Source organism: Gigantopelta aegis, chromosome 8, assembly GCF_016097555.1.
Source record: "Gigantopelta aegis isolate Gae_Host chromosome 8, Gae_host_genome, whole genome shotgun sequence".
Taxonomy (NCBI): domain Eukaryota; kingdom Metazoa; phylum Mollusca; class Gastropoda; order Neomphalida; family Peltospiridae; genus Gigantopelta; species Gigantopelta aegis.
In genome coordinates, this window is record NC_054706.1 from 55022289 (window position 1) to 55310646 (window position 288358).

A 288358-nucleotide genomic window follows, 5' to 3' on the forward strand; every position below is an offset into this window, starting at 1 on the left:
TTAGGTGTGCTTGACATACACAAGTTGTTTGCAAGAGGTAGCATTCCCAGTCTGGAGCTCCACGCAGTAAGACGTGTTTGTTTCGCTTGTGCACACTGCACGTGCTTTCGTGTGCTCGACTTGGGGGTCCTTCATTTCGTTGTTTTTGTCAGCGAAATGAAGTTTTCTACTGGGATGTATGCGGCCATTGGAACTGATTGAACGCTGGAACGCTTCTCGTTTCGACAGTCTGCACCACCAGGTTGGATTCTTTTTCAGCGAGATTCCTCGCCTCCACGTCATTTCTCCGTCTGACTATGTTGACTTGTTTTTTCGTGACTCGTATGACGACCATTCTGCAGAACGCCACGGTTGTTCGCGTTTAGTCTCTACATGTCCGAGCCTGTCCTACCAGCACTGGAAGATTGACCGCCCCACTCTAAGAAGAAATAGGAAGCGGGGTCGGCCCCTACTACTCTTTTTCTAGACTTTACATTGCTTTATAATGATACCATCTCGTATCCTCCGGAGGCGGGCCCGTCCGCACCACTATACCAACCCATGACGACTGGACTATACCCTAGTCTGATACTCTACTCGTTCAGACGGATCCGGCTTCTCAAGATCTGTATTTCAGCACAGCACTACACCTTCAACGTCTATCGACTGTCAATCTAGGGGTTTTCTTGACGGGATGCAACCCATCTCGTCCCTTTAAGCTGTGCACCCAAACGGCCTTAACGAGGCCACTCGCGTGGACATATCGATCGGACTTTAAACGTTTAGATCTGCGTTCAAAATTTTATGTCGAAATTACTTCTTTTTTGTAATATTATTAAATAGTCCGATCCTCTCTTCTTTCTCTTATTTAATTTTGGACTGTCCTTCTAAAATGCTCCAAATTATATAAATATTCGGCCGAGCAGTCAATTCTTTTTTATTTTTGGCTTGTAACCTTTTTCTTTTTTTATTTATTCTATTAACGTTTTTACTAATTCCTATTTTAAAAATTCTGCCCATTTTCAAACCCCCCCCCCCCCCCCCCTCCATCCCGAGTCAGGCCACCGATCTTATCGGAGGTCGGACTCGGGATGGGCGTGTTCGAAACCCTAGTGGTATATGGGCACGTTAAACTAGTTATCATCATCATCAGCAAGAGGTAGTCGACTGCCACGCTCGTACATGTGAAAATTGTTTTTCTAAAGCACTTCAAATCAAGGCGTAGCGGCAATTGATTTAAGGCGCTTCCATGCCGTCAAAGCGCTTACTTTACGGACCAAGGCGTGTCGGGCCGCTACGCCTAACGGCCCTGGGGAAACCCCTAATATTGTTATACTAATATTTTATTACATTAAAAAATAAATACTTCTTTTATCTCACTTGACTTGTTTTATGTTAATATAACGCTTAGAAATATTGACTGTTAGAAACTCTCAGGGCACCATATGCCTGACAATTTTTTTTTTTTTTTTTGCCATTTTGAAATTGGCAGAAGCGAAACAATGTAAGGACAATGTAAGGACATCTCAATTTGCCATGTCTGAAATGTGTACCCTTCCTAATGACGTGTGATATCTTAGTAATTCGGCCAATTTTAGTTTTCTGGTCTCATTTGCAGAATGAATATTGTAACCCTGGCATTAAAAAAGTTAAAAGTTATTTTGTTGAACGACACCACTAGAGCAAATTGATTTATTAATTATCGGTTATATTTGGATGTCAAACATTTATATATCTGACATAACCAGCTACAGGTTTTCATTAGTGGCGATGTATATTTTATATGGACCATTCCACAGACAGGATAACACATACCACGGCCTTTCATATACAAATCGGGGTGCACTGACTGGAACGAGAAATAGCGAAATAGGCGTGAATAATGGCTTCTACACCAATTCTGCTACATAAGCGTCGAAAGATACTTGCAATTGGAGGGGTCAGTAATGTACAATATAGAGCACATTGATTAATTAATCATGGTCTGTTGGATGTCAAATGTTTGGTAATTCTGACACGTAATCATCAGAGGAAACCCGCTACGTTTGTCCTAATGCAGCAGGGGATATTTTATATGCACTTTCCTACATACATATACAACGGTCTTTGAACAGTTGTGGTGCACTGGTTGGAAGGGGAAAAAACAACGAGTTGAATGTATCCACCCAGATAGTTCGATCCTACGATGCAAGCGCCTCGGGAAAGCTCTCAACCGATTTAGCTAAATCCCACCCCGTGCTAATGCAAACAAATGCAAAGCTATATGTGTTATCTTTTTAGGTGGATTCACTACAACGTCAGTCTTAATCTGTCACAGCTGAAATCCAAATTTGAACACTGCTGAACAACTCTTTGTCATATGATAAACAATCTATGTTTAGTTTCAGAATTGTGGGTAGCTTGATTTTGCACTGTGTATCATATATATGGATGGGGCGTAAGTTGGGAAGTTGCCCCTGAGACGTAATTTGTGGGTTTGATGTCCACTACTGAACACTTGTTTATCATAATGTTTAGTTTCAGAATGGTGGGTCTAATCTGAATATTGAGCTGATCTCCGAATTTCGCCGTTTAATGGGGCGTCATGTTCGCACAGTCTTGAGCCACCCTAGACTTCATATTTCCACAGAACATGCCCTATAGAATATATCTGTAGAATTCTATAAAATGTCCAAGTTTAGTTTCAGAATTGATTGACTGTAATCGAGTGTTGTGTAGTTGTTCTGTGTGCCATATATAGGGATGGGGCGTTACCTATGGGTTGGATGTGCACTGCTGAACACCTGTTTATCATATAATAAATATTCTATGTTTAGTTTCAGAATTGTGGGTCTAATCTGAATATTGAGCTGATCTGCGAATTCAACATTTAACAGGGCATTACTTTCAAATAGGGTTTAAGCCACCCTAGACTCTTCATATTTCCATAGAACATGAATGTATGTGTAGAATTGCATACAATTTCCTTGTTTAGTTTCAAAATTATGTGACTGTAAACGTGAGTTGTGTAGTTATTCTGTGTACCATACATAGGGATGGGGCGTTACCTTGAAAGTTTTCCCTCGGCTACCCCGTGTTTGTGATATATAGGTTTAAGGTGCACTGATAAACATGTATTTATCATATGATAAACATACTATGTTTAGTTTCAGAATTGTGGGTCTAAACTGAATATTGAGCTGATCTGCGAATTTCGACCTTTAACGGGGCGTCATGTCCAGATAGAGTCTTGAGCCACCCTAGACTCTACACATTACCAAAGAGCATGCACTATAGGATGAATCTGTAGACTTTCGTAAACTTTCTATGTTCAGTTTCAGAGCTGCGTGACTGCAAACAAGTATGGTGTAGTTATACTGTGTACCATATATATGGATGTGGTGTTACCTCGAAAATTGCCCCTGAGCCAGCCACCCCGAGTTTGTTATATATGGGTTGAATGTGCACTGCTGAACACTTGTTTGTCATATGATGAACATTCTAACTTTAGTTTTAGAATTGCGGGTAGCTTGATTTTACACTGTGCACCATATATATGGGTGGGGTGTTACCTTGAAAGTTGCCCCTGAGCCACCCCATGTTTGTTATATATGGGTTGAATGTGCACTGCTGAACACTTGTTTATCATATGATAAACATTCTATGTTTATTTTCAGAATTGTGGTCTAATCTGAATATTGAGCTGATCTTCGAATTTCGACCTTAAACGGGGCGTCACGTCCAGATGGAGTCTTGAGTCACCCTAGAATCTACACATTACCAAAGAACGTGCACTATAGGATGGCTCTGAAGAATTTCATAAACTTTCTATGTTCAGTTTCAGAGCTGCGTGACTGCAAACGAGTATGGTGTAGTTATACTGTGTACCGTATATATGGGTGGGGCGTTACCTTGAAAGTTGCCCCTGAACCACCCCGTGTTTGTTATATATGGGTTGAATGTGCACTGCTGAACACTTGTTTGTCATATGATAAACATTCTATGTTTAGTTTCAGAATTGTGGGTCTAATCTGAATATTGAGCTCATCTTCGAATTGCGACCTTTAGTATATTTGTGCGTGGATTACCTCTTTGCTTTATTTCCGAGCCATCCCATATTATCGTTTATCCCTAAATCATCCTAAATTGGTTGGTTTTCATAGACAAACACTTGTATCTGAATTGAAGTTTTTAAAGATTGTTAATTGAATCTTTCAACAAAAATATACTGAATGTTGAATGTTGTTCTGTCAGAGCAATATTCAATATTCAATGGTGAACGTTGAATATCGAACCAACTTTCGCTTCCCGGACTCCCTCTACTGTTGCCATCTTCAGTCGCAAGTTGTGGTTGTCGATTCTCGCTTTATCATAGAGAATCTGGAGGTCTTCTAGCCTGTTGGTTGTTAAGGAAGATGATCTGCTCACAGGCTCGTCTGAAACGATTCTCAGTTTCGTAGAGTTCGGCGTATAGATTGAATTTCACCATTATATTGAACTGTAGTGTCGTAATTATAAAAATTAAATGTACAGAGAGAAGAGAAACATACACTTTATATTCCTTATGACACGCACTAATACTCAATGTCACGTTAGCAATATGCACATTGTACACAGATCCAGACCACTCAAGTGCCAGTCAATTAGTTGATCTAATTAACAAACTCAATGACGTAATCAAGGCATTTAGAATAACGGGTAGGCACCTTCGGCTAAAATGGGGGTCAAGCTTGTTTCAGAAATAACGGGTAGCGTCTATGACTACCCTAGTTCCGCAAAAAATTTGAGTAGGTTTTGTTTTTTACAAGTACCTGATACATGTTTCTTGCAGAAGGCTACTTGATAGTGGTGATATGAAATAAAATTGCATACATTATTTGCCCAGATGAAACTAAATTTTGTTTTACAACAAACGCATTCCGATTTATCACCAATCACAGGACTTGTGTTAACTGCGCTATGTGGTTTAGTATTACCTATAAGGTGCATGTAATCATGGCTCGTGTGAAACGATTCTCCGTTTCATAGAGTTCGGTTCCTGATCTGAATAAAATGTTTCATTTATGGAGGCGCCCCCCCCCCCCCCAAAAAAAAAAAAAAAAAAAAAAAAACAACCCCAAAACAATGCACAAACATTTATTACATTTATCTTACTGCTTCATATAAAAGTGGCATAAACTGACAACAGAGTCCGTAATTTGTTTGTGGAGGCCAGGGGAGACCACTGGTTGCCGGAAAAACATCCATGCTGGCTAACCAGCCGATCCATGGTGTACAACAGTGTCGAGATTCCAAGTAGTTTTAACATCTAATGTGGATAGGCAAATTGGAAGTGATGCGTTTGTGACCCTATATAGCTGTTCGGTAGCAATGCTTGTGTTGTTATCCAGATTCGGGCATTTTCGCTTAATTCAGGTAAAAACTAGCCTCCCCCTCCCTCTCCTTACACAAATTAGAGCCCGTACGCCTATGCTTATTTGGAAACATCTAGAATGTTTAAATTTTAATTTTAAATGGTGTGAATTTAAAATGCTCTATATATGTGGGCAACACGATGCTGATTGGCCTCTGTTTCAACACCGCAAAATCTTACAGTCAAATCAGTTCCGATTCCCTAAACATATTTTTTAAAAGAAAAGAAAAAGGAAAGCTATTTTCAATTCTGTGATCCCCCGTAACCCATTCCTATGTCATCGCGGTTTACACGGTATTACAAAATTTCAATCTAATTAAACTTGGCTCTACTGGTTTAGTGGAGCTAATTTTAATCAGATTGTGCGAAATGTATATACTTATGTTTAAGTCCAGTGGCGTAGAGATGGGGAGGCACGGGGGGCCATGCCTCTCCCCCCCCCCCCACCCCCACCCCAATGATTTTTTTAAACTATTAAATTTAATAAAATGATACATAGACAATGGAATTTCCCCAGATTTATTTTATTTTTCCGATGGCACTGATATTTATTTTACAGGTCTGGGTTTGCCTCGGCGTTTTTTCCTCTCTGGCTACGCTCCAGACAGATACATGTGGTCCCCCCCCCCCCCCCCCACACACACACACTCAATAGTGGGTTGCTTCGCCACCAATATAAAAATCCTGGTCACGCAAAGACCCTTCCTTGCATCTTTAATTTTGGAAAGCGAATAAGAGGTGGTATATTGTTAAAACAAATTGAAATCATGTCTAAATAATCATTTCTTTACTGTTTGCTCATATATTTAATGACCCGGGCCCTGTTCCACAAAGCGATCATAGGGCTAAGATGCTTCGTGGAACGGGGCCCAGTATTGTAATTTTTACCGATACCCGTGTTTACCAAAACATCTCCTTTGCTGGCAGTATGAATACATTTTCTTACACACCCGTTGGGGAGAACATCATTCGTTATTTTTTATTACAGATATAGTGTTAAGACACATAGGTACGATAACATTTTAAAGACATAGACTGGCTGCTCCTAGGTGATAACCAGGTAACCAATGCCATGCCATCCAATGAAAAAAAAACAGCACACACACACACACACACACACGCACGCACACACACACACACACACACACACACACACACACACAAAACTCACAAACACACACGGTCGAATCGATCACTCTGTGATGTACAAGTTAAGCTAAAATTGGCTTGTCGGTGAGGCACAAGTTAACTATAAGTGCTAGGGCCGGCTCTTGTGCCCACGACAGGCGTGCGCTACAACAGCTTGTTCTGAATGTGGTCGTAAAACCCTATGACATGAAATTTATTTAAAAAATATTTTCTGAAGATATGTAAGAAATAGAATACTACATTCGTGTCACATATGTAACATACCATATATCTTACAACTCGTTTAAAGACGCATTCCACTCGGTTTTGCTTGCTGGATAAGTTTTAAAACAAAATGGTGTCTAACGACCGCTCGTGTATTATTGTCTATTTAAGCCATGTGATTTCAGACTGCTAATAATAATTAGGCTACATATGGTCAAGTGACTACTATATTTAGAATACGACTCGAGTTATTATTGTTATTTTAATATTTTAATATTTTAATATTTAACGACGCGGTGACGGAAAAAATTAACCAGTTAGCAATAGAGTTGTAATTCCTTTATTAATTAAGTTCCCCTGGCAGCGTTTCTCAATTATCACACGTGTGTGTGTGTTGTATCACGGTGAAGTGATTAGAATATTGTGTAAACTAGACACCTAGTGATTAACTAATTAAGTGATTAGCTCTGGGTTGTTATTATATTGTTGTTGTTAATTAACTACTGCGGTAAGTACATTTGTCAGCGTTAGAGTTAATACAGATTCCAAAGTGTATTGTGTTTTGTTGTGTTTTCTAGTGAACTAAACGTGCTACATATATATAGTTACATCAGATCTTATCTCGGATTACTCCTAGAGCCGGGCCACTCGGGTAGTAGCCTGCCCAATACAGAGAGATCTATTAGATATACAGTTAGAAGAGATATTTGGATAATCGTGTTTTATTCAGTTACGGGTATTATCAGGATCCCCGTGACAGGATAAAATTGGAGTGCTCGTCCCGGATCTGAAACGGGACATGTATATTTGAAAAGTATGGTTTGTAAATGGGGGCTTTAATTATTTATTTTTTACAAATTCACTAGAAGTAGCAACGTTGTTCACTAGAAGAAAAAAAAATGCGTCATATCTAAACATGGATAAGAATTTGCTGGATACGCTCAGTGTAGTGGAGATAAAGCGGGCGCGTAAGGCCGAATTAGTTGAAATCGCGAGTCAGCGGGAAATTGATTTAACATCAGCTAAAACATTACGAGATTGTGACGGTACATGCTCTTATTTTTTTCGCCTGTGGCGATGTTAATTGTTTCAGAGGGCCGTGTGCGGCGTGGTTACGTAATACCCCCTTCCCAATATGCACTTAAGACCAGGTGGGCACTTTGTTACGTAATACCTCCGCGTGACCGTACCCCCCTAATACACACCCAGACCAGATGTGGAGGCCATGTGGCCAGTAGTTACGTAATACCTCCGCGAGTTCTGTTTTACGACCTTGTATTCCTAGCGGAATGGCGACAGCTAGTCTGACCATCTAAGGAAAAATGTCGTCTTGGTCTCTGTGGGGAAAATCACACGATAGGGGGAGTACCGCGATGCGCCCCCAGGCGATATTCGGTTTTATAATAAATAGCTAGGATTTTAGATATATCGGGGAGAAACACTGGAAGTATCCAGGGGAAACGGACGTCGTCCACTGAACGATCTATATACGTTCAGTCCGGACGTGGTAAATATATTTTTCTGCTCTTGTTGTATAACCTTGATGTGATTGATGTGACTTTAAATATTTTAATACTGTATTATACCAATATTATTTAGACCGTGTTTCCGGTAATCTGACGAAGTAAATTGTAGCCTTCACTGTTCTAAAATTATTAAAGCTTAGCCAGTCATCCTAGAGGACCTAGGTAAACTGTATGTTATTGTCTTTATTGGGATATGTACCAGTATTAATTCTGTATTACAAGGTTACTGAATGAGTAGTTAAGGGTTAATTAAAAATTAACCAGTTAGGAATAGAGTTGTAATTCCTTTATTAGTTAAGTTCCCCTGGAAGCGTTTCTCAATTATAACACGTGTGGGTGTTGTGTCACGGTGAAGTGATTAGAATATTGTGTAAACTAGACACCTAGTGATTAACTAATTAAGTGATTAGTTCCGGGTTGTTATTATTATTGTTGTTGTAGGTAATTCACTGTGGCAAATATATTTGTCAGCGTAAGGTTAATACAGATTCCAAAGTGTATTGTGTTTTGTTGTGTTTTCTAGTGAACTAAACGTGCTATATATATATATACTTTATATAAGATCTTTCTCTGGTATACCTAGAGCCGAGCCACTCGGGTATCGAACTGCTCGATACAGAGAGATCTAATAGATATACAGTTAGCAGAGATATTTGGATACTCGTGTTTTATTCAGTTACGGGTATTATAGGATCCCCGTGACAGAGATATAAAGACAATTATTATCCAGGAAGTTTTTGGTGATAGTCCTGTTATGGAAGAAAGTGAGATTGTTCCAGAGATAAAGATAAATGAGTTGAGTGTGGAACAACAGTTAGCTTTAAAAAGCTTGAGTACGAAAGAGAACAACGTGCATTAGAGAGAGAGAGAGAGAGAGAGAGAGAGAGAGAGAGAGAGAGAGAGAGAGAGAGAGAGAGAGAGAGAGAGAGAGAGAGAGAGAGAGAGAGAGAGAGAAGAGGGATAGAGAAAGAGAAGAGAGAGAGAGAGACAGAGATAGAGAGGAGAGAGAAAGAGAAGAGAGGGAGAGTAGAGAGGAAACAAAGAAGATAGAGATAGAGCAGAGAGAGAGAGAGATAGAGAGAGAGAGAGAGAGAGAGAGAGAGAGAGAGAGAGAGAGAGAGAGAGAAGAGAGAGAGAGAGAGAGAGATAGGGATAGAGAATTCCAGTTAGAAAAATTAAAAGTGGATAATGAGTTAAAGATGAATACTGAACGAGTTAGACGAGAGGCAGAAAATAGGTTTAACATGTCGAAGGCTTATAGATCAGTGCCTGTATTTGACGACCAGGAGGTAGATATGTTCTTCCAACTTTCTGAACGGGCCGCTAAGCAGCTAAATTGGCCGCAGTCTAAGTAGACATTGTTAGCCGTGTCTAAGTTTAAGGGGAAGGCTAGCGTACCTTAGAATTCAATGAGTGATGAGCGAGCAAGTCAGTACGACCTAGGTAAGTCTGCAGTGTTGAGGGCTTATGAGTTACGACCTGAGGATTATCGTTTACGGTATAGCGAGTTGAAAAAAACGCAGGGTCAGTCTTATAGTGAGTTCGTGGCTAAGAAAGTAGGGATGTTTGATAAATGGGTGGTTTCTCATCAGGTAGGGTCATATACCGAGTTACGGAAATTGTTGATCTTACAGGACATTAAAAATGGATTACCAGTATTACCAGATTACCAGATTACGTATTCATTTAGAGGATCGTGATATCAAACAAACAGAGGAGGCAGGCATAGCGACAGATGTTTACGTGTTAATACACAAAGCTCAAGCAGGACAGGGTAGATCTATACAACAGGGTGATAAGAAGAAATTTCAGCCAGGTTTTCCCCGGGAAAGTAACTATCGGTGAGAGTCATCTAGTTGGTCAGCTAGTCAGGCAAGGAATGCACCTGGTGGGCAAAGTAAGAATAAACCTGCATTATCAGCCAATGCACGAACTTTTCGTCCACATTGCAGTTACTGTAAAAAGGATAACCATCTTGTCGGGGACTGTTTTAAAAGGAAACGCGATAATGCGCAAGTGGTCGGTTTAGTGAGGTCAGCTCCGTTAGCGAGAGAGTTAATGGTTAGTCACATGGCAGAGAAAGTAGACACGTATGTGTCCACTGCTATGGTTTGTGACGTAAAACAAGAGTTGAGTCCTAAGGCAATATCAATCTATCGAGATACAGGGTGTAGCCAGACGCTTATAACGTCGGAGTGTTTAGCTGGTATTGAAAATTCAGATACAGGACGTAGTTTGGCCTTAACCTCAGTTACTGGGGAAAATATGGTTGTCCGGTTACATAACGTTTTCTTGTGTTCGAAGTTTGTGACGGGACCAGTCACTATGGGTGTTGTGAAGGACTTGCCTTTTGAAAACATAGGAGTTTTGTTGGGTAACGATTTGACTAGTCAGTGTTGCCAGCCGGAAGGTGACAAATTGTTAATATAAGACAGCCCTTTACCAATAGAAGAGGGTGAAGTTGATCAGATTAGATATCCTGTGTGTGTAATGACTAGGGCTATGGCCAGAAGGGTAGCACGAGACCCAGAGGAAAATTGTAATTTGTCTGATACGTATTGTATGTCATGTCATGTCATGTGTGTCAGGTTGTGGGGAAACCAAATCAGCTAATTCCTCCCTATCCCCTGCAGAAGGTTCCCATAGTTGGGGAAGCCTTTTCAAAAGTATTGATAGATGTCGTGGGGCCATTACCGAAAACGCGTTCAGGCAACCAATTCTTATTAACAATTATGTGCTTAACTACGCGTTTTCCAGAGGCGATTCCCTTAAGGAAGGTTACTGCATCTGTTGTAGCTAGTGTGCTTCTTAAATACTTCACGTATACTGGTTTACCAGGTGAAATTCAAAGCGACCGGGGTACAAACTTCATGAGCAAGTTGATCCAGCAAGTATTGTCTATGTTAGATATACAACAGATTCGTTCTGCTGCATTCCACCCCGAGAGTCAGGGCGCAATAAACGTTTCCACCAGATCATGAAAAGTATGCTCCGCTGCCATTGTTTCGACAATGGTACTGACTGGGACCAGTCAATCCCTTTCGTGTTGTTCGCAGGACGGGATGCGAAGCAAGAATCTTTAGGATTCACCGCATTTGAGTTGGTCTATGGGCATCAGCCCGAGGCCCTCTCAAATTGGTAAAAGATAGTTGGTTAGACAAGGATAATGCCGAAAACCTGCTGATTTATGTAGGGAGAGTTAAAGATAGTTTGTGGCAGGCGACCGAACTGGCTAGGAAGCATCTGAGCTATGCTCAGAGCAAAATAAAATCAGTGTTTGATAGGAAGGCTAGGTGTTGGGAATTTAAACCAGGGGATAAGGTGCAGCTGTACCTTCCCATTAAACGGGGTTCATTGCAGAACAGGTATTTCGGGCCATATGTTGTGCACAAACGGGTTAATGAGACAGGGTATGTGATAAACACTCCTGATAGGGTTAGGAAAAGTAGGTATTGTCACATCAATTTGCTAAAAGGTTATTTTGACAGACTGCCGATAGTTCCAGTGTTACCTGTCCAAATTGAGGTCCACTCAATTTCCTGTGATGACGTCAAGACTGCAGAGATCAAATTAACCAACAGCCAGATTCTAGCAGACTTGAGTTCTTATCTACAGCACCTTGACAGCCCCCAGCGAGCAAAGTTGACTACGTTGATACAAGACAATGTTTCCATTTGTCTGGACTTTCCAACGGTTACCAATACCTTAATCCAGGAGGTGCGCTTGGAACCGCATGCCTATCGAATAGACCCTGTAAAACGTGTGACACTGAAAAAGGAGATAGATTACATGTTGGAACACGACATTCTGGAACCATGAAACAGTCAGTGGGCATCACCTGTTATACTAATTCAAAAGGGGGATAACAGTTTTCGGGTGTGTGCTGACCTACGTCGTGTGAATCAACTCATCAAGGCAGATGCCTACCCTCTACCCCGCCTTGACGACTGCATCGACCGAGTTGGACATGCTCAATACATCACCAAATTGGACCTATTGAAGGGTTTTTATGCCTTTCCGTTAACGGAGAAAGCTAAGGACATTCTGGCGATCATCACACCTGACGGCCTCTTCCAATTTCGAGTGATGCCGTTTGGTTTGAAGACTGCCCCTGCTGCCTTTCAAAGGATGATGAACCATGTGTTATCAGACTTAGAAAACGTCAGTGTGTATCTGGACGATGTGGTATTAGCCATCGACACTTGGGATGAACATTTAACCAGTTTACAAGAAATATTCAGTCGCCTACAGAAAGCTAACTTGACTGTGAACCTGGGTAAATGTGAATTCATGAAGGCTTCAGTGACCTACTTAGGTCATACTGTTGGACATGGTTGCGTTGCCCCACTGCAGGCCAAGACACTAAGCATCAGCCAGTATCCTGCACCGACCAACCGTCGTGAAGTTCGCCGGTTTCTTGGTATGGCCGGTTATTATCGTCGTTTCTGTGCTAAATTTGCCACGGTAGCTGCATCCATCACATCGCTGCTAAAGAAGGAAACGAAGTTCCAGTGGTCAGATGAATGCGAGAAGTCATTCAACCGTCTTAAGCACATGCTCTCCTCGTCTCCCGTGATGGCAGCACCAGACTACCGAATGCCTTTCAAGCTGACTGTGGATGCCAGTGACGTGGGAGCTGGAGCTGTGCTGTTCCAAGAAGACGAAAATGGACTGGACCATCCTGTAAGTTTCTTCTCCAAAAGGTTTGACAAACACCAGGTGAACTATTCCACTATAGAGAAGGATGTTTTGGCCATGGTACAAGCTCTGAAGCATTTTCAGATCTACGTGAAATCGGCATTGCATCAAGTGGTTGTCTTTACTGACCATAATCCGCTTACTTTCATTCACGATGTGGTGTTAGCCATCGACACTTGGGATGAACATTTAACCGGTTACTTTCATTCACAGAATGAAAGCCACCAACCAGAGTTTTGAGATGGAGTCTTCTTCTGCAGGAATTCCGAATTACCATTGAACATATCAAGGGCACATCCAATGTAATCGCTGATGCCCTGTCCCGAAGTTGAACGTTGTGAAAATGTGTTGACGTTCTTGATTTCTGTTTTTGTTTTTATATATTTTATTGTATACCAGGGACTCTGAGACTCAGTGTGATTACTGGTAGTCACCTTATTACTATAAATGCCCGGATGCGTCGGTTAACGCACTCGTTTTGTTTAAATGTAGTATATTTCCCTATTCCTAGAGTAGAGGAAATATCCTTTTTGAGGTGGGGGTGTGTGACGGAACATGCTCTTATGTGTTCGCCTGTGGCTATGTCCATTGTGTTGGGGGCTAGTGCAGCTTGGTTACGTAATACCTCCGCGCAACCGTGCCTCCTAATACACACCCAGCCCAGGTGTGGAGGCCATGTGGAGAGTGGTTATGTAATACCTCCGCGCGACCATGGTATCTCTAGCGAACTGCGACGATCAGTCTAGGCTTGTAAGAAAATATATCGTCTTGGTCGCTGTGAAAATATACACATCATAAGATTCGGTCCCACGTACTGTCTCCGGACCAGCCTGGGTTTTTTATAATAAATAGCTAGGATTTTAGATATATCAGGGAGAAACATTGGAAGTATCCAGGGGAACGGACGGTGTCCAACTGAACGAACTATATTAGTTCAGACCGGACTTGGTAACTATATATTTCTGCTCTGTTGTATAACCTTAAATATTCTAATACTGTATTATACCAATATTCTTTAGACAGTGTCTCCGGTAATCTGACGAAGTAAATTGTAGGCTTCACTGTTCTAATATTTTTATACGAGTATTTGGTAAGATAAAGCTTAGCCGGTCATCCTAGAGGACCTAGGTAAACTGTAGGTTATTGTCTTTATTGTGATATGTACCAGTATTAATTCTGTATTACAAGGTTACTGAATGAGTATTTAAGGGTTAATTAAAAATTAACCAGTTAGGAATAGTTGTAATTCCTTTATTAATTCAGTTCCCCTGGCAGCGTTTCTCAATTATCACACGTGTGTGTGTTGTATCACGGTGAAGTGATTAGAATATTGTGTAAACTAGACACCTAGTGATTAACTAATTAAGTGATTAGCTCTGGGTTATTATATTGTTGTTGTTAATTAACTACTGCGGCAAGTACATTTGTTAACGTTAGAGTTAATACAGATTCCAAAGTGTATTGTGTTTTGTTGTGTTTTCTAGTGAACTAAACATGCTACATATATATATTTATATCAGATCTTATCTCTGATTACTCCTAGAGCCGGGCCACTCGGGTAGTAGCCTGCTCGATACAGAGAGATCTATTAGATATACAGTTACGAGAGATATTTGGATAATCGTGTTTTATTCAGTTACGGGATAGTACATACCACGGCCTCTGTTACACCAATTGTGGAGCACTGGCTGGGACGAGAAATAGCCCAGTCTTAAATTAAGCCTCAAAACTAGATTTCAGAATCTCAAACTATTATTACATTTTATCACGACAATCACGTTCGAAAGGCTGCTGTAGTTGTACGATTAACAAAATACAATGTTCTTCACTGGACACATATCGGTCGATATATATTTGTTCGAGTGTTGAGGACCAGTATTACGTATACTGCATTACGTATGTGTGACTTTATAAAATTTAGTAGTCAAAAAAAATGTTTGATGGAGGGGGGGGGGGGGGGGGGGGGGGGGGGGGGGGGGGGTGGCCGCCGTGCCGCCACCCCACTTATGCCACTGGCCGTGCGTGAAAATGGTATTTTATGCACTAAAACATGGTAAAAAAAATCCATGAAGACATTGGATTCTCGTGGATTCATGCTAACTAAACTTTTCTAAATCCAAAGTCTGGCCACAAGTCTCTAATAAGATGTCTTGAGAGTTTAACGACATAACAATGGATACAAATCGCTAATGTGTGACATCGTCAAAAAAAAACAGAAGAAAAAGAAAGACTCGTTTTTGTTTAACGACCCACTAGAGCACGTTGATTTATTAATCATCAGCTGCTGGCTGGCTAACATTGGATAATTCCGACACAGTTTTCGAGGAAATCCTCTACATTATTCCATTAGCAGCAAGGGATCCCAGACAGGACAGCACATAACATGGCCTTTGATATACCAGTCATGGGGCACTGGTTGAAATGAGTAAACACCTATGTCCTACCTAGATATTAAGTTTCAACCGATCTAGACAATATATGGTAGTCCTCGGGCCATCAAGCACCGTGTTAAAATTTGTTTGTTGTGTTTAACGACACCACTAGAGCACATTGATTTATTAATCATCGGCTATTAGATGTCAAACATTTGGTAATTTTGATGCATAGTCTTGAGAGGAAACCTGCTACATTTTTCCATTAGCAGCAAGGGATCTTTTATATGCACCATCCCATAGACAGAATAGCACATACCACAGCTTTTGATATATCAGTCGTGGTGCACTGGCTGGAACGAAAAATAACCACGATCGATCCTAAACTGACTGCGCATCAGGCGAGTGCTATACCAGTTTGGGCTACGTCCCGCCCCTTACTACTCGTGTAATGCTGTTAAAAACTGAAAACACAAATCAACCATGTATATTTCTTTGATAGTTTTATTTTGTAAACTCTACATAAAAAGAGATCATAATTGGCTTTTTAATAGGCCTATTGCCTATGACAAAGATCACAGAAACATTGCCTATACATTGTACGTATTATAATAACAATATGAACATAGTTTTATGATAGTCCATCATAAAACTGAATAAAGAACCATGGTGAAATAAAATCAAATACAATAACTTGAATTCTTCTGCTACATTATTATATTAACAGTCGGGAGAGATTTCAGGAAGAACACATGAGGTAAAACCAGGGCTGGATTTAGACCTTCGGGGGGGGGGGGGGGGGGGGGGGGGCTCGGGGCACTTCAGGTTCAGGGAACCCTCAACATAAAAATTAAATTAATTGACAAATAAAAAAAATGAACTAATGTTATAATTAGGGCAGGCCAATTGCCCCCTTATAAATCCGGCCCTGGGTAAAACTACAAGTTACTACAGTTAAACCCGTTGGCTAGAACCCCGTCTGGGTTCGAGACAGTGTTCGCCCCATCGGGTAGTTCGACCTTAACATTCGGTCAATAACGAATAAGTGTAACTCTGGACTTTGTTTTTGGTTCGAGCATTGCGTTGTATTCGACTCTTCCGAATTCGACTCAACGAGATTCTACTGTAGTAATGAGAAGGAATGAGAGACAGGAGAGGGGAAGGCCACGATCGCTTGCATGTTATGTATTGGAATGGTTGAACAATGATGTCTTTAAACATAAGGACTTGAATGCTGATCGAGGAAACGGGAGGCGTATGCGTGTGTGTGTGGGGGGGAGGGGGGGGGTGGTTGCGTGGTGGCAACAGACAACATGGTAAGAGGTGTTTGAACGGGGTTTTGTTGCTTAGTGAAAAAAAGGATGGGTGGGGACGCGCTTCTGTCTGGATCAAGACCAAGAAACAAGTGAAAATGCGACCACAAGTGAACGTAACCCGACTTTAACCAACTGATGAGGACAACACTCTCAGGATACAGGTTTCCTCTCTACTAACAAATAAACATTGAATACATCACCAGGGCAGCCTGCTTAAACCTTCTGTATAGACACATGTGGAATATTTTGTCATTCACCAAATGAAAACTTAAGCTTCAAAACTTAGCTAATATATTTTCATTATTCATTCACAAAAAAAGAAGCCAATTTGAAAATTGAAGAACTATATTTTTAAAATCCTTACTTTTTAAAAAGGCTTTTCCTCAAAATGTTTTTTTTATATATGACAAAAATACTGACAAACATTGCATTAATGTGGAACAGAGTAAATTAAAATGGAAAGCTCATTTTTCATTTGGCAGAATACATAGTATTATTACATGTCCTAAATAATCCATGAATGTGTAAAAACTAGTACAATAATAATACAAATATCCATATACATATGAACAGCATTATCAGTAAAAAAACAAAAACATTTTTATTATAATAATCACAGGTTAAGATTATGCATGACTGGAATACATGTATTTATGCATGGTGGGGGAAAAACTAACAATATAAACTTTTTAATGATCAAATTGTGGAATGAAGTAGCAATAAATAGTACAGTCGATAGAATGGAATGTTATGACAGATTAATACAAACAGATATACAAGATAGATAAACATAATTATATTAATTACATGGGGCAACACTGCAGCCCACTGATAGAGCACTTCAATGCATAATCTTGAGCAAGTAAAAGACGACACTGTGTAGCATCGAACCCATTACAGAGGGCACCTTGTGCATTATTTCAATTCCATCCTGAACTCAGTTTGAAATTTCTCAGAAATACCGAATTTTATTGTACCCAGGTCAGGTAATTTTTAAACATGCTCACATACCACTAAGGTTTCGAGCAGTTAATATTTCCCTTACTTTTCAAAGGACCAAATCTGGATGTGGCTATACTCACCACTAATATATTTCCACTTTACACTTTGACCTACTACTGTAAACCAGGTTAATACTGCAAACTGTTGTTTTTTCTAATTGTTTTTTTTTTATTGTTTGAGAATACACATCTCAGCGTATGATCATAATGTATCAGTGGTGTAGGAACGTACCAAAAAGTGGAATTTATATATATATATATATATAAACCATCGTTGTTACTACTGGATAAAGAAAAAAAAAAGGGGGCACATCCCCGATTCCTACGCCAGTGTGTATAAATTTCACAAACAACTGATGGGATCTGCAATGAATTTCACGGTTTCAGGTTTGTCATGAATGATGCTAAATTTATGTGTGTGCAGTGTGTGTGTCTGTGTGTGCAGGCCCATAGGAAATGGAGGGACAGCTGGGGACACAGTCCCCCCAATGAGGACTAAAATGTAAGGTTTTGTTTTTTACTATTTATAAAGATAAAAATCTGGCTTCATATTTCATTCCTACAGACGTCAATATTATGTGTGTGTGTGTGTGTGTGTGTGTATGTGTGTGTGTGTGTGTGCATGTGCACGTGTATGTGTGTGTGAGGGGCCTCTGTAGTCTTGTCCAGTCTATCGAGCTGTCCATATGTCCCTGATATTTTGGAGGGAACTGTCAAGCAGATTGTATATTCTTCATTAGTACAGGTTGGCCTAATCATATTTTCTAGGTTATGCTCATTTGTAGTTAACATATTATATTCTTGTTTAGTTAACCTAATGCCTGTAGACAAAATTATTATTCACTAAATGCATAAAATCATCTGTCCCACCACATCCTATAAAAAAAAAATTGTTTAACAATTTAAAAAAACAATGACCAATGGGAATCTAAAATTACAATTGACATAAATAATATCTAGCCTATAATATTATGGTATGTACATTGTAGAGTATAGTTCTATATTGTTCTTAGTCTGTGCTTGTAATTTATATAAATAATATGTAGTCTACGTAATATATTATACACTATAGTAACAGACTATAATACACCGCCCTGTCTGATATAAACAGACATACCGTACACAAATAGTAAATATCTGACACACAAACAGTAGTAATACATTACATACTTCAGGCTAGTGATTATAAAACGTTTGAGTTTGGGCTCAACTATCAAAGTCTTGTTTTCGAACTGCATGCAGTGTGGATCGAGTTCAAATCTGGTCCTAACTGTCAAAGTCTTGTTTTCAAACTGCATGCAGTGTGGATCGAGTTCAAATCTGGTCCTAACTGTCAAAGTCTTGTTTTCAAACTGCATGCAGTGTGGATCGAGTTCAAATCTGGTCCTAACTGTCAAAGTCTTGTTTTCAAACTGCATGCAGTGTGGATCGAGTTCAAATCTGGTCCTAACTGTCAAAATTTTGTTTTCAAACTGCATGCAGTGAGTGGGTCCTAAAACTGTCAAAGTTTTGTTTTCAAACCGCAGTGTGGATAGAGTTCAAATCTGGTCCTAACTCCAGCATGTCTTCAAACATCTTATAAGCAGGAAACCAAATCACGTATGTAAAAACATATCTAGGGTCAAATTTATGGAGCTTGTTTTAGTTTTTTTTAAACACGTGTTTAGGCACTGTAAAAGAATGTTGTTACACACGTCTAAGTCCAAAAACAGGCTTTGTAAATTTGGCCCATACTGTACACTGTACACTGTAGACTGTATACATGTATGTTTCCAACCAATACTAATAATTATCGTCAGTGGATCCAGATTTTTCCAGGGTGGGTTGGGAAAGGGGGTGGGGGTGTTTAGTAGGGTGAAACCAAAAACTTAAATTAAAGATTCATACCAGTATATTGTTTGAAAAAAAAAAATATATATATATATAAATTTGTGCTAACAATCTCACCCACCTCACCAAGAAAAAACAAACAAAATACTCCCAAACCCCCTTCCAAAAAAACCCCCAAAACCCCTTTCTGTCAGCCATGAATGGACACAGCTATTTGAGGGATTGAAAACAGGAGGCCCATCTGTTAGAGATCTTAATTTACTTCTGGGGCATAGACAGAAAGGAAAAAACGCCAAGGCAAACCCAGACCTGTAAACTAAATATCTGTGTCATGGGAATTTTTTTATAAATCTGGGGAAATTCCAGATGAGGCACGCGCCTCGTCTGCCTCATGTTGGCTACATCATTATACTTTAAATGTTTCATCATTTCCAAAAGATGTATCCTGACCTCTCGCCTATTTTGCATTGTACTCTACCACACTCAAAACGCCCATCCCATCTGACACTTCCAACAACCAAAGACGAAAATGTTCCACTGTGTCACAAAATTGGTAAGAAAACTATGCATATTTTTTGCATTACATTTTGTTAACCTTTAACTTCATTTCATCTACATTAAAAAAAAAAAATTGTGATCAACTGAAAACCAGTTTTTACACTGGTCTTAAGTCATATCATGTGTGAAAAATAAATACAAATAAATATGTATGTACATATATATGCACAACAGTAAAGGTTATACCATTTTCATGTTTCTGCCAAGTTTCCACAATAATATTTGGGTTTTTTTAACTATAACCTAGCTGTTTGAATAAAAAAAAAAAAAAAAAAATACTAGTATGTAACATACATGTATACTTGGATTCAAATGTGTGTAATACAAACTATTTTCAAGATGTTCATACCACATGTTCACCAACACTAAGAAAATATAATTTTAGGCTTAAATTTATGTCTTGTGAAATAAACATCACAACTGTGTTAATTGTCTCAAAACACCATCCAATACAGTATCTGTAATCATGTGGTAAAAGCCCTTATCAACAAAATGTACACCTGGTCCATTAATCTTAAGAAGGCACGTGTGACAAAATGTCAGCTGTTGGTCTATATACAAACATTTCAAAATTACATTCCTACACTAAACAAACTATAAAACTCTTTTAATGCATTTACATGACCGAGATAGTAACAATTCTAAAAATAACCCCAAAACATCAACAGATCAATAAAACTGAAACATCACAAAATGAAACAATGCTGTGATGATCTCGTTATGATATGCATTTAAATGATTCCATGATACAATTCTACCAACCGGATATATCGTGGCCCGGAGCTTATAAAACATTTTTTTTTTATAAAGAGTCTGGACTCCAGACTTTAATGTGTGCGACATCATTAGAGATCGGAGTCTTAGACTTTAAAATGTTCAGAGTTTCATCAGCTGTTTCTAGACTCCGATTATCAGCACCATTCCCTAAAGGCTATGTCATTTTTATTCCCAATTTTGGAGTAAAAAAAAACCCTCCCGATCTGAATGTACAGGTAAATAATTCCTATTTATTATTATCATACAGTGAAACTCCTCTAAACCGGACACCCTCGGAACCAAGTAAAATGTCTGGTTTTATAGAGGTATCTGCTTTAGAGAGGTTCTTTCCTGCATAGATATTTTAAAAGGGACCATGAAAAACTACCGGTTTTGAGGGAATTCCGGTTTACAAAGGGCCCAGTTTTGAGAGGTTTCACTGTATAAAGATGTATTTTGAAAATGATACATAACACTTGATAAACATACACCCTCCCCTATATCGTTTCATAATGCAAAATAGATATATTATTAATTTGAATAAATACAAATACATGACAAGGTATAGTAGTACTGTTTTAAATTCTAACTTAGCTTAATGAGATGTTTTTGAAATTAAACTGAGGAATCCCATTTTTTCGTAAAATGATGCTAAAATTCCCTAAGTCAAAGTCATGGGCGTCAGTTCAAATTTGAGAAATAATACCCTGATATAATAAGCATGGACTGTAAACAACCTTAGAAATTCTAACCTATCAGCAAAAGGCTTAATCGCCAATTTTCTCACATACTTATTTTACTTATTTAATACAACTTTATGCTCTTCAGTTATAAAAAAAAATCCTATTTTCAGATGGATGTGGAAGGATTCAGTCCTACATCATAATATCGTCATCACCATCGTCTTCGTCATATGTCGACCGATAATGTCGAGCGTGATCAGCATAATTCTGAAAAGAAACGCATCCAACTTAAACCTGCAGAACATATACACTACAGAACAATATTAAATAGTTTAGAGTTGGAGCAGTACAAATCAGTGTATAATATCAAAACACAAGGGTTAGTCCAGTTACTGGCACATCGAGGAACATTATATTATAAATATAATGATTTTTATTATAGTAGCAACTGCAAAACCAACAAAACAAAACAAAACACAAAAACCACATATACAAAAATAGAATACAAATCAAATACCAAAACAGAGGTAAAAAAATCCTACTAAATGGGTCACAACTAAAGTAAATTATAACAGAATGAATTAACTACTATATATATATATATATATACACAATGTACATGTATTTACATCAATTCCAGCATTTAAACTGAAGGAACGATTACAGCTAGTTAACGTTTTTCCACACAATCGATTATGGACTTTTATAATCGATCATCACAATAGTAGAGCCAAACCAATCAATTTTCAATTATAATCAATCACTGGAACATTACTACTGTATACTGCATAATGAAATAACCGAATGGACTGAGTCTAAAGCATAACGTTATTTAAAGAGTTTACTAGCATACCCTTAAGTGAGCACTTCCCACACTGCCTGACCGTGCTGAAAAATAAACAGAATCCATTTTCATAATCATTATTATAATAGTATACAAATCATATGGTGGAGAAAATGATAATTAGACCGTGTACTTTTCATATTAATCAGACCTTGAAATTTATGACAGCAATCAGTTAAAACCGTATCTAAAAAAGCATTTTTATGATTATCAGGTATTTACTTTGTTATTAATCTGTACTAAATTGTTGTCACAAGATGATCTGAATTTTGTGGGCTGTGATTAGCTTTATTTACATGATTGCAAGATGGTCAAGAATGACTTCATAGGAAGAATTGTCTAATTTGTCAAACAGTTGTAACCAGCCTCGGTGGTGTCGTGGTTAAGCCATTGGACATGAGGCAGGTAGGTACTGGGTTCACAGCCCGGTGTCGGCTCCCATCCAGAGTAAGTTTTAACGACTCAATGGGTAGGTGTAAGACCACTACACCCTCTTCTCTCTCTCACTAACCACTAACAACTAACTCACTGTCCTGGACAGATGGCCCAGATAGCTGATGTGTGTGTCCAGGACACCGTGCTTGAACCTTAATTGGATATAAGCATGAAAATAAGTTGAAATGAAATGACTAGTTGTTAGCGACTATTCAGTGGTCTAGTATCCAGTGGACTATTTTTCTTAACATTGTGAAGTTTACTGATTATGCCCCCAGCTGGTCTGATATACAGGTACCATATACATATACTGATACTGACCAGATGATGGTCTTGAATGGCGTTCTCCTGATGATCTTCTGTTATATAAACTCTCGTCATCAGTATCTGTCAAGTCCCTCCTGTTGACGACAAAACAACAAGAAACAATTCAAATATTGATAGTATAAGAACCTAGGTTACTGTAACCTGATTCATCAGTAGCTAGCCATATAGTAGAAATTAGATTTTTTTTTTTTTTTCTTAAACCATGCTTAAAATGCTTAACATTCTAGTATTTCTCAATGGGTTTTTCATATACAATAAAAAAAATTTTTTTTATATGAAAACCCCATTGAGAAATACTAGAGTGTTAAGAATGGTATTTTTTAAAATTATTATTATTCATTTGTTCAACAAATATATCTACATCTATTCCTTTTGCAGTTGAATAACAATGAACCAATTCCAGGCTTCTGAGAATTGAAAATTTGCATAACACATTTATAATGTATAACGTACAAACGAAAAATGAGTTATGCAAAACCAGACATGCATGAGTTTTGGAAGATGAACAAAACAATCGTTCTTGCAAATTTCAGAGGCTTGAATTTGGAATATTCAAAGAACAAGGACTGGAACACTTTCTAGGCAGTACTAAAATGCAAAAATAAAGAAAAACAAAATCCAACAATTTTCCAAAAACAAAATGTTCATGTTAACTAAAAAAAAAAAAAAAAAATTAATTATACACATGTATATATATATACATTATTTATTTGCATAGATTTGTATCCCCTCCCCCAAAAATGCATTTAAAAAAGTGAAATTGTCAAATGCTCTCATTTTAACATGGTGGACATGTTATTTGGAAATAATTATACCATAAGTGAGGGGTATGTAATAAGAAGCACACACACCTTATTCTTCTGAGGTTCTGTTTCCTGGCTTGATGTCCTCGCATGGACGACTTGATGAGATCGACTGCATCACTGTAGTCTTCGCTACCATCGGTGCTGTATCCGTCAAACTGACGGAGCCGCGACCTGCGTGTGTGGTGACCTCTCAACGCAGCCTGGATGTCCAGAGCAGCCTGGTAAAGAGGAGAAAACAATACTTATATAAACTCACCCATGAGGCTAGCATCGTTAAAACACTGGACATGGTAAAACTGAGAATAATGAAAGCATATGACATAGTATCACAAATCAGTTGACCTCTGTAACATTTTACCTTAATGCCAAGAGGTTAATGATCCACTCAGAACACACAACTATTGTTTTTCTTCTGGAAATATTATCACAAAACAAAAAGTACCATAAAAGGTTTTCAAAATTTAGCAAAGTTAAATGAATCTACATAATTGTCAAAGTAAATAATTTAAATATTAAATATTGGTATGAAAAGCACCTTTTCTGTGGGTTGTTAACGGTTAGTTTTTACATCTTTCATTTGGCATTTTTGACACTTGGCAAATTAATAAATATTTCATGATTTACAATATAAAGTTGGAGTGAAAAAAAACTCCAAACAAAAACGACTAAATATTATGGTTAATATGCTCTTCTTGTTTTACTGGAGGTTCATGTAAAATTTCAGTGCCAAATATTTTCATCAAAAGATAGAGTTGGTATTACAAACCAACCATCAAATAATTTATTACATTTCTCCTTGTCATATACATGTATACATGTACTTCTTTATTTACAAATGTAGAGGTTCAGAAACAACATCTGTTAAATCCACCTTGTTGAAACTGTTAATATTAACAGTCCACAAGCCTACATGTAACCTGTCTACCTGATAATTATGATTAAACATGATACATGTACTAAAATAAATTGTATGAAGCCCCCACCCACCCCATTCCCAATCGGTCTCTCAACACTAAAAAAAACCCCCAAGCTTTGAGAAGTGGAAAACAAACTTCCAAGTGCAGACATGCAGAAAATCACATCTACACAGTGTATTTCACATAATGATAAGACAAGCATATAATGTTTACACAAACGTTCTCAGAAAGAAACAGACATGCAAGAAAATTAAGACAACAAATAGGATTAAGAAAGATACATGCCCTGTATAATTTCATGTGGTTTTGTCAAATACACTAATTATTCTTAATATGCATGTATGGTAACGGATAATGTGTGAAAATGCTTTTATTGTATGTCACAAGCTGACACAAACAGTATGAAATGGTCTACTGATTATATATACATGTACCTACTTATTTAGGATGACACATATTTGGCAGATTTTAAGAATGTTGCAGTCTTTGAGACATTTTATACTGCATAAACATAATACTATCTCCTTCTCAATAATACTCTTATGAACTTAATTACTTAAAATACTAAACTCTGAATTGTGGCATATCTATATAGACTACATAATTATATGTTTTTGTAATTCAACTGAAACTTCCCAATTTTATATTAACACAATATTAAATTTCCAAAATTCAAAGGCGCAAGCATCTGCCATCAAGTTAAATTTTTAGAAATAAAAATCTATATCACACAAGTACCTGGACATGTACTAATCACACCTGTCACATGTCAGGATATATATTAACAAGAATTCTGGGAATTAAATACCTTGTCTACCATAAAGTTTTGCAGTGTACTGTGATGAACATCCATATAGGTGCAACTATACTACTCAAAAGAATTTAAGGGTCAGACGATATTTTCGACATTATTTTCTGAATGTCAATTATATTAGCTAGACCATAATGTCACGCATGGTATTGTTCCATTTTGATGAAAGTGGGTCTAAGCAACCCATAAATGAATTAAAATCCACTGTCATTGACACTGTTGACTAGTTCTAATGGCGAAAACATGCTTACATTTGCACGTAAATTAGGGCGAAAGGTCTGCTAAGTGCCCATAACTTGCTTTTTCACAAAGCGCTTCATTTGCACACTTTGCACGTGTATTCCATGTTCCCAATGCTGAATTTCCGTATAATTGGAGCTTGCGTTCGTGTACGGTGCACTCCAAATTTGACAATGGTACGACTTCAACTGACTATCGAAGATCGAGGAAGGGCTATTGCTTGGCTTCAGGATGGCAATACGCAAAGAAATGTTGCTCTGAGACTTGGTGTCAGTCAGAGTGTCGTTGGCCGACTGTGGCAACGGTACCAAGCAACGAATTCTGTTCGAAATCGTCCACGTTCGGGAAGACCCCGAAGCACTACAAATAGAGAGGACCGCTACATCACCAATATGGCTCTACGTCAACGCACAACCACTGCACGCCGATTACGTGACAATCTGCGGACTGCGACTGGAACTCGAGTGTCTGATCAAACCATACGCAATCGTCTGAGAGCCAATAATCTACGCGTCCGTCGCCAGGCTGTTCGACCACCACTCCTACCACGTCACAGAACGGCCAGACGTCACTGGTGTACGCTTCATCTGCGGTGGCAACGTGTTCAGTGGGGTCGAGTGATGTTCACTGACGAGTCCAGGTTTAGTCTCCAGTTCAACGACGATCGGGTTCGTGTCTGCAGACGTCCTGGGGAGCGCTTCGCTGACGTTAACGTTAGACAACGTTACCGGTTCGGTGGTGGCAGCGTCATGGTGTGGGGCGGCATCTCTATCCACCACAGGACCCCCCTCTATGTGGTGGATGGCAATCTGAATGGAATCCGCTATCTGAATGAGATTATCCGGCCATTGGTTCTCCCAGGCCTTCAGCAGATTGGCGGCGGGGCAGTTCTGCAGGATGACAATGCCAGACCCCACCGCGCCAGGGTGGTAACGGACTTTCTCAGACAACAAGGTATCACCAGGATGGATTGGCCAGCATATTCGCCTGACTTGGCCCCAATAGAGAACGCCTGGGACGAATTAGGCAGGAGAGTTCGGGATAACCATGCCCCTCCGGCCAACCGTCATGATCTGGGTCAACTTCTTATGGCAGAGTGGCAGGCCATTCCCCAAGAGTTCTTCAGATGTCTGATCAACAGCATGAGGCAACGATGTGTCAAGTGTATTCACACCAGGGGTGGATTCACACACTATTAAACGAATGTTCTAATGTGTAAAATCCATGTTTGACAACCTTCAACTTTGACAGCATGTCATGTGACTTTCTTGTATACAGTGACGTTTATTTGTGGGTTTTTGTAAATATGGAACAATAAATAAAAAAATTGGTGTAGTTTACATCATCAATCTAATACACTCTGAAACTTATTTGGTTATAAATTTTTTACCCTTAAATTCTTTCGAGTAGTATATAAACCAAATTTCATTGACCAAGGACTTATAGTTTATGAGAAACTGATCTAAATGTGAAACTTTAATGTTAAACTTTAAAACACAGCTGTTGAAATGGTAATACAGTGAAACCACTCTAAACTGGACACCTTCAGTACCAAGTAAAATGTCCTGTATTAAGAGGGATCCAGTTTAGATAGGTCAAGTTCGGTTACAGTACAGATTTTTAAAAAGGGACCCTGAAAACGTTTACGGGAATTTTGGTTTAGAGTGTCCTGTTTTGAGCGGTTTCACTGTACCTATCTCTTGACTTTTTACTTCATAAAGGCGAGATAATAATGACAAATTTATATTAATTAAGTGTTAGTATAAAAATGATATATTAACTGACTGTAAGTAAGTTATCCATCACCACGGTGTTAGTACATTATAGGCCTACAAATTGGCAATGTTTTTACATACTTCCTCTCTCTCCACCTCGGTCTTATACTGGCGGTGTTTATGCCACTGACCCTGGATTCTCCTGGCCGCATGGCTTTGTTTCAAGTGCTCCAGTTTCCTCGCCTACAGGTCCACAACACAACACAGTTTAGAGAAACGTGAACACAAAAAGAGTACAGACAAGTGCTCCAGATACAATCTATACACAGTGTTTCTGCTAGAAAGAGAAATTTTTGGGTATGGCGCTATGGAATTGATTGCAACCACAGTCAACAGGGAGTATGGGGAAGAGGAGCTCCCACAGAAAGAAAATGGGTTAAGTTTAGGGTTAGGGTTAAGAAAATCATACAATATGATAAGAGTAATTCATTTTGTCAAAAGGTTAACTTTAAAAAAAAAAAAATCTTAAAAATGTTTTGGGTATGACACCATACTAATTTTACCCTCTGGCAGAAACCCTGATACACATTTAATTTTATAACTATCACATTAGCATTCCATAAATACCAGTAAATACAATCTATAACAATTTAAAAGCTATGGCACATTCCATGTAGTGATCGATATCTGAATCTGAATTCTATTTTACGTGCCCCTTTACCCTTATTGTTTTGGACACGTCTCTCACAGGTCCCAGCTCTGTCATGGACAGTAATAGGGCCTGGGACAGCTATTTGATCTATAAAGGTTTGAAAAAAGACTAAGGCATTACATAACAAGGCTCAGAATAGGAAATAAAACATGGTCCGATTCAAATTTTTTTGTTAAAATAGCAGCCCAAAAGATATATAAAATGTAGCCAGCTAAGAACAAAAACTGGTCTGCTGGAACACATGGGGTGAACGGTTTTAGCAGGTGAATTTCTATGTCACCAGATTGGTCTAAAAAAAAATGGACTGCCTTTTGTAGGCCGCTATTTCAAGCCCTGCTTAATATATACAGATACAATTTAATTATGAAGATTTATTCTCTCATTCTCAGGTTTATAGGACAGAGCTACCCCATGAAAGAAAGCTATGTAAGAAATGTTTATCTTACATGGGATATCACATGCTTGCGTTTAACATATGACATCATATTAATGTGAGATGGTGACGTGAGGTCAAGCCTCGTCCCAGGTCGAAATTTTCACCACCTCGGGTGTACTTTTTCTACCCCACATGACCGCATATGATGGAGTCTTATAATATTTAATTAAACTATAATGAACATGCATATATGCATAAGACACAGGTACCCCCCAAACAATAAACATGGTGGTGTTATGGTTATACATGTAGTATATAGTAACGCATATAAAATATATACCTTGTATGACATTATATAACCATAGCATCCCCAGAGTTGTTGTTTGTGAGTACATGTGTGCATACATGTATGCATATAAATAGTCAAAAACTATCTTAAACTGTAAAGCTGACTAAAGAATTCAATATATTATTCACAGTGGTAAGATATGCTAAGATACCATCTGTACTAACATGCAGTTCTGAAATCTAACTGTAAACCTAACCCGGCCCTGTGCTTATAAAACTTTTAATGTATCAGATTCAATCTCCAATGACATCACATGCATACAATTTGTGTGGCATTGTCATGACATTACCATCTCAGACTCTATTACAGTCTCGAGTCTTGACTCTAAAAGTTTATAATTTTATAATTTTGTACCCTTTTAGACATAATATACATGTATGTTAACTTGTAGACAAATATCCATGTCAGTTATAAAAAGGTTTCCACAATATATCAGTAATTACCATGAATATCATTTCTAAATAATCCAGCAGCTCCATTATAACATTGTTCTTATGTCACATAAAAACAGCAAATAATAGTCACTATAAGGTATAACTATAATAATTTAGGTTGCTTTTTTGTTTTTGGAAGTTTTCAAGTTATGATTAGTTAATACTGAAGACACCAAAATCTCTGGAGCTCAAACACAATGAAAGCAATTTTAACTTGATTAATTTGTTAGTAATGTTTTAATGAACATTAATTAGTAGAAACTTTATCGATTATACACACCTACATGTACCTACCATACTCAAACCCCAAAATGGAGTAAAATCTTAAAATAAGATTTTAGATGATTTGTTTTCAATCCCAACTATGTCTATAATATAAATAAACTTAGTTATCTAAATACCATAATTATTTCATCATGCACGGACAACATCTGACAACAGTAAACAAAATACTTGCACCATGCACATTGGTAAGGAATAAAGCCATGCAACACACACGTTTAACTTGGCAGCCCGAAGAGTGGCGTTATACTGAAGTAGATAGAAACATTCAGGTAGCACTTGTATTACAGGGTAATCAAATTTATACACCTATTATAGGCTATATATGACGGACTTTCTCAAAGCCACACCATTTATTATGGTCCACAACAGAATATTTCTATCTCAATATTTGTATTCATATATCTATCATGGACCAAAACAGAATGCTCGGTGCTCGAGAAAGTGTTCGACACATCGTGTAGTTCAACCTAACTATTCGGTCAACATCATGTAAGTATAACTGTGGACTTCGTTTTTGGTTCGAGCGTTGTGATGTATTCGACCCTTCCGAGTTCGACCCAACAGGATTCTACTGTATGTATAAAAATGTATTCAGTAATGAAGACCGTACTACCATACAGTGGATAAATTTAACACTGGACAGCCAGCCCTTTTCTTGTGATTAGATGTGCACATGGCCAATTAAATATCCAGTTAAACAATTAATACATAAAAACAAAAAGAAACATAAAATAAATTAAAATAAAATAAGTAAGAAAGGCAATTTAATGCACTGCCATATCTACCATTAGCATACAACTTGTGAAGCAATACACTTAACACACGATTTTATTTTTATTTACATGTATGCTTACTATTGCATATGCAGACTCAGGCGTGCAACATAACTGCTTACTGGGGGAGGGTGGGGTGGTGTATTTGAAGATTTTCAAACATAGCAGCACACAAAAGGTTTAGTACAGTTACATGTATGTCAATGAACTACAGGTACTGTATAAAAACACTATTTTATAAAACAGAAGAAAAAGGGATAGAAAATAATTTGCATATTTTATTTAAAATTTCACTCAATGAATTTATACAAACATATATTATTTTTAATACATAAAATACTACACACAATTTTTTTTAGAAATTTAGAAATTATTTAAATGCTGCTTATTTACACAATTAAAATTAAAATTATTTTATTTTGTTTAAAATTAAAATGTTACTTGGTTTGAGCAGCTGACTAGTCTGGCTACTATAACATTCATTTTTACCAATAGAAAAAGATAACAAAAATGTAGAGAAAACCATGTTTTAAAACACAAAAATAACTGCAAGGATTCAACAATGTTTTTCATGCTTTAACCTTTAACAACTATAACACAGGAATAAAAATCAACAAATTCACCCTAAACACAATTTCATATCCAGGAAATGTCTATCAAAAGCATTGCTAAAAAATGCAAGCTGTCAAACGTTGATCTGAGGCATGTTCAGGAGGACAAATGATCACAGTTGTTCGCTAGACTGGTTTTTCTGCCTAACCTGAGATGAATGTGATGTGATAGAAAGACGATGGTACCAGTCAAATTATTCGCAAGCGCTTGCAATGGCCTCCTGAACACGCCACTTCTGTAAGCATCTCTTTATGTGAAACGAAATATAAGCATTCGCAAAATGGTCACACACAATGGTCTTGCAAGTCCCTTAACCACTACTTAGATAGAAAATTAGTTTTTATGGCGCTACATTAATTATGGGCACATTCTACACAACCTAGCAAAAATATCTATAGTATTTTAATTTATTATCTAATATTCGTATCAACCTGTGTCAAATATTTCCCATGGTCAAGCTGTTATTGCATCATATTTGCCATTCAAGCAATTTATCTTGAGTTATTCCCCTTAAGTTAATTAGAAGAAAACATTTCCATGGGTCGAATGCAACACGGAATATCTGGCCCCAAGTGTGGTTCAAATTGTGATGGGGAGGGGGGAGGCATTCTACCCTCTAAAAGGTTTAGCATGGCTTTAGATCTCATTAATTAGGGCACAACAAGGGCTCTTTTACACGGTCATCTTGTTAACAGCTGAGAGGTGGAAATATTAAGAAATGCATTTCAAGTTCTTATAATCTTAACTAAAGAATAACATTTCCCTGCTTTTATGGCAAAATGTTTTAAAGTCAACATGTTTGTACTTAAATATGGGCATGCTTATGTTCATAGCCTTAAAGACCAAACAAATTTAAAGACTTTCAAAGACCTTTACACAGCAGTCAAAGACAATAGCATGCAATACAAATACAAAATCAGTTCGTTTATGTTGCTGTCCATGACAAAAAATTGAGCTTTTTTTTACATGCATCATGACAATTAAACCTTTAATTTTAACTGGAAAATATCAAATGCATGCAGCTGTAAAAATATCATCATTGCTTTGGCTATGATTTGTGAGAATTTAAAGACTTTTAAAGACTTTTATTACAATTCAAAGACTTTCAAAGACCTAAAAATAATTTTTTTCAAATTCAAAGACTTTCAAGAAATTTAAAGACCGTTACGAACCGTCCTTATTTCTACGCAACTATCACAGTGTTAGAATGTGCAGATTTGGATGTAATGAAATATGTAACAATTTTAATCTCTGTTCCTGTTATCTAGCTGTTTGACATTTTGACTTGCAAGACCAAGCAAAACAGTGGATATTTGTTGTAGCCAGGTGAATAAACAAAACAATAAAGTTGTCAATAGTCATACACGTTCCATTTCTTCGCCGTGTTTCCGCCAACTCTTTTGTATAACTTTTGCAGCGTTCCGTTGTCGCAGCGCTTCAACACTTTCATTCAACTTTCTCTGTAAGTTTTTTTTTTAAATATAGAGTAAGAAAACTGAATGTCAGTAGACGGAGATAAAAGAAAATAGAAAGCAAAACAGACTAAGTAACACCAACATAACTGTACAAAAAGTTCAGTAAAGTATAATTATATATATTTTTTTAAACATGATTTATATCAGTTGTGCAACTATATATTTTTTTCTATTATTAAAAAGGATCTATGAAGGGTGTAGACAAAACTGGCATGTGTACTGAGGTGTAAAAATTGCAATGTCATGTCCAAGATCGGCATTGTAAAAAATAATTAATTTTACAGGGATCTTTTTAAACTTTACACTGGGATATAAAAACACCTAGTAAACATATTTTACTGAATATTCTTTTAAAGCTGGTTTAAAAGAATTGGTTACAAGCTCCATAACAATTTAAAAACTATGGTACGTTCCATAAAAAGTTCCATAAAGATTTGAAAAAAAGACTATGGCAATACATATAGATACCATGCTACAATTTATGAATATTTAAAACTTAATTAATTAAAATAAAAAGATCTGGTATCTTGAACATTAAAGCTGACAGAAGAAATCATGATAAAATACCAGTACTGTACTATATACTATTCTGAAATTTAACTGTAAACCTTGACATACTCAATACTGAAATTTATACTGTAAATTTTCAGACATTTAAATCCGACATTTTCAAAAAATGCAGCACACAAAAATTTAGGCCAAAAGTGTTTTTATTACAAGTACAGTTGTATCAATAAACTACAAGCAAATCATGGCATTGTATAAAAATTGACATATAGACCTAATTTGGTTAAAAAGCAAATACACTAAGCCAGGGCTGAAATTCTTGCTGGACATTTGGTCCGGCAAGCTACAAATTCTGCCAGCCCAAATAAAAACTATCCAGATCAAACATTATTATATATTTAATTATAATTATAAAACAAATTAAAGAAATAAACAAAAACACCCCCAACATATGATACTAATAATAAAGTATAATGTAACTTTAAAAAGAACAAGAGTACCGGTGAGGTACATGATACGCCTGTCTGGAGTTTGATGGAAAACACTTCCATCCCAAGTTGTTCCTACATGTGAGGTTTGATGGTCCTGTATGCATCTGTATGCAAGATATGGTTGGACAAGGATTTACTGTTATGTGCAGTAGACCGTGAAAAGTATGTCACAGTGACCTAGTAATAGTATGCGACATACCGCCATCCCAAGTTGTTCCTTCACGTGAGGTTTGATGGTCCTGTATGCATCTGTATGCAACATATGGTCCAGACAAGGATTTACTGTTATGTGCAGTAGACCGTGAAAAGTAGGTCACAGTGACCTAGCAATATTACGCAACAAACCACCATCCCAAGTTGTTCCTACATGTGAAGTTTGATAATCCTATATGCATCTGTATGCAAGATATGGTCCGGACAAGAAAACGTTAACAAGACAGATGTACGGATGGATGGACGGACAATGCCATACCATAATACGACCCATCATAGACGGGCGTATAAAAGGGACACATGAAGTGATAACAAAAGAAACATATTTATAATGTGGCAATACACCATAAATATGTGTTATACAATCATGTAGTTCACTTAATGTTAATCTTAGCTTACATCTGTGATACTTGTGTAAATAAATTGAAGTGGGGTTGTGTTTTTTTTACATCAGTCATATATGGTAAATCATGTTATTTACAGGTGTTGATTAATTTGTTACATGTAATTAAATTTTATTTTAAAACAATGAGTGGAATCAATTTTCAAAATATATTTGACTCAAATTGATGTGCAAGTATAAATGTAAAGTAAGTGCCTGCCCAACAGAGAAACAGGCAAATAAATCTCGCAGTCAGTGGTGATCTTGACTGGCAAAAACCAGTCGGTACAGTCATATTTTCACCCCTGCTTAGTCTTTTTTTTTTTTTTTTTTAAAGGCATAAAAGATAAGTTGCATGTCAGCTAAATTTTATGATAACTTAATTTAAACAAAAATATGTTAGTAAGTGATACATATTGGGCCTATACAATATAGAATTTTTTTGACATTTTGAATAATGTTTCTTTTAGAAATTTTACTATTTAATCAAATTTTATGATGCAAGTAATACAACACATAATTATCAGAAATTAAGTGTTATTAATTTTTTTTAAATATTGAAATGATGCTTGATTTAAATAAATTCATTCTAAGCACAACTTCCTTTCCACATAAAGGCCTATCAAAAGCATTGTTACAAATGCAAGCTGACAAAGGCTGATGTGCTGCAGGCATTTCTTTATAAGCTTAATAAATGCAAAATTTAACACACTGGTCTTGCAAGTCCCTTACAAGCCAAATAAATAAAATACTCAATACTGTGTCGATACATTATTTGTGGGCTTTATTCTCTTATAATTCGGGCTTTATTCTCTTATAATTACAAACTTTCTACTCTTACATAAGTTTCTAGATTCTGAAAGGACGAAGTGACTAAAACAATATGACTGTTAACCTTTGATAAAATGCAGAAAGTGATGTCACTACACTACTTAAAACAGATAATGAAAAGGAAGAAAGGAACTGATTTTATTAAGGGTATTATAAAACTATATATAACTATATATGCATGTGTATATATATATATATATATATATATATATATATATATATATATATATATAAAATCAAAAGAATAACCATCACAGATTTAGTTTAAAAAATCACATAGCTTAGTAATGTGCGAGTTATATGTCGATAAACTCAGACCCCCCAAAGTAATTCTTATATATGGATATGAAGGGGCATCAAGGCTGTCCCATAGTCACATTGCATGTTATTGTTATCATGTTTACCACTTAACTGACTAGTCGTGAGTTGTTCCGTATGACTTTATTAGATGGCAAAAACATATTTTAAGGGGTCAGATAGTCATGGAAAAGTCAGCTCGGAGAGAGAAACTATACATATACATTTTTCAAAAATAGCAATGTGGCCTCCACTCTCAACCACTAATTAAACTTGGTTTGTACAATATTTCCTGGATCTACTTCTAACACCCCCACCCCACAGTTATAACGGCTCCATGGGCCATTTAAAATGTGCTAAAATTACAACTAGGGATGAATACATATCCTAAATAATATGTAAAACAATGAACTAGTTAAACTATTAACAATTTAACATATTTCTGTTCCTGTCATAGGTCTGACATTTTGACTTGCAAGACCAAGCATAAAAAAAAGATAAATGTTGTAACCAGGCTCCGTATTCATAAACATACTTAAGTCAATGTATGGTACCTAAATACATACCTAAAGTACACAGATAAGTATCATACATTGACTAAAGTACGTTTATGAATATGGAGCCAGGTGAATAAACAAAACAATAAAGTTGTCAATAGTCATACACGTTCCATTTCTTCGCCGTGTTTCCGCCAACTCTTTTGTATAACTTTTGCAGCGTTCTGTTGTCGCAGCGCTTCAACACTTTCATTGAACTTTCTCTGCAAGTTTTTTTGTAGAGTAAGAAAACTAAATGTCAGAAGACAGATATACACAAAAAAGAGAGTGATAACGACTGACACAGTAAAAAGTAACATAACTGTAAATAAACAAAATAAAATCACAAAGATTCCCATGGATGCAAAAATCGTACTTGGTTTTTGCAGTTCATACTTGAATAAATTGAAAAATACTTGTGGGTCAATTCTTATAATTAAAGTTAGTCAATAATTAACAAAATACGATTTTGAATACTTTTGTTAAGCCATGGATATGTGTAAAGTTTTGTTTGTGTAAAAATCAAAGAAAAATGTTTGGTGTAGCAGAAATGCATAGTTTCATTGATAAATGCAGACTTTTTGCATGGAGATCTATGCAGAGTCATACAGAATGACATCGTCGATCAACTGATTAGGAGGTCATGACCTCTCTAAAGCTTTAACCCATATTGTGGTTTACCTACAATATCCTATGGATATATCACATACCACAGCCATTGATCTTCCAGTTGTGGGGCACCAGATGGGATGGCAGGGGTGGGGTGGGGTGGGGTGGGAATTAAAATCAGAGAATATGTCCACTTTGGGCATTCTACTGTTATATAGAATGGACCGAAATAGATTTATGTGTTTAAATTAGTGGTACGGCTCGAGGTTGCCAGACTATCCTTTCAAATTAACCTGTAATGGACATTTTCACAGATACAACAAATATAACCCACAAACACTCATAGAATGGTGGTACCCCCCCCCCCCCCCCCCCCCCCCCCCCAAACACACACACACAAAAAGGTGGCACAGCCATGCGTACCTCTCTAAAAACTGGTACAGCCATGGCTGTACCGGCCATATCGGCCATATTTTGTTCAGAGAAATATAAAACAGAAAACATAAACTCACCTCTTCCTCTCTTTTCCTGTTCTGTCGTTGCCGCCAAGTCTGCTGAATACTTTTAGCTGCATGTTTCTTTGAAAACTCTTCCACCTCTCTATCAAAGACTTTTTCAATTGACCCTGATCTGTAAGAAATGAAAGAGTTTGTGCTAGAATTAAAAAAAAAAAAAAAACCCAAAACAAACACCACAAACATTAAACACAGAGATAAAGAATTTATGTTTTTGTTTTTTGGATATTACAAACATGGATGATGATGAGATGAATGGTGAAGCCGCAGTATTTCCATTTCAGTATGGGACTACTTGACAGGTCCGTGCTCCACGCTAGCTGTCAGTTGAGCTATCTCGATATCACCCAAGCCCGGGGTACACGGAACCTGCAGTGCATGCCAAGTAATCATCCCCCATGTAGAGTTATACACTCGAGAGACACACCCATAATCGCACCCGTAAAGTGGGTAAAACTCTTTCTATGTGGCCTTACATCTCCTCATTGAGCCTAGCCGTGCACTCACTCTATGTTGGAGCCGGGATTGGCATGAAAAATCCCCCATTGCCTCAGGTGGGATATGAACCCAGTACCTACCAGTCAGAAGTCTGATGGTATAACCACTATACCACCGAGGCCGGTGTGCGAGAATATTTGAACAGCTTTAAAGTTGCAGACCCTAGTTTCGACAAGTGAAAATGGACACTAAGTTTAGTTAATTTACAACACCTGTAACACATTTGAATAAAGTTACAATAGAGTGAAACAAAAGTCTGTGACATTGAAATGGGGAAATACCTATAAACGAAAAATAGTTGGGGGGGGGGGGGGGGGGGGGGGAGAGTGCACTTGTTTTGAGGACAGGTAATGTGAAAAGAAAAGTTGTTTTTAATTCATGCTTGCATTAAGTGAAAAATACTTGAAGTTAATTCTTATTATTAAAGTTAGTCAATAACTTAACAAAATATGTTTTTAATATTTTTGCTAAGACTTGATTATATTATGTTCATGATTGGTGTACATGTAATTTTTAGTAACGCACTTTAACTAAATCTTATCAAAATGTTACGCTCAGGTGTACATGTCTTGTTGGTTTGTAAACAAATTCCCCATTGACAGCAATAGGCATATTAAACAATGTAAAACATGAAAATATCAAATGAGTTTATGGTATGGATATTATGGGTAAGTTATAGGATAATCCCAAGGATATTACGGGTAAGTTATAGGATAAACCCATGGATATTATGAGTAAGTTATAGGATAAACCCATGGATATTATGAGTAAGTTATAGGATAAACCCATGGATATTATGAGTAAGTTATAGGATAAACATATGGATATTACGGGTAAGTTATAGGGTAAACCCATGGATATTATGAGTAAGTTATAGGATAAACCCATGGATATTATGAGTAAGTTATAGGATAAACATATGGATATTACGGGTAAGTTATAGGGTAAACCCATGGATATTATGAGTAAGTTATAGGATAAACCCATGGATATTACGGGTAAGTTATAGGATAAACCCATGGATATTATGAGTAAGTTATAGGATAAACCCATGGATATTATGAGTAAGTTATAGGATAAACCCATGGATATTATGAGTAAGTTATAGGATAAACCCATGGATATTATGAGTAAGTTATAGGATAAACCCATGGATATTACGGGTAACTTATAGGATAAACCCATGGATATTATGAGTAAGTTATAGGATAAACCCATGGATATTACGGGTAAGTTATAGGATAAACCCATGGATATTATGAGTAAGTTATAGGATAAACATATGGATATTACGGGTAAGTTATAGGATAAACCCATGGATATTACGGGTAAGTTATAGGATAAACCCATGGATATTATGAGTAAGTTATAGGATAAACCCATGGATATTATGAGTAAGTTATAGGATAAACCCATGGATATTATGAGTAAGTTATAGGATAAACCCATGGATATTACGGGTAACTTATAGGATAAACCCATGGATATTATGAGTAAGTTATAGGATAAACCCATGGATATTACGGGTAAGTTATAGGATAAACCCATGGATATTATGAGTAAGTTATAGGATAAACATATGGATATTACGGGTAAGTTATAGGATAAACCCATGGATATTACGGGTAAGTTATAGGATAAACCCATGGATATTATGAGTAAGTTATAGGATAAACCCATGGATATTATGAGCAAGTTATAGGATAAACCCATGGATATTATGAGTAAGTTATAGGATAAACCCATGGATATTATGAGTAAGTTATAGGATAAACCCATGGATATTATGAGTAAGTTATAGGATAAACATATGGATATTACGGGTAAGTTATAGGGTAAACCCATGGATATTACGGGTAAGTTATAGGGTAAACCCATGGATATTACGGGTAAGTTATAGGATAAACCCATGGATATTACGGGTAAGTTATAGGATAAACCCATGGATATTACGAGTAAGTTATAGGATAAACCCATGGATATTACGAGTAAGTTATAGGATAAACCCATGGATATTACGAGTAAGTTATAGGATAAACCCATGGATATTATGAGTAAGTTATAGGATAAACATATGGATATTATGAGTAAGTTATAGGATAAACCCATGGATATTATGAGTAAGTTATAGGATAAACATATGGATATTATGAGTAAGTTATAGGATAAACCCATGGATATTATGAGTAAGTTATAGGATAAACATATGGATATTACGGGTAAGTTATAGGATAAACCCATGGATATTACGGGTAAGTTATAGGATAAACCCATGGATATTACGGGTAAGTTATAGGATAAACCCATGGATATTATGAGTAAGTTATAGGATAAACATATGAATATTATGGGTAAGTTATAGGGTAAACCCATGGATATTATGGGTAAATTATAGGATAAACCCATGGATATTATGAGTAAGTTATAGGATAAACATATGGATATTATGAGTAAGTTATAGGATAAACCCATGGATATTATGAGTAAGTTATAGGATAAACCCATGGATATTATGAGTAAGTTATAGGGTAAACCCATGGATATTATATGAGTAAGTTATAGGATAAACCCATGGATATTATGAGTAAGTTATAGGATAAACCCATGGATATTATGAGTAAGTTATAGGATAAACCCATGGATATTATGAGTAAGTTATAGGATAAACCCATGGATATTATGAGTAAGTTATAGGATAAACCCATGGATATTATGAGTAAGTTATAGGATAAACATATGAATATTATGGGTAAGTTATAGGGTAAACCCATGGATATTATGGGTAAATTATAGGATAAACCCATGGATATTATGAGTAAGTTATAGGATAAACATATGGATATTATGAGTAAGTTATAGGATAAACCCATGGATATTATGAGTAAGTTATAGGATAAACCCATGGATATTATGAGTAAGTTATAGGGTAAACCCATGGATATTATATGAGTAAGTTATAGGATAAACCCATGGATATTATGAGTAAGTTATAGGATAAACCCATGGATATTATGAGTAAGTTATAGGATAAACCCATGGATATTATGAGTAAGTTATAGGATAAACCCATGGATATTATGAGTAAGTTATAGGATAAACCCATGGATATTATGAGTAAGTTATAGGGTAAACCCATGGATATTATGGGTACATTATAGGATAAATATAAATTTGAATATCAAGTAAAAATGGCTGAATTACAAATGAACCAATAGAAAGCTGTACCGTGGAGCTTTCTGTGGTGCTGTTCTCGATGACCGAGGTGTTGGAGGCTTCGAACTTATACTGAAAACAAAAACAAAAATGTACACATCATTACCTTTGTTTTAAAGACACTAGCAAACTGGCCAAAAACAGGCTGATTAATATTAGCTAGAACACTGCATAGGTGCGACAATAAACCATGTTTCATTCACCTAGGACTTATAGTTTGTGAGAAACTGATCTAAATGTGAAACTTTAACCTAAAGGTTGACACCACTGTCGTCAGAAAAGTAATACTTATACCTCTTTTTACTTCTTAAAGACCACCCCTCCAAAAAAAAAAAAAAAAATCTTTAAAAGTTTTAATAAATTTTCATAAATGCAAGTATAAACAAAGTTTCATAGAGCTAGGACTTATAATTGGTGACAATGGAGCTAAATGTGAAAACGTAATGCCGAGCTAAAAGTAAAAGTTAACTCCATCTCCGACACTGTCAGAAAACTAACACCTATATCTCACCTCTTGACTTCGTCAAAGTGAGTGTAAAAGTCCAACGAGGGCAGGTAATATTTTGTTTTCAAAATTTTGATCAGCAATGGTTAAGTGATTAAAAACTTATTAATAACTACTTTTTAATGTTTTAGAATTGTGGTGCAATCTCTGAAATTTGTACAGTAAATCGCGACACAATACTGAACAAAAAACGTTCCATGGAGAGGCATCGATCGATCACACCTCAGATAGGCACACCATTACTGAACCACAACCAACCAATGGCTAAGATAGTTCTGTGATTTGTGCATTAACTTACTCTTTATGACCCCTGTATCGACTTAGTTCTTCCTTTAATCTCTTGATAAGACTTTTCTGTTTCTCTATTTCCTCCAACAGTTCCGTTTCTCGTTCGTCCAACTGGTGAAGTCGCTCTTCCATTGTACCCTGTAGAACTATTTTACCTGCAATGACAAACAAAAAATGCAGGCAGCTCACCTCGTTTCTATTCTGGTAGAATATGTACAAATCTAGCTGAAAAGACTAACCTTAACAAGAATTCCACAGAATTCCATTTACATAATGTTACCATAAATGAATGAAAATTGTGGAATCCAATTGCATGTACATTCCCATAATACCAATCATCAATATCATTTAAAAAAACCCACACAATTAAAACAAAGCATGAACAATGTTCAGGGTATACCTAAATAAGAATACAATTTTCATGTCCAAGTAATAATTAGATTATTTATTAACATCAAATTCTGAAATAATTGGTAATTAGCACTGTCAAAAAGATGATTCTTAAAACATTTTCATGACGTAAAGTTATGGGAATGAAAATGGAGTTCTGTGGAATTTGACGAAAAGTGAGGCTTGTCTTAGTCCTTTAATCTACACCTGAAAATTGGTGTAACCTAAAGGATTAAATAACAAATCACAATACGATCTGTGACACTACAAAATCCTATCTCACACTGTTTAAATGGACACACTAGAATCTAAACCATCAAATTTTTCTCATACTATATTCCGTTTAAATATAACTTTTTCTTTTTTTCTTATTAAAGTAGTGAAAAATATTAATTTCTCACCCGCCACTTCTCCTCTCCTACTGTCAAATGAGATCATTGAAAGACTATCTGTTTCAAAACGTCTCTCTGCTTTTTCCGCTCGCTACAACAAGAATCACAAACCATACATGAATATACATGTAGTCGTGCATAATGAGATAAAACATTACTTGCTAAAAACAATCACTAAACTTTAAAAAAAAATATTAGATTAATAATTATCCCACCACAATGAGGAAATTTTTATGAAAATTTTATAAGAAATATATGTTTTAATTAAGTCTCCATTCAAAAAGATATCCAGTCGCAACAGAGTTAAGAAAATGGGTTTGTGATACAATTGGCATTTTAAATTAATAACTGATAACCAATTATAGTGACATGCAAAACCTATCATGGTTCCTGTTCACAAATCCATTTGTAAAAAATTATATACTATAGTCTGTCCCATCATCGTAAGAGAATGTTTTTTTTGTAAATAATTTCAGTTTGGTTTGAGGCAAGAAGAAAAGTATGGTAAAAAACCCCACCCCAAAACAACTACCTACTTTTGTGTGCAATCTAGAAATTAATTGGCTCAGAAATAAATAACGTGTAGTAAATTCTATAGTATGAAAAAGGCATTCTCTGTTGGAAGGACTATAGGTACATACTACATTGCCATAATGTTATTTTGATACTAATGTCACTTAATGGTTATAATCTTTGATCTCTGACACAAAACAGTATTAGAAGGAAGGAAGGAAGGAAATGTTTTATTTAACGACGCACTCAAGACCTTTTTATTTACGGTTATATGGTGTCAGACATATGGTTAAGGACCACACAGATATTGAGAGAGGAAACACACTGTCACCACTTCATGGACTACTCTTTTCGATTAGCGGCAGGGGATCTTTTATATGCACCATCCTACAGACAGGACAGTACATACCATGGCCATTGTTAAAACCAGCTGTGGAGCACTGGTTGGAACAAGAAATAGCCCAATGGGTCCACCGAAGGGAATCAATCCTAGACCGACCGCGCATCAAACGAACACTTTACTACTGGGCTATATCCCACGCCAAACAGTATCAGAATACAATATCATATATATTTCAAAGTTTATCTTCATCCATCAATTCATTTTGTAAAATTAAGTAAACATAACAAAACTGCACAATACACTGTTCAGTAGCCATGAAAACAATGTTGAACTTTTCAAACAATGATATTTTTTCATATCGATCTTTGCATATCATTACATAATTTTTGCTAAAAATATTACTATATTAACACTTAAAAAAGACAACTTTTTTCAATTCAACCTCACCTTCTTCAACCTTGCAATTTCAGCCAGTAACTCTCGTCTGTTCATGTCCTGGTACTCTCCTGAAAAATAATACACAACACTATAACATACAGATAATAAAACGCTGTCACACCGAACATGCTTCAAGTTATATATAGAGAATAATACATGAGTGGCCGTTAGATACCATTTAACTTACAATGAGTTGTTTTTAAACGAGTGAAAGCAAGTTTGATATGTTTTAATACGTTTGATACGTTTTAAATAAAGAGTTGTAAGATAAATGGTATGTAAGGACACAAATGTATTATTCTATTTCTTACATATCCTCAAAAAAACAGTTTTTAAGCAAATTTTAACATCTTTTTCAACTTAAAAGTTATTTAGTCCTTGCACTTGTAGCTAACTTAAACATCACAGAGAAATGATTGTCAGGTTAACTATACATCACAATGTAATCAATTTCGATTGTGCTGGGGTTTTTTAATTGGATGTATGGCATTGGTGACCTGGTCATCACCAAGGAGTAGCCAGTCGTATGTCTTGAAATTGTTAACACATGTACATGTGTAAACAAGTATGTGTTATCAAAAATAACTAATGATGTTCTCACCAAAAGGGTGTGTAAGAAAACATAATAAAACACTTCTAGACTGTTACAACGAGACTGAGTATTTCTCTAGCCCTCTCAGCTGGCACTAGCATTCAGCCTTGTTGATATAAATGAGTTCTGCCTGTCTGCAATTATCTACCTCAGTGCCATATAATATCCACACAGAGGGTAAGAACTAAAAATAAGAGATATAAACTATTTTTAAACTGGCATCCTGAAATCCACTCCATTCTCCTGAAGTCTGATATATCTTACCTCTTCTTCCTACTGCTGAATCCACTCCACCCTCATGAAGTCTGATATATCTTACCTCTTCTTCCTACTGCTGAATCCACTCCACCATCCTGAAGTCTTATATATCTTACCTCTTCTTCCTACTGCTGGATCCACTCCACCCTCCTGAAGTCTGATATATCTTACCTCTTCTTCCTACTGCTGAATCCACTCCACCCTCCTGAAGTCTGATATATCTTACCTCTTCTTCCTACTGCTGGATCCACTCCACCCTCCTGAAGTCTGATATATCTTACCTCTTCTGCCTACTGTTGAATCCACTCCACCCTCCTGAAGTCTGATATATCTTACCTCTTCTTCCTACTGCTGAATCCACTCCACCCTCCTGAAGTCTTATATATCTTACCTCTTCTTCCTACTGCTGGATCCACTCCACCCTCCTGAAGTCTGATATATCTTACCTCTTCTTCCTACTGCTGGATCCACTCCACCCTCCTGAAGTCTGATATATCTTACCTCTTCCTCCTACTGCTGGATCCACTCCATTCTCCTGTACTCTCAACAGATCTGCCTTTAAGCCTTTGTTTTCTAGCTGTAGCTGCTCATTGGTCTTACTCAGCCTGATCACTGTCTCGTTCAGGGCAGCCACCTTCGTGCTGCTTTCTCGCCCAGACCGGCTACAAATAAGAGAAAACTTGTAAGCTTTTAAAAACTGGTAGGTCACCCTTACAGTTAAGAATCTGGAGCCAATTTCTAATGGTGTAAATTTACATTAGATGGTTAGCTTCATTTAAAGCTGTTGTAGCTACCTCTTAACTTTGAAAACTTGCTTCTAAACACTAATAAACATTAAAATGCTTTTAAAACACTAAAATAAAACATTCTAAGCTAGACCGACGAACATTAAATAAAATCTCCTTCCCCCACAAAAAACCACCACCCACAAAAAAACAATAACAAAAAGGAAAAACACACCCTAAAATCTCCTAACAGTATAATTATTATTATAATAATAAAATATTCTGAAATATCATGACACATTACCTCCCCTTATCTGTGCCGGTGTCTTTAGAGTGCTGAAGGCGATAAATCTCCTGGTAAAACACTTCCATCTGTGCCTTCATCTCGTCAATCTTTGTGGTCTTCAGCTCAGCAGCGAGTTTACTGTGACAAAAGAAAGCAGTCAAAAATTACTAAAAGCAATCAGTAACTGTCATTAAAAAGAGTTACAAGCTGTGAATTAAAGACAGTAACAAAAAATGGGAATCACTTTTGATTCCCTTTATTTTCCAGTCTTAATTTCTCTTTCCCAATAAAACATCTTAAAGTAAAATATTTACCAAATGATCGGCTACTAAAATGGTAGATTAACAGAGAGGAATATAATATTATGTTGTAACAACACATACCCCAAACCACACCACTTGATTCCAGTGTTTTATTGTATATTTTCAACTCATTTAGAAGTTTTATGTGCTCAATACTTGGCATTCAACTTAAACAGTAAACTGGAAGACATACTTTGCAGTTAAGAAAGCTTAATTAAAAGAGTTAACATACATGTATGGATAGAGTGAAATAAATTAGCTATAAATTAAATACTACTTTGTCCTAATAATATACTTGATTGCTCAAAGCATCAAGCAAAGGTTGCTTGTACAACTTGGATTATTGCATTATTTGTAAAAAAAAGAAGAAAAAAAAAGGAAATAATTATTTTAAACCATCCTTAAAAAGAAACAGTTTTATTATTTGGTTAAGTGGCTGCAAACTGTACTCAAGAAATCCTGTTATTGCTACACTTAAACGTTTTTTTAAAATTCTGTTTACATTCTTATCTCTCCTAACCACACAGACTACTACACATAAACATACACATGTGACTGTTCTTTTTCGCGGAGCTGTACTTCCAGTTTCAGTATTTTCTGTTTAAGACTATGTATAACAGCCCCAGAGTCTGGTTTTTTATCACCAAGTGTCCTCCGCAATTCATCGCTCTGGAAAATAAACAAAATAATTAATAAATAATCTGGCTTTATAATGTTTCAAAAACATCAACCATTTATTTTATATTTGATGCAATAAAAATGTGTGTGCACCAGTTTTACTATCTCTATGAAACGAGTTTATCATTGGCAAGGGTGTAGCTTCGTGATAGAGCACTTGCCTTACATGCAATCAATCATAGATCTATCAACTTTTGGTGGATACATCTGTTCTTTTCCTGTCACAACCAGTGTTCCACAACTGGTATATAAAACGCTGTGCTTTGTGCTGTGCATTTATATAGATTTCAGGTTACTATTTATTTGAGAAAACCAATGTAATGGCAAGACATTACCCCCCTCCCTCTCCTCCCCGTCTCGAAATAATAAGTTGTAGTTTAAAATGTGCTGATATGTTGTTAAAACAAAGGTTAATGTCTCTTTCCTTTCTTTATCATTCAAAAGCAAAACATTGACAAATCTTAAATATTAACTTTGTTTAGGAAGTGTTATGAATATACAACAAATAATACAATTATATGTATTAAATGATTAAAGAGAACAATTCCAACTTAGGTTTTACCTTTGAAGGGTTCAGCAGGTTCTCAATTTCTTTTTCCTAAAAATGTAAAATATAAACATTTTTTATTTTCTGTTAAGAATAGAAAATGTACAATTAGATAAGACTACAAATCCATCATTTATTAGCAAGCTAATCAAGTAACACGTCATAACCCCCCCCCCCCCCCCCCCCCCCCCCCCCCCCCCAGAAAATGAATCACTATCAAACAATGGTCACAACAAACCTTTTTAATGTTGTCCTCTTCCAACCTTCTGACCTTGGCCTTCATGGTAGCAAAGTCCTGGTTCAAACCACTGATTTTCTGAAACAAAAGAAACCAAATGACATCAGTCTCTTAACATCTGATGAAGCCTGATTCTAACATATTGTAGCATCTTACTTTATAGTACAAAATAAAATTAGATCAGAATATCAACACTGATATTAACACAGCAATCTAGCCTCTCCATCTTGTAACATTGTTTCCAAAAGCAAAATATCAACATACCTTGCTTGTTTTAATAAATGTGTGAGTTTTTGTTATCAATGTACATACTAGACTGCTTTGATACAACATACTAGATTGCAGCAATGTTTTGTAATCCTTTGTCACAGTAAATAGTGCAGAAGGTGTCCCACGTTTTGACCATTGATGCATTTTATTGGTACCTACATGTAGCTTAGTGACTGCAAACGATCTGAAAAATAGGCATCTCTAGAAAAAAAATTATGTGGTAGATCCATTCTTAATGATGAATTTTTGTTGTTGTAAATATACTTGAATTGGCAGCTTTAAGACACACATTTTAAAATGTCTTCCAAATAATATAACATGAATTATTATAATAACTGCAGTGTTGGTCAATATGTTTAAAAGTAATTTTTTCACTAAATGTCCTAAACATGGATGCTTTGGGAGCACAAACTGACAGAGAGAGAGAGAGAAAAAAAATCTTCTTGAAGTATGTCCACTTTGCTGGAACCATCCAAACCATTACCGGGTAAAACAAAACAAAAACCATGATAATGGTTAGCAGCTGTACGTAACTCATTATTACCTTTCTCAGACTCAGCACTTCATCGTAGTATTCTTCCTGGGTTTTGTAGGCAGGCGTCCCTGCTGAAGGTTTTGCTGCAAATTTAATAATTCAAAATAGGAATCTTAGAATCACTAATGTATGATCATAAAAACTGATTACACTAAAAAAACAAATACTAGTCAATTTATTTCCTGTAATAAACTGGTACTGTTTTGAGCATAAACACCATGGTAATTAAGATTAAATGTCATGGCAATACAAAGAACTTACATAAAACATGACCACGATCATAATAAAACTATTTTTATACACCTTTTCAGGGTTTCTGCCAGAGGGTATGAAGGGTAAAATTACATACCCTGAAATCTGTAAATTAATGGAAACATTTTTATAATTTTTAGAAAGATTAGAATGAAAGAGCTGCTGTTTAAAATTTGTCAAAGTCTATGAAATGCAGTGTCCAATTTTAAAAGATTTGAAGGAAGGAAATATTTTATTTAACGACGCACTCAACACATTTAATTTATGGTTATTTGATGTCAGACATATGGTTAAAAGAGCACACAGATATTGAGAGAGGAAACCCACTGTCACCACTTCATGAGCTACTCTTTTCGATTAACAGCAAGGGATCATTTCAAAGACAGGATAGCACATACCACAGCCTTTGATATACCAGTCGTGGTGCACTGGCTGGAACGAGAAATAGCCCAATGGGCCCACCAACTGGGATCGATACCAGTACCGACCGCGCATCAAGCGAGCACTAAATGATTTGAAACCCACAACCACTTATGATCTGTTTTGTTTTTATTACAAACCCTCAAATTATTTTCTGGCAGAAAGCCTGCTTTAGTTTCATTTACAGTCTCAGAACCGTTTCTTTATGGATCCAGCTATAATCTCTAGAAATTATGAGATAAAAACACAAACCTGTGACATTGTTGTTTTTTCCTGTCTTTTCTATACCGACCACCTGCCGTAAATAGTGTGGTGTACTCAAGTAGGCAAGATTCTTGTCACCCGTTTTCTTCAGACCACTGAAGGTATTCATTGTAGAACTATCTGCAGACAAACAAACACAAAAATAATAATAATTATTAAATGAACCTTATTATTAAACAGACATGATTGTGCATCCTACCGAAAAAAAGAGAAGATTTTACTCGAACATAGAGCGATGTTAATGCAGACTAAGAGATGGCCACTTGTTAAAAATTATAACAAGTGGAAAATAAAAATCGGTAATGGAATATTGTAAAAAGCGAAAATCCGTTTTTTAACAGAAAATAATCATGTCGGTATTAAAACAATAAGAGTATTAAAAAAGAAATTCCCTTCAGTACTGTTTTAAGATCTGAATGAAAAATTAAAATCTAAAAGCAATATAATAAGAAATGCGGAATTTTTTTGTAGTTCTGATGCCCGTGTTCTATACCAATTACTGTCAACATAAAAAGTTGTATCTCTACATGTATAGACAGAATCCATAAAATATTAATACACAATGATACAACTACAAAATCATTGAAAACATCCCTCCACATAAAGCACAGTATTATGACTCCAATGAGATTTATCAAGACAATTACTAACCCTGATTCTACTTTCAAACTCAAGGGCTGTCCGTAGGCAGGTATCATTATTTACAATATTACTATTATAGAATTGTACCACAAAAGTCTGTAATTATAAAATAATAATACCTCCACCGGTTTTTCTAAAAGTATCCAGCCAATATTCAATTGGTGTTTTGTGGCGAGGACTCTCGGAATGTTTTGCACTGCCGATACCAACTGAAATCATAGAAAAACATCAGGTTACATAATGTACTTTAACGATCACCTGTCTCAGGCATGTTTTGTCTACTAACAACAAAATTAAAGAATTACATTTTACTTAAAGGTCTGTAGTGAGTTTACATACACTATATTCAGTGTACAGTTTAAGCTAATTTCACTTTTTTAATCACTAAAATTACAGTATACTTATTAATATTATTATTATTATTTTAAGCTTTTAAAAGAATATTTGTGTATCTAATGCATTTTAACTAATTCTAATATAGATTTTTGCGTACAAAGAATATTGCGTACAATTTTTTTTTTCAAACTGCCAAATAGAATCATGCATGAATGTATTTATTGACATAATGATGCCTTGTATAACAAACTGTTTTTCACTGGTTCTTTTACCCTAATGTATTGCATGTGAGCAGAATAATCTAGTCTATTTCACAGAAAAATCTAGTCTATTTCGCAGAATAAACTAGTCTTTTTCATAGAATAATCTAGTCTATTTCAAAGTATAATTTACAGCATATTTCAAAGAATAATTTACAGTATATTTCAAAGAATAATTTAGTTATTTCACAGAATAATCTAGTCTATTTCACAGATTAAACTACAGTCTATTTCACAGAATAATCTACAGTCTATTTCTCAGAATAATCTACAGTCTATTTCTCAGAATAATTTAGTCTATTTCACAGAATAATATACAGACTGTTTCACAGAATAATATACAGTCTATTTCACAGAATAATCTACAGTCCATTTCATAGACTACAAATTCCGAATAGTCCCGTTAATAAAATTATAATTTCAAAGCTAGCTCACTATGAAGCTCAATATTTTTGACATAACCTCCTATTCCTATTTAAATACTAAAAAGAATTCCACAGTATAAAAGAATATTTAAAAGAATTTAACAGTATAAAAGAATATTTAAAAGAATTTAACAGTATAAAAGAATATTAAAATTAATTTAACAGTATAAAAGAATATTAAAATTAATTTAACAGTATAAAAGAATACAGTGGAACCTCGTTAGTCCGGACTCCAGTAGTCCGGAATCCTCACCATACGGACATTTTTTTCGCAAAACGAAACGACCACTCAGTAAAGTTATTCATTAATCCAGATATATTCAACTTCCGGAACCGGACGGTCATAATTCTGAACCAAATGTAAAAATTAAAGGCAAATTACTTCATTTGACCGGTCGCCGCTGATTGAACATAAAAGTAATCTGCCAATTAACGCTCAAAGAATCGACAGAGATAAAATGGATGCACGGGGTTTCACACTGCAGTTTATTTAACCATTCACCTGTGTCTATTTAGTGTTAGTCGGATAGAGTACAAGTGTTCACAAGTGTTTGTTGTTTTTCTAAAATATAATTTCTTTGATCTGTGACCAGACTGGCTATTTTATTTTATGAAGAAAAAAAAAAGAAGAGTATTTTATTTTTAAAAGTGGGTAACTTTTGATCATACCCTACGGTACCCCGTGACCTCGTTTTGTAACTACCCTCCTAACTTGCCTGTATGATTTATTACTGAATACTGTTCATAATTGTTTTGGTGTCCAGCTCAAGAGTATTGCCAGTCACCCAAAATAAAGACAAAGGAAACGTCTTTATATGTTATTGCTATCAAAACACTGGCTTGCGACTCTTTCACAAGTGCCCCTGCGCGTGCTGTAACCTCACCGTGGTGCAGGGGTGTAACATTCTCTTTGAGAATGGCCAATACAGCACAAAATTAAAATTTTGAGTAAACGTCCGTATCTATCTGTGATATTTGTATTTTTGCACAGTTCTTTACACTGTTTTTATTCAAATCTTGAATTCTTATATTGATGTTGATCATCACTTTATTTGTTTGCATTACCATAGTTTGACACCCAATAGCCGATGTATTTTTCGTGCTGGGGTGTCGTTAAACATTCATTCATTCATTCACAAGTGGAACAATGCTCATTCAGTTTCACACCGGTTTTGAGAGAGTTGTATTTCTGTGCTAGGGGCGGAGGGATGTATCACGTTGGAGTTTATATTATATCAGTAGATATAGCAGATATGAATTATAATTTCGCCATTTAATATGTGTGAAATATAATCTGTAAACATAGAAACTTTAAACTAATAATGATTGTATATAAGTGAGAAACAATATGCATTCCTCAACAACGTACCCACTTTGTGGAAATGAACTCAACCACGTGGCCTAGATTTACAACATTAACCGGTACGACAAAACACGACTAATACAATTTAAAACTTGTTGTCGCTAGTAATCAAACATTTAGTATCAACAATGCAACATGTCTTAAACAGTATTTCATTTTATTTAATCGCATTTTCTAACTTTAAGACAAGCAGTAGACTGGCCTCACGGACATGCAAATAGCACTTATTCACACCACGAGGCGGATCAACAAAACAAAACTGGTTGAAGAAATGTTTGGTTCTAAAAATCAAATGTGTCGTTTTTATTTTGTTTGTGAATCAAGGGAGGTTACTCATCATGTACATTTCAGTAATCCGGTAATTCGTTAATCCTGACGTTTTTTTTAATAACCATACTTTCCGGACTAACGAGGTTCCACTGTATTGAAAATAATTCAACAGTATAAAATAATTTTAAAAATAATTTAACAGTATAAAATAATTTTGAAAAGAATTCAACAGTATAAAAGCATATTGAAAATAATTAATTTAACAGTATAAAAGAATATTGAAAATAATTTAACTGTATAAAAGAATATTGAAAATAATTAATTTAACAGTATAAAAGAATACTAACGTGTCTGTCTCTTCTGAATGGCGTTTATCCACAGGTCTCGGCCACTTCTCGCTGCCGGGACACTGTGAGCTCGACTCTTCCCTGGAGAACCTAATCCAAACCAGAAATGTTTTCAATTATTAAAGAAGGAAATGTTTTATTTAACGATGCACTCGACACATTTTATTTACGGTTATATGGCGTCAGACATATGGTTAAGGACCACACAAATATTGAGAGAGGAAACCCGCTGTCGCCACTACATCAGCTACTCTTTTCGATTAGCAGCAAGGGATCTTTTATATGCACCATCCCACAGACAGGGTAGTACATACCATGGCCTTTGATATACCAGTTGTGGTGCACTGGCTGGAGCGAGGCAGAGGTAATGCGTAATAAGTAAACTTGGTCAAGTAAATAAAGGTTTATGCTACCACTGAATGAATGAATGAACAAACAAACAAATGAATGAATGTTGTTGTTGTTGGTAAGTATTAACGTGCATACATGCCACGAAGGCTTCACACACGCCTGTCATGGGCTTAGTCTCTGGCCTTTGTCAGTGACTGAGTCTAGGACAAGGGGGGGGGGAGAGAATGAGTTTGAAGTGGGCAGAATTTTGAATAAGTATTTAGTTACGTCCAGCGACTGTGCGGACCGACTAGTAGACACCGAAAATGGGCCGTGTTCTGACTGGCTGAATTTCGATTCGATGAATGAATGAATGTTTTACCAAAAAAAAACCCATTCATTTGGCAATTGGGTGTTAACATTGAGGTAATTATATGAATAAATGATTATCATTAAAAACATTTTTTTTTAAATTAAATTAGAACACAGAGTAAACAGGTGTGCAAAAACAAAAGATCATAGCTAAGTATATTTAAAATATATTCTTATGTTACCAAGTCAAATATTAATACACTAAATAATCAAAAACAAATTTCAAACTATTTCCCTTCATTTTTTTTTTTTTACTACTTGTACAATAAATTCATTAAAAGTGTTTGATTTTATTTACTACCAGTAATTACAAAATTAGGTGGACAATTTAAATGCTTTAGGTTATTTCATTATGAAAGATAAAAATGAAAGAATAGTTTTAAAATCAGATTTTTTAACATTAACTTACTTGGTCGCTTGGTATTCCTTGATGCCCTTTTTCCAGATACTAAAAAATAATTCAAAATAATGTTGAAAATAAATACCTTGGGCAACAAAAATTATATTACAAACTTTAATAAAGGTGTAAATGACTGATCATTAATGTTATTTAAAAATAAAGAAGAGTGATAATTAAAATAATAAGCATTAAATGTGGAGACAGCATGCTTATACAAATATCAACTACAAAACTGATAAATGTATATGACAATTTGAAGATGGTTATTTAATTCTATTCTGCACAGAATTATGAACTGTAATCATTAAAAACATGTAAAATATGCTATATCAATGTTATATAAAACCATATTTTCATATAAAAGTAAACAGCAGGTATAAATATATTTGGCTACAAAAGTGATAATAATAACAACCTACCATCTTCAAATAACAAGAAACATTTAAAATAATAATATTTCGTTGTTTGTTCTTTCATCAGTTTAAATTTACTTGTGCTCCTTGACCCTAATTAATGACTCACCTGGTCTCTGCTTTCTTGGTGCTCGATTACGGGATATCTGAACAGCAACACAAAAAAACGTTGATAATTAACAACAAATTAATTCAGTTAAATTCTAAGACACATGTACAGTCTTAACCATATATAAATATTGTTATGTTTATTTTGTTTCGATAATACCAGTTCAATCACACAAATTTGATGGTGGTGGTGATGGTGGTGGTGGTGTGGCCATACCCGTCTGGTTATCACTTTTCAAACCAAAAATCATTATTTTGGTCAAACCAAAGCCACTATATGATACATATTAGCTTGAATGTCCCCCCTCCCCCCCCCCCCCCCCCCCCCCCCCCCCCCCCCCCCCCCACCATCTCAAAATTAAAGAGCCTTTTAGTAAAACAACGCTAAAATTCCCAATTTCAAATCCATGGGTATCAAGTCAAATTTTAGAAATAAAACCCTGTTTAGTAATAAAATTAAAAGTGATTACATTCATATGTAAACACTCTAGTATTAACTCACCAAGGTTTCTGGTTCGTCATCTGAATTAAAATCATCATCATAATGGTTCTGCAAAAAACAATTGAGAAGAGCATTTGATAAATGTACATGTACTAGCTGGTGCATCATACATGTATATACATTTATTATTTATAAATACATCAGGTTGTAATTATGCATTTATGCATGCGAACAGATCTATACTTACAAGTATGTTATAATCACCAATAAGAAGCTGATGACAATTAGCATATAGCTTTAGCATGTTTAAAACCATTTAGTCTACTACAAAGTGTTAATTATATTTAAAAAGATATGGTCTGAGAAAAAAAAGATGCATGCCATATACTGGACATGGTTAAATGTGTATTTTTTTAGCATAAATAGGTGGTGATGGTGACAGCAATAACAGCCAACAATTTATGTCTGCTGCCTACTAATTAACATTCTATACTATATGAAAGACATTGTTATGTGCTGTCCTGTTTGCACTAAAAGATGGGTGTTCCATATCTCTGAAAGCAGGAGGCTCTTTGAAAAATGTAGATGATCTGGGAACATTTTGTTTTCAAAATAATGATTATAGCAATATTTCTAGTTAATAAAAATGTTCCCTGGTGGCCATATCTACTAAAAACAGTCAGGTGTGTAATTGTTCTAGTAAGCCGAGGTCGTAATGGCAGCGGTAGTGACCACTGAAAATGGTTAAAGTACATACGTGTACATACAAGATCCTTGATTATCTGGAACAGTAATTAAAAAGTGTTTATTGCCTTGTTTAAGTATTAATTCATTAATTAATTTATCTAAATTACCAGAATTTTGACACCTACTAGCCGTTAATAATAAATAATGTAAAAAAAAACATTCCTATTTTTTCTCATTTGCTGCTTGTTTATGTTCTTTTGTGAAGGAAGGAATGTTTTCTTTAATGATGCATTCAAAATATTTTAATTATGATTACATGGCATCGGTCATATGGTTAAAAACCACATTGATAATGAGAAGGGAATCAAATTGCCACCACATAATGGGCTACTCTTTCCAATTAGTAGCAAGGGATAGTTTTATATATGCAACATCCCACAAACAGGATAGTACATAGCAGGGCCATTTGTTCAACCAGTTGTGGAAGACCTGCTGAATTGAGAAATAACCCTAACCACTGATGGTGATTGATCCTAGGTAGTACTAAACCAAATAACTTCTGGTTGGGTCAAAGTCTGAGGTGTACCCAACATTTGATAAAGAAGTTAATGCCACAAGTCCTGTGATTGGTGATAAATGTGTGTGTGTGTTGGCTGTAAAAAAAAAATTAGTTTCATCTGGACAAACAATGTATGCAATTTTATTTCATCTAGTATGTACCACTGTGTCAAATAGTCTTGTGCCTGAAACATGTATGAGGTACTTGTAAAAAAAAAAAAAGGTACTCAAATATTTTGCAGAACTAGAGTAGTCATAGATGCTATCCGTCATCTCTAAAATGAGCAGCATGACCCCATATTTTTTCTGATTCACTTTAAGATTGAGGAGCGGTAGCATTTACATCTGTGGTGTTTATGTAGACTGATACGATGTAGGTAGGAGTTTTAGCCACATGTTACTATTGTCATCTATGGGATTTGATTTGGTAGTATACACTCAGCATTTCTGCCAGAAAGAAAATCTTGGGTATGGCATTATGGACTTGAATGCAAACAGTCAACAGAGGGTATGGGGTTAAGGTTAAGAAAATCATACAGTAATGATAAGGGTAATTAATTTTGTGAAAAAGTTAACTTAAAAATAAAAAAATGGGGGTATGTCGCCATACCCATTTTACTCTCTGGCAAAAACCCAGACACCCTACATTTAGATTGATTCCCCCATTTCATTCTAGTGTACCCAGACTACTCTGGTGTTTGACTGCTTGACAGACATTTGAACCACACAAAACATATAATATATAATTCAAACATATTTGGGTGCTGTAGGTATTCTGTCTGTAGTGTGTGTTAATAATTAATATGTGAAATATTTGTTACCAATGAATTTGAAAATGATCTGTGTAAAAGTATTTAACATCAAACATAGCATTATTGTTGTATTAGAGCAGAAATGTTTGCCTACTCATTGGTATACAAAAATCCTGCATTTTCATTGTATTATAATTGTCCAAATGTCCATTTAGCTCTCGAACGGCAGAATACTTATGATCAGTACTTGGACTAAGGTCACTTTTCAGACCCTTGTTTTGGCTTTGTACACAATAAATAAAACACATTCAACAGTAATTTTTTGATATGACATATTTGACAAATAGCACTTTTAATTTCTTTCATTTTTTAAAACTTAAAATTAATATTTTGTCCAAAAATGTTATGAAAAAAAAAAAATACTGACCTGTAAACAGCAGTAATATAGCTAATTTTGAATTTGAATGACATCAATATTCCAATGACATCACTTTGCATCTCCTTACAATAACCATAAACTGGGTATGTGCTATTAAAAATGTTTTGTTTGAACATTACTAATGCACCTGAAAATGTTTGAAGAAAATGTTGCGATTAAAAATTTGTATCTTTTACGAAATATGGATTTCAAGTGAAATTACGGAAAGATATGTTATATTTATAACATTGTGTACTAAGCCAAAACAATGGTGTGCAAAGTGACTGTCGTCAACATTAATCACATTCACAGTCCTGACAGTGCGAGTGTCACTGAGCCTTGAGACCTGTTGTCCACTAAATTTAAATAAATAAAAACATTAAATTTAATACTAATAATAAATTATCCGATACATTTGACTTTTCACATTTCTGATAATGACCTGATTTTTTCGAGGCATGGCTTAAATGCTCTACAAAATCATCACCACTTCTGGTTCAGCCTAGGGGGTCAGTTCTGGTTCGTTCACACCTTCCAAAATACCGGGTCCTGTTGAAACTGGTTTAGCCTATCAGTACGCTAGAATATTATTACTTTCAAAGCAGTCAGCTAATAAAATAACCATAAATATTATGATGCATATAACGAACAAATTCCAAAGACAATATAAACAACTGAATGACAATGTATGACAATCAAAATTCAATGAATAAATTTGCTTCGAAACCAAGCAAATGAAAGCCTGTCATCGCAACGACACACACTGGAAATGATAAATGTTGCGCTAAGAAATAACAGCGCCAGTATATAGACGTAAAACCAATCTACAAACTAAAAAACAAGTTCCCTCGAAACAAATACATTTAAAAAATAATAATTCAACAATAACTTTAATACACTAAGAATTGATTTATAATCCTTTACAACACAATTTCGTGCATTAACATTTATATATATATTCTAATTTTTATTTGTTTTATCGTTTTGAGCTTCAGTTTATAGATTAAAAATGTCTTTGATCACATGACAACCAAGTTTCAAGATGTCGACTGACCTAGTCTTCGGTAAGTTGGGAGTAAAGCGAAACTGGGGTATGGGTGCATGTGACAGTGGTTCATGATATTTGAAGATATAATAAGCGTTGTACTAAAGTATTAACACTTCTGTTGCAGGTTCGGTTCCAGCTCTTTATCGGGAGATTTACGACATCGTGTGTCCAAACCAAGAACATGTGGATCGTGAAATTTTCGTTCAGATGTTATTGAAAACGAGTCTTCCTAAACAAGTGATCATGCAGGTACGTTGATGTGATTGTTTATTTAGTGCAGATTAAACTTGATAAGATAAGATATCATGGTTAATCACTTGATAGCTACAGACCAATCACGAGCAGATATCATTCGTAAGATTGGAGACGGCAGAAGTGGCATACGGGTCTTAGTGGGCGTTTCCAAAATCTGGTCAGCTGCAAGTCAAGTGTGACAGTTGTGTGTGAAGATCTCTGGTAATCATTAATTGCAATTATGCAATATTTTAAAAGTGATTTTATTATTGTGATATTTATACAGTGATTAAGCAGACAGACATGTGTTCAAGTACATTGACATTATTACAGTTGCAGATTTTATTTGTGTTTTAAATCTTATTTATTGTCCGAACCAAATTGTTAACAACTACGAAAAATTACTCTCCTACCTTTAATTGCCATTAGATTTCCTCCAAAGTTTGTCCAGACACAAATCTTGAAAAACCCATTACAATGACACAGATTCCACATACCAGATGATAACCATGTCACCTATATCGACTTTGCTGAGAGCGCATAGGGAAAAAGGCATGTAATTTTGTATCAGCTGCCATTTTGACTTTTTATGGAATATTCTTCAAGAGGGGTGAAAGGATAGGACTTAATCTAACAACGTCATAACATGTTATGATATAAAAGCAAACGTGATGACGTCATATTAATTTTTTTCTTTTTTTTTAAAATTATTATTATTATTGTTTTAATGATTCCACTAGAGATCATCGATTTCATATTAATTGTGTTACATACTTTGGAGGCTTTCACCCCTCTTGAAGAGTATTCCATAAACAAGCAACATGGCAGACGGCAGAAAACTGCATGTATTTTTCCCTATGCAATCTCAGCAAAGACAATATCGGCGACATCGTTGCAGTCTCGTGTGTGGAATCTGTATATTTGTAGTGTTTTTTTTGCGATTTGTGTCTGGACAAACTTTGGAGGAAATCTAACGGCAATTAAAGGTAGGAGAGTAATTTTTTGTAGTTGTTAACAACTTGGTTCGGACAATAGAGATCGATCTGTAGATACCATCATAGGCTGCATACAAATTTGACATCATGAGTTTGCGTTCATTGTTAAAGTGTTTTCAAATAATATCTTTTTTAATGACTAAAATTATTAAATAAACTGTCTTATTTACTGAAATGTGTATTTTTCTGTTTAGAGTATTGGTATCTATATATGTGACTTTCTGATCAATCTAATTGTTTGTAGTAGCTCAAATTTAAACTTTATTTCATTTGCTAATGTATATTTTTTCATATGTACCAAATTATTTTAAGGTAATTTTTATCTTTACCTCTGTGTTAAAGGGAGAGTAAACTGCAGCAAGAGCCTTATGTGTTGGAAAGATGCATACTAGGACCACCAACACATGTAATAATAATAAAAATGTGATTGTTCCTGCTAACTGGGGGCAGTTATTTTCTTATGTTTTTCGGTGCGTCCGGAATTCTAGCTTGGGGCAAAGTGACGTCAGCTCCGACCAACTCCAGTATACACAGTGTAAACAAAGGCAGTCATTTACAACAAGGCGCTTTGCTTTTATCAACCTGACTTCTAAATATATTTCAATTTGCATTAATAGAATGAAATGGAGTTATAGTATTTTTCTCTCTTAAAAAACCAAAGAAAAATAGCATATTATTAGGCCTATTGGTAGGGTACATTGGAGCAAAAATAACCACTCATGATACGGCCAAGTGATAATGTTCTTTTCTTTGGGACTACGTAATTGGTAAGTTTTGTGATTTTTGATGGGAAAGTCTACTTAATCAAGGGTTTTACATAATTATTTACAGTAATAAAGCAGAAGGCTGATAATGACTATATATATTACCATTTTAGGGGTGGCCGCGTGGTTATTCCACAATATTACCCTGTGATCTTAATAAAACAGACATATTTTTTTGTGTGTCTAGACACCTTGACTGGTTACTGTCTAAAATATACACCTGCCAATCGGGAACCACAGGTACAGGCCACGGAAAGAACATACCAATTAACTAAGAAAACACTCCGATTATCATGTCCGTATGTGGGTTAATGTATGGACAAAAGATAATAGTTATTTCAACACTTTGACAGTTGTGGTTTATTTATTAAAAAATAGTATATACTTATTGCTGGCTGGTGGATATTATTACAGAACATTACGATGCATCCGCAAAAATCAGGTATGTTTTGTTTCTTCAGTTCTAAAACCCATTATATATAATAGCCATCACATTTAACCGTTTTATTAATTAACTATACAGTTATACTTGTTGATATTAAGCAATAATATGCATAATATATCGTTGAATATTAATTACCAGTCCAAAAGCCTTGCGCGAGCATTCCTTTAATGTTTGTATTACATGTAATAACATTGTCAAGTACACTGTATGTAATTATGAAGTAAAACAATGTTTGGCACAGTTGTTGCTGTTAAAAGGGGCGGGATTTAGCTCAGTCAGTTCAGTGCTGGCTTGAGGTGCTTGTGTCGCAGGATCAAACCAACTCGGTGGACCCATTCGATTGATTGGGTTTTTTCTCTTGTTCCAACCGTGGTATGTGCTTTCCTGTCTGTGGGAAAGTGCATATAAAAGATCCTTGCTGAAAAATGTAGTGTGTTTCCCCTGATGGCTATGAGTCAGAATAACCATATGTTTGACATCTAATAGCCGATGATTGCATGTACATATATGTAGTTATTAGCCATATTTCAACCAATCAGTGATCAGCTTTCCAGTGCATTCAATGCACAAATTATGTAAAAAAAATAAAAATATATATACATGTACCAACATTCGGTCGGGAAGCAAGTAAACATTTATTTGCAGAAACCTGTTAATGACATCCCTGCATCTTAAAACAAAATACACCAATAGTGTTTTTTCCCTAGCTTGTTTTAGCATGGTGCCTCAATAGTTTAACACCCATCTTGCCTTAATCAGCATCATGCTGCCCTGATATTAAACAAGCCTTTTTCAGTAATTAATTCTAAAATTGCCTTTATAAAACACCCCAAAAAGGTATTATTAATTAATAAAATATGCCTTTTATATCTTTTGCCATTCATTTATTAAAGGCTAAGCAAGCACATAAATTACATTAATGTTTATTTCAATTAATTTTTAATGAAAAACAATTGCCCCAAAAATGGTGAATTTGTTCCAAAAGTGTTTGGTCTACCTTGCCTTGCCTAATTTCTAGGGAAATCACTAATCCAGCTAATTATTGTCTATTTAAAAAATTTATTTCTAAATTAGTTTAAATGTAATACCTAGGTCCCACTGTACATGGAAAGAAGGAAGGAAATGGTTTATTTAACGACGCACTCAACACATTTTATTAATGGTTATATGGGGTCGGACATGTGGTTAAGGGCCACACAGATATAAAGAGAGGAAACCTGCTGTTGCCACTTCATGGGCTACTCTTTTTCGATTAGCAGTAAGAGATTTTTTTATATGCACCATCCCACAGACAGGATAGTACATACCACGACCTTTGTTACACCAGTTGTGGATCACTGGCTGGAATGAAAAATAGCCCAATGGGCCCACCGACTGGAATCGATCCTAAACCGACTGCACATCAAGTGAGTGTTTTACCACTGGGCTATGTTCCACCCCCACTGTACATGGAGTGCCAGCTTAGTTAATGGAAGAATATTACTAAAGAATAGGATTTTATCATTCCAAATGTTGTTTGTTTGGAACAGGCTTATTACTACATGTACATGCATTAGAGGTATGTTAACCCTTTCGTAACGTAAGGACATGCAACATGCCACTATCACTGTACTATAGCTGCCCCTGTCTGTTGCATAAACACCCCCAATAGTATAATGTTCATACCCCATGACGTAATCAGTTTATGTATGACATATTTATAGATGTACTGTTGTAAGTGAGGAATTTACCACAAACATTAGCAATGGTGGAGGGGGGTCTTTTCCATTTTTACAAGTATGCTGGCCAAGATGTTGGTAAGTACTGTGTATAAAATGCACACAGTATTCTAACTCTGGTGCCATATACCTTTAGTTGGACCACGTTTTAGTGCATTTATGAGATTAAACATACTTGTCAGTGAATAGTACAAGCACTACAAGAAGAAACACGATACCGCTAATCCAAAGACAGTCAGTCTTTCAGATAGACGCATCAGGCTTCTTTCTTCCTGTAGCATTTGTAGTAGTCAACATCATATATGTTTTATACCATAAGTGAGCTAAAATATGATCCAACTTAACAATCTATGGCATCAGATATGGGAAGCTGTGTATTTTAGACATAGTAGACCTACATGTACTTACCAACCCATTGGTCGGCGAAATTGACAATTTCAACATAAAACAGGTTAGGCCTAGAAATTGTCCCCACTGTGAAATATACCCAGTGAAATTATAAATCACTTACGAACTCTTGATTTCTTTGATTTGCATGCTGTAGTTTAAGAAAAAACAAACTTTAGAGACATAATTTCACTCTCTTTATGAGCTACATGTATAAAGAAATTAGATGATAATAGCGTGCCATATAACAATGTAAATAAAGTAACCCTGCTTCATGACGTCATAAGGCTCAGTCCATGACGTCATTCGAGCACAGAAACAAAAAGGTTAATCATTAACAAAAATAAATCTACTTGCAACAAGCTTTAGTGAATAAACAAATAATGTTGGTAAAATCATGGCATGGGGGTGGGGGGTTAGGGGGTGGCTACCAGAAGGGGGACCAGGGTTTGGTCTGAGCATTATTAGGAAAAATATATGCAATTGTGGTTTCTTTTCTTCAGTTTTATTGCCCCATGCAACTTTGTACCTTTGATAAATACATACAGCAAAATAACCTTTGAGTCATGTTTACAGTATTAGCTGAAAAAAACTCACCTTTTAACAGTTGCTGTTGGCATGCAAGCTCAAGACTGCCATTGGGGTTGGGGGGGGGGGGGGGGGGGGGCAACACATTCTTAAAGTTCAAGCCCTGCATTAAAACTAAATTTGAGACAGTAAAATTAAAAACCAAAGATCCATGTCTTCAATTCAGGACACAGTTGGGTTATCCCTCGTTAATATAAAATCCTGATTACAAATGTACTAAACAAAAATTGCTGTCGTTTTGCTATGTACTTCAATTAAATAATTTTAGCAAAATCAGTTTTATTCTTTATTTTGGGACATTTAAAAATAAATTATATTTTAAAATACAGTCAGTCTGGTTAGTTACTGGGTCAGTTTATTGTTTTAGCTATCAGGAGAAAATAGGGTAATTTCTTTCCTTGTATGTAGTAACCCATAAGCCTGGATTAATATTTGGCATTTTATAAATAATACAGCTTATGACAACAGTAGAGTTTCTTTGTTTTGTGTTTTCCCTGTGGTAAACACTAAGTACATGTCTGACTGGAACATACTGTGATGACTCACCAGACCTGTCAACCTTTAGTCTGAGAAGGAAGGAAGGACATGTTTTATTTAATGATGCACTCAACACATTTTTATTTACGGTTATATGGCGTCGGACATATGGTTAAGGACCACACAGATATTGACAGAGGAAACCCGCTGTCGTCACTTCATGGGCTACTCTTTTCGATTAGCAGCAAGGGATCTTCTATATGCAGCATCCCACAGACAGGATAGCACATACCACAGCCTTTGATGTACCAGTCGTGGTGCACTGGCTGGAGCCAGTAATAATAGTTTGTTTTGTTTAACGACACCGCTAGAGCACATTCATTTACTAATCATCGGCTTTTGGATGTCAAACATTTTGAAATATATAACCTTAGAGAGGAAACCCGCTACACGTTTTCCATTAGTAGCAAGGGATCTTTTATATGCACCATCCCACAGACAGGATAGTACATACGACAGCCTTTGATATACCAGTCGTGGTGTACTGGCTGGAATGAGAAATAGCCCAATGGGCCCACTGATGGGATCGATCCCAAACCTTTAGTCAAGAGAAAGCAGGAGGTGTATGTTGAAAAAGCTGGAATTTTTTTTCTCAAAAATGCAGGAGATTTTTTAAATGCACATAAGTTAACACAAGTTTTTAAAAAGTATTACAATAAGTGACAGAGATAAACATCTTGGGCAGAATTTACAAAGGCTGTTTTAGACTTACATGCGTGTAACTACATATATTTACAATGCTTAAACACACATGTTTAAGAAAACCAGACTTCATAAATTCAGCCCCTTGTGTTCATGTAAAAGAAGAGCTAGTGCGGCTTCACTCCTAATACACTTCGGAAACCTCCATTTAAAAAAAGAAAAAATCACTGAAACCTGTATTTACCACTGTATCTGTTACAAACACAGGAAGAATTGACAGATACATTAAATTAATATTATACATGACCATAATTCATGAATTAGGCCTACAGAAGCATACAAATTTACATATTTTGTTTCTTATTCATATCACGTTTGAAGTCCCGATACCTGTACAAATCTAAATAATTTTGAATTTTAAAGAAGTAAACTGTTAGCAGGGCAGAACATAGCTCAGTGGTACAGCGCTCACTTGATGTGCGGTTGGTCTGAGATCGAACCCCGTCGGTGGGCCCATTGGGCTATTTCTCCTTATAGCCAGTGCACCATGACTGGTATATCAAAGGCCATGGTATGTGTTATCCTGTCTGTGGGATAGTGCATATAAAAGATCCCTTGCTGCTAATCGAAAAGAGTAGCCCATGAAGTGGTGACAGCAGGTTTCCTATCTCAATCTCTGTGTGGTCCTTAACCATATGTCTGATGCCATATAAACGTAAAATGAAATGTGTTGAGTGCATTGTTAAATAAAACATTTCCTTCCTTGTTAGCGGATAATTTTTTTAGAAATAAAAATGATTGTGGTTTTTTTTTATTTCGTGTATACATGTATTTATATGTATACTTTGCTCAGCATTGAAAATACAATGTACAATACATATACCTACATATACAGAGGTTATTTCATGGGGGTTTTCGAATACGATTTTTATCAGGGTTCACACTGGAAATTTTTTTGGTTTAGCCAATTTTTAGAAGTGTAAAGTATTTTCTTAAAATTTATTAAAATGTGGTTATTTTGAGGGATATTTTATTAGCCAAAAACTAAATGTTGTAGCCATTTTGTATAAAAATTAGCAATTGGCTAATTTTGCAATGTACAGGGTGAGCCTTGTTTTACGTCAACGAGTAATGCGTGAATACCATATTTACATGAATTGCGAAAAAACACTATAAAATGGTATATTTATTATATACATCTTTCGTTTTATATCCATCTTTCGCTTTTTGTTAATATCTTTTGCTTATCCTATTGAAAACACTTAACGCCATGATATATTTCTTATGATGGAACTTTTTCAGAAAATGTACATGACCATAGACTTTTTGGAAGAAATTTGAATAAAAATTTTCTTTATTTAATTATTAAATTAACATTTATTTAATAATACTGCTGTGCAAACATACCTGACAAAGCGGTCCCCCCCCACAAAAAAAAAGAAACCAAAAAAAACCCCCAAAATTGAATGCCGTTAAATTTTAACTTACACTCAATGACAGAACATTGTGTCGTCGTTATTTTGCTTCGTATTCAATTCGTTTTAGATATTTTATCATAATTGCATTTCGTATCCTTTCTTTTTCATTTTTTTCCGCTTGCTTGATGCACGGTTGGTTTGGGGTCGATCCCCGTCGATGGGCCCAGTGGGCTATTTCTCATTCCAGCCAGTACACCACGACTGGTATATCAAAGGCTGTGGTATGTGCTATCCTGTCTGTGGGATGGTGCATATAAAATATCCCTTGCTACTAATGGAAAATGTGTGGCGGGTTTCCTCTCTATTATAAGGCTATATATTTCAAAATTACCAAATGTTTGACATCCAACAGCTGATGATTAATAAAAAAAAAAAATTCAAATACGATCAGATGCATTGGTAATCATGAAACTTAAATATAAAGGAATGACACAAAGGGAGATAATTTAATCATGAACTTTTACAAAAAAGTAAATACAATTTCTATATTTTCACTGTAACTAAAATAGAGTGAAAATATGACTTTTCATCGGATATCATTTTTTATGGTTTCTATAGATCTATACATTTTATTGCTATGTATATAATAAACATATATACATGTTACAATATACATGTAGTAGAAAACTACAAAAAATGAGTTCTGAGATATTTTTGTTGTATTTTAAATACCCATACACATTTGTACATTCAATCAAAATGGGGGTGGGGTGGGTGGTTAACAATAATCAATCACATTGTTTTGCAACTGGGGAATTGTATGCTTTTAACTACATTGTACATACATGTACACATATTACTGGATTGACTGTCTAACGTAAAACATTATAAATATAAAACTTGAGTGTATACAACAGCCCATCGGTATCTGCCATCAACAGTTCACACTAGGTATCAGTAGCATTCATAAATAACCTTTGGCATGTTAAAAATATTTCTGTATCAAAGTAATATAAGTAACAATTTTGAAAAGTTAAATTTATAAAAAATAAAATCTTAAGTATATAAAAAAAGTTTCCAGGAATTTAGCTTTCTAATTTGAAATAATTTCTAGTGTGATCGTAGTAGTACTAAAGACACATTCAGGGTTAATACAGACTTGAAAGAGACTTGAATTTGAAGTGAAGCCATATAAGGCCTAGAAAACTAAATAATATTGAAAAAGCCTTGAATTAATAATGCTAAGCTTTGTAATTTAATGGAAAGGCCTTCAATTTGGTAAAATCATATATTCTTCCTATATTTATTTGTTACATACCCGTGTAAGTGATGACCCATTGTAGATCATAAACTATAGACCACTGCTTGGGCTTGTGATTGGCTGTAACTGATATGAGGTTATATGACCAAAGTGTCCCAAAAATGCATGATATCATTTTAGAACGTGTGTGTGTGTATGATGTCATTAACTTTAAACACATTCAGCCTTTTTGTTCAGTGTTTGTTTGTTAAACTATATATTTAAATATGATCTTTTCAGGGAGTTTAAGAAATAGAATATATGCACTCTTCCTCCATAGATTCCATCATAGAGATGGTTTATCTTACAGCTTGTGGTTTCCAATCGTGGCTAACTCGCTTTCACTCATTAGATACATTTGACAACCACTCGTAAGATAAATTGTGTCCCACGGGTACACATGTATTATTCTCTGTAAACATTTATCAAGTGTTTAACCATAATAAAATTTGGTGTTATAGATATGGGAAGCAGTTGATTCAAATCAAGGCAGTCTCAACCGGAATGGACTCTACAAGGCGCTGGCGTTGACGGCGCTGGCACAGCAGGGGAAGGCAATCAATGAAAAACTACTAGAGACATACTCAGGACAAGGTGAGAGAGTCTCATTATCACAGCATCACAAAATAGGTTTTTTTCTTTCCCAAGGGAAAGATCATTTTTCTTTTCCCACTTCTCTCTTCCAATATGGATAATAAATTACCATGATACTGATACCATATAAATTCACATGCTAAAGGGTGCTAAAAATTACTTTCCTTGAACTAGTTTCAGGGGAGTGATTAATTGGGAGCATGGGCAATAGCTCCCTTTAAATGGTGAGGTTTGCAGTAATTTATGTATCACTATAACATTTGCTTTGTCATGCAATGTCACTACTATTAGTTTTAAGGGCAAACTTAATATTACATACTCGGCATTGCTAACCACCCCCCAAAAAAATCTCTCTCTCTCTCTCTCTCTCTCTCGATCTCCCTCTCTCTCTCTCTTCCTCTCCTCATCTCACTCCCTCTCCTCTCTCTCTCACTCTCGCCCGATTCTCTCTCTCTCTACTCTCTCTCTCTCTCTCTCCGTCTCACCCTCTCTCTCTCTCTCTCTCTCTCTCCTCTCTCTCCTCTCCTCTCTGCTCTCCTCCTTCTCTCTCCCTCCCTCTCCCTCCCCCTCCCTCCCTCCCTCTCTCTCTCTCTCTCTCTCTCTCTCTCTCTCTCTCTCTCTCTCTCTCTCTCTCTCTCTCTCTCTCTCTCTCTCTCTCTCTCTCTCTCTCTCTCTCATATTGGGTTTGGGTTCTATATTTCAGTGGTAGATCACTCACCTGAGGTATGTTGGGTTGTAGGATTGATTTTCCTCAAAGGATTCAGTTTTTTTCCAGTCCCAACCAGTACATCAAAGTCCATGGTATGTGCTGTCCTCTGTAGGAAAGTACATAAAATATCCCTTGCAGCTTTTCCGGTCGGAGTTGCATATGTGGTGACTGCAGGTTTCCTCTTGTTATCTCTCTATGAATGATTCAGTTTTTTCCCAGTCCAAACCAGTACATCAAAGTCCATGATATGTGCTGTCCTCTCTGTGGGAAAGTACATATAAAAGATCCCGTACGGCTTTTTTCCAGTCGGAGTTGCATATGTGGCGACTGCAGCTTTCCTTTTTTTTTTATCTCTCTCTACCTACTATCAAAAAAAAAAAAAAAAAAAAAAAAAAACCTGTCAAAATAAATACATGTATATACGAGATCCGATATGAAATAGCTGTAGTTTACAACAACTGTGTTGAAGAGTTGTTAAACAAATATTCCTTTCCTTTCTTTTCCTCTCATAGTTAGTAATAGCTGTAATATTCCAAACAGCACATGTATGTCCTGCATCCCACTCTTCCATTTCACAAAATATTATATCCACCTTTGACAGCAGCATTCCATCCATGGTAATAAAGTCTGATTTGTTTAACAATACTACTAGAGCACATGTATTGATTAATCAACCATCACTTATTGGATGCCAGACAACTGTTTAACCGTAACACATAATATTTAGAGGAAACACACTACATTTTTCCATTAGCAACAAGGGATCTTTTATAGGTACTACATTTACCACAGACAGGACAGCACATACCATAGCCTTTGATGTACCAATCATGGGGAATTGGTTGGGAGATAAAACAATTGGAGAATGGGTCCACCAAGGACTTGATCCTTCGACCCAGGCACTCTACCAACTGAGCTCAGTGGTACTGAAGTGGGCAGAGAGAGATGATGGAACATTGTAAGAGAAGAGAAGTTGGAAGAGAACATGAATTTAAAAAAGGGGAACAGAAGATAGAAAATGGATGGCTTTTGATAGCGCACATTTTACCAGATTGACTACAATTCGTATACATATGGCCATGGATACTGACACATGAACATTGCTAGTTTGGATTGATGAACGTCCGACCAGCCTTGGTGGAGTAGTGGTTAAGCCATCAGACATAAGGCTGGTAGGGACTGGGTTCGCATCCCAGTATCGGCTCCCACCCATTTTGAGTTTAACATCAATGATTAAGTGTAAGGTGATCGATCCTAGAACGACCACTCGGCTACTTCCTGCCCTCATGATCAAGTAAATTACTAAGGTAATATATTGACCTACCGTTTGCCATTCACTTGAGTTGTGTCAGTCTCCTCCTCACTGTGTAGTGAAATTGTTTATTGATCAGTTAAAAAAAAAGGGAAAAAAAGTGTGAGGCCACTATTCACCAACATCTATCTGACTATAACCTCTAACAAGTAACCACTAACCCACTGTCCTGGACAGACAGCCAATATAGTGTGGTTGAACTGTAATTGGATATTAGCATGAAAATAACTATTAAAAAGAAAGAAAAATGTGAACTTCCCTAATTAAATGTTTATAGATAGGTTTCAGTTTTCAATTCACAAGGAAGATCCATGGCCCTGGGCATAAAACAACTTGAGGCAACTTCATCATCCCCTGTGTATATATCATTTTACTGGCCACATCGTGTTGTGAGTGTGTATCGGTTCTGACACCGTTGGTAACACTATCTGTATGGCATGTGCAATAAGTCATGTGACAGCTCAAGAAGGATGTATTGAAAGGCTTTGGTTACTGTTTTTCTATCATTAACATTTATTTAGTGTTGGATGACTTTTTACAGATGTAGGAATAGATTCATCTGCCCATTTCTTTACTGGAGTTTTAACGGAGTTTGTTAATTCTATTTGGGTAATGGTTTTAGAATTTCTTATATTCTTGTTTTGAAAACAGGCATATTTGTGTCACTGTTCACATAGTAAAACTATTTAAGTACACATATGGCTAATATGATTAGTGTTTGCTGGATTGATTTCCATACCTAAAACTTTGACAGAGTAGACATTAGCTACATACGAGTTGAAGCCATTTTATTATTACCAGTATACCGTGTAAATTTATTCAAGTTAACTGTTTACTTTTTAAAAATACAAATATATTACTTACCTGTATGCACTAACCTACATGTATATATCTGGTGTTTAAAGAGTTTAATTTTATAATTTAGAACATTCAGGACCATGAAAGTTGGCCAGTTTTGACAGGATCCCGTTTAGCTCAGTGTCCAGTTTAGACAGGTTTCACTGTACTTAATTTAAATACAGTGAAACCTCTCAAGACCGGACCCTCTGTAAACTGGAATTTCCTCAAAACCAGACGTTTTACTCAGTCCCTATTTAAAAACCAGGACAGGGTGTCTGGTTTAGATGGGTTTTACTGTATATTCTAGATTACATCACATTGTCACGAGGTGATGATTCCATTTGATTTGTGTATGACTGGCAGATAGAAGTCCATGTTATGTGTGCTCTTCTTTCTGCTATAAAGTGCATATAAAATACCTGACATTGTACATATCTTACTAATTGGTACTACATAATTGTGTATTTTCAGAACTTCCAAAGCCTAGCCTGGGTGATCTGAGCGACCTGAAAATCATGAGTCAGCGTGTGCGTCGTGATCAGAATCCGAACGTTCTCGCTTTCAGTTATAATGACTTGTGTGAACTTGACACCGTTAAGGTGGAACTAGTGCCTGAAAAGAAAGGCTTAATTCTGAAACATGTGGAATATGAAGTGACGAGCCAGGTGAGAAGGACTTACAATTGGGAGGTGTTGGTGGAATTTTATTAACTGGTAGTAATTTGTAGTGACGGGAATCGGATTAAGTTTTGTGATTGATCGTACATTTATACCAACTAATTTGTGATTGATTAATGGTTCATTAAATGTACCTTAGGGATCTTGAATCTGTTTGCTGGTTTATGCTAAAACATTTTTTGAGTTTTTATATAAATAATAGTATAAATAATTATATATATATATATATATATATATACACATGTATATGAGAGAAAACAGGGATCGAAATAGCGGCCTGCGGAAAGCAGTCTATTTTTTGGACCTAGCAGGGAAAAACAAGATTCACCTGCTAAAATTATAAAAAAATCCAAAGCCACAGTGCTAATCTGTATCAACAGTCTTTTAACGACCAATATCTTGTCTTTCCTTTCACATTATATTCTGTGTTCTGTATTCTGTATGTAGTTTTATCAGACTGTTCACTTATTTACTACATGTATTACCCAAGGTAAAAGGCAGGTAATTAGTAATGTGCTCAACCGTGTCTTGTGTTGTTTTAATGCATCTGCCTTATGGGACTTCTGCATTTTGGGAGGACAACCCCTATTTAGCTGAGGCTGAGCTCATGATTGTAGTATATTTTAATTAATTTTATAGTGCTCCAAAATACATCTTACAGGTCCTAATTCTTCACACACTAGCTGTCCCAAACTCACCACTCACACCGTTCTGCCCCAGGTTGGGTCCCTGGTCTCCCAGAGATCGAACTGCAGGGCAGACATGCTCGAAACCTCCGTGGTATATGAGCATGTTAAAAACTTACGCAACGCAACACAACTCACACCGTGCTGTATTATTTCCAGCAGGCCATATTTTATCTTAGCAGGCCACATTTTTTTGGGCCTGGTATTTAATTTGTTTTTTTACAGCAGGACAAAGTTTGCTTTCTATTTCAAACCCTGTAAAATTAAATTAAAAATTCATTCATTCATTCATTCATTCAATCATTCATTCACTCAATCATTCATTCACTCACTCACTCACTCACTTTCAGTTAGTTAGCATTACTGATTGTAATCTATGTAAATCTTCTTTTTTTCCCAGAGATGTAAAGCAACTGTCCTACGTAGATACAATGACTTCATCGCACTGTATGAATTACTCATGTTACGGTACCCATATCGCATCATTCCAAGACTTCCACCCAAGAAAATGATGGGAGGTTGGTAGTAGTATTCTATGACATTGTATAATAAAAAAGGGAAACATCAAAAGAAAAACAAGTTGTTTTTTGCTTATACGCAGGTATGTTGATCACAGCAGGCTATAAACAAGTTTTGATGCCTTTGTATGTCAGCCAGCACCATTTTTCATAATATTATAATTGTTGGGGAAAAGTTATAAATAGTGGCAACTTTTATTAATTTAGGTTATATGTTTTGAATTAATAACACACCGTACATTTAAGGTGTTTGGGAGCTTTAGATTGTTTATTTGACTTCATATTTAACATATTGATAATACAGTAACTAAATCATTCATGTCATTTTTATTTACTGTCAATATTCGGAGGATATTTTATATCTGTTTCTTCACCTACTGAATTTTTATTTTTTTCCAGCTAGTCGAGAATTCATTGAACATCGAAGGAAGTGTTTGCGGAGATTTATCAACATTGTAGCTAGACATCCTCAGATTCACGATGACAAATTAGTTAAATTTTTCTTGTCCTTTAATGGATCAGTAAGTCAAAACACTTTTCTTTTAAAGAACTAAATACAGAATTCACTTGATAATAGTTATTACATGTAGTATCAAACCAAAGATATAATAATGGACAACAAGGTTATTACAGTGAAATCTCTCTAAACCGGGCACCCGTAATTGGGACCAAGAAAAATGTCCAAAGGAGCTCATTAAAACATCCAGTTTTGAGGGAATCCAGTGTTTAGTTCTGTAGTAAGGGCCAATCAGTTTACCAAGCACCTGTTAACCACAGACACTTCAAACATTCCTTTTACAAACAGCATGCATCCTTCCCTGTCCAGGGGCAGGACGTAGCCCAGTTGTAAAGTGTTTGCTTGATGTGTGGTCGGTCTGGGATCGATCCCCGTCGGTGGGCCCATTAGGCTATTTCTCGTTCCAGCCAGTGCACCACGACTGGTATATCAAAGGCCGTGGTATGTACTACCCTGTCTTTCAGATGGTGCATATAAAAGAAACCTTGCTGCTAATCGAAAAGAGTAGTCCATTAAGTGGCGACAGCGGCTTTCCTCTCTCAATAACTGTGTGGTCATTAACCATATGTCTGACGCCATATAACTGTAAATAAAATATGTTGAGTGCATCGTTAAATAAACCATTTCTTTATTTCTTTCCTTTCCTGTTCTGTCAGTGGATATGTCATGGATACAGATTTTCTTATTCCAACTAGTTATCGATTATTGTGGTATTCAAGGCCATGGTATGTACTAGTGATGTTTCAATGATCAGTTATAATGGATTGGAACCGACCTCGGTAGTGTCGTGGTTAAGCCATCGGACAAAAGGCTGGTATAGGTACAGGGTTCACAACCCGGTACCAGCTGCCACCCAGAGTGAGTTTAACGACTCAATGGGTAGGTGTAAGAATCATTACTACACCCTCTTCTCTCTCACTAATCACTAAAAACTAACCCACTGTCCTCAGCAGACAGCCCAGGCAGCTGTGGTGTGTGCCTAGGACAGCGTGCTTGAACCTTAATTGGATATAAGTCCGAAAATAAGTTGAAATGAAATGAAAACATGGAATGGGCTCCACCAATGTGATGAATGGTTGGTGCTGTGCAAGCCAGTTATTACTGATGATCAGTGTTAAAATTCCAACCAATTCCTAACAATAATTTGTGTTTAGGAGATAACCATATGGACATCAAATAAGACAATAACACCTTCAAATCTGAAAAAAATCCACATTGTTATCTCCACTGTAAACTGAAATGTTTTTCTACAAAACCAACTAAATGTCTCTTCTTTTCCCCCCTTTTTGTTAAATACTGGCTACAATCTAACCATTGACTCTTAACAGTTAACTTGGCCTGTCCTGCTTTCTGATGATGACACGTTCTAATTACATCATTCGCTTTGCAGGTATTATTGTCTATTTGATCTCGGAAAACTATGTAATAACCAATCACATCACATTTCATTTTATTTCATTTCAACTTAAATTTGTGCTTATATCCAATTAAGGTTCAAGCACGATGTCCTGGGCACACACATCAGCTATCTGAGCTGTCTGTGTCCACTGTCGTGGATTAGTTGTAAGTTATTAGTGAGTAGTGAGAAACAAGAGAGTGTAGTGGTCTTACACTTACCCATTGAGTCGTTGAAACTCACTCTGGGTGGGAGTCGGTACCGGGCTGCGAACCCATTACGTACCAGCCTTATATCCGATGGCTTAACCACGACACCACCAAGGCCGGTATCACATTACATAACAATCCCTCCATAAATTTTCAATAGTCATTATACTCAGTCTGGTAGGCACAGAAGGAGTCCTTGTTTGCTTATGATAAATTATTAATAAGAGTGGATATATGGGACACTGGCATACCTCTTTCTATAGTGTACATTTATCACATGTTAAAGCCACTGACCCTAGTTTCTGAGGCGATGATATATTGTTATTATATTTTGTTTTGAATGTTGGGGAGGAAGTTGTACAAACACATAGAGAAACAGTCCAGTGGCATTAATTTTTCTGTAAATTTAATGTATTATATTTATTTCTGCACAAGTTCACATCTTCTTTTTTCAGGATACACAGTACAAAATTAAAGAACATTTCCGTGGTGTTCCAGATGAATTTATGACCAGCAATTTGGCAAGCAAAGCAAAGGTAATTAAGTTTAACTTATTATTAAGTTATTACAAAATTGCAGATAATTTTTCAACAGACAAATGTATGTACAATCATCTTTTATTAGCACCAGCTGAAATCATGATTCTGTTATATATTAATTTTATAATGCTCTAAGGTCATAATTTTTCACACATTGTCCCCAATACTCCACTCACCCCATGCCATCTGTTTCCAACAGACCATATTCTTTTCAGGTCATATACATCAGTGTTCAAGATTAAACATTTTGGGCAGTATCCCAGTTGGATACTAACATTTCAAAATCTGGTATCCCACCTGAGAATTTAGTATTCCACTTACTAATGATAAACCTACCTGTATCAAATGTGGAATCAATATCTCAAATAAAATTTGAAGGGAGGAAACATCCAACAAAAACAGTAGCGACTTAGCAGTTCCCAGTCTATTGCTGCGCCACTATTGCTCCAGTGTAGATATTGTTACGGCATAGCATTAGACTGGGTACGAGCTCGAAAATACTGTTACTTAACTTCACCAGTAAATGACGACTTTCATTGTTTCAACCAAAAATAGAAACGCAGGAGAGAAAACAAAACAACATTTTATGGTATCCCGGTGGGATACTGGGTTCTTGAAGTCTGGTATCTAAAATTAAATTCTGGTATCCCCAGGATATCGGGATACCGTTAATCTCGAACACTGTATACATTATGTTTTGCCTGTTGTTTAAAACAAAACAACGCAGGTCGTATTTTAGTTCCTGTTTCGAGAACTGCTGTAAATAGAGATTATTGTACGAGCTTGTGTGTACTGATCTTACAAAATGAGTGTCTGGATTCTTGTGTTGCCCGAGCAATACCATAATATTATTTTTAAGAATAACAAGCTAGGACCATGTCAAAATGTTTCAAACGTAACTAGTAGGAGAGGATGAAATGCCATCATTCTCCAAAATGACGGCATTTAGGTAAGCAATTACACAGAGCTAAAATTGGGAAAGCTGCGTTATGTTATGACGTCACTTCCTAAAATTATGTCGGTCATTGTGCATGTGAAATCATTATAACACTTGCAGGTCATACTGCTTATGTTTCCCTGTATATCTTGAACTATGTGGATAATAATTGTATTTAACATTTCTCTGTGTAGGACCTGGTCCCGATGGACACACAGACACAGTTGTCGAACAGTAAGGAACACATCCGGGTGTTGTACAACAGTGTGTTGAAGATGAAGGACATTGCCGAGAGGATGGTCCAGAGAGCGGTCGGCTTCGCCAGTGACATGGCTCAGTTTGGCAGAGAACTCAGGTGACCTTTCTCGTAGTTTGTTAGTAAGCTGTCTCTGGTTAGTACCAAGGGGCAGGACGTAGCCCAGTGGTAAAGCATTCGCTTGATGTGCAGTCGATTTATGATCGATTCCTGTCAGTGGACCCATTGGGCTATTTCTCGTTCCAGCCAGTGCTCCACAATTGGTGTAACAAATGCCGTGGTATGTTCTATCCTGTCTGTGGGATGGTGCATATAAAAGATCACAATCGAAAGAGTAGCTCATGCAGTGGCGACAGCAGGTTTCTTCTCTCTGTGTGGTCCTTAACCATATGTCTGACGCCATATAACCATAAATAAAATGTGTTGAGTGTGTCGTTAAATAAAACATTTCCTTCCTTCCTCTTGGTACCAATAAATCCGTATAACCTCTTATCAGGAATGTGTTCTTTTACATATCTATGCATCCATCTGTCTGTATATCCATCTATTCATCTATCCATCCATCCTTCCATTCCTGCGTCATTTATTCATACATCCATCGGTCTGTATGTGCACTATAACAGTGCTTCATCATAATCTAATGATTTTTTTCTCATTAATTTTGTATTGTGTTGCAAGCCCATTTGTATAGAGTTATGTTCCTATATGTTTGAGCATCCTGTTCATTAATTGTTTGGAGACTGACCACCCACAGTGGTGTAGTTGCTAAGCTATTTGACATAAGGCTGGTAGGTACTGAGTTCGCCTCCCAGTACCAGCTCCCACACAGAGTGAGTTTAATAACTCAATGAGTAGGTGTAAGACCACTACACCAACTTCTTTCTCACTGATCACCAACAACTAACCACTAACCCACTGTTCTACAAAGCAATTTTAGCCCTAAGATCACTTTAAGAGCATAGCTACATATGCACTTAAGTCTACAATCACTTTGTGGAACAGGGCCCAGATAGTTGAGGTGTGTGTCCAGGATAGCATGCTTTAACCTAATTGGAAATAAGCATGAACATAACTATAAATGAAATGAATTACCTATTACTGTGCATTTCTTACTAGGACTGCTGTAGCTTTACTGTCTCAAATATAGTTCATCACATCTTTGTACTCGTACTTTGTATTTCGGTTAGCTTGTGTTTAGATAAGTAACTGAAAATCTGTTATGTTTTGTAGTTCAATGAGCAATGACTCGACACCAGTGTCTTCATGGGCGACGGGTACGAATGACACATGGCACTACCTACAGAAAGGCTTCAAGCATCTCTCTGTGGAGTATGCGGTGCTGTCGGATAAATCAACGGTTGAAGTAAGTTACATCTGTCAAGTTAGTGTTAAACTCATCCGATTCCTTCTTGTGTGGTAATACATGTAATACTGGTAAAGTATTCTATGGGAATTCTGATGAATTAGCTTAGTATAGAAAGCTTTAATTGTCATTACTTGTTAATCATTTGTTGTTGTGTTTTGTTAGTGGGGAGTTTTGTTTCTGAATGGTTTAACATTTGACTAAAATACAAATAAAAAAACCATTCTGTTTTTCATTCACTTAATTCAACACGTGACAAGGACATGGATCCATTCATACACGCACATGTCAGGTCATAGGTTTTCATGTGCACATTCAGAACAAGCTGTTGTAGAACACACCTGTCATGGGTGCAAGTGCCGACTATCACCAGCTCCTTCGTCCAAGATACGTGTGCACCTACTCACTTATATATGCATGCATTGATGTGCACATATGTGCAAACACGTACATACATACATACATACATGCATTCATGCACATGTCTTCACATATGCTTTTGTCCACTTTAGATTCAAACACAAGTGTTTTTGCACATCTCTTACCAAGGATTTGTATCTACTGTTGAGGATTTGAAGTCGATTGGTCTTCCCACAGGACTCTTCTCTGTATTGTACATTGTATAATTTGAATTTGCCTATTGTGCCTTTTCTTCCGACTTGAAATAGTAATATATTTACAGTGCTTGTTATGTGATGTCAACAGTTTATTTTATGTTACAGGCAGTGGATGAGGAGGAGGGATTGGTGGAGAGACTTTCTTTCTTTCTTGACCTACTTAATGCATACAAAGTAAGTAGTTCATTTTTGTTTAAACCACTTTCACCAACTTTCTCATTCGTTTGAAGTCCAGGGCCCATTTTTTTGAAAAACCACCCTAGGCTATGGCATGCATCGTTGTTACGTCATAGCTTACGACGGTTTCACGATACCATAGTGCTAAGGTAGCTTCGAAAATATGTAGTCAGGACCTTCTATTCTAAGTGATATCTAATGGACGGGCGCATTAGAAATAATATTCCTTTATGGAAGATTTTGTGCTAGATCTTAACTATCTACAAGACTGCTACATTTGAGACTTACGTATTTTGAGGTCAAAACAATCTAAAAGGTCATGCAAGTCAATATAACCTGATTCATATCCATTTTAGTAAACTAGTCCAGTAAACTAGCAAATATATATGTAACCCACCTATATGTACATGTAATGTTTAACTGAAAAGCAAAGCAGTATCTATTGAGTATTGGTTTTACTAGCTTATTGACCCATTCAAGTTCTGCATAATTATGAAGGAGGGTATAAATTAACTTTAGGGTATTTACGTATCATCTAATATATTTTATTGCCATTTGTATGAGGTAACAATAGGTACTTAAATTGTAATTCAGTATATCAGTTGTTTTAAAATGTGCAGGTAATTGATGCACATTCTAACAGTGCAGCATGTTACTGCTACATGTACATGCTAACTTTCATTCAATGCCATAGATATACATTACGTAATACTATACCCTTAAAGGAAACATGTCACGTAAACCATATTTGGCACCAACCATGTACAATTAATTATAAATTGAACCACCTAAAAAAAAAAAATATAAAAAATTAATTACTTAAAATATCTCCATAAAAGAACCCCAGATACGAGCTCTTAGCGGAAATTGCCGATCTTTAATGAGCAGGGCAATCACGAGGTCCATGACGTCAGAGACGCGTCGCTTGATCTGACGCCTTACACTTAAAAGCATTAGTCCGTACCACTCATAAAGAATCTAAGTCTTGCACAGCTTACCAAAACAATGAGTGTTCGTTCGCAAAACGTTTTGCCGTATCAATATGAGCTGTTAGTAAATGAAGAAAGACACACATTTACTTACAACAGTGATACTGAAGAAAAAATGGATAGCGAGTCGGAGGGTGGAGAAACTGATGGTGCCAGACCAGACCGGTCGACCAATTTACAGCCCGGAGCCCGAAAGTAACCCGGAGACAAAACCAAAACTCGGATGCTAATGCCGAGGTGTATACTGTTCATATTTAGCATAAAGATACACCTCGATATGATGTATTTAAATATGTAAAAAAAATATAAATGTAGGACAAAAAAAAATTGGTTTTTTTTTTTAGAAAATATCGCATTTTTTTTATGTTCGGGCTGTACATAATGAAATCTGTATGCACAGTGTAAACAAACGCTCTAATTTACGACAAGGCGCTTCACTTTCATTAACCTGGCTTGTAAAACAACATAAATGACTTGAGAGTATAATCAACTTTTAAACTAAATATATTTCTATTTGCATCAATAGAACGAAATGGGGTTATAGTATTTTTCTCTCATAAAAAAAAGTAGCATATTATTAGGCCTATTGGTAGGGTGCGTTAGAGTAAAAACGACCACTCACGATACCCAAGTGATAATTTTCTTTTCTTTGGTACTACGTAATTGGTCAGTTTTGTAATTTTAGATGGGAAAGTCTACTTAATCAAGGGTTTTACAGCATTATTTACAGTAATGAAGCAGGGCGGCTGATAATGTCCATTAACATTGTACTATAGTCGCGACAGGTTACGCCACAATACCCTGTGATCTTTAAAAAACTGGCACGTATTTTGTGCGTATGTCTAGACCGTGGTAATCACTTACCTGGTCGATACCCTGCAATTTACACCTGCCAATCAGGAATCACATGTGCAGGCCACGGAAAGAAAGGACCAATTAACTAAAACAACACTCCGATTCTCAAGTCAGCCCGTGGATGAAACATAATAGTTATTTCGACACCGACAGTAGTGGTTTATTTTGTATTGAACTTCGTGTTGCTTTGGGGCTTCGGGCGATGAGGAACGTTTTTGTGACGTATTCCGCCCGAAGATTAAAAACATTATTTAAAATTATTATTGTTTTCTACACATTTTTTAAAAACATATTTAAATACATCGTACTGAGATGTATCCTCATGCCAAATCCCATGTTTGTATATGCCATATTTAATTACTTATTGACGTTTCCTTCTTCGGACGGCGAATACAGATTTTGTTATGTAGGCCTACAGCCCTAACATGAAAAATCTTTTTTTTTCCAAACAAAAAATAAAAATAAAAAATTCTACATTTTTGTTTTAACATATATAAATACATCATGCTGAGGTGTATCTTTGTGCCAAATATGTACAATGTACACCTCGGCATTCGCAACAGAGTACTGTTTTTGTCTCCGGGTAACGTTCGGGCTCCGGGCTGTAAATAGGCTGACACCAAAGTACTATACGGTGTTGGTGTCCAATCTTTTCTTTTGCGATAAAATACACGCGTCTTTCTTCGGATACAATCCTTTGGAAAACCATAAAAAGACAATCCCGATCGTTTAAACTGTTTATTTTTACACCCAAAGGCCGCGCAGTACGGCACTGTTGGACTGAAAAGATCGTAAGCCCCTTACTCCATATATAAACAGTTAACAACAATGGAAGAGTACAGCGGCTCTGACGTCACTTCCCTTTTTTTCCGAACGCTCACGAAGAAATATGCATAAATCGTACTTTGATACTGATTAGCGTAATTTCTTCATTTTAAGTTAACTACACGTATTTTATTGTTATAAAGTTATTTGTATATTATTTTTATATCATTTTTCTTTTAAAATGAGCTATAATATGGTCACGTGTCATGTTTCCTTTAAAATTAATTAAACAAAATGTTCAAGATACAGCAGGGGAAGAGTGTGCACACATATTGCCATGTTGTTGATAACACTAATACTAGTCCAAATCCAATTCAAATAAATTTGCCAGGGAGATAAAACAAGTCCCGTCATATATTTCACCAATGCCAGGTATAGCAGTATTTACTGTTCAGTTTAAAGTCTGAAACATTTCATACTTTGACCCATTGAATATACTGATATACTGTTTTGTATAGTGTTATCTATAACCCTGTCTTTGATTATGGGCAGCCATTTAAGATATTGCAATATTGATAACATACAAATTCACGTGCTAGGAAAAACTAAAAATTACTTTCCTTGAACCTTTTTCAGGGGAGTGATGGGGTGTCAGAGTGACAGCTCCCCGTAAACGTCAAGGTCTGGTACATTGACTTTTGCTATGTCTTCACTATTAGAGCTGTTCAAAGGCCAATGTTATCAAGTGACCAGATGATCTTTAATATTGTACCAATCAAAACACTGCTGGCAATACATTTGATGGCACTAAAGAGGGTCGGGGGGGATCCTCTGGATTTGTTCAGAATTCTGTATTTCAGAACTATCCAAAAATGTTTTCCAGTCCTTGTTGTTAAATGAAAAGATCCCAGTAACTTCACCATAAAAAGTTTTCTGGATCATTTCCCCCCCCCCCCCCCCCCCCCCCCCCCCCCCCCCCATGTCACTTTCATCTTTGGATGTCTACTAATTAAACCATGATGCACCAAGAATGACTGTTTGTGATAGAATGTCACCTGAACACAACACTTTTCACTGGCTTATGTCAGATCCATTCACAGAAATCAAAGCAGCTTTTCAGCAACAGATTTCTATAAACCTCTTTTGTCACCGTTTCAGGATTTGTGTGACCGGCATGAGAAGGGTGTGTTGAACGATCACCAGAGAGCCATTCAGAAAATGGGACAGTATAAAAAGAAAAAACAACAAGCAACAGTACAAGGGTCTGTAGAGGTAACAGTCTGAATTTATGCATGTTCACCCCATAGCAGAGTTAAACACCAGTATTAAAAACATACCTGAAGAAAATATTACTTTAATTCCTAATATATGATATCGAATATAGCCTACTGAAATACACTTTCATAATTATACATATGTATTATGCAAGCCTCTGATGCCACTAGTATTTCAAAAAGAAGAATCCCTAAAGAAAACATACAATGGCATGTAGTTTGTAGAGTTAAAAATATCTTCATCATTTTAAGTTTAACTATTTGGTGTGTAATATATAAATGATATGATTGATATTTATTTTGATATATTTATTTAAATAAAACATGCTCATACAAATCTTGATTCTTGCTATTTTTATTTGTTATTTATATATATATTTTTGGAAATAAATTTATTACATGTATAATTTACCACATTAGGACAGACTTATACTACATGTACATGTAGCATAATGAAAGCATCTTCAGGTTTAATGTAAACTTCTTGCACACATTATTTTTATTTTTAAAATATTAAGTATTAAAACAAATGCCTAATACATAAAATTTATTGAAATATTTTTTTTATCTGATACACATTTTTTTTTCTCCACAGACTGGGACTGTTGAACAACTTGAACAAAGGATTCTAGAAGTGAGTAAATAGTAAAGTGCCTTTTGTATTGAATTAATTTTGGTTTCTGTGGGGCAGAATGTAGCCCTAAGTTAAAATGATCACCTGATATATGCTACAAGTTGTAGGATCCCCCTCAGTGTACTCTTTTCTTTCTTTTTTTCAATCAAACTAGTAGCTTATGATCTTATATCAAAGGTCATTGAATGTACCGTATATCGCTGTGTATTAGCCGACTTTTTGATACAAAATTTATCAAGTCAAAGGCTGGGGTCGGCTTATCTAAGGAGTCAACATTTTATAGTAAATGTAAAATTAGAATAGTGACGTCACGGCTCGACTCGATCTATTGTCATTATTGTGCTCTGCATTTCCGCTTTCATAAAGGTTTAATATTGCATTTTAACACAAGCTATTACAAATAAAAGATATTAAAAATTGTATATATATGTTCATCTTTAATAAATGTTGGTGTTTAAAAGTTATTTAGTAATATTTATCTGTTTAAACAACAATAAATGGTGACCGATCAAAACAATTTCGGAAAACTTCGCAGGTCACGTGTCATTACAAAACTGCTTACTAAACCGGTGAACACGTTAATTGTTCCAGCTTCATTTGTTTTGTTTGTCGGCTTGGGATTAATCGACACGGGTGGTTGGGTATGGTAGGGTATAGCCGACTACATGTAGTAATGAAAAGACCGATTAGCACAATCAACAATGCAAACAGTCACTGTGTTTTTAACGTGTGGCTGCAATCAAGAATGTTTAGGTATATTTCGCTATCTTGGTACTTATATTTTACGAGAAATAAATTAACCGGACACCGTTTCTATAAACAGAAATCGGCTACTGCTTCCGGATAAGTTTGCTGTGACAAATGACGTTTGAAAGCAGATGTACTTTGTCATTTTGTAGACCACACAGACATCTGACTTGGTTAGTTTTATATAGGGGGGTCGGCTTATATACAAGGTCTATAATTTTAAAGCCGATTTGGATGGTGAAACTAGGGGGTCGGCTAATGCATGGAGTCGGCTAATACACAGCGATATACGGTACTGTCTTTCTTGTTAGTTGTAAAGTGCATATAAAAGATCTCTTAATGCTTTTTAGTAGTAGACTGACAGCAGCAGGTTTCCCCTCTTTCAGGATCAAGTACGAAATGACATATTGGACACCATATAGGCATAATTGTTTTAAATCCACTGAGATGTGGTTAATCTATCCTTGAAGTTGTTGCACTTAATAGATAAATAGTGTGGGGTCATTCTAGCTTAGTCCGTATAGTGTGGGGTCATTCTAGCTTAGTCCATATAGTGTGTGGTCATTCTAGCTTAGTCCGTATAGTGTGGGGTCATTCTAGCTTAGTCCGTATAGAGTGGGGTCATTCTAGCTTAGTCCGTAGAGCACTTGCCTAAGGTGCTTTGGTCGTAGGATAAAAGTCCCTCTGTGAATTCATTCTCTGATAGGTGTTTTTCCCCATCCCAACCAGTGCCCCCCTCTTCTAGTCTGTCAAAGGTTATGGAATGTTCTGTCCTCTGTGGAAAGTGCATATTATAAAAGATCCATGGTTGCTAATAGAAAAATGTAGTGGGTTTCCTCTAGGATTACATGTCAAAATGTCCAATATGTCCAATAATTGATGATTAAAATAAATAAATGTGCTTCAGTTGTGGTGTTCAAAAAAGCAAAACAATTTTAACTTGATAGATTACAAGACATTTAGTTTATAATTTTATAACAAATTCTTAAATACTTCTCCTTGCTTGACCCAATCAGATTTGATGTAGATACCTAAGACATTTTTTTTTTTCATTTTGCAGCAAGAAGGTCAGATTGCCAACATGGAGAACCGGAACTACTTTTCTCTGCACTGTCTTCAGATGGAGACGCAGCTGATTCACGCAAACCTCGACATCTTCTTCGAGGTGTTCACCACGATGACCGACGTCCAGGCTAAAGCACATTCCGAAGTAAGTCTGCACATTTCTAGAAGACGGCTTCAATTTAAAGTTAAATTTTTGTGTTTAGCTCGGTCTGGATTTCTGCCATATTGGATTTTCCAAAGTGGTTTTCCGCTATAAAATCGTGCTCAGTGATCCCCAAAACTTTATAAATGGCATATTACAAGACACCTTCCAAGCAAAGTAATATTACAAGACTGAACCTTCCACATTTTGTGTTCCCGGTGAACCCTATACAGTGTTGGAGTATGTACAAAGGGGTTAGCATATAAAATATTAAAATGTATAATTTCACAATTATGAAAGGTAATCCCATATATTGAGATAGTACAGGCTATCAAAAGTGATTAAGCTCTCTTCCTTTTTATAAGTCCTCAGGGTTCAAGCGAGACAAACAAAACCGGGAGCAGTAACTTCTCCTTCTAAATAATGAAGGGAGAAGGAGATATAGGGAGATGTGATGCAATCATTTAGAATACATACAGGATACACATCTCGGGAATATTTAATTGGCAAGTTACCATTGTTCATTTGATTGTTAATCTATACACACACAGTATGCATCTGTATTTATTTAGTTACCTAATATATTATATTTTTTTTATTTCCAGCTTGCATTTGTGTGGACTGAGATAAAACCCATTGTCCAATCGCTTACTTCAAAATACAGCTCAAATCTTTCTTCACCTACAAGGACTTCTCCCGTTGGTTCGCCAATGAACAGTCACCCTGGCATTACTGTGTAGTCAGTGTCAATAACCTGTTATTTTTCAACTCTCCCCATAGTATCTTGGTGCGAAAAGGCAACAAGTGTCTGACATAACCAGTAACATCATATTAGATGGGGTTTTTGTTTTTCACATGGGTGTCCACAAACATGTAGCCAAAACGTACCGGTGGCAAAAAAAAAAAAAATGCATTCTGTTTGGTGCATTACTGGGCATTATAAAAAAAATTAAAAATTTATATATAGTTTTGGGGTGGGTTTTTTTTTAGAAAGTTGGGGTGGGGTGGTTGAGGGGGAGTTAGGGGAGTTTTTTTTTTGGGGGGGGCGGGGTGTTTTGTTTATAGAAGGGGAGGGAATGGGGGAGGAAATAATCCTTTGTTTTTCCGCAGCAAAGCTGTTACCATTGGATTTTGACACAATAGGTCATGTTTGTCATCTTGATTTCCCTCCCTATAAATTAAATTGCATATCAGTTTGAAATGCAACCCTCACTCGCACCCCCTCGCCCACCCTCGCTCCCACTCCTCCACTAGCTCTTTGTTGGTCCATCCGTCCATTGATAATAATTGTTGTACCATTAGATTGTTCAGGAGGGCAGGTACTTGTTCTGAGTAAACTACACGTTTAGATGTGTTAAGTTATTTTAATATCAAGGGCTGACAACCCAAACTAAGTATATGTCCACTGCTTGCCAAAATTAGGGTAGTCCAGAATTTAGATTTTTTTAACTCTTTTTTTTTTTTTTTTTTTTTTTTTTTTTTTTTTTTTTTTTTTTTCAAAGCAGTTTCTTTGGTAAACACAAAGATGAAATAGGAGTGATAAAAGCTATATAATTTGAATAAATAAATGAAATTAATTTCTTTTCTAATTTTTTAGAAATGTTTAAACTTTAAAATATGTTTTTGTGAAAACCGTGGTTTTGGACATACATGTGAACTACATGTAGTTCTGGCTGTCAGCCCGCAATATGACAGTTGTCTCTCAAGCAAGATCCATGTTTAGTGGATTAAAGGTGCATTGTCACTATGTTTTACATTTATTTGCTGCCAGTTGATGTAAGAATGGTTTCCCCAAGCCTTGGTAAAACAAAACAGAAAAATCAACATTACATATCTACCAAAAAATCAGCCACTTATTTGCTGTTAAAAAAAAAAAAATGGTTACACATTGTGTACAAGACATGTTTAAAACAATAACTGTGAAACTACTCGCATTTAACCTGTTGCTCTCCAATAAATGTAATTTGTTTTCTTCTTGTAAATTAAATTAATGGGCATGTACATGTAGCTCAAAATATAATCTTTATAATATATAAAAAGAGAATTTGATAATTATATTTGGTGGGTGATGCAGCTTCTTTAAGATTTTGTTGTTATTAAAATGGTGTAGCTTTGGTATATTGTCCTAGCTGTACCTGTCCAAATCTTAAGACTGTTTGAACCGCATCAGAATAACTGGTAAATTTTAAAAATTAAACAAATGTACAGGTGTTTTGTATCAAAGTAACTGTCAAAAGGTTTGTTTAAATATCATATCACTTATTAGCCTTGTTGAGTTGGTCCTTTATTTGTATAATTGATGCTGATGAATATTTCAGTGACTAGATACTACATGTAATAGTATGATTAGAATCAAGTCAAAACAAAATTCTTTCATCTGTATATAGACGTATTAACAGAGATTTTACATTATTTGTTTTGGTATTTTTGTTACCAGAACCACACATCAGTTTTTCTTTCTTGTATTATGTGCCTAAAAACTGGTGTTTAACTGGTCATTGTTTGTATTTGGTGCAATATATATCTAGAACATTCCTACTGGATTAATATCACAAATTTATTACCTCAATGGTAACTCATAACAGGATATTTCTTTTCAACATCACCTGTCCTCAAAACTAGTGCATATTCCCCTAAGGATAGTAGTTATGGTACAGCCATTAAAATTTCAAATAAACCGAGAAAAAAGGATAGATTGCTCAGATTACGACGGAGCAAAAACCCAGGATGTCCAAATCATAAGAGCAAAGGAAAAAGAAGGAACCAGGACAGGAAGGGGTGCGCAGTAGAAGAATCTTATGCTATCTCATTGGTTGTTGGGATGTTCAAACCAGACTACTATCCTTAGGGGAATATGTACTAGTTTGAGGACAGGTGATGTACATGTATCTATAAAAGAGAAAACACTTCAAGTTTTCTCAATTTTTTCTTCTTATTATTTTCTCAGTATTTATTTACAGTAGTAGTGAGACTAGTGTGTAGACTAGTTTATATAGTTTTGACTGATACATGCATATTCTGAAAAGTGTTTTGAGAAAAATACACAAAAATAGCTGGTGTATGGTACTAACAAAAGTATACACTCGGTACCAGTTACTTTCAAGTTTATGCCCCTTTATTATCTGAAAATTATTTCACTTAGAACATTAACATGATGATAACTGGAACTCTGTCTCTGCATTCTGAATATGACAATTAGATTTCAATGAAATTTTATATTTTTATGTTAACAAAAAAAAAAAAACTGGCATTTTATTGGTCTTTGCTTTTTTATTTTGGTTTGTAACAAATACAGCCGAATGTGTTTAAGCAGCCACCTAAGTATACATGTAATACAGGCTTCTTTAGACAGGTGCCCATTTAAACAGGTCACTTTGTAATATATTAGTTTAGGAAATAGTAACTTTTAAAGGTGGTCTGGCAAAAAAGGTATCTCTTTTTAGTTGTTAATATTTCATTTCAGCACATTTGTCATGGATTTTCACTCTATATATAGAAAGTTAAAGTTTGGTTTGTTTAACGACACCACTAGAGCACACTGATTAATTAATCATCGGCTATTGGATGTCAAACATTTGGTAATTTTGACTTGTAGTCATCAGGGGAAACCTGCTACATTTTTTCTAATGCAGAAAGGGATCTTTTATATGCACTTTCCCACAAACAGGAAAACAAATACCACAGCCTTTATCCAGTTGTGGTGCACTGGTTGGAACATGAAAAAACTCATTAAGCTGAATGGATCCACCGAGGTGGTTCGATCCTGCAATACAAGCACCTCTAGCAAGCACTCAAACGACGGAGCTAAATCCCACCCCTCCATATATAGAAAGAACAACATTAAAATATAGTGAATACTAATTTAGTTTAGACTTAAAATGTTTAAGATAATGAGACAATCGACCATTCAAAAAAACAGAATCATGTATTATTATTATGCAGGATCCAGAGGGGTCACGTGATGCACGCATTACCCATTTGAAGTGCCATTTTAATTACTTTTTTTTTTTAATTCATCCCACAATATACAACACTAAATTTCCCTGAAAATGTGTGGCTGAGTTTTGTTTTAAAACATTTTGGAGAGCATGTCATTTGCTTTGGGAGCATGACTTATTTGCTTTTGACAAACTCAAAATGCCCATTAAATACATTTTTATTCCCTCCCCCTACAAATTCCTCAAACCACCTATGATGTTCTCAGTCAAGAAATCACAGTTTGAAATTGATCACAGAAAAGTCCTCCCCCCCCCCCCCCCCCCCCCCCCCCCCCCCCCAATTACTGTCATTAAACCTGCTCAGTGATCATTTTTATTTCAAAGATAAATGCTATCTGTAATGTTTTTGAGTATTTAATTTACAACAAAATGGCCAGTATTATGTAGACTACTCCCTTTGGATAACTGATTAATACACGATTCCTTGTAAAAGACTGCCTAATATATGTATATTTATCATTGTTCAAATTGTTATTATAGTGTTATGTTGTTTATGGATGATTTATCTCCCTTTCACTAGTTAATTCAGGTTCAGTGAATCAAATTAAAACTTTTTTTTTTAACACTGACATGTTTTTGTATGATTTAGACAGAGATACCAAATTAATTAACACTTTCTTTTAATCTGCCTGAACATTTAAAAAAAAAAAATATATATATATATATATTTGTTTTGCATTGTTCATATATGCTTATTTATTTTCCACACATTGAGAATAAAGTTACTATTGTCACAACATTGCATACCGGTACATGATGGAGTTGGTGTTGCATTTACCAATGTTATGTCTTAAAACTGTTTTTGGCTCTAAAACAAGGAAAAGTATTTCTAACAGACACATTATAGAGAAGAAAGAAAAAAAAGATGAACCTTTTTAGTTTCTTCCTTAGAACATCGTTTCTTACAAATCCTATTTGTTGGGAGTAAAACGGACTTCTTTTGTTTTAAATTACTAATACAGGTGCAAATCAAAGGAGTAAGAGTGTACTACCCTCTCCCCAAACTACACAATCTAGTGCTTAACATGAATATAATGAATTTATTTCCTTTTAGTTGGGGTGTGTGTGTGTGTAATATTTTGGTGCTGGTTGTTTCTGTGTAAGATTGCTTAATAAGCATGTTAGGGTATTTGTGAATACTAGTTGTACCAATGAAACAAATATACAGAACTGCATGCCAGTTGTTTTCTCATGTTGTTTATTGATAAGAGTTTATAGTGTGCAAGAATATAATACCACAAGGTATAAATCTTGCACCTACAAATGACAGAGTTCGACAAATCCGCTAGCCCGACGCCCGTGGCTAGTGGTTTTTAAGTTCGGGCTAGTGAGAAACGCAAAACCACTAGCCCCTGCGGGCTAGTGGTTTCCCCCCTCCTCTCGTCATCGCTCAATCGTGGGGTTTTTTTCTTTTTTTTCTTTTTCTCTCGGCTGAAATTTCGTTTAATAAATTTGATTGTGACGTTTGTCATCGAATAATATCAACAACGCAATCAGTATATAATAATAATCCACTTGAGCTAGGTCTGCAAACTGCAGTAACATGCTATCTCTACATCGGCCGTTACAGCATGCATTGTTTACCTTTCTCTTTCAAGTTTCTGGCACAGGAAATAAAGTCTAAGAACATGCGTGCGTTGATTGGTTAGACACGTCACGTGGTAGTTAATCTCACGTATATGTTTTAGGCTAAGAACTTGGAAATCGCCAATCGCGACGACAGATTAATCTCAATCAAGTAAACCCCAGCCATGCTTTGAATTTCAGTGTTTGTTTTATTTACCTATTGTTTTCTAATTTAACACTTCGCTAACGTGGTTATCGGCAATCGGGAAAACAATTTACTTTAATGGTAACCGCATATGCAATGACTCGGCTTGGCCTATTACGCGTAGCGGTTTGGATAATACGTCATTTGAAATGAGTGCAATAGATAACGTGAAAACAACTGGTATGTAGTTCTATATTTATTACATATCACCTTAAAGTCTGTACATTATGATTAACAAAGGTTTAATTAGATCATACAACTTACTTTGTCTGGAAAGTTATAGTCTGTCCCATATTTCTATAAAAAAAATTTTTTTTAAATAATTTGTTTGGTTTGACACAAGTAGAAAAGTAAAAGTGTTTTGGAAATAACAAAAATACAACACTATTTTTGTGTGCAATTTACAAATCAATCGGTTCAGAAATAAATAACTGTAGTATGAAAAAAGGTGTTCCCTGTGGGATGAACTATCGTTGAATTTTTTTAAATGGCAGAACGTGAACTACACATGTAAGATTTTGTATTACATATAAAATATTTTATTTTATTTGTCAGAATGGTCTTTATTACTATGTAAGATTAAATGAGTTCGTAATAATACATGCTACCGTATTCACAAAAATGTTCGCGAATAAAATTATCACAAAACTCGCGAACACGTTGACAGCACCATGAATGTAATTAAATGCGAAGTTATTTCCAATTTGGTATAATTTTCCTGGATACAAAAGACAAGCAGTCAGAGGTACCTGTTAAATTTAAACCGAGTTTCGTATGTACTTTGTCTTTACCACCAAATTATCTACAAGGTCACAAGGTTCTGTAAACCTGCATAGTCACGTGGATTTTATTGAAGTGACACACCGTTGGGTGTAAGTCTGTTGTTACGTAATCACAGTATTGTTTGTTTCTTTGTAACCTTGAATGGAAGTTTGTGGGTACCATCAATAATTGAAAGTTATTTCTTCTGATATTTGCGTTTTTCAATTTTCTGTATCACATGTGCGTGTTCCATCAATAACATGTTATCAGACATACATACAACATTGGCATCTCGCTGATAAGCATGATAACATGTCCAAGTGTGTGCTTGAAATTGTCATTGAAAAGAGTTTGGCAAATGAAATATGGGCAATTTTGATTTTATTATCGGGGGATACAGTCGCGAAAATAATTCCTCGCAAAAATGTAAAATGAAAGCCCGATCGTGAATTGTTATAGCTGCGAAAATACGGTATTTTGTAATCTGTTATCCATTTCAAGTGTAATACTGCCATAAAATCGAAATCTCTTCGATATGTATTTGTTTTCAGTATGTCACCTCTAGTGTTTTTGAAAGTTGTAAGAAAACACGGTTACAATTATTAAATTATGTTTTTTGTATGCTAGTTTTCTGGTAGAATGAATAAAATGAAATTCATATAGTTGAACTTGGTCTAATGGCCACCTCAATATAATGGCCACCCTGAAGTCCCCCCAACATGTTTCTTTCTTTATTTGACCTCTATAGAATGGCCATCTGTCCAAAGCGGCCAGCGGCCACTATTTGTCAGCAAAAATAAGTTCAGGACCTGCTTTAGCGGCCAAAATATTATTTTAAAAAATAAATCAAATTTGTCCCACCACAAATGACTACAGCGATTTAGTTCCCAGTAAATCCCTTTGTTTTCTGCAATGCCGCCATTGTGGTGTCACGTGACTGGAATGTTTGATTATTTGATTGACTCGACAAAAAAACAAAACTTATTGTGATGTTATCATATGATGTTATTGTTGTAAACAAATATACGTTTACTAATACTAAGCATTATTTTAATCCCTTTGTTAATTTGGTAAATGTCAACAGCTGTTTGGTTCCGGCGGTTGCATAATTTGCATTCGATAGTTCAGCTCGAATCGTTACTCGATAACAAGGCGATTTCCCATTGGCTGTAGCCTATGAAAGCAGAATGTATTACGGTATCTGATTGTTGCGGTATTATCAAAGGCAATTATAACCAAGGTGCTTGAGTAGTCCCCACCGTCAGTCATCATGATTGTTGTTCACAAGCAGTTTGCACCAAGCGGCAAACATTAATGAATTTAGTTAAGCCGGTATCGTGGTATGCTTGGGTAAATCGCGACCTTTGTTTACCAAAATTATTTTGTTTGCAGGTCGCGACGTAACCCCAATGCAAGTACTATACCAATGGATTAGCGGGAACATAAAACTAATAATGAGTTAAACATGTCATCTGAGTAATAAATCCAAATTAAACAAATGTAAATTTCAGTTTTGTGTTATTTATTTATGAACCAACTGTCAAACAAAATGCCACCGAAAAATTGTAGAGTAGAAGTTATCAGGAAGTCGGAGAAAGATTGTTTAAGTGCTAGAAAGTATTGGGGTATTGGAATTAACAAAGGAAATCAAACTGTTACAACAGTTAATAATGAGATTTTATAGTGAAATATGTTAGGGTCTCGATTGAATATTTTGGGACCTCTATATAAAGACCACCTGTCCTTAACAGCCACTTTCTTTTGGTCCCTGGAGTGGTTGTTATATACAAGTTCGACTACATGTGTTTAAGCAGATCATTTGTATATTATCTTTCTTTACTGCTCGTTCTGATGTAACTAAAATGGAAACGGATTATTAGTTGCAAGCAGTTGTTACAACTGAATTTGCAAAAGAAAATGGATATTTTCTATTGGGTGTGGGGGTGTGAATGTTAGGGAGGAGATACCCACATCTGTGGAAGTTATTATTTGTTATCTAGATTACCTACTTGTGGAGATTATTCTTGCTAGAAAAACTTTTAATTTGTGGCTGAAACTATTTGTTTGATCAACATACTAATAGGTGCTCGATGTTCTAGAAAACCTTGTGATCAATATAAAGTCAATTGTTGTGGCCACTATTGCCCATAGTGATAAACTAAAATGTGATTGTATGGGTTTTCCCCTCCATCATATATAAAACCTAGGTATTGTTTAAATTCTTATATACTAATAAAATGAAACCCCTTTAAACCAGACCTCAGTAAACCAGAATTCCCTAAAAAATCCAGACATTTTTCATGATCCCTTTTTAAATATCAGTACAGAACAGAACCTCTCTAAACCAGATACCCCATAAAACCAGACTTTTTACTTGGTTCTGTGGATGTCGCTTTTAGAGTGGTTTTACTGTAATAGTAATTTTAACGTGCAAGTTGGTTGACAATAGAAATGTTTGACTATTCTGACAATTATCAGTGCATTCATAAACTGTAAAAAGAGAAAAACCCCAACAGAATAGCTATTTATTATGCAATAAAATACAACTTAGTACCATATATAAAGTAATTACAACCAGTTTTAACTGTTGGTTTAAAGATCACAATTCTTTTAAAGCAGAAACATGGATGAACTAAGTGCTTTAGCTTTAGTCCTTTTAACTGTTATTTGAAGAGAAGAAAAATACAACGAGAAAAGTACCATTAAGCTATTAGTATTGTAACAATTACATTATTAACATTGTGAAAATATATGCATTGTACATCTGTTAAAGGTTAGTGAAATATAATTCTTAATTAATAAGCCATTTTTTCGAAATGGGAAAATGAGAATGAAAAAAAAAAAAAAAAAACCTCACGTTAACGTGCCCATAAACCAACAGATAAAACTGGCAGTTGCCTGAAGACAAATAATAAAACCCTATCATATCTACATGCTATTATTTTGCTTAAATTAAAATGCATTTCAGTAAAACATATGCAATTAATATATACCTCTTCATCTGACCAAAACCAACCAGCAGGGAACATTTTGTTCAGTATTGTGTTGCAGTTTGTTACGCAGGTTTCAGAGATGACTACATAATTCTAAAATGTTAAATGCTATTTGCTAATCAAATTACATATAGAAAGCAATTGTCGCTCATTTTGAAATTCAGGACCCGTTGCAGTATTGGATAAAATGATGCCAAGTATGACAAAATAACTTTTTAAAAATATGTACAGCTATGGTACCTGTATACTAAAATCTCCAAAATAAAATAATTGAAATTGGTGTAATGATAAAGGTTGTAAGATATTGGTACACTGTTAATTTTAGTGTGACTGGAGATAAATATATATATACATATAAATTTGTGTTAGCCAGATGTATGTAAGATGGCTAGTCTAAAGTTAAATAATTCAAATTGGTATACAGAAAAAATGTACATTAGTATCATGTTGTTAATTTCAGCTTGAAAAAAGAAATTTCTGTCAAGTCAGATGTAAGTAGTAAATAAGATGGCTAGTTTAAGATTGGCAACTACACTATATAACTGCATGAATGCATCCATTCTCCGTGTTAGTTGTTGTAGCTTTTATCACGGAACATATGAATTATGTATTTCAATGTCATAGCAATGTCATGGCAGTTATTCTGGTGGCAGCATGCATATATATGTGGAACAATATTATTGTTTGATATGTAATATATGTACATAGAACCTTATTGAATCAAGAGTATTTTCATATTTATTGGTTTGTATATTTGAAAATCAAAAACATATAAATATTGTTAATGAATAAGTTATCAACAATCTGCCTCAAATATTTACAGTAGTCCTCTGTAAGCATTTGCAACAAATTGTTAGCATGTTTGGAAATAAAATGTTTCTGATTACATTTGTTGTTCGTTTCATTTAATCAGTGGTTGTAAACAGTTGTTTGTTGTTTATATAAAACATTTATATATTTGTTTGTACAATATACATGTTTTAAAAAAAACAAAGAAAAAAGCAACCAGTGTTTCTGCGGTTGTCTCCCATTTGTTACACACCTGCATATTCTCAGTTCTTACAGTCGGCTTGGGGACTAATTAAGCAAACCCCTATAACAGTGGAACAGTTTAGTCCAATTCAACTGTTCAATCCAATTCAACTTTATTCCATCAAACCAATCACAATGGTACATAATGCATGTATGCATTTCTAAATTGATGTGCATACTGTAAATCGGGGGAAATAATGCGTGTTTTAAACTAAAAAATCCAAGCGTATTGTTTTACTTCATAAACGGTCTTAATTGTTAATAACTGAAGCCGTGAGCAATATTATTCCAATTTACAGTACATCAGCTACACGTACAGATTCTCTATCATCACATAGTAAATAGATAATTTGTAATAAATAAATGTGAATATATGTTCTGTTCTTGTGTCTTGTTAAAAGCAAGGCGAGTCCATTATTGCATACTAGGTAGAAGGTACAGGATTTGCAGTTCACTCGACCATGACCTGTTGTTATAAGGTGCGTTAGAAATGGGATGTGTAACAAATGGGAGGATACCATTTCTGCCATTCCCTAAATATATTATTTGGGTATAACACCTTATCATTACTGTATGATTAATGTAGGCTTTAAATGATTATAAAACCAAAACAAAACCTAAACAAATTACAAATAATATTAATAACAATTATAATAAAATAAAATAAAAATAATAATAAAAACCAAAACCAACACATTATATGGAGGTACCATACCACATATATAGACGTATTGCATAAATATTGTTGGTCGTTCGTTAATGGATCAGTTCACAAAATATAGACTGACAAATTTGTTAAAAAGTGATAATAAAGTTTGGGTTTTTTATTAAAAAATTAGCATTTCCATAATTCTCACCAATGCAAGGGTTCTGCTTAAAAAAATAAATAATTGATGACTATTGCAAGTGGTGGTCGGCAGCATGATTGAAGCAGAAAAAAAAAGGAGTAAAAGTCACGACTATATAATGCTGACTTAGTATTATAAATGGTAGTCGCTAGCACGATTGGCAGCATCAGTAATGGACAGACTCATGTAATATGGTTATACCAAGCTTGAATATTATAACAGTGAGAACCAGTACTCTAATCAATGCTATGCTAAAAAAAAAATTAATGTTTAGCCCAAAAAGTGTGGATTAATTAATATAAGACACTGAATTTCAAATACAATATTACTGGAACCTCTGTGCATCGTATTAGTTAATAAAATGCTATGATTAAAGCTGTAAGACCCTGGTTTTCAAATGCAATTTTACAGGAACATCAATGCGACTTATTAGTTAATAAAATGATATATTTAATGTGGATTGATTGTGGAGATGACAGAACGAGCGAGGATCCTCTGTTCATGAAGGGTTTTCATTTCCCCAGTGTCGAGATCTGTTGCTGTGTGTTTCAGCTTATGCTCGCCTGGTCTGTCTAGACTTGATGCAACCGTAACTGTTGTGGTGTATCCTTTGGACTTATGTTTGGCCTAAAAAACAAAAACAAAGAGAAATCTCTTAAATTCAACAGCCATAACTGTAAAACAATTGCTAAATTGCTATGAAAGTCAAACTTCATCTCTAACAGAACATGATATAGCTATACACCAAATTTCAGCTCAATATCTTAAGGCATTGTGAAAAAAAACACCTGGAAAACTGTGCAGGACAGACGGATGGACAAAAGGAGGTAAAACATATAATCCTCTCTGATTGGACTGATAGGGGACTAAAAACCTGTCAAAATTACATTACTTAGAACGAAAGAAAGAAATGTTTTATTTAACGACGCACTCAACACATTTTATTTACGGTTATATGGCGTCAGACATGGTTAAGGACCACACAGATTTTGAGAGGAAACCCACTGTCGCCACTACATGGGCTACTCTTTTTGATTAGCAGCAAGGGATCTTTTATATGCACGATCCCTCAGACAGGATAGCACATACCACGGCCTTTGATGTACCAGTTGTGGGGCACTGGCTGGAGCGAGAAATAGCCCAGTGGACACAGACGGGGATTGATCCCAAACCGACCGCGCATCAAGCAAGCGCTTTACCACTGGGCTACGTTTCGCCCAACATTGCTTAGAATACCATTGTTATTCAGTCGAATTAGTTTTATTTTATCCTCAAACTATCAATGTTTTTACAAATGCATTTCCTTGTAACTTGTTATGAGCCTGCATTTTGTTAATTTATATAACAGATGTGATGTATGTAAACGAATATATTTGTTGCTGATGTATAAAAAGTAATCAATCAGTTGTGAATGTACATTTCAATCCAGCACTCCTCAAATTGACGCGCACTAAAATATAGTTTACAATGTCAAGACACATAATATAATATGGTTTATTTTAAAAAGCACAATCTTTATCTCAGTTAAAAAACAGTCAGGTTTTTATTTTGTTTTTTTTACAAACATGACAGATGTGTAACAGAGCCTATAGTTTCCTTTAACCAATTTTATTTTTAATTCCAGTTTTGCTACATAACATTACCATGCACACTGCATTGTTGTTAGTTATGTGTCTGACAGTACCTTTCTTTCACTGTGTGTTCGAGCAATAGTTGGTTTTGGACAGATGTTTGGTGTAACTCGGTCATTGCCACAGCTAACTTCTCTGGTTCTTGGAATATCTGCATATTAAAAAATTAAAAGGTTAACTATTAAAATTATACATATTAAAAGTATGCACATCCAACCCAAAGACAAATCTAAAGAGATTGCTAACAGCCCTTGATATGACATGAACATGCTTGTGTTATATTGCAGAGAATGTTTCCTAGGCAAACTATTAAAAACCCTTGCATTGTCCACTAATACAGTCTCGATTAGAAACATACTTATCTGCCCTTGATTTGCATATCCACTAAGTGGCACAAACATACACTAAATTACTTCTGTTGCGTTCAAGCTCCAGTCTACAAAAGGACGAGTGCCAAAAATATTTTCTAGTTCAATCATACTTATAATTTTAGTAGAATTATTATAAAATTCATTGCATTTTATTTGTGTACCATAACGTCACGACCCTGCTCACAGCTGATTTGATATTACATCACTAGAAGGAATGCATGCAGTGTTCCATAATTACGTGACGTCACATACTACCTATGACATAGTAACAAATGGCAAGGGATGTCTACCTTTTAAATGATGAAACCACTTAACCAATGAAAAGGGTGCATTACTGTTTAGGGAATGTGTGCTAGACAGTTTTTCTAGCACCTTTCTACCGGTTGGTTGAACTAAAAAACTAATTTTCATATCTTCTAAGTTCAAGGGACATAACTCTGTTAAAAATGGGTAAATTGCCATGAAAGTCAAACTCGTAGAACATAATAAAGCTACCTGTATGCACAAAATGTCAGTTTAATATTTTGAGACACTGTGAAAAACTATATGTGGGACAGATGGACAAACAGACAGACAGACAGAAGGACTGAGATAAAACCTATAGTCCTCGATAGGGACTAATAAATCTGTTATGAACATTGTAGGACCAATAATGTTTTAAAAAAGACATGCAGTTATTTTGATTGTTTCAAACACAAAATGTCCGTAATCAGTTACTATTCCTAGTGGGGCGGGTCATTGCTTAGTGGTAAAGCGCTCGCTTGATGCACAGTCGGTCTAGGATTGATCCCCATCGGTGGGCCCATTAGGTTATTTCTTGCCCCAGCCAGTGCACCACGACTGGTATATGAAAGACTGTTAAAATGACCATGTGTTTAACATCCAATAGCCCATGATGAATAAATCAATGTGCTCTAGTGGTGTCGTTAAAACAAAAAACATCTTCTTTTTTAACTATTCCTAGTAGTCTACATACTCCTTGATGTAACAGACTTCTCGGATCTGTTACTCATTCCTGGTTCCGAGGCCGGTCTTGGCACTGCCCATTGTTGTCTAGCACCATCTAGTTTCAAACCACTCTTTTCAATGTCATCATCATCTATGTAGTATTCTTGTAAGTCAAATTCATTCCTTTGAATCTGTGAAGTAATTTTGAAAGGAAATACACAAGAAATATTTGGAGCTTTCGTTTTGTATATTATTCTATTAACAGTCATGAATATTATTGGAAGTAATTATTGTCTTAACCAATTCAAAGTAGGTACATATCTGTCAACAGACTTAGCACTTGGAATCACAAATAAACCTGTCCAGTAAAACAAAATGTATATGCAGTGAAACTCCGCTGTTGAAACAATCGGGAATTATTAAACTTGGTCTTAATAATAGGGTGGTCTTAATATCGAATTACCAATATTTAGAACGATGATTGTTTTATAAATATTGATGGTGTATTTTTTTTTACGTCCCACCCTCCTTTGCAGTTGTCGTCAGCAATGTCTCTGATAAAATTAGTAAGTGATGACAGTGTATTGATACTTACAAGAAACTGCAAGAATATTCAAGTGTCAAGCCTAGCCTACTTTAGTTATTTGTGAGCTTGGGCCAGTTATTTTTCTTAATTATTACACAATAGAGATTAACAACTGTCTGAACAAATTACACAAATTACACCCTCCCGGCATTTTCTGGCATTCACTGCTAGCTCACATGAAAGACTGCAGCTAATCGTTGCATCTGTTGACAGTGTTTGTGAAAAATAAAATACTAGAATGGTATGACATTCACTTTTGTACAATCATGTTACTCTGTGTCACTGCTATTCTTCAACATTCCTGTGTGCAAGTTGTACAATAAAAAGACTGTGCGCAGTACATTCCAGAAATTACCATGACATGCTAATTTGTAGACTGATTGCTAGTATGAAAATAATACCTTTGTCTTCCCAAATAAATGAACATAAGATTATTTATTACTTATTTCAGCAAGACATGTAATTTACACCATTGTGAGGACAACTAGGCAAGATTTTACCATGTTATTTATTGTCTGTCGCTTGTGCCACATGACAGGTACATGCTGTGGTCATTTGTAGGGTCAAAATGTACTGAAAACCACAACTGGGTCTGACTTTACTGTCATAATCTATAATAGCGGGGTGGTTTTAATATTGGGAGTATTTTTACTATAAGATAATAAGGAAATATTTTGGTATTTAAAATACTGGTCTTTATAGCAGGGTAGTTTTAGAACCCGGGTGGTCGTTAGGTGGGGTTTCACTGTACACCTTTTGCAAGTGATGTTCCAATGATCCATTATAATCAAACATTTATCGGTTTGGCTTTTACGATGTGATGATCGATTATAAAAATTCATAATCGATTGTATGGGAAAATGACTACTGTAACTGTTCCTCTAGTTTTGATGATAACATTAATGTAAATATACAGTGGTTTGGGGTTTTTTTTATGTGTACATAAAGACACATTATATTAAATAGTTAATAAAGGTAAAATGAGCCATTTGCAGGGTGAACACGACAATAGGTACATGGTCCTTATAATTCAAAGTCAGTTGGTCAATGATCAATGATGAAATCCCAACCGATTCCCATCACTACCCTTTGGACCATATCTTTCTTAAAGATTTCAATAAGTACAGGTAATATCAGTAATAACAATCACGTTACAGTATTTGGAACATACCCTCTGCCGGGCTTTACGTTTTGCCTGTGATCTAGATAATTCCTCCATGACTTCTTTCAGTAAACTTCCATCACTCTCTCTCATCGCTGAAGAAAAAATGGATTTTATATCATAACAGAGATGAGATATTTTTAAAAATATACTGCAGCTTGTATAATAACAAAAAGATTGCAAATTAATAGCATTATCATAGTTGTATTATGTGCACTATAAAAATATACACTCTTTTTCTCTCTATATTTGTAAATGTTATTATACTGATCATTCATTTTTCTCTCTTTTAAAAAAAGACTTCACTAAATGCTACCTCTTATTATTTAAGGATTGTCTGTTATTTCTTTTGCGTTCATCGGGGTATGAACAAAAATAAATCATCCGCAAACTGTGTGAATGGGCGAAGCCATTCTCACAAAGTTTGCGGATGATTTGTTTTGTTCATACCCAGATGAACGTAAAAGAAATAACAGACAATACTTATAATTAAATTTGAATTGTACTTGCCAATAATAACACTAAAAGTTCATACTTTATTTTAAATTATTTTTGGTCCATGAACAGCAACGCTCAATAAGACAACATGCCCATATAAAATGACATCAACAGATATGACGTTCCCTTGAAAGTTTTGAAAGCACAGAGTATGAATAAATATTTCTGAATTGTTGTTACATTTGCCATTATACACAACTGTAACTTGTAATTTAAGATTATAAATACATATTTTAAAAGCAAGTCTTTTATTTTTTATGTAAAGCATTGGTATTTTTGTTCCATATTCCATATTGTTTTGTCAAAAAACTAAATTAGAATTATAGTATAAAATATTAACATATAACATAAGAAATTCATAATACATGTAGTAACATAATTAGGAAATGTACACAAATTAGTTATTTTATTTTTAAAATAATTTATTCATTTATATGTCAAAGTTGATGCTAAAACCACTAATACAGTGGAACCCCATTTATCTGTGCAGAATGGGGTTTTTCCCAAAACTGACAGCTTAATGTTTTTTCTGTACAACTGAATCAATTGAGAGTAGTCACCCTTGGATAAAATTAAAAACATTAACAAAAAATACAAACATATATTTTTTAAAGTCAGAATAAACAATCAGAGGCATACAGGCTTCCATTTTTGTAGGGGGGCAGGCTGGCTTTTGCCCAAATGAAACGAAAATGCCCAAATCTGAATTACAACATTTATTCATATTAGTATTACTGCCAAACGGCTATATAGGGTTGCAAACAAATCACTATGCATTTTGCCCAAATAATTTTTAAAAATTTGCCTGAATTTGAGGTTTTGCTCCAGCACGGTTTCATACGCTTATGAAAACAATTAATGTTTTACAACATATTCAGTAATACAGCGATGCCTGATCACACAAAGGCATGAAACCCATTTTGGTGTGTGCTGATTACTTGACTGGTCTTCATAGTAGGTGCACACAGTGCCAGTTACATGTATTTCTTTGTTTATATTAAAAGATTTGTTACTTTAGAAGCATGCAGTTAAATGATGCAAATTTCCTTTATTTTCAACATTTTGTTTTGGATTATGACTGGAAGCTGAATATCCGGATAACTAAATTCATTTCGTCTTATCATATATGACTGTCTGTAAGGTGGGATGTCTGGAGAACTGGAAGTCCGGATAACTGGAGTCCAGATAAACGGGGTTCCACTGTAATGATTAGTTTCAAATTTACAGTATAACAATAAATAATACACAAACAAAATTTATGTATTTTGACAGTTAAACCTCACTAATCATCACTGCCTAAATAAATGCTTGAAAATGGTCAAAATGCAACAGTTTAATGCATGTACGGATACACATAATAAAATAAAATTAGCAAAATTTCTAACTTTACAAATATAAACTGGGATTAATGAGGTTCAACTGTTTGTTTTGACTATTTTTGTATTTTCTTCCCAATGAATAAAGGAGAATCTTACATCTTTTATATGGATGATCTGCTATTTCACTTCCAGTTTGTGTGTTCTCCTCAGGATCCAGCTTAGTTGCAAAATGATTGTCCCATTCTCGATTATCATGATTATATTCACAACAGACAGCTGGATTAACTGTATCACAACAGTTCCATTCTTCAATATTTACATTTTGTCTTTTAGCATTTTTATCTTCCAAAGCAGAAACTTCTAAATTTTTTATAATTTCTTTTGTAGTTTCTTCATTATTTCCATCCAGATGATAAAACATTTTTGGGGAAAAATTCTCAACTCTCAACTTTTCAGCTTGTTCCTTTATCAATTCCTGTAGAAGTCTCTCAAGTTCTTCATGTATCCATGCATCAAGCAAAACTGAGTCAACGCTGATGCAAGATTCAGACATAGAATCTGTAAATTGCATACATTTACAGATGATCAGTTTTGTTTTCGTAAGTACGATATTCTGTATTTTTACAATGTAAGCACAAGGTTTATCAGTTAAATGTATATTACAAAGTTGAACCTCATTGATCCTAATTTATACTGTACCATACACAGAAAGATATAGTGAGATATATATTGTTGGTTTAATGACAAAAGTGGCATCTGCACTGTTGACACAGGATAAGATTTTGGCATATCACTGAATGCATTCAGTGTTGTGTTGATTGTACCTTATATCAAATCACAAATGGTACTTCTGGCCTATCAAAACATCCTATGACAATCATACAAAAATATCATTTAAAAAATGCTATATAATAATAATTATATTACTCTACCACTAGCAACAAAACCAGACATGATTGTGCACCTTACCGAAAAAAAAATGATTTTACTCGAACATAGCGACGTTAATGCACTGAGAGATGCCCACTCGTTAAAATTATAACCAGCAGAAAATAAAAATCAGTAACGGAATATTTAAAAAGTGGAAATACATTTTATAAGGGAAAATAATCATGTCTGCGAAACAGAATGATTTTTAAATATTTATATTTATAACATCCTGCCCCCAAGCTAATCCTGTTTTTACATTAAATCTAGTTTCACATAAACCTCTAGAATTCTGCTGTAAAACAGATGCATTTATATGGATGCATTTTAAATAAATGTTACTAATTTTCAATGCATCTAACTTAGCTTTAGACAAATTTACATAAGTTTACATCCCTATATTTTTGGAGCTTTTTATTTCTCTTACAATTAATTTGACATAACCGTTAAGTTATGGTAGAATTATGACCCAAAATAAAAAATATTAAATAACAATTTTTTGCTCATTTAACATTTGATACGACAACACCAATTACATGTCGTGCTGATAGTTAAATTTACCCAATTTTGTCTTAATTTCAGGGTTCATACACCTTGGAAACAAACAAAATTCCAAATCTTTTCCAGACTTTTTCCCAAGACAAAATTAATTTTTTTTCAAGACTCACGTTACTCAATACATCTCCCCATATTTTCAATTTTTTTATCATATGCATTGCACAAGCACGTACTTCAAATCTTCGGTAAATGTTGATTTCCCAAATGAATGTTAGTGTCAAGATCAGAAAATGTCAACAGATTCCGCCATTTTCACACAACCGAAATTTTCTACACAAGTCCTAAAGATGAATTTCCATACTTTTTCCAAACTAACTCACAAAAAAAGGTATTTTTCCATACTTTTTCCAGGTCTGGAAAATAGATTTTCAAAATTTCATACTTTTCAAGGTTTTCCGAACTCAGTACGAACCCTGTAATTTAGATAATTGAATGAGTAAAAAGCTAGCTTGGAGAAACAGCATGATCATGCACTATTGTCAAAAATCAGTTTCACACATACTGAGCAAATAATAGATGATGGTTGTGACGGAACATGCTCTTAAATTTGTTTCGCCTGTGGCGATTTTTATTGTGTTAGAGGGCCGTGTGCAGTTTCATTGCACGTAGCCCAGGTGGGCAACTTGTTACGTAATACTTCGCGCGATCGGGCATTCCAATATGCACTTAGTCCAGCTGTGGAGGCCATGTGGCGAGTAGTTACGTAATACCTCTGCGAGTGCGGTTTCGACGACCGTGATTTGGCGACGATGGCGTCAGTAAGTCTGACGATCAGAGAGAAATAATACCGCTTGGTCGCGTTGGAAATATCAGATGATAGGGGGAGGTACTGCCTTGTACCCCCAGGCGAATTCTGATTTTTATAATAAATAGCTAGTTTTTAGAGATATCGAGGAGAACGCAAAAGGAAGCTTCCCGGGAACGTTAGTCCGTTTGGACTTTGGTAAATATCATTTCTGCTCTGTGTATAACCTTGATGTGATTGATGTGACTTTAAATATTTTGATACTGTATTATACCAATATTCTTTAGACAGTGTCTTCGGTCATCTGACGAAGTAAATCGTAGACTTTTTGTTCTAACATTATATGAGTATTTGGTAATATAAAGCTTAGCCAGTCATCCTAGAGGACCTAGGTAAACTGTAGGTTATTGTTTTTATTGTGATAGGTACCAGTATTAATTCTGTGTTACAAGATTACTGAAAGAGTAGTTAAGGGTTAATTAAAAATTAACCCGTTAGGAATAGAGCTGTAATTCCTTTATTAATTAAGTTCCCCAAGAAGCGTTTCTCAATTATCACACGTTACTGAACGAGTAGTAAGGGTTAATTAAAAATTAACCAGTTAGGAATGGTGTTGCAATTCCTTTATTAATTAACTTCTCCTGGAAGCGTTTCTCAATTATCACACGTGTGGGTGTGGTGTAACGGTGAAGTGATTCGCATATTGTGTAACTAGACACCTAGAGATTAACTAATTAAGTGATCAGTTCTGGGTTGTATTATTGCTGTTATTAATTAACTACTACGGCTGTACATTTGTCAGCGTAGGATAATACAGATTCCAAAGTGTATTGTGTTTTGTTGTGTTTCTAGTGAGCTAAACGTGCTATAATAATATATACTTTATATAAGATCGTATCTCTGATCATACCTAGACGAGCCATACTAGGGTTTAACCGCCTGTTACAGAGAGATCTAATACATATACAGTTAGGAGAGATATTTTGATAATCGTGTTTTATTCAGTTACGGGTATTATAGAATCCCCGTGACAGGAGTAGAAAATTGGGGCGCTCGTCCCGGATCTGAAACGGGACATGCATATTTAAAAAAAGTATTGTTTGTAAATGGGGGCTTTATAAATTATTTTTACAAATAACCAGAAGTAGCACGTTGTTCACTAGAAAATTAATTAATAATAAGTGCGTCATATCTAAACATGGATAAGAATTTGCTGGATAGGCCTACGCTCAGTGTAGTGGAGATTAAGCGAGCACGTAAGGCCGAGTTAGTTGAAATCGCGGGTGAGCGAGAAATTGATTTAACATCAGCTAAAACCTTAGGTGATATAAAGACAATTATTATCCAGGAAGTTTTTGGTGATAGGCCTGCTATGGAAGACAGTGAGATTGTTCCAGAGATAGAGATAAATGAGTTAAGTGTGGAACAACAATTAGCTTTTAAAAAGCTTGAGTACGAAAGAGAGGAACGTGCATTAGATATAGAGAGAGAAGAGAGAGATAGAGAGAGGGATAGAGAGAGAGAGAGAAAAAGAAGGTAGAGATAGAGAAGATAGAGAGAGGGATAGAGAAGATAGAGAGAGGGATAGAGAAGAGAGAGAGAGAGATAGAGAGAGAGAGAGAGAGAAGAGAGAGATAGGGATAGAGAATTCCAGTTAGCAAAATTAAAAGTGGAACATGAGTTAAAGTTGAATACTGAAGAAGTTAGACGTGAGGCAGGAAATGGTTTTAACATGTCGGAGGCTTATAGATCAGTGCCTGTATTTGACGATCAGGAGGTAGACATGTTCTTCCAACTTTTTGAACGGGCCGCTAAGCAGCTAAATTGGCTGCAGTCTAAGTGGACATTGTTAGCCGTGTCTAAGTTTAAGGGGAAGGCTAGTATAGCTTATAATTCAATGAGTGATGAGCGAGCAAGTCAGTACGACCTAGTTAAGGCTGCAGTGTTGAGGGCTTATGAATTACGACCTGAGGATTATCGTTTACGGTATAGCGAGTTAAGAAAAACGCAGGGTCAGTCTTATAGTGGGTTTGTGGCTAAGAAGGCAGGGATGTTTGATAAATGGGTGGTGTCTCATCAGGTAGAGTCATATACCGAGTTACGGGAGTTGTTGATCTTACAGGACATTAAAAATGAATTACCAGTTAGCTTACGTATTCACTTAGAGGATCGTGAAGTCAAAAAGATAGAGGAGGCAGGCATAGTGGCAGAGGATTACGTGTTAATACACAAAGCTCAGGCAGTACAGGGTAGCTCTGTACAACAGGGTGATAAGAAGAAATTTCAGCCAGGTTTTTCCCGGAAAAGTAACTATCGGGGAGAGTCATCTAGTTGGTCAGCTAGTCAGGCAAGGAATGCACCTGGTGGGCAAAGTAAGGATAGACCTGCATTATCAGCCAATGCACGAACTTTTCGTCCACATTGCAGTTACTGTAAAAAGGATAACCATCTTATCGGAGACTGTTTTAAAAGGAAACGCGATAATGCGCAAGTGGTCGGTTTAGTGAGGTCAGCTCCGTTAGCGAGAGAGTTAATGGTTAGTCCCATGGCAGAGAAAGTAAACCCGTATGTGTCCACTGGTATGGTTTGTGATGTGAAACAAGAATTGAGTCCTAAGGCTATATCAATCTATAGAGATACCGGGTGTAGTCAGAGTTTGATCATGCAAGAGTGTTTAGCTGGTATTGAAAATTCAGACATAGGACGTTGTTTGGTTTTAACCTCGGTTACTGGAGAAAATATGGTTGTCAGGTTACATAAGGTTTTCTTGTGTTCGAAGTTTGTGACGGGACCAGTCATTATGGGTGTTGTGAAGGACTTGCCTGTTGAAAACATAGGAGTTTTGTTGGGAAATGATTTGACTAGTCAGTGTTGTCAGCCGATATGTGACCAACTGTTAATTAAAGACAGCACTTTACCAATAAAAGAGTGTGAGGTTGATGAGATTAAATATCCTGCGTGTGTAAAGACTAGGGCTATGGCCAGTAGGTTAGCACGGGACCTAGAGGATATTTGTGATTTGTCTGATACGTGTGTGAGCCATGAAATTGGAGTGGATGAGGTTATCAGTAAAATGGTAGATAAGTCAACTGACAAATTAAATGTGGTGGAACCTGTTGATCTCCCGCAGAGGGGAATTGAACCAGTTGTGTTTGATAGAAGGGATTCACCTTGTAATAGACAAGAGTTAGTTCTAGAGCAGGGGGCTGATCCAAGTTTGTTGGCAGCTCGCACTACCTTGTTAACTGTGGACAAGGGAGTATTAATAAATAAGAGAGTTAGAGATGGGAGGTTGCCGGCGACCGAACTAGCTAGGAAGCAACTGAGCCATGCTCAGAGCAAAATAAAATCAGAGTTTGATAGGAAGACTAGGAGTCGGGAATTTAAACCAGGGGATAAGGTGCTGCTGTACCTTCCCATTAAACGGGGTTCTGTGCAGAACAGGTATTTCGGGCCCTATGTTGTGCTCAAACGGGTTAATGAGACAGGGTATGTGATAAACACTCCTGATAGGGTTAGGAAAAGTAGGTATTGTCACATCAATTTGCTAAAAGGTTATTTTGACAGACTGCCGATAGTTCCAGAGAGACCGGTCCAAATTGAGAGACACTCAATTTCCTGTGATGACGTCAAGACTGCAGAGGTCAAGTTGGCCAACGGCCAGATTCTAGCAGACTTGAGCCCCCAGCAAGCAAAGTTGACTACGTTGAAACAAGACAATGTTTCCATTTGTCAGAACCTTCCAACGGTTACCAATACCTTAAGCCAAGATGTGCGCTTGGAACCCAACGCTATACCGATTCGACAGCATGCCTATCGGAGGAAACCTGGAAAACGTGCGACGTTGAAAAGGAAGGAAACGAAGTTCCATTGGTCAGGTGAATGCGAGAAGTCATTCAACCGTCTCAAGCAGAGGCGCTACTCGTCTCCCGTGATGGCAGCACCAGACTACCGAGTGCCTTTCAAGCTAGCTGTGGGTGCCAGTGACGTGGGTGCTGGAGCTGTGCTGTTCCAAGAAGACGAAGACGGACTGGACCATCCTAATGAAAGCCTCCAACCAGAGAGTTTTGAGGTGGAGTCTTCTTCTGCGAGAATACCCAATTACCATTGAACATATCAAGGGCACATCCAATGTAATCGCTGATGCCCTGTCCCGAAGTCGAACGTTATGATAATGTGTTGACATTCTTTATTTCTGTTTTGTTTATATACATTTTATTTGTATACCAGGGACTCAGAGACTCAGTGTGATTACTGGTAGTCACCTTATTATTACATGTGTTATAAATACCCGTATGCGTCGGTTAACACACCTTTTTGTTTTATGTAGTATATTTCCCTATTCCTAGAGTAGAGGAAATATCCTTTTTGAGGTGGGAGTGTGTGACGGAACATGCTCTTAAATTTTTATTGTGTTAGAGGGCCGTGTGCAGTTTCATTGCACGTAGCCCAGGTGGGCAACTTGTTACGTAATACTTCGCGCGATCGGGCATTCCAATATGCACTTAGTCCAGCTGTGGAGGCCATGTGGCAAGTAGTTACGTAATACCTCTGCGAGTGCGGTTTCGACGACCGTGATTTGGCGACGATGGCGTCAGTAAGTCTGACGATCAGAGAGAAATAATACCGCTTGTTCGCGTTGGAAATATCAGATGATAGGGGGAGGTACTGCCTTGTACCCCCAGGCGAATTCTGATTTTATAATAAATAGCTAGTTTTTAGAGATATCGAGGAGAACGCAAAAGGAAGCTTCCCGGGAACGTTAGTCCGTTTAGACTTTGGTAAATATAATTTCTGCTCTGTGTATAACCTTGATGTGATTGATGTGACTTTAAATATTTTGATACTGTATTATACCAATATTCTTTAGACAGTGTCTTCGGTCATCTGACGAAGTAAATCGTAGACTTTTTGTTCTAACATTATATGAGTATTTGGTAATATAAAGCTTAGCCAGTCATCCTAGAGGACCTAGGTAAACTGTAGGTTATTGTCTTTATTGTGATCGGTACCAGTATTAATTCTGTGTTACAAGATTACTGAAAGAGTAGTTAAGGGTTAATTAAAAATTAACCCGTTAGGAATAGAGCTGTAATTCCTTTATTAATTAAGTTCCCCAAGAAGCGTTTCTCAATTATCACACGTTACTGAACGAGTAGTAAGGGTTAATTAAAAATTAACCAGTTAGGAATGGTGTTGCAATTCCTTTATTAATTAACTTCTCCTGGAAGCGTTTCTCAATTATCACACGTGTGGGTGTGGTGTAACGGTGAAGTGATTCGCATATTGTGTAACTAGACACCTAGAGATTAACTAATTAAGTGATCAGTTCTGGGTTGTATTATTGCTGTTATTAATTAACTACTACGGCTGTACATTTGTCAGCGTAGGATAATACAGATTCCAAAGTGTATTGTGTTTTGTTGTGTTTCTAGTGAGCTAAACGTGCTATAATAATATATACTTTATATAAGATCGTATCTCTGATCATACCTAGACGAGCCATACTAGGGTTTAACCACCTGTTACAGAGAGATCTAATAGATATAGTTAGGAGAGATATTTTGATAATCGTATTTTATTCAGTTACGGGTATTATAGAATCCCCGTGACAATGGTCAAAGTGTCACCCCCATGTTAATATATAATGTGTACTGAAGTGTCAAAACAAAGTACAAAGTACTAACTACTGGATACTTCCTTTGACAGATGTTCCTTTAACAATGACATCTGGCACTATAGCAATTTTGAGCCGTTTCCCATATTTAAATGACATTTGCAGAATCTGATGCTTTATACCTGTCACTTTTATTTTTTTAAATTAAGATTTTTCTTCCCAACCTTACTCGCCTTCCCCTATCCTTCCAAGCCACAATTTCGGTCACCATTATTATTATTATTATTGTTGTTGTTGTTGTTGTTTGTGTTTTAATTTTGATGAACATAACAATACATGGAATGAAGACACAGAAACACAGCTTAACCTGTACTTGAGGTGGGAGTGGCTGTGGTGTTTGTTACAATGGTCAGATCAGGACATTCTGACTGGGCGTCTGCTGAGCTGTCATTGGCAGAGTCCATATCTGTGCATGTTGCATACAGATCACTCTCTGTTTGGCAGGCCATGTCTGATTCATGTTCCATTGAACACTCAAAAGATCCAGAAAGGTAATATGGAAACTCAATTTCTTTACTTTTTTCTAAAAAAAAGAAAAAAGAAGAGAAATAAAAAAAAACCTCAGTAAATAAATAGATGAAATTTAATAATGTTCGTTATAAAATTCTAAAACATTTCCACTGGATTATGATTTTTGGAGTTCATTGATCATAAATAAAAAACATTTGCCACTGTTATATACAAGTACATTGAGTAAAACAAAAATTCAGGAAAAACACCTCTACTGGATGTTAACACATACATGTGTATCATAAAATACAAACCTTCAGCAAATGATTTTGTTAGTGCTTCAGGCTGTTTAGACATTTCGTCTGATGCTAGATCCATTTCCTGTAAAAAAAACAAAACAATTATTATAATTTTCATGCTAATGTGGCTAAGCATACATTTGTACATTGAAAGTCCTATATTATTACATATACATGTATATACAAGGCAACATTTTCTTTGATACAAAAATATCAGAACCTAAACAATTCTTCATGTGTCCTATATAACACACACAGTACAATTTAGTCTTCAGTAATTTCCTTCAGAAATTAATCTCACTAAGATAAGTCCTTTTATCATATATGATTTCATAATGCATGCAGCGGCCTAAAATACACAAATATAAAATGTCTGACATCCAATATAGCCAATGGTGGTGTAATTAAAACATAACAAACTTTAACTCTTACATGGCTGGGGCTTAGTCTAACAAAGGTTACAACAGAAAAGCCCACTGTCATCTCTGACTGATATAAATATAAAACATACTGCCATTATTCATAGGTGTGCTTACGTTCATTTGGTCCTCAATATTGTTCTTTGTGAAATCATTTGGTGCAAACATTTTTTCGTGAAACATGTGCTGAAAGAGATACCATTGTACATATTTTTAATAAAGATAACAGATTTAATATATTTATCCAATGCATTTGTACTCAAAGCTCTAGTTAAAACATTGAAATTTCAAAATAATATTAAAATATAAAAATACATGGACTGCAAAAGATGAATATTTAAAGCACTTGGGTTTTGTTTTGAGAAGTCTGGAAGGTCTAAATTAAGGCAAATGATGACATAATTCATTAAAATGTCTGGAAGATGATATTTTGCCATTGAGAAGATTTTAAATTTTAACCCACTGAAAGAGCATAACTGTTATGCAATTACTTACATGTGAATGTCAAAACTAAAAATCAATGAAAACAATCTGTGAATGTCATATCGTGGCACCTGACAGTTTTGACTATATAAAGCAAACTGCTCACCGAGTCAGTGATGTATACAAACAACTGTCTCTGTGCTTACCTTTTGGTCACCACTGTCATGTTTGGTAGGACATGATGCTAATACTCCTTGGAGAACCGACTGCTGGTAGAGATGCTGTTGTCAAAATAACATGGGTTTAATTATTCAGTGCACAATTACAATGCAGCACATTTGTATCAAAGATCCAATCAGATTTGCCATGATAAACATTTTGAATTTATAACAACTGTTTTTTATTTTTTTGTGAATTTATGAAAGACAGGCTTCATCCATAACAGTCAAAAAGTGGTATAATATTGTATATTCCAGCAAATTAAAAATATTTTTTTACTTACTACACTGATAAACAGAATTTGTTTAAAATAAAATTCTTATACATATGTTTTACCAACAAAACTCAAATTGTTGAAATTCTAGATAAACCTTTCATCTTTGTCATGATCTGGTGTTGGAATGACATCTCATATGCTTCAAAGGATAACATCAAGTTTGTTTTAGGTACATCAAGTGAATCTTATAATATAGCTGAAAGTTTGTAATTACATTACACATACTCTTTAATGAGATTGTAACTCGTGAATGTGCAACCAATTTTAAGATAGCAATTAACAACATATCTGTCCTTCTAATCTTATCAATTATTAATACGGTATCTCAATGTTTTTGCAAGGGTTTTTCCAGGAATGTTTAAGGAGTAGCTACATATAATTATGATCCTCATATTGTGTCTTTTCACAGCTCTGGAGAAAGCCCTATAGCTCCATGCTTATAAATTATTTGAGGATTGGACTTGCACTTCCATGTTTTTAATGTCATGCCAACATCTTACAAATTGCATGCAGCAGCTCAGACCTGACTGACTAGGTCGAGATTTTTAAGCTTTATAAACACAGGGCCAAATCTCAAATGACACTACACTCATTACCATGACCGTAAAGTGTCAGCCAGCACATGGCCAGTTTGTATATTAATATCTACGGAATAAAATTATACTACGTAAAACTGTAGTAAATTGAATTATCTTACATCTTCAACGTGATCCTGAAAGACATTGACCAGATTTTTAACACTGCCTTTACCTCCATACCATGTCGGGTCAGGTTTGGACCTGTAGCGTGTAGAAAAAGAAAAACCTTAAGTGAAATCATCATATTACAAAACTGCAATCTTTAATACAGAGTACATGATAAACAATAACCATATAAAATGTGTCTATAAGCTATTCAAATCAGAAAATATAGCTTATATATAGAATTTTTATGTGTATATAAATATATATAGAGGAAATTTTGGTTTTGCAAAACAATTTAAATCACTAGTATATATATAACCATTTCACAAATCACAACCCAATGCTAAACTCACAATCCATACTTTTTGTGTTTTCATAGGTTTAGTCAAAAGTAAACTAACATTTTTAACTTACTAATACAGTAGAATCTCGTTGGCTCGAACACACCGCAACACTCAAACCAAAAACAAGGTCCCAAGTTTTTTGTTCGGTAAACACTTATATTAACTGTTGTTGGGTCGAACACGTCCAGGGTTGACTGTAAGCCTTCGCTCGAACTAAATTATCGGTCCATCTGTGTTAATAGCTATATTTCCATCAAACTGGTGATCCTTCAAATATCAAATGGTAAACTACCAAACAGGATCAACAACTGCTGCACTTGCGCAGTTGGTTATTACAACCTTCGGATTAATTATTTAGGCGGAACGAAGTATACATGTAGATGAATCAGGGAATTGCAACAATAGCCATGCACACTTATCATGTTGTTTGTTAAGCGGCCCGATGGGTCGAACATTTTCTCGAGCACCAGTGGGGATCGAGCCAATGGGATTCAACTATATTTAAGTTATGGACACAATACAAAAATCACATTTATATTAGCATTTTTAAAATTACAATTAGGGCTGGGCCTTACAAGAATTTATATAGCGATGTGGGTTTCTTGTATTACAAAATGTATCATGATATATTATTTATTGAATCATGAATCAATTTTGAGTGTAAGGCAGGTAACAAAACAAACAAAACACATGATACAATTTGAAGTTTACCGTTTAAAATATGAAATATATGCATCACTGTGGTACTATAAAGCTCACTTAATAATGTCCCACCTCAGTGGACCCATTTTCTGATTACCAGACAGTGCACCATGACAGGTATATCAAAGGCCATGGTATGTGCTATGCTGTCCTGTCTGATAAAGTACATGTAAAGGCCCTTTGCTGCTACTAAAAATATATAGCAGATTTCCTCTAAGACTTCCGAGTCAAAAATGATTAAAAGTTTGACATCCAATGGCCAATGATTAATAAATCAATGTGCTCAGTGGTGTCGTTAAACAAGAGAAACTTGTATTTAATAATGTCAGGCCTTTCCTTTTATCACATCTTTGAGCAGTTAAGAACACCTGTCAAATCCAAGTGATAGGGGTTTATGACTAACATTGAACATGACACACACAAACTACCAAGTGTATCAGTACAGGTAGGGTGTATTATAATATATATATTATTTACCCTTTTAATTATAATATATTGATATACCGATAATACCACATATCCCTAGCTAATAACATATATGCATGCATAATGAAAATTGTCCCCCAAAAACCCCCAAAGATATGTGGAAAGCAATATTAACATATGGAATGAAAACTGAGCACCCGGTAAAGCTGTGGTCACATATACATGGATACAGACCCGGATAACGATTGCTAACTATTGTTTTCAATGATGGAGATGTTCACACACGTCCAAATGATTATTTCTGTAACTTGTGTAGCAAATGAAATCGAATGCCAGGTTGACAAAAACAGCTTCAGATGCTATTTTGTTTGAAAAGACCTGTTGCCGTAAGTGTAATGCATTTATAATCGTACACTATATCCGATAGTTTCTATCCCATTTCTGAATGCATATCCTGCATGATTGGATACTTATCCTTGTATATGTGAAGGTAGCTTAATTCTTCTGAACAATATGTTGAGCGACTGTTAAGAAATGCGTACCACTGTTTCTGTTGCTGCTCACTGAAACCTTTCTCATCCTCATCACTAGAATCATCTGTTTCATCAAGGGATGTTGAAAATAAGCTATCATGCATTTTTTTGCAAATCTGTGGTAATGATGGACTCAAATGCTGTCTCATAATCTCATCTTGGGTGCTTCCAGCATTGTACAGTGCGTACAGACTACCAGCGGACGACAGTTTCAAACTGTTGCTTTTTGGGGGACTGGGTTCTACACAGTGAGTGGCAGGTTTACACACACAACTGTTTCGATCGCCAGTCTCTCTGTTCAGCGACATGTAGCTAAATATCTGAGGTTTGTATGGAAGCACTGGTGATGTATTGTGTGATTCCATAAGTTCAGCTTCTCTGAAATAATAAATAATTTAAAAAAGGAACAAATTCCTATGCCAGACTTCCACATTACAATCCGACATAGCAACAGTATGCTGGTCCACAGTTGATTTTGACCGGAGGGGTTGCAGTCAGAATTCATTGCTGTACCAATATTGGTAATTAAGAGCAAGAAACTACTAATAGTTATGATGCCATTTTGCAAATAGTATGATGGATGGCCCAGCTAATAGTGGTACAATGGACAACCAACACGTGTGAATACAGCAACCAGTGAACCAATATTGGCTCCCAGTCTAAATTGACAGTGGGTAAATGATGATGTCATTGATGGTCGACCACTGGCCCACCAACAGCATACAACAATTTCCATTGTTAAATTTATAATAATACTAATGACTATAACAAAACATACATGAGTAATAATATTGTAATTCTTTATAAGGAAGAGCCTCACATAATACAAGTTCTACTCCAGATAAAACAAATTAACCTCATCACTATAATCACTGTTCGAGATTAAAAGTTTTGGGCAGTATCCCAGTTGGATACTAACAATTCAAAATCTGGTATCCCACCTGAGAATTTAGTATCCCACTTAAATGAAATTCATAAATAACATCATAACAAATTTGGACGACACCGTTCTCGTTCCCAATCTATTGCTACACTGCAATCAAAATCGCAGAATTCATGAAATTCGCAATCAAACGGAATTGGCAAAAAGATTTGCTGCATCTATTTTTGCGTAATATTGACATAAATTAATATTTAGCAGTAATCTGTTCAATACTGCAGATTAATATCTCAAATAAAATTTGAAGGGAGGAAACATCCAACAAGAACAATAGTGATTTAGCGGTTCCCAGCATTAGACAGTACGAGTTGGGGGAGATATTGTTACAGCATATCATTAGACTGAGTAAGAGCTAAAAAATACTGTTACTTAACTTCACCAGTAAATGACGACTTTCACTGTTTCAGCAAAAAATAAAAATGCAGGATTAAAAAAAAAAAAACCTTATATGGTATCCCAGTGGGATACTGGGTTCTTGAAGTCTGGTATCCAAAATTCCCTTACCAAAATGACATATTTTTCACTCATAAGTGAAGTATAAGTCGATAATACTTTTGAAGTATAAGTGACTTATAAGTAAACGATTAGGATTTTGTATGCAAATGAGGTATCACTTATGCAAAGTATATGTGACGTATAAGTGAAGTGTTAACCATATATATAAGTGAAGTGTAAGTGATTCGCTTATATTTAACAGAAGTGTTAGATATATAATTATATATAAGTGACTTATAAGTGAAGTATAGGTGAAGTATAAGTGATTCACTGATATTTACAAACATTGCTGTATGAGTGAAGTATAAGTGATTCACTGATATTTAACAGAAACTGCTGTATAAGTGAAGTATAAGTGATTCACTAATATTTACAAACATTGCTGTATGAGTGAAGTATAAGTGATTCACTGATATTTTACAGAAAATGCTGTATAAGTGAAGTATAAGTGAAATATAAGTGAAGTATGAGTGATTCACAGATATTTACAAACATTGCTGTATATATAAGTGAAGTATAAGTCATTCACTGATATTTTACAAAAAATGCTGTACAAGTGAAGTATAAGTGATTCACTGATATTTACAAACATTGCTGTATAAGTGAAGTATTAGTGATTCACTGATATTTTACAAAAAATCTGTAAACTGTCAGCAAGACATAAAAATTGAAGCACAATAGTCTTAACAAAGTGGTGTTTCATTCTTCCCGAAGTGACCCACTAATATATCTGAACAGTATATACAAAGAAATATTTGATAAATAATATAAGTGTATATTTATTTTTAAATGTTAGATTGGATTCTCTCACATCCCTTTTCTTCAGTTATGTCCTGTTCAGTGCCATCTTGATATATGTCATCCAACATTCAGATGGGATTCTGCAAAACAATTTAAAAGAAAAAAATATTTTATATAGTCTGGATAGATCTGCTATGTACATGTACAGTGTAATTAGTAATTGTTTAATGTAAACATTTAGTTCTTTCTATTAGTTTTTAAAGACTAAGTTAGAGAATCATAGCCTAACAAGTTTCAGATGTGGGGAATCAAAACTTCAGGAAAAACAAACTTTCAGTTAAATTTTCAATTTTACTTCTAAAAATAATTGTTTAAAAAAATATTCAATCAAATATCTAGGATAAACGTTAATTTTTGTATTAAAACAGACTTTGAAATATTCAATGTTGAACTTTAATTTTAATTAAGAAGAAACCAGAAAATAAAATACATACATGTATATACATATATTTTTAATCTCTTAAGTTTTGGAAACTACTAGAAAGAATCATGCAAATAACTGTTTATAAATTTCTCTGATTCAACTGATTATATAGGTTTCCATAATCCAAATGGTAAAGTTTTGTGTATTTGTATGTGCATGTTGAGGATATTAAAGCTGGGATGATCAACTTTAATAAAACAACAGTCAGGCTGATTTGTTCAGTACATGAACCATTACAACATGTATATATCTGGAGATAACTGGTGAATAAATGAAAACATCCATTTTAATTGTGCATTTTGTAAAAAATATGACGACACTAGGTTTTTCTTTTGGTGTTCTCTGTAGCATCTTTATTTTTCTGAACAAACAATAGGTATTTTGACTTTAGAAAAGTTTACTGTAATTGATATTAACATGCAATGATTGGGCTTATAAAAATTAATATGTGTATTAAGCAAACATAAAAGCTAACAAATATTTTTCATGCTAATGTTTAAAATGTCAGTCATTACAACTGCCCCCCATTTCCCATGGGCTTTTAATTATCACTGTGTGAAGTAAATTAATTACTCCCAGTCTGCCAGAAGTAGAGATACACATCCTTTTTATAAGACAGGTACAAAGTGATCAGGTGATAACTCCCATTCTCCTAGACATTTTATTGCCCCAATTAGTGGAACTATGTAATCCCTTTGTAAGGTGATATCTGAAGACTTCCAGTGTTTGTGAATTGCAGAAGTTGATGAACATTACATAAATTATTTTAGTTCATTTAATCAAAATACATATATATATATATATATATATATGATGCTTTTCAAGTTGGTTTTATCACATGAACTGTTTTAATGTACAATGGCAAAAATGTTCCTCCATTACCGGACATGGAGGGACAGGTCACAATGATCAAACTTATTAATACTTCCAAGGTATTAATTGATCATATGGATTTAAAAACTTTAAAATTTGCCTTGACATAAAAAAAGAAAGAAAAATCATATTTGTTGGTAACAGAGGGAAACCACAAGTATATTTTAATTAATTACTACTAATTACTTATAATATTTAAATGTAAACAACAACACTAAACCTTTATGTGACAAAATAACTATAATCAGCACTAGTTTGAACTTTTAGTATAGTTGTATTCACTAAATGAAATGTTTATGCACATGCATTAACATAAATAAAGAGAATTTATCAAACAAAGGAATGCCGCCATTTTGTCTATTTGAAAATCCAGCAATGATTGTAATGCATGGTTTTTAAATGAAAAACATGAACTGTTAAAATTAAAAAAATAGGTGCTACATGTAGTCAGATACTTACCAAATTAGTTTTCCTGTATGATAGACTTGTTCCACGGACATGAGGTATAGTCTTAACTAAACACATATGCACAAAGAAAATGTCCAGGTGCCGCCATTTTGGTTTTCTTCTTTGGGTTTCCTCCTACTGGCTGGAGACCCACACAGTGGTGTCTGAATTAAGTCCTTTTGAAGTTGCACCATACTACCTACGATGGCAAGGCTATTAATCTCAGGATTTTGCACCTCTCATAATAATCCCTTGTTCTATCTGAATTCCTGATGTCATTGTTGTTGTCTTTGTTTTTCTTGTGGGGGTTTTTTCTTTTCTTTTTTTTCAGTTAATTAACTTTTTTTATATGTAAATACAAATTACCATTAATAGATAAAATAAATCCATGCTGTAATAAACACTGAAATGGAACTCACCTCCACACACACACACACACACACACACACACACACACACACACACACCCCCTCTGCCCTGCCACTACAATTTTACAGATATTTATTTTGACAGGTGGTGAGTCTGGAGGGTCTATTTAAGTGAGGAGGTAGCATGGGATAATTATAATCATATAGCATCATGTGTATTAATATTAATATTAATAAAAAAAAATATTATTACTGGAAATACTATCAAATTCTGTTACATGTATGTTTGGTTGTTTAGCCACTGTTCCCAATGAATTTGATAAATCCTGTGAGAAGTTATGAATTTTTAAAAAATAACCATGAAAATGTTTTGGACTTAGTTTTTTCCCCAATTCATTTGGAACACATCATTTCCTTTGCAAAAAGACTATCTCCAAACTAATTGTTCACTTATATTTCACTTATAGAAACAAACAAAAAATGTCTAATTCCAGTTCACATATACCACTGATAAACCACTTATAGGTGAAATATATGTGGAGTATCAGTGATGTATCAGTTAACCATTCTTTTCACTTATACTTATACACACTGATACTTCACTTATACCAATATATGGGTAACTTATAGGCCACTTATAAGTGGTGTATAAGTAAAGTATATTCCACTTATAAGTTTGTATAAGTTATTTCCGTAAGGGTTAAATTCTGGTATCCCCGGGATACTGGGATACTGTTAATCTCGAACACTGCTATAATAGATGCTTGAGGATCCAATTTACTGTTTGTTTTCCACACAGTATCAAAATTATTTCCCAAAATTCAGAAGAAATCTAAAATAAATATTTTCCTACTTCATACACAAGTTGATCCACAATAATTACCTTTTCTTAATTCCTTCAACTTCAGCATACAGAATTGATTTCACTTTGTTTTCTGGTTTAACCACCTTATGTATTTCGGCAGCATAACCAAATCGATCTCCTTCCTGTCTATGTTTAATTTCACACGTCCAATCGCTAAAAAACAAGTTTTTAATTAGTTAACAATTCTTTGGCATGCATATTAAAATTACTTTCAGGGTGGCAGGTCACACAAATCTGTGCACATTGTTGCTTTTATGTAGTGGAGAATGTACAAAGAGGTGTAGATTCGTGAAAAATAATATATGTATACAATATATATATATATACAGTGAAACCCCTCTAAACCGGACATCCATGGGACCAAGTAAAATGTCAGGTTTTCAGAGGTATCTAGTTTTCATGGGTCTGCATTTACATAAATACCTTCCATTCACTGGCCTTCTTTTGGATGATGGGACCAGAAATAGCGATGTTTTTGGTGCATGCTTGACAGAACCTCTGCCACACCAGTTCGATCAGCTTATCAAACTTGCACGTTATTAAACTGACGTTTATTTCCACTGATGTTCTTTTTAAATTCTGCCTTATAAACCTCTCCTTTCTTGATGATGTCTCCAACTGTTGATTTTCCGATACTAAACTTTTCACTTAAAGATTGGTTTAGGTATACTTTCGGAACATTTAATTATTTTAAGTTCAACTCTGCTATATTTAGCTGGACGTTTCGTCATGTTGAAAATCGATATGAAAATAAAACGTTACTAATATCTGTTCAACAATGCAAAGCCAATGTTACTTTTCCTTACTCTTTATTTCACTAAATAAATGTTTTTAAAAGAACAACAAATTCACACAATAGGAAGACAGTCAATTAAATTCATTGTTATTTTTGTCGATCTTTGAAGCAAATCATGAGACAAGTTTGTGAAGGAACATATTGACCCTAAATCACATTCGTAACTTAATAAAAACACCTAGCCCAAACCTGAACTCGGCCTATCATAACCAAAATTACAACACAATGCATGTGTTAATTAAATATCAATGCTGGTGATGGGTCTTTTGTTTATTGTCATTTTGCCAACCTCGCCTACTTAGCAGCGTGCAACAGTGATTACATTGATAACAGCGAACCCGAGCATGTGCATATTACGTGTCCACAGACAGGTAATCCGGCCAGAGTGATATTAGAAGCAATTAGTGGCGCCACATTGATTGATATGGGTTTGATCGTCCGGTTTTCAGGAGGAAGATTTACACTAAATTGACACATTGGGACCGAACTGTTTGTCCGGTGTTCAGTTTAGAGGGGTTTCTGATTTAGAGGGGTACAATTTAGTGTTAAAAGTTGCGTAAATCACAGGACCGTAGAAAACGTCCGGTTTTGAGGGGATTCCGGTTTAGAGGGGGGTCTGGTGTTGAGGAGTTTCACTGTATATATATTTTTTGTTTTCTTCTTCTTCTTTCTTTTAATAATCCGAACTTCTGGAAACAATGGTTTAAAATTGTAGTAAAGCACCATTTTGTATTGCGAGATTGACTGGCTAACAGCTAAATTCATGGTTTATTCACCAACTGGCAACCCTGTACCATACTGTTGAATGTTCTACGCAGATGGGACAACTTGAGCCAAATTGGCAACAGTTGAAGTTCAATGATGGGTTTAATGATGAATAACCCATTCTGGACATGAGTGGAGAGGAATGAGTGGGTAACGAATTTTACCTGTAGTACACATGGACAATAATGACAGGTGTACAAGACTTAAATTACACTTACAAGGACTACATTACAGTTTGCTTCAGAAGATTTAATCAGAAAATTATATTTCTATAATGAATAAATAATTTCTTTGTTACTTGACTAAATTAGTATTTTAAATTATATCTCAACAAATAGATAAAATAATTTTTTAAATGTGATCAAATCTGGTTCATTCACGATTTTGTGCCATTAAGCTCCATTTTAGTTTTTACAAACAAAAATATCATAATTATACCTTTTGTCAGTACAGAAGCGTGTGAACTTGTAGCCACTTTTATCTGCCTGGTAACAAGGTTTTGGTGGACTGTAATACTTCTCAACATAATAATCATCCTCCGAGCCAGAATCCTGAGTGAGAGATTCAGTGCTTGAATCAGGTTTCCTGAAATTTTTTATCAGAACTAGAAGATATAATTTATTACAAACAGAAAAACAATTTACAAAAGACAAAATAAAAATATATTTAAAAAAACAAAACAGAAAAGAAGTCAATTAAAAATGTAGCAAACAGTTCTGTATTTGTCTTTGAGTCATAAAATTCTCATAATAAATTTTTTTAAATTTGTTATCCAAAATAAATAGACACTCACCGAAACTTGATAGCGATATATGTTAAGGTTTCTTTTGACTAGAAATCATATTCCTTCCTTCCAATGACTTGTACACAGAGGTTCATGATTATGCCTATCAAAGCAGATTAACAATGTCTGCAATGGATTTATTTTATGATATATATCTGGAATCAATGACTTTCAATTATTTACCATAAAATTAAGGTATAGAATACTAAGGTATAGAATAATATTTATGTCTCTAGACAAGATATTGCATTAAAAATGTTTAATATGGATGAATGAAAACCATAATAATTGATTGCATTAGTTTCCCCTTATTATTATTTAATTTTCCTGATAACTTACGGATAACTGATCATCCATTGCTCATGCATATCCCAAGGTCCATAATTATGGTTTTCATTCAAATGTATTGACGCCTGGTCGGAGTTCCTGGAGGTTTCTGGTGGAATTGTTGCCTCATACCTTTGTTTTAGTGATGAATGCTCGGACGATTTCCCATCACTGGACTTCGAGTTTACAGTGTTACCCATATTATCAACAGCAAATTTCTTGGCTGGTGATTTTGGGCTCTGCGAGCCGCCACTTGTTGATATTTCACTACTGAAGTCTTCGGGACTGACTGAGATTATTTTTCTTTTTGGTTTAGGTTCACTGACAGATGGCAAGTCAGGAATAGTGACCTGGTAAGTAACAGAAATCATGAACATGTCATAAGTAAGTTGGGCCTTCATGTATGTGGAGGCAGTGGGTTTCTTTTGCTAACAAGTGTCACAATTGTTAAATGTTATGACTGTAGTTAAAAATGTGCTGGAATGTCATTAAACACTTTTTATTTTTTTGCTATGTATTAGCCACAGCTATACACCTTTAAGACAAACACCACTTTTGGATTTCAGAACTAAAAAATGTTAGTACCTGTACACAGATTTATGCAAATAATAGTAAAATATCTTATAAGGATTTTGTTTTTCCTTTTATGACAATAACAAATAAACTCCACATAAAAACAATTTAGGGTGTCAGATAAAAGGTTATACTCACACATTTTAAATGAATTTGTTGTTTTAGTTGCCTCTTAACAACCTTATTTTATCTCAATACTAGCTGTATCAAATACCTACCTTTGATATTTGAACTAGTTATAAACAGGCAGTTAAAAACTAATACAAGGGCAGATAATAATAATGTTGCTTTCCATTTTTCTGCAAAGGAAGATATATTATACCTACATACCAAGCACTGATATTAACATCAAGATGCATGAGCATACTAATGACAATATTGTCAAATTAAACAGAAATTGCAATTTTATTCAGAAACAATTTTGCCAAAGTGATATTAATTAATACGAGTTTGGTGGACATCATAAAGTTACTCTGATATTTACCTGGTCAGGAGGTGCACAAATCCATTGGTTGATCTGCTCAAAAGTAATTTGCCTATTTTGTGCATCCAAATGCAACCCATAGTCAGCGATGGCCTTGAAAGGCTGTGGAATCTTACTGTTCTCCATTTTAAGAGGAACCTTTTCTTTTGTCAGTTTATTTTTGATGTAGTCTGAATCACGCATGTCCCATGGAACTTCACCTGAAAGAAATGAAAACAATGTTCATATGTTAAACTAAACATTCTTAAACCTTCTGACTACTGCAGGCAAGATATCTCACCCGACGTCTCGCCAGTCGACATACTGTACACTGTATACAGTGCATTCCCCAATTCGTATTTGCACATGCAATTGACACTCACTGGAAACAATTTATTATCAGAAAACAGAAGACAACTCAGCTTCCAGTGTCTTTAGGTTTTCGGCAAGTATTTTCGCTTGACAATGGCGGCACGTCGCGGTCAATTTCATGGATCCATGCATAGCTGATTGTGACAGCTAACTTGATAAATTTGATCGCTTTATCAACAACGAAAATCATCAAATATTGGGATATTAATCGTAGTTCGTTTAACAAAAAAAAAAATTCTGGTCAGCAAACCACTGTCATTGGGAATAATGGAAATAAATACTGGACAGCTGACCACAAATGCCCGAAAGTAAACACGACTTTTTATATTTTTTGCCTAATTTTAATCAACATAAACTGATCTAAAATATCATTTGAATTGGAAAAATACATGAAAATAATACTTCGATTCAGATATGAACTTTAGTTTATGTATTTATAACACATTTAAGTGAATATATCCGAGTAAGAATTATAAACTTGGACCCACTCAACGTGTTTTTTGTCAAAAATAAATCCAGTAGTCTAAAGGTTAAAAAGGACACATCTACACAAGGTCCATACACAATTTGGAATTCAAAATTCAAGCACTTTTTAAGCAGTTTTCACTGTAAAATTAGTTTTCAAGGGCCATTGCATTCACCGTGTTCAACTGGTAACATTCCGTCAGTATTTATAACAGTGTATCAATCAAGCTTCGATATTTGTGATAAAATGATGCAGACTAGTAAACCATTTCAATAATACTAGCTGGAAAAGGTTTGGAAACTAAACTTTGTGACATCATTAAAGACTTGCTTACATTCAAACATTTCCCAGATAATGCAACAATAGCTGTAGATATCAGAAGCCTGAGATGGTGGCTGGTTCAACATTAACTCTGGTGCCATCCAGTTGTACATAGAATTCTGGGTCACGCTGACAGAAACATTACTCTGCTTGCCCATTCTTGCTTTAGTGCTACAAAAAACAATTTTGTTCTTAGTAAGATCACTAATAACTTATTCTAGATTTCAGTCTTTGCCAGGAAAGGTGAATGATCACTCCCGCTTCCTTCCACACTCGCCTGTAAAGTTTTAGGAGAGCAGCATATTGATCGCCTTGCAATAAAATGAAAATAACTTATTAAAGTTTTCAGTCTTTGCAAGGAAAAGTGAGTGATCTCTCCTGCTTCCATCCACTCGCCTGCAAAGTTTTAGGAGAGCAGAGATACCTGTATCCCTTTAAGGTTCAGGTACATCTATCCCAGGTGCAATCTTTGACTTTTCACATGACTGTGCCTGGGACAAAAAAATGGAGTGGACAAAAACCTGTCTTCACCATTAGCAAAATAAAGATGAGCTGAAGATAACTCTACTGAAATGGTGCCAGGCGAGCATGCAATCAAATGTAATTTTAAAGAATTTTGTTATTTTTTCTATTGCAAAGCGATCAATTTGATACTCTCCAAAAACTTTATATTTAGAAATGATTACATATCTAGTTATCAAAAATGAATGAAATGAAACTGTCATAAATATATAAAACGTTACAGCTACATATACATATGTAGTATCAGTTTAGCTAAACAGATGTCCTTTTGTACACTGTTTGGAGTTTATAGAGGTATTTTTATTCTTCAATTTTTAAATTATGGATACCTACCTTTCAATCATATACTCCAAATTGCCAATTTTGGCCAGATAAGGATTGACCAGGTTTACAGCATGAGATGACAGGCTGCAGTGAATAAAATTCTGGTTGTGTATGAAAACTAAAGCACTGCAAATCTGTAGAAGTATGTCACGGATATTTTGAGTTGGAAGCCTCTCCAACTGAAAACAAAACAAACAAAAAATTAAGTCTTGAGCTGTGTAATGGTGTAAGTGGATGTAATTGCAAGCAAGCAGCACCTTTAAACTAGCTTCTAACACTGGTTTTCAAAGTGCAGCTAACTTCACTTTTCACATAAAGTTTTATGATTATATCTCAAAAGTGATTTGTCAAATTTTAACCATATTTTCAGATTATGGGGTCAAATAAAATGTTCCACAGAGAGAATCTTAATTATGTAGTCCATGACCCAGTTAACATATGTACCTTATAAAATTGTAGAAAACATTGTTTTCTGTTTCCTATACTAAAACGTATCATGATAATGCAGTTCCCACCTTCATGAGTTGACCAGAACATGCCTATCAAGCAGGGGTGGGGAATTACTAAAGCCCTTTTATTCCAGTCTGGGACCGTTTCTTAACCTCTGAGATGGAAATTATTTTTTTAAATGTCTGTCAAAAGGTCCTACAGTAGTATCATTAAAATGCCACTAGGTTAGACATTCGTTCAAAACCACATCAAGCCAGTCATGAGATTAAACAGTCATTAACAACAAGCATTTTGAGAGTACTGCTAAAGCAATACACATCGCCTACCTGACCCAACAATTTTTCTTATCTCCTAAATTCAAGGGCCAAACATCTGTGAAAAGTGGGTAAATCACCATGAAAGTTAAACTTGATCAGTTACAGTACATGATAAAGCTATATACAAAATTTCACCTCAATAATTTCAGGCATTGCAAAACAAAAGTCCGGAAATAGTTTTTTCCATATCGTCTAAGTTCAAGGGCCATAACTCTGTCACAAATGGGTAAATTGCTATGAAAGTTAAACTTCATCTGTAACAGTACATGATAAAGCTATATACAAATTTTCAGCTCAACATCCAGAAAACATATGTGGGACAGATGGATGGACAGACCAACCGACAGACAGACAGATGAATCCTATAGTCCCCTCCGGTTGGATCGGAAGGGGACCAATAATATTATTCTTGGAAGTTCATTATAAAATAGTACAAATCTGATGGGTTTTTGGAAAGGTAGAAAAAGAGCACAAGTTAAGTAATCTAAAACTATTGTTCTTTTCAACTTGAAATATAGTCAATCTGATATAAATTAATTTATTCACAAATAATATCTTCAAAGACAAACAAACAATAAATTACTACAATTTTTTTCTTCTTCATAATTTAACATATTTTTTTACATACTAGTATCCATAAAATATTTCACATAGCAGTATATCTAGACTAGTTACCCTTTGATGTAGGTAGTAGTAAAGTGAACCCAATCCAACTCGTTCAAACACCAGCACCATACTGTCAAGACTGTTTGTTTGACAAACACCCATCAACAGCAAAATATTTTGATGTCGGATTTTACTACAATATAAAAAAAAGAGGTAAAAAGCAGTCAACTATCCATTAAAATTTACTTTAATTAAATTCTGTAAAATAAGATGAGTCAACTGATTGCATAAACCCACCCAAATTTTTAGGGCGATTTGACAAGCTGCTTTTATTATCTAATGAATCACGATTATATTGTGTGATACAATGTAACTGATGTAGATGTATGTTGCATTGAACTAGCCTAACATTACAGGGTTGAAAATTAGCAGTCGCCCAATCTCCCGTGGCAACCTTTATTGGCTAAGGGCGACTAAGAATTTTACAAAGGTAGTCCGTTGGGCGACCATCAATTTTAGGGTCTGGCGAGTATGTACGTACCAGTTGAAAAAGCAAGACACTAAAACTGAACTGAATGTGACAAAACACACTGTGTCTGTGTTGGCACTAACTACAGATCAGAAGACATAGAACATGCTCTATATTTTGACAGTACCAGATTGGGCCAGGTCTTCTAAAATAGAGCTCAAAACGTATTGGAAACACTAGTTGCATGTATTTTTATAATCTGGAAGGTGTCGGCTTATTGCAATGGATTGGATACATCATAACTATCTAGTAGAGCTACTATTTGACAATTGTTATTCAATGCTATGATAAAAAAAAAAAAATCTAATTTAATTAGCTTACGTACATTATTCTGGCTGGACAAAATTAAAATATTGTAGTTTTAACTCACACTAACGTGAGCACAGGCATGCATATACAAATAACAAATGAAATTTTCCATTACTACTGGGCTTATATTCCAAAGGTCAGTTAACAGATTGTTGTTGTCAGTATTATTTTAAGTTTAAGCGATTTGCATGAAATAAGACCTGACCTAAAGTGACATTAAGACTTACATGATCACATAACCGTCCAAACATTACTGTAATAAACAATAAGTAAATTTTTTATGCTTTGTAATATGATAACTAAGTACATCGTATATTTTGGTAAAATGTTTTTTGTGGGTTTTTTTCAGATTTATTTATCTTTCAATATTTATTTTATTAGTAATCTTCTACTGTTGCATTTACAATATTCATATTAAATGTACACATGTGCGTGTATCGTCTATAGGAAGACAGCCACTCCCAAGGAAATCCTTTACTGGAGATTTTACCCTCTTCCATCGCCACAAAGTTTATTTCATCCCTCTTGCATTGCCATAAAGAGGACTGCCATGCCACACTAGTTTATATACAACAGCACGCGCAGTTCTACCTTTATTCTCGTACTGCATTATTTTTTTACTTCAGAGGCAATGCAAGTCAAGCTGCATTACTTGGCTGTTCTAGCATTTTGTCTTCACCCATGTATTAAAAATGACATTTAATCTGTATTAATGGTAATTTGAAAACAAACATTTTTATTTACACTGGATTTGTTTTCTTCAAAATTTTGTATTTAAGTTGGTATGGAGTTAAAACTTAAGAAATTGTTTTTTATATGAATTTTAACTTTATTCATTATGAAGTTACATGCCAATTCGTTGGTTGTCTTTTGAAGCGAACAGACTATATACGGTGAGCACATGGTTATTATTCAACAAAGAACATTCTAGTTTTGATTTTGGCTGTGCAGGTAAATTTCAATGTTATAATTGGAGGGCTAGTTGAATTTGAGAAGGGCTAGTAGGATTTTTATTCAACTTAAGTCTGAGCAGCAAACATTAAAACAACCACTTTTGTCGTTAATATTCACAGAAACAAGAACAGGTAATGGATCCGACTTTTTGTAAGTTCTGGACAACAAACACTTCCTATTATAGTTTGTTTCAGGAAAATTTAGATTATGCAAATGAGATAAATATAAATGGTGTTCCATGCTCCTTAATTTGAATAATGCAAAATGACAATATCAAAAAAGGCCAATGTCAAAATTTATGATCATTATTCAACAAAAGTTGTCTGTTATTAACTGTGTAAATGAACACAAAGTGTTCGTTAGAAATATAGGACAATCAATAATAATTTTGAAACAGATTAACGCTAAAAATAGGCCATGCTGTAACAGTGTAAGTCTGGGAAGCCATATTGGTTAGTGTTATGTCACTCGGAAGGAAATTCAAAGTATGCTTGGATGTTTATGTTAACAGCTAAAATAAAACATTGATTTCATTTATGGATTCATAAATTACAATAAGGTATGTACTGAAGTTTCAATGTAAACTTATGTAAAGTTAATACACTAGGTTGATTATTACAACATTGACAGACACGTGATACAAAAACATGTTGACCGAGGCTGGCAAAAGTGTACTTTTAGTGCATTAATTTAGAGGTTTTCTTTCAATCAAATTGTTATCTACCAGTTTTATACATATATTCACAATCAAGATGTGTTGTTTTAACAATTGTTTTATGAATTAAATTAACGTTGTTTGTTTGTTTACAAACATACCCCAACACTTGTTTTAAGACATAATGTAACGTCATTAACATGTGCAGACTTTTGTGCCCGCGCAGACTAATGTGACATACAAACCCCATATTTCCCATTTCACTAATAAGCAAATCTATATATGCTCCGGGCTGAGATTCTTGTTGAAGTCGTTTGACAGTAACTGCACTATGGTTCCATGTCATGCTAAAATAAAATGAGAAGAAAAAATACCTTGTTTTAACACAAAAAACAACCAAAAATGATTTAATAAATGAAGTTGCATACAGACTTGCCTAAGCAAAATCTCCCATTTGGGGATTCCAGTGAACAAACTTGCATACACATGGAAAATAATGATCACTGGACAATAAAACAAATGCAATTAGAATATATAATACAGCAAACAAAACTTATATATATATATATATAATTATGTTTTTATATCTAAATGATGAGCTTTTCCTCTAAAACTACATATTAGAATTACCAAATGTTTGACATCCAATAGTCAATAAGTAATTAATCAGTGTAATGTTGTTAAACAAAACAAACTTTCAACTTTTGTTTGTTTTTCTGCTTTTAGTGCAAAATCAAAGGTTATTATATATGGATGCACACCCACAAACCGTCTCAGCAACACCAGTACAAAATAATCATAAAGAAATTACACTTAAACATACAGACTCCCGAGTGATGATTTTACTAAAAGTTTTCAACTGCCAGTGTTGTGTATCATTCATCTCTTGATAATTCTGTGTTAAACGTGTGTACATGTGCATCAAATAAGCCATTCTTGTGTTGCGGAAAAAACATGATTTCTGTTCACACATTCCCCCTTTGAGGTCACAGCTCTGTAATTCCAATTCTCGCCACAGGTAAAGTACCCTATTATGGGAATATAGGGTCTATAGTTCCCTCCAGTTGGACTGATACCAGACTAATAATGTACAGGAGACAATAACTGTCAACATTGTAAAATTTTCACAGCTATTTAACTTCAGTGCCTGCTAATTAATATAATTGTTTAGGGAGGTGCTTAATATAGTTGCCATCCTTGAATAATCCTTGAAAATTAATGAATACCCCATTTCTGTTCTTTATTTGAGCAATTAATATAATAGCATCCATATCCATATAGTAAATGTTAACAAACCTTTCCATAGCTAAGAATGCACCATTTTGATATGTTATGCCATGGGGATCGTGTTGAAGTTGTGATTCACTAACTAATGGAATAGTTGAAACTATTGCCCCTTGGTCATCATTTCCTACATAAACCTGAAATAACATTAGAAATGTCGAAAATCATTAGTCAATGCCCTTTATTATAATTATTTGAGTGATACTGAATAATGGTTACTGATCTACATGTACATCTTGATTCTTATGCAATGAAATAAACAAATGATTACAATTTTGAAAATTTAAATACTAAAACAGTTTCTAATCCAAGTAAGATTATGATATCAATTTCAACGGTAATGTATGTTATTAACATGCGCAGACTTTTGTGATGCGCAGACTAATGTGACATGAGTGTCAATAGCTGCTATATATTCATCAAATAAATTAATTTGTACATAACCATTGCTTTGTATTTTTCAATAACAGACTTTCACATAAATGTTTTTTAATAACATGTAATGTTTTGGACGTGTTTAATTACTTTTTTGTTTGGCATTTTTGTTTTTTTCTTGGGTAAGGAAGAGGGGTTTGTGAATGTTTTTTCTTCTTCTATTTTTGGGGGGAGAGGGGGGAGGCAACAGGGCTTAAATTATTAAAAATACTGCAAATGCAAATGGATATCACATACAGCTTAATGATACTTACACATCCAAACCCTGTGCTGTTTACTCGTCTCAAAGGATCAAAGGTCAATGAAGGGACCTTTTCTACTTTTTTCCTTATCATCTCAAAAATAGATCTTTTCTTTTCAATGTTTGATGCTCTAGTAACATAAACAAAACAACTTTAATTTAGGTTCTGTAAAATAAAATAATGTTTCAAAGGATCAAACCTAACATTAGGAAATCTAATTAATTAAAAACAAACCTTCGAACGTGTAAGTTTAACATCACATTGGCATAGATATCAGGAAAATTAACAAAAAAAGTAAACATTAAATGTAGGCTACATTGAAATTAACAATTCTGTCAAATATTCCACATCTCAATTTTAGCCAAATAATACAGTACTGTATAATAAGATATGTAACACCCAAATGTTGGAAAAGCATGAATCACTGTAAAAACATGCATTATTATCGAGACATCACTGAATTAGTAAAAGAAAAATCACGGTAGTTACTGTGCACGGAGTTTCTGTGACAAGTCTCCACCACTGTGAGTCATGGCAAACAGATGAGACTTCTCTAAAAATTCCATCATCTTGAAACGTTTGACTGCATCAGGCTGAAGATCAGCCCAGTGATTCGCAGTCTTCCCATCTTTATCATGGAGTCGGAGGTCTCCCCCAGCCTTGATGAGCGATACCAACAAGTTGATGTTTCCATTGTAGCATGTGGCGTGTACTGGTGTTGTGCCATCATTACTTTTTCTGCAAGAGTAAAAAATACACTAAGTTTATTAGTGTTTTCCTTAGAAGTTTGGCAAGGCATGGTAGATTAAACACTTTTGGGACATTTTCACCAATTTGTTTTCCATTAACGACCAACAATTAAAATTAAAATAAATGTAATTAAATGAATGACAAAATATAAAACAGGCATATTTTATCAATTAATAATACATTTTCTGAGTGTTATAAAGACAATCTTAGAAGTAATTATTAAAAAAGACTTTTTTAATCTGAGGGCAACATGGTGATGATTAAGGCAAGATTATGCTAGACCAATGAAACGGGTGTTGTACCATGCTAAAACAAGCTAGGGAAAACACTAATATATTACTCATACATGTAATTGATGAACCAATGACTGCTCAATGGCAGAAGAATAAAATTTAAAACAATTGATAATCATATATTTCTTACAAATGAAATATTTTGTAAAAAGAGTTTAAAGAGTTTCCCTCAATTTCATTTTATTATTATCAGAGATTACAGACATATGTTTCAAATACAATAACCTCATTACAATTATAAAACAAATACATGTTATATTACCTACAAAAGTAGGACTTGGAAAAATAAATAAAATGAAGGTACATTTATTTTTTAAGATAATACAAACGTGTAATTATACATCCTATTATGTCAAACAATGAATTACATCCCATTATGATTATGTAATGATTTTAGCAAGCAATATCAGTTTCTTCAAACTTCCTATACTACATTATAGTGCATGTATACCATATTTAATTGTGAATTGTTAAATAAATTACAGTAATTAGTTGTAAGAATGTAATTTCTTTGGCTCAATAATCAGCTCAAGAACATTAGCTAAAACGTTGAATTAATCATTTATTACATTTGCCGAAATGCTTAGCATTTACACATGATTATATACCCAGTTAGAATACATTTATTTTTGCGGTACAGATCAATTGCCCCATACTTGACTGCTTTGGTACTGTAGCTCATTTATTAGAGCACAATCTGTGATTGGATTATCTCAACAAACCATTACATTTTTACATTTAATTTATCAGCTGTCTTCAAGCTGAATATTTATTAAGACTGTTAGTAATATTAATTCTGCAGACAGATTTGAACAATATACTGTAAATCAGGAAATATTAGCGAGCATAAAATATCAGCAAATTTAGCGAGGCCATACAAAATGCTAATATTTCATGTCACTAAATTTAAAGACATGTACAAGAGATTGTTCTGAAAAACTTTTATGTGATTGTTTTATTAAACACACAACAATCATTATATGTTATTGATGATAACGAAAGATAGTTAGCATGTATATTAACGGTACTGCAATTTTCTACTAAATTTAATTGTCTGTAATTATGCTGCATAATATTAAAATATATCGAAAGTAGTCTTTCACCTGATCCTACAACTTTAGCTCTTTTTTTTTATGTCTTGCTAAAGTCTTATGTTGCTAATATGTCATAATTTTAAGATCGCTAATATTTTATGATTTACAGTATATAAAACACAAACTCTTAATTGTAAATAATGCATTCCAGAAATGATAGCATGTACATACATGTAGGAGGGTTGAGCCAGGCATTGAAATATGTCTAGAACAGTAATTCTGATTACCAGGAGATTACGTGCCAAAAATGTCAAGAACGGTAAATGTTGATAAACTGTGCGTTATATAAATATAAGATACACATGCAATTATCAGTACACTATGAGAACAGTTATACGAATGAATTACAAAGTATCAGTTTGTCTGTGAAGGTAATAATAATGGAAATATAATTATGGCGAAACCTTTAGATTACCAGACTCATAAATACTTTGTGGTAACCTGTTCTCGAGTTACCAGAAACAATGCTTATTTCAAAGGCCTAGGGTTGGGGATTAAGAAATTCTTTATCCCAAGATGTAAAGTAAGAACTAGTTGGTGTCGGCCCGGTTTCCCGAAAAACCTATTTTACATAGTACCGGATTTCCGAAACGCCAGGTATTTAAAAGTTCCAACTATCCGAAATCACTGTCCCTACTTCCCGACAAGCACAATCAGTCAAGTGAATCTGCTCCCGTTAATGCGGTTAATCTGATTATATTGTCTTAGCGCATTTAAGTAGCACATCTTTTGATCTTAGAATTTGATTATATTTTCTCAGCACATGGTTTGATATTTAATTAGCGCATTTTTTTTATCTTAGATTCTGATGTTTTGATATTTAATTAGCGCATGTTTTGATCTTCGAATTGGATGATATTGTCTTAGCACATGTTTTGATCTTAGAACTGGATTAAACTGACACTGAATTAATTTAATTAACCATATCCCGTATATATTATGATGGTGACAAAAAAATACATTCCTTTCCATGACATAGCAATATGGCAAATATAAAAGTTCGTTTGACCTTCATTGAGAATATACGTGGTACTGAGCAACTGTACTTTCAGGGCTACAAATTTAGATCCAATAAGTCGCTTGGTGAGAAGACCTACTGGGAGTGCATGGTACCCCACTGCACAGTTCGCGTGACTACGGCCAACAAGAATCTTCAGAATTATCCAGCACAGCAGCACAACCATGCACCCATCCCCTTTCTGATGCTTGTTAACGCGTTTAAGGCCAAACTTGTCAACCGGGCCAAGACAGAACCCACGCCGATTCCCAAGATATATGATGATGAGATTGCCAACCTGAGGAGGAACCACCAGGTTGTTCCAGACGGACTTCTCGAAGAGATACCACCTTTCACTGCCATGAAGACCATCATGTATCGGCAACGACACAAGACATTGCCCCGGTTACCGCAGACGCGACACGAGCTTGATCTCCAGGACGAGTGGACCTGCACAGGAGGCAAACCATGGCTGCACTGAGTGGATGGAGGGGAGCCTATACTCATATTCATGACCGACAAGAATTTGGAGTTGTGCGAGGCTGATGTCGTTTACAGATATGGGACATTTTCCAGTTATTTGACCAGCTTTACACATTCCATGCAGAGTCCCAGGGTCACATGTTCCCATTGGTGTTCTGTCTGCTGCCCAACAGGACGGAAGTGACTTGTGTTCGCATTTTGGAATTCATACAGGAGAGAGCTCATCTACTTGGCCTGAACTTTGCTCCTGGAACCGTTCAGTTGGACTTTGAGAGATCCGCCCACAATGCAGTTCGGACAGTTCTTCCAGTTGTCCATCTCAGTGGATGCTTCTTCCACTATACTCAGTGTATCTGGCGACGCACGGAGAAGGTTGGCCTGGCAGTGGATTACAAAGAAAGATGCAGAAGTGAAGAAAGTGATCCGTCGAGCTGCTGCTCTTCCACTTGTGCCACTGGATAAAGTTGACGATGTCTGGGTGGATACCATTGCTGACAGTCCACAGGGTCCGAAGATCACACAAGTCATGGACTATGTCACCACTACCTGGATCGAAGGACTCTGGCCTACGTACATGTGGAACCACTTCGGCAATGAGGGACATCGCACGAACAATCATCTGGAGGTATGGCATCACAAGTTGAACAAGCTGGCACAGAAGAGTCACCCAAACATATTCAAGGTGATCCAACTTCTCAAGAGGGAACAGTCCGTGAACGAGGTGAAGGTGAAGCAGCTGGATGGTCACTGGAAAGCTCCGGCTCGCAAGAAGTACAGGAACATCGACACCTGGCTACGATCACTGAAGGACCAGCTGATGAACAACACGCTCACGGACATGGAGTACACCGACCACATGGCAGAGCTGTTGCATCTCAACTAAGTGACGAGACAATTATGTGACTTAAACAAGTGACATATTTAATTAAAAGCCCCATGGCATTTACAGAGTGCTGACCAAATTATCATGCTTATGATGCCTATGATGCTTATGATTTTTATATTATATCACCATGTGGCTGAAATACTGAGTGCGACATGTACTTTAACACACTTAAATTATAAGCCCCCAGAATAAATATGAGTATGGTATAACACAGTATTCTTGTTGTTCTTGCTTAGTGTTTGCTTTGCAAAAGCTGTCGACCCAGTTTCCCGAAAGTACTAATGTACCGAATGTCCGAAATAAACCAATCTCACCAGTACCGGTTTACCGAAACTACATTTCTATATTTGTTCTCTAGTGTCGGATAACCGGTCCATAACCAACTAGTTTGTGTAGCATCTGCCAGCTTAAGCCACTACACTAAGACTAGTCTAGTCAGGTCACACATTATTTAACTCTTTGCTATTACATAAATGTGTATGATGGCTATGAAGATAAGCATACTGGCTATACAACTAATTATTACTAGTAACAGGGGTGGAATTGGTGAACTGTAAAACAGAGGAAATCTAGAGGGGTCCCGGAAATTCTTGAAATCCTAGGTTAAAATCTGTGCCATCTGACATTTTGGAGGAAAGGACGATTAAAATGCGAGGAAATGCAATGTTCCATGTCACGGTACATGCTCTTAAATTTGTTTTGCCTGTGGCGATTTTAATTGTGTTAGAGGGCCGTGTGCAGTTCCACATGCACTTAGCTAGCTGGGCAACTTGTTACGTAATACTTCGCGCGATCGGGCATTCCAATATGCACTTAGTCCAGCTGCGGAGGCCATGTGGCTAGTAGTTACGTAATATCTCCGGTAGTGCTGTTTATGGCCCGGAGATTGCTCGCGGTTGGCGACAGCCAGTCTGACGATCAGAGAGAAATATACCGACTCTAGTAGATGTAGAATATGAGATGATACGTGAGGTACCGCCTTGTACCCCCAGGCAAAATCCTGATTTATAATAAATAGCTAGTGTTTAGAGATATCGGGGGAGAACGAATTAGGAAGGCTCCAGGGGATCACGGACGTCGTCCACTGAACGAAATATATTAGTTCAGACGGGACTGGTAAATATATTATTTCTGCTCTGTGTATAACCTTGATGTGATTGATGTGACTTTTAAATATTTAATACTGTATTATACCAATATTCTTTAGACAGTGTCTTCGGTCATCTGACGAAGTAAATCGTAGACTTCTTGTTCTACATTATATGAGTATTTGGTAATATAAAGCTTAGCCAGTCATCCTAGCGGACCCCTGGAAGCGTTCCTAAATTATCACACGTTACTGAACGAGTAGTAAGGGTTAATTAAAAATTAACCAGTTAGGAATGGTGTTGTAATTCCTTTATTAATTAACTTCTCCTGGAAGCGTTTCTCAATTATCACACGTGTGGGTGTGGTGTAACGGTGAAGTGATTCGCATATTGTGTACTAGACACCTAGAGATTAACTAAATAAGTGATCAGTTCTGGGTTGTTATTATTGCTGTTATTAATTAACTACTACGGCTGTACATTTGTCAGCGTAGATTAATACAGATTCCAAAGTGTATTGTGTTTTGTTGTGTTTCTAGTGAGCTAAACGTGCTATAATAATATATACTTATATAAGATCGTATCTCTGATCATACCTAGAGACGAGCCATACTAGGGTTTAGCAGCCTGTTACAGAGAGATCTAATAGATATACAGTTAGGAGAGATATTTTGATAATCGTGTTTTATTCAGTTACGGGAATTATAGAATCCCCGTGACAGGAGTAGAAAATTGGGGCGCTCGTCCCGGATCTGAAACGGGACATGCATTTTAAAAAAGTATTGTTTGTAAATGGGGGCTTTATAAATTAATTTTACAAATTAACCAGAAGTAGCACGTTGTTCACTAGAAAATTAATTAATAATAAGTGCGTCATATCTAAACATGGATAAGAATTTGCTGGATAGGGCTACGCTCAGTGTAGTGGAGATTAAGCGAGCACGTAAGGCCGAGTTAGTTGAAATCGCGGGTGAGCGAGAAATTGATTTAACATCAGCTAAAACCTTAGGTGATATAAAGACAATTATTATCCAGGAAGTTTTTGGTGATAGGCCTGCTATGGAAGACAGTGAGATTGTTCCAGAAATAGAGATAAATGAGTTAAGTGTGGAACAACAATTAGCTTTTAAAAAGCTTGAGTACGAAAGAGAGGAACGTGCATTAGATAGAGAGAGAGAAGAGAGAGATAGAGAGAGGGATAGAGAGAGAGAGAGAAAAGAAGGTAGAGATAGAGAAGATAGAGAGAGGGATAGAGAAGATAGAGAGAGGGATAGAGAAGAGAGAGAGAGAGAGAGATAGAGAGAGAGAGAGAGAAGAGAGAGATAGGGATAGAGAATTCCAGTTAGCAAAATTAAAAGTGGAACATGAGTTAAAGTTGAATACTGAAGAAGTTAGACGTGGGGCAGGAAATGGTTTTAACATGTCGGAGGCTTATCGATCAGTGCCGGTATTTGATGACCAGGAGGTAGATATGTTTTTCCAACTTTTTGAACGGGCCGCTAAGCAGCTAAATTGGCCGCAGTCTAAGTGGACATTGTTAGCCGTGTCTAAGTTTAAGGGGAAGGCTAGTATAGCTTATAATTCAATGAGTGATGAGCGAGCAAGTCAGTACGACTTAGTTAAGGCTGCAGTGTTGAGGGCTTATGAATTACGACCTGAGGATTATCGTTTACGGTATAGCGAGTTGAGAAAAACGCAGGGTCAGTCTTATAGTGAGTTTGTGGCTAAGAAGGCAGGGATGTTTGATAAATGGGTTGTTTCTCATCAGGTAGAGTCATACCGAGTTACGGGAGTTGTTGATCTTACAGGACATTAAAAATGGATTACCAGTTAGCTTACGTATTCACTTAGAGGATCGTGAAGTCAAAAAGATAGAGGAGGCAGGCATAGTGGCAGATGATTACGTGTTAATACACAAAGCTCAGGCAGTACCGGGTAGCTCTTTACAACAGGGTGATAAGAAGAAATTTTAGCCAGGTTTTCCCCGGGAAAGTAACTATCGGGGAGAGTCATCTAGTTGGTCAGCTAGTCAGGCAAGGAATGTACCTGGTGGGCAAAGTAAGGATAGGCCTGCATTATCAGCCAATGCACGAACTTTTCGTCCACATTGCAGTTACTGTAAAAAGGATAACAATCTTATCGGGGACTGTGTTAAAAGGAAACGCGATAATGCGCAAGTGGTCGGGTTAGTGAGGTCAGCTCCGTTAGCGAGAGAGTTAATGGTTAGTCCCATGGCAGAGAAAGTAAACCTGTATGTGTCCACTGGTATGGTTTGTGATGTGAAACAAGAGTTGTGTCCTAAGGCAATATCAATCTATAGAGATACCGGGTGTAGTCAGAGTCTGATAACGCAAAAGTGTTTAGCTGGTATTGAAAATTCAGACATAGGACGTAGTTTGGCTTTAACCTCGGTTACTGGAGAAAAAATGGTTGTCCGGTTACATAAGGTTTTCTTGTGTTCGAAGTTTGTGACGGGACCAGTCGTTATGGGTGTTGTGAAGGACTTGCCTGTTGAAAACATAGGAGTTTTGTTGGGTAATGATTTGACTAGTCAGTGTTGTCAGCCGACATGTGACCAATTGTTAATTAAAGACAGCCCTTTACCAGTAGAAGAGAGTGAGGTTGATGAGATTAGATATCCTGCGTGTGTAAAGACTAGGGCTATGGCCAGTAGGTTAGCACGGGACCTAGAGGATATTTGTGATTTGTCTGATACGTGTGTGAGCCATGAAATTGGACTGGATGAGGTTATCAGTAAAATGGTAGATAAGTCAACTGACAAATTAAATGTGGTGGAACCTGTTCATCTCCCGCAGAGGGGAATTGAACCAGTTGTGTTTGATAGAGGGGATTTACCTTGTAATAGACAAGAGTTAATTCTAGAGCAGGGGGCTGATCCAAAATTGTTGGCAGTTCGCACTACCTTGTTAACTGTGGACAAGGGAGTATTAATAAATAAGAGAGTTAGAGATCGGAGGTTGCCGGCGACCGAACTAGCTAGGACGCAACTGAGCCATGCTCAGAACAAAATAAAATCAGAGTTTGATAGGAAGGCTAGGAAGCAACTGAGCCATGCTCAGAGCAAAATAAAATCAGTGTTTGATAGGAAGGCTAAGAGTCGGGAATTTAAACCAGGGGATAAGGTGCTGCTGTACCTTCCCATTAAACGGGGTTCATTACAGAACAGGTATTTCGGGCCCTATGTTGTGCTCAAACGAGTTAATGAGACAGGGTATGTGATAAACACTCCTGATAGGGTTAGGAAAAGTAGGTATTGTCACATCAATTTGCTAAAAGGTTATTTTGACAGACTGCCGATAGTTCCAGAGAGACCGGTCCAAATTGAGAGACACTCAATTTCCTGTGATGACGTCAAGACTGCGGAGATCAAGTTGGCCAACGGCCAGATTCTAGCAGACTTGAGCCCCAAGCGAGCAAAGTTGACTACGTTGAAACAAGACAATGTTTCCATTTGTCAGAACCTTCCAACGGTTACCAATACCTTAAGCCAAGATGTGCGCTTGGAACCCAACGCTACACCGCGTCGACAGCATGCCTATCGGAGAAAACCTGGAAAACGTGCGACGCTGAAAAAGAGGGAAACGAAGTTCCATTGGTCAGGTGAATGCGAGAAGTCATTCAACCGTATCAAGCAGATGCGCTACTCGTCTCCCGTGATGGCAGCACCAGACTACCGAATGCCGTTCAAGCTAGCTGTGGGTGTCAGTGACGTGGGTGCTGGAGCTGTGCTGTTCCCAGAAGACGAAGACGGACTGGACCATCCTAATGAAAGCCTCCAACCAGAGAGTTTTGAGATGGAGTCTTCTTCTGCAAGAATACCCAATTACCATTGGACATATCAAGGGCACATCCCATGGTAATAGCTGATGCCCTGTCCCGAAGTTGAACGTTATGATAATGTGTTGACATTCTTTATTTCTGTTTTGTTTATATATATTTTATTTGTATACCAGGGACTCAGAGACTCAGTGTGATTACTGGTAGTCACCTTATTATTACATGTGTTATAAATGTCCGTATGCGTCGGTTAACGCACATTTTTGTTTTAATGTAGTATATTTCCCTATTCCTAGAGTAGAGGAAATATCCTTTTTGAGGTGGGGGTGTGTGACGGTACATGCTCTTAAATTTGTTTCGCCTGTGGCGATTTTAATTGTGTTAGAGGGCCGTGTGCAGTTCCACATGCACTTAGCTAGCTGGGCAACTTGTTACGTAATACTTCGCGCGATCAGGCATTCCAATATGCACTTAGTCCACCTGCGGAGGCCATGTGGCTAGTAGTTACGTAATATCTCCGGTAGTGCTGTTTATGGCCAGGAGATTGCTCGCGGTTGGCGACAGCCAGTCTGACGATCAGAGAGAAATATACCGACTCTAGTAGATGTAGAATATGAGATGATACATGAGGTACCGCCTTGTACCCCCAGGCAAAATCCTGATTTATAATAAATAGCTAGTGTTTAGAGATATCGGGGGAGAACGAATTAGGAAGGCTCCAGGGGATCACGGACGTCATCCACTGAACGAAATATATTAGTTCAGACGGGACTGGTAAATATATTATTTCTGCTCTGTGTATAACCTTGATGTGATTGATGTGACTTTTAAATATTTAATACTGTATTATACCAATATTCTTTAGACAGTGTCTTCGGTCATCTGACGAAGTAAATCGTAGACTTCTTGTTCTACATTATACGAGTATTTGGTAATATAAAGCTTAGCCAGTCATCCTAGCGGACCTAGGTACACTGTAGGTTATTGTCTTTATTGTGATCGGTACCAGTATTAATTCTGTGTCACAAGGTTACTGAATGAGTAGTTAGGGTTAATTAAAAATTAACCCGTTAGGAATAGAGCTGTAATTCCTTTATTAATTAAGTTCCCCTGGAAGCGTTCCTAAATTATCACACGTTACTGAACGAGTAGTAAGGGTTAATTAAAAATTAACCAGTTAGGAATGGTGTGGAATTCCTTTATTAATAACTTCTCCTGGAAGCGTTTCTCAATTATCACACGTGTGGGTGTGGTGTAACGGTGAAGTGATTCGCATATTGTGTACTAGACACCTAGAGATTAACTAAATAAGTGATCAGTTCTGGGTTGTTATTATTGCTGTTATTAATTAACTACTACGGCTGTACATTTGTTAGCGTAGATTAATACAGATTCCAAAGTGTATTGTGTTTTGTTGTGTTTCTAGTGAGCTAAACGTGCTATAATAATATATACTTATATAAGATCGTATCTCTGATCATACCTAGAGACGAGCCATACTAGGGTTTAACAGCCTGTTACAGAGAGATCTAATAGATATACAGTTAGGAGAGATATTTTGATAATCGTGTTTTATTCAGTTACGGGAATTATAAAATCCCCGTGACATTCCATGAGAGAAAACCCCTGTTTTTACACTGCTGTGGGGCAACTGGGTGAGGTGGTAGTGAAAATTAAAACCAACTGCCTCCTCTCTTCACTGTGTGATCATTTCTGAAACAGTCATTAAACTAATTTACAATACATGTATGTTAATAGACCTCTTTCACATTCCCATTGTGCACGTGCACGAAGAGTAACATCCCTTGCGGAATTAGACTGTATCCAGGCTATTTACAACTTGAGGGGCATGATTGACAGCCTCTACAGACTGTGCCCCTCCCCCACCCCCCAACTTCAGATATCATTCCTATGGGCCTGATTCTAATGTTTTATAGTACCGTAGCTCAAATTTCATATGTATGATTTAATTTTGTGCCAAATACCGAACAAAATTTTAAATAACTAGGTGAAAAGAAATCCTGACAAGAATCCTGAATGTATTTATCCGTATAATGCTTTATAAATATTTAAATCATGTTAAATACGATAAATATCTGCATACATACACGCCCACACATTACTATTATTTCAGCCCATATATCCAATATTTATTGTGTAAGGCAAGACAAAAAATAAAAACCAACAGCAAAAGAGCAAAATCATAATAATTTTACTACAAGCTTAAAGTATACAAAATCTCCTGCTAGTAAATTCTGCAAATTCTACATACAACTGACACTTTTACTTATGATCAGTTGTATACATCTACATGTAGGTACCACAAAATTGGCAAAACATTTTTATATGTATACACACACTGTATCACTGAATAATTATACTCTCGAGTGCCAAATAAACATACACCTACGTTTATTAAATTTGTGAAAAAAAATTGGTGTCTATGCTTATTCAGCACCCTACATTTCAAATAATGGTCAAATACCAGTAATACATTTATTTATTTATTTATTTATTAATACACATACATTGTTTTTTTGCTTAATTGATCATTTGAACCATTAAGGCACAACAAAGTATGTTACTCTACGACAAAATGTAAACACACGTTTACGAACATTGTTGGCCGCCAGTTTGTTTTTATCGCTCGGCTCGGTTCAGTTTTATTCGGTTGGGTAAATTCCAAGGATGCGTTCGATTGAGTGCTCGCCTGTAAATCGATGCAACAGTTCATGCAGGCACTTTATTATATAAATTAATCACTTACACTTCAACACTTCATCTTTTCACCAAATATTGAAGACAGGTGTACCGAATTCTTAAAGGTAAATATGACTTTTTAATTTATGTATACTAGAGTAGATAAAGTATAGTTCCTTTAGAATAAGGGGAGCTGGCCCAAATTTTATCTACATTCTTTCCTCTTTTTATATATATATATTTTTTATATTACAAATTCCACTCATTTTAATTACAAATTCCACTCAACCTTTTTATTTTCACTTGCAAATAGAGTCTATTAGAAATTAGCGAGAAAAATTAGGCAGAGTTACATCTCCTAACCGCGTTCCAGTTCCGGCACGTTCCGCTAACAGCTGGCATGGGCGATGACCACAGTTCTTTGTGAATCTTCAGCTAAGAATGTACAGATAAAAATTAAGTTGATGAAATTACGTCTTGCTATAATTAACCATGTGTTAAATATAGGAGATGAATCTAACGAGCTGTCATCCACCCTGATTGTTTTGGTTTTCAAGCCTGGAACTTTTGGATTTTTTTTCAAAGCTGCAATCTTGCCTCACATTAATTATCATAATTTCATTTAAACGTACAAACACACACAATTAATTGTGTGTGACAATAACACAGTTGTAACAGTTAGATAATAGAAACATACACATGTATGTTTATAGTGAACAAAGTTTTTCATATACTATGGAATTTACCACAAGTTATTTATTTCTGAGTCGCTTGTTTTCTAAATTAAATAACAATAGTATATTTTTGTTATTTCCAAAACACTTTTATTTTTACGTGAAACCAAATTCTGTTTTCATTACTAGTAAATTTTTACAATTTAGCTAAATTTCCAGACCCTATGCTAATTCCGCACTCTACTCTTATTGGTTTTTAAAAAAAATTCCACACCCTAAGCTAATTCCGCACCCTACTTTTAATTGATTTTAGACAAATTTCCAGACCCTATGCTTATTCAGCCCCTATGTTTATTAGGCACTCGGGAGTACATTTTATCTTTGAATGAAATGGGATAGGATTTAGCTCAGCTAGTAAAGCACTCACCTGAGGTGCTTTGGTCATATGCTTGAACTCCGATGTTGGCCCCAATCTCTGATTGGTATATTAAATGCCTAGTAAGTGCTGTCCTGTCTGTGGGAAAGTGCATATAAAAAATCCCTTTCAGCTAATGGAAAAATGTAACTAGAGGGTGATAAAATGTTTCTCATCCAATAGCTTATGATTAATAAATCTGTGTGCTTTAGTGGTGTCATTAAATAAAACAAACTGTAACTTTGTACCAATCAATTTCACCTCTTAATGATAAAATATTATATAATAGATGATGAGCGCATTTTTACCAGCAGAAGAATTTATCAATACAAATATTTCTAAAAAAACCCAAATAAAAATAAAAAGTTAAAGAACAGGCTCAAACAAATCTTTCTTTCAAAGTGAATCATACTCATTTGGGTTGGCACCATTTTTAAGAAGTATTTCAGCAGCTCTTTCTTGGTTTGCATAACATGCACAGAAAAGTGGTGTTTGTCCCGAATCATTGGGGTAGTCCACATATATACCTATATTAAATATTTAAAAAAACAATCATTGTAATGGTAATTGTTAATTAATTAATTAAATTTTGCATTTTATCATTAACACCCTATTAATAACAGGGTACCAAATACATTTTAAAATGTAAAGTTCATCCATAACTGACTCAGTCTTATACACCAGTTTATCAAAGACAACATTTGGCAACATCAACTACCCGGTAATCTTAACGAGGAAACGGCAGAAAACATGCATCCTAGGACAACACAGCTGGGCACTCGGACATCCAGTGTTCTCTTGTATATGCAATCGCTATAAAAAGGTGTTGTTTTGATCACTGTTCTTCAATACAATGACTATTATAGATAACAAAATACGTCATTAACACATTTCAAATTTCAAGATTTCAGACAAGAAGCAATATTTAACTGAATGTAAAGTTATCATTAAAATTCTTCACCGAGTGTTTCTCTTCCAGGTTCAGTTTAAATGTGCATGTAAAGCTTATTTACAATGTTTTGACCAATTTATCATTACAGCAAAAATGTGGAATGTTTTTTTTTGTCCAATAAAGTATAATTTCTAAACTTATAAATGATTTAAAGTTATCAATCATGTATTTCAATAGGCTGTTTTCCATATTTCAGATTTCACCACGTCACAACACACAGTCTGCGGTAGGGGTGGGTAGTGTTCATATTTAATAATTAATAACATTAGTTTATGTTATCATAGGTGGAAAAAGAATAGCACTGTGGTATTCAAAATTAAACAAATAGTATATCAGGGAACGTTGCAAGTTTCAGAGATAGCTACACAATTTTTAAATATTAAATACTAGTTAGCTAATCAATTTTCAATTGGCTAAAAATAACGCTAATTATGATTTTGAAAACACCATGTTGCCTGTATAGCCACCTCACACCCAACCCTTCCAAAAAAACACATAACCAAAAAAGCCTACCTATATGATCAATAATTTTCACAAGCTGCACATATCCCACAGCCAAGACAATCAAAAACATTTATTAAAATTACTAAGCCTACATAAAAATATTAACATATATATTCTATTTTAGTATTACTCTAATGTAGCAATGGTTTGTTTCGTAAGAATTATAAAATGGCGTCCAATTTCTGTCCTATTAATTTAAAATGATTCAACATCGCTAATTTCCATACGTTTTTATCAGGACGAATCGTCCAGTTTCAGAACTAGAATGTACGCAAATTACTTTGCACTTTTTTCTTCTTCTTTTTTTAAAAAATAAATAATTGCAGATTTTTGTTTCACTTTTAGTATGAGCAAAAGATAAAATAAAAATAAAAATAGTTAAATAAATCCCTATTATATATTATGTGCATGTACTTGTGCTTGCTTATCTTCTTTTTTTTAATCAGTGATACCTTTTTATGTTTACAGCTTGTGTCGAGTTAAATAATTAACTAATTTGTGCTTATATCGAGTAATCCATACTTTAAAAAATATATATATACTTCTCATCAAAGATTTGACATTATCAAAATAATAATAAACATTACAGAAATATGTCTTGACATATTTCTTTCATTTAGACTTCTATAATGTGTACATGATACCCATATATTATGTACTCTAAAATTCTTCTAAAGACAACTGAATTAAAAAAAAAAAATACAGGAGAGACTATTCCCAGATCCCCAAGCATTCTCGCCCCCAAATTATTTTGCTAACCCTCTAAACTCAAATCCTGGGGAACACATTGCCCAAGTATCCCAGACCCAACATGCTAACATGGCATGATAAAAATACAATTTTTGTTTTCCAGTCAAGATATAATTTTATATTTATAATTATTTTACAAATGACCATTAAAAATAAAATGTCTTGCTCTTAAAATAGTTTATAAAAATGTATGTATGATAATTGACTGTGACGGTACATGCTCTTAATTTCTTTTTGCCTGTGGCGATATTAATTGTTTTAGAGGGCCGTGTGCAGCTCCATATGCACTTAAGCCCAGGTGGCCAGTAGTTACGTAATACCTCCGCGAGTGCGGTTTTTACAACCGTGATTTGGCGACTAGGCGACATTAAGTCTGACCATCTGAGAAAAAAATATCGCTTGGTTACTTTGGACATATACACATCATAAGATTCGGTTCCGCGTCCTGTCTCTGGACCAGTCTGGGATTTTATAATAAATAGCTAGGGTTTTAGACATATCGGGGAGAAACAGGAAGACTTCCAGGGATCGCTGTCCGTCCAGACTGGTAAATAAGTTTTATTTCTGCTCTGTGTATAACCTTGATGTGACTTTAAAATATTTTAATATTGTATTATACCAATATTATTTAGACGGTGCTGCCGGTCATCTGATGCAGTAATCTGTAGGCTCACTGTCCTAAATAATTATAAAAAGCTTAGCCAGTCATCCTAGAGGACCTAGGTAAACTGTAGGTTATTGTCTTTATTGTGATAGGTACCAGTATTAATTCTGTGTTACAAGGTTACTGAATGAGTAGTTAAGGGTTAATTAAAAATTAACCAGTTAGGAATAGAGTTGTAATTCCTTTATTTATTAAGTTCTCCTGGAAGCGTTTCTCCATTATCACACGTGTGTGTTAGCGTTTCTCAATTATCACACGTGTGGGTGTTGTGTCACGGTGAAGTGATTAGCATATTGTGTAAACTAGACACCTAGAGATTAACTAATTAAGTGATCAGTTCTGGGTTGTTATTATTTGTTGTTGTTAATTAACTACTGCGGCAGTACATTTGTCAGCGTAGGTTAATACAGATTCCAAAGTGTATTGTGTTTTGTTGTGTTTTCTAGTGAACTAAACGTGCTATATTACATATACTTTATATAAGATCGTATCTCTGATCATACCTAGACGAGCCACAAGCGGGTATAACTGCCTATTACAGAGAGATCTAATAGATATACAGTTAGGAGAGATATTTGGACAATCGTGTTCATTCAGTTACGGGTATTATAGGATCCCCGTGACATTGACGTACTTGTACTACTTGTGAAAAGTATTGTGAATAAATTGAACCGTGGAACAAAAATGAAAATCGAACCAATAATAAAAAAAATCCAAACTGTCCCATCCCTAATACACACACTCAAAGACTGTACATATTATATAAATGTATTAATTATAAATGTAGCATTACAAGCTAATATGGAATCGACCTACTTAATGATACAGCAGTCCTTGCAAAGTCCAAATCGATAATTTTGTACATAGTTATAACTTTAATTTTTTTTAGTATTTCACAAAATTCAATGAAGTCATATAATGGTAAAAATCATATTATAAATTAGTTATACACACACACTGAACTCGAAAACAAAACCCCTGCCTCATTGAATGTTATCGATAAAAAGACGAATGTAAACTGTAATTTTCTAGTCCATTCAACGTTTCTTCTAGCCTGAAACCTTCATATTACCCGGTACAAGGCCATAATATTTATTTAAAATCATTCAATGGTTTAAAGTAATATTTGTGATCCACCATAGTTACTACATAGTGAAAAAACGTAATGATCAAAACTGGATGTCGGGGCCTTATTATTAACTTCAGTTGTCATTGTAGCCTTTGAAGTGAAATCCGTATCACAAAGAAATACATGGATATGCAAGTCAGGATGTAGCCCATTGGTAAAGTGCTCACCTGATCCACAGTCGGTTTAGAATCGATTCCCATTGGTGGACCCATTGGGTTATTTCTTGTTGCAGCTAGTGCACCACAACTGGTATATCACAGGCCATGGTACTATGTGCTATCCTGTCTGTGGGATGGTGCATATAAAAGATCCCTTGCTACTAGTTGGAAAAATGAAGCGAGTTTCCTCTCTAAGATTACATGTCAGAATTATCAAATATTTGACATTCAAGAGATGATGATTAATAAAACATTGTGCTCTAGTGGTGTCATTAAACAAAACAAACTAAACTTTTATTTAAAGAAACATTACTATATATGCAGTAGCAACATGTTAAATTTAAGTCAAGATTTGATTTATATGATCAAGTAGTAATAAAATGCCCATAAGGACTATAGCACAAGCACAAACCCTGCAATTGCCCACCGCAATCGGCAATGCTGTAAAGATTTCCATTGACTTTTTAATTCTCTGGGGTACGTTTTGTTATGGTTATTTTTTATTCAATTCTTTTTTCACAGCATATTTTTCTTGCCGTGGAGATCTTCTTAATTGCAGGGGTTGCAAGCAGTAAAATTCAAAGATTTGAATGAAGTTTTTAAATGTTACCTCGTTTGAGTACGCTTTTCAACTGTTTGGCATTTCCTCTTATTGCTGCATCATGCAGGGAAAAACCCAGAGAATCTCCACTGACAATCTTCCCCAGTCTAAAAGGGTCATCCTTGTTATTAAATTGTTGTCCTATCACTATCCTGTTAATAAAAATATTAATAGTAATTCATATTATTGAGGCAACTATCAAGTCATTAAATGTAACTGTATCCCACTTTAAAGTCGCAGAGTTCAACCCATAAAAATGGATACTTAACTTTAGTTAAATCTACAAATCTGTAGCACATCTGGATAAAGTTATAACAGAGTGAAACAAGAGTATGTGTCATTGACATGGTGAAATACGCTTAAAAATAAACTAGAACTTGACTCCATAACCATTACTTTTCAGACACACATGCGTTTTAAAAAATATGTAAAATGCATTTTATGTTATTAAAATCACCAGAAACACTTCGGATGTACGGAAATGGACAATCTAAACTATAAAATCTAAGTAATGTTTGATTTCAGCTATTAAAAATGTCTCTAAAGGTGGGTTTATACTTTTTACGCCGTCACACGCCGTTAAACGCTAGCACACGCCGGTAAACGCTATGCCGGTTGACGGCATGAGCTGGCGAGTGACGGCAGACGTTAAGCGCCATTGTCCAAGTATAAACACACGGACGTACACGCTCGCAGACGCCGACCTTGTTTCAAGACTCCGCGGTAAAATTTAACTTTAACAAATATTAAGATGGTGGATATAAGCGACGAGGTGGCACTTCACCTCGTACAGTTGCAAACAGCAGCCGTCATGTGTTATTTAGAGAGCCAAAGGGACACTGCTCGACTTTTGTATTAAGATCCTTGAAGCCAATCAAAACCAAGGCGATTTAATGTTATACTTTGAACAGGGTCCGGGGCTCTAAATATACATGCCATTTCCAAATCATGAAGTGCTGCAATTGACATTTATAAGAAGTTGACAAACAGGTAATGTAGTGAACTTGCAGGTTTTGGAGCAAACTTGGGGAGTCAGACATATGGAGCAAAATTGATCAACTGGGGGTAGAACTGGCTGGAAGCGAACTGGTTGGGAACAAAACTTCCCAATACGTCCACAAAGAAACACACAAACATACAAACACACACACACACACACACACATCATATATATATATATATATATATATTCAGTAAAAACAAGCCAAATGACAATAGACCGGTTTTATGGGATAGCCTGGTTTTTACAAGAATTATTAATCATAGAACACCTCATGAAACATCCATGCTTACAATCTCGGCCTAACGATTCGCCAATGGCTCGCCAGGCATTGTCCTTCTTAGTCTGGTCCTTGAAATCTGACCAAGTCGGTACATATAAACACTTATATCCCTGTATTTCGTTTATTAAAAGTTCGTCAATGTTCTCCATTCTGCTGTACAGTGACCCAGTGCTGTGTTGTGAAATGACGTAACTACTTCTGATTGGCTGAATAGCTGACGTCTTCCAGCGCTTACCTTGAAAGTTCAACACGGTTGAACTTTGAAAAATATTCACGCCGTTACACGCCGACTCTCGCCAGCGTGAAAGTATAAACCGATGCGCTGGCTTTCGCCGTTTACCAGCGTGTGCTAGCGTTTAATGGCGTGTGACGGCGTAAAAAAGTATAAACCCACCTTTATAGTGAAAAATATTCTGTACTGTTTAAAATCTTGAGTCTGTCACTTTAACAATCCAAATGCAAATCTACGGTCTTAAAAGTTATAATAATTGCAAAAATATTACTGGTGCTCTTATTGGGATTTATTTTGAAACATTTTATTATACATTTATCCATGGGAGTCCCCTATCAATCCCACTGAAAGGGTCAATATAGGTTTTGTTTCTGTCTGTCCATCTGTCCACAATTTATAGTTTTCCAGACTTTTGTTCACAATCCCTCAAGATAGTAAGCTGAAATTTTGTCAGTAGCTTTATCATGCTAAAGTCCAAACCAAATTGTTAACAACTATGATAAATTACTCTCCTACCTTTAATTACCGTTAGATTTCCCCAATATTTTGTCTAAACACAAATTTTGAAAAAAACATTAGTGACAGAGATTCCACATACAAGACTGTAGCGATGTCACTGATATCGACTTTGCTGAGATTGCATATAGAGCAAAATAGAAAGAAAGAAAGAAAGGTTTTATTTAACGAAGCACTCAACACATTTTATGTATGGTTATATGGCGTCAGACATATGGTTATTGACCACACAGATATTGAGAGAGGAAACCTGCTGTCGCCACTTCATGGGCTACTCTTTTCGATTAGCAGCAAGGGATCTTTTATATGCACCATCCCACAGACAGGATAACACATATCACAGCCTTTGTTACACCAGTTGTGGAGCACTGGCTGGACGAGAAATAGCCCAATGGGTCCACTGACGGGAATTGATCCTGGACCGACCGCACATCAAGTGAACGCTTTACCACTGGGCTACGTCCCGCCCCATAGGGCAAAATAGATGAATTTTTTTGCTGTCTGCCATTTTGCTTGTTTCTGGAATACTCTTGAAGACGGGTGGGTTGATATGAAAGAAAGAAAGAAATGTTTTATTTAACGAATCACTCGACACATTTTATTTACAGTTATATGGTGTCATATATGGTTAAGGACCACACAGATATTGAGAGAGGAAACCCGCTGTCGCCACTTCATGGGCTACTCTTTTCGATTAGCAGCAAGGGATCTTTTATATGCACCATCCCACAGACAAGATAGCACATACCACAGCCTTTGATATACCAGTCATGGTGCACTGGCTGGAACGAGAGGGTTGATATGACGTAATCTAACACCATGACATGTGCTAAGGTATAACACACAAATGAATTTTGCAACAGCACTACTGCGGAAATTTTAAAGAAAAGATTAATGCTTTCAAAATTATTCATATATGATCCACTGCAGTAATAATACGACATCTCAAAAAAAAAGATCTCTATATAACAGAAAGTTAACTTTTATTGAACATAAAGACTGGACTAACATATTAAATGTCTATTCATGTAGTGTTACCTGTAGAACTTGTCAACTCCATCTACAGGATAAAGCACATGTACATCGATCTTAAAAGTTTAAGAGTGACAAGACTGGAGTGTAAGAGTTTGAACATGACCAGTGTCAGGCTGTCTCCACGTTGAAATATTTATGTAAAATAGTATTTTTTAAAAACCTGTTGATCAACGGCATTGCATTTCTTTATCACAGTAGTTCATGTCACCCATTTTTCCACCTGGACAGCTTCTATACTGGAATAACCCAATTTATATTAATTGGAAAAAATTATGCCACACTTGAGTATAAATGCTTTTATCTGGGATCTGTAATCGGACAAAGAGTACAGAGTAAAATGCCTACAGACTTTTCATCTCTCAGATTTGCAACAGCATTGAAAGGCCGCCGCAAATCAATTTTGCAATAGCTTTGCTAATTGCCACTGCAAATTCTGAAGGCTGTACGAGGCTTCCAACCCTCTTGAAGAGTATTCCACAAAAAAGAAAAATGGCAGACTGAAAAATTGCATGTATTTTCGAAGTCAATATCAGACAATGACATCGTTACAGTCTCATATGTGGAATCTGTGTCACTGTAATGTTTTTTTCACAATTTATGTTTGGACAAAAACGGTAATTAAAGGTAGATGAGTAATTTATTGTAGTTGTTAACAATTTGGTTCAGACTTTAGGTTACAGATCAAGTTTTACTTTATGATGTGATTTTTATTTTCAATGGTAGAACTTGATGTAATTAATTATTGCAGTGGAGACCTCACAAAGCCATATCAAGGACAAAAATAGACAGCCAATGCAATTATCAAAAACATGATGTTTGTCAAAATATAGCAGGAACACCTGGCTGTACGAGTTGGTGGCTTGTTTTCTGGAGGAAAACTATTGTCGAACCAAATTGTTAACAACTACAAAAATTACTCTCCTGCCTTTAATTGCTGTTAGATTTCCTCCAAAGTTTGTCCAGACACAAATCGCAAAAAAACCACTACAAATATACAGATTCCACACACGAGACTGCAACGATGTCGCCGATATCGTTTTTGCTGAGATTGCATAGGGAAAAATACATGCAGTTTTCTTTGGTCTGCCATGTTTTTTTTTTATGGAATGCTCTTCAAGAGGGGTGAAAGCCTCCAAAGTATGTGACACGATTAATATGAAATCAATGATCTCTAGTGGTATCATTAAAAAAAATAATAATAATAATAATAATAATAAATAATAAATAATATGTCATCACGTTTGCTTTTATATCAAACATGTTATGACATTGTTAGATTAAGTCCTACCCTTTCACCCCTCTTGAATAATATTCCATAAAAAGTCAAAATGGCAGCCGACTCAAAATTACATGCTTTTTGCCCTATGCGCTCTCAGCGAAGTCGATATAGGTGACATAGTTATCATCTGGTATGTGGAATCTGTGTCATTGTAATGGGTTTTTTCAAGATTTCTGTCTGAAAAGACTTTGGAGGAAATCTAACGGCAATTAAAGGTAGGAGAGTAATTTTTCGTAGTTAACAATTTGGTTCGGACAATACATTCACGGGATCGAGATTATCACTTGGGGTTCTTTTCATAATAAATTATTCTGACTTGAGAAAAGTAAAGTATTACTGTATGTATGAAGTATTGTTTTTATTATATTTGAATGTTTGGCTTATTATATTTAAAACTCATGACGCCAGGATACAAAATGTTAATCATGACTTTCAAATTTAAAATAAAAATGGTTTTTCAATCCCACACCAAACCGTAGTTTTCGCAAAACGCCCCCTTGGATCAAAACTCCAGTGATTTAACAATTATTATAAATGCTATACTTCTCAAGAAGTGACCACTAACTCAGGATTTGGTCCTTTGAAACCACGAACAAACTTCGTTAAACCCGCCATCTAAACTACATTTTAACTTCTAATCTTGCAGACGACGCGCAGTAATGCGACTCCTAGCGGAGGAGATAACTCCATTTTAAAGACGTCTCGGTGGCGAAAACAAAATAAAATCCCACAAACAACACTGTTAACGTATGTGGCTTAAAACTCTATTTAGTCCGACAGCAGAAAAATATAACACAAAATTATCGGTTATATTTTTAATTGGTGTTTATTTATATTTGGGATGTATGTGGTGATATCCAGGTGGCTGTAGAGTTGTTACCCTTGAGCAATTTAAAATATTCAACATGGTCTCCAAGGAGTCTGGAAATAAAAAAAAGTGCTATATATCTCACTTTGTAAATGGATATAATAAAAACATGAATTATTTTTCATTTTGTATGTTTTAAAATACAAATAATTCAATAAAATAACTATCTGAAGGAAATAGTTGAAATCATTAATATAATATTCAAGATGGCCGCCAAGGAATGTGAAAATCAATAAAATGCTGTCTCTTTTTTCTTTTTCTTTTGTATTTTTAAAAAAGATAAAGAATTCAATTGAACAATAGTATAAATAATTAATATATATTAAATAATATGATAATGTAGGCCTATATTGCCAACAGGGATCTCTTATAAGCACAACCAAATGATAAATGTAATAGTTACAAACTTTTACAATATATTTTTAGAATTTAAACACAGTATATTTTAGTTGTCTTGTGCCTATATTTGACTCATTCTTCATCCTCCTCCTCTTTTTTCTGCCAGTTCAAAATGTCAATGTAACCCTGTCCACTTCTGTAGCCTATAAGCAGAACACTGTAGGCCTACATACCAGGTTGGAACTGTTGCAACAAAGTAGGCCTAATATGTGCTATGTGTTCTGCATGAAAATTCACTATCACGTGATCATCTTATCAACTGTAGCAACTTCTTTGGGGCCAGTTAGATATAAATGATGGTAGCTGATATAATAGTTTTAGAAGTCACTTCCTGTGTCCAACCTTATGTACCGGTAGGCCTAGTTGGATCTAATGTTTGTGAATTTGGTTATAATAAAAAAAAATTTTTTTTTTTTAAAACCCCACACAAAGTGTCAATTGGCAGGATTCGAATTTACTGCACTGATTCACATGGTATGTGGTATCCCACGACCTTAACCACGCGGCAACCAGGTCTTCCATAAACACTCAAGCCCAATTAACCGTAGTTGAGAAAGTGCTGGTAGACAATCGGTTCGAAACTAATGTAACAGTTTGTATTAATATGGCATTGTATGTACAGCAATTAATCAAATGTAGGCCCTACTCCATGTTACAATTCAACCTGAGGATGGGCAGGAAGAGAGGCAAGCTTTATTGCCAAGCTCCGACCAACGTTTGATGACCACATTTTAATACTGGTCTCTGTCAGATTGACACTGTAACTGACCATAGCATGCTAGAATAAACAACCTGGCATGATTTGTGACATCTGACAGAGGTATGCTAATATTGCCTAAATAGATGAGGGTATGCAAACCAGACTATATAGCACTTCCATAGCTACATCCTTTACAATAAAATAAATAATACCACTATTATTATATATTACACCCAGTGAGTCCATGGGCTGCCAATAAGTTAGTAATGCTTTTCTACAGTCGCATTAATATAAATCACTGTTTGGTCCTTGATTGGAGAAACCATTTTGACACTGAGTGAGTTCAATATCATCAAGATTACAGAACTGAAAAAGACGACACAAATATCTATATCATGTGCAAGTGTGATAGTTAACTGAGTTAATGAAGCTTGAGTGTAAGGAAGTTATCCTTGTGTGTTACAACATCTTAATATACTTTAAAAAAAATAAAAATAGGGGCACTCTAATAAGAATTTACAATCGCCAAAATTGTAAGGTATATTAGCTGTGGGGATTGGTTATATGATAATAGTAATTTAACTGGGCAAACATTACAACCGGTAGTTCAGTATTACAGTTAGTTTTTTTACCACCTAAGATCTTGAAGGACGATTGGAGTCAGAAGTGAAATTTGAAAGTTGACGGGTTTTTTTTTTATCAGTAAATGCCAAATTCAAACAATAAAAATGACTGAAAACAAAACAATAACAACTGTATGATCAACAGAATGAAAAAGATTGACAGAAATAATGTTCCACAGTGATTAATCGATCTTCCTGGAAATTGTCAAAATCGAGAATGATATCCCATGCACGCATGTGTACGTGGCAACTGCGTGATGCACGTGCAAACTATGGAATGTGTTTCGGTATGTTGATAAACAGACCTGAACGTTGTTTACTAAGATGTCTGTGGTCAAAACGTATGTTCGGTCTAATAGTTGATATTAACATTAAAGTTACAGTCTCTGGTTACCATATTATAACATCATGTACAAATATAAAATACAAGCTCAAATGCACTTTTAAAAAACTCGTGTGTGTTCTCTATGAACGGAGATCGTCAAAACTATACGCTCGATTCGTCGGCCGTGCCGCCATTGCTCGGCAAAGCACAAACGACAGCCTGTTGTCAGTTTCAGTTAACACGTGCGTTTGCCGATTTCAAATTGTAGGGTTTGTCTCAAAAAATGAAATGAGAAATCTTGCGCTGTACGAAGAACGTTCGGTTGAGGATACGGTACTAGAGTCTTTCGTTAAAACCGGTTTGATCTTGACAATATATTAATCGACAATCGTACCTTCCTATTTCAGAATTAATATTTTATAAAGTGTTAGTAGAACTTTTAAAGCTTAGTTTGTATACTAGTAACACATTGATCATGTATATATTTAAAAAATAAAATATACTAAAGTAGACAATGAACGTTTTCACTTCTTAATTTTAATTTCAGAGGGAGGGCATTGAAGGTCGAAACCCTTACCTGCCCAAGCTGAAATTGAAATATATTTTCATGTTGAGCATGGCCCCATATAAACGTCGCTCATCACAGTCTATAACCCCAACCCCGCTGAAATCCCTGCACACGCGCCTTGGAAACCCGCTACTTTTTTTCTTTTTTTAAAATCGTTTATATGTACCATCCTACAGACAGGATATCACATACCATGGCTTTTTATATATAAGCAACCCGCTAATGGGGATCGAACCTAGACTGACCGCGCATTTCCAAAAAACACCTTTTTACGTCTAAGTAATGAATAAAAATAACATATAGTCAAAAAAAATATATTATGTAAATCGAACACAACACCCTCTTCCTCTACTCCTAGTGCGTTACGTAATTATTAATACCCCCTTACATGTAATGCGTATGCCAACCGCTGGCCACTGTCAAAATTTCACGGCAAATCCCCCACCGACCCCTGGAAAGGTGTTGTACCATACCTCTATGGATATAAATATGTTTTGGAGATATGAGACGACCCCTCGGTCAAGACAGTTAAATTTGTTCAAATATTTATTTACATGCTCAGTATACCACTAGAGTTTCGAGCATAAATTTGTTTAAAATCACGTGAGAAGCTCAGCGCCTGCGCAAATCACGTAAAGTCCCAGTTCTACTGGCGTCCCGCTAAATGAAGAAAAACAAAGCGAGCCATTGCGTTTGTAGTTGACCTAGATAATGTACATAAGCGAGCATTGCGATACTATAACGATGTGGTGGACCTTTTATGTGCCAAACAGAACTGAATCATCTATTCTATATGCTTAAATAATAAAAATATTCCAAAGACTGCAGCTTTAATAGTTCAGGTTCCCCTGCTTTTTTGCTTTTTTTTAAAGAATATATATAGTTGCGTCTTTAAGCAGACAAACACACACAAATATCAAAATACTTATCGTTTTTACTTGCAACCATGATCTACAGCAAGACGCTTAGGTTGTTTTCCCATTGACAAAACTGTGCAATAAATATGTATAACCGCAGACGTTTTAAACTCCACATATCACTGAGCCAAACTTCCTTATCGCGCATCAAGGGACGGGACGTAGCCCAGTGGTAAAGCGCTCGCTTGGTGCGCGGTCGGTTTGGGATCGATTCCCATCGCTGGGTCCATTGGGATATTTCTCGTTCTAGTCAGTGCAACACGGCTGGTATTTGCTATCCTGTCTTTGGGAAAGTGTATATAAAAGATCCCTTGCTGCATTAGAAAAAAATGTAGCGGGTTTCCTTTGATGACTACGTGTCAGAATTACTAAATGTTTGACATCCAACAGTCGATGATTAATTAATCAATGTGGTGTCGTTAAACAAAACAAACTTTAACTTTATCCAGCTTCAACTCATGGCTATTTGCACGTTTTCGATGATTTGAGAGACAGCAGACAGACTCTCGTGCTATCGCACCTGGGACTATCGGTTGCCAATTAAAGCCGCAGACCCTAGTTTCAACCCGTGAAAATGGACACCAAGTTTGGTTAATCTACGATACATGTACCTGTAACACATTTGGACAAAGTTACAATATTTTGGAACAAAAGTTTGTGACATTAAAATTGGGAAATACCCTTCAAAAATAGACCAGAGCTCCTCTCCATAACGGCTACTTCTTAGACGCACGTGCGTATTTTTTCAAATATGAAAAATGCATTTTGTGGTATTAGAAACACTAGGATGACCAGAAATACTTGGGATGTACGGAAATGGATAATTTAAACAATAAAATTTTATGTAATGTCTTATTAAATTATCAAAAATGTCCCCAACAGTAAAAAAAACACAAAACAAAAACAAGTCCTTGTGTTTAAAAACCAGGGTCTGCTCCTTTAAAACTTCGAAAATGCAAATAGCTGTGCAACCACTCGTAAGATTATGAAGTAACTTTAACATATTAACAACAAAAATCGCTTTGAGTCGAGGGTGGGAATGGATCGACACGCGCCTGCTTCAGTGCAAGGGTTAATCCATTTGCTTTCAAAGTTACACAATAAATCTTCATACGGGGAAGCAAGTCATTTTAACCAGCAAAACTGTTCACCACTCTCTTTTGTCTCCCTTGGTTTGAACAAAATTGGTGTCTATGCTGCCATATAACTTTTAAGTATTTAATCGTAAATCATGTAGTTTAATTGAGAAGTGGGGGTGGTTTGTGGTCTCTCTATGTTGTTTCTTTTTGTTTTGTTTCGCTTGTTTGTTTGTTTGTTTCGTTCGTTCGTTATGTCGGTCATTCGTTATTTTGCTTTTTATTTTGTTGTTTGTTTGTTTGTTGGGTTTATTTTTTATTTTGGTTGTTTATTTTGGTTGGGGGTAATGCTGTTTAAATGACAGAATTTATGTAAATGTGTAAATGATGTAAATTGTGATCATTTTATTTCAATGTATCAAAAGCCGTGGTATGTGATGTTCTGTCTGTGGGAAAATGGAGAATAAAAGATCCCTTGCTACTAACGGAAACATGTAGTTGGTTTCCTCTACATGTCAGAATTGCCAAATGTTTGGCATCTAATAGCAAATAACAGGCCCGTAGGAACGACTTTGGGAATAGTGGGGACACTGACGGATCGGGTACAAACTCGATATCAGATTTTGGTTACAATGGCAAGCATTAATGTGATTTAAAAAAAGAAAGAAGACTCATAAGTGTGGGGGGGGGGGGGGGGGGCACGTGCCCCCGGCCCTCGGTTCCTACGGGTCTGAGTAAAATTATAAATCGATGTGCTTTAGTGGTGTCGTTGAACAAAACAGGTTTCACTTATTTTAGCGCTTACATTCCGCTGAGGTTTGAACTCACTGTCCTTTAAGCGAACAACACCGCTGCTTCTCCGTGGGCTACTTCTGACAGTTAGTTTAAGAATTACCATTCATTTTCATTTCATTTACAGTTAGGGGCGGGACGTAGCGCAGTGGTAAAGCGCCCGCTTGATACGCGGTCGGTCTGGGATCGATTCCCGACGGTGGGCTCATTTGGGTTATTTCTCGTTCCAGCCAGTGCACCACGACTGGTGTATCAAAGGCCGTGGTATGTGCTTTCCTGTCTGTTGGATGGTGCATATAAAAGATCCCTTGCTACTAATACAAAACTTAGCGGGTTCCCTCTCTAAGACTATAGGCCTATGTCGAAATTACCATGTTTGACATACAATAGCCGATGGTTAATATATCAATGTGCTCTAGTGGTGTCGTTAAACAGAAACAAATTTTATAGTTATTTTCGTGCTTCTAATTAAGGTTCAAGCACGCTGTCCTGGGTATACATTTCAGCTGTCTGACCTGTCCAGGACAGTGGGTTGGTGGTTAGTGAGAGAGCAGTCGGTGTAGTGGCCTTACACCTACCCACTGAGTCGCTGAACTCGCCAGTACCGGGAGGCGAACCCAGTGCCTATTAGCCTTATGTCCGATGGCTTAACCATGACACCACCGAGGGTGGTCAGTCTTTGACAACGGAACCAGGCTGAGTCATAGGTGTCTAAATCTGTCCAGCCGTACCCATTATTATGTTCATCATGTCATACTGGCCACAAACCACAATTATTTACGCTACATATGTTTCTATATAGCGTTAATGGCTATAGCACTTATATTAATATCGGTAGGCCCATGGATCTGTTAATGCACTTTTGCCTGCCCGATGGCAACATATGAAAAGGACAACCCCTGTTATCCAGTTCTTTCTCCCAGGATATTGGTTTACACAAACACACACACTAAACCTGGAATGGAATGGAATTATTGTTTAACGTGCATATTCAGAGCAAGCTGTTGTAGCGCACGCCTGTCCTGGGCACAGGTGCCGGCCTCGGCCGGCTCCTCCGTCCAGAGCCCCGTTCCACGAAGCGATCTTAGGCCTAAGATCACCGTAACTGCACAACTAACATATGCACTTAAGGTGATCTTAGCGCTAAGATCGCTTTGTGGAACGGGGCCCTGGACACTAAACCTGGCCACAGTACACCCATTTATACAAAAAGTACTACATTTGCCTGAGCTGGAATTACAACAAAAAAGTCTTCAGTGTTAACCAGTTACATGTGTTTGCAAACTACATGCCCTTCCCTTTCAATTCAGTCTAATAGTTGCCACTTCAAAGCTGTCTGCCATGGAATAATCACAGTCAAACAGCAGACTACTTGCGCAGATATATTTCCAAATGAGAAGATAACTGCGATATGTGGCCCACTGGTGCTATCGTGCCTCGAGTGTCTGGCACTCGTTAGACTCTTTACCTTCGAGTTTTCGGTGTTTTTTCTCTTCTTTTTCAAATCCACTTTTTGTATTTCAAGATGACGAAAATAGTCTTCAGCTTTTCCATTACTCTGCCAAAGCCTACCCCCGTCCCTCCTTAACAGAATATATGGTGACACGAAACCTCAGTGGCGTAGGAAGGTGCCAAAAAATGTGGGGAGGTGGTGGTGGTGGTGGGGGGGGGGGGGGGCCACACTTTTATATTTACACACTTTTACACTTATAAAGTAAATATAAATCAAAATATCTTCCTACGCCAGTGCTTCTCTTTCGCGCCTTCTTTCATCTCTTGTCTAAATTGCTTTCACTCATCTTTCTTTTTTGCCCCTTACTTTCCTTTTTCAACCCGTTTTCCACAATTCTGGGCATAAACTACTGTTATTTAATGTATTAACATAATAATGGTTATTGCGACACTTACGCTAAATATGACAGCAAACCTGGTACTGCGTACAGAATAACAGCAAGACTTCATCTTTATTATACGTTGTGTACACTTACAATGTCTGTATAAATACTAATAAACGTCAAAATAATGCCTTCTTGGCCATATTGCCATTTTGTGCACATCGAATTTTATTTGGCAACAAGCAGACACGAATTCAACATATAAAAGTCACCTTGTTGTCAGCTTGCACTAAAACTGTCTCAAATTACTCGTTAAATAACGCAATTTTCCAATTTCTCGTCTGGTCTATAAGCTCTAGGCAATAGGCTAGAGTGTATATTGCATTCATTACAAACACGCAGACGATTGATTTGTTTTGACCATTACATACTTGACTGAGATAAATGATACATTCATTATTGCTATGGCGTGCCATTACTTCCATTGTCTTAACCAGAGCGTTTACACTCGTAATTAAAGCTGCCATCTCGAGAATATAGTTTTATTGTTATTTAATAATTTAGAATAGACCATTGTCACGGGGATCCTATAATACCCATAACTGAATAAAACACGATTATCCAAATATCTCTCCTAACTGTATATCTATTAGATCTCTCTGTATCGGGCAGTGTATACCCGAGTAGCTCGGCTCTAGGTATATCAGAGATAAGATCTTATATAAATATATATATTATAGCACGTTAGTTCACTAGAAAACACAACAAAACACAATACACTTTGGAATCTGTATTAACCTTAAGCTGACAAATATATTTGCCGCAGGTAATTAATTAACAACAACAATAATAATAACAACCCAGAACTAATCACTTAATTAGTTAATCTCTAGGTGTCTAGTTTACACAATATTATAATCACTTCACCGTGACACAACACCCACACGTGTGATAATTGAGAAACGCTTCCAGGGGAACTTAATTAATAAAGGAATTACAACTCTATTCCTAACTGGTTAATTTTTAATTAACCCTTAACTACTCATTCAGTAACCTTGTAATACAGACTTAATACTGGTACCTATCACAATAAAGACAATAACCTACAGTTTACCTAGGTCCTCTAGGATGACTGGCTAAGCTTTAATAATTTTAGCACAGTGAAGCCTACAATTTACTTCGTCAGTTTACCGGAAACACTGTCTAAATAATATGGGTATAATACAGTATTAAAATATTTAAAGTCACATCAGTCACATCAAGGTTATACAACAGAGCAGAAATAATATTTACCAGTCCAAACGGACTAACGTTCCCTGGGAGCCTTCCAATATGTTTCTCCCCGATATCTCTAAAATCCTATCTATTTATTACAAAACCGAATATCGCCTGAGGACACATCGCGGTACTCCCCCTATCATGTGAATTTTCCATAGCGACCAAGACGACATTTTTTCTTAGATGGTCAGACTAGCTGTCGCCAACCGCTAGGAAACAAGGTCGTAAAACAGAACTCGCGAAAGTATTACGTAACTACTGGCCACATGGCCTCCACAACTGGTCTGGGTGTGTATTAGAGGGTACGGTCGCGCGGAGGTATTACGTAACAAAGTGCCCACCTGGTCTTAAGTGCATATTGGGAACAGCTCGACCACCATCGCGCAGGGGATATTACGTAACCACGCCGCACACGGCCCTCTGAAACAATTAACATCGCCACAGGCGAAACAAAATAAGAGCATGTTCCGTCACAACCATCCAGAATAATATTCTGAGCGCCACACGCCATTCTTCGAAATATATACTACTCAAAAGAATTTGAGGGTCAAAAATTTATAACCAAATAAGTTTCAGAGTGTATTAGATTGATGATGTAAACTACTCAAATTTTTTATTTATTGTTCCATATTTACAAAAAAACACAAATAAACGTCACTGTATACAAGAAAGTCACATGACATGCTGTCAAAGTTGAAGGTTGTCAAACATGGATTTTACACATTAGAACATTCGTTTAATAGTGTGTGAATCCATCCCTGGCGCGAATACACTCGACACATCGTTGCCTCATGCTGTTGATCAGACGCCTGAAGAACTCTTGGGGAATGACCCAGATCATGAAGGTTGGCCGGAGGGGCATGGTTATCCCGAACTCTCCTGCCTAATTCGTCCCAGGCGTGCTCTATTGGGGCCATGTCAGGCGAATATGCCAATTCATCCTGGCGATACCTTGTTGTCTGAGAAAGTCCGTTACCACCCTGGCGCGGTGGGGTCTGGCATTGTCATCCTGCAGAACTGCCCCGCCGCCAATCTGCTAAAGGCCTGGGAGAACCAACGGCCGGATAATCTCATTCAGCTAGCGGATTCCATTCAGATTGCCATCCACCACATAGAGGGGGGTCCTGTGGTGGATAGAGATGCCGCCCCACACCATAACGCTGCCACCACCGAACCGGTGACGTTGTCTAACGTTAACGTCAGCGAAGCGCTCCCCAGGACATCTGTAGACACGAACCCGACCGTCGTTGAACTGGAGACTAAACCTGGACTCATCAGTGAACATCACTCGACCCCACTGAACACGTTGCCACCGCAGATGAAGCGTGCACCAGTGACATCTGGCCGTTCTGTGACGTGGTAGGAGTGGTGGTCGAACAGCCTGGCGACAGCAGCGTAGATTATTGGCTCTCAGACGATTGCGTATGGTTTGATCAGACAATCGAGTTCCAGTCGCAGTCCGCAGATTGTCACGTAATCGGCGTGCTGTGGTTGTGCGTTGACGTAGAGCCATATTGGTGATGTAGCGGTCCTCTCTATTTTTTGTGCTTCCGGGTATTCCCGAACGTGGACGATTTCGAACAGAATTCGTTGCTTGGTACCGTTGCCACAGTCGGCCAACGACACTCTGACTGACACCAAATCTCAGAGCAACATTTCTTTGCGTATTGCCATCCTGAAGCCAAGCAATAGCCCTTCCTCGATCTTCGATAGTCAGTTGAAGTCGTACCATTGTCGAATTTGGAGTGTGCACCGTACACGAACGCAAGCTCCAATTATACGAAAATTCAGCATTGGGAACATGGAATACACGTGCAAAGCGTGCAAATGAAGCGCTTTGTGAAAAAGCAAGTTATGGGCACTTAGCAGACCTTTCGCTTTCGCCCTAATTTACGTGCAAATGTAAGCATGTTTTCGCCATTAGAACTAGTCGACAGTGTCAATGACAGTGGATTTTAATTCATTTATGGGTTGCTTAGACCCACTTTCGTCAAAATGGAACAATACCATGCGTGACATTATGGTCTAGCTAATATAATTGACATTCAGAAAATAATGTCGAAAATATCGTCTGACCCTTAAATTCTTTTGAATAGTATATGTTACCAAATTCGTTAATCTACGTCACATAAAAATGTATAATATTCTTCTTTTTAACTCTCAAACGTAAAAACACACACACACACACACACACACACAAAACAACAACAACAACAACAAAAAACCAACCAACAACATGATAACAGACAAGTTTGCAGCTGACGATAATCGTTAATAACCATACAGAGAACATTTTGTCTTCAAAAGTGTGCGGGTGGGGTAGGGGTGGGGTTGGGGATGGGTGTAGATTAGTGCTAAAGCGCTCGCATGATGCGCGGTCGCCGTCCTAAACATGCATCATATCTTACGCTAAAGACGTCGCTTTTCTTCTTCTTCGTTAAGACCTTACATTAAAGGGATTACATCATCTTCATTTTCATCTTCATCATCATCATCATCATCATTATCATCTTCTTCTTTTTCTTCTTCTTCCACTTCTGCGTTCGACTTGTGTCGAAGTCGTAATCCCACTGGTACCGTTAATCGGGGTGTCCTCCTTAGGTTTGCGACTTTTCCTTAAGACTCTGGTAATCTGATTTCGCATCGTGTTTTGTCGCGGGTCGGGTCCCTGGTCATGTCAGAGATGTGACCCGAGACAGCCGTGCCTGAAACCTTTGGGGTATAGAGGCATAGACCAGGAGCATTAGCCAAAATATAACAAGCACCCGGAAAAAATTAGTAGAAAGCTGAATTTTTCAGGAGAGCTCCAGAAAACCATACCTAGGCCAAAATCGCAAAGTTCTACAAATTCTACCCTGTGGCATTTTTAAAATTCAAGATGGCCGCCATCACATCAAAGAATAATGGACAAACTTCAAAAGCATCATAACTACTCAACCACCAGCCTTAGAAAAATTATTTTAATGTGTAAATTCATATTTGACATGTAGTGAATCCAATGAAGCTATATACATTTGTCTTGGAGTTAATTAGCATAAATCTAAAATGGCCGCCAATGAGACCAATATTTGGCTCCGAAATCGAAATATTTGCATAACTTTATAACTATATTCTACACAAAGATTATATTTGCATCAATATACTATAAAAGAGATTACAATAAGCAATTAAAACCAACTTCTGACTACTCATAATTAGCTTACTTTAGCTGGAGTCTGGGAAGTCTAATCCGTAACATCAGTGTCTGCATCGATAGCATGATAATTTTATACAGTTGTGTCCACCACAGACAGTACACAAGAAGGTGCACTGCAACCCTGTCTTGTAACAGCCCCGCCATTTCCCACACCTTCCCTTGCAGGCACAGGATATCAATTTCAGCGCATTCTCTGGAGCAACAGACCTGTCAGTTTCGATTGGAACAAGCAGTCCCTCCATGTACTGCCATCCCCATTTAGTTGGTGACAACTTTTCCCCGTGCCATTGCTGGACAGTATGGTATGCTCTAAAGCTATACTATTCTGCAGCTGCTGAAGTTGGAGAGAGTGATTCCAACTTAAAACCAAATGAAGATAAAGATGCTTTATGAACAGATCGAAAATACATGACATAACGATGCTTGTCCAGTGACTTCGATTTAACTACTCCATATAGCTTTAGCAGAAATAACTCTCGAACACTTGCAATGTACTTCTGAGTGCTGTTTGACTGAGAAAAGACACTAAAACAGTCCCAGTTGTCACCATCATCAACCTGTGCAAGAGCCTTCTTCTTCCCTTGATTGTAGAGGGCAGACACTGTATCACACCCTGTGATTGTGTGTACAAACATCAGGTGTTATCTGACGTTGCTGAAATCTGCTTGAATTTCACCTATACAGTATACTTGCAATGGGTTCTGCACAGAAAGCATATAGAGATAAATGTTCGAGATGGCTTGTGCAACCATCATCACCAGCAAATCGGTGTCAGTCGCTATAACAACAGGTGAATTTTGGGTTTGGGCAGCATCCATGGCAGTTGATGCAATCAAGCAGTCAGCATCTGTGATGCTATGCTTCAGTCAGACCTACTCCCTCAAATTTTCCAATCAACTTTTTGATTAAGCAATCTTTATTTTTGCCATTTCCCCCAAAAGCCTTTTAAGATGCTATGGTTTTCATTTCCAAATCAAAAACTATATCAGCTGATGTGTTCTGCTGTGCTCATCGCTGTTGTTCAGCAGATTTTGTTGAGGTTGCACTGCCATATCAATCAAACACTAAGACAGAGTTTAGCCCATAGTGTTCAAGCACATATGCTACATACATGCAGTGGTCACAGACGTGGTCATATGTGGCATCAGTAGGCCAAGGCAAGCTTTGGAGGAGGTGACCTCCATCAAGAATGAAGCGTGCGCCTTCAGGAAATTGAAGGTGGACACTTACTTTCGACTTTAGGATGTTACCAAGAACACTCTTCGTGTTTTCCCTCATAATCCCTTTATCAAATAAGGAGGGTGGCTGTTTGGCAAACTCGTGAAGGAGATAATTATCCTTAATCACACATGTAACCCTCATGAATAACAACGTGCTATTCACTTCCAACTCAACACCACGGATAGTAATACCCTTTTTTTACCACTGATGCTGGTCACTCTGTCGTTTCTCTTCAATTTCATGTTGGCATACCTTTGCCCAGTAGCAGCCGAAGCAGCTTTTATATCAAGAGCAACAGCTTGATCCGCATTGTCACACTTCCTGGCAATGACACCATTCGCTACACAGATCAGCGATTATTGTGCTCTCCATAGTAGAATGGAGAATGCACTTGCAGCCAAGGGAGGAAGGTTTCATAGTTTTTTCTATCTCGGGCTGTGCTACTGGCATGAAGGTACAAATGATGGTCAGAGGTGTTACTATGCACACCCGTAAACGTTTCCAAGGCATCACAGATCGGAATACAGCGGAGCAAAGCATGCACCCATTTGTTCAGTATGCTGTTTGTAATTCCTCGACCATGTGTCATACCTCACGAGGTTTTTAGCAATCACATCAAATCTTGTTCTATTGTTTGATCACTGAAGTTTCCACTCCAGAATTGTATCTGTTCTTCGAATGGTAAAATAACCTCTCTTGGCGCAGGCAAAAAACTGATCAGCAGACATGATGTCCGTCAGCCCTTTCATCTGATCAAGGTAGAAATGGGCAGAGTTTGCATTTGCGATGTGACCAGCAACATGGAACAAGGGGATCATTTCACTGACTACATGAACATGTAAATCCCAATCCCCAGTGCGCTCTGCTCGGATGAAACACCTAATGAGGAACACTTGTTTCAAATATAAAACCCAAAGTTTACCCGCTCTACTAAGAGTGACGGTATCTTCCACCAAGCTATCCATAATATGTGTGAGCTTTTGGACATATTCATCATTGTCCACAAAGTAAGTGGGACATTGACCATCCTGCAGACATTTATGTATAGCCTGGAGACGAGTGAGATTTATACTACTGAGACATCCAGGTGTCTGTAGGAATTTAGACACAATGGCTACTGATGACAAAAGATGAGCGCGAAGAGCACAAGCATAAGCATGGCTTGTCATCATATGGATGGCAGTATTTGGAGCATAAACAGTCGCCCACAGACCTTCTAGACCACTAACACCCATTACATAGCCAATGGACCCCATATACGACATGAGTAAGTGAAATTCTTCAAGTCTAACAACAATCTTATTGAGCTCTGGGAAAGACGATATCACAATTTCAGTTGCCTTGATGTACTGGGGTTGGTCAAATGTGACAGGACAAACACTAAGTGAATGCTTTTTGGACAACTTTTGTGCAAAACACAAAGCAGAATATATCAGTTTCAGGTTGAGACAACTAGTCTCACCAAATAAAGTAATACCTTAACTGGAAAATAAATAACATGTTAACAATTGAAGTGATTCACAATCTATCTTCATATTCACTATAATATGAATATTTTATTAAAACATTGATCTTAGTATATTAAATACATTATATTTATTTTGATTTATGTGGTATTATTTTTATTTCTACAAACCAACAAATCAAAAGTACCTTATAAAATGATATATAAATATAAGAATAAGAAAGTTGGAGTGTATCTTCTTCATTTATAGTATTAGGAAACAAAGTGTAAATGTCATTTAGCTAATGCTATGCATATTTCAATATTTGTCACTATATGGGTTGGCGGCCTTTTTGTTTATTGCAAATCAAATGGAAGAATACTAACCAATCCATCAGAAGGTACTCCTACAATTCTAAAAGGGTAAATTACTGTTGCCCAACAAACAAATGATAGCAACATTAGTAACATATTTAGTCCACTGGTCAAATAATGTTATAAAACAAGAAAAAGAAAATTGATACACAAGGTCATAATTCACACACATGCTGAACAAAAATAGATATTTTGTGTTTTGCCCTCTCTCGATTTATCAAGATTTTGTTTGTAAAACCCCTCTTCAATTGGTGTGGTGAATTATGTACCTGTGTATTATTATGGCTCTGAAATAAGAAATGCCTGGTTTTTAGCCAATTATTAGCTTTGTTGGTAGCCATCTTGGATTATTTCAGATGGACTTTAAACATATTTGCACCCATTGGATTCAGCACACTCCAAACATGGATTTACACATTAAAATCATTGTTCTGAAGCCTGTGGTTGAGCAGTTATGATGCTTTTGGAGTTTTCCCATTTATCGCTAATGCTAATGGCGGCCATCTTGAATTTTTAAAAATCCCACAGGGTAGAATTTGCAGAACTTTGTGATGTTGTTACAGGTATGACTTTCTGGAGCTCTACTGAAAAAAATGAGCTTTCTACTAATTTTTTCCAGGTTATATGCTAATGCTCTTGGCCTAGCACGTTAATAGCGTTCCGAGCCGGCCGTATTTGTGTCAGTAGTAAAAAAATGGGATTCCAGTGTTCGGGTGTCTAGTCTATAGTGCCATAGTCGCACAGTGAAGATTCTGCAACACCAATCGTTTTCTGTCTAGAATCGACCCCCGTCGGTGGTTCCATTGGGCTATTTCTCGTTCCAACCAGTGATTCACAACTAATGTAAAGAGGACCTGTCTGTGGGATACTGCACATAAAAGACCCCTTGCTGCTAGTCGGAAGTCTTAGTGTAACCCATTGCGTGGTGGCAGCGGGTTTCCTCCCTCATCTGTGTGGTCTTTAACAATATGCCCGACGCCATGTAACCGTAATTAGATTAGCGAGTAAGACCTACTATTATAATGTTTTAAAATTGTGTTGTCATCTCTAAAACTTCACCTTTGCAAAGTAAATCACAACGCACTGTTGAAGAAAGTGTTCCCTACAATAATAATTAAAACGTTTACTCACACTGTTGCTGTATTTATGTACAGATGGGGGAGGGGCGGGATTTAGCTCAGTCGGTTGAGTGTTCGCTTGTGGTGCTTGCGTCGCAGGATCGAACCATATCGGTGGATCGATTTAACTGAGTGGTTTTTTTTCGTTCCAACCAGTGCACCACAACTGGTCAAAGTCCGTAGCATGTGCTTTCCTGTCTGGAAAAGTGCATATAAAAGATCCCTTTCTGCATTAGGACAAATGTAGCTGGTTTCCTCTGATGACTACGTGTCAGAATTACGAAATGTTTGACATCCAATAGCCGATGATTAATTAATAAATGTGCTCTTGTGGTGTCGATAAAACAAAACAAACTTTATGTACAGATGGAAAGAAATAAGGGAACATACACAAAGTTGTCATAGTAAATCTCAAGTTGAATGTCGGAAGTGTTGAAATGACTGCCACAACTTCTAACACTATTGGGGGGGGGGGGGGGGGGGACGTAGCCCAGTGGTACAGCGCTCGCTCGATGCGCGATCGGTGTGGGATCGATTCCCATTGGTGGGCCCATTAGGCTATTTCTCGTTCCAGCCAGTGCACCACGACCGGTATATCAAAGGCCGTGGTATGCACTACCGTCTGTGGGATGGAACATATAAAAGATCCCTTGCTGCTAATCGAAAAGAGTAGCCCATGAAGTGGCGACAGCGGATTTCCTCTCTCAATACCTGTGTGGTCCTTAACCATATGTCTGACGCCATATAACAGTAAATAAAATGTGCGTCGTTAAAAAAAAAAAAAATCTTTTTTTTTCTTTCTAACATTATGGATTGAGGGCTTTGGTTGCAGTCACCATATGTTGTTACAATTTGTGTCATCTCATATTTCTTTTCATCGGTATATACAATACATTAATAAATGGTGAGGCAAGACTGTAACTGTTTTAGCAGCAGCAGCAGCAGCAGCAGCAGCAGCGTGTTTGCGTCTATCGACAAAGTCTGTTTTAGCCAAATTTAGCATTTGAAAGGATGCGGAATTATTTCATTCACACTGGTTGATCCTACAGCCTCTGATATTCTTAGTGTGCGGCGAAAAGTCTTCGACAATAAAGAGAAATTGTGCGAAGTCAAATATTGAACGTGGCAGGTGCTTAGAAATGCGGTTAACATAAAGTGACAGGTACATAATCGTAGTATATCTACTGTGTACAAATATACATTAACGGTAACTAGGTTACTAAGTGCGTTTATTTACAAAGACGTCATAATGAAAAGTAAAATAGAAGTGCGAGTTATCTAAATATAAACGAATAAATGAACAAGGAAGAAAACAAAATATGACGGAGACCAATTTAAACGCGTGGGTGAGACCACGTTGTCAAATTGTCCATTTGAAGTGTGTGGGATTTGTACTTGTAGCTGTTCGTGTATTAATCGGTTTGCCAAACCCTCATTATTTGGCTGAACCTTACAGTTCGGTACCCACAATTGTTCTTTGTTGTTTTTAGATCTTTGGAAGGTACTGATTAAGCATCCGACGGGTGCAAAATTTGAACCCTTTTTAGCATTTTGAAATATACAAGGCCGCCAAATATCCCGGATATTTTATCACATATGACAAAACTGTTCATGTATATTATATTATGGTGATTTATAGGTCAATGATTTCATTTTAAACTACTCCAAGCTAATTGAGGCATCACAACATGATTTAAATCCACGATGACCGCTACTTTAGCAAACAGAATAAGGGAATTGCATTTATCGCATTTAACATCCTCTGAAATCTAATTAAAATTAGCTCCACTATTACATGTGGATCTAACAGCAGCCCGTTGGAGTTCATGTCCAGTTGACCTTTCATTCGACCAATCAAAACTTTACTTGCAAAATCATGCCAGTGATTTGAAAAGAATTTGGAAACATTCGGGATTATGCCGAGGATACGAAATAATTCGGGTGAATTACGAAGTATGCCGGAAACTAATTGCAATATAAAATTTTATATGAAATTCGTTTCAAGACGAAACAAAAAACGTGATGAAAGTTTATTATTTTAAAAATTATATATTAGCTAAGAAATTCATAATTTTTTGTGGAATCCATGTCTTGAACACAATAACTACAGTATCGCAACTCCATTTGTAGGAGAATTGCGAGCCAATTAAGCCGCCAAACATTTTTGGAAACTAAGCTTTCGTTGTCTTATACTGAAGAATAGTGGAACTTTCCACAAAAATAGTGGAGCTAATTTTTACTGCTAAAAAAAACCCCGTTAACATTCTTCTGATCTATAGCTAACTAAATATTTTAAGGTGGTGGCAAGCGAAGCAGAGGTTGGTGAACAAAATCTCGATAACTCACAATTCACATAGGCCTACGGAACGGATAATCATTTATAATATGTAAATGCAACTTCGATCTGCTGTCATAGGATAGCACATAAGTGATGTTTAATTATGATGACTTAACCACTATTATATATTTTGTTTTGTAAAACTATTTTTCCAACATTGTATTGCAGATTTGAAAGCAAAATAAATTAATCTTAATCAGTTCACTGACTTTTTTAGAAATGGCAAAACAGTATTCAACCCCGATTTTATCAGTTTTAAGAATGAAAACAATCCCACAAACAACAACCATCCACCCACTCCCCTCCCCCCAAAATCACAAAACAACAACACAAACAAAACAACAACAACAACAACAACAACAAAACAAAACAACAACAACAACAAACAACCCACAGCAACAACAAACAAACGACAAACAAACAAACCCAAAAAACAACAAATAAAAAACAAAACCAAGACAAAACTCTGTACCTCTAGGCAAATATCTACAAATACATGCATTTCTATGATAAATGTCATTTTCGGCAGGTCAATTTGGCGGCAATGTTGAAAAATGGCCACCATCTTGGATTTTCAAATGGCCCATCAAGCAGATTTGTTAAGTATACCCTTGAGAATCATTATGCAAAAGTTTATGCTTGTATCACAATTTGCACGATTTTCTGTTATCTACTCCACTGAAAGGTATTTTCTTTTGGTCTTGTTCTAGAACTGGCAAATTTAGATTTACCGTGACTTGCATACTTTTGATGCACATCTGTTGATGGCTGCCCACGCGCACTGTTAGCTTCCCCGTGAAGCACTTTTTAACCCATAAAATAATTATAACACTGCCAAGACTCTGCTTGATTCATCAGTTTCAGAAACCGTCACCCAATACTTATATCGATAGATGTATACGATTTATTTTCACAGACTGCGCTTAATGGTCCACTTGATTATAAGTCTGATGGTATAGCCATAAAATCTGTTTATACTAGTAGACAATCTAAAGTTTATTACTGCACTTTTCTCCCTGTTTTTCAATGTTGAAATAGACCAACAAGTTCGCCTATTGCATAAATAGTCTCTCCCGATATTTTTAGAATTTGTATGCTTCCGAATAACGCTATAAAAGGCGAAGTGTAATTGGTCGATATTTAAATTGTTATTTATAGATGAAATGTCACCTGGACATGGGAGTCCACGCAATGCTGTTAGATCTACTGACTAGACCCAGTAGAGCTAATTTTATTCAGATTGCATCCTCTGAAATTTTGACTTGTCTATCTATGGGTTTATACTTTCGCCATCCGTTAATCAGTTCACGAACACAAAAATCTCTTTTCTATGGGATTATGTGTAGAAAGGTCACCAATAGTTCAATCATGTAGAATCATTCAATAACAATATTTGATTCCCTGACAATTCTAATTGGATTTACTGCTCACAGGCTAATATCGTCGAAGGGGTGTTTCGTGTTTCATCTATTCCATGTCTCTTAGACACAATTAAAATCAATTATTTTCAATCAACCATTTGACACGCGGTTACATCCACCGAAGGATTAAATATGCTTGTTTTGTGCATTCTCTCTGTTCCGGCGAAATAACCCGAAATATGTCCAAGATAAAAAAAAATTCTCTAAATACAACTTTGGCTTATGTATGTGCTGAGAATTCTTCGAATTCAATTGCTTCGTTTCTTGCTTAAATCGCTCTTTGAAGATTTGGCATCGTAGGTTTAATCTCCGTTATAAATCTGCTGCGAGTTTTTTTTTTTCATCTTGGATTGAAACGACTTCCTTGGTCGGTAATTAGAATGTGAAACACGGCGTTATGACGTTATCAAGACTGGGAATAGTTTTCACGATATTGGGTGGATGTTTATTGGATGGGGGGGGGGGGGGGAGGAACCAGGCTGTTGTTTATTAAGACACCAAGTTGCGTTTCCTTAAATTTAAAGGAGCATGTTCCACTTTATGTGTGTGCAGCAATTACACTGATAGCTCGAAAATTCCACGATTATCACTGCACTTCACTTCAACTTATTTCCCTGCATATATCCAATCAAGATTCAAGCACGCTGCCCTGGGCACACACCTCAGCTATATGGGCTGACTGTCTAGGTCAGTGGGTTAGTGGTTAGTTGCTAGTGGTTAGTGAGAGATAAGTCGGTGCAGTGGCTTTACACCTACTCACTGAGTCGTTACACTCGCTCTGGGTGGGAGCCGGTAGCTGGCTGCGAACCTAGTACCTACATACCCGATGGCGTAACACGATTATAAAAAACTGTACGTTTATAGTCAGGTCAGGAAACTGCCTTTCACTCCTTCGAAAGAAAACAAATCAAACAGATAGCAGGTTAATACTCCAGTGATGTAAATAGGGATTACCATCATTTATCTTCAACCGGTCGGGGTGGCGTAATGATAAGCAATAAGTAAGGTCGCTGCACTGACTGCTCCCTCCTTAGAAAGATTACGTAACCACATCGTTACTGTTACGGATAATCATAATGGACCGATTTTACAAAGCCTGTTTATGTCTTACACGCTAGTAACTACATATAAACGCGCTTTGAAACACACACACCCCAAACACCCCCCCCCAAAAAAAACCCCAAACAAAACAAAAACAAAACAACAACAACAACAACAACAAAACCAAAAAAACAACAAAAAAACAACAACAACAACAACAACAACAAAAAAAACACCAGGTTCATAAATTCGGTCCAATATGATTTGGTGACAGTATTAACCGTTTAGCTACGTTTGTAAGTCGGCACGGTTAGTGACTTAAGGATGGCGGCATTCTCAGAAGTGTTGTTTTATTATTATTATTATTATTATTATTATTATTTTAAAAATTATATATTAGCCAAGAAATTCATAATGTTTTGTGGAATCCATGTCTTGAACACAATAACTACAGTATCGCAACTCCATTTGTAGGAGAATTGCGAGCCAATTAAGCCGCCAAACATTTTTGGAAACTAAGCTTTCGTTGTCTTATACTGAAGAATAGTGGAACTTTTCGCTTGAAGCTACTTCTGTACTGTTTTTACTGCTAAAAAAACCCCGTTAACATTCTTCTGATCTATAGCTAACTAAATATTTTAAGGTAGTGGCAAGCGAAGCAGAGGTTGGTGAACAAAATCTCGATAACTCACAACTGACATAGGCCTACGGAACGGATAATCATTTATAATATGTAAATGCAACTTCGATCTGCTGTCATAGGATAGCACATTAGTGATGTTTAATTATGATGATTTGACCACTATTATATATTTTGTTTTGTAAAACTATTTTTCCAACATAGTATTGCAGATTTGAAAGCAAAATAAATTAATCTTAATCAGTTCACTGACTTTTTTAGAAATGGCAAAACAGTATTCAACCCCAATTTTATCAGTTTTAAGAATGAAAACAATCCCACAAACAACAACCATCCACCCACTCCCCTCCCCCCCCAAAATCACAAAACAACCCCCCCCCAAAAAAAAACCCCCCACAAAACAACAACAACACACAAACAAAACAACAACAACAACAACAACAACAACACCAAAACAAAACAAAACAACAACAAACAACCCACAGCAACAACAAACAAACGACAAAAAAAAAAAAAAAAAAAAAAAAAAAAAAACAAGACAAAACTCTGTACCTCTAGGCAAATATCTACAAATACATGCATTTCTATGATAAATGCCATTTTCGGCAGGTCAATTTGGCGGCAATATTGAAAAATGGCCACCATCTTGGATTTTCAAATGGCCCATCAAGCAGATTTGTTAAGTATACCCTTGAGAATCATTATGCAAAAGTTTATGCTTGTATCACAATTTGCACGATTTTCTGTTATCTACTCCACTGAAAGGTATTTTCTTTTGGTCTTGTTCTAGAACTGGCAAATTTAGATTTACCGTGACTTGCATACTTTTGATGCACACCTGTTGATGGCTGCCCACGCGCACTGTTCGCTTCCCCGTGAAGCACTTTTTAACCCATAAAATAATTATAACACTGCCAAGACTCTGCTTGATTCATCAGTTTCAGAAACCGTCACCCAATACTTATATCGATAGATGTATACGATTTATTTTCACAGACTGCGCTTAATGGTTCACTTGATTATATGTCTGAAACAGCGACCGAGCACTTACATCAATGGAGTACCATTTGTTTTTACAGAATTGCGTTTAATAGCCTACTTGATTACACGGAACCAGACTCGGCGACTTCTTTCGAGTCGTCTTGTCTGCGATTCGCTGTACCGCATCTAATTCTACAACACTCTCATAGTGAAAGACAACCGGCCTCGGTGGTGTCGTGGTTAAGTCATCGGACATACGGCTGGCTCTGTATGTATGTATGTATGCCCACAAATGACTGTCAGGTCAGATGTCGGGAATTAACGTGCTTATATCAATTTAATGTTCAAGTACGCTCATTGCGAGCACGATTTCTGACTAGGGCCAGAAACTGTGCTCACAACGAGAGGGGTGGGGAGAGTGTTAGTAAAAAAAAATTTAAAAACGTTTATACATTTGATTAGATAAAAATACTAATTAATGGTTAAATAAACTTTATTTACAAGGAAGTTAAAAAGTGTTTATACAAAGGGTTTCTACAAATGATTACGTCAAAAATAGAATATTGACAATAAAATATGTCTGGTTAATCTGGTATTTATGTCGGAGGAGAGTAGACGGGAAGGTCTGCCCCATTTTAATTCATTTCCCTAAGTCCACCACCTCCAGCATAATGGAAATGTTAAGAATTGGAAAGTGGAGATTGATGAATGATATCTCCATATTAACCATAACATGAACCCGCATAAAACTATGTGATTGGTGCTGTGACTTAACTTAAGTCAAAAGAGCTATCACCTAACTTTTAACATCCATTTAAAACAATGAGAAGGATAAAAAAAAAGTAAATAATAAAATAACAATAAAACAATAATAATAAGAAAAAAAAAAAAAAAAAAAAAAAAATATATATATATATATTCCTTTTTTTATATATAAACATGTCATAGTAGTAAATTAAAAGGTGTTAATGTAAGTAGAAAGGGAAAAGGTGGATTATATTTTAGTGTCCAGTCGTATAAAAGTAAAGTAAAATTGTGGGCAATATTAATGTTAAACCCCCTCTGGAATCCCAATAAGGATACCAATCCATACGAGATGTAGTTCCAATAGGGGTCACATAATTATTAAAATACCTAAAATAATTTTGTTTTTATTAATCACATAATATGGTTAAGAACAAAAGTCAAAAAGTTAAAACGTATAAGGATTACTAATATACAGCGTATTACTCCTGCCAGAGAGATTAGACGCAGTGTAACCCTTGATAAATTAAACGTATAAAACACAGCATAAAACATAGAACATAACACACACACACACACACACACACACACACACACACACACACACACACACACACACAGCATATATACATATACAATTATAAAGAAGGGGGAGAAAAAACAAAAAAACAAAAAAACAAAAACAAAACCGGACAAACGAACAAAAAATCCACATTTAAAAAAAAAAAAAAAGGAAAAAAAGAAGAAGAAAAGTGGAGCCAAGACAAAAGACTAGGATTTAGGTTGATATATACAAGGGCGTCAGATATTAAGTTCTATATTTGAGGGGGATATTTACAGTGAATGTAGTGTCTAGGGGTATATGAATGAAGGAAGGAATGTTTAACGACACCCCAGTAGGGCTATATAAATTATGAATACTGCAGTGGTCCTTTCCAGAAGCGGTTATTCCTAGTTCTGGGTAACAATTTATCACCGAGAAAGACATTTAGACACACTGCCCAACTTACTAAAATACAATCGCCAGTGGCGGCAAAAAGGGGAGGGTAGGCTAGCCAGGAGCGGATCCTGGATTTAATAAAAGTGGAGGGAGGGAGTCGCGATACTTCAAAAGAGGCAAGCCCAAGCCCGCTGAGAGTAAATCCGTGGTGGTGGTGGTGGTGGTGGTGGTGGTGGGGGGGGGGGGGGGGGTCATGGATATGGACCCCGGAAGTCCTCAAAAGAAAAATGGTCATGGGCCCCTCTCAAAACAGTCCAGTGATTAACACTGTATAAGATGAGGAGAGAGATGGGAGTGATGGGTGGTGGTGGTGGTGGTGGTGATAGAAGAGGGGCCTCGGCTGGCTCTCACCCAGGGCGAATTTTAACGACTCAGTGGGTAGGTGTAAGACCACTACACCTTCATCTCTCACATTAACCACTAATAACTAACCGACTGTCGTGGACAGACAGCCCAGATAGCTGAGGTGTGTGTGCCCAGGACAGCGTATTTGAACCTTAATTGGATATAAGCACGAACATAAGTTGAAATTAATGAAAATGAAGTGAAAGACAGCGAAATAAATGTTTTAGATTAGATAGGTTAAGGTGCTAATCACAATGGGTCGTTTTATGTATGCTTGTCATGGGTACCTGTTCCAATGTGGGTCAAGCATATGTGTTCAAAATGAGACGATATGAAAATGTAAAAGTAACTAAGTTGCATAGACTTTATATTGACAGTTTACATTTCAAAGTTTATAATGGAAACATTATTAATATTCTACATTCTTATATATATGATGGTATCTTTTTATAAATTACGAATGTCGTGCAATCTGATTAAAAAAACATCATCAACACCACCATTATCATCATCGTCATCATCTTCCTTTTTCTTTCTTTCCTTTTTTTTTTTTTGTTTTGTTTCTTTCTTTCTTTCTTGGGCGGGACGTAGCCCAGTGGTACAGCGTTCGCTCGATGCACGGTCGGTGTGGGATCGATCCTCGTCGGTGGGCCCATTGGGCTATTTCTCGTTCCAACTAGTGCAGCACGACTGGTCAATCAAAGGCCGTGGTATGTACTACCCTGTCTGTGGGATGGTTCATATAAAAGATCCCTTTCTGCTAATCCCTAAAACCACAAAGGCTGGCATTGTCTACTAGGTAACCGGCCTCGTTGGCGTAGTGGTTAGGCCATCGATCTGCAGGCTGGTAGGTACTGGGTTCGGATCCCAGTCGATAGCATGGGATTTTTAATCCAGATACCGACTCCAAACCACCGATCTTATCTAATTTCTTTTTGATCACCCGATCTAATCTAGCGATCAAATTTAATGAGTAGAATTTTCTTTATTAATTATATTAGAGATGCGCATCAAAATTTTAAAGGCCCACTATTTAATTTTTGGATGTAAATTTCAAAATTGTCCGCTAATTTTTTTCTGTCCCGGGACAAGCCCCTGGCTAGCCAGAGACAGGCCCCAGGACGGACATGCTCGAAACTCTAGTGGTATATGAGCATGTAAAAATTATTCGCACTCGCACCCAAACCCTGAGTGAGTGCTCCGTAAACCACTTGCACCGACCAGTGATCCATAACTGGTTCAACAAAGGCCATGGTTTGTGCTATCCTGCCTGTGGTAAGCGCAACTAAAAGATCCCTTGCTGCTAATCGGAAAGAGTAGCCATGTAGTGGCGACAGTGGGTTTCATCTCTCAATATCTGTGTGGTCCTTTACCATATGTCTGACGCCATATAACCATAAATAAAATGTGTTGAGTGCGTCGTTAAATAAAACATGTCTTTCTTCTTCTTTTTTTCTTTCTTTTTTTCCTCTTCTTTGTTCTTCGGTTATTTCCGGTTATGTTCGGTTATTTCCGTGCTTATATTCAATTAAGGTTCAAGCACGCCGTCCTGGGCACACACCTCAGCTATCTGGGCTGTCTATCCAGGACAGTGAGTTAGTTGTTAGTTGTTAGTGAGAGAGAAGAGGGTGTAGTGGTCTTACACCTACCCTCTGACTGAGTCGTTAAAACTCGCTCTGGGTGGGAGTCGGTACCGGGCTGCGAACTCTGTACCTACCAGCCTTATGTCCGATAACCTAACCACGACACCACCAAGCCAGCAGTTCGGTCTTGAAAGTTGTCCTTTGTGGCCAAGTCTGGTTTCGCAACTGTGTGAGTAGTCGCCATGATTCCAGTACCTATTCGGAAGTCTGTAATACCACGGAAGTCGTTACGTACATTCATGACGATCACGAATCTGCCATTAGCATATTTATTCCATACTGTATCTCTGATTTCAAAAGAAGTAATGATAAGAGTCTTGAAGGTATGCTATAATGAGTCACTGCAATATGTTTTGTCTGCAGGGGTGATCTTGACCAAAGTAAGTATAGGTCAAGGGCCCATTTCACTAAACATCGTAAGTTTACGTCTGCTACTAGCAGTTATACCGGTCGTGGATTTACACGTGTTTGGCATAAATGTCACGCAGAAAATTACATGATTATGGAAGCTGGATTATTTTAAAGACAAAAGAAAATGAAATGTGTGTACTTCTAACTGTATGTGTTTTACTGTAACAGTAATAAGAATTGTGATTTGAATGAATGAATGAATGAATGAATGAATGTATGAAATTAAGAGAATGTTTAATGACACCCCAGTACGAAAAATACATTGGCTATTGGGTGTAAAACGAACTGTGATTTAGTCGTAGATTTTTGTTTACGTGCAAAACTAGGCTTACGATATTTTTTTCAAATTGGGCCCAGGTCAGATCATAGTGCTTAACGTGCACATTCAGAGCAGGCTGTTGTAGCGCACTCCTACCATGGGCGCAGGCGTCGGCCCATGCCGGCTCTTCCGTCCAGGACAGGAAAATTGTTTGGGGTGGGTGGAAGAGGGGACGGGTGCAAGAGAGCACCAGCAGCCCGACCGGGTTGTAACTCTATTTATAAGAGAATAGCGCGCTAAGATAGACGCTAAACAATTTTGGAAACTATATCTTCGTTGGGTTTTGTTTTCACTAGTACTGATAATATTTTACTTTTATTAAACATAGAAATGATGTATGTGCTGTGTAAATAAAATATAAAAAAGGTGTAGCAAGAAAAACAACGTATTGTAGTAAAACGTTAAAAACCGATAGCAGAAAAAAAACCTTCACAAAGATATAGTCTAATGTTAATTGTTTGGTAAAATAATTGTAATACAAGTGGAACACAGTGATCACAAATTTATCAATGTCATTCTTTGTAATTTTGTTACCCTTTTTTCAGTATGAACAATCTGCGTTCTATTCCACGATTCTGAAATTTTCTCTCCCAAGGTCACGAAATATACTCATTACCTTGAAACACAACCGCAAGTTCAGTATGGAGATAATAAAACGCGAATCATACAAGATGCAACAAACAACGCTGCATTTGTTTTAATCCTGCATCATGCCAAAATGTTCGATCTTTCATTTGAAAATGTATATTTTATCGCCACTCAATAAGGCTTTCTGTTCAAGTTACGGCATATTTTGCTTTTATAAACACGATGAGGTGCGTGATAGCACCCCAAATCATCGAAGTTTATCTACACTAGGGAAGAAACCAATCAGTTAAATGGTCGTAAAGTCACTAAAGTTATTAAAAACATGGGATGATTTTGTCACCCATAACCTTGGTAGTAGTATAGTGTATTAAAGGTGCTTTAGCAAAAAAAAAAAAAAAAAAAAAAAAAAAAAAAAAAACCTCAACAAATTGTTTTGTTTAACGATACCAGTAGAACTCCTCGATTAATTAATTAATCATGGGCTATTGGATGTCAAATATTTGCAGGGGCTGATTATGCTTTAGATGGGGGGGGGGTCCGAAACATGTAAATGTATGTAAATGTTTATAATTTGAAATTATAAATTTTACGTCGACATCAATTTAGATCTACGTGGTGGGGTGGGGTTTTTTTTAGCCGGGGGTGGGGGGAGGTGTGGTTCCATGCAACTGGGAAAACCCCCATAATCCGCTCCTGATTTGTTAAATTTGACACATAGTCTTCATTTTCCATTAGTACTAATGGTATCAAGGTATCTTTTATATGCATTTTCCCACAGACAGGGCAACACATACAACGGCCTTTGATATACCAATCGTGGTGCACCGGTTGGGACGGAAAATGCATTCTCTGTTAAAGCTTCCATCTGAGAAATGATAGGGTAGGGGTTAGTCTTCGCGGTGTGCAGACACAATGTCAACGGACAAAATGTCAGCGGTCAAAATGTCAATGGACAAAATGTCAATGGTCAATATGTCAACGGACAAAAATGTCAATGGACAAAATGTCAACCATTAATGTGGTATCTCGGTAATGTCAACCTGTGTGTGTGTGTGTGTGTGTGTGTGTGTGTGTGTGTGTGTGTGATATACAGACAAAATGGTCCTACCGGCCACCTGTATTTAGCGGTCACCTGCCTTAAGCGGTCAGTTTTTCCCTCCCAAACGATTTATAACGTAAATGCACCTGTAATAAGCTGTCACCTGTCTAACACGTGTGTGTGTGCGTGTATGTGTGTGTGTATGTGTGTATGAATGTATGTATGTACGTACATATTAGGGTTGGGAAAATCGAGTTCCTTACTCATTACAAACTTTGGAATAATTAGAGGATGTTTCATTGTTGGTTGTATGGCTGATTAGCCATTTTTATAAAATAATCAAGTTACTGGTATTTAAAAACAAAATTCCATCACCCATGTTCTGTTGTTGAGACAATCATATACACGTTTAGTGCTGTCAAATGTATGCAAACAGTGTTTTGATTGGTCAAATGAAAGGTTATATAACAGTAGGGGTTTTTTTTTTTTTTTTTTTTTTTTTTTTTTTTTTTTTTTTTTTTTTTTTTACAAATTATGTACAATCTGAAAGTTGACATTTTGGCCTAGGTAACACCTTTGATAGTTGATATTTTGACTGTTGACATTTTTTTCCACTGACATTTTGACCGTTGACATTTTGACCACTGACATTTAGACCATTGACATTTTGACTGTTGACATTTTGTCCTACATCCAGTCTCCGCCTATGTAATCCGCAAAATTAAATTTAATGTTTTACCGTAAACAACTTTGTTTGTGCTATCCTGTCTGGGAATGGTGCAGAAAATAAAAACTTACTGCTAATCAGAAGAAATAGCCTCAATGGCAACAGTGTGGACGTGGTTGTAATACCTAGGGTTTGGCATCTTTCCTTCAAGCTAAAATGTGTTTTGTTTAACGACATCACTAGAGCACATTGCATTATTAATAATCGGCTATTGGATGTTAAACATTTGGTAATTCTGGCATATAGTTTTAGAGAGGAAACCCGTTATATTTTCCCATTAGGAGCATGGGATCTTTTATATGCGCCACCCCACAGTCAGGATAGCACATACCGCGGCCTTTTGATATACTATCTTTAAAGCGTGCGTCTCGTGGACACTACCTCTGACTTGGCTAAGAGAGTTCTGTCGAAGACAGGCGAGGTCAGTGTGAAATTGCTGATACACGAGGGTGGTGGATAAGTCTTGGTATGCTTCCATCAGATAACTATTAAAGCACGCCTGTCATGGACACAACCTCGCTAAAGATTTCTGTCTCAGTCAGGGAAACTAATGGACCTTTTCTCTCATTTCCTAAACCAAATGTCTTAATAATCCTGTTTTATTAGACGCGATTGTTTAAACAAATTACTTTGGTGTCGTCAAACAATAATCTCTTTTCTTTTAATCCAATCATCTAGAACGTCTTCTTTCAAGGGTCCTACATTACAGGCAATCAAACCGTATTATTGTATCCTCATTGTGAAGATGTCTCTGCTTTGTCCGTGTGGTTACATCAAGTATTAGACTTATCATCAAGTAATCAAAACATCAGTCTGCTACTTATAAATAGTGAGGGCAAAAAATCCCCAGAAACGTCATCACTAAAAGCCTGATAACGAGCAATTCATTTTGAGACCAGTCCGGTGCGCAGTAGGACCATTTACAAATGGCTCTGTTGCTTTGCCGTGCGTAATCAGCCTCTCGCTAGATTGATTTCCGAATTGAAACATTCTTGTTCGCAGACAGATCATGCCACGTAGAGGAGAAGTCTTTATTAATTCGTACCAACAGACTGTGATTCGGTAAATACGTCGCAAACTGCGGAATCTCCGGAACCTTTCTATAATAAGTATTTAATTCTTTGGCAAAAATTAGATGTGAATTGCTTCCAAATTGGATTATTGAAAAGAAGTTAGGTTTTTTATTTCATTATTATTAAATAGAGGGGGGGGGGGGGGATATGAGGACCATACACCCACACAATTACATCTTTTCCCCTCCACTTTAATTCTTACAATTTTAGTAGAACTTTAGGCTTGCTAAGGTTGGGGTTTGTAGGTTTGTTGGTATCTCCCCCCCCCCCCCCCTTAAAATTCTGGCTACGGCTGTGTATGGTGGATGATTGCAAGGCAGTCAGGTACCGCGTGTTAAAAAGTTAGTTTGTTTTGTTTTAACGACACCGCTAGAGCACATTTTATTTATTAATCATAGGTTACTGGATGTCAAGCATCCATGGTAATTTTGATATACAGTATAGTCTTAGAGGTGGAAACCCGCTGCATGTTTCCATTAGTAGCAAGAGATATTTTATTTGTACCATCCCACAAAAAGGATAGCACATACCACGGCCTTTGATAAATCAGTCGTGGTACACTTGCTGGAACGAGAAATAGCACAATTGGACCACCGACGGGGATCATTCCCATACCGACCGCACATCAGGTAAACGTTTCACCACTGGGCTACATCCTGAGTATTAGCAGACTATTGTGTTTACAGTCATTTCGTTGTGGGGTTGGGGTTTATGTTTGTTTTTGTTTTTTTGTTTTTTTGGGGGGTTTTTTTTGGGGGGAGGGTGGTGGTAAATTAGTTATACGCTTGTGTTGTTTGTTGTTGTTTTTTGTTTTGTTTTTGGTGGTGGTGGTGGGGTGGGGGGGGTTGTGAGTTGTTTGTTTTTTGTTTGTTTTTGTTTTGTTTTTGTAGCACTCGGGAGGGGATGGACGTACCCAGAACTATCTGGATCCGTCAATGTGTTGAACTAAAAAAACAAACAATACAATACAAAACAAAATAAAGCAATGCAAAAAAACAATCCAATTAGTTGAGTAAATTGATTCTACGATCCATGGAATTTCTGTTATGTTATGTTATGGTATATTTAGCAACACCACTAGAGCACATTGATTAATTAATCATTTGCGATTGCATATGAAACATTTGGTAATGCTGACATTCAGTCTTAAAAGAAACCCGCTACATTTTTTCATTCGCAGCTAATTATATTTTATATGCACTTTCCAACAAACAGGATGGCACATACCATGATCTTTGATATACCTGTCGTGTAGCATTGATTGAGGCGGGGGATAAAACTCAATCAGAGAATCATCCAAGGCGATCATTCTAGCGAATAAGTTATATCCTGCCCACATTACCTATCAAAAGGAGAATCTACATCGACTTACCTTTACGACAGAATGATTTAGTTAGACGTCAGTGATGGTAGTCATATTAGGGATTGGGAGTATCTAACAACTGGCGCGTATCAAAGAAGATCCATCAATATCTAAATTTAAAACCCAGAGTGATAACCAAATTCCAGCATTCATTTACGATGTGGACAAAAAAAGTGCGTAGCTATCATTTATACGTAATGAACTCAAATAAGTACATTTCCCCCCAACCCGTTATTGTTTTTACAGGAATTCGCAGCGCGAAACTAGGTTTATAGGGTGCAAATAACGGTGATATCGTTCGGGTATAAAACATTGTGCTGTAATGTAATTTCAATTCCTCCTGTTTTGAATAAAAGAACTGTTAATCCTGCAGCAGAGATCCCCAAAGGTGAAGTGTACCGGGGCCAGAAGTATAACATTTGTCATCATGGTGAAAAGTATTCTTTGTGTTGCAGAGTTCATGAAAATATAAGATGACATTTTCCAAAGTTGGTGCGAAAAATATGGCGGCCATTTTGGAAAATGGCCGCCAGTCCATCAATAAAATTGTATATCTTTAGAAATACGGCACATGTGATTTTGGTGTCCAGACAGATGTTTATGGAGTCAATGAGTTCATTAAAACTGTTTGTTATACTGTTAAATAATTGGTTGTTGGACGCAAATGACGGTGTTTTTTGCATGAAAATCTAATAATCTTTTATGTTAAATATTAAATTTTGATGGTTTATTAGTTTGGTTAACATGTTTTGAAAATACTAAAACACAATTTAACCTAAAATTGGTAAATGTGCATCTAAAATGATAAAACAAGATGTTGTATATATGCTATACCATCCATTAAATCGTTGCTCATTGAGTAAGCATTGTTGTTATTAAACATCTTTTAGCACTCACACGTTACCACAATTACAAAACCAAACCATAAATGAATGAACAACGAATGAATGAATGAATAATGAATGAATACTGAATGAATGAATAATGAATGGATACTGAATGAATGAATAATGAATGAATGATGAATGAATGAATTGTTAACAAATCCAGACCACAAAAAACACTAAGGGTATTATATAAATTGAGTATACAGTGCTATGTATACTATCGTCCTCGTATCCACATACTAATTTTCATCTGGTACACTGGTACGGACGGCTTCATCTCACTATCATCTTCACACACAACATAATCATCCGCTTCATATCTTGCCTGATGTTGTGCATGGTTGGCTATTGTCAAAGCATGATCACTTCGAAACACAAGAAATGGGCCGTGACTTTCTTAGGTTGCCCAACAATTCTGGGTAAGAACAGACCAGGTTCATTAGCTTGGATACCTCATACCCATAAAACATGTTTTACTGTTGTGTAGGTTAACGCTGTCTTTTTTTGAGTAGCTTATTTGGTGAATTCTATCGTGACATATGGGGCATTTGATCAATAATTCAAAATTGTAGGAGAAAATCTGAAGAAAAACAAAAAACAATGGTGAGGTCTATCACATATTAAAGGGGAAGTATTTATCTTTCTAAAAATGATAAAACCTTATGGTAACTTGATTCGTTTTGTTAAGAAGACATCTAGAATTCTGTTGTGACTTATGTGATGTTTACGGACGACGTCTTTTGACAGAGTGTACTAGGCTGTAATCACTATCTCAACTAACGGACAGTCCTGAGTATACAACCATTGTAAAATGTTTCCGACCAGTAGAGACTTTTCGATGACGTAACATACAAATTAAATACATTTTCCTATTTAAAACATCCGTGTCTGTATTTACAAGGTGTTTGTTGTTGTCCTAATGCTTGTAGTAGCCCAACCCGGATTTTACCTCCCAATAAATGTAATTTCGTACGAACGAATATATCACGAATTAAAGTAAAAACAGAGTGCTACAAACATTAGTATACGACCGCAAACATATTCGATTTTAAACAAGAAAATGTATTTAGTATGAAATAGTAGTCACCAACAAGGCTCTGTTATCGCAAACATCTCACAATGGCTGCAAACTCAGAACAGTCCCTTTAAGGCTCTGTTATCGCAAACATCTAACAGTTGCTGCAAACTCAGAATAGTCCATTTAAAGGATAGTATTTTCATTTACATTAAAATCAGTTTTGAGCGAAATACCTCTTTCACTTGTAATACTGCTTAATTTTCTAATGTAAGTGAAGGGACAAAACCATGTGACTGACGAAACGCTTTCCTTACAAAACCATAAAACGTTTTTGTGATGCATGTGGTTTGCCAATATTCAGGTAAGCCTTTTTTTAACATGAACTGAACACTACGTTCGTTTCAGAAAGTGAAATCATTATACATTTCATTTATATGCATGATTTGTCACTGAACTAAATTTAAGGGGCGGGACGTAGCCCAGTGGTACAGCGCTCGCTCGATGCGCGGTCGGTCTAGGATCGATCCCCGTCGGTGGGCCCATTGGGCTATTTCTCGTTCCAGCCAGTGCACCACGACTGGCATATCAAAGGCCGTGGTATGTACTACCCTGTCTGTGGGATGGTGCATATATGGTGCTAATCGAAAAGAGTAGCCCATGACGTGGCGACAGCGGGTTTCCTCTCTCAATATCGGTGTGGTCCTTAACCATATGTCTGACGCCATATAACCGTAAATAAAATGTGTTGAGTGCGTCCTTCCTATATTATCGTAGTATGAGTATAGTTACAGTGAAGAAAATACTTGCATATTTCTTCCCATGCAATGAAAGAACACCTTCCAGTCATACCTGATATAAACCAGCACTTGCTATGTATGACCAGCTAAAGAGTATGCAGCACTGTAATGTGATTTCTGTATACTGCCTAACTGGTTACAACACTGTGAGCTCTTTCTAAGGTCACGGGAAACACTAAGAATATTGCATAATAACGAAGAAAGTCGAACTGTTTTAGTCGTTTCCAACCAGGGAACTCAGGAACACCAGACTGTTTGGGCTCTGCGCATTGTAAACCAATCTTCAGTGTGACACTGTCAATAAGAAGAGTGTCTTTGCAAAGAAATGGCCACCAGCTGAAGACACATACTCACGGAGACTCCACTAATACCAGTTAACATAGCGATAAACACCATGCCCATAAATGAGGATTCCACCAAGTCTGGGTTCGAGAAAACACTTGATGGGTAGTATTTACCTACACTGATGAAACAGACTCTATTTGCATTCATTGATCCAACATTGCTGAACATGCTGGTGTGTACATGTCTAGACATTGGACATCATTGCACAGCAACATGCAAATGTATCCAATGATGCACCAGATGATTTTTTGTTGCATGCGTAGTTGAGTTAAATTTTATTTGGTTTAAAAACACCACTGGATTTTTCCATTAGTATCAAGGGATCTTTTATACGCACGATCTCACAGACAGGATAGAACATACCACTGCTTTCATATAACAGTCGTGGTGCACCAGCTTTGTGAACTACCCTCACGGTTGTTTGTCCTGGAGTTTTGCTAAACATTCATTCATTGATTGATTCATTCATTCATATACTCATTCACTAATTCATCCATTCCGTTTTTTATTCAAGCTTTAGTGGTTAGATGTTTGTGGATGCTGATCTGAAGATATACAGTTTTGATGATGAAGAGGCGGCCGTTTTGAAAAACGGGCGCCATCTTGTTCGCACCAACTTTAGAAAATGTCATCTTATATTTTCATGAACTCCACCCTCCAGACATGTATTGTCACAGATAAAGAATGAATTTCATGGCGATTTGAGAGAGTTCTGGCATTTGAACTTTGGATATAGAACATTTGTGATCCGGCCTTCTTTTTGGTTTTACAATGCCTCAAAATATTGGGCTGAAATTTTGTGTACAGCTTTATCATGTTCTGTTACATATCATTTGCATTTTCATTTCAATTTATTTTCGTTCTTATGTCCAATTAAGGTTCAAGCACGCTGTCCTGGGCACACACGTCAGTTATCTGGGCTGTCTGTCCAGGACAGTGGGTTAGTTGTTAGTGGTTAGTGAAAGACAAGAGGGTGTAGTGGTCTTACACCTACCCACTGAGTCTTTAAAACTCGCTCTGGGTGGTAGCCGGTACCGGGCTGCGAACTCTGTACCTACCAGCCTTATTTCCGATGGCTTAGCCACTAAAGCACCGTAAAAAAAAGTAAAGTTTGTTTTATTTAACGACGCCGCTAGAGCACATTGATTTTTTATCTTATCATCGGCTATTGGACGTCAAACATATGGTCATTCTGACACTGTTTTCAGAGGAAACCCGCTGTCGCCACATAGGCTACTCTTTTACGACAGGCAGCAAGGGATCTTTTATTTGCGCTTCCCACAGGCAGGATAGCACAAACCATGGCCTTTGTTGAACCAGTTATGGATCACTGGTCGGTGCAAGTGGTTTACACCTACCCATTGAGCCTTGCGGAGCACCTAAAGCACCGAGGCCGATTGTTGCATATCAGGTTTGACAACACATATTGTTTACGGTTATATGGCGTCAGACATGTGGTTAAGAACCACACAGATATTAACTGAGGAAACCGCTGTCGCACCTTCATGGGCTACTCTTTTCAGCAAGGGATCTTTTATATGCACCATTCCACAGACAGGGTAGCACATACCACAGAACGAGAAATAGCCCAATGGGCACACCGACTGGGATCGATGCCAGATCGACCGCGCATCGAGCGAGCGCTTTACCATCGGGCTACGTCCCGCCCCCACATCCTGGGAATTCAATAGGATGTATTTTTAAACCATTTTAAAACCTCTTAACACACGGGGGCGCCATCTAGAGTAGGTTTGACTGTAAAGACAATTAAAGTGAAACCTCTCAAGACCGGACCCTCTGTTAACTGGAATTTCCTCAAAAACGTGCGCTTTACCGAGTCTCTTTTAAAAAACCAGGACAGAATATAACCTCTCTAAACCGGACACTTTTATTGGTATTAAGAGGGTCCGGTTTAGAGGGGTTTTACTGTACTTTATTTTTAGATTTACTATAAAAAAAATTAAAGATAAATCTTGTTTTAGTTCTGATTGTGGGACCTCAATTTCATTGCACAGGGATGAGTGGCTGGACGTGGCGTCGTGGTTAGGCCATCGGACAATGAGAGAGGAAACCCGCTGCTGCCACGCAATGGGCATCAAAGGATAGTACATACCACGACCTTTGTGACATCAGCTGTGGAACACTAGCTGACTGATCGATATAAAACATGGCGCGTGTACATTAACAAATATTAGCGGATGAAACCAGCATAGAAGTCAATTAAGATACTAAGTGTGGAGACTTAAATGCCACTCAGTTAAAAGGATTTCCCTGAGTTTACTTATCACAGACGTTACAGTTTGCTTATTAAGAGATAGATTTATTCAAGAAATGTATGCTACTCTCTAAGTTTCTTCAAAATGTTTAAAGGGACATTCCTGAGTTTGCTGCATTGTAAGATGTTTCTGACTAATATAATATTTCTACGATTAAACTTACATATTAAATATATTTTCTTGTTTAGAATATCAGTGTCTGTATATTCAATGTGTTTCTGGTCGTCTTAATATTTGTAAGAAGCCCAAATTGGATTTTGTCTTCAAATAATATTTAGGAAATAAAAATGAAATTTAACCTAGTACAAATATTAGAATGATCAGAAACACGTTTAATATACAGCCACTAATATTTTATGCAGAAAAATATATTTGATATGTAAGTACAATCGTTAAAAAGGCTCTGTTAGTCGATAACACCTTAAAAGTTGCAGCAAACTCAGGAATGCCCCTTTAACAAAAAAACCCTTTCTTTTGCATTTAGAAGTTACATTTGTAAATTCATATGTTCTGCTCATGAACTGAATATTGAAACTGATCATTGTAGAAATATCTAACGTGAACTTAAGACCTGCGGTTTCTGTGATACTACTACCGGCCTCGGTGGCGTCTGGTTAGGCCATCGGTCTACAAGGCTGGTAGGTACTGGGTTCGGATCCCAGTTGAGGCATGGGATTTTTAATCCAGATACCGACTCCAAACCCTGAGTGAGTGCTCCGCAAGACTCAATGGCACCGACCAGTGATCCATAACTGGTTCAACAAAGGTCATGGTTTGTGCTATCCTGCCTGTCGGAAGCGGAAATAAAAGATCCCTTGCTGCCTGACGTAAACGAGTAGCCTATGTGGCGACAGCAGGTTTCCTCTAAAAAACAGTGTCAGAATGACCATATGTTTGACGTCCAATAGCCGATGATAAGATAAAAAAGCAATGTGCTCTAGTGGCGTCGTTAAATAAAACAAACTTTACTTTATTTTTAGTCCAGTGGTAAAGCGCACGCTTGATGCGCGGTTGGTCTAGGATCGATCCCCGTCGGTGGGCTTATTGGGTTATTTTTCTTTCCAGCCAGTGCACCACGACTGATATATCAAAGGCCGTGGTATGAGCTTTTCTGTCTGTGAGATGGTGCATATAACATATCCCTTGCTACTAAAATGTAGCGGGTTTCTTCTCGATGACTGTGTCAAAATGACCATATGTTTGACATCCAGTAGCCGATGATTAATCAATCAATGTGCTCTAGTGGTGTCGTTAAACAAAACAAACTTCTTTGCACGGGGATGAAGCCGATTCGTTGGAACGTGACTCAGTGGTAGAGTTATCGACTGAGTTGTGATGGACCGTTATAACCGCAACGCACAATTGGTGAACACATGGGTTATGTTTCATTCCAACCAGTGCGTATCACTGTATAGCAATCGCCAGCTGTTGTCAGGTTTCTGAGCGATGATATACTCAGCTGATATTGTTAATCCATGAATGACATAATCAGTCGTTAAAATATAAATGAAAGAACACTATTAAAACCTTGTGTGCTTGTTTTTTTTTTGTGTGTCTCTGTCTGTCTTTCTCTGTCTCTCTCTGACTGTCTCTGTATGTCTCTTCGTCCCCATCCTCTCTCTCCCTCCCCACCCCGTCTCTATATCTGTCTTTAAATATCTCTCTCTCTCTCTCTCTCTCTCTCTCTCTCTCTCTCTCTCTCTCTCTCTCTCTCTCTCTCTCTCTCTCTCTCTCTCTCTCTCTCACTATCTCCCCCTCTCTCTCTCTCTGTCTCTCTCTCTCTGTCTGTCTCTCTCTGTCTGTCTGTCTCTCTCTCTCTCTCTCTCTCTCTCTCTCTCTCTCTCTCTCTCTCTCTCTCTCTCTCTCTGTGTGTCTCCCTCTCTGTCTCTCTGTGTCTCTCTCTCTCTCTTTCTTTCTCTCTCTCTCTCTCTCTCTCTCTCTCTCTCTCTCTCTCTCTCTCTCTCTCTCTCTCTCTCTCTCTCTCTCTCTCTATATATATATATATATATATATATATATACACACACACACACACGTATTCCATTTTATAACTACTGTTTTGTAATAGGCGTTTGGATTGGTTAAAATGCTATCACGTGATCTAAAACACCAACGTTCATTCTTTCGTGAACGTAAAAAATGCACTTTTTCGCTAAACAAATAAAAACAGAATGTTATTTACCGGAACTACTTTTTATTAATTACGTCAACAACGGAATCCCCGAGAATTCTATCGTTTCTATTCTTATCACAATATCGTCTGCTCTGTGAGTGACAGTGATAAACTGACAGGAAAGAAAGAAAGAAAGAAATGTTTTATTTAACGACGCACTCAACACATTCCATTTACAGTTATATGGCGTCAGACATATGGTTAAGGCCCACACAGAGTTTGAGAGGAAATCCGCTGTCGCCACTACATGGGCTACTCTTTCCGATTAGCAGCAAGGGATCTTTTATTTGCGCTTCCCACAGGCAGGATAGCACAAACCATGGTCTTTGTTGAACCAGTTATGGATCAATGGTCGGTGCAAGTGGTTTACACCTACTCATTGAGCCTTGCGGAGCATTCACTCAGGGTTTGGAGTCGGTATCTGGATGAAAAAACCCATGCCTCGACTAGGATCCGAACCCAGTACCTACCAGCCTGTAAACCGATGGCCTAACCACGCCACTTAGGCTGGTCAAACTGACAGACGACAATCACAGACCTACACCGCACACAATCTGCGAGCCACCGCAATGCAGGCTTTAAACGACTCCGATTTTGAACTGAGACACATAGGGCCGATTTCATATGTTTGGGTTTCGAAACATCGGGTTATATCAAAACCTAGGTTTAACACTGGTTTACGTAAAACGCTGAAAAACCTGACCAAGACATACACTCGTGGTGTATTTCACATGTGTGTATTTTACCCATGTTTACAAAACCACGCTTTTCACATGGGTTACCCGCAGATTTGGAAAGGGACATAAGCGAGGAATAGCTTACACTTCATCTCTTTGTAGTTGAAACTCGTTACCGGTATATTATTAGCATTCGCGTTCGAGATGGAGGATTAGCTACCCTCCCCCCCCCCCCCCCCCCCCCCAAATGTGGAGCAAATCTTCACATTCTGGCAAAAATTATGGACATATTTGGGAAAATGAGCTGGCCTGAAAACGTTTCACCATGTATTTCCATCATTTTACTCACAATATTAGTTATAATTCATGTCAAAAGCTCGCTCAAATGATTTGATTCGGGACATAATTTTGATAACTGGTATCTCGTGTATTATCCTCTATATATCTCAGGCGCTTTGTTGTTCATTCGCCACGAACATAGTGAAGGGGTGGATCTAATTATACAGGCAAAAGGGCACCTTGTCTAAAGAGGGTCGAATCCCCCTACCCCCACCCTGTATTCGTTTCTGTACAGTGGCGTAGGCAGGATTTTGTATTGGGGGGAGGGGGGGGGGACACCTGGCAGCCAAGTAAACAATGATATTGAGTACGCCATTGATCACCCCTAATTTTGCCGGGATTGGGGGAGGGCATGGCCCCCTGCCCCCCCCCCCCCCCTCCGGCTACGCCACTGTTTCTGTAGTAGCTTCAAATGATCTCTAAAATATGTTCACATTTCATGGCTCTGCAATACTGACGTAAAACACGATTTTGCTGCCGAAATTATTCATGAAGAAAAGTTACTTTGAGCAAACCCAGCGAAAAATCACCTCAAGTGCAGGTTTAAACAAGCAATACAATTGTAACCTAGTGTTAAACTAGAATTACTGAAAACCAGACATGTGAAATGCACAGTAAACATGACCCAGGGTTTAACCTAGGTTTAAACCATATGTTTCCAAAACCCACCGATAACCTAGACATATGAAATAGGCCCATAATGTATATGACAGGCCACAAAAACGAAGCTTCTATTAGAGGTTATTGCAAGAATGCTCAACAAATCAAAAGAGAGACATGAGCGCAGCTCTATCACATTTGACAAAAACACCAAATCTTCTAAATAATTTGACGCTCTCTCTCTTGCGTTAATTAGTTCAAAATTCATACTCTAACCGCCTTACAACAAATTTTCCATTTAAGTATATAGATTGTTCAATTCTTAATTAATTATCGTTTGATATTTTTGAAAAAAAACCCCAACTGTTTGCGTTATCAGTTGATGTTCAGTTATGTTAAATTTTATAACTTTTGATCCACATTTGATTCAAAAAATTAAAATTTATAAATCTTATGTAAATCATTGTAATGAATCGGAGATTTGACCCCCCAAAACACGAATGTAACTTTCTAAGGGAATTCCCTTATTTGTGTATTGATACAGTTGTAAATCATTGTGGAATAGAGTTCGATTGGGTTTTTTTTATATAGTTTTGTATAATGGCAATATTAACGCCATTCATACAGTGTGAAACGCATGAACGTCAAAAATATAACGTTCAATTCTTATATATATACGTTTTATACGGGAGTCAAAATACCACGTTACACCGGCTTATACTAGTTTTTTTGGAATGAGTGTTTGAATTCTCTTGCAGTATAAGTTATGATCGGTGGGTAATGGGTTTTAGATAACAAAGTTGAATAACAGAGATGCAGATTTCATACAAAGTTTGTTGAAGTTTGTTTTGTTTAACGAAACCACTAGATCATATTGATTTATTAATCATCGGCTTTTGGATGTGAAATATTTGGTAACCTTGACATATAGTCTAAGAGAGAAACCCGCTGCATTTTTTTTTTCATTAGTAGCGAGGGATTTTTTAGATACACCATCTCAAGGACAGGATAATACATGCCATGTCCTTTGATATACCAGTCGTGGTGCACTGGCTAAGACGAGAAATGGTCCAATGGGCCCAACAACGGGGATCGATCCTTAACCGACCGCGCAACAAGCGAGCGCTTTACCACTGGGCTACCACCTCAGATTCCATACATGGATATACATAATACATCAACGCGTACATTCATACACGCATACGCACATAGGCGCGCATACACACATACTACGTAAGTACGCACTCTCTGCACACTCAGCAACCCACCCACCCACACAATGACACACAAACCGACACACAGACATATATTCGTACAAACACACCTATTAACTCTCGCACTTACACGTATCTGTTTATTTTAGACTATTCCGTTCGTGACGAATTGTTGAAGATAATAATGGCGAAGAGGGATTCGATTCGATTCGATTTAATTGGGTCCCCGAAGACCCACGTGTCTCCATACTGATAATTTGGTAACACCGTTTATACACCGCTTCCAGGCTGGTCGGAAATACGCCAGACATCGATACGTATCATACACCTGTCACAAAACTGAACCCGTGATATATATACTCTTCAAAAAAAGAAACGCAAAAGGGTACAAATGGGTTATAACTCCGATTTTATGTTTCCTACCGGTTCATGCTTTGTGAATATAAGGTCATTGCATGTCCCAAACACATTCCCACGGTTACATTCGATAAAATGCAGCTACTGTACAATAAAGTTCCAAAATGTGAATATTCGCAAAAACGCAGCCACGTGCAAACCATGTCACCACTGCACGTGCGTTGTCTGCACGTGCAACATGAACACCGACAGTATAAAAGTGCAGGGTGTTCGCTTGCCTGGCCTCTGTATCTGGCCGACAGTTGACAATCCAGGACATTCCACGTCTCAGTGAACCGCAGAAAAAAAAAATGCCATCGGCCGACTAGACGCAGGCGAATCCAGAACGGCCGTTGCCAGGGCATTCCATGTGTCCCCAAGCACCATCTCCAGACTGTGGGACCGTTACCAGCAACATGGATCAACACGTGACCACCCTAGATCCGGTCGACCACGGGTCACTACCCCCGGGCAGGACCGCTACATCCGGGTACGCCACCTTCGGGAACGATTGACTACTGCCACCTCCACAGCCGCAGCAATACCAGGTTTGCGCAGGATATCCGACCAGACCGTACGGAACCGCCTACGTGAGGTAGGAATTCGTGCCAGACGTCCAGTTCGAGGTGTCATCTTAACACCACAACACCGTCGACTCCGACTGCAGTGATGCCAGATTCATCGACAATGGCCTCAACTGCGATGGAGACCGGTGTGGTTCAGTGACGAGTCCCGATTTCTGCTCCGACGTCATGATGGAAGATGTCGCGTGTATAGGCGTCGTGGTGAACGTTATGCGGCAAACTGCGTGCAGGAAGTGGACAGATTCGGCGGGGGTAGTGTCATGGTGTGGGCAGCCATCTCACACACTGGCAGAACTGACCTGGTCCACGTGCAGAGCAACCTGAATGCACAGGGCTACATTGACCAGATCATCCGGCCACACATCGTTCCAGTTATGGCCAACGCCAACGCAGTGTTCCAACATGACAACGCCAGGCCTCACACAGCACGTCTCACAACGGCTTTCCTACAGAACAACAACATTAATGTCCTTCCTTGGCCATCGATATCACCGGATTTGAACCCAATTGAGCATCTATGGGACGAGTTGGACCGACGCCTCCGACAGCGACAACCACAGCCCCAAACCCTGCCCGAGCTGGCAGCAGCCTTGCAGGCCGAGTGGGCCACCATCCCCCGGGACGTCATCCGTACTCTGGTTGCTTCAATGGGCAGGCGGTGCCAGGCAGTTGTCAACACACGCGGAGGCCACACCCGGTATTGACTCCAGATGACCTTGACCTTGGTGGTGTGTCCTATCACTTACTCACAATGGACTAGAGTGAATTGTGAACAATCCTGCAACATTTGGTAATTATCGGACTCACCATTCAATAATTAAATCAATTCTCCAAATGTTACGACAATGTGGTTTTGCGTTTCTTCTTTTGAAGAGTATATATCCAAATACCACTTACACCGGCCTCTACCCAACACGAAAGTGATACCTTTTTTGCTTCTAAAACATGTTAAAAGCAGCAATGATTTTGTTCCAAATGGAAATCTTATGTAGTTTACGGAGACGCCGTGTCATTTAGAGAGTCGCGGGGAAGGTGTCAAACGCGGACTTAGATGACATTAATAATGGAGAGGAGATCAATACTCGTGGATTGTCCAGAGCAATTCAGACTGCCAGCATCTCAGGTGTTGCGTTCTCCCGCCTGTCCCAGGGGGTGTATTAAACGTGTAATTAAGTAGAAATAGTCTTCGCCAAGTTTCCCACAGTAAGAGGAACCAAGTCCGCAATACGTAGCTCAGATTCCAATAGAACAGAATATATATGGTAGATGATTAGAGCTAATTGAAACAGAAACCAAAAAACGGATAAAAACAACCCACACGATTAATCTGTTAGAAGTTAGGGGCGGGATGTAGCCCAGTGGTAAAGCTTGATGCGCGGTCGGTCTGGGATCTATTATATCAACGACTATTATATCAAAAGCCGTTGTATGTGCTATCCTGTCTGTAGGATGGTGCATAAAAAAACATCCTTTGCTACTAATTGGAAAATGTAGCGGGTTTCCTCTCTTCTTAGACTGTATGTCAGAAGTACTGAATGTTTGACATCCAATAGCCGATGATTAATAAATCAATGTGCTCTAGTGGTGTTGTTAAACAAAACACACTTTAACTGTTAGATCTTCTACCATCTACAGATGAAGAACTTCCATTATGCTGACATTATGCTGGGCATTCCAAGGGATGAGAGTGGGATGGGGTGGGGGGTGGGGGTGGGGTCTAGACGTAGCCCAGCGGTACATCGCTCACTCGATGCGCGGTCGGTGTGGGATCGATCGCTGTCGGTGGGCCCATTGGGCTATTTCTCGTTCCAGCCAGTGCACCACGACTGGTATATCAAAGGCCGTGGTATATACTACCCTGTCTGTGGGATGGTGCATATAAAATATCCCTTGCTGCTAATCGAAAAGAGTAGCCCATGAAGTGGCGACAGCGGATTTCCGTAACCATATGTCTTACGCCATATAACCGTAATAAAATGTGTTGAGTACGTCGTTAAATAAAACATTTCTTTCTTTCCAAGGAATGAGTGTAACTTACTCCAAACTAACTACACACTATCATATACTACTTAACCTTCGACGATCTAGTATTGATGTCCCTGAGCAAATATTGAGATCTATATTATATTATACATTATTTCTAAGTTATTTCATTACAAAATAATTACAACAATTGTAAGAATACCCACCAAGATCCCCCTTGTTTTATATATTTACGATAAAAACGATATTCATCTACAACGGACCATCTCTTGCACGGGTGTGCAAGAAACAGATAATACTATCGTGTTCACGTCTGACAGGTACTTAATTTCTCTCTCACTAATCAATGAAACAAAATATTTTTCTTAATTAGTAATCAAAGACGATGACAAACTTGCTGTCTGATTATCGAACACCAGAGAACTTTCATTTTTATTTTCTTTCTTTCCTTCTTTCTTTCAAAAATATAAAAAAATTCTTTATATCATAAAGTGCATAAATATAGCATGTCATCTGTTATGTGTGATTATGAAGTAGGCTTAGTAGGTGGAAAATTTTCAAAAGCAATATAATGTGTTTCAAACGAGGAACCAATATCAACATCCCAAATACCTGAGGTCTCATTACACAGATGCAATCTGCCATTTAAATCCATGTTAAATTGACCAACTTCAAATGAAGATTGGCAATAGAACGGGTTCTTCTTGGCGCTAACAACATACACCATTTCGAACAGACATTATATAAGCATTTCTTTTCACTCCAAAATTAAGAACATTTCCGTCTCAGTTTCTAGCTATATGACAGCATCTGGCTGTAGTACCGGTCCGAACAGCTGGTTCAGGGACCCATTAACAACAACTGGCTCTTCCGTTCTACACCCATGTCCCAAAAGATCAATGAACAATAATTATTACAACATAACATGGACAAAATCCAGCCAGAAGGCTTACCATTAAGAAAGACCAATTGTTTTATTTCTTCCTCAATTACTAGAAGTGAAATGTGAACCACAACATATGTCACAATTAGGAACTATGGTGGACCGTGATGAATGAATGCTCACTCGGAAGTGAACTGTGTAGTAAGACCTGAGATATACCCAAGACAGCGTACATTAACCGTAACTGGATATAACTACGAAAATCAAAATTAAAAACAACTTTTGACGAATCCTTAATCGTTGATACATCATCAGTATTCTTGTGCATTGGTTCTTTAAACATTAAGTCGAGAACAAGATTACAAATGGGCATTTTCCAGATGTCTGTTTGATTTGGCGACATACACTATGTCTTTGTTTTGTTTTGTTTTATTTTTAGGTTTTTTTAATTACGTTTTGAAAATGGAGTCTGGGTATTAAGATACACATCAGATTACTAGACGCAAAAACATTAAAGACCCATGATTTTTGGACAACAGCGATGTGAAAAAAAGAAGAAGAAACTATGCCAAAACGAACCTTGTTTTTGTCAGTCTCTTATCTATAAGGCAAATGTACGTATTATTCAATTCCCCGTGGAACTTATTATTTAATGAAACTACATTGGTACCCAAATGAATACTGAATACAACATATTTCAGAATAGGCTTACAACGTTATGTAATCCAATTTATATCGTCATTAAACTGTGGAAATCTCGCATTAATTCGTGGCCTCACCATCATTTGCTCTTTCGTCTAATGGTTTTCTTGTGTCGTGTAATCGTTACCCTTACTTCTCCAAAGGTTTAATGTCCTTCGTGTCCAGTTTACATTGCAAGAAAGCACTTACATAAGCTTTGTTTGCCGTACAGTCCTTTTCATCTCGTTCAATAAAATGTATTTTTAAAGATGTAAAACTAATCAACGCATAAAAACAGTTTTTTTTAATTTTGCTAGTTAAGTCATCCGTTCTGATGTTTAATGGAGGTCTTGCATATTATCGTCTCCGGAGATTTTTTGTTGTTGTTTTTTTGTTTGTTTCGGGAATGAAGAATTATACTGAGAGATTCTCTTTGACATAATCATGTTTGTTTATATCGCAGATCCACGGTCATCAACACTGTAACAGGCACTTTTATTTAGTCCTCGTAATCTATACCCATCTGTCCATTCATTCATTCATTCATCCATCCATCCATCCATCCACCCACCCATCCATCCATCCATCCATCCATCCATCCATCCATCCATCCATCCATCCATCCATCCATCCATCCTTCATTCATTCATTCATTCATTCATTCATTCAGCTGTCCTTCCATCCGTCCTTTCATTCATTCATTCATCTGTCCTTCCATCCATCCTTTCATTCATTCATCCTTCCATCCATCCATCCATCCATCTATCCATTCATTCATTCATTCCTTGGTTATTTATTCTAGCGCTTATTATTTCGTTTATTGGCTCATTCATTTATTTATCCACTCGCCTAGGCATGCACGTGCTTGCTAAGGGCGTGGAATCAACAGAAAAAAACACACAATATCATGAGATACAGTACAAGGATTATTATCAAATATAAGCAAGAAGTGTGCAGATAGGATGTTTTTTTATGAAGGGTTGGGGAAGCTTCAAATTATGTTTGTTCACGGAATCCACTTCCCTCACTACTACACCAATTATGTTTGTTCACGGAATCCACTTCCCTCACTACTACACCAATTATGTTTGTTCACGGAATCCACTTCCCTCACTACTACACCAATTATGTTACACAGCTGTTTGTTTTCTTTTTATACTGCACTTCATATGTTTTTCGTTGTCAAGCTGGAATCAACGAAACTATAATAGTAACTGAAATGATTTCTGCGTAAAATAGAAGGCAAGCCGAACTCCGTTGGCGGGCCCATTCGGCTAATTCCAGCCAGTGTATCACGATTTGTATATCAAAGGCCGTGGTATGTGCTATCCTGTGTATGGGATGGTGCATATAAAAGATCCCTTGCTACTAATGGAAAAATGTAGTAACGGCTTTCCCTTCTATGACTATAAGTGAGAATTTGACATCCAATAGCCGATGATTAATTAATCAATGTGCTCTAGTGGTGTCGTTAAACAAAACATTTCTGATAAGTGAGAATGACCGAATGTTTGACATTCAGTAGCCGATGATTAATATATCAATGTGCACCAGTGGTGTCGTTAAACAATTTTTTTTTAAATTTTTGAACCATATTCGGGTTTGGCAAACCACACAAACACACGAACAGGGCTATAGCTACAAGTACAAATCTCACACACTTCAAATGGACAATGTGATAATGTCGTCTCACCCACGCGTTGAAATTGGTCTCCGTCATATTTTACTTTGTTCCTTGTTCATTTATTCGTGGACTCGGGACGTAGCACAGTGGTAAAGCGTTCGCTTGATGCGCGGTCGGTTTGCGATCGATCCCCGTCGGTGGGCCCACTGGGCTATTTCTCGTTCCAGCCAGTGCACCACAATTTGTATATCAAAGGATTTGGTATGTGTTAACCTGTCTATGGGATGGTGCATATAAAAGATCCCTTGCTACTAATGGAAATATGTAGCGACTTCCCCTTCTAAGACTAAGTCAGAATGACCGAATGTTTGACATCCAATAGCCGATGATTAATAAACCAATGTGCATCAGTGGTGTCTAACAGTTTTTGAAAACTAAACTTTGAACCATATTCAGGAAGGCGAGAGTTCGTCTTCGCTCGCTAAACTGTTTTCTTTGGCGCCTAATGTTAAATGAATGTGATATGACCCGGTGACACACGTCAAACAGTACGCGGGTGCTCGCGTTCCTGAACGCATCTTTTAGACATGAAACCATGCATTTCAACTTATTTTCGTGCTTATATCCAATTAAGGTTCAAGCACGCTGTCCTGGGCACACACCTCAGCTATCTGGGCTGTCTGTCCAGGACAGTGGGTTAGTGGTTAGTGAGAGAGACGAGGGTGTAGTGGCCTTACACCTACCCATTGAGTCCTTAAGAACTTGCTCTGGGTTAGAGCCGGTACCGGGCTGCGAACCCTATACCCACCAGCCTGTAGTCCGATGGCTTAACCACTGCGCCACCGAGGCCGGTTATGAAACCATGGACCTGCGCACGAGGGACAGTAAAAAAAAACAACGACGACGTCCGCTGAAGGTTATCACATCCTGTCTGTAATCAGCACAGCTTCCGGATCGTTGGCAGTTTGTAGCTGTGGTCTTTTAGACCAAATGTTCCGTCACCTCCTGACCGGATAAGTGATGTCTCGAAATTGTTATTTTAGCGAGGTGAAAAACATGATGGCCTGAAGTTTTCAACATCCGACCGGAAGATAGACCGCCGAGTCTTCCGGCCCAAGTAATTGAAATTTGTGTCTCTTTCAATCTTTAAGGTTAAATGATTACTTCTAGAGACTGAGATGTTAGTACTTTGTGTTTTTCGCCTTCGATATTATCGCAGTTAAAAGTTTGTTTAACAACAGCACTAGAGCACATTGATTTCTTAATTATCGGTTATTGCATGTCAAGCATGAATGAATGAATGAATGAATGTTTAACGACACCCCAGCACGAAAAATACATCGGCTATTGGGTGTCAAACTATGGTAAGCATGTCAAGCATTTGATTTTCAATTCTATTCATTTATTTGCCAAAGCAATTGCCTTTAGGCATAAACATAATTTTACATAATAAACTGATGGTATTGCGTCTATACTAATTAGTAAAAGATGTAGTAATAGGTTAGGAACAAATAGAAAAGTTGAATTAACAATGTCAGGATAGACACAGTTTAGAATTAATTAGCAGCAAGTTCTTTGCGTTTAGTAGATTGGATCAAATATCTTCCAAGATTTCGTAACTAGGCTACATTTTGAACACTTAAAAGTGTAATCAGTTTAAATGCAGAAGATTTTTTTTCAGTAATACTTTTTTTTATATAATTATGTAGCACGCATATCAGAATAGAATGGACATTGTAAAACAAAGTGAAATTCGCCTTCAGTGCCATTAGCATCACAGAAAGAAAGAAATGTTTAATTTAACGACGCACCCAACACATTTTATTTACGGTTATATGGCGTCAGACATATGGTTAAGGACCACACAGATTTTGAAAGTAAACCGCTGTCGCCACTACATGGGCTACTCTTTCCGATTAGCAGCAAGGGATCTTTTATTTGCGCTTACCACAAGCAGGATAGCACAAATCATGGCCTTTGTTGAACCAGTTATGGATCACTGGTCGGTACAAGTGGTTTACACCTACCCATTGAGCCTTGCGGAGAAGCACTCACTCAGGGTTTGGAGTCGGTATCTGGATTAAAAATCCCATGCCTCGACTGGGATCCGAACCCAGTATCTACCAGCCTGTAGACCGATGGCCTAACCACGACGCCACCGAGGCCGGTAGTAGTATCACAGAAACTGCAGGTCTTAAGTTCACGTTCAATATTTCACCAACGATCAGTTTTAATATTCAGTTCATGAGCAGAACATATGCATTTACAAATGTAACTTCTAAATGCAAAAGAAAGGGGTTTTTTGTTAAAGGGACATTCCTGAGTTTGCTGCAACTTTTAAGGTGTTATCGACTAACAGAGCCTTTTTAACGATTGTAATTACATATCAAATATATTTTTCTGCATAAAATATTAATGGCTGTATATTAAACGTGTTTCTGATCGATCTAATATTTGTACTAGGTTAAGTTTCATTTTATTTCCTAAAATATTATTTTGAAAACAGAATCCAGTTTGGGCTCCTTACAAATATTAAGACGACCAGAAACACATTGAATGTACAGACACTGATATTCTAAACAAGAAAATATATTGAAAGGGACATACCCTAGTTTCAACCTGTGAAAATTAACACTAAGTTTAGTTAATCTACAAACCTGTAACACATTTGGATAAAGTTACATTTGTATGAAACACGAGTCTGTGAATTTTAAATGGTGAAATACCCTCTAAAATAGACTAAAACTCGATTTCATAACTGTTACTTCTCAGACGCACGTGCGTTTATAAAACTATGAGGAATGCATTTTGTGATATTAAAAACACCAGAATGAACAAAAACACTTCGAATGTACGGAAATTGATCATCTAAACAATAGATGATCAATTTCCGTACATTCGAAGTGTTTTTGGTCATTCTGGTGTTTTTAATATCACAAAATGCATTCCTCATAGTTTTATAAACGCACGTGCGTCTGAGAAGTTTACTAAGTAAAGTATGCTTTAAGTTATCAAAAAACGGTTATAATAGTCAAAAATATGCGTTAGTGTTTAAAAACTAGGGTATGTCCCTTTAATATGTAAGTTTAATCGTAGAAATATTTTATTAGTCGAAAACATCTTACAATGCAGCAAACTCAGGAATGTCCCTTTAAACATTTTGAAGAAACTGAGAGAGTAGCATACATTTCTTGAATAAATCTATCTCTTAATAAGCAAACTGTAACGTCTGTGATAAGTAAACACAGGGAAATCCTTTTAACTGAGTGGCATTTAAAAGTCTCCACACTTATTATCTTAATTGACTTCTATGCTGGCTAATATTTGTTAATGTACGGCACTGAACATATACGCGCCATGTTTTATATCGATCAGTCAGGATCAATCCCCGTCTGTGAGTTTATTGGGCTATTTTTCATTCTAGCCAGTGTTCCACAACTGATATCACAAAGGTCGTGGTATGTACTATCCTGTCTGTGGGATGTTGCATGTACAAAGATCCTTTGATGACAATCAGAAAGAATTGCCCATTAGGTGGCACAAGCGGGTTTCCTCTCTCATTGTCTGTATCTGTGTTTTAACTATATGTCCGACGCCATTTAACCGTAATTAAAATGTGTTGAGTGTGTATATCATTCCTTCATTCCTTCCTTCCTTTCGTCCGTCCGTCCTTCCTTCCTTCTTTCCAATACTACATATTCTACATATACAACTGTAGTATATTCTCGTTGCGCAATGATTAATTATTAATACAAGGAAGGAAGGAAGGAAATGTTTTATTTAACGACGCACTCAACACATTTTATTTACGGATATATGGCGTCGGACATATGGTTAAGGACCACACACATACTGAGAGAGGAAAACCGCTATCGCCACTTCATGGACTACTCTTTTTCCGATTAGCAGCAAGGGATCTTTTATATGCACCATCCCACAGACAGAAAAACACATACCACGGCCTTTGATATACTAGTCGTAGTGCACTGGCTGGAACGAGACATAGCCCAATGGTCCCACCGACGGGGATTGATCCCATACCGATCGAGCATCAAGCGAGTGCTTTACCACTGAGCTACATCCCGTCTCCTGTTACTACAACTGCACTATTTGTGTGGCATGTTCGCTGTGTCTAACACTGATCCTTCAGACATTTGTACATAAAGAAAAAATATATTTAATAGATACAAAAGGTAAAATTAGCGATTTGTAGGGTCTATCCGAGAGAACGCGACGGTAGATACTCTGTGCGTTTAATCATATCCTTCGAATTTTAACTGACTTTGTAATCGAAAGTTGATCGGATGGTGCGAACCGATTATAACTGATGATCAAAACAAACCGATTATAACCGATGATCAAAACGAACCGATTATAACCGATGATCAAAACGAAACGATAATAACCGATGATCAAAACAAACCGATGATAACCGATGATCAAAACGAACCGATTATAACCGATGATCAAAGCAAACCGATGAACGATGATGAATTTCCAGCCGATTCCTAAGTCTTTGTTCCGAATAAAACTGAAGGCATATGAAGACAGGTTGATTTTCTTTTTCCTCTTCTCTTTTTTTTTTTTTTTTTTTTTTTTTGTTTTGTTCTTCTTGTCTTCTCTTTTTTCTGTTTCTTCTTTTTCTCCTTCTCCTTCCACTTCTTCTTCTATTTCTTCTTCTGTTTGCGCTACTAGTGCCAGGTGCTAGATAGTAACAGAAGATATTTTGGTTATGGACTGCCGTATAAATCACAGACTCTGACAACAGATGGGGCGATTGTCTGTAATGCGCCTCAGACACGATGATGGTCGCACGCTGTATTTCACTTGAAGCCAGATTCCTCGTGAAGCTAGAAACCACAGACAGTATATTATAGACAGGAATGTTTGTTTTTTAAAAGACACTTCTAAATAGTGCGTAACCTGAGCTTATTAAAAAGTAAAGTTTGTTTTATTTAACGACGCCACTAGAGCACATTGATTTTTAATCTTATCATCGGCTATTGGACGTCAAACATATGGTCATTCTGACACTGTTTTTAGAGGAAACCCGCTGTCGCCACATAGGCTACTCTTTTTTACGACAGGCAGCAAGGGATCTTTTATTTGCGCTTCCCACAGGCAGGATAGCACAAACCATGACCTTTGTTGAACCAGTTATGGATCACTGGTCGGTGCAAGTGGTTTACACCTACCCATTGAGCCTTGCGGAGCACTCACTCAGGGTTTGGAGTCGGTATCTGGATTAAAAATCCCATGCCTCGACTGGGATCCGAACCCAGTACCTACCAGCCTGTAGACCGATGGCCTGCCACGACGCCACCGAGGCCGGTCTGAGCTTATTAGGTCTCTGATATACATAACTCTCTCTGACTATTTTACTCTCTCTCTCTCTCTCTCTTTCTCTCTCTCTCTCTCTCTCTCTCTCTCTCTCTCTCTCTCTCTCTCTCTCTCTCTCTCTCTCTCTCTCTCTCTCTCTCTCTCTCTCTCTCTCTCTCTCACACACACACACACACACACGTATGTGTGGAAATAGCTGTAATTTAGAAATGTGCCGAAGTATCGTCAAATATATAGATGAAATGGCCGAACTTCAGATTTTTTTATGTTTCCTTTAAGATGACAAATACATTGGCATTAGTGATTGAAATCCTGACAAATATACAATAAGTTTAATTAAAGAATGTGGTTGTCATGACAATAAAACGGCTTGGAAAAATGTCTGCAAATTACGTGCATTACCGAATTAATGAAAAAGAAATTTCCATGTTCCAAATAAGACGATGATTCTGAATATAGTTGTGCTTCGATGCACACACAAATAACACACCTTACAAGTAATTCTATAAAATGTATTATCTCTTCTTTTATTCTTTAGTTGTTGTTTTTTCACTTTGTTTGTTCCAATTTAAAGTAAAATTTGTTTTGTTTAAAGACACCACTAGAGCACATTAATTAATTAATCATCGGCTATTGGATATCAAACATTTGGTAATTATGACACGTAGTCATCAGAGCTAACCCACCAGATCTTTCCCCACAGACAGGATATTACATACCACGGCATTTGACCAGTTGTGGTACACTGGTTGGAACGAGAAAAGGACCCAATCAGCTGAATGGATCCACAGAGGTGGTTCGATCCTGCGACATAGGCACCTCAAGCGAACATTCAACCGACTGAGCTAAGTCCTGCCCAATCCAATTTAAGACGTAAAAGCTAAAGAAGAAACAGAAAATTCAAATACCAGTACGTCCAGTATATACACGTGTATACTAATGTGCTTTTTCGTTTCCTTGTAGTGACGGAGATCAAATATAATGTCTGACACACCCGTTGGTGAAAGCATCACTCGTTAGTTTTGATAACACACACTATTAAAGGGGCTTTCCTGAGTTTGCTGCATTGTAAGATGTTTCTGGCTAATATAATATTTCTACGATTAAACTTACATATTAAATATATTTTCTTGTTTAGAATATCAGTGTCTGTATGTATATTCAAAATGTTTCTGGTCGTCATAATATTTGTAAGAAGCCCAAACTGGATTTTGTCTTCAAATAATTTCGTACGTTATTTTAGGAAATAAAATGAAATTTAACCTAGTACAAATATTAGAACGATCAGAAACACGTTTAATATACAGCCACTACTATTTTATGCAGAAAAATGTATTTGATATGTAATTAAAATCGTTAAAAAGTCTCTGTTAGTAGATAACATCTTAAAAACTGCAGCAAACTCAGGAATGTCCCTTTAACACATATACGTGCGATAACATTTTAAAAACCTACGACTGGCTGCTCTTAGGTGATGACCAAATTGCCAATGACATGTCATCAAATAAAAAACCCACGATCGAATTGATCACTCTATGACGTACAAGTTAACCTGAAATGACTTCTCTGTGACGTACAAGTTATCCTGAAATGACTTCTCTGTGACGTACAAATTAACGTGAAATGACTTCTCTGTAACGTACAAGTTAACGTGAAATGACTTCTCTGTGACGTACAAGTTAACATGAAATGACTTCTCTGTAGCGCACAAGTTAACCTGAAATGACTTTTCTGTGACGCACAAGTTAACCTGAAATGACTTCCCTGTGACGTACAAATTAACGTGAAATGACTTCTCTGTGACGTACAAGTTAACGTGAAATGACTTCTCTGTGACGTACAAGTTAACCTGAAATGACTTCTCTGTGACGCACAAGTTAACCTGAAATGACTTCTCTGTGACGCACAAGTTAACCTGAAATGACTTCCTTGTGACGTACAAATTAACCTGAAATGACTTCTCTGTGACACACAAGTTAACCTGAAATGACTTCTCTGTTAACTATAAGCGCTAGTGCCGTAAATAGGTTTTAATTGAAAAAGGCGTTTAAATTTATTTTTAAGCTTTTTTTCATGATATGTAAGAAATAGAATACTACATTCGTGTAGATACCATTTATCTTACAACTCGTTCTTTAAAAACATATCCAACTCGCTTTCTCACGTTAGATACTTTTTAAAACAACTTGTAAGATAAATGATATCTAACGTCCATTTATGTAGTGTTCTCTATTTAAAGGCGGAGATGAAATATAATATCGTGGTTGGATGGAAAGACACAACCATCCGACACACCCGTTGGTGAGAACATTGTTCGTTATTTTTGATAACACATACACGTTAACACATGTACCTGTTAACAATTTCAAGATATACGACTGGCTGCTCCTAGGTGATGACCAGGTCACCAATGCCATACATCCAATGATGCACGATCGAAATCGATTATACTGTGACGTATAGTTAACCTGACAATCATTTGTCTGTGACGCGTACGTTAGCTACACGTGCAAAGGCTGTAAATAACGTTTAGTCTAAAAAAAAAAAAAAATTTGCTTAAAATTTAGTTTTTGAGGATATATAATAAATAAAATAATACATTCGTGTCCGTTAAATACCATATATCTTACAACTCGTTTAAAAACGTTTCTTACACACCCGTTGGTGAGAAGGAAGGAAATGGTTTATTTAACGACGCACTCAGCACATTTTATATACGGTTATATGGCATCGGACATATGGTTAAGGACCACACATATATTGAGGGAGGAAACCCGCTGTCGCCACTTCATGGGCTACTCTTTTCGATTAGCAGCACGGGATCTTTTATATGAACTATTCCATAGACAGGATAACACATACCACGGACTTTGATGGACCAGTCGAGGTGCAAATCGACCGCGCATCAAGCGAGCGCTTTACCACTGGGCTACGTCTCGCCCCCCGTTGGTGAGAATATCATTAGTTGTTTTTGATAATACATACGTGTCTACACATGTACGTGTATTATCAATTTCAAGACATACGACTAGCTGCTCCTAGGTGATGACCAGGTCACCAATGCCATACATCCAATGAAAAAACAGCACGGTCGAAATCGATTACACTGTGACGTATATGGTTAACCTGACAATCATTTGTCTGTAACACTCATTAGATACCTTTTAAAACACCTCGTTGTAAGATAAATGGTATCTAACGGACACGAATGTATTATTCTCTATATACACAATGCAGTTTGAAATATAATTATTGTAGGTGCCTCGATTTAAAGTTGTACACACTCCCTAAAACATCCCGTGGCATGATACTGGAATTGACACACTACATTACTTTACTCATCACTATTTTATGTTTACTTATATCTTAAATGCAGCATAATACGAGTATACGAATGTAGACACCCGTGCAACAATCCCCTCGTCACCGCTGGTTCGATTTTCACTTAATGGTGTTCTATATCGGGTTCTCGCGTGATTCACGCAATCTGTCCCGAGATGTGTGGCGTTAATAATCAAATACCTTTTGGCCTGCTATCTATTCTCTCTCTAGATATATTCCTCTCTTTCGTCTATTTCTTTCTTTCTCTCTTTGTCTCTCTGTATGTGTGTGTGCGCGTGTATGTATCTATCGTTTTCTGTTGAAACTTTCAGTTATCTATTCACTCTCTAGAGATCTTCCTCTCTTTCGTCTATTTCTGTCTTTCTCTCTTTGTCTCTCTGTATGTGTGTGTGCGCGTGTATGTGTCCATCGTTTTCTGTTGAAACTTTCAGTTATCTATTCTCTCTAGATATTTTTGGTCTCTCTCTCTCTCTCTCTCTCTCTCTCTCTCTCTCTCTCTCTCTCTCTCTCTCTCTCTCTCTCTCTCTCTCTCTCTCATTATCTCTATTTATTATCTATTTTCTGTCTGCTTCTCCCTCCTATTCTCTTGGTATATCCTTGTAACCTTTCCTCCCTACCTCCCCCTCCCCTCTCTCTCTCTCTCTCTCTCTCTCTCTCTCTCTCTCTCTCTCTCTCTCTCTCTCTCTCTCTCTCTCTCTCTCTCTCTCTCTCTCTCTCTCTCTCTCTCTCACCACCTCTATTTCTGGCGCTATTATTCAAGTCTACAAGAAATCAACACGCTATCTGATTTTGATCTCGTCCAATTATCAGCCCAAGGCACAAACTAATCATCTAATTTTTGTTCCGTGGTCGATGAACGATGCCAGGTTGGTATTTGAAACGGATGCTGTTGGATATAGATTAATATTGCATGCTTTGAACGTCTCAGAGGACTGCTATTTTCATTACATGAAACAGAAACACGAGTAAAATCTATCTTATTTGAATTCTAGGTTCCAGGTTTGATCCGGTGACAGCTAGTACAACATTGGAAATGTTTTCAGTAACTTCATAGGAATGGAAATAAAGTTTCAACAGTTATTAAAGTTTGTTTTGTTTAAATGGACTGCCATGAGTTTGTTGCCATTATTAATGTGTTGGCGACTAACAGAGAAGGACGGAAGGAAGGAAATGTTTTATTTAACGATGCATCAACACATTTTATTTATGGTTATATGGCGTCAGACATATGGTTAAGGACCAAACAGGTATTGAGAGAGGAAAGCTACTCCTTCAAGGGATCTTTTATATGCACCATCCCACATACAGGGTAGTACATACCACGGCCTTTGATATGTCAGTCTGGGTGCACTGGCTGGAACGAGAAATATCCCAATGGGCTCACCGACGGTAGTCGATCCCAGACCGACCGCGCATCGAACGAGCGCTTTACCACTGGGCTGCGTCCCGCCCCTAAGAGAGACGTTATAATGACTATATATATAATTTTTTTTTTTAGATATTTGTCTGCATAAAATATCAGTGGCTGTATATTAAATGTGTTTCTGGTCGTCCTAGTGTTTGTACTAGGACAACCTTAATTTGATTTCCTAATATATATTATATATTTTTTGCGTACGTATAAAATTATTGAGAGACAACATCCAGTTGGGGCTACTTACAAACATTCAATATAAAGACACTTGATTTTTTTTATCAAGACATTAACAAGTAATTTTAGTCGTTAAGAGATTTTACAATGGCAGAAAACTCATGACGATCTCTTTAACGAAACCACTAGAGCACATTGGTGTATTAATAATCGGCTATTGGATGTTACACATTTGATAATTTTGACATAATAGTCTTAGAGAGGAAACCTGCAACATTTTTACATTAGGTCAGGTCAGGTCATAAGGTTTAACGTGCACATTCAGAGCAAGCTATTGTAGCGCACGCCTGTCATGAGCGCAGGTATCAGTCCATGACGGCTCCTCCATCCAGGACAGGAAAGTTTTTTGTTTCCATTAGTAACTAGGGATATTTTATATGTCACATACCACAACCCTTGGCATATCAGTCCTGGGGCACTGGCTTGGAAATGGACCCACTGACGGGAATCGATCCTAAACCGACCGCTCGTCAAGCAAGCACTTTACCACTGGGTTACAGGTCAGTTTTCAGGAGACCTATTTATGTACAATGATCTCCTCCGCTAGTTAGTACATGATTCTGTTATATTTTAATTCAATAATGCTCCAATTAGGTCCTAATTTTTCATTCACTATCACAAACCCTCCCCTCACCATGTGCCATCTTATTTCCAGCAGGCCATATTTTATTTCCTATATCGAGCCATTAGAGCTTAAAAAGATGCGGCTGGCCCAACAGATAAAAAAAAAAAAAAAAAAAAAAAAACAAAACCCACTTAAAACCACCCACAACATTAGAACCAACAAACCACGACAACTGTCCACCCGATCAACTCTAATACAGCACTAAATCATGTCAGCTTCTGATGCTTGATAAAATGAAGAAACGCACAGAGTTTTCAACATTTATTACTACATACAGGATAATTTAGAAAGGCTAAAACGTACGCCACAACATGTACTTTCGTGCAGGAATCTGAATTCACTCAGATCTTACCGGTCATCCCGTTAAAAGATCTGAAGCGACTCAACGTCAGTTTATGTCCAGCGCCCCATGATTCTTAAAGGGACTGTCCTGAAATTGCTTCTGTTGAAAGGTGCGTATGACTAACAGCATTTTTGATGACTAAAATTGCAAATTAAATACATTTTCTTGTTTAGAATATCAGTGTCTGTATATTAAAAAAAGGTGTTTGTTGTCGTCCTAATGTCAGTAAGTTAATAGCCCAAATCGGATTTTACCTCCGATTTATACATTTTTATCCTGAAACCACCGTTTCTATTGACACAATATGATGACGGATAAAGCAAAGACTTTTGACGCCACTCATGTGATGTCACACGCATAGCTACATTACAAAATCGGTTGAAATAACAGAAATAATAGCTTTTCCTCCTTACTTTTCATCGTCTGCAGGATAAAGATAATAACTAGTTAATGTCGTCGGATATCTGTTTTATCCTGTTCAGGCCGAATGAGAGCAGAGTCTCGCGGAATTTCAATACAAATGTATATTACGAAGTAAAAAGAAGAATTAATGCTAAAAACATTAACACTCGATCGAAAATACATTGGATATTATAAACAAGAAAATGTGTTTAATACGTAACTTTAGTCGCCAAACAGACTCTGTCGGAAACATCTTACAATGCTGAAAACTCAGGACAGTGCCTTTAACCCTTTAAAGTTCAGGCTCAAGACTTTAACAAGGTCGCCAGTCGTTAACTACAGTCATTTTATTTGCATGTCGAGACTATATATTAAAGCCTTGGGTCGATACTTATTTTAAAAACTTTTATAATCACGTAGCCCAAGATGAGTTAGTAACATTTTTTGTTTACTTCGCTGGTAGACCAGGGACCTAATTCACAAAGCTCTCTTAGACTCTGCTAGACAACAAAGCATCCTCTTTGCAAGTCTTTTTGCATTGCATTGCGAGATCGCAAAGTTGCGAGAGATGAGTGAATTAGTCCCTATGACTCCTACTTACCAAACTGTTAACCTCAGACTCTAAAGGTTTTAGACCTTAATACATATTATCCGTATGGGACATCACTAGAGCACATTGATTAATTAATTAATCATCGGCTATTGGATGTCAAACATTTGGTAATTCTGACATATTGTCTTAGATATGAAACCCGCTACATTTCTGCATTAGTAAGGAGGGGTATTTTAATGCACCATCCCAATGACAGGAACGAGAAATAGTCATATGGGTCCACCGACGGGGATCGATCCTAGACCGACCGTTATGTACCGGGCATCCTGCGAGCGCTTTGCCAATGGCCTACGTCTCGTCCGGACTTTATTAAAGTATTGTGTCTAAACTGTACAGTTTTATAAGCACAAGGTTATATGACGTTTCGTCGTGAATGGTTACTTCGAATGCGCCATTGGCAGATTTATGCTAGAGGCATTTTGACGTGTTGACTGGATCATCTCTTAGACACGAAGCAACTATAAGCATTTTCTGGAGTGTTAGCACTTACACGCTCACGATCAATACAGCATACACATTGTATCGACCGCGAACGCTCGCGAAATCTCGTCCTCCTGAACACAGTTCTGATCTACCAACGGAGACAAGAGGCATGTTCAGGAATAGAAGGCGAGCGATCGCGGTCGCTTGCTAAACTGGTTTTTGTACCTAACCTGAGATGAATGTGATAAGATAGAAGTCGACGGTACCGGTCAAGTAGTTCGCGAGCGCTCGGCCTCCTGAACACGTCAAATGTGATGGGAGCTGCACGATCAGTGGCATGTTCAGAAGGTCGAGCATTCGCGAACAGCGTGACTGGTATTCGTCCTATCTTATCATATCACTTTGAATTAAGGTTAGGCGCAAACACCAGTCTAATGATCGACTTCGACCGCTCGGCCTCCTGCAAATGCTGCTGATTTCATTCACATAGATTTTGTAGGTTTTTTTCTCAGGTCCGTTCGAACACCAAAGTGTCCACAAAACCAACTTTTCATGTCCTAATATACAAAACAATTTTCAAAACAGCTGAGAATTGCCAGCAAAAACATAGCCATTTTGGTCTCCAAAATCTAACAATCGAATAGAACATTGTTCGTTCTCACTCCCTAAATAGCTCGTGTGAAGCATTTCAAATGTTGTTCCTACGGGCCTATATATATATTTTTTGTCCTCTCAAACCGCATTGCTGTCCGGTTTTTTATCGCCGTAGTACATATCCACGACCGTGGTATTGTCCGTATCCCCTATCGCCGTCAACTCGTAACCATTCGCCGTTACATGCGATCGAGATATACTGAACGACCGAGAATGCTTGGCGATGCGATGGAACACGCGCACCAGCACTTTCCTGAACTTCCGTCCGAAAGCAGTGTATATGAGGAAATTGACGGCGGAGTTGAAGACGAAAAAAAAGTTACTGAAAGCAAGCCATTTGAAAAACGTATTAATGTCGAACCAGTCGAACTGAGCGATGAGCCCGGGAGTCTGACAGACTAAAAACACAACCACAATTAAAACCAGGACGAGTGACAGGTTGGCCTCGTTATCGTCATGAATGTTGGCGCCGCGCGCTCTGCGTTGCATGCGCATCAGTTCCATTATTATGAATACGTTTAACACTAACAGAGAGCCAAGCGGTATCACATAGATGATTATGCAGAACATAATCTTCCCGTAGACGTCTCTGTACGAGGACGTCTTTCCGAACGGGGTGTCCGCCAGGATGAAACACGAACGACCGGTGACTTCCGGGCACTTGCGCGCGCGCGTTGCAAACAGACGGGGTATGTTGTAGGCGACTGAGGAAAACAAGATGGCGATGATTACTATGAGAGCCTTCTTCTTGGTGCAGATCTTCGTGGCCTTGAAAGGGTGACAGATGGCGATGTAGCGCTCCACGGAGACAGACACGGTGATCCAGACGTTCGCCGTCTGCAGGAACATCATGATGAAGTTCACCGGCGTGTGCAGGATCGGGTAGACGGCCTCCTTGTAGACGGTCATGGCCGACGATTCCAGGTAGTTGGAGCACGCGAAGGGGGTCAGGGCTATCACCGAGGTGATCAGGATCCCGGAGTCCGAGATGACGAGGGCCCTGAGGTAGTAGATGGTGGGCGACTGCATTTCGCGGCGCCACAGCACGATGATGGTGAGGATGTTGCCGATGAGGCCGGCCAGTACTGTGATGGGCAGGAAGATGGACCACAGCAGGAACTGGATGAAGAACGCGTCCTTGTTGTTGCCCTCGTCCTGCATGAACGAGTCTCCGCCGTAAGTCAGGTTGATTTTGAAGTTTATTTCACTCATGGTCAACGATGGAATGCACACAATTTTGCCAATTTTACGCACCGTTTCATGTGGAATTTTAATTCCTTTAGGGCGTGCAGAAGCACTGTCTTTTGTTAGAACGAATATTTTCGACTTAGGTTTGTTTGCTATGACATGGTTGTGTACATCAGAATGCCCATGGCATTCTGGCTTCAAATAAGTATAACAACATTCCGAATCACATTCATGGAGAAAGCAGCAAATTGGTCAGTTATAAATTCTGCTTCGACCTGCTTCTTTTAATTATTACTTGTTATTTATCTACTGACACGTATACACATTGCGTTCTTCACACGCAACAGAATATTCCAAGCAAATCTTTTTCACAGATTCATTTTTGTGGAATAATATTTTACGATGAAAAAAAAAGATCTCAAAGAAACTTATGCACACAAAATCTGATGACTTTAATGTCTACAGGATCCAAATACGCTTAGGTTCCCGGTAGATCCACTTGGAATCAGTCTCTTCGATCGTCTCGTCTACTAATGAACATGTGTCGTGAACGCTTGCTGTAGATGGATATCTTGATCCACACCACTCAGGGAAGTAGCAGGAATTACCAAGATCCTCATAACTGGTAGAAAACAAAATCCTTCAAGGAAGTCAGAAAAGCTACGACGAATCTTTGTACGTCACATGATGTCTGTCACAAATATCTGCAAAATAGTAAACAGACACACAATAAACACATGCTATTTGTTCAAATTTGTTTACAAACAAAGCATATCTTCGATAACAATATTGCATAAATCGAAATGGATTCAACAGCATTATGACAATTTTTTGGTTATTTAATAAGCTATCATTCAAAACACAATGAATGAATGAATTAATGAATGAATGAATGAATGTTTGTTTAACGACACCCCAGGACAAAAATACATATCGGCTATTGGGTGTCACAAATGGTAGAATGTATATATTAAAAAAAAACATGTCATAAAGAACTTTTATATAACAAAAGCCATGTGGTTAGAAAGAATACATCACAAGTGACTTTTCTGCATAAAAAACCTGGAGTTCATAAAGATAAAAAAAACCTTCAACTAATGCTCCAAAAACTGTGAAGGAACCCATACTGTTCGAAGATGTTATTTCGAACCAATAAATGTAAGATTATGATCAGTCAAATCGTGTACTGCCAGCTAGACATGCTACGATTAGTTCAATCTCCCGCTATAAACAGACCCGTCAAAGCGCAATGTACACGTTACCCATCAGTCATTCATATCAAATCGCATGCTACAGGACGTTACTACGGGTCGCGATGTGTAAATGCGCCTTTAATTTTCAAAGCTCGTAATGTTCCGTTTGGATTTTTTTATTCAGGCAATGAAAAAGGTGAGCCACTCTGTCTATTTCACACCTACCAGATGTTGAAACGTGGCATGGTTATTATCCAACGCTGTGACAGCGTTATCAGTTATCAGCGATCAAGCGATCAACCGCAAAACATTCGCAGATGCGTCCAAAGTTTTTATTACACTTTTATCAAACCTGAGCTATTGGTTTCAAACCAAGCCAAAAGGGCGGTATGTCAGTGGTACTGGAGCTTTCGCCTAAGAAGCAGTAAGTCACAGGATCGAGCTCACTAAACGGAACCATTTGGGCTATTTCTCGTTCTATCCATGTACCAATGGTACAGCATGTGATATCCTGTCATTGAGGGTCAATATGAAACACCCCTGACTGGTAAACCGAATGAGTAACGTATATCACGACAGTGGGGTTTTAATCTAATTAATGAATTTAGGCAGATACTGCAGAACTGACGTTTAATAGCTGGTGATTAAATAATGTGCTAGGGGCGGTGATATGAAGTCAAATAATATATGAGCCTTATGTGTTGGAAAGATGCAAGCAACAATACGTGTGGGGGTTTGTGTTGTTGTTTTTTTAATTTATTTTTTTATGTTTGTTCTTTGTTTTTGTTTTTTTTGCTTTATTTATTTTTTCTGTTTCTGTTTTTTGGGTGTTTTTTGTGGTGTTTTTTGTTTTTGGGGGGTTTCTTGGGTTTTTTTTTTTTTTTTGGGGGGGGGGTTTGCAGGGGGTTGTGTTTGGGTGTGTTTTTGTTGTTGTTTTCGTGTTTATTTGTAAATAAGGTTCAAGTAGTCTGTGCTTGTCAGACACTTCATTTATCTGCCCAGGACTGGGATTATAATGGTTAGTTGGTCAGACAGAAGTCTTGAAGTAGTGTAGTAGTATAGTGGCCTTAGTAAGTTGCTGGGCCATTATAACTCGCTCGGAACTGGAGCTGGCACTGGGAGGCGAACCCAGCATCTCCCAACCCTAAAACCACAAAGGCTGGCATTGATTACTAGGTTTTAACCCCGTTTTAACCAGTACTTCATAACTGGTATTCCAAAGGTACTGTCGCTTGATGTATTGTGTGCAAATGAAATATCTTAAGAAAGCTACTAATCGAAACGTGTTGTGGGTCTTTTTCTTACAACATTGGGCTACAACCATACACATCTGTGCGCGGCCGAACACACATGACACGCACGTGACAGACAATGCTCGCACGCACACACCTGCACGAACACGCACACGCACACACACACACACACACACACACACACACACACACACACACACACTACCCTGGCATACGTTCAGCCAGCCGTTTTTCGCAAAATCTTTCAAAACAAGCTGCTAAAGTGGTAACTCGGTTGAATGTGTAGCGTAATAATCGGTGCAGCAAGCGTTCGCGACAATGGTCTACTGAACTCACCAAAGGAAACGTCATCACGCCAAAGGCGTCATCACACCTGCGATGGAAGTTCATCCACCTCTCTGATTTCCGCAATTTATGACATATACACACAATTTACAAACAATGACAGTGACATAGTAAAACACTGAACACTAACTAGTAACACAGACGTATAACTCACTTCGCCATTACCCACATATAGTTTACATAATTGGAACGAGAACCAAATTACTTTTGAGACTGGAATCTTCGCAGAATGGCGACTAACGGACTGACAGAATGTAGTATTTTCTGAATGTTCTGAAGGTTTATAATTCGCGCTGTCACTCGGCGAAGTTGGAGTTCTTGCCGTGCAGACAGAGTTTACATCATTCTGATATATCTTTAATTGGTTTCTGAATTATGAATTAGAGGAACGGAAGATGTGTTGAACGACATCACGCCAGTGTTGGAGTCAGGGTATACAATATGTATTAGGTGTCGAACACGTGGTGATCTTCACATACAGGCAGGTATAATTATAAAGTACGAGAGATTAAAGAAAGAAATGTTTTTATTTAACGACGCACTCAACACATTTTATTTACGGTTATATGGCGTCAGACATATGGTTAAGGACCACACAGATTTTGAAAGGAAACCCGCTGTCGCCACTACATGGGCTACTCTTTCCAATTAGCAGCAAGGGATCTTTTATTTGCGTTTCCCACAGGCAGGATAGCACAAACCATGGCCTTTGTTGAACCAGTTATGGATCACTGGTCGGTGCAAGTGGTTTACACCTACCCAATGAGCCTTGGGGAGCACTCACTCAGGGTTTGGAGTCGGTATCTGAATTAAAAATCCCATGCCTCAACTGGGATCCGAACCCAGTACCTACCCGCCTATAGACCGATGGCCTAACCACGACGCCACCGAGGCCAGTACGAGAGATTAAGTCCGCTACGGTCGCATGTCATTCCTACCGATAATCACAAGAATGGAAGGAATGCTTAATTTTACAGCGCACTCAACACATTTTATTTACAATTATATGCCGTGGGACATATAGTTAAGAACCTCACAGATAATAAAAGAAAATGAAGGAAAATGTTTTATTTAATGATGCACTCAACACATTTTATTTACGGTTATATGGCGTCGGACATATGGTTAAGGACCACATAAATATTGAGGGAGGAAACCTGCTGTGGCCACTTCATTGGGCTACTTTTTTCGATTAGCAGCAAGGAATCTTTTATATGCACCATCCCATAGACAGGATAACACATACCACGGCCTTTGATGTACCAGTCGTGGTGCACTGGCTGGATGGAGAAATAGCCCAATGGGCCCACTGACGGGGATCGATCCCAAACCGACCGCGCGTCAAGCGAACGCTTTACCACTGGGCTACGTCCCGCCAAAAAAATAAAAGAGGAATCCCGCTACCCTTTTTAAAGTAAGGGATCTTTTATTTACAGTATCATAAAGACGGGATAGTACATAATGCAGCCTTGTCCCAGAATTGGCCACTGACGATGTCAGAGATCAGAAAGAAAGAAAGAAATGTTTTATTTAACGACGCACTCAACACATTTTATTTACGGTTATATGGCGTCAGAAATATGGTTAAGGACCACACAGAGTTTGAGAGGAAACCCGCTGTCGCCACTACATGATCTACTCTTTCCGATTAGCAGCAAGGGATCTTTTATTTGCGTTTCCCACAGGCAGGATAGCACAAACCATGGCCTTTGTTGAACCAGTTATGGATCACTGGTCGGTGCAAGTGGTTTACACCTACCCACTGAGCCTTGCACTCACTCAGGGTTTGGAGTCGGTATCTGGATTAAAAATCCCATGCCTCGACTGGGATCCGAACCCAGTACCTACCAGCCTGTAGACCGATGGCCTGCCACGATGCCACCGAGGCTGGTATATCAGAGATCAAGTCTGGAATGGGCATGAGTAAACCTCTTTTGGATATAGGCACGTTAAAGGAGTTCCCATACTCGTACTACAGCCTTTGTTACACAAGTTGTGGAGTACTGGTTTGAACAAAAAATAGTCCAATGGCCCCAGCAACGGGGATCCATCCTAGACAGACCACACATCAAGCTAGCAAGCTGTTTACCACTGGGCTACGTCCCGTCCCATACAAATATTTTGTTAGTTAAATAGTTAGTTAGTTTTATATGTCTCAAAATGTTTAGAATAAAAAATATGCCACATGATTGTATCAAATAGTCTATCTTTTGTTTCAATATCAAAATCGTTTACCATTAACATTGCAAATGGAACTGGTTCTATATCTTGCTCTTCGATTATTTTCACTCCATAAATTTTGAGAACTTTTTTTTCCACATGACCCCATGCACATCCTTAGAGGTCGCGTGAACATTCTGCTATACACCCGTGTGTCAAAAAATTAAATACACGCCGTTACAAAACCTCTTGAGCAACATGCAACAAAAGGCCTAGCATTTAGAAATGTAAATCATTTTAATTCTTCCCCAATTATTAGAAGTGAATATTACCACGCTAATGACCCGTGTCGTGTTACCTAGCCTGCGTTCTGTAAATAGATTTTGTCACAAGCACACACACGCTGGCGATGTGACCGGTTGCTATTCTGGGGCGGGACGCAGCCCAGTGGTAAAGCGCTCGCCTGATGCGAGGTCGGTCTGGGATCGATCCCCGTCGGTGGGCCTATTGGGCTATTTCTCATTCAGCCAGTGCACCACGACTGGTATATCAAAGGCCGTGGTATGTGCTATCCTGTCTGTGGGATGGTGCATATAAAAAAAAAACTTGCTAGTTTGTTTTGTTTAACGACATCACTAGAGCACATTGATTTATTAATCATCGGCTATTGGATGTCAAACTTTTGGTTATTTTGGCATATAGTCTTAAAACGGAAATCCGCTAAATTTTAACATTAGCATCTTTTATATGCACTATCCCACAAACGGGATAGCACATACCACGGATTTTGATACACCAGTTATGGTGCACTGGCTGGAAAGAGAAATGGACCAAAGGGACTACCGACGGGGATCGATCCTAGACTGACCGCGTATCAAGCGAACGCTCTACCACTGGGTTACATCCTGCCCGGGAAGAACATTACTGCCACTATACAGACTACTCTTACCGATAAAGCAGCAAGGGATCTTTTATATGTACTTTCCCCAAAGACAGGACAGTATATATCACGGCATTTCATGCACCAGTCGTGAAGCACTGGCTGGCACGTAATTTCCTGCCCTACTAATGATAACGCCATGGGTATTATCGTCTGCCAACTGTCTTTAAAAAGACATCTTCACACGTAGTGATAAAAAAAAAACCTAACATTTACATAGCCAAGAGGCTGGTCTATCACGGATGTCCTGTCGAGATAGGGAAATACAATGTGTTTGCTTTTCAGCCATGATGGATTTCTCCGGTAGAGCCAGACGGAAATCAAACAGGACTGTCGCACCGCCATGGACTCGTTAGTTGATCTTGCAGAACGACCAGACATTCATGCGATACTGCCTGTTTAAGCCCCTGTCACATATACACGATTTTTGTCTCGAATGGCCACGAATAGCCCCGATCCTATCCTGCCATGGTTGCTCCCGAATTGTAGCCAAAATCGGTATGAATCGGTTTAATTCACGACCTCTCTACGACTACTCACGACTACTGTAAGTTAATACTGAGATTGCTCTACGTTCTTGAAGCCGATTCATTACGAGTTTCTACGATGTAGTATGCCTTGACGAATACAGTACGACTCATCACGATTTATCCGGAATGCGCCACGAATTACTGCGACTGCACTAAGACTCCCCACGATGGCCTCCCGGTTTACTCCGACGTCCGCAAGACTCGCATAAAACGGTCTGCCGATCAGCCAAGTCACTACCCATATCCAAGAATAACCCGATTTTTCAAATCGTGGTTATTCGGGGCAAAAATCGTGTATTATTATGTAACTGGGGCTTTAGCGCTGTCGAATGTATGCTAGCGATGTTTTAATTGGTCGAATGAAAGGTCAACTGGTCAGGCGAAAACATTGCCTTGTGTTAGATTCACGCCGCTCGCCTGCTATAGTGTTTCCATTGGGTAAAGTACAAAATTAAAAATGTTGTGGGCAAAAGCACATAAAAATGCCAATCGTTTTAAATTCACCTTCATTTAATTGATTGGTTGAATTGATCGATCTACCGATTGACTGATTGATCGATCGATCGACTAGATCGGTGGATTGATTGCTCAAATATGCTTAACATAGCTTTGTTGTATCAAATTGTTTTCATGAAATCGCTCAAAATAATTGCATAAGAACTCACTCTGGGTTGGAGCCGGTACCGGGCTGCGAACCCTGTACCTACCATCCTGTAGTCCGATGGCTTAACCACTAAGTGAATATAAGCAGTGAGAAAAGGAAAAGTGGAGGAAATCTCAGTTCGCACCTGATGAATTGCGCGTAATAAAATATTAAATAAGCTATGTAATAATCCGATATGTATCTGCGTCAAACTAAATTATATATGAAACTAGCTGTGAATGACATTCAGGTTTAGTTATTTGTTCTGTTGTTGATGATTTCATTTTTAAAAATTGCAGTGCAAATATTTTACGGATGGCAGAGAGAGAGAGAGAGAGAGAGAGAGAGAGAGAGAGAGAGAGAGAGAGAGAGAGAGAGAGAGAGAGAGAGAGAGAGAGAGAGAGAGAGAGAGAGAGAGACACACAGACAGGCAGACAGAGCGAGAAAGAGAAAGAGAGCATACTATTTTAACACAAACTAGTCGTACAAATAATTAAAAAATAAATATATCTTTACAGAGCCTAAAATTAGTCTGCTTATCACCGTCACAGTTGATACGTCATAATGTAGCTAAAAATAAATAAATAAATAGATAGATAAATAAATAAATAAATAACCCAAATAAACAAACTGTTTTAAAAACTTTAAATTAACTTATATACCAACATCACGTACAACACAAAAATCTACTCACCACCTAAGGTCCGTTTAGAACACATACAGTACAAATACATCGATAACGTATTTCTGAACAGACAACAATTCGTGAAACAGCGTTGCGTTCTGGCCGGGGTATGTTTTTTTCGCGAGTAAACTCAATTGTGTCAAAATCCCATCGGCTAATTGTTTTTTTATAAAGAGAAGGTTTACCTAATTATCATTTCAACTTTCAACTACCGGGTAAACAAGTCCGATGTCTTTTCCTATCTTTGAGAAGACGTTCTCCCTAAATTGGCAGATAGATCACTGACTATTGCAAATCACTGTCACTTAGCGCCACGATTCTCGCAGCTAAATATTTCAAGATGGGACTGGTTGCCTTCCATAATGACCTAAAAAGAGAAGATTAGTCTGTAGTGTTAACGACCTTGGTGGTCAAGTGGTTAAACCATTGAACATAAGGCTGATAGCTAGGTACTGGGTTCGCAACCAGAGCGAGTTTAACGACTCAGTGTGTAGATGTAAGGCCACTACACACACACCCTCTCTCTCTCTCTCTCTCTCTCTCTCTCTCTCTCTCTCTCTCTCTCTCTCTCTCTCTCTCTCTCTCTCTCTCTCTCTCTCTCTCTCTGTCTCTCTCTCTATCTATCTATCTTACACACACCTCTTGAATACCCTATTTCTCTCTGTCTCTGTGTCTGGAATCGCACAGATATCTGCCAGGCTTATGGCACAATCGGTCACGATCACGGGAACACCAAAGGCCATGGTATGTACTACTAGTATCCTTTCCATGGAAAACTGTACATAAAAGATATTTTGCTTTTCGGAAGGATTAACCTATATCGCGGCAACGGGTCTGTCTCTCTCTCTCTCTCTCTCTCTCTCTCTCTCTCTCTCTCTCTCTCTCTCTCTCTCTCTCTCTCTCTCTCTCTCTTTGATGGTGTAGTGGAAATCCGCTATATTTTCCCATTAGCAGCAAAGGGTTGTTTATAATATGCACTTTCCCACATATAGAACAGCATATACCACGGCTTTTGATATACTAGCCCTGGTGCACTTGTTGGGACAGGAGGAAAACCCAATCAGAGAATGGGTCCACTGAGGGGGGTCGATCCTACGACCAAAACACCTCAGGCGAGGGCTCTACCGACTAAGTTAGATTCCGCATTCTCGCTCCGAAATGAGTTCAAGTAGGTGTAAGGCAACCGCACAGGCTTTTCTCTAACCAGTAACACGTAACCATAGCCGTTGGAAGTCAGTTGGGGGGTGGGAGGTGGGGGGTGGGTGGGGTGGGGGTGGGACTGGGCACAGCCCAAACACTAAAGATAATTATACATTGCACCCACTTATAAAATCTATCATAATTCCTGTTCGGGGCCCAGGTCCCGTTCTACAAATCGATTTTAACGCTAACATCAGGTTAAGTGCATAAAAAAAGGTTTGTTTTGTTTAACGACACCACTAGAGCACATTGATTTATTAATCATCGGCTATTGGATGTCGAACATATGTATATATATATATATATATATATCAATATTACGTAATACAACATTACGCTCAGCTGGTATCTCTCGATCTCGTGTACGGCTGTCAACCACGCAACCGACCAGCTGTCACCCAGACAGAGCGGAACAGCTGCGCCTCTAGGTTCTAATAGACCAAATCAATTCCTATTGCCGATAATGTTAACGTTTACCAATAATACTGATATAAGCAGTGTATGAACACACCCATGAAGTACAGCAATAAAAGGTGTGACACCTCACATCTAATCTACCTGTAACAAAATGGGGGGTCATATACCATTTACGAGATTTAATTAAGGTTTTTAATAATAACCGTCATTTTTGCTGAAAATTGCAGTTCCATATTTTGGGGGATACCCCGCATTAATTTCAACCTCTGGTATATACTGCATAATAACTGTATAACAAATAAAAGTGTATTTATTTATTGTCAATGGATAATAGTATTTGCACAAATAATCAATGTCATATATTACTACCAATAACACTCACAGCTGCTTTTACTCCGTAAATATTTGTGGGTGCACATCGAACTTTGACACGGAACTCTCTTCTTTGGTACTATGCAACCTCTAATGAATCGCTCCCGTCGTTGAGACTTCAGAGATGTACGCGCCTGATATGCAATGTGTCGCAGGATCGACCGCGCTAGGTAGATAAAGGTAGTTTGTCCCGTGGATGCAGAACAGGTACACCAAAAGGCCGTGGATCCGGTCTATGGTAAAGTGCAATTAAAAGATACCTTGTTGCTTTATAGGTAGTTTCTCCATTAGACGGAATATTTTGGTCCATGCCACAACCTACGCCCACGACAAAGGTACGCTAGCTGTATGCCGTGGTATGTGCTATCATGTCTGTGGAATGGTGCTTATAAAAGATCCCTTATTACTAACGAAAAAATGTAGCTGTTTCCTCTCTAATAAGACTATATGTCGAAATGGGGGCGGGATTTAGTGGCCAAAACCGTTAAATGTTAGTCGGAAACATCTTACAATGGCTGCAAACTCAGGACAACGCCTTTAACACGCAAATGGCATTGTGCGAAGTATTGGGTAAAAAAAGAAAAAGATTACTCTCTTCAACTTATTTTCGTGCTTACATCCAATTAAGGTTCAAGCACGCTGTCTTGGGCACACACACATCAGCTATCTGGGATGTATGTCCAGGACAGTGAGTTAGTTGTTAGTTGTTAGTGGTTATTGAGAGAGAAGAGGGTGTAGTGGTCTTGCACCTACCCATTGAGTCGTTAAAACTCGCTCTGGATGGGAGCCGGTACCTGGCTGCGAACCCTGTACCTACTAGCCTTATGTCCATTGTTTTAACCACGACGCCACCGAGGCCGGTATAAATAAGTACAAACAATGTTTTAGCCCTGGATCCGCGGCGCCTGACGGGCTACTGCTACCTTCGTCCCGTCAGTCCACCATCTGTGTTAAATGAGGTTCCGCCTAAAAGGATATAAGCGATGCTACGATGGCAATAAATATGTCTTAGCCAATTAGCCAATTTAATGGTATTATTTTTTATTTTTAAGCTTTATCCACAGCGACGAAGAACCCATTGAGTCGTTAAAACTCGCTCTGGGTGGGAGCCGGAACCGGGCTACGAACCCAGTACCTACCAGCCTTGTGCCCGATAGCTTAACAACGACAGCACCGAGGCCGGTGTTACTGTGTTAATTTACTGCCGTGAGATGAAGCCGATACTTTTGTTCATGATTAGTTCTTGTATGATGCCTGGATTAGCTCAGTCTGTTTCCTTTAAACGTCCCAAAGGTGATACACTAATTAAAGATTGAAAAGGAAACAATTTCCGCACTAGAAGATAATACAGTGGGCGAGTTTATTTTCTTTTATTAGCTGTTTGCGTTCTGGTTGAGCGAACCTGACATGAAGATAAAAACCGGCAAATTTCCTCAATCAAAATTGCGTACCTTTTCTCTTTGGCATATAACTGCTCCATTCAAAATTCTATAGCACCACCACCCCCCCCCCCCCCCCCCCCCCCCCAGCCTGCTACCGACCTGGTCGGGCTGCTGGTGCTCCCTTGCACCTGCCAGTGCAGGCGGTCCCCCCCCCCCCCCCCCCCCCCCCCCCCCCCACACACACACCTTTCCTGACAGGCGTGCGCTACAACAGCTTGTTCTGAATGTGCACGTAAAACCCTATGACCTGACCTGACCTGACCGGCCTCGGTGGTGTAGTGGTTAAGCCATCGGACATAAGGCTGGTAGGTACTGGGTTCGCTCCCCAGAATCGGCTCCAAACTAGATCGAGATTTAACGACTCAATGGGGAGGTGTAAGACCACTACACCATATTCTCTCTCACTAATCACTAACAACTAAAAATTAACCCACTGTCCTGGACAGACAGCCCAGATAGCTGAGGTGTGTGTGTGTCCAGGTTAGCGTGCTTAAACCTTAATTGGATATAAGCAGGAAATGTTGGGGTTTTTTTTTTTTTTTTAGATCAGAGCGAGTTGTAGCTTAATGTAGAATGTTCGCTGTGGCGCGACGGACTGGGGTTTTCTTCCCGTCCCAACCAGCGCTGCATGACTGGTCAGGGTAGGTGCTGTCTGTAAGAAATTATGTTCATATAAAAGATCCCGTACAGGCAAACTGCAGGGAGGGTCGGGTATCGAAACCAACCTACACATAGAGATTTATAAAAACATATTTGGGAGGGGGGGGGGGGCATGACCCCCTCCTACGCATACATTCCCGTTCACGCACCTCCCCCCTCCCCCCTCTCTCCCCTCTTCTCTCTCTCACATACTCACACACACCTCTTGAATACCCTATATATATATATATATATATATATACATATATATATATATATATATATATATATATATATATATATATATATATATATATATATATATATATATATATATATGTATATATCTTTGTGTATGTGTGTGTATCTAAAGTGTTTGAGTGTGCTTGTGTGGAAAGTGCATCTAGGTGCAGTTGTGTTTTATCGTGTGCTCTTTTCTTTCTTTTTTCTTTCTTAATGATGATGGTGGTGAAGACTTAGATGACGATCAACTGGTAACACTACTTAACTTTCGTATTTACTCCAGCACGCTGATTCAGTGATGCGCTAATTGTTTATTTCCCTCCATTAGTAACACTAGACGAGTGCCCAGTCTAGCTCTACGAGAGAGTGGAACGTAACGTTTCGTTTTTCCTTTTGATGGATGAAGCATGTGGCGGAAAAGATAACATTGGCGACTTTATTGCGTGTGAGCTTCTTGCCGTGACTGCTCTCTCATTTAAAACAGAACACAAATGTAATAAGTTTGCGATTGTCGTGTTTTATTCTTTGTCGCTGTCGGTAAAGCTTAAAAATTAAAAAAATAATACCACTGCATTGGCTAATCCGTTTAAAGACATATTTATTGCCATCGTAGCATCGCTTATATCCGTTTAGGTGGAAGCTCATTTAACACAGATGATGGACTGACGGGACGAAAGTAGCAGTAGCCTATCAGGCGCCGCGGATCCAATGCAACTGTCTGTACTTACTTTAAAATGTATTCATCGCTAGTAGGGGTGAGGGACTTAACCCAGTGGTAAAGCGTTCGCTTGATGCGCAGTCGCTCTGGGATCGATCCCTGTCGGTGGACCCATTGGGCTATTTCTCGTTCCAGCCAGTGCACCACGACTGCCTGTGGGATGGTGCATATAAAAGATCCCTTGCTGCTAATGGAAAAAAATGTAGCGGGTTTCCACTCTAAGGCTATATGTCAAAATTACCAAATGTTTGAAATTTAATAGCCGACGGTTAATAAATCAATGTGCTCTAGTGGTGTCGTTAAACTAAACAAACTTTTCATCGCTAGTAAACAATTTCCATTTAAGTACTTGTATGCAGACCCTCCCTCTCCCCTCCCTCCCTCCCTCATTCTCGCTCTCTCTCTCTCTCTCTCTCTCTCTCTCTCTCTCTCTCTCTCTCTCTCTCTCTCTCTCTCTCTCTCTCTCTCTCTCTCTCTCCAACCATGCGTCCAAATAACCTCAATTAGGTTAGATACTATATAAATTGTCAAAGTTTATAATGTGTTCTGGTACCGTTCTTTATACTGTTTGTCTTCCCTGCCTTACGTTTAAAGACGAGTTCTGATAGCTTTGATTGAAACAAACTAAACAAAAACATATTAACAATTACCTGAGATCTGAACTTAGAAAAAAAAAGATTATGTAATCATTCATCCAAAAAATTATATATTTAACAGTAGAAATGCCACCTGTTTGGAGACCATATTTTATTTAAAATGGAGCTTGTTTATCACATTGTCTGCCGCGACTCAGTGTGTCACAAAGTCGCAGTTAATTCGAAAAGCTTTATGGCTTTGCTCACAAATCTTGACAACAAAGACTTAAGTCGGCACTAATTAAAAAATAAATTGCAATTGCATTCCTCACCTGGAATGGTGTATCCATGCGTATCATCATTATACGGTACATATGTCATTATTATTATCGCTTACATCCAATTAAGGTTCAAACACGTTGTCCCGAGCACACACTACAGCTGTCTAGGCTGGCTGTCCTGGACAGTGGGTTAGTTGTTAGTGGTTAGTGAGAGAGAAGAGGGTGTAGTGGTCTTACACCTTCCCATTGAGTCGTGAAAACTCGCTCTGGGTGGGAGCCGGTGCCGGGCTGCGAACCCAGTATCTACCAGCCTTATGTCCGATGGAGTCACCACAACACCACCGAGGCCGGTTACATATGTCATGGATCGGCATGAATCTTTTTAATATGCATTGTTTATCATTTGTGCATTTTGTATTACCAGGGATTGAGATTATGAAAAAATAGAATTGTTTATCGATTATGCGCCTGAATAATTATCTTGCATAACTGAACAAAAACCGTTTTTATATATCGTGCATTCATGGGCGTCCGCGTGAATATTTTGTCGAACTAGCATACGGCATACTTTGACTGACAAATATATGTCGAAAATATGTTCATGTGAAGAGAGGAAAGTAGCCCTGTAGACGGGCTCTGTGGGCAGGTGTCAGGCCACTACAGCAACCTCCTTACTCACTCACTCACTCACTCACTCATTCAGTCTCTCTCTCTCTCTCTCTCTCTCTCTCTCTCTCTCTCTCTCTCTCTCTCTCTCCACTAAACTCTCTCTCTCTCTCTCTCTCTCTCTCTCTCTCTCTCTCTCTCTTTCTCTCTCTCTCTCTCTCTCTCTCTCTCTCTCTCTCCACTAAAAGTGAACCATTAAAGAGACAGACCCTAGTTTTTAAACACTAAGGCATAATTTTCACCTAGACTCTAGTTTCAACCCGTAAAAATGGACACTACGTTTAGTAACCAGTCAATTCGTACCATAGTTAATTTACAAACGTAACAAATTTGGATTCAACAGAGTGAAACAAGAGTCTGTGACGTTGAAATACCGTTAAAACTAGACTAAAACGCGACTCCATAACAGTTAAAAATATGAAAAAAAATGCATTTTGTAGTATTAGGAACACCAGAATAACCAGAAACTATTCGGTTGTACGGAAATGGATACTCTAAACAGTAAAATATCAGTAATGTTTGATTTCAGTTATCATAAACGGCTCTAATAGTGACAAATATGCCTTAGTGTTTAAAAACTAGGGTGTGTTCCTTTAAACCGTCCTAAATACCAAGGCCATTATACCCTAAGTGTGAACCTAAGACGGCGTGCTTGAATCTTAATTGAATATATAAAGAACGAAAATCAAATTAAAAATAAAACCGAAAAAGAAGATTTTGCATATCTAATTGGATTATTCTCCATCACAACCAATGCTCCGCGAATGACAAAGAATATGATATACATGTATACTGTCCTCCGTAGAAAAAAAGTAAAAATATTTTTTAAAAACTGCAGTTAATCGAAAGGGGCGGCCTAAGTAGAGGTAGCGGGTTTCTTCTCTAGGAAGAAAGTTCAAATGTCAAAATACTTATATGTTTGGTATATATTAGCAACTATTTATACATTGTAATGATGATGATAGTAGACAAACAAGCCTTGACTTTTCACCATTCATCTAAACATGCAACCGATCGTCCATTCGTTCGTTCGTCCATTTGACCATCTAATCAAATTAGACAGCCAACTTAGAGATTAAGGCAGTACCTAGCCTAAAAAAAGCTGGTTGGGGGGAGAAACAAATAGGGGGGAATAATAGCTATTTTTTCTCCCTCTAGGTACGGCCTTGGACCCCCAAAACTAATAAACCGAGTAGCTATAAAACAATTTAAAACATATTTGACAATCTCCTGTTTATTCGTGTATCTAGTACATTGATCTTTCTGACAGAGAGACAATATAATTACAACCCCAGAGGCCTTATTGTTAGTTGAGTCATTTGTCAGTCTGACCCCCCAAGGTCATCAGTACAGAAACAGTCACTCGCAGACGGATAATCCATTAATTAAGAGAATAATCGGATAGATAGAGATATATCTGGCAATACGCTGTATTTTATCTTCTATGAACGTAACTGTCTTTTGGTGTGATTTATTTTTGCGTGTGTATATATAATATATATATATATATATATATATATATATATATATATATATATATATATATATATATATATATATATCCGACTACAGGTCAAGGACGTTCTGGGCAGCCATGTCCTATGTTAGTTGATTAGGGAAAGAGATGATACCCGCTGCTGCCAAATAGATAACGTTTATTTACGATTAGGAGCTAGAAATCTTACATAGGTACTTCTCAAAGGCATGCTAGCTTGACGATGATGATGTTGTTGATGATGACGACTATGATGATGACGACGATGGTGGTGATGTTGACGACGACAATGATGATGATGACAATGATGATAAATAGAGAATGATACATGATGGCCGTTAGATACCATTTATCTTACAATTTTTAAACAACGAGTTGTAAGATAAATGATATCTAATGGACACGAATGTATTATTATATTTCTTATATATCCTCAAAAATCAGTTTTTAAGCAAATTTTAACATATTTTTCGACTAAAAGTTATTTACAGGTCTTTCAATTGTAGCTAACGTACGCGTCACAGACAAATGATCGTCGGGTTAAATATACGTCATAGTGTAATCGATTTCGCTCGTGCTGTTTTGTTTTCATTGGATGTATGGTCATCACATAGGAGCAGCCGGTCGTATGTCTTGAAATTGTTAACATGCGTAAATGTGTAAATAAGTATGTGTAATCAAAAATAACAAATGATGTTCTCGCCAACGTGTGTGTAAGCATAGTATTTATATTTGGCCTTATATATCGAAGTTCAATCACTCTGTACGCAACTCAGTAGTGTTGTCCCGTAACTTCTGTGGCATGGTGCATATAAAATAGCCCTTGCTGCTAATGGAAAAATTAAGCGGGGTTGCTCTAATATGTCAGAATTATCAAATGTTTTGATATCTAAGAGCCGATGATGAATAAATCAGTTTGCTCTTGTGGTGTCAGCAAATAAAAACAGACTTTTCAACTGGTTTATATACATATGTGCGTCTGCGTTTGCGTGCGTGTGTATGCGTGTGCATGCTCGCGTGAAAACAGTTTACAACATTTAAGTGTTACTGTGAGGGAGGACCAGGCCGGCAGGTTACTTTTATTGATCTAGCTCACAAACATCACATAGAAGACAGTAACTCTAACCACCACGCCTACGATTCTGAACACACATGTATTAGATGACAAAAACGTCATCTCAGCAGATTGTATAATTACGCACGAGCGTAGGAAGGTGCCAAAAAGTGTGTGTGTGTAGGGGGGTTGGGGGGGGGGGGGGGACACACACATAAATAAATAAATACATGTATATAAAAAAAAACAACATCGCTGCTGCTATGAGGGGGGGGGGGGGGCACATGGCCCCTGTGCCCGTTAGGGAAACGTCTGTAGGCTGAACGTGGGCCAGAAAGCACTTATTGTTCCAAACGAATCACTAAGCATTTTTACGTGGATTATAACTAATATTGTAAGTAGAATGATGGAAATACATGGTGAAAAGCGTTCATGTCAGCTAATGTTGCCTGAAGGTCTTCGTGGTTTTTGCCCGAATGCATGGGTTTGCTCCGGCACTGGGAGGTGGGGGAGGGGGGACATTTTACACACACACACACACACACACACACATGTCACCCGTCTCGTAAGCTTATGCAAATTATATGCATATTCCCTAAATAGAGGCCACAATTAAACAGACACCGTAAGACACTTTACCAAAATTAGCGTCGTAGCGATAATAAACAAGTTCGAATTACAAATGATCAAAGACTTTTATACGGGCAAATTAATTCCCGAAACATCCCACTGGTGTAATGAAATGTTCCATATGGTGTAAGTTCAGTAATTAACATTTGATTGTCTCCGGTGACTAACTCCAAGTCCTCCTAGGCAAGTTATAAAGGCAGCGTCATACGGTACGAGTGCTTCGTACAATAATAGCCGATTGTGACAAAGACAACATTACTATTTCATCGGTTGCTACGCAGTCGGCTATTCTCGTATGAGGAACTTGTATGGTGTGTCATCGGCTTTAAATTGAAACTCTGCTAAGGATAGATTCTCCGTAATGAGACAACATTACTATTTCATCGAAATGTACATAAAAGATATTTTGCTTTTCGGTACGATTAACCTATATCGCGGCAACGGGTTTGTATATCTGTAAATCTCTCCCTCCCCCCACCCTCTCTCTCTCTCTCTCTCTCTCTCTCTCTCTCTCTCTCTCTCTCTCTCTCTCTCTCTCTCTCTCTCTCTCTCTCTCTCTCTCTTCTTTTCTTTCTTTTCATTATAACCCATGTAATTCTTTAAATACGCACGGGTTTTTAAAAATTATTATTCTACTGAAATGAAAAGGATGCACTTGTTATTTTTTTTTTAACCCATTCTTGCTAAATGAATATACTGCCGTTAAATGATTAAAAATATCCCGTATATCTCGTTTCCTTCCATAAATTATTTATCAAAGGTTTCGACGTCTTAAGAGAAAATAGTAAAAATTATAAAAATTCCATTCACGCTCCAAGCTTTAGAAAAAGGAACGACAAGATAAATGTGAAGTCTATAACTAGTTTACGATCCATAAATATGACATTAGCGAGCAACGTCATTCTTGCGTCACAGCCCGTAGGAGGAATTCGACTTCTCCTGAATTGGCATTGGACACAATGAAGGAAGGAAATGTTTTATTTAACGACGCACTCAATACATTTTATTTACGGCTATATGGCGTCGGACATATGGTTAAGGACCACACAGATATTGATGAGAGAGGAAACCCGCTGTCGCCACTTCATGGACTACTCTTTTCGATTAGCAACAAGGGATCTTTTGTATGCACCATCCCACAGACAGGACAGTACACACCACGGCCTTTGTTACACCAGTTGTGGAGCACTAGCTGGAACGAGAAATAGCCCAATGGGTCCACCGACGGGGATCGATCCTGGACCGACCGTGCATCAAGCGGGCGCTTTACCACTGGGCTACGTCCCGCCCCGGCCCCCCCCCCCCCTAAATTTTGCGATAGTTATAATTTTATTATATATTAATTTCCATTTTTAACGATCTCCCTCCAAACCTCCTCCAAAGTTCTCTTGGTATTCCACCTCATGTTACTGCCCCCTCCCCCCCCCCCTCCCCCCAAATGGATTTTCTGGATCCGCCACTGATAGCGAAAAGCTGTAAACAGGACCCTATATAAACCGGAATTCCATCAAAACCGGACGTTTTTCAACATCCTTTATATATATATATATATATATATATATATATATATATATATATATATATATATATATATATATATATATATATTGGTACAGAACATAACCACTCCAAACCGAATACCCCTTAAAATGGGATATTTTGCCAGGTCCCAAGCGTGTCCGGTTAGAAGAGGTTTTACTGTACCAATCAATACGGCCAGGCAATACAGCATCCGATTTAAAAAAAAAAAAAAAAAAAAAAAAAAAAAAATTTTTTTTTAGTTTTACCATCTTAATTCAGGGATGTTTTAGCTAACTAAATATGTTGTATAATTTCAGTCTGTAAAAATAATGTATATGAATGAACATCAATTTCTAATTTCCTCCAGACCTGTGATAATTGTCCAGATTTCGGCACTAAATGATGAAAACTGCAGCACATGCCACATAATTCTCATGTCGCGAAACGTCGGTTTACATTACCCAGCTTTAAAATCACGGTATTTATTTTCAATTTCAATGGAATTACTATAAATAACTGCATCTGTTCCAGTTTTTTTCCCTTCAGATGCACAAGATCAAAGGCAGTGCTCGGTGATTTCATACACCAAGATGGCAGAAAGAAATATGAAGACGTTTACAAAATGTCATTTAAATCAGTGTTGAAAACAGGTAAAAACTGTTTGATGCGAAGACTAAATGTGCGAATTGCACGTGGCTGTGCATCAAACAACTTCATACATTTGTTTTTTAATGTGAAGGATGTTTTGTTAACGACTTAATCTTGACAGCACATTGCGAAAAAAGCTTTGCAAGATTAACAAAGATAAAAAAGTTTAATAAACGTAACTCTTTATGAAAGGCACGTGTGCTGTATTCGTAACTTTGTGAAAAAATAATACAAATGTTTCCGCCTCTGCGCCACTGGAAAAAAAAAACAAAAAAAAAAAAAAAAAACAGCGATTGCTGTTTTGAATGACGTCACTATACTGTTTTTCTTTTTGTTTCTTTTTTGTTTCTTTTTTTTTCTTACAATAATATTTTCTTTTTAATAATTTCCATATTAATAGCACATTCTCTTGTTATTTTTGCTACTGCTTAGAATTTCAAAGGACGTTTTCTTATTTATATATAGTCCGTTTGCGTCAAAAGGATACCGACGAATTGGACTGGCCTCGGTGGCGTCGTGGTTAAGTCATCGGTCTACAGGCTGGTAGGTACTGGGTTCGGATCCCAGTCGAGGCATGGGATTTTTAATCCAGATACCGACTCCAAACCCTGAGTGAGTGCTCCGCAAGGCTCAATGGGTAGGTGTAAAACCACTTGCACCGACCAGTGATCCATAACTGGTTCAACAAATGCCATGGTTTGTGCTATCCTGCCTGTGGGAAGTGCAAATAAAAGATCCCTTGCTGCTAATCGGAAGAGTAGCTCATATAGTGGCGACAGCGGGTTTCCTCTCAAAATTTGTGTGGTCCTTGACCATATGTCTGACGCCATATAACCGTAAATAAAATGTGTTGAGTACGTCGTTAAATAAAACATTTCTTTCTTTTTCCGACGAATTGACATGTAATAATTCACATTCGAACTCATAAAACCCATATCATTAAATGTTAAATACATACGAACTCATATAACATTTTCAGCACACAAATATGTCTCCCCCTGCGCGTGCTGTAACCTCACCGTGGTGCAGGGGTGTAACATTCTCTTTGAGAATGGCCAATACAGCACAAATTGAAGTTTAGAGTAAAATTCGGTGTCCGTAAAATTCTGTGATATTTGTATTTGTATTTTTGCACAGTTCTTTACACTGTTTTTGTTTAAACCTTGAATTTTTATATTGATGTTGATCATCACTTTATTTATTTGCATTACCATAGTTTGACACCCAATAGCCGATGTATTTTTCGTGCTGGGGTGTCGTTAAACATTCATTCATTCATTCATTTACAAATATGTCTGTGTTTAATAAAACAAAAGTTTTACTATCAATTACTATCAAAATGCACAGATTAAATATCGCTTTTTTGATGCAGGGATGAAGGTAACTAAAAGTTATTTACAGCCGTTGCATTTGTAGCTAACTTACGCGTCACAGACACATGATTGTCAGGTTAACTTTACGTCACAATGTAATCGATTTTCATCGTGTAGCTTTTCATTGGATGTATGGCAGAGGAGATCTGGTCATCACTTAGGAGCAGTCAGTCGTATGTTTTGAAATTGCTAACACACGTGCATGTGTAAACAACCCACGTGTTATCAAAAATAACGCATGGTGTTCTCACCAACGGGTGTGTAAGAATGGCCAATTATGACAAGACAATATTACAATTTCATCGGTTTGTTATGTTATAGGCTATTCTCGTACGGGGCACTCGTATCGTGTGACCTTGCTTTAAGTCACTACAATTAACGTTAGCTACGATTAGTTCGTGGAACGGAGCCTTAGGGCTTGATGGATTCTTCCATAACAATGGCTATTTCACCTGCCTAATATACTTGACTGGTACACGCCACTGACAATACGGGGCAGAATGTAGCCCAGTGGTAAAGCGCTAGCTTGATGCGCGGTCGGTTTAGGATCGATCCCCGTCGATGGCACCATTGGGCTATATGTCGTTCCAGCCAGTGCACCACGACTGGTGTAACAAATGCCGTGGGATGGTGCATATAAAAGATCCCTTGCTGCTAATCGAAAAGAGTAGCCCATGAAGTGGCGACAGCTGGTTTCCTCTCTCTCTCTCTCTCTCTCTCTCTCTCTCTCTCTCTCTCTCTCTCTCTCTCTCTCTCTCTCTCTCTCTCTCTCTCTCTCTCTCTCTCTCTCTCTCTCTCTCTCTCTCTCTCTCTATAATATATATATATATATATCTGTGTGGTCCTTAAGCCAGTATTTTTTTATTATTCGGTTTTCGAACCCGCCGACATAAAGTTTGCTCAAATAAAAATAAAATAAAAGTCGTATTTTTCATTTTTTTTTTTTTTTTTTGCTGCAGACTTCCACAAATAGCTCTAAAGAAAAAAAAAAAAAGTTACCATTCTAGTCTATTGTGGCGCATTTCGTAAGGTAACAGTAAGAAATAACACTTATTTCGTCAATAATTATACCGTTGTAGATACGAATTGTTAATTCGTCTTCGGTCGCTCTCTTTCAGTTCGATTCGCTATTTCGCTCCAATTTCTATACACCGCGCGGTTGCGCACAGAGACCTCACTTCCGGAATAGCAGCGTGACAAAATGGAATCACCCCTTCTGATACACCCCAAACAGGGGGTTTTTTTTGTTGTTTTTTTCCTTCCTCCTACCTTTGTGCACAAAAGTTCTTGTTCGTAAACCTAAAAATAAAAAAATACTGGCCTTAACCATATGTCTGAGGCCATATGACAGCAAATAAAATGTGTTGAGTGCGTCGTTAAATAAAACATTCCCTTCTGTCACTGACAATACAGCCGCTTTTCGATGCCGTTACCATAGTTCCTTTTTACAACTTAGCTTCAATTCAAATTGTGCTAGTTTTCAAGAATATTCCCATTTTTCCTATTGCCAGCATAGCTTGGCAACAGACAGAGAGAATAACAGACAGAAAGAGAGTCAGACAAATAGAAGTGGTTGGATTGGCATTGTACATCTCTCACAATGAGTGAGAGTCAAGTCAATGAGTTGAGGCGGCGTTGAGGCGCGAACCCAGTACCTAACACCCTTGAAAACGATGGCTCTCATAATTTCGTCATCGACATACGAGACTAGTGTGCCGTTTCGTCCGCTCTTGATGAAATACATTCGAGCCTGAGTGTCGACATCTATCATATCATCCACACCAAAACATTTATAACTCTAAGTTGGTCACCAGTCCGTAAGACATGCTCAGTCGCCACGTGTTGTTAGTTATACTTCGTGCTTGCATTCAATTTAGATTCAACCACGCTGTCCTGGTCACACATCTCAGCTGTCTGTGCAGGACACTGTGTTAGTGGTCAGTTGTTACTTGTTGATTCTAGAGAAGTCGGTGTAGTGGCCTTATACATACATACCCACCGAGTGAAAGCCAGTACCGGGATGCGAACCCAATACCTACCAGCCTTGAATTCGATGGCCTAAGCACTACTGTAACACCGCCGGTGTCGGTGGTTCGACACCTGCTATATCGTCCACCAAAGCCGAAAGATGAGAGAGGCTGAACATTTTATTTTTCAGTTAATCACTTGGGGCCTAATTCACAAAGGTCTCTTAGGCTCTGCTAAACAACAAAGCATCTTCTTTGCAAGTCTTTTAGCACTGCACTGCGAGATCGCAAAGTTGCGAGAATTTAGTGAATTAGGCCCCAGGTCTGTAAATCACGACCAGTGAGTTAGCCATGATCACCACGTGTCCTTGCATCTACAGACCCAGCTGATGTCCTCGAGGATACGCGCTTACCAGCGGATTAATGCGACGTGGTCGTAAAATAAAAACAAATCCTGATAAACGACTTGGTGTGGGCTAATCGCCGTCATCGCCAAAGGAACTCGGGCTTGGCTAGCCGAAGAGTCGTGCGAATAATCACGCCTAATTTCCTCCCGATCACGTTTAGTTGCGACTGGTATTGAAGCCCACGAGCATCTGAACACGTGCTGGTGGGATAACGTCAGTAGTGGACACTGGTTGCTTCATCAAAAAGAGAGATCAGTTTTGTCTGAGGTGAACTCCAGCATAACACATTAAACACTGAGTGGTCTGTCTAGACTTGATAAAACACTTCATAAAAAAACCAACAAAAAAAAACTACGGTATCATGTGATATTTTGTTATGCGTGAGATGCTGTGAACACTTCTTAATTCATCAAAGCGATCAGTAGCACCAAAGTTAAAGTGAAATCTCGCAGCAAGGAGATAATGTGAGATTTTGTTATGCACGAGATACTGTGGACACTTCTTAATTCACCAAAGCGATCAGAGGCACTCAAATTAAGGTGAAATCGCGCAGCAATGAGATCATGCGAGATTTTGTCACGTGCGATACATACATTCGCGATTTCCTCCAACAGACTGGAGCACCCATTGATTTACTGGTATAGTGATAATTGTAAAGTTGACATAGACACTTCTTAATTCATCAAACCGATCAGTAGCACCTTTTTTGAGGTGAAATCTCGCAGCAATGAAATCACGCGACATTTTACACCGTGTGAAATAATAGGGTAATTTTAAAATCCATCAAAGCGTTCAGTAGTACCCAAGGGGCGGGTCGTAGCCCAGTGATAAAGCGCTCGCTTGATGCGCGATCGGTTTGGGATCGATCCCCGTTGGTGGGCCCATTGGGCTATTTCTCGTTCCAGCCAGTGCACCACAACTGGTATATCAAAGATCAAAGGCGGTGGTATGTGTTATCCTGTCTGTGGAAAAGTGCATATAAAAGATCCCTTGCTGCATTAGAAAAAAATGTAGCGGGTTTCCTCTGATGACTATATGTCATATGTTTGACATCCAATAGCCGATGATTAATGAATCAATGTGCTCTAGTGGTGTCGTTAAACAAACCAAACTTTTGTTTTTTCAGTAGCACTCAAAGTAAGGCGAAATATCGCAGCAATGAGATCATGCTAGCTTTTGTTATAGACAGTATGCTATGGATAGTTCTTAATTCATCAAAGCGACCAGTAGCACCAACATTAAGGTGAAATTTCGCATCAACGAGATCAACCGAACTTTTGTCAGCTGCTATATGTAATGGACAGTTCTTAATTCATCAAAGCGATCAATACAGTAACACTCCGTTTCAAGGAAGGAATGGCGTCGGACATATGGTTAAGGACCACACAGATATTGAGAGAGGAAACCCGCTGTCGCCACTTCATGGGCTACTCTTTCCGATTAACAGCAAGGGATCTTTTATATGCACCATCCCACAGACAGGATAGTACATACCACGGCCTTTGTTACATCAGTTGTGGAGCACTGGCTGGAACGAGCAACAGCCCAATGGGCCCACCAACGGGGATCGATCCTAGATCGATCGCGCATCAGACGAGCTCTGTACCACTGAGCTACGTCCCGCTCCCTCCGTTTAAAATGAAATCCAACATAATACGTAAATTACAGATAAAGCCATGCGTAAAAAAATTATCTCTAACAGTAACGAGATAATTCGATATTTTGTTACGTGTGACCTGGATAGAATAGCCATCTTTTTTATATTAAAGCGACAAATAGTCTGTCCTTTTAGACATGGCTAAACTTTAGGTGAATACGGGCACCTAAAATGAGAAAGATGGAAAAATATAAAACACTAAAAATACTACGACTCTGTATTCAATGAGCGGAAGAGTAGCCCATGTAGGGGCGACAGCGGGTTTCCTCTCAAACTCTATGTGGTCCTTAACCATATGTCTGACGTCATATAACCGTAAATCAAATGTGTTGAGTGCGTCGTTAAATAAAACATTTTTTTCTTTCAATGAGCGGCTTGTAGGTGTACAGTTTCATGGGATAGAGTACCCCCTTTTTTTTTCTTTCTTTTTTTTTGCTGCAATCAAAAGTGATTTGACTGCTAGGTTATACAATGATGAAAGGAGAGCTAACTCCCATAATTAACATATAAAAATAGGGTTTATTCCTGCATCTAATACTGAATCCTTTATCACAAAGGGGCGAGATGTAGCCCAGTGGTAAATCGCTCGCTTGATATGCGGTCGGGATGGGATCGATCCCCGTCAGTGGGCCCATTCGGCTATTTCTCGCTCCAGCCAGTGCAAAGGCCGTGGTATGTACTACCCTGTATGTGGGATGGTGCATATAAAAGATCCCTTGCTGCTAATCGAAAAGAGTAGCCCATGAAGTGGCGAGAGTGGGTTTCCTCCCTCAATATCCGTGTGGTTCTTAACCATATGTCCGACGCTATATAACCGTAAAACAAAGCGTGTTGAGTGCGTCGTTAAATAAAATATTTCCTTCCTTTCTTCTTATCACGAAGAGTATATTTTTGTCCACTGAGGTTTAATAAGACTTGCTTCCCTTTTCGTACTCCTCGGAGTCCTTTTTGGCATGCTCAGAGTCGATATTAAAACTCACTTCATCAAAAGGATATTTCGCAACAACAATATCTTGCGACATTATGTCTCGAGCAAAACATTAAGAGTGTTTGTTGAGGGAAATGACTCTGGTCATTTGATGAGCATATAAACGATCGATAATCGATATCTTGGGGCATTCAGGTCAACAGTCCTGGTCATCTGTGACGAGAGAGATTAATGTTAGCAGAGGATCTACAGTGTGTCGACATAGGCTGGTCACCCAAATTAGCAGTCATGGGCGGATGCAAGGAAGGCAGGCAGGGGACCGTTCCAGCCTAAAAAAACACAATTAAAGTTCCTCTTTTTGTTTACAAGTGCCCTTTTCAGGGAGTTGGTCCATATTCCCATTTTCCCTTGGTCTCCTCTAAGATATTTCCTACGTCCGCCTTTGATAGTAAGTGACATTTCATAAGTACTTCGCACACAGACAGGGCAGTGTATACCACCACCTTTATTACACTAGTCGTTGAGTATTTGGGACATAAACTAATGGGTACACGGAAGGTGATCGACTCTACAAACTCTTGGCAGCTCAGACGTGTAATGCTCTCTCTCTCTCTCTCTCTCTCTCTCTCTCTCTCTCTCTCTCTCTCTCTCTCTCTCTCTCTCTCTCTCTCTCTCTCTCTCTCTGTTTGTCTGTCTGTCTATCTCACTGTCTGTCTCTTTATATCTGTCTTTCTGTCTGTCTATCTCTCTCTGTCTCTATTCTCTCTCTCTCTCTCTCTCTCTCTCTCTCTCTCTCTCTCTCTCTCTCTCTCTCTCTCTCTCTCTCTCTCTATGTGTGTGTCTCTCTCTTTCATTCTCTCTCCCCTCCTCTTTCTCTTTCCCCACCCTCTCAGTATCTTTTCTCTCTTTCATTCTCTCTCTCTATCTTACTTTGTGTCCTTCTGTCTGTCTCTCTCTCTCTCCCCTCACCGTTTCATCAGAACGATATTTAGCAACAGACGAGATATCGCAAGATTTTGTTACGTGACGAATGCTGTCAGAATGTATAAATCATCAAACCAATCGTCGTTGATCTAAGTAGCAGCAATGTCTCTAAAAATGGTATCCGAAATAATACGTAAATCACAGAGAGGTCTATCGAGATTAGGTAGAACTTTTCAATAAAACGATTTCTCGCAGTAACGAGATCCTGCGAGAATTGTTCGTGTTTTTCTGATACTTCTAAATGCATCAACCCGCTCATCACAATCATCAGCATTACTCAGTTTGAAGTGAAATCCAGGATAATACACGAAACACGGAGAGGTCTTCTGAGACTTGTTAACGCCCTTCATCAAAAAACGAAATATTGCAACAACGAGATCAAGCGAAGTTTTGTCACGTGCGGGGAATTACGAAGTGTTTGTTTCCGGAAATTACTATGATCAGTTTGAAAATACAAAATGGGCATTGCTCTTGGTTTTGTTGGAACACGGTTGGTTCAACCATTGATTTCGTTCATTAAAATAACATTTCGTTTTCTACCATTGTTTCGGTATCGCCGAATGTGATAAGTTATTGATGTGGACTTTATTTGAAACCACTTTAGTTGATTGGGTTACGGTTGAAGTGTTATTGGACTGTTTTGTTATTAATACGGCTAGAAAGGAGTGTCGAAAACACCTCAATACGAAGTAATTAAAAATATATTATTGCAGGAATTGTGCTATGGTCATTGTGGGGGTTTTTCGGTCACACTCTTGTTCAGCCTAAACAAAACTACATAGTATTAGAGAGGTCGGGGAAATTATGTTCTTTAAATGACACAATTCTGATACCTGGGTAAAGATTAGAGAAGAAACCAGCAATCATTTCTCCTTTCCAGTTACCTGTTTCCTATTTTGAGACCATAATTATCTTATGCTACAGTCACATAGCCACCGATTCGGAATAAGGCGCCTGTACGGGCCCAAATTTCGGGGAAAATTTGCAAAATCTCACGGTGGCCGTGGCGTTCTTTCCTCTCCATAAGGCTCATCGGAAGCTTTTAGCGCAGAGTTAAAAGTTCCCGATGTGTCGTAAAAACGTTTACTGGCCGTAAGCCGTAGACACGTCGTAGACAGCATCACAAGGGCACCGGCCCCGGCAACATTCGTGCGGATGCTGTACGATTTTGGACGGAATTTCGGGCCCCTAAAATCGTACCCGTACGATTTTCAAGATTATCGTACGAGTATTTTACGATGTTCGTGCGAGTCCCTCACGAGCCCCGTACGATGTGTACGTAAAAATCGTACGGGTATCTCACGGCTCCCGTCCGGCTCCCGTCCGACTGCCGTGCGCCATCCGTAGGATTAAGCTATGTTTCCATTAATGCGGTTGCGGTGCGGGTGCGGTCCGGGTACGGGTACGTCAAATATCGCATAACATTGTTTTGATAGTAAGTGTTTCCATTAATGCGATTTCCGTCCAGCGCCTGCGCGGAAATGCATGCGATTTTTTTCGATCGGATCATGGAGCGATTCCAGCTAGCCCGCATAAGAATCGCACAGAGGATTCCCCTTAGAAAGCAGGGCTACCAAAAAAAATTCTAACTAAGTCTCGTGTACTTTCAATGACACTTGATGTTGAAAAACTTATCGAACTTGTACTGTACCAAATTTAAAGCGCGTGTATGACTGTACAGATCCCCATCATCGAGATTTACAATATATATATATATATATATATATATATATATATATATATATATATATATATATATATATATATATATATATATATATTGAAACATTTTATTGATTTTTAAAAGAACAAATGGATTTGGCAGAGGTTACACAACTTAGGCCTTCTCCATAATACATACATGTTACGTCAGTAATGTATTTTTGCAATTTAAATATGAACACAAATAAATATTATTGAAAGAGAGAAAGAAAGAAAGACAGAATAAAAGAAACAGAGAAAAACGCAATAAAGTAACCTGTGTTCGATAATTAGACTGATCGCATCGCACTGATTATGTAATGAACATCATATGCATGTATGTATGTATGTATATATATATATATATATATATATATATATATGTATAGTGTATATATATGTATATATATACACATGTATATATATATATAAATATATAAATATATATTTACTACACACACTTTTTTTTCTTTAATTTCTTCACTTATAGCACTTTTACCATTTAAACCGGCTGTAAATCTATTGGCTGAAATCTTTCCAATGAATTCTACAGAGTGCGTCTTTGCATTTCATATAAAATGTATCAAAAGAAAAATATTAAAATTGTTCTCGAAATTATAGCCACCAACACGATATACACGAAGAATCGGTGCTATTTCTTTTAAAAATGACCCAGCTCGAATAAGTCATGCTTTTAAATAACTACATCCGTGTTTTTAACTTGGAGTAAAGACATTTTCTCTTCTATTACCAAATGAATAATTGTGGTGCAACGCATGGGGACATCGGGTGCAGGGGTGTTATTTCCTTTTTAAATTATGTTTTGACAATTTCGAATTTGAGCTCATAGGTTGTTCCAAAGTTTTATGGTCGAATGGATAAATAATGATTGAAGTAAATGAGTTCTAGAAAGGGGTAAAGAAATATCATTTCCATTTCTCGGCATGAAAGGGACTCTTTGTTCAACTGTTTGTGGGATACTGTGTATCATAAAATTAGAAGCCATACCTTTCATTGTTTTAAACATTGTGCACAGCTTTTTGAGTTAACGCCTGGAAGTGTTGCTAATCCAGTTTTGTAGTACAAAGACTTTATGGATGCAAATTTAGTCAAACTCGTGATTAATCTAGCGGCTTTTAATTGTACTTTTTCAATCATATATTCCTCGACTAAAGAACAGCCATCCCATACTTCCGATGCATATCATAATATCTGGCGGATAAAAGTTACATATAGTTTCAATAAAGTTTGTCGATCTAATAAATATTTGTATTTCCTAAGTACAAAAATATTTACCGAAGTCTGTTACAAATATGATTGATATATGAACATATGAAAATGCATAGACCTGTATGGTTCTGGTATACTCCTTGTTTGTTCTAATTTTTATCAATGGCGCTTCCTTTTGTTTGTTTGTATGTTGTTTTGTTTTTGTTTTTTAAAATCTTTTTCTGTATCAAATTGTAATAATAAGCTCTTTTTTCAAATAATAAGTGATGTTGCAGTGTTTGCATTTTGAATGTCATTACTGGAGTAATCACAGTCAGTAGCCGCATTAATGGAAACATAACAAACGCAAGCACCCGCACCGCAATCGGACGCACCCGGATCGCAGCCGCATTAAAGGGACATTCCTGAGTTTGCTACAATTTTAAAGATGTTATCGACTAGCAGAGACTTTTTGATGACTGTAATTACATATCAAATATATCTGTCTGCATAAAATATTAGTGACTGTATATTAAACGTGTTTTTGATCGTTCTAATATTTGTACTAGGCTAAATTTCATTTTATTTCCTAAAAAAGATTTTTTCGTACGTACGAAATTAGACAAAATCCAGTTTGAGCTTCTTACAAATATTAAGACGACCAGAAACACACTGAATATACAGACACTGATATTCTACACAAAAAAATATCTTTAATATGTAAGTTTAATCGTAGAAATATTTTATTAGTCGGAAACATCTTACAATGCAGCAAACTCGGGAATGTCCCTTTAATGGAAACATAGCTTTATCCTGCGGTACCCTTGCAGCTTACACACGGGCGCCTCGCGACTGGAGTCGAGAAAACTTCAAATAGCACCGCGCCGGCCCCGCCCAATGTGTGACTGCTATACGCGGATGTCGCAGACCCCTGCGATAACCCCCAATTTCCCGAAATCTTGTAAATCCGCGGTAGGTAGAAAAATGCGTACGGGGTCCGGTGGATATGTGACTGTAGCATTATCTTGATTTTTTGTTGTTGTAGACAAAGACTTGAAATTACTATGAGCCGAATAATTCACGAAGCCTGTTTTTCAAAACGCAGGTGTTTAAGCATTGTAAATGTATATAGTTACACACGTGTCAGACATAAACAGGTGTTTAAGCATTGTAAATGTATATAGTTACACACGTGTCAGACATAAACAGGTGTTTAAGCATTGTAAATGTATATAGTTACACACGTGTAAGACATAAACAGGTGTTTAAGCATTGTAAATGTATATAGTTACACACGTGTAAGACATAAACAGGTGTTTTAAGCATTGTAAATATATATAGTTACACACGTGTCAGACATAAACAGGTGTTTAAGCATTGTAAATTTATAGTTACACACGTGTCAGACATAACAAGGCTTTGTAAATACGGCCCAATATCTTGTAGAGAATAAACTACAGATCATTTTTATTTTCAAATTAGCCGTTTTCGATTTTGAGACCATAAATATTTTGTCCTGAATATTTTTCTAGACCAAATCTCGATATAACCATGTGTTTTATATTAGAGAATAAACCACCGATCATTTCTCTTTTTTAATTAGCCGTTTCCTATTTTGAGATCATAATTATTTTATCTTGAATATTTGTTTGGGGAGTCGTTAACGAATTTTCTTTTTACTTACCATGCAAGTAAGTAATTGATGAGCTAGTATGTTTTTTCATGTTCTCTCTCTACTGATCTCTCACCAGCCAGTGCACCACGACTGGTACATCAAAGGCCGTGGTATGTGATATCCTGTCTATGGGACGGTGCATATAAAAGATCCCTTGCTGCTAATCGAAAAAGAGTATCCCCATAAAGTGGCGACAGCGGGTTTCCTCCCTCAATATCTGTGTGGTCCGATGCCATATAACCGTAAATAAACTGTACTGAGTGCGTCGTTAAATAAAACATTTCCTTCCTTCTTTCTACTGAAAAACAAATCTACCCCTTCCAATTCATACCCAGCTAAGGTGTTTGTGTTGTTGTTTTTTGTTGTTGTTGGGTTGGGGTATTTTTTTTTTGGGGGGGGGGGGTTGTGGGGGGGGGGAGGGTTTGGGGGGTATTGGGTTTTTTCTTTTTCTTGCCCCTAATAATCTTATTTTGGCAACATTTGTGCCAATAAAAACTATTTTACCTAGGAGTAGGCGGGACGTAGCCCAGTGGCAAAAGCGCTCGCTTGATGCGCGGTCGGTTTGGGATCGATCCCGTCGGTGGGCCCATTGGGCTATTTCTCGTTCCAGCCAGTGCACTACGACTGGTATATCAAAGGCCGTGATATGTGTTATCCTGTCTGTGGGATGAAGCATATAGAAGATCCCTTGATACTAATGGAAAAATGTAGCGGGTTTCCTCCCTTAGACTACATGTCAGAATTACCAAATGTTTGACATTCAATAGCCGATGATTAATAAATCAATGAGTTCTAGTGGTGTCGTTAAACAAAACAAACTTCTTCTTCTTGATCTAGGACTTATAGTTTGTGAGATCCTAATCTAAATACCAAACTTTAATGTGAAAGTTTGACGCAGCTATTGGATGTCAAACATATGGTCATCACTGCCGCCGTCCGAGAAATGTAACAAAAAATTTCAAAGTTCTTAGTTATGTCAATGTTTGAGTTGAATATGTTTAGTTAAAGTGTACTGATTACAAAAAATGTCGCTACTTCTTCTAGAGTTAGTTTTAGGCACAGAATCTCACTTTTACTATTTTTAGGAAATGTTTTATGAATTTATGTTTCGTAAAGCCGAGACAAAAATATAGCAGCCTATTTTAAAAAACGAATGTTCAGAAATATTACACCGCACAGAAAGAAAGAAATGTTTTATTTAACGACGCACTCAACACATTTTATTTACGGTTATATGGCGTCAGACATATGGTTAAGGACCACACAGATTTTGAGAGGAAACCCGCTGTCGCCACTACATGGGCTACTCTTTCCGATTAGCAGTAAGGGATCTTTTATTTGCGCTTCCCACAGGCAGGATAGCACAAACCATGGCCTTTGTTGAACCAGTTATGGATCACTGGTCGGTGCAAGTGGTTTACACCTACCCATTGAGCCTTGTGGAGCACTCACTCGGGGTTTGGAGTCGGTATCTGGATTAAAAATCCCATGCCTCGACTGGGATCTGAACCCAGTACCTACCAGCCTGTAGACCGATGGCCTGCCACGACGCCACCGAGGCCGGTCTACACCGCACAGAGACAAAATCACATTACTTGATGTATCAACATTTTAACGATGATTATGTCAAGAAAATGAAAGGAAGCTTTGTGTAATAAGGCTTTGTTTGGGAAACCCGAACCTACCTAGAATAATGTTTTGTTTGTTTGTTTTGTTCAACAACACCACTAGAGCACATTGATTTACTAATCATCAGCTATTGGATGTCAAACATATGGTTATTTTGACAGGCATAGAGAGGAAACCCGCTACAGTTGTTCCATTAATAGCAAGGGATCTTTTATATGCACCATCCCACAAATAGGATAGCACATACAACGGCCTTTGACGTACCAGTCGTTTTATTACGTAGTGTTTTCCCTAGCTTGCTTTAGCATGGTGCAGCACCATGCCTCAATAGTCTAGCACCATCTTGCCTTAATCAGCACCATGCTGCCCTGAGATTAAACAAGCCTTTTTCAGTAATTAATTCTAAAAGTGCCTTTATAAAACACCCAATAAGGTATTATTAATTAATAAAATATGCCATTTATATCTTTTGCCATTCACTTATTAAAGCAAGCACATAAATTACATTAATGTTATTTCAATTAATTTTTATGTATTTTTAATGAAAAACAAGTGCCCCGAAAATGGTGAAAATGCCCCCAAAGTGTTTGGTCTACCATGACTTGCCAAATTTCTAGGGAAATCACTAATTACGTAGATGGAAAGACTACATACATAACATATAAAACCCACCTAAACTACACCTTCCCCCCTCCCAAAACATACCAATTAAGCCGACTTCCATACCTAATTTGTGTTTCGGGGCATTCCCGGGAACACGCACCTTTTTAAGCCTAAGATATATACTTGTCCATTTTAATTAACAGTCATTGTGTGCCTAATAAATGACAATGGCGACGCTTGGTCTACAGAATCAGATAAATTGTAATATATTTGTCCCTGCCGCTAAGAAAATATACAAAAAATTAAATATTAATTTATACATGTATTATGTGTGCATATGCTATTGCTACAAACATGCATACACAACACCAAGCTGTCCCTTAACGCAAATACACTGAATCATTAATGTTACCTTTTGTCTTCACAATCTGCTGTCTTTGTCTGTGGGTGACTTACACCCTCTTGTTGTCACACGTAATCCATTGTTCGTCCGCAGGTTTGTTTCTGGAAAATGTAATAAAATACATTAGTCAATGAATAAATCAAATTATACAATTCAATAGTAGACAGTGATGACGTTTTCTGTAGATAGAATTACATAATATGCACACATCTACTTAGCTGTACAAGGAATACAAGAGCTACGTTTAAAAAGAAAAAGGCGTATATGGCATAGAGCATATCCTGGGGCGGAAAGTAGCCCAGCGGTAAAGCGTTCGCTTGATGCGCGGTCGGTCTGGGATCGATCCCCGTCGGTGGGCCCATCGGGCTATTTCTCGCTCCAGTCAGTGCATCACGACTGGTATATCAAAGGCCGTAGTATGTGTTATCATGTCTGTGGGATGGTGCATATAAAAGATCCCTTGCCGCTAGTCGAAAAGAGTAACCTATGAAGTGGCGACAGCGGGTTTCCTCTCTCAATATCTGTGTAGTCCTTAACCATATGTCCGATGTCATATAACCGTAAACAAAATATGCTGATGACGTCAATGTTACATTTCCTTCCTTTCTTCCTTTTGATTTTCTCAACAAAGACTTTAACCTGACATTACTGTATAGATCTGCCTTAATAATACAAGTACTTTAATTTACCAATCAATATAAAACTAAGTATAAACATTGATATGTTCGAGTCAATATTCACCGAAGGTACCTGATGTCTAACAAAGATATCAAGTGCCATGCTGGTAGCAGATCCCAGTATCAAACGGTTGCGCCCAATCCAATTGTTCCTTACAATGAACACCAGTGCGATCCAATCAAATAGTTCGTTACAGTAACGACTCACAACAAACGGGCCATTCTAACAGGGTAGTCGATTATTGTTGTTGACATTTCATGACCAGTTACATTACCTCCATAACGGTATTTGATTATTTTCGTTTCATCCATTAAAATGTTAGCAAACACGGTTTATAAAGATTAAAATTCAAGTTCGCATTTGCACGATCATAAATGTATTGCGCAGTGTTCTTGCAAGTATCGGTGCACTGTGCCGAAGGCGTAAAGGTTTTCCGATAGACGTTTTTGTGATAATAAATGACAGTCTAATGGCTTAAATGGCAGTATTCTTGCAAGTAACGATACACTATGCCAAAGGCAATGGGTTCGACTGCCAACCTAAACATTATTAGGTAGTATTTGAAAAGGAATTTGTATTCAAGTAATGCGATTTCAGTTTTTATTTGACCTCATAAGTTTGTACGTGATGCCCTCTAGAATAAAAAAAATAGTTCGGACCTAGAATGCACTTAAGAAAACCTGAACTCACACATATTTTGTCGAACCGGTTTTTGATTATTTATAAAAGGCAGGTAAGTAAAAGTGTTTTGTTGAGACTTAGTGCAGAATCCGAAAAGCGAATCTGATTCCTCGACGAATTAGAAGTTGTTCTTTTTTTTATCTAACTTAAAACCTACAATACATCTATGTTTCTAAAATAAAGTTTCTTAAGATAGAGCAGTGAATACTACAGCACAGATTCTTCTGAAACAAAATTCCCAAAACTATTAGAGTTAATCTCTCTCTTGGAATATCTGTAATTGCACTTGAAACTTTAGAGTCGTCTGCAACTCTTATATTCCAAACCATTCCCGCGCTCTTTTTTCTTTTTTTTTCCTTTTGTTTAAAGGGACATACCCTAGTTTTTAAACATTAACGCATATTATTGACTATTATAACCGTTTTTGATAAGTTAAAGTCATACTTTACTTAGATATTGTTTAGATTATCAATTTCCGTACATTCGAAGTGTGTTTGGTCATCCTGGTGTTTTTAATATCACAAAATGCATTTTTCATATTTTTAAAAACGCACGTGCGTCTGAGAAGTCACAGTTATGGAGTCGAGTTTTAGTCTATTTTAGAGGGTATATTAACATTTCAAAGTCACAGACTCGTGTTTTACTCAATTGTAACTTTATCCAAATGTGTTACAGGTTTGTAGATTAACTAAACTTAGTGTTAATTTTCACGGGTTAAAACTAGTGTCTGTCCCTTTAACTAAACTTAGTGTTAATTTTCACGGGTTAAAACTAGGGTCTGTCCCTTTAACTAAACTTAGTGTTAATTTTCACGGGTTAAAACTAGGGTCTGTCCCTTTAACTAAACTTAGTGTCAAATTTCACGGGTTAAAACTAGGGTCTGTCCCTTTAACTAAACTTAGTGTTAATTTTCACGGGTTGAAACTAGGGTATGTCTCTTTAATATACATGTACTCTGTGCCATCGTATGCTGTTATATTCAAGGGTCAATGCATCTAGTGCAAATAAAGTATCTGTGCATTTGAATAAGGGTTTGTTAAAATTTAAAGTTTGTTTTGTTTAACGAAACCACTAGAACACATTGATTTATTAATCATCGGTTATTAGAAGTCAAAGATTTGGTAATGTTGACATATAGTCTTAGAGAGAAAACCGGCTACATTTTTTCATTAGTAGCAATTGATATTTTATATGCACCATCCCAGAGACAGGATTACATATACCATACTTTTGAAATAACAGTCGTGGTACACTGCCCGGAAACCGGCCTCGGTGGCGTCGTGGCAGGCCATCGGTCTACAGGCTGGTAGGTACTGGGTTCGGATCCCAGTCGAGGCATGGGATTTTTAATCGAGATACCGACTCCAAACCCTGAGTGAGTGCTCCGCAAGGCTCAATGGGTAGGTGTAAACCACTTGCACCGACCAGTGATCCATAACTTGTTCAACAAAGGCCATGGTTTGTGCTATCCTGCCTGTGGAAAGCGCAAATAAAAGATCCCTTGCTGCCTGTCGTAAAAAGAGTAGCCTATGTGGCGACAGCGGGTTTCCTCTAATGAACCGATTTTTTTTTATTATTGCACACAAAAATAATGTTTTTGTTATTTCCAAAACGCTTTAATTTTTCTTTTTATGTCAACCAAATCGAAATATAAAAAAGCAACATAAAAAAACACACAACAAAAATAATAATAATTAAAAAAACAAAAAAACACAAAAAAAAAACACCTTTAAATGGAGGCTGACATGGACTTTTAGTTCAGTTTACTACAATATTTCCATAGCTAGTCTTTATGTTGTCCTTGTCTCCGTTAACACAGTATCTAACATTAATATGTTGGACGAGTCTGAACTTTTAATTGGATAAGCATATCACTTATTTATCATTGCCCGTTTTCTAGAAATATTTGATAAATTTATTCATCCGGAAAGGCAGGTTTCTTGCAAGTTGTTTCTAAATGATCATTAGTTCCCGTCACACAAGAACCAACATGTTCATCCAGGTGGCTTATGTCAGTTTCAGAGCTCTAGGCACTGTAGACATAGTCAATATAATTAATGGGAAAAGATGTCCCAAAGAGAGTTTATTCGAGTACCATGCACTGCCAAGCTGTACGTTGTAGTCTGCAGTCATGCCATGTCAAAATGCCAGTATGCGTTGATATAAAAATTATATGACGCCTGGCACGGTTGGTTAGTACCTGGATACAGATAGACAGCCGCCCTAACAAAGCGTTTAAATCCCATTCCACTCGATAATTAATTAGTGATTGAAAAAATTATTGTTACGTTCATATCACCTGGGCTGAGTTCAGACAGACCAAGTAGAAAATAGGCGCTTCACGTTATACTAAATGAGCACATCGGGAAACCAGTGAAATAGTCCGCGAACGTTAGCGTCGTTCGCTGTCGCTGAACGCATGTCAGATAAAAAAGAAAGAAATGTTTTATTTAACGACGCACTCAACACATTTTATTTACGGTTATATGGCGTCAGACATATGGCCAAGGACCACACAGATTTTGAGAGGAAACCCGCTGTCGCCACTACATGGGCTACTCTTCCGATTAGCAGCAAGGGATCTTTTATTTGCGCTTCCCACAGGAAGGATAGCACAAACCATGGCCTTTGTTGAACCAGTTATGGATCACTGATCGGTGCAAGTGGTTTACACCTACCCACTGAGCCTTGCGGAGCACTCACTCAGGGTTTGGAGTCGGTATCTGGATTAAAAACCACATGCCTCGACTGGGATCCGAACCCAGTACCTACAAGCCTGTAGACCGATGGCCTAACCACGACGCCACCGAGGCCGGTGTCAGATAAAAAGTGCATGGACTAACGGCCTCAGTGGGATGCTGGTTTGAGCTATCAGCCTTTAGGCTGGTCAGTGTTTGGTTCGCCTCTAGGTACCGACCCTAACCCAGACTTTTGTTTAATGGCCTGACTGGAACGTGTAAGGCCTCTACTTCGACATCTTTCTCAACCATTGAATTTTACACTGACTTTTATCATTACTTTTAATTACTGTGTTTTGCAACCCTTGCAATTAAGAGAAAACAAAAAACATGTTGTGGACAAAAATATATAATCCATAGCAAAAACGTGCCGTGGACAATTATAAACTCCGCGGCAAATTCCATCTTGATATTTGCGATTGATCGGCAACTTTTATCATCACTATTAATTACTTAGATGTGTATTGCAACTCCTGCAATTAAAAAAAAAATGTCCACGGCAAAAAAACAAAATGGGGAAAGGGCAAGTCGAATATAGTCCACGGCAAACATTATAAACACCGTGGCAATCTCCATGGCATTGCCGACTGCTGTGGGCCTTTATGAGTGAACACTGTGAAATGATCGACAATCCAAATAAACGTGTTCGTCTTCATATGCACTAACAACTAAACCTAACCATTAACCTCTTTCCTTCCAACCAATGCACCATGACTGGTACATCAAAGACCGTGGTATTATGTTGCATTAAAAAAAAAGATCCCTTGCTAATAATGAAAAAAAAAAAGTAGCGCGTTTCCTCTCTAAGAGTCTATTTTAAAAATATTATTAAATAGTCCGATCCTCTCTTCTTTCTCTTATTTAATTTTGGACTGTCCTTCTAAAATGCTCCAAATTATATAAATATTCGGCCGAGCAGTCAATTCTTTTTTATTTTTGGCTTGTAACCTTTTTATTTTTTTTATTTATTCTATTAACTTTTTTACTAATTGCTATTTTCAAAATTCTGCCCATTTTCACCCCCCCCCCCCCCTCCATCCCGAGTCAGGCCACCGATCTTATCGGAGGTCGGACTCGGGATGGGCGTGTTCGAAACCCTAGTGGTATATGGGCACGTTAAACTAGTTATCATCATCATCATCATCTTCATTATCTCTAAGACTGTATGTGAAAATTATCAAATGTTTGACATTAATAACTGATGATTAATAAATCAATGTGCTCTAGTGATGTTGTTAAACAAAAGAAACTCTCCCCCACCCCCACCCCACATTTACTCCTGCCTTGCGGAGGTAGTTGAAACAGGCGGCCAGTTGAACAGTATGCTTGAATATTTATTGGATGTAAGCGCGAAAATCAAGTTAAAATGTAAATGCTTGAACCTTCCCTTATCGCTAGACGTATCCCGCGCCCGCAATGTCACTGTTACGCCCTCTAGTGACTATCAACACAATTAGATCGCATTAATGTAAGAATTATAAATTAAACGTCTCTCGTACTTTGCGTGGATTTCTCCATTGTAATGGATAAAGTTATAAAGACCTTGATTTGACATTTCAAACTATGAAAGGACTTGATGTCATTATGAAAAAAAATGTAATTATGATTCATAATAACCATATATCTGTCACATCTAAAAGTAAGATGGCCGTCAGTTGTAGCACGTGACTCGTTTGGCCAGCCAGCCATGTGACAACAACGGTGCGTGATACAATTGTCGCATTAGTTTTATGAAGACAGATGTTATCACTGCTTCAGTAGGTAATAAACGACGTCATTTGCATCACTGGCGAATACGTTGGCGAGGTTATTGCATAGTAATGAAGTTTACTCGGTGAATGTATGATGTCTGCGCGTAGAAGAGGACAACAGTCACTCGGTCACACCCGAAAATCAACGGATATGCGTCTTATGCTTGACCTACCGATTAGCGCCGACTTGACAGTCGCGTCGACGTTAATCGGTAGGTGTGTAGGTTCCCTCCCATTCTGCCTATAACCCATTTTGCCTACAATCCAGTATGCCTACACTCAGTTTGCCTACAGTATGAAAAAGTGACAGCTCCAGTTAATAGTGGGACAATCCCTATTATTTTGTGTCTCAAACCAATGTTAAAACATTGTATTATATAAAGAATTAAGATTACAATGAACATAAGTAATGTAATTGGGTCTTAGTTGCGTAAAGGTGATTTTATGCTCTTTGTGGTAATTAGTATTAGTCCAATGATCAATGATAGCGGCCTGATCACCTGCCCCATGTAACTGAATTTACAGACTATGTGACAACACCCTGGGTTGATGATGATTCCTTGTTTAAGATAGCTATGTGGAACCAGCATGGCAACATTGGTCCTAGAACCAATAACCACTTTAAATGGTGGTATTCCAAGCTGAACCGTTCTCTTGAGGTTGAAGGATCAGCTTCAGCAAGGCCGCAAAACTCCTTTAGAGTTTTTAGACGCTGCCAGCCACTTGCTAATCTGCAGTTGTAAATATGACTGAAATTTGTACGAATTTTTTTTTAAATATTTGTGAGGCCATTTTAATAGTTCAATCTGTTTTGTTGTGCAATTTTCAACTGGGGATGTCATATTTTCATACTAAGTGTGGGCAAAGTGGATTGTAGGCAAAATGAGTGTAGGCAAAGTGGGTTGTAGGCAAAATGAGTGTAGGCAAAGTGGGTTGTAGGCAAAATGGTTGGACACCGGTGTGTGCAGGGCAAAGACAGTCGCGTCTAATCTCCAGTTTTGCCCTGATTAGACTCGTGTCGACTGGTGTATGCAGGTGCAAAATTTCAGACAATTGTTGACTCTACAGTCGAGTCGGCGTTAATCGGTAGGTGTGCGTAGTGCAAAGACGCGACAGTCGCGTCTAATCTCTAGTTTTGCCCCGATGTGCCAGTGCACATTTTCAGACTACAGCCGACTCGACAGTCGAGTCAGTGTTAATCGGTAGGTGTACGCCAAGCATTAGCCTAACTATTTAGTCCCACTCTCCTTGACACTATCTACTGGTCCCGTCGTTAGGCCCGGGCCGTCTTTTTCGTGTCACCCGTCATATCTTCTGCCACATTCCTCTAAATCTTAGGAAATATTTGATAATTAATTCAAATAAATATTTGTTAAAAACAAATTAAATTTATGTTGAATTGCAGAAATACGCTCATTTAGCATCAGGCGAGTTGAATGATTTACCGTTTTCTTGCTTGAATGCTACAAAAACCATCGGTCAAAATTATGTACGATCAAAGTGAACGTTTTGAGCACAGCATTTTGAGCTGGGAAACTAAACCTCTACCCATATGCATTTTATGAATCTGATATGTATTTTATTTCAGTCATCCTATACATGAGACTACTGATGGAGATTCATAGAAGCAATATCGCGATTTAAAAAAAAAGAAAAAAAAAAGCCCTTTCGACTCTGCGTTGTGCAGATATACGATTTTGATTATGGAAAACGGTTTTGTCATCCAAATTATGGTGACATAAAATTGTAATTCTAAAGTGCTGATATATCTGGATTATATGCTGCATCAGCTAATTTTCATTAAATCATTCAATAAATGACCTTTTCACTACAGATAAGTGTCATCATTTTGTTTAGAAAACAATCTGAAGCTTTTTCTGTTCCAATGCAATGCTTAGTAATGGCTAACGTAAAAAAAGAGAGATATTTTCAATAAGCCTTCTCCGATTAGGAAGGAAATGTTTTATTTAACGACGCACTCAACACATTTTATTTACGGTTATATGGCGTCGGACCTTCTCCGATTATGTCCCTAATATGTAATCATTATTTTATTATTCTAAATGATCCTCTTGGTGGTGGCCATGATGATGATGATGATGATGATGATGACGACGACGAGATGATTATGGTGATCATGATGACGACGACGAGATGATGATGGTGATCATGATGACGACGAGATGATGATGATGATGACGACGACGAGATGATGATGATGGCGACGACGAGATGATGATGATGATGATGACGATGATATGATTATTATTATTATTATTATGACGAAGTTTGTTTTGTTTAATAACACCACTAGAGCACATTGATTTATTAATCATCGGCTATTGGATGTTAAAGATTTGGTAAATTTTACATATAGTCTAAGAGAGGACATCCCCTATATTTTTCCATTAGTAGCAAGGGATCTTTTATATGCACCATCCCACAGACAGGATAGCACATACCACGGCCTTTGGTATATGATTATGTCGATGCTGATATGATAATGATGATGATGATGATATTGATGACGATGATCGCCAACATCATCAATACCTAAACATTTCAAACCAAACGGTCAAAGCAATGCGCCTTTAGACGCGGTCACTTTGTCTATCACCAACAACTAATCATGATTTATTATTCTAAACGATCCTCTTAGTGATACTGACGTTGTGCACCACCTGGGAGCGAGGATGTGTATTTTACGAAATCACATAGGTGATCAATAACCGTATTGTTCTAACAACACCCTGTCGGGACTCCGAAGCACGAGTCCGTAAGTGTATGGAGACCATTATGAGTCCTTCCTGAACGCATATCCCACCACTGCGCTCCGCTAACTGAACTTCGGTAATGGAGATTCAAGACGTTAATGATAATTTAAGTTTTGGCTTATATTATACTAAAATAATAAAAAAATTCTTTTAACTGAACTTCGGAAGAAGGAAGGAAATGTTTTATTTAACGACGCACTCGACACATTTTATTTACGGTTATATGGCGTCAGACATATGGTTAAGGACCACACAGATATTGAGGGAGGAAACCCGCTGTCGCCACTGCATGGGCTACTCTTTTCGATTAGCAGCAAGGGATCTTTTATATGCACCATCCCATAGACAGGATAGCACATACCACGGCCTTTGATGTACCAGTCGTGGTGCTGAGATTCATGACACTAATTATTAAGTTTGACGTATATTATACTAATATAAAATAAAACATTTTGAAGATTGAAGGCATTAATGATAATTTAAGTTTGGCGTATATTATACTAATATAAAATAAAACATTTTGTTAACTGAACTTTGTTAATTAGAGATTGAAGGCATTAATGATAATTTAAGTTTGGCGTATATTATTTTCTAGTTATCATCCATTAAAGGCTTTTGTAGGAGATATCGCTGGCACTATAATTTGCGCTTTCTCCTGCAATATTCTCCTAGGAGATATCGCTTCCTATAATCTTGATTGATCAAATTTTAATCACAAGAGATTATGTTGTTACGTCACTGTGTATGTTTCATACTTTTATCAACTCGTGCTGATAAATTATCATATCACAAGACACTCGGAGAATATCCTCTATATATTAAAAAAACAAATACCATTAAAGGTGCATTCTCATAGTTGCAAGTGTAGTATTTCGCTATTTGTACATATTATGTCTGTGATAGATAACTACATATTAATTACCTCTGTCCTGCACACACTGGGCTGAATGTACGAAAAAAGGTTTTAACCGCATGTGTTTAAGCATTGTAACCTAAATGTGTGTAGTTACACGCGTGTAGGACATAAACAGGCTTTGTAAATTCGGACCGTATAATCATCAGAAGAAGGAAGGAAGGAAATGTTTTATTTATCGAGGCACACAACACATTTTATTTACGGTTATATGGTGTCAGACATATGGTTAAGGACCACACATATATAGAGAGAGGAAACCGTATGTCGCCACGTCATGGGCTACTCTTTTCGATTAGCAGCAAGAGATCTTTTATATGCACCATCCCATAGACAGGGTAGTACATACCACGGCCTTCGATTTACCAGTCGTGGTACACTGGCTTGAACGAGAAATAGCCCAATGGACCCACCGACAGGGATCGATCCCAAACCGACAGGGATCGATCCCAAACCGACTGCGCATCAAGCGAGCGCTTTACCACTGGGTTAGTCCCGCCCCTTCATTAGAAGGTCATCGACTAACCATTAACTATTAACCAACCCAAGGACAGCGTGCTGAGACCTTATTGGTTATAAGAATAAAAAATTAATTGACGCGAATGAAAGGACCATTAAGCTATTCTCAACAGTCGAAAATTCCATTTTAAATTAAAAAGAATTCTTAGGAGAAACCTGAAGAGTATAATGATTTTTGTGGGGTTTTTCTTTTGTTCTGTTGTTTGTTATAGCTTCTTTTGTTGTTGTTGTTGTTGCTGTTGGAGGTTGTTTTGTATTGCTGGGGGTTGGGGGGATGGAGGGGTGTAATATGTGTACGGTATTTTTCTTTCTAACTATTTTTTATGTTTGTTTGGGTTTTTTTGTTGTTGTTGTTTTTTGGGGGGAGGGAGGGGTGTAATATGTGTGTGGGTTTTTTTAATGTTTTTTTTTTTTTTTTTTTTTTTTTTTTTGGGGGGGTGTGTGTGTGTGTGTGTTATAGTCCAATATTCAACTAATCCCCTCAATTCGATTTTATATAATAATAAAAAAAGACAATTACGCAGATAGCATTTATAGAATAATATCCTTAAGGTGATTAATTTGATTCTCCTTTCTGCGAGACAACAACCACTATTACTGCAATACATGTTTATCATATAGTTCACACGGAATGGCACCACGACCAGAGCCACTAGCCACAGAGGAACGGGAAATACGGCAAATACGAGAAATACGCAAACAGGAATGCGCTGTGCTATTTATGACCGCGGTGGTTAGCGAGGCCAGGCATAACATCACCGTGTCTTTTTGATGGAAGACGATTCCCACCAACGCCGGTCATTTAGAACAATGAGAACCAGTAATACGCTTTGTTAGTAACCACTGGACATAAGGCTGGAAGGTACTGGGTTCGTATCCCGGTACCGGTTCCCGCCCAGACTGAGAGTTTTAACGACTCAGTGGGTAGGTGTAAGACCACTACGTCCTCTGCTCTCTCACTAACCACTAACAACTAACCCACTATCCTGGACAGACAGTCCAGCTAGCTGTTGTGTGTGTGTGTGTGTGTGTGTGTGTGTGTGTGTGTGTGTGTTTTGTGTGTGTGTGTGTGTGTTTGTTTGTGTGTGCCCATGACAGCGTGCATAAACCTTAATTGAATATAAGCACGAAAATAAGTTGGAATGAATGAATGAATATAACGCACTGTTAGTAGCCTACACAGAGTGGTCGTTTTAATTATTAACATGTGATGTGTCCATAACAAATTTTAAAAAATGAACTTTACTTGTTTAACACATACAAGCATTGTGTATATTATATGATACTAGCATATCACTGGCAACAAAAGGAAACAAATACCAATCCTATCACCTATCGCATATATGAGGCAATGTTCAGGAGGGCGAACGATCGGTGGTTGATCGCTAGACTGGTGTTTTAGCCCAACGTCAGATGAATGTGGTATTACAGAAGACGATGGTACCAGTGAAACTTGTTCGCGAGCGCTCGGTCTCCTGAACACGTACTAAGTTAGCGTTCCATATAGCTATAACAGAGCTACGCGGCCACAGATCACAGTTATTTTCCCATTAAGTTGAAATACGTGTATATCAACACAAGTAGTCTGCTGTTCGTCTGTAATTATTTCATGTTATTTCTGTTATAACCTTGTACAGATGTGTTACAGGTTTGTTGATTAACTTAGTGTCTAGGAGAAAGCAAAAGCTGCGTTCACACTTGCACTTTAAACTTGTTTAACTAAACTGGTATACCTAAGCCAGTTTAAAAGGTAAGTATAAACGGGATCTTTTCTTTATACCAATATAGCTAAACCGATATATAGCTAAACACAGGTTAAATGTTAGTGTGGACGGACACTGTTTTAGTTAAACTGATTTGCGTTCAGCCAGGCCGAGCAGAAAAAACGTCTGCTAGACTGGTTTAAGCGCTTCACGGTAAACCAAATTGTCGTGTCGGGAACCAGTGATATAGTTTGCGAACGTTAGCGAAATGTTTGCTGGCTGAAATTGGGGCTAGGGCAAGATCAGTCAAGCGCTTGTCGCTAACGTCCGCTATACTGGTTTATGTGCTTCACGTTAAAACAAACTATCGTTTCGGGAATCAGTCAATTAGTTCTCGCACGTTACCGAAACGTTTGCTGGGTGAACTTGGGGCAGGGATGAGTTCAGCCAGGCCGAGCAGAAAAACGCCTGCTAGACTGGTTTATGCGCTTCACGGTAAACCAAACGGCTACATTGGGAACCAATGAAATAGTTCGCGAACGTTAGCGAAACGTTTGCTGGCTGAACTTGGGGCTGGTATAATAAGGCGGAAGTGATTGTGACGTCACAGTCAGAATAAATGCGTAGTCCATTGTTGTTTTGATATCGTGCGCAAGTGCGGATAACTCCACTTTAGCATTATACCGGTCTAGCTAGTACAAGTGTGAACGCTCGCCATTTCCAACGAGAAGTATAGTTAAACTAGTTTAACTGGTGTGAGTGTGAACTCCGCCATAGAGCGCAAATAATGATTATGGTCCGTGTCCACATTCCGCTCTTTGTGTTCCACCAATGCATGGGTCGTACATCTTCGGGTTATATGCGTGTGTGCATACAGCACATACCAGCGATACGTGCATCAGATACACAATTACACTGTCTTGCTAAGACAAAAGGGCAGCATGTGGAAACTTGGTACAAAATGAGTTGTAGTGCGAGTTGTTGTGTATAAAAATAAGCATCAGAAGCCCAGTACAGCGTGCTTGAACCTTAATTGGATATAAACACGAAAATAAGTTGAAATGAAATCAAATCAAAATAATATAAAGTTTAAAGATTGTTTTGTTTAACGACACCACTGGAGCACATTGATTTATTAATCATCAGTTATTGGCTGTCAAACATTTGGTAATTCTGACATTGTCTTAGAAAGGAAACCCGCTACATTGTCACTTTAATAGCAAGGGATATTTTATATGCACCATCACATAGACAGGATAACACATACCACGGCATTTGATATACCAGTTGCGGTGCACTGGCTGGAACGAGAAATAGTCCAATGGGCCAACGACGGGGATCGATCCTAGACCGACCGCGCATTAGCCCCCAAAATAATATAGCCAGATACCATAAAAATGTCACACTAATCGTGACAAAAAAAAAATCATTCAACTGTTTAATAAAGCTGTTGCCAGATGACTAACAGTGTGTGTGTGTGGGGGGGGGGGGGGGGGGGGATTTTTATCAATATTATTAACTGATAAATTCTCCGCTTTTGTACTGAGTCAATAACAATTATATTATACCTTTCAGAAATGCATAATTAATGTATCAGGATTTATTTAAGTGCACCGTGATAGGGAATACCATTATTATTTTCCTTTTTACGTTAACGGTATCAACCTGATTATCTATTTTGATATTCCTGTTTTCCGGTAATTTCCGGATAATATTTCACCCTTAAGCGTTTGCAGTGAAAATGGCGAACACGTGCTGTCACCATCGTGAAGTTCGTAAAACACCCGGACGCTCACGAATCGGCTCGAGCGAGGCTCCGACCTTCTCGAACTGGTCCGAGAGTTTCCTGTTGTCGTAGGTTGATACGTCAAGGCAGCCAGGGGCAAAATGTGCGAGTGCGAGGGCGAATATTTTTACATGCTCATAATATTTATACCACTAGAGTTTCGAGCATGTCCGTCCCGGGGCCTGTCTCTGGATAGCCAGGAGCTTGTCTTGGGACAGAAAAAAATTAAGCGGACAATTTTGAAATTTACATCCAAAAATTAAATAGTGGGCCTTTAAAATTTTGATGCGCATCTCTAATTAATAAAGAAAATTCTACTCATTAAATTTGGTCGCTAGATTAGATCGGGTGGTCAAAACGAAATTAGATAAGATCGGTGGCCTGACTCGGGGTGGAGGAGGGGGGGGGGGGGAGTAGAGATGAAAATGGGCATAATTTTTAAAATAGCAATTAGTAAAAAAGTTAATACAATTTAAAAAAAAAAAAAAAAGTTACAAGCCAAAATTAAAAAGAATTGACTGCTCGGTCGAATATTTATATAATTTGGAGCATTTTAGAAGGACAGTCCAAAAATAAATAAGAGAAAGAAGAGAGGATCGGACTATTTAATAATATTAAAGAAAAAAGAAGTAATTTCGACAAAATTTGGACAAAATGTGAAAAAGCCAGCCTTACGATTTTAAGAAGAAAGACAAAAGAAGTTTTATTTAAAGTTTACGATTTTACGACTTCTAATCAATATAATATCTTTCAACACAATCGGGGGCGGGATGTAGCCCAGTAGTAAAACGCTCGCTCGATCCCCGTCGGTGGGCCCATTGGGCTATTTCTCGTTCCAGCCTGTGCACCACGACTAGTATATCAAAGGCCGTGGTATGTGACCACACAGGTATTGAGAGAGAAAACCTGCTGTCGACACTTCATGGGCTTCACTATTCGATTAGCAGCAAGGGGTCTTTTATATGCACCATCCCACAGAGAGGGTAGTACGACCCAAACAGTGCACCACGACTGGTATATCAAAGGCCATGGTATGTTCTATCCTGTCTGTGGAAAAGTGCATAGAAAAGATCCCTTGCTGCTAATGGAAAAAAAATATGTAGCGGGTTTTCTTCGAAGAGTAGAGTAAAAAACTTACCAAATGTTTGATATCCCATAAATAATGATGAATAAATCAATGTCCTATTGAGGTGTCGTTAAACAAAACAAACTTAACTTTTATCAAATTATCAATACATTTAATTAATCACCCTGCAAGTAGACACCATTTGTCACTGGCATGTATACGAAACTTCGACGCCATATAACCGTAAGTAAAATGTGTTGAGTGCGTCGTTAAATAAAACATTTTCTTCTCAGTATACGAAACAGTAAGGCTTAAAGAAAATAAATTACATTATTAAAAATCTATAAAAATACGCGACAAAAGGGGCACCAAATGATGTCGGATTAAATTAATCCCGTTTACCGATTTGATGGCATTGACTTTTAAATGACATGTCGCAAAAATAATCCTTCGTTAAGTTTCTTTATAATTCTCGACTCAACCTTTGTATTACAAGAGTTTTCTCGGTTTATATCGAATCACAATCTTAAGTTAATCGGTGAAGATAAAGCTAATATTAATTATATGGGTTTTCTGACCTCAACTTGAAATAAATTGTATGCTAGCTGATCTGTGTATAAAACTTGAAGTACTTAAAGTATCAATTCGATGTTCTTAATATTGCATTATGTGGTTTAGACGTAGTGCATTGGTGTGTGTGTGTGTGTGTGTGGGTGTGGGTGTGTGTGTATTGATGTGTGTATGCGTGTGTGTATTGATGTGTGTGTACGTGTGTGTGTGTTACAGTAGTGTAGTGAATTGAAGTTTAGTGTCGTGTAGTGTTGGTTATTGTAGTATAATGGTTTACTGCAGTATGGTGTACTGCAGTGCAATATAGTGTTCTATAGTATAGTGTGGTGTAGTCAAGTTCGGCGTGGTGTAGTGCAGTGCAGTGTAGTATAATGCAGTTTAGTGTAGTGTAATTTGGTGTAGTGTAGTGTGTTGTGGTATGGTGTGGTGTGTTATGGTGTGATATGGCGTGATGTGGTGTGGTGTGATATGGTGTTGTGTGTTGTGGCGTGATGTGGTGTGGTGTGTTGTGGCGTGATGTGGCGTGGTGTAGTGTGGTGTGGTGCGGTGAGGTGCGGTGCGGTGCGGTGCTGTGCGGTGCGGTGCGGTGCGGTGCAGGTGCGGGTGCGGTGCGGGTGCAGTGCGGGTGCAGTGCGGTGTTTGTCAGCTGATGAAATTGTTGTTATATGTTTATCATCATCATCATATAATCAATATAATTTACTGGTCTCACGACGGAATATTGAACCTTTGCTTGCAACGAGCGCTGTAAGATGACAGATGTATAATATGGCATTACGACAAAATAACTTAACAACAAGAAAAGAAACACGCCTTTTGATTAGCAGCAAATGGCCTTTTATATGCACTTTTTCAAAACAATTGAACCATACATCGGGTAACGGATAGAAACACTATTTATTATTTATACAAAGTTTATCTACTTCCCGGGCTATAACCATTTAAAGTAGCTATTTTATTCATCACTGTATGACAATATATATTTATAATGTATTTACTTAATGTCATTTTGTATGCTCCAGGGCCAGTTGGCCTAATGCAATAAAGAATATACATATATATATATCTAAATTATGTTATAAATGTTTTACTTACGACACCGTGGTCTACAGCACAAGCGAAGAAACCTGTCACACCAAGTGTGTTACTCCTTTTCAGTTAACAAGCAAATGACATTTTATATAGATAGATATAGCATCCCACGATCAGGAATACACCTACACCAAAAAAATGTAACGATTCTCTGACCAGAATACATTTTTTTTAATTTACAAAAACACCTTGGGCTACGAATAATTTACCGGAATAGAGAAAACCCAGAAATGTCGGAGAACCTAGAACAACCAATTTCGCAAAACTAATTGTTCGCGGATCAGGGCGGTCAATTTTTTTTATTCTTCTTAATTCACAATCCCCGGGGCCCGAACCAGTTGGCGGGTGACCTGAATACCGGTTATCTAGGAGGTGAAGTCACAAGTATATCTTGATTGCGAAGTATTCCCCGAGCTGTGTGGATAATTCTCGTGTAATTAGACACTCCGTGGATGGCATGTCGTCAGACCACTGGCACCTCCGTGGATTTACTTCATTTAATTATAGCCGCAGTGTGTTCTGGAACTCGAAACCACTCAGTTATATTTCGGGATTTTTATTTATTTATTATTATTAAATATATATATGTATGTACATAATCTTAAAGACCCCCAGTTTTTAAACACTACTGAGTATTTTTCACTATTAAAGCTGTTTTTGGAAACTGAAATCAATTCTTAGATTTCTGTTTGTTTAGATTATTCATTTCCGTACATCCGAAGTGTTTCTGGTCGTACTTGTGTTTCTATACCACAAAATGCTTCTTGTTTTTCTTCTTTTTTTTTTTAAATCGCACGTAAATCTGAGAAGTAACGGTTATGAAGACAAGCTCCAGTCTAGTTTAAGACTATTTCCTTGTTTCAACGACTAGACTCTTGTTTCACTCTATTGTAACACTAACTAAATGTGATTTACTAATTCACTCATCAACCAGTCGTCGGGTGCATGTCCAGAAAAGCGTACTTAAAAGTTAATTGGATATACGCACGAGAAATAACCAACATCATACACAAACTGTTAAGAAAACAAGTCTACCAATGGAACAAAACATATAGTAAACTAAAATAAGTTACTCTGGTGCCAAAAGTAAACACCCCACATAACTAAATGTGCTTGAGTCGTAGGATGGAACCACCTCAGTTAAACCAATTCTCCTGTTAGTTTTTTCACCATCCCATCTAGTAGCCCATGACTAGCATTTAGAAGACCGTGGTATGTGATATCTGTCTGTGGGGAAAATGCATATAACAGATCCCTTGCTGTTAACTGAAAACAAATGCAGCGGGTTTCCCCTAAGAACACGAGTCAAGCCTTTACAATTATTTGACATCCAAAAACCGTTGATTACGTAATAAATCAATGAGCTCTAGTGGTGTCGTTAAACAAAACAAACACACGTTTTAAGATAGATATGCGGTGGTCCTTACAATTTTGGCGCCAAAACCCGTTGACCGGTTCTCATTAAACTGGATTTGTTTTTCACCAATTGATCACACTTGACATCGAATTCCTGACCCACTCCAAGAACGGCGATGCGCCTCTGTCGACCAAACACCTAATTCAGCAACGGAAAAACTCATTTGCATCCTGGGTTCTTTAAATTGGTAACCGCTCAACTGACAACAAACCAGCCTGGGATGCTATTCAATTAATTTACGAACTCCCAAAGATTAGAAATTTGATAATTTGTCCGATTTGTCAATAACATTATAAAGCAAGTGTTAAATTCAATGAAGTATTAATTTTAGATTATTTAGAGAAAAACTGTTGAAAATTAGTTTTCTCTAACGACACTAATACAGCACATTGATTCATTAATCATCTGCTATTGGAAAGAAAGAAAAAAAGAAAGAAATTTTTATTTAACGACGCACTCAACACATTTTATTTACGGTTATATGGCGTCAGACATATGGTTAAGGACCATACAGATTTTGAGAGGATACCCGCTGTCGCCATTACATGGGCTACTCTTTCCGATTAGCAGCAAGGGATCTTTTATTTGCGCTTCCCACAGGCAGGATAGCACAAACCATGGCCTTTGTTGAACCAGTTATGGATCACTGGTCGATGCAAGTGGTTTACACCTACCCATTGAGCCTTGCGGAGCACTCACTCAAGGTTTGGAGTCGGTATCTGGATTAAAAATCCCATGCCTCGACTGGGATCCGAACCCAGTACCTACCCGCCTGTAGACCGATGGCTAACCACTACGCCACCGAGGCCGGTTCATCTGCTATTGGATGACAAACATTTGATAATTCTGATTTGTAGCCTTTGATGAAACTCACTACATTTTTCCATTAGAAGCACCTGATGCGCGGTCGGTCAGGGATCGATCCCCATCGGTGGGCCCATTGGTCTTTTTCTCGATCATCCGGTGCACCACGACTGGTATATTAGAGGCCGTGGTATGTGCTATCCTGTCTGAGGGATGGTGTATATAAAATATCCCTTGCTACTAATAGAAAAATGTAGCGGGTTTCCTCTCTAAGATTATGTCAAAATTACCAAATGTTTGATATCCACTAGCCGATGATTAATAAATCAATGTGCTCTATTGATGTCATTAAGAGCCGGATGTAGCTCAAGCGGTATCGTGTCCGCCTGTGAAGCGGCCGGTCATCGAATCGATCCTTCTCAGTAGAACCATTTGCAGTTTGGGCTATTTTCCGTTCCAACCAGTGGTCCACAACTGGTTCATCAAATGCCGTGGTATGTGCTGTCTTGTCTGTGGGAAAGTGCATATAAAAGACCCCTTGCTGCTTATCGGAAAGAGAAGCCTGTGTGGCGGCAGCGGGTTTCCTCTAAAGAAATATGTCAGAATGACCATATGTTTGACGTCCAATAGCCGATGATAAGATAAAAATCAATGTGCTCTAGAGGCGTCGTTAAATAAAACAAACTTTACCTTTTTTTGATGTCATTAAACAAAACAAACTTTTACTAGTACCAGAAGGAAAGTAACAGCAGGAACGTTTACGCCGTGTATCGTGACGTCAAGTGTAATTGGAATGGAATGGAAACTCGTTTAACGTGCCCATATCCACAAAGGTTCAGGCACGCCTACCACAGATCCGGCCTCTGACTTCGCCAGTGGATGGTTCCGTGGCAGGAAGGGAAGTGTAATTATCAATTACTGACCACCATTGGGGACAATATCAGATTTTATGGACCGAAGAAATTGATACTGACCGAGGCCAATTGTTTTATTACGTAATAAATCCATAAACTTGGACATTACTGCTTTATTTATCAGAATCGAAATACGCTAATTCTTATAATGCGTTCTAACTGATTACGTCATGTAATCCTATGACGTCGTATGACAAGCAGAGGAATGCGGAAATAAACAGTTGAAACATTACCAAGACAAAAATTAAATTCGAGACACTATGACCAGCAAGCGTTTTGTCACAATTTTGTGGTTGTTTACATTAGAATTAGCAGTTGACGTTGCATTACGTTACCTAGTAATTAATTGGATATAATTTTGTCTCATCTTTATTTTAATTGGTTAAATCTCCCAGGGCAATAATCACTTTTAATCGGACCGGTGGGACCGTCTCAGGGCAGTATCATTATTTACGGAAGGTCATGTGGCTGGGGTTTTCTTTACCAATAAGAATACAGATAAATTTTCATTATATAATAATTATTCATATGGAACGCTTACTTGAAATCTGTACTATAATCTAGCGGGTCATTTGTTGTATTGCGGCAAAATATTCATAAAATATTTACTGATCCGCCTTTTACGAATCCCCACGCGATATCCATTAGGAACGCGGTTAGTATATCCGACAATGCTCCGGAGAAAATGTATATGATAGTGTGCCATATTTTCACATGACTCTTTATTTGTTTTTATTTCTACTAGAATTATATCAAATGCTATCAAGCATAATATCATTAATTCTTTTTTATTTTACTTTCCGATTATAAGTCAATACATTTATAGCGATATTTAATAAATTACACAAATGTTTAATATTGTATTTAGCTATTGGTGTATGTATACGTATACATTTATGAAATAGGTTTATATATACTGACACACAATGAAAATGCAAAACTGATATTTTTCAATATTTTGTTGTGATTAATGAAAAATATATTTATTAGGACTTAAAATAACAATTTATGAGAGGAAGCCATTGATTGGTACTTTTGTCTGGGTTTTAATCCTGGTTTTGTTCTCGTTACACATACAATAGCAGAAACACACAAAATGGTGTGAAATGCGTTCACTACATGCTCAATCATGCTGCATGCGATGCACGTGGAATGCCAGTATGTGGACACATAAAAGTCACGTAACGGTATCATATTCCTCGTCACATTAAGAATGCCACGACTTAGAGAAGAACAAAGGGAGCGAGCGTTGGGCATGGTTCAAGGGGGGACTTCGTAAAGCCAAGTTGCTAGGACCTTCAGAGTCCATCCATCAACTATTGGACGACTTGTTGAACGTCATCAACAGACCGGGAGTGTCCGTGATCGACCTCGACCTGGTCAACGTCCTGTTACGACCCCACGCCAAGATCGGCAGATTCGACACCACCTCCGTGACCGGTTCAGAACTGCGACGATGACAGCAAGGCATATCCATCCGATGACGGTCATCCGTCGACTCAGAACGGCTGGACTTAGATGCAGACGCCCGTACAACGGTAACATCATGACACCGCGACATCGTGCTGCGAGACTACAGTTTGCTCTCCAGAATGGTAATCATCCACCAGCCTTTTACCGGAGCATTCTTTTCTCAGATGAGTCCCATTTCTCTGTCTGCTTTGCCGATGGAAGAGCACGTGTGTACAGGAGACTCCATGAACGGTACGCTGACGGATGTGTGAGGGAACGTGATCGGTTTGCCGGCGGTTGTCTGATGGTATGGGGGGCAATCAACTGTGATTTCAGGAGTGATCTCATCATTGTCCACGATGCCTTTACCGCCCAGCATTATGCTGATGTTATTCTAAGACCAGTTCTCCAGCCACTTTTGCGCCGTCACTGAAGACCAGGAGGTCCTCTTCTGTTTCAACAAGACAATGCCCGTCCACATACTGCAATAATTCCCAAGGCATTCCTGCAACAAGCCGGTATCACCGTTATGAACTGGCCCGCCGTTTCACCGGATTTGAACCCAATTGAACACATGTGGGATGAGTTAGGACGTCGTGTACGTCACCGCCAGCCATCACCGCGTAACGTCGCTGAGCTTGCACAGGCGGTGCAGGAGAAGTAGAGGAACATTCCTGTGGCTTATTTGAGATGTTTGTGCCAATCCTATCCCCGTCGTCTTCACGCATGCTCACGGGCCAACGGTGGACACACCAGATACTGACCTTGATATAGGGGAGTTGAACTTTTCGATTACGAATGCAACTTGATTACTGATGATAACTGGCCATGTTTCCATGTGAATGTATCTCATGAATACCAGTTATTAATGTCATATTACATTATCCATCAATTCATTAATAGTTTGTCGTTATTTGCAATGAAAGGTTGTTTTTGCGTTTTCATTGTGTGTCAGTTATATATTGTTTTATTATCCGAGTTAGACAAACTTCACATATTTAAGTGTGATACTACACTGTAAATAGATGTAAATATATGTATATATATAAATGTATATTGGAATAATAATTATTATTGTTTGTTATAATTTCGTTCTAAACATGTGTGACATCATGGAAGTAGGTGAAAAATTGGAACTTTGATGTCTTTGTAATCGAAATAGCAGTTTACAGCAACTCGACTCGAAACTGTCTAAGTGTCCAAGTCCTTTTAAGGTTCGGTGATGCCAGATGCTTGCTTGATTCAGGGCAGAAAATACTAAAATATATTTAATATGTAAGTTTAATCGTAGAAATATCGTATTAGTCGGAAACATCTTACAATGCAACAAACTCAGGAATGTCCCTTTAAATATATTTTCTTGTTTAGAATATCAGTGTCTGTATATTCAATGTGTTTCTGGTCGTCTTAATATTTGTAAGAAGCCCAAATTGGACTTTGTCTTCAAATAATTTCGTACATATGAAAATCTAAATTTTAGGAAATAAAATGAAATTTAACCTAGTACAAATATTAGAACGATCAGAAACACGTTTAATATACAGCCACTAATATTTTATGCAGACAACTATATTTGATATGTAATTACAATCGTTAAAAAGTCTCTTTTAGTCGATAACATCTTAAAAATTGCAACAAACTCAGGAATGTCCCTTTAAATATATATTTTCATCTATCTCTGTCTCACTCTTTCCCCCCTTTCTGTCGATATATCCATCCCCGTCATTCTCTCTCTCTCTCTCTCTCTCTCTCTCTCTCTCTCTCTCTATGTGTGTGTGTGTATGTGTCTCTCTCTCTTTCTAAGTTTCTCTCTTTCTAAGTATCTCTCTCTCTCTCTCTCTCTCTCTCTCTCTCTCTCTCTCTCTCTCTCTCTCTCTCTCTCTCTCTCTCTCTCTCTCTCTCTCTGTGTGTGTGCGTGTGTGCGTGCGTGTACATATGTGTGTCTGTCTCCCCCACATCCGGATCAGAACAATCATCAATTATGCATAAACTATTCGGTCATGAAACAAGTACAACACACTTTCACTGGAGTTTTTTCTGATCACAAATTCATTCTTCTTCTGTTATTCCCCCCACGGAACAGGTGGACTCATTCGGTTCCAATGATATTACAGTTAATTAATGAACATTAGCTTTTAAACTAAGAATAATAGTCTGGCCGTACATATTATCGTTAACCATATCGCTTCACGCGTTTCTTCCACCTGGTGATTAACCGAAGAGCCATGCTCATTCATCGATATCCAGGCTTTGATCCATTCCATATGCTCTGCCACGCATATGATCCACCAATAAGCCAGAATTCCCAACTGACTTTGTAAAATTACTTTGCATGTAGTTTTCTCGGCGCCATTAGCCACGAGATGGTTTTGACATAATGCGTAATAGCACATTACCGATGTTAAAGTTACATATGCAATATTTATAACTGTTTTGAAATGCAAAAGTTGAATGTTGAATATATTATATAAAAGTTAAATCTAATTATGTCATATTTAGATTTAAAAAAGGAAATGCTTATCGAGTAGACAATAGACAGACCGACAGACTGATTGACAAAAATTATATTATCATCTTGTTTAAAACCAAAAAGGAACCAAAGACCTATATAATAGTCTAACAAAGTATTACCACAACAAAAACAATTTGATTTGTCCCTAAATGTACTTTATTCAACCATCTTCATAACCACCATACTCCATTTATTAATGATATTTTGTAAAAATAATTAAATTATGGCAATGGTCTATAATTCAAAAACTAAAATTGTCGAGAGGGTTGACATGGATTTCACTCCATCATGGTTCAGTTACGGTAATGCGATAGCTAGATTTGGTTTCCAACAATTATTGTATTTTTTAATTTATTATCCATTTTTAGAGAAATAAGGACATTAAATTTTAGGAAATAAAATGAAATTTAACCTAGTACAAATATTAGAACGATCAGAAACACGTTTAATATACAGCCACTAATATTTTATGTAGACAAATATATTTGATATGTAATTACAATCGTTAAAAAGTCTCTTTTAGTCGATAACACCTTAAACATTGCAACAAACTCAGGAATGTCCTTTTAACGCAATTAAAATATTGAACATTACCATTGTGTTTGTGTCTATTTCAGACTGGACACGAGAAAGAACATTTTGTTACAGTCATGTAAGAAAAAAGGACCAAGGGGTTGATGCTTAATTAGGTTATCTGTCTATACATTTATTTTAACTATATGGATTATAGTCATTAAAAAACAATTGACTTGTAATTAAATATAAAATGCAAAGATACATGTTTTGGGGTTCGATTTTTGGTTTTCAGTCATATTAAAATACTGTTCCCCCCTCCCCTCTCACTCACTCCCCATCTATCTCTGTCTCACTCTTTCCCTCCTTTCTGTCGATCTATCCATCCCTGTCATTCTCTCTCTCTCTCTCTCTCTCTCTCTCTCTCTCTCTCTCTCTCTCTCTCTCTCTCTCTCTCTATCTCTGTGTGTGTGTGTGTGTGTGTGCGTACGTGCGTGCGTGCGTGCGTGCGTGTACGTATGTGTGTCTGTCTCCCCCACATCCGGATCAGAACAATCATCATTCATGCATAAACAATTCGGTCATAACACAAGTACAACAAACTTTCACTTGTTCTTTTTTCTTATCACAAATGGATTCTTCTTCTGTTATTTCCCCCACGGAACAGGTGGACTCATTCGTTTCCAATGATATTACAGTTAATTATTGAACATTAGCTTTTAAACTAAGAATAATAGTCTGGCCGTACATATTATCGTTAACCATATCGCTTCGCGCGTTTCTTCCACCTGGTGATTAACCGAAGAGCCATGCTCATTCATCGATATCCAGGCTTTGATCCATTCCATATGCTCTGCCACGCATTTGATCCACCAATAAGCCAGAATTCCCAACTGACTTTGTAAAATTACTTTGCATGTAGTTTTCTCGGCGCCATTAGCCACGAGATGGTTTTGACATAATTCGTAATAGCACATTACCGATGTTAAAGTTACATATGCAATATTTATAATTGTTTTGAAATGCAAAGGTTGAATGTTGAATATATCATATAAAAGTTAAATCTAATTATGTCATATTTAGATTTAAAAAAAGGAAATGCTTATCGAGTAGACAATAGACAGAAAGACAAACAGACCGACAGACTGATTGACAAAAATTATATTATCATCTTGTTTAAAACCAAAAAGGAACCAAAGGTGTTATGAGAGTATGTATATTTAGTGAACTAAATGAGTATATGACACAAACAAGAGAAGTATGTATAAAATATTTTTTGTTCACTCGCACTTTTTTCCTTTTAAAGTTAAAATTTGTTTGGTTAACGATATCACTAGAGCACAATGATTAATCTTCGGCTATTGGATGTCAACGTTTTGGTAATTCTGACTGTGTTCAGAGGAAACTCGCTACATTTTCCATCAGCTGCAAGGTATTTTTTATATGCAATTTTCTAGACAGGACAGCACATACCACGGGTTTTTCTAATACCAATCGCGCGGTATAGGTTTGGACAGGGAACAAAAACAATGGGTCAGCCGAGGAGACTCGATCCTACAACCCAAGCAGCTCAGTGCTCTACCGACTGAGCTAAAACCGGCAGCTCATTTCAAAAGAGACATAATATTATTAAGTTTTTAACATTATATTTTTAGGCACGGCTATTAAAGGTATATTGTCACAGACCACTAACCTATTTAATGGTCTAACAATGTATTACCACAACAAAAATAATTTGATTTGTCCCTAAATGTACTATATTCAACCATCTTCATAACCACCATACTCCATTTCTTAATGATATTTTGTAAAAATAATTAAATTATGGCAATGGTCTATAATTCAAAAACTAAAATTGTCGAGAGGGTTGACATGGATTTCACTCCATCATGGTTCAGTTACGGTGATGCGATAGCTAGATTTGGTTTCCAACAATTATTGTATTTTTTAATTTATTATCCATTTTTCCAGAAATAAGGTCATTAAATTCGTGACAGTATGCCTTTAAGGTCGACGGCAGGTCATTGTGACACCGTTGTTTTGGTTTCGTACACAATACATAATAAGATATCTGACTGTAATTTCACTTCAAATCCATTTCGTACATGACATAATTTTTTTAATTCAGGAGCTATTTTTTTCAGATGCATCTGTAATCACAGCTTAATGAAAACCTTCCAGTGTTTTGATGACAGACGTGTCATGGATGCGTTCATTATCATTGTAGGAATGTGCAAAGTGATGTACTCAGAAATTACGTATTTGAGATCGCGTTTGATTTAAGCGAATGCACAAAGTATTGGAACAAGATGAAGGAAATGTTTTATTTAACGACGCACTTAACACATTTTATTTACGGTTATATGGCGTCCGACATATTGTTAAGTACCACACAAATATTGAGGGAGGAAACCCGCTGTCGCCACTTCACGGGCTTCTCTTTTCGATTAGCAGCAAGGGATTTTTTATATGCACCATCCCACAGACAGGATAGTACATATCACGGCCTTTGTTACACCAGTTGTGGAGCACTGGCAGGAACGAGAAATAGCCCAATGGGCCCACCGACGAAGATTGATCCTAGACCGACCGCGCATCAAGCGAATGTTTTACCACTGGGCTACGTCCCGCTCCCAGGAGCAACAGAGTCGGGTCTACATTAAATACTCAAAATAGTATTAAATAAGATATGTGAAGGGGCGATTATGATATGCATTTATTTATGTTTATCCCTATAAAAATAATTGTCAGTTCCAAACTGACATGCCGGCCGTATACTTTTAGTTTTCACAAACGTTTAGAAAATAGTAAGTTAAAAAAATTTAAAAGACTAAAGTAAAAAAAAATCAAATCTATAATTCGTCAAAAGTGTAATATCAGAACTTGACAATCAGATATACTACACGGTGTTTTTTTGCACACCAAACCGACAGAGATGGATGAATATTTGGCGCACCTAAGCCAATAGGTTTGCCCCCACCCCCTCCTTCCCAGCCCCCACATACACTGCACATTTTAATGTATTACAGTAGTCCTCCTCAGATAAGATCCCGTTGAATAAAGATTTTTCCCTCTATAAAGGTATTTTGTTGTGGTGTTAGAATACATTTGACATGTAAATGAAAGAAATGTTTTATTTAACGTCGCACTCAACACATTTTATTTACGGTTATATGGCGTCAGACATATGGTTAAGGACCACACAGAGTTTGAGAGGAAACCCGCTGTCGGCACTACATGGGCTACTCTTTCCGATTAGCAGCAAGGGATCTTTTATTTGCGCTTCCCACAGGCAGTATAGCACAAACCATGGCCTTTGTTGAACCAGTTATGGATCACTGGTCGGTGCAAGTGGTTTACACCTACCCACTGAGCCTTGCGGAGCACTCACTCAGGGTTTGGAGTCGGTATCTGGATTAAAAATCCCATGCCTCGACTGGGATTCGAACCCAGTACCTACCAGCCTGTAGACCGATGGCCTAACCACGACGCCACCGAGGCCGGTTAAACGTGTAAATGAACCCCTCAAAAATACAGGCGCGATGCAGGAATTTTAGCAGTGGGGGTTTCGACTGTGGCTAGCGAAGTTTATAGGGAGGTTGGGTAATGCTCACACGGAGAAAATATGTTGGGGGTGTTCATCACCGACTCCGTCTCCTCCCCTGCACATGCGCCTGTAATAACTTCCCGTGGGATAAAAAAAAAAAGAAGAAGTAAAGTTTTGTTCTGTTTTAATGCCACGACTTGAGCTCATTGATTTATTAATCATCGGCTATTGGATGTCAAACATTTGGTAATTCTGACACATAGTTTTAGAGAGGAAACCCGATAAATTTTTACATTAGTAGCAAGGTATCTTTTATATGCACCATCCTACAGACAGGACAGCATATACCACGGCCTTTGATATACCACTCGTGGTGCACTGGCTGGAACAAGAAATAGCTCAATGGATTCACTGACGGGGATCGATCCTAGACCGACCACGCATTAGGCAAGTGCTTTACCACTTGGTTACAACCCGCCCCTCCCGTGAGATAAGACCTTAATATTGTGAAAGAATGGCTGATTGTACCTGACGGTGACTATTTATATTGTAGGAGAACATAATGACTGATTGAAATAAAACATACTGATAGACAAATTAATTATTGTGTTCAGATACAAACAATCAATTTATATCTTGATTTTTAGGGATAAGTAGTTGGGGGGGGGGGGGGCATTGGGAATAAAGAATAGATTATAGAGTGGACAAATTTAGTGTTAGGCGGATGAATATGAGCGGGGGAGGGACAGGTGTCGATGGATCTGGCAAAAAGTGTGGAGGAGGGGGCAGACGAATTTCTTTTTCTTTTTTTTTTCTTTTTCTTTTTTTAAATTTTGCTGCCCCTATAAGTTGGCGCTCTAGACCTATGCACTAATGCGGCTTTGCAAACTGATAGTGCCATTAAATGTGCTGTCGTTGACCTTTAAATGGTTTAGATAATGAGAGAAGAAAACCGCTGGTCCAACTAATCATTTCGCTACAACTTCTGTATTTCACAACTAAAAACAGTCTGCTTTTGCACCGTTGAATAATTTATTACCGCAAAACGAGGTGTTTACTGCCGACTTCACTTTGAGTGTTATGTGCATGTGTTACGAGACTTGATAATGGTGGGTTTAGCAGACAACACACGTAACACAGTCGTTAGGAGAAATTATTTAAATCGACGTGGGTGTGGGTCTACAAACGTCATACTATTGTTATATTTTTTTTAAAGTAGATTGGTAACAACTACTGCCAATGTAATGTAATGCAATGCTATTAAAGTATCTAACTCACGCGCTCAGAAAATTAAACTGATGTTGGTTAAAAGACATCTCAGCACATTTTCAAACTTCGATTACTTGGTATACACCGAATGCTGCTGAAAACGCACCAGTCAGTTAAAGTTTGTTTTGTTTAACGACACCACTAGAGCACATCGATTAATTAATCATTGGCTATTGGATGTCAAACATTTGGTAATTCTGACTCGTAGTCATCAGAGGAAACTCGCTACATTATTTTCTAATGCAGCAAGGGATCTTTTATTATGCACTTTCACCACAGACAGGAAAACACATACTACGGCTTTTGTCCAGTTGTGGTGCACTGGTTGAAACGAGAAAAAAAACAATCAGCGCACCAGTCAGATTTGTAGATATAAAATTAAATATGAAGAAATAATAATATATTAAACTCATTTTGTATAACTGGATTGGAACGGGAAAAAACAATGTGCCTATTAGCGGATCCAGAAGAGTGGGTCATAGGGATCCCTTTCATTCATTGCAACTTATTTCCAATTAAGGTTCAAACACGCTGTCCTGGGCACGCACCGTAACTATTTGGGCTGTCTGTCCAGGACAGTGTGTTGTTAGTTATTACTATTATTATTGCTGGTTAGTGAGAGAGAAGAGGGTGTAGTGGTCTTACACCTACCCACTGAGTCGTTAAAACTCACTCTGGGTGAGAGCCAGTACCGGGCTGCGATCCCAGTACCTACCAGCCTTACGTTCGATGGCTTAACAACGACACAATCGAGGCCGGTATAATGCATTTAACTGATTTCGTATAACTGGATTGGAACGGGGAAAAACAATGGGACTATTAGCGGATCCAGAGCAGGCATCGAAATAAGCATTGTGTCTGGTAACCCATTTACAGGTTACCACAAAACATAATCTGGTAACCTATAGGTTTCCACAACTATATGAAAGTTAGAATTGAATTCCTGTTACTACTACGCGGTCGTTCTGAAATTGTAACGGTGCGCGCGAACATCGATACGAGAAACGAAATCCGGAAGTAAATTTATCTAATGGGCGCTGCTTAAACGCGGATTGCCAAAATTGCTTTACAATTGCACAAGTGCGCACGAACATCGGTGCAATTTTGTACGAGAAAACAAAACGCGGACTTAAATTCATTTCGTGGACGCTGCTTAAACGCGGAGTGACTTGCGCGCGAACATCGATGCAATTCCTGACGAGAAAATGAAACGCAGAAGTCCTGAATGTATTGCCTGGTTTACGTTCGGAAACGAAACTACCATTCGTTGAAAAAAATTTTATCGAGAACGAAACACCGTTCTCGACTTTTCTAACATGTGGTAACCTCCCGGTAACCTGAACGACCGTTCTCGACTTATTTCGATGCCTGCAGAGGGGTGGGTCATAGGGATACAACACTAAATTTCCCTGAAAACGCGCACACGAGCAACTTTATGTCAAAAGTGTTTCGGTTAGGGCCGGGACCATGCTCCCGAAAACCTCTTCAGATCTCGCTTCCTTTGAGAGCCTGGCTCATAAGCCTTTCGACACACTCAAATTGCCCTTTTTAGAATTTATTTTGTGACACCCCCTCCCCTTTACAAAATCCTGTGTCTGCCTGCCCCTGGGTCTCAACTAAGGAGATCGATCCTTATAACCTATCGCACCTCAGATGAACGAGCCATGTCTCACTCCCAAAAAATATAAACACGCGCCAAATCATGTACTGTCGTCTGCTATATTCTAGATGACATTTTCTTCTGACGTGAAACCAGATTCCAAATTACTTGTCAGTGTCTGGTCGTGTAAAGAACAAAACGGTCTGTTAACACAAATACAATTAGAATTGTATAGCCTAGACGCTGGCGTGCAACAATGTGCTTATTAAAGGCCGTGGTGTGTGTTATCCTACCTATCAGATATAAATATATATTGTAAAAATTATATCGCTTGATACTAATCGGTAGGAAATGTCCATGTGGCGACAGCAGCTTTCCAGTGTTTCACTAGCGTTACCTGGGGCCTATTTCACAAAACATCGTAAGTTTACGTTTGTGACTAGCAGTTATCCCGGCCGTACATTTACAACGTGTTTGGCATCTATTTTACACAGAAAATGACATCATTACAGAAGATGAAATATTTTAACGACAAACGAAAATGACATACGTGTACTTTTAACTATATTTCTTGTACTATAATAGTAATAAAAATTGTGGTTTTGTCATAGATTTACGTTTACGTGCAAAACTAGGCTTACGATGTTTGGTGAAATTGGGCCCAGCACAGCACGTTATGTTAAATAAGCTGTATCCAAAAAAAAGTTTGTTTTATTTAACGACGCCTCTAGAAAGCTGTATCAAAGTCGGATATATAATATTATAATGGCAATTTCCAGCTTGTTTCGAAACCTGCTCATAAATAGTGAAGTCAAGTTCTTTCATTTACTACTAAAAACTATTTCATTTATTAATTTTCATTTATACGTATTTTCGTACTTATATTCAATTAAGGTTCAAGCACGCTGTCCTGGGCACGCACCTCAGCTATCTGGGCTGTCTGTCCAGGACAGTGGATTAGTGGTTAGTGAGAGGGGAGATGGTGTAGTGGTTCTACACCTACCCATTGAGTCGTTACAACTCGCTCTGGGTGGGAGCCTGTACCGAGAGGCGAACCCAGTACCTACTAGCCTTATATCCGGTAGCTTAACAACTACACCACCGATGACTGTGGAAAAAATATATTGGAAAATCTGTATAGAGTGACAGATTAACGTGTGATGTCATAGTTCTCGTGTACGTGTTTTGCACACTATGTCTAATCCTAATTCTTCCATGACGCTCGTTAGACTGGTTTTTGTGCCTAATGTTAGAAAAATATGATGCAATATGATGATGAGCGCTCGGCCTCCTGAACACGGCTTTGGCTAGATTTTTCTGATTACTTTCAACTTTTACTAAAGAGTCTTGAGAAAATCGCTTTTTTCGCCGAGTGTCAGCGTTTAACAATTTTGATTTATGCAAATATTATGTGTGGGGTCGACTAATTTGGAGCTACTTATCACAAATAAATGCACAAATAGCGAATTATGACTCTAAATCTCTTGCAGCTGTAATGATGCACACCCCTTCGTCGTCTGCTTCAGATAAACTGTCAAAGACAGACGACGTATGTACGAATTAGGTAGACATAAGTACAATGTGACGTCTAATGTATCCTCATTATGGCGTTATGGTATTAATGTTTCTATAATGCGTTCAACTGGCGGCGGCGCACTGGGCCCGTGCTTACTCAATCTCTAATGACGTCACCACGCATACAATTTGTATGGCGTTGCCATGACGTTACTGTCTCAGACTGTATTAGAATCTCGAGTCTAGACTCTAAATGTTTTATATGCACCAGGCCAGGAAGACACCACTAAAACACTGATTTTATTAATAATCGATTATTGGATGTCAAACATTTAGTAATTCTGATATAGTCTTAGAGAGGAAACCCGGTACATTTTGTCCATTAGTAGCAAGGGATCTTTTATATGCACAGTCTAAAAAAACCCAGGATAGCACATACCCCGGCCTTTTATATACCTATTGTGGGGACTAGTTGGTGGACGAAAAAGACACAGTCTTACAGAGGAAACCCGGTACATTTTTTCATTAGTAGCAAGGGATCTTTTATATGCACCATCTAAAAGACAGGGTAGCACACACTCCGGCCTTTTATATACCTATTGTGGGTATTGGTTGGTGGTTGAAAATGACACAGTCTTAGAGAGGAAACCTGCTACATTTTTCATTTAGTAGCAAGGGATCTTTAATATGCACCATCCCACAGACAGGACAGCACATACCACGATTTTTGAAATACCAGACGTGTGTGTGTGTGTGTGTGTGTGTGTGTGTGGGTGTGTGTGTGTGTGTGTGTGTGAGTGTAAGGAACGAGAATAGCCCCAACAGTCCCACAACGGGGATCGATCCTAGATCGACTGCGCATCAGGCGAGTGAGCGCTTTACCACTGGGCTACATCCCGCCCCATACAGTGGTGACTTGGTTGTCATCAAATTTGCCAGAGCCAATCTATCAAAGCAGTCGTTTTATTCATTACACAATTCTGTCAGTCGGCCATCTTGACAACGAATGTGGTTAAGGGGAATGATTTTCGTAGTCATTACAAGAAATGACTGATTTGTATCTCTGATCACTTCACCCGATAACCGAAATTAATCGTGGGAATATGCCAGTGCTTCATCTATCGATATTAAAGGGACGGTTCTGAGTTTATAAGACGTTTCCAACTAACAGAGCGTTTTTAGTGACTAAAATTACATATTAAATATATTTTCTTGTTTAAAATATCAGTACCTATATAAAATAAGGCGTTTCTTGTCGGCCTAGTGTTTGTAGCAGCCTAAACCATATTTTACCTGTCAGTAATTTCGTAAAGATTTACATTACGAAGTAAAATGAAATGTGGCTGTTGTAAACATTAGCATACGGCCGCATCCACATTGGATATACAGACACTGGTATTCTAAACAAGAATATGTATTTAATATGTAAGTTTAGACTTTAAAAAGACTGTAAACTCGGGACAGTCCCTTTAAGGCTAGGTGGTGCTGGGTTCGCATCCCAGTACCGTCTCTTACTAAAGCGGGAGCTTTCACGGACCATTGGGAGATGTACAATATAATATAATACTATTTATATTTTATATAGGAATTATATTTCGTATAATTTAAAGTTTCTTTTGCGTCAGTGAGAATGTCCCGATTTGCTACACCGTCTGGCAATGCAATGGCACATTAATTTATTTATCATCCGCTGTTGAATGTGAAATATTTTACAATTATGAAAATAGTCTTCAGAGAAAACCCGAAGCAAAGGATTTTTATATGCTCTTTCATCACAGACTGGACAACACACACCACGCCCTTCAAAGATTGGGTCCACCAACGGGGTTCGATCCTACGACCAACGTACCTCAGGCAAGATCGCAACAAACGGAGCCAGATCCCGTCCCTGGTTTAATGGGAATGCCATTGTACGGTCTTATCTCTCACTAACAAATAGCCATTAAAAATATTATTTTGTTTAACAACACCTCAAGAGCACATTGATTTATTAATCATCGGCTATTGGGCGTCAAACATTGGGTAATTTTGACATATAGTCTTAGAGAGGAAACCCGCTACATTTTCCTATTAGTAGCAAGGGTTTTTGTATATGCACCATCCCACAGACAGGATATCACATACTACAGCCTTTTGATATACCAGTCGTGGTGCAATGGCTGAAACGAGAAATAACCCAATGGGTCCACCGACGGGGATCGATCCCAGACCGACCGCGCATCAAGCGAGCGCCTTTACCACTGGACTACGTCCCGCCTACTCCTAGGTCAAATAAAACTTGGTTTATAGTTGCACACATGGATGTTCATCACACTTTACCACTGGGCTACTTCCTTCTCCTTAATAGCCATTAAACCCTGCATTGAGGTGCGTGTTCAGGGCATCATGCTGGGAATTTAAATAGCTATAAACACGGAAAATAAATGAAAAACGAAAACAATATTTATAACTAATAATAGAAAGCTCTGTTCCATAATGCGATTTATATGTAAATATGATATATGTAAGCAATTGATTTTTAAGTTGCGATATACACACAAGACAGGAAAAAACAGAGCCCAGGGATACAAGTTTTATTACGTATAATTGCAGTAATATCAATAAACATGTGCTTAGTTTTATTTACCGCGGCAGAGATGTATGTGTCAGTGTAATCGCGAAGGGATATTACAATAGCTTTGAAAGTACCTGGGGACGACACGTTATACATAGTCTTGTTAGCTGACAGCAATGTTTTTTTGTTTTTTTCGAAATCTGCCATAGTGGGATATTTAGCCTTATAATTCACACAGCAGCTTGATGTGGAATCATAGTGTGTGTCTGTGTGTGTGTGTGTGTGTGTGTGTGTGTGTGTGTGTGTATGTGTGTGTGTGTGCGTGTGTGTGTGTGTATGTGTGTGTGTATGCGTGTGTGTGTCTGTCTGTGTGTCTGTCTGTCTGTCTATCTATGTGTGTGTATGTCTGTCTGTGTGTGTGTGTGTGTGTGGCTGTATGTGTGTCTGTCTGTGTGTGTGTGTCTGTGTGTGTGTCTGTGTGTGTATATGTCTGTGTGTGTCTGTGTGTATGTGTGTGTGTCTGTGTGTGTAGGTATGTGTGTGCATGTGTGTGTGTTTGTGCGTGTGTGTGTGTGTGTGTGTCTGTGTGTGTGTGTGTGTGTGTGTGTGTGTGTGTGTGTGTGTGTGTGTGTGTGTGTGTGTGTGTGTGTGTGTGTGTGTGTGTGTGTGCCTGTGTCTGAGTGTGTATGTCTGTGGGTGTGTATGTGTGTGTGTCTGTGTGTGTATGTGTATGTGTGTGTGTGTGTGTGTCTGTGAGTGTATATCTGTGTGTGTGTGTGTGTGTGTGTGCGTGCTTGCGTGCGTGCGGACTAGTTAAAGTAGACAGACAAATAGACAGAGTCAGACAATGAGCGACAAATGGAAACAGACAAAAGAGACAAAGAGACAGAATGAATGAATGTTTAACAACAGCCAGCACGAAAAATACATCGGCTATTGGGTGTCAAACTAAGATAAAATGCGTACAAGGAGTGTTGAAGTCAAAGTTGGTTTTGTTTGACGACGTCAAGACAACGAGACCGATCACAGAACACAGAAACACAGAGAAACACAGAGGGACCAAGAACAATGAAAGAAACTGGCCGACGTACAGACGGACAGATACACGGATGATTCGAAAAGAAGCCCAGAAGTTTGATAAAACTAAAAGGATTTTACCGGAGTAGTTGATGTAGATGGTCCGAACGCAAACCGCAGTCACAACATACGTAAAACACTAGATGTGTGTACGCAAAGATTCGCACGGACGATTGGAAAAGAAGCCCTGGCGTTTTATAAAAATACACAGGCCAGCGGGTTAGTGTTAGTGCTTAGCGTGGGTTTGGTTACTTTTTACTTTTAATTTAGTGTTAGTGAGAGTTTAAAAGTGTGTTTTGTTTCACGACACCACTAGAGCACATTGATTAATTAATCATCGGCTATTGGATGTCACACATTTGGTAATTATGACTCGTAGTCATCAGAGGAAACCCTCTATACTTTACCATTAACAGCAACTGCAAGAGATCTTTTATATGCACTTTCCCACAGACAGGAACGTACATACCACGGCATTTGACCAGTTGTGGTGCACTGATTGGAACGGGAAAAAACCAATCAGTTGACTGGATCACCTCAGGTGGTTTGATATCCTGCGATGTTGAATAAAACATTTCCTTTTTCCTCCTTTGATCCTGCGACGCATGCACTTCGGACGAGTGCTCAAACCACTGAGCTAAATCCCGCCCCTGGTTAGTGAGAAGTCGGTGTAGTGGCCTTGAAATTCCCCGCTGAGCCGTTAAAACATGCCCTAGGTAGGATTCGAACCCAGTACCTACTGCCATACGTCC

The 288358-nt window shown here is 37.4% G+C and overlaps 4 protein-coding genes and 1 long non-coding RNA gene across 15 annotated transcripts in view; 2 read left to right on the top strand and 3 right to left on the bottom strand.

Moving 5' to 3' along the window:
• Positions 1 to 19144: 19144 nt before the first annotated feature.
• Positions 19145 to 57771, bottom strand: LOC121378318 (IQ domain-containing protein E-like). Of its 4 annotated transcripts, XM_041506429.1 has the most exons (25): positions 57469 to 57771; positions 54672 to 54719; positions 54171 to 54207; positions 53658 to 53696; positions 52547 to 52636; positions 49665 to 49754; positions 48892 to 49023; positions 47977 to 48050; positions 47163 to 47240; positions 46940 to 46975; positions 46247 to 46368; positions 45416 to 45535; positions 44888 to 45048; positions 43546 to 43604; positions 42252 to 42333; positions 41471 to 41615; positions 40680 to 40739; positions 36954 to 37071; positions 35961 to 36056; positions 32465 to 32560; positions 27701 to 27802; positions 23922 to 24094; positions 23065 to 23144; positions 22318 to 22352; positions 19145 to 21731 (listed from the first exon to the last, which is right to left on the bottom strand). In XM_041506429.1, exons 1-25 carry the CDS (start codon positions 57484 to 57486, stop codon positions 21657 to 21659), a joined length of 2166 nt encoding a protein of 721 aa, XP_041362363.1. In that variant the 5' UTR covers positions 57487 to 57771; the 3' UTR covers positions 19145 to 21656. The 4 variants fall into 4 exon arrangements, with proteins under 4 accessions (XP_041362363.1, XP_041362364.1, XP_041362365.1 ...); XM_041506430.1 differs by lacking the exon at positions 35961 to 36056; XM_041506431.1 differs by lacking the exon at positions 32465 to 32560.
• A 297-nt stretch (positions 57772 to 58068) lies between these two features.
• On the top strand, positions 58069 to 86392 carry LOC121379730 (sorting nexin-8-like). Its single transcript, XM_041508379.1, has 14 exons — positions 58069 to 58090; positions 58199 to 58323; positions 67564 to 67696; positions 71029 to 71222; positions 72321 to 72438; positions 72838 to 72959; positions 75016 to 75096; positions 76231 to 76391; positions 77523 to 77655; positions 78378 to 78446; positions 82217 to 82330; positions 82928 to 82966; positions 84774 to 84923; positions 85526 to 86392. The coding sequence occupies exons 1-14, from the start codon at positions 58069 to 58071 to the stop codon at positions 85658 to 85660; spliced, it is 1596 nt and encodes a 531-aa protein (XP_041364313.1). The 3' UTR covers positions 85661 to 86392.
• A 7567-nt stretch (positions 86393 to 93959) lies between these two features.
• Positions 93960 to 155178, bottom strand: LOC121379942. Of its 4 annotated transcripts, none has more exons than XM_041508634.1 (25): positions 155075 to 155178; positions 150174 to 150316; positions 145819 to 145933; positions 132718 to 132966; positions 132241 to 132358; positions 131564 to 131688; positions 130513 to 130614; positions 127890 to 128013; positions 126457 to 126626; positions 125615 to 125772; positions 124464 to 124663; positions 123539 to 123756; positions 122734 to 122880; positions 120753 to 120887; positions 115531 to 115899; positions 113531 to 113612; positions 112544 to 112618; positions 112032 to 112100; positions 111511 to 111577; positions 111054 to 111269; positions 102996 to 103397; positions 101032 to 101117; positions 99303 to 99465; positions 98009 to 98106; positions 93960 to 96951 (listed from the first exon to the last, which is right to left on the bottom strand). In XM_041508634.1, the coding sequence occupies exons 1-25, from the start codon at positions 155122 to 155124 to the stop codon at positions 96775 to 96777; spliced, it is 3858 nt and encodes a 1285-aa protein (XP_041364568.1). In that variant the 5' UTR covers positions 155125 to 155178; the 3' UTR covers positions 93960 to 96774. The 4 variants fall into 4 exon arrangements, with proteins under 4 accessions (XP_041364568.1, XP_041364567.1, XP_041364566.1 ...); XM_041508633.1 differs by having other exon boundaries at positions 111060 to 111269; positions 123419 to 123756; XM_041508632.1 differs by having other exon boundaries at positions 123419 to 123756.
• Positions 155179 to 178124: 22946 nt separating this feature from the next.
• Positions 178125 to 179029, top strand: LOC121380221. Its single transcript, XR_005958895.1, has 2 exons — positions 178125 to 178288; positions 178319 to 179029. It is a non-coding gene; the product is annotated as an uncharacterized LOC121380221 (long non-coding RNA).
• A 35571-nt stretch (positions 179030 to 214600) lies between these two features.
• Positions 214601 to 288358, bottom strand: part of LOC121378418 (FMRFamide receptor-like) — a 170231-nt gene continuing 96473 nt past the window's right edge. For 2 of the 5 annotated variants that reach the window (XM_041506587.1, XM_041506584.1), the window contains exons 2-4: positions 252171 to 252262; positions 240070 to 240297; positions 214601 to 218679 (exon numbers count right to left, since the gene is read on the bottom strand). In XM_041506587.1, the coding sequence (XP_041362521.1) occupies positions 216866 to 217999 (1134 nt within the window). In that variant the 5' untranslated portion in view covers positions 218000 to 218679; positions 240070 to 240297; positions 252171 to 252262 and the 3' untranslated portion in view covers positions 214601 to 216865. Of the gene's footprint in view, positions 218680 to 225909; positions 226092 to 240069; positions 240298 to 252170; positions 252263 to 288358 lie in introns of all 5 variants that reach the window. The other 3 variants (XM_041506586.1, XM_041506583.1, XM_041506585.1) reach the window with 2 other exon arrangements.

Bases quoted from the DNA above. Each gene is read 5' to 3' on its own strand.
- LOC121378318 (XM_041506429.1), bottom strand. The intron at 23,145-23,921 runs GTGTGTGTGCTT...TGTCGTCAACAG, and splicing joins CAGAACCTCAGAAGAATAAG to GAGGGACTTGACAGATACTG. The intron at 22,353-23,064 runs GTCAGTATCAGT...TTTATTTTTCAG, and splicing joins CCATTCAAGACCATCATCTG to CACGGTCAGGCAGTGTGGGA.
- LOC121379730 (XM_041508379.1), top strand. From the start codon at position 58,069: ATGTCGACTGACCTAGTCTTCG. The intron at 58,324-67,563 runs GTACGTTGATGT...TTGGTGTTATAG, and splicing joins CTAAACAAGTGATCATGCAG to ATATGGGAAGCAGTTGATTC. The intron at 72,960-75,015 runs GTAAGTCAAAAC...TTCTTTTTTCAG, and splicing joins TCTTGTCCTTTAATGGATCA to GATACACAGTACAAAATTAA.
- LOC121379942 (XM_041508632.1), bottom strand. From the start codon at position 155,124: ATGGCGGGTTTAACGAAGTTTGTTCGTGGTTTCAAAGGACCAAATCCT. The intron at 130,615-131,563 runs GTTTGTTAACAT...ATTTTATTTTAG, and splicing joins GCATTCTTAGCTATGGAAAG to CATGACATGGAACCATAGTG. The intron at 111,578-112,031 runs GTAAGCACACCT...TTTTTTTTACAG, and splicing joins ATATTGAGGACCAAATGAAC to GAAATGGATCTAGCATCAGA.